Source organism: Strigops habroptila, chromosome 1 (assembly GCF_004027225.2).
Source record: "Strigops habroptila isolate Jane chromosome 1, bStrHab1.2.pri, whole genome shotgun sequence".
NCBI classification, from domain to species: domain Eukaryota; kingdom Metazoa; phylum Chordata; class Aves; order Psittaciformes; family Psittacidae; genus Strigops; species Strigops habroptila.
This window is the reverse complement of record NC_044277.2, coordinates 94,349,437-94,637,794: the sequence shown is the minus strand read 5'-3', so window position 1 is coordinate 94,637,794 and position 288,358 is coordinate 94,349,437. Positions and strand designations below refer to the sequence as shown.

At 40.1% G+C, this 288,358-nt stretch overlaps 7 protein-coding genes and 1 long non-coding RNA gene across 24 annotated transcripts; 4 read left to right on the top strand and 4 right to left on the bottom strand.

The window, feature by feature from the left end:
- Positions 1-45,406: 45,406 nt before the first annotated feature.
- On the top strand, positions 45,407-49,749 carry LOC115615700 (U6 snRNA-associated Sm-like protein LSm5). Of its 3 annotated transcripts, none has more exons than XM_030504185.1 (5): positions 45,407-45,678; positions 46,590-46,685; positions 46,919-46,946; positions 47,602-47,674; positions 49,423-49,749. In XM_030504185.1, exons 1-5 carry the CDS (start codon positions 45,633-45,635, stop codon positions 49,453-49,455), a joined length of 276 nt encoding a protein of 91 aa, XP_030360045.1. In that variant the 5' UTR covers positions 45,407-45,632; the 3' UTR covers positions 49,456-49,749. The 3 variants fall into 3 exon arrangements, with proteins under 3 accessions (XP_030360045.1, XP_030360061.1, XP_030360052.1); XM_030504201.1 differs by having other exon boundaries at positions 45,624-45,816; XM_030504192.1 differs by lacking the exon at positions 45,407-45,678 and adding an exon at positions 45,918-46,144.
- A 16,595-nt stretch (positions 49,750-66,344) lies between these two features.
- KIAA0319 (KIAA0319 ortholog) lies at positions 66,345-118,819 on the top strand. Of its 6 annotated transcripts, XM_030479801.1 has the most exons (23): positions 66,557-66,731; positions 78,619-78,740; positions 78,908-79,069; positions 84,509-84,550; positions 85,058-85,281; positions 88,875-89,058; positions 91,250-91,354; positions 92,015-92,112; positions 92,486-92,573; positions 93,168-93,260; positions 93,860-93,992; positions 95,846-96,074; positions 97,905-98,028; positions 99,429-99,561; positions 100,424-100,572; positions 103,079-103,230; positions 104,520-104,658; positions 105,828-105,987; positions 106,802-106,944; positions 108,279-108,401; positions 109,819-109,909; positions 112,146-112,237; positions 113,087-118,819. In XM_030479801.1, exons 3-23 carry the CDS (start codon positions 79,021-79,023, stop codon positions 113,263-113,265), a joined length of 2,730 nt encoding a protein of 909 aa, XP_030335661.1. In that variant the 5' UTR covers positions 66,557-66,731; positions 78,619-78,740; positions 78,908-79,020; the 3' UTR covers positions 113,266-118,819. The 6 variants fall into 6 exon arrangements, with proteins under 6 accessions (XP_030335635.1, XP_030335645.1, XP_030335625.1 ...); XM_030479775.1 differs by lacking the exon at positions 66,557-66,731 and adding an exon at positions 66,345-66,415 and having other exon boundaries at positions 84,509-85,281; XM_030479785.1 differs by having other exon boundaries at positions 66,554-66,731; positions 84,509-85,281; positions 112,149-112,237.
- Positions 118,820-120,467: 1,648 nt separating this feature from the next.
- On the bottom strand, positions 120,468-129,618 carry ALDH5A1 (aldehyde dehydrogenase 5 family member A1). Its single transcript, XM_030479823.1, has 10 exons — positions 129,252-129,618; positions 128,933-129,016; positions 127,726-127,896; positions 127,333-127,449; positions 126,767-126,910; positions 125,738-125,881; positions 124,678-124,836; positions 123,957-124,126; positions 123,137-123,195; positions 120,468-122,985 (listed from the first exon to the last, which is right to left on the bottom strand). The coding sequence occupies exons 1-10, from the start codon at positions 129,546-129,548 to the stop codon at positions 122,780-122,782; spliced, it is 1,551 nt and encodes a 516-aa protein (XP_030335683.1). The 5' UTR covers positions 129,549-129,618; the 3' UTR covers positions 120,468-122,779.
- A 521-nt stretch (positions 129,619-130,139) lies between these two features.
- Positions 130,140-155,632, top strand: GPLD1 (glycosylphosphatidylinositol specific phospholipase D1). Of its 4 annotated transcripts, none has more exons than XM_030479715.1 (25): positions 130,140-130,681; positions 133,660-133,715; positions 134,621-134,699; positions 137,528-137,625; positions 138,491-138,601; positions 138,879-138,927; positions 139,420-139,474; positions 140,408-140,515; positions 141,236-141,263; positions 141,351-141,490; positions 142,766-142,831; positions 143,404-143,527; positions 144,049-144,179; positions 145,335-145,521; positions 146,499-146,609; positions 147,610-147,684; positions 148,043-148,199; positions 150,130-150,271; positions 150,835-150,934; positions 151,028-151,121; positions 151,800-151,976; positions 152,286-152,446; positions 152,712-152,738; positions 152,845-152,895; positions 153,788-155,632. In XM_030479715.1, the coding sequence occupies exons 1-25, from the start codon at positions 130,585-130,587 to the stop codon at positions 153,863-153,865; spliced, it is 2,502 nt and encodes an 833-aa protein (XP_030335575.1). In that variant the 5' UTR covers positions 130,140-130,584; the 3' UTR covers positions 153,866-155,632. The 4 variants fall into 4 exon arrangements, with proteins under 4 accessions (XP_030335575.1, XP_030335596.1, XP_030335565.1 ...); XM_030479705.1 differs by lacking the exon at positions 130,140-130,681 and adding an exon at positions 132,174-132,393; XM_030479725.1 differs by lacking the exons at positions 130,140-130,681; positions 133,660-133,715; positions 134,621-134,699 and having other exon boundaries at positions 137,543-137,625; positions 138,442-138,601.
- Positions 154,593-168,449, bottom strand: MRS2 (magnesium transporter MRS2). Of its 2 annotated transcripts, none has more exons than XM_030479746.1 (11): positions 168,196-168,449; positions 167,763-167,836; positions 165,932-165,968; positions 165,226-165,338; positions 164,606-164,779; positions 163,810-163,940; positions 163,010-163,126; positions 160,177-160,329; positions 159,029-159,146; positions 158,134-158,247; positions 154,593-157,099 (listed from the first exon to the last, which is right to left on the bottom strand). In XM_030479746.1, exons 1-11 carry the CDS (start codon positions 168,404-168,406, stop codon positions 156,989-156,991), a joined length of 1,353 nt encoding a protein of 450 aa, XP_030335606.1. In that variant the 5' UTR covers positions 168,407-168,449; the 3' UTR covers positions 154,593-156,988. The 2 variants fall into 2 exon arrangements, with proteins under 2 accessions (XP_030335606.1, XP_030335612.1); XM_030479752.1 differs by having other exon boundaries at positions 155,495-157,099; positions 168,334-168,446.
- Positions 168,450-172,406: 3,957 nt separating this feature from the next.
- LOC115611912 lies at positions 172,407-175,601 on the bottom strand. Of its 3 annotated transcripts, none has more exons than XR_003992761.1 (3): positions 175,417-175,601; positions 173,901-174,006; positions 172,407-172,947 (listed from the first exon to the last, which is right to left on the bottom strand). It is a non-coding gene; the product is annotated as an uncharacterized LOC115611912 (long non-coding RNA). The 3 variants fall into 3 exon arrangements; XR_003992756.1 differs by lacking the exon at positions 175,417-175,601 and adding an exon at positions 174,943-175,405; XR_003992758.1 differs by lacking the exon at positions 175,417-175,601 and adding an exon at positions 174,784-174,931.
- A 118-nt stretch (positions 175,602-175,719) lies between these two features.
- On the top strand, positions 175,720-230,135 carry DCDC2 (doublecortin domain containing 2). Of its 3 annotated transcripts, XM_030495568.1 has the most exons (12): positions 175,721-175,955; positions 176,028-176,113; positions 180,763-180,814; positions 190,157-190,171; positions 194,639-194,715; positions 194,835-194,966; positions 199,546-199,692; positions 200,448-200,502; positions 202,909-203,104; positions 215,125-215,225; positions 225,803-226,024; positions 227,300-230,135. In XM_030495568.1, the coding sequence occupies exons 1-12, from the start codon at positions 175,821-175,823 to the stop codon at positions 227,387-227,389; spliced, it is 1,308 nt and encodes a 435-aa protein (XP_030351428.1). In that variant the 5' UTR covers positions 175,721-175,820; the 3' UTR covers positions 227,390-230,135. The 3 variants fall into 3 exon arrangements, with proteins under 3 accessions (XP_030351412.1, XP_030351428.1, XP_030351420.1); XM_030495552.1 differs by having other exon boundaries at positions 175,720-176,113; XM_030495560.1 differs by lacking the exon at positions 190,157-190,171 and having other exon boundaries at positions 175,721-176,113.
- A 9,865-nt stretch (positions 230,136-240,000) lies between these two features.
- On the bottom strand, positions 240,001-246,787 carry NRSN1 (neurensin 1). Of its 2 annotated transcripts, none has more exons than XM_030500988.1 (3): positions 246,408-246,787; positions 242,618-242,815; positions 240,001-241,573 (listed from the first exon to the last, which is right to left on the bottom strand). In XM_030500988.1, the coding sequence occupies exons 2-3, from the start codon at positions 242,804-242,806 to the stop codon at positions 241,175-241,177; spliced, it is 588 nt and encodes a 195-aa protein (XP_030356848.1). In that variant the 5' UTR covers positions 242,807-242,815; positions 246,408-246,787; the 3' UTR covers positions 240,001-241,174. The 2 variants fall into 2 exon arrangements, with proteins under 2 accessions (XP_030356848.1, XP_030356858.1); XM_030500998.1 differs by having other exon boundaries at positions 245,540-246,628.
- Positions 246,788-288,358: the final 41,571 nt, after the last annotated feature.

Here is a 288,358-nt window from a genome sequence, read left to right as displayed (position 1 = left end):
AGAGATTAACCCACTCTAATAACATCAGCATTTAGCTTGAGGATTAGGGCAATTGTCTAAGATGTCTCCCTCTGGATCCTGTCTTGTCTCACTGCTCAGCCCCCTCAGAAAGAAGAGGATCTGTTCTTTCAAAACAGAAAGGAACTAAACTAAAACTTTGTGCAGCCAAACTAACTGGTCCAAGACAAATGACATAACAGAAAATGATGACCATGTAAAGCTTATGGAACTTCATCCGAACCATAAAGTTAGGTTGCATGCCAATTTGCAATATTTTACCAAGATATTTGGAAAATTTCGAATCCCATAGTTGGTAACAAATCTTATTTAGGCACCTTTGTTATTTCTTTTCACTTCATTTTCAAAAGTGCTGAGTTGCAGCCTGCAAGAAGTGGAGGCAACGGAGTGAAAGATCAGCAATTTTCAAGGAAGTAGTCAGTTACAGAGAGCAGATTTAAGAGGAATACATAAATGAAGGATTTTACTTCAGTAAAATTTGCAGCAGGTATTGAAGGACCATTCACTCATCTGCATATCTTATTACAGCAGTTTGAGGCTCATACTTTGTGGGGGTTTTCTTAACTATGAATAATTTTCAGATACTATAATTTTTATTTCCAAACACAAACTTTTGTTGACAATGTCCTAGGTAGGAAAAAACAACTAAAAACTGCCTTTTCCAAATACTTTAATTCGGTTAAGATCTAGTCTAATCTAATAAAATTATTACCAGATAACATGAAGGATTCTACTGTTGTTTTAAGGATACCCTCTAAAGACTCAGTAATTAATTGGCAGCTGAAAAGAAAATAAGCAAATGTAGATGGGAAATTGATTCACTTTTAAGTCAAGGATGGCAAATTGTTGGGAGGGGGCTTTTGGGAGGAGGTAGTGGAGATGATGTTTGAGGTCTTCTTTTTTCACTTGAAGTGAAACATGCGTGGAAAGTTTTTCAAAGCAGTGTTTTGGATGAAGAATTTGCATAAACCTGCTAAGCAGGTAAAACCCTGGCATGTAGGTAAATATCTGACTGAATGTTTAAAAAGGCAGTCTTGCATATATGGACACAATATAGCATAGACCAAAGCGCATATCAAACAGCGCAGTGAGGCAAGGATTTCATAGTGCTATTCTTGCTGTGCACTGGGCAGGGACTTTTCATTTCACACATCATCATTCACAGTTTGCTGCAGTGACTCGACACAGTCAGAACATGTCAACAACACACAAAGTGAAATATTTCAGTGTGGTTTTCCTTTGGAAAATGGGATTTTGATTTCAATTACCTTATGTTACAGCGGGAAGAAGTAGGAAAAGAAAGAATCATGTTTCCTGTTTTGGCAATGACCAAACCTATCAGAAGCATATTCTAAACGCTACTGTCAGCCAAGACAGAAATAGCTATTTAAGGGTAGAAACAACATACATAATTAGAGAGATGAAAGTTGCTGGCCAGCTTTACTCCTTTTCTGATATCCACTAATAAACTGGGTTAAAAAAAAATAAATAAAAAAATTACTGTCCCATAAGGAAAAGCAACTTCTGAGCTGACAGCAATAAGCGGGTTCATTCTTGCCATTTTCACCAAGGACAAAATAAGCATTGTTTAGAGGAAGGAAAAAGACAATTGTGTGACCAAAATAAAGGTAAAAATAACCTCCACCCAGACAAAATAACAAAATACAGTTTCTGTATTCTGAGTCTGAATTCTCCCCCTCTCACGTCCTATCCATCTTAGTCAATATCTGGTATTTTTAAGAGTGAGAGTCACTGCTGAAACACATAAAAGAACAGTGCCAAATTTTTTACAGCATAAATAGCCAGCCCAAGGCAAAAGACATTACACTATGGTCATGGAAAAAACAGGTGAAAGCACCAGCTTTGAGTAAGAAAACTTCTGGCAGAGCCCTTACCTGAACTGGTGCTTCAATTTTAATATGATTTTTAGTGAACCATTCATATTAGTTATGGCTGTAGCTGACTGCAGCACCTTTGTGACTCTTCATGCCATCTTAGATCAGATTTTAGAAGACAGATGTGAAACAGTGATATCAAAAGCAACTTAATGCTGACCATGTTCATAACAACACACATTAGAAATTGCCAGATGGAAAATTATAGCAGCCTAAAAAAACCCCAAACGCAAATCCAGAGCAAATTACGGATTTTTTAAATTATTATTATTTACATTACATAAATTATAGAAATTATAAAAGCTGTAAGAGAAACCACAATGTGCCATCCTCAAGCTTGATTTAAAACTGAAGTCTCTGGAACCATATCATAAGAGTAAGAAGAGATTCAGACACCAGAACACACTGAATAACAATTTCTACAGAGTAAATTATGATGTTCAAACTGGTTAGATAATTATAAATGACAATTCAAGGAATATTATTCTTAACTACAATATGACTCTACTCGGAAATATTTCCCAAGTTACCTAGTATCTACCACCCAAACTTTTCAATCACATTATCAACAGTAATTCGTACTGTAATGGCCATTAAAAAGGGCTTTTAGCCTTTTGATGCACAATTACTGTTCGAACTGTTTTAAAATTACAATTGTTTTGTGAAAAAGTATGGTCAGTGTTCAGTTTTGAACAGTAGTCATACACTGGATTTTTTTCACATGGCAAGGAGGTCTTTAAAGACATTTCGAACATTACTAATTAATCTCCACCCTCGTGGGTAAGCAGTAAAAAAACTTACACACAGTGAGCTTATTCCACAGTCACACGACACATAGTCATAGGAAATTTAAACTCAGGCACTTCTTACTCTAATTGCTATGTTCTAGCCAATAATCTAATTTTCCATCTCTGTAGCATGAGGAATACCAATGAAACTGGTAATTATTTAGGACTAAAATGATTTTTAAATGTATATTTGCTGCACATCACACAGGATTAGTCCAAAACAGAAATCTAAAAAGTAATCTCTCTTGTACCTTGTTAAAAAATCAAGTTTCTACTCCCTTTCATTCAGTCACTGCTTATCCACTAACCTGGTATTTATTTATTTATTTATTTATCAGCATTCTTCGGTTCAGACTGGCCACTTGAAAATAAAAAGCAATTCTGTGATGGGATGATAGAGAAGGAACCTCCAGCCAATATACACTCCAGTGAAGGATTTATACCAGAGAGGTATAAGCTAATACTACTCAAGAATTAAATGACATGGTATTATTGTCTCAACCTGGACTTGTTCTTTTCCTCTTGCTAAAATAAAACATAGGGTGTAATGGGACAGAACACAGTTCATTAGTGTGTGGAATAATAATTTCTAATCCCATACAAGTACTTTAGTGATACCACCTTGTTCAGGTAAAACATACTACTAATTTGGCAGAACTGTTAAGGCTAACACTTGGTTTCTGGCATTGACGATAAAAGCCGTATTTATCTGTCTTTATCTTCAGTGTTATTGGAGATAAATGCCTACTGATTTCAAGGAAAACTTTCAAAAACTATAGACAAATAACATGTTTTCTTTGAACCTTACTTAAAAGTTATTTTTTATACATAAATCAACTACACATTAAATTCCTAGAATATAAAACCATTTGACAGTAAACATGATATTCCCCTACATGTCTCTCCAAGCCAAAATTTACTTTAATCTGCATATACTTCCACACAATTGCAAAAACATAGAGAGTTCACTTAATGTACTGTATAATTTGAGATGGTTCCCCATAGAGCCCTGCTCAGTGCAGCCCTCAAGACTTCCCATGTTTAAGACCACAAGCAAGTGAGAGCACACACTGTGGAGCTGGTGTCAAGGAAACCTCCTCCTGCTCAGCACCAAGGGTTCTCAGATCCAGACTTGCTGGTCACTGAGCAGGACTGGTGTCATGCATGTACATGTTGCTAAAGTCAAGGGATAGCTGAACAAACTCATTATTTCAATACATCCTTTTTCTCCAGCAAGCTCAGGGTTGATTTTACACTGCCCTCCCTCCAAAGGAAGGTAAAAGTGTGGGCAAAAGCATTGCTGGGTTGATTTAATAGCACTTTCATGCTCTCTTCAGAGAACTGAGAGTTAATCCAGTTTGAGAGAGAAAGGGATTTTTACACTGTTTACCAGCTTATTAATTTTAAGCATAGCATAATCGTATAAACTGGAGCTATTCAATATCTTATTTTATTTTACTGCTTACAAGAAAACATCATTGAAGATTGAATTTTTTAAGAAACTATTGCTTGCCACACTACCAGGTGCCAAAGGTTAACAGTACTGTCTGCTCCTTAAAACACCTTGGAGATGTCAGAAAAGCTGAAGCCCTTAGAGATTTCAGATGCTTCCACTTGAAAGTCTACCCAAATAGTGATTTATTAGTGGTTATTTCAACAGTGAAAAAAACCTACCTGTAACTTAATAAATGCCTGTTAGTGGAATACATGTTTTTGCAGTGATATTCTGTGCTCGTAAATCACATATACCACACGCACGTTATTATTATAATTTCTAGGGGAAATATTTTTCATTAAATTATCAACTTTTTCTCAGTAGTAAGTCCACACTGTATTCATGGCATGTCAAATAGTTTAATTTCTTTCTATTATTTTCCACTGGGTAGAACAATTCACTGTTAAACCTGTTTGTGATGTGCTTCCAGATTGAAGGAGCCCCTTCTCGACACTCGGGAGGCGGGAGGAGGTATTTTAAGAATAGTGGAGAGAATTCCCTTCTCGAATTCAAAAACGCTTTGGAGCGCAGCCCTGCTCTTCTAGGTCGATACAATGCTGCCATCACATGGTCCACACCTGGTACAGCGCTCGGGAAAGAGAAGGTTTCCAGCCCAACAAAGGGGCGCTCCAACCAGTTGTACAAACCCTCACTATGCACACACGTAATTAAGGGCTAGGTATCAGTGATGCCTATCACAAATCTAATAAGACATACTTTTTTCTTGTGTCATTCTCGGGATACATGGAACCCTGGCTTTCAGAATTTAGAAATTTACAATTATTTCTGACTCCTACAACTGCCAAGGGAAAGTTGATAATATTACAAAACACACGTCCCAGCTGCTGAAACCGGACACAGGCAGAAGAAAAAAAGAATAAACCTTTTCTTTATGCTGACAGTGCGGCAGCATTAACAAAGTCAGATGGCTACAGACATGATAACAAGCACACCCTTCAGTATCAAGCACTTGCAGGATTATACCTAGCATGAATCTTCTCAAAGATATCTTACCTAGTTTAAAAGACGACAATTTGCCTCAGCATGACCACTCCTGCCTTACTTTAGGTAGCATTTCAGATTCTTTTTATTCATCACACAAACAAGGGAGAGATCAAATAAAACTAATCAAATTATTGTAAAATAACACTAAGTACTGTAAATGTTATTAATTCTGACTTCACATGAAATTACAAGCATAAGAAACTAAGGGTATGTCCATTTGAAACAATGATCCCCAAATCCCTCTAAAACTATCCACAAGACTGCATGTAACTTATATGAGAATGAGAGAAATCATGCAACAGAGTATTTATCCTGAAGGAAAAATGAAGACTAAAGAAAATCTAGACAGTCTGCTAAGGTACAAGAAAGGAGTATTTGATCAAATGGAATCCATCCCCATCTTTACAAAAACTAATTACAAAGCACATAAAGAGCTGGTTTCTACTTTGTGCTTCATGTCTGATACTTTCCTTGCTAAAGATGCAGTTACCACAAAAGGCTTTGTGCCCTTGTAACACAAGTGAAGAGACACTGACGCAAGTGAGAAAAGTTGATGTTTGTTAATGGATGGGTAAGTTTGCTACATGCATTGATAAGGATATTTTACAGAGAGCTTTCTGTTACTTAGGGAAAACTGTCTGATGTAAGCCAGCACAGAAATGGAAAGGTTAATAAAGTATTTCTATTTTAAAATAAAATATCGTTGCTTCTATCAGCAAAATTCTTGAAACATTCTCATTCCTTGTGTGGTTTTTTGGCAGCTGCAGAAACAACTGTAGCATTATCACAATATTACAATAAACCTTCAACTCTTCCAGCAAGTTATATGTCCTCAAGTTCCAAAATTCACCAACAATTTTATCTTTCCAGGATATACAGCTCCCATTCAAAATTATACCACAGTTAAAGGGTTGGTGGAAAGAGACATTTTTCCGCTGTGACTACTATTGTGGCAAAGCATAGAAATTCCAAGATGTTTCTAAGAGTTGTTTGTTATTTTGAAGTTAAAAGGAATATAGGCCATTGGCTACTTCATTATTTTTTGTTAAGCTGCATTAGGAATATATGGAGGGGAAAAAAAAAAAAAAGGAAAATCTTTGTTAAAATCAAATGGTTTGTACAGTAACAATGTGCCTTCATTTCCTCACAGTATCAATAATGTTAACTTTCACACACATCACTCTGCCTACGAGTTAATGGAAAATGAGAATTGCCTAGCACACCTATTGGAAACTGCAGCCACGAACTCTGTAATTGACGGTCAAGTCACGATGCTAACAAAAATTTCATGCACTTTTTCTAACTTGTCACAAGAATTTTATCAGCTTCAGAAACATGTGGATGGTTCTGCTCCACACCCAGCAGTGAACAGATGAAGAAGATATTATGAGTTTATGAAGATATTATGATTTTAGTACATTCTGAGCTGCTTTTTACACTAGGTGAAAGTGCACGTGGGCGGTTTCTGAGTTTTTCACAGTGAGTAGATACTTCGCTGAGACTGTGTGAGAGCTTGCTTCAGGGCTCATGAATAAGGCAGTGCGCTGTTATTCTCAGTTCATTCCCTCTATTTTTTTTTTAAGTTGGATAACTTCTTATGTCTATTCCTACTTCAAACAGAGCCATGAAAATAACATTTTCTTATGTAAATATACTGGACACATTACAGGAATCTTGCTAAATATTGATTTTGTGAAGGCGGAAGCTCAAGACAGTTGTTTGAATTGTATTAAGTAGTGACTTACACACTGATTTCAAAAAGTGAAAGTGTAGTGGTATGCATTAAAACAATATGCTTCATTGCTCCATATTAAACAATGATTATGAGCATAACATAATACGACTGTATTTCTGAGGGCAGGTGAATATCTTTGAGAGGAAAAATGAACGCTATACTTCCCTAAAACACTGCTTAAACAAGTCTTGTCCTGTATTTCCTTTTTCTAAAACAAACATTACCTATTCCAAACATAATATCAAACCCAAAAACCATCACTTAGAGCATATTGTAGGTAAACCTCTGCAGTCTTACATATCCCCATGATCCCATTAGGTGGCCCCAGAATCCAGACACATTCACATTTGTCCCATTGCTCAGTGTTACATCTTCAGGTCATGTGGACCTATATACCAAACATCCTATACTAGGCCTATAGGGGCCAAACGATACTTTCTCTGGAGAAATCTGCTTCAGTTTTTCAGTGACTGTTCTTCTTTTATCTGATAAGGCCAGCCAGCAGGTGCATTGATAAGTGGCCTGGGCCAGGCTCCATTCCTGCCTTCCTACTGTGAGGAGAGATAATAGATCCCATTTTATTGTACTTGTCCTGCACAGCCTAGCCTTTAATTGCCCAGGAGAAGTATAGAGGATCTTGTTCTTCCTCTTCTTTCCTTTCTCCTTCCCTTTCCCTCTGTCTCACAGACGCTTTGATCTGATTCCATCTTGTCTTGAAAAAGTCATTTAAGTTGGCAAGTCCCTATAGTAATGGCTATTGTCATAAACAAAACGGTTTAGTCCACAAGACTTTTTTCCATCATCACTATGATTTTAGTACATTTTGAGCTGCATGATTTTGCCATGTGGGACAGGAAATCCATTTTTATATGCCAGTAAACAAACACTGGAAAACTGTACTTATGTGAATGAACTCTTTTTGGAAAAAGAATTATGAAAAACATCTTTCGTTTTTCTTCATTGTTATGATGAAATGAAAACTATATAGATAATTCATGAAAATTTGCAAAACTGTTTTAACTACCTGTCTTCATAAGTGTTGCAGCTTATGCAGTTTTCATGGAAGCTGTTCTCCCCAACTACCACAGCATTACTTAGGAGAGCTGTTGCTTTCTTACATGTACTCTCATCCTTATTCTGTCTGTTAGGGGTTTTTTGTAGGTTTAGCTCAAGCCATAATGTTAAAAACTGTTAAGCAATGTTTAGAAGGTGGGGTTTGGTGTGTTTAATACATGCTTCCATCAGGTAAATGCACTTTCCATGATTAAATTTAATGTCTTGTAATGACTTTTTATCTTATACGATCCAGAATATTCTCTAATAGAAATCCACATCAGTCTTTAATTGCCTTTGCTGAATGACTTTACCACTTCTATTTTCCTCAAAGAACCCTTTCAGAGAGGTCATGATACTCGAAGCAGTTGAAGATGAAGGAAATAGCAATACTCAGATTCTCCAGCTCCACTTAGCACTGTAAGCAACAGTAGCACCATTTTCACTTTGGTACCCACGACATCCAGCCTCAGAGGATTACTTTAAATAAATCTTCAAGAAAAGTCTATCAGTTCTGACTTCCACTAAACCAGATTGTAAATCCTTGTGCACTGTCTCTGCTTTAACATGATGCACTGCAATGAGCATAAAGACCACCTCTCTTTGACAGTTTTTTAAAACTGATGGAAACCAACAGTTCTGCTTTTGAATAGGAAGCTACATATAGTACTGAAGAGCTCTGTAGAAAACCACTGCTGCCTCTACAGAACTAAAGCATATTGCTTCTGCTCCTGAAAATATTCTGAATGTTAGGCATACAACAATCTGAATGACAGATTGATAATACGTAACTGAACGGAAACCTTGCCACTGGCATAATCGTGAGAGACTCAATCCAGGAGACCTTCCATACATCCAAGCATTTGCAGGAAGAAAATACAGGGTAAATGCTGTATGGCTTTCACTCAAAGTGATGTGGAACGAATACTTTTGTTCCAGATCATAATCTTTAATGTAAGAGAGTCGTGTGGGGATGACATGTGCTTCCAGTCATTCCAGGCATTCAAAGTTTTAGGCATTACTTTTCTGTTTTTGCCTTTCGGACCTTGTCCTACACTAACCAGATGCCATGACACTGGTAACATGCTCTAGCTGAGTTTATTAGATATTTAGAAAACCAGTTGTAATTGTAGCAGTTTAAAAGCCTTGGCTGTTACTATAAATTCCAATATATCTAAATCTGGTAACACTTTGTCAAAATAAATATTTTGAGAAGGCCCTGTGGTAGAGTGCATGGTTCTGATTAATTTATGCAACAATGAGGCAGCCTTTTTAATTGATAGTGATTAGCAAACTTTCTAAATCTGTACAACTTCAGCAGGCTTCAGTTTCCAGTAAATACCAGTGTCTATTTTTACATCACAGCTTCCATTTAAAAGAAAAGCAAATTCATCAGCCTGCAGCTGCTAATGCTGCAAACAACAACAAAAAAAAAGGGCTGTTATTCCACCTACAGTGCAGTAGGAGTGTTGCCCCACTTCATCTGGCCTGCTCTAACCAGAAAAACAATTTTTTTGTCAGAGCATCATCTAGAGATCAACTACTCATCTCTGACTAAAATCTGGACACAAACTTACCGAAAGATCAATGATCTAACCAGACAGGAAGTGAGGGAGAGCGTGAAGTAGGTTTTACTTATCCTTTCATTTTACTGTCTGATCATGATCACTGCCTGGTTTGTTCCTAAATTTGATTAAATACTGCTCATGTAAGTTACAGCAACTTCACCTGTTTCCTAGCACAAGTTCTGGAAATTTGAAAATTTAATATGAATAAATTGTGTCATGCCATTATTCTCTCAGCTGGAGCTCCTCTTCGCTAGGCTATGTATAAATGCACTGGCATACACAAAAAGAGCCCCACACACTGGCAGTCTGAATGGAGAAGTTGGGGAAAATTCTTATGACATCAACGTAAAAAGCAGAAAGATTACAGATTTTTTTGTTCAAGTACTTCCATATCCTGGCCATATCCTTGTCTTTTCATACCTGCTCCACATCTCCTCTTTTTCTGAGAAAATTTAGGTCACCATCAGCCAGAGGAGCAGGGCTCTCTTCAGAGCTGGCCCATGCTGCTCAGAGGCCACTCCAGGTGTTTTAAATGGAATTGATCTCCCAGTCTTCTGGGCAAATTGTCCCAGTATGTAATCACTCCTAACTCAAAGAAATTTGAGGTTAAATCCAGGTGGAACTTCTCTAGCTGCAACTTGTGTCGGCTGCTTGTCCCATCACTGTGCACCTCAAAGAAGTCTTGCTCCACCTTCTCTACAACCATTCAAAAGGTCATGTAGACATCACTAATGTCTTCCATTTGGCACCTTTTCTCCAGCCTGAAGGAATTCAGGCTTCAGCCCTCTGACCATCTCAGTGGACCCCTTCTGCCGCTTGTCAAAAGCCCTCCTGCACTGGCAGGTCCAAAAGTGTCTATAACCCAAATGCAGCTTCACAAGTGCTAAATTCTTGGGAAGCATCACTTTTCTCAACCTGCCAGCCTTGCAGGTCCACATGCTTCCTAAAATCCTTTTCTAAAAAGCTGAATTCCAGATAGTCAACTGCAGCTTGTGCTATTGCAAGTGACTATTTCTCCCCACTTCCGCCATCATGAAGCTGCTGATATCTTATTCCTCTAGCTAATAACAGACCATTTTAAAATTGTATTTGCTTCCATCCTCTGCTCCAAATTAAAAACAAACAAAACAAAAAAAGCCACAAACAAACAAACAAAAACGCAGCCTTTCCATTCTGTCATTAATCATCCAGACTTTTCTGCGAATTTGAATTGTTTGATATATTTGCTATATTTGCTACAGCAAATACAAAGATCAGAAGTGACTTCATGCATACCAGCAGCATGTCCAGATTTGTATGAACACAGCTACAGAGCATGAAACCAAACCAATAACCTCCTTAACACAGGATGAATTCTATATTTTCATATTCAGTCAGAAACTTCTTTATGTTGGATAAAATTTTGCTACAACATGGATTTCGTCCATGTCAGTGGTAGAAGATGCACAATATTCTACAGTATTTTCTACTTCTTCCCTACATATTTTTTGGCTCGATAATCAGAAAAGGGTTTCCATATCCAGATAATAATCCCTCCAAGCCACGCTGACAGATAGATACTTATGTATGTGTTCCGTGTTATAAAACTCCATATTAAATTCAGATAACTCTCCTGCTCCACTTGTGATCCCCAAATGTTCCTACAGAAATTGTAGCAATGAGTAAATAAGAGTACCTCACCACAAAACCGCTGTGCACAGTGAGCACTGAGTGGATGCAGCAAGCACTCTTTCTTGCTTGAACTGACTCCAGGTTTCACATCTTGAAGAGTTTATCTTTTGCAGTCACAGCTACTGTTACTAGGAACAGCTGACTCCTCAAGAAATTTGCAAGACTTCTAAGAAAAAAAAAGCATGCAAAAGTGTTTAAAATCTAACTCAAATTTCTGAGGCAATTCTCTCTTACAAAGCAGAAACTGAGAAGGCAGCCTTACAATTAGCAAAAGGATATCCCTGAAACACATTTTCACATGAGATGTGGAAACCTGTAAAGCTATATTCAGGGCAGCACCTGTGACAAGGTGAAGGAATGAACTATGTATATTCAGAGCTGCGTTACAGAAAGTTGTCCACAAAGACAGAAAACGGGGGTGAAAAAAATCAAATAATGGCAAGAATAAAGTCCTATCAATCAGAGAAAGTACTGCAGAGGCTTATAGAAGGAATTGGTGAGTGTCCCAGCTTAAGTCCACTCAGACTGGAAAAGGATACTTTTCCAAAATTAAAGCCAGATGCAAAAAGTACAATTAAACCTAGTTTAGGTTTGAGTAAGTTGTCAGGAGCTGCTGGTGAAAGATGATCCCCTGACAAGGGGGGCAGTGAATGATACAGAGAAAATGCTGAGGATATTCAGCTTCTCCAATGCCTAGCAAAAGTTTGCAAAAGAAAAGTTAAGTGTTAGGAAAGAGAAAACCTTTATTGCTTCTACCTTTCCCTTTGCATGCTATGTACCTTTTGGTGAATTAATAAATAATGTTTTGTTTTGAAGAAGCTGGTTTTGACTCATTTGAACCAGCCACTGTCACAAGTCCCCAGACTAAAGGGGCTTACAGGTGACCAAGGCAGCTGAGCCTGTCCCCTTAACTCTGCTTGGAAGCGGGAGGGCTGTGGGACCCAAATCGAGTCCCACAGGGGCGTGGATGTCAGGAGAGCAGTTCACAGGGATGCATTCCCAAACCAGGACGGAAGGACCCCAAAGCACTGCTCACCCCTCAGCTTCCCTGACATGCCCTTGGACCCTGATGAGCCATAGTTTTCCCTTTAGAAATAGAGAGATACCCTTGTGAAGAAGTTTCCACTCATTAGCCTCAGACAGGGCATTATCTACAGAGGTTAATGAGCAAGAGAGAACTGTGATGGCCAGCCAATATCCTGCCTCACCAGGAAAGCTGAAGTAGTCAGTGGTACCAGCATATTTTTGTTATAGAAAATATAAAATTCAAGTGGAAAAGTAATCTGAGTTCCCACTGTTGGGTGCATCACTCAGTTTCCATAAAGCCCTGTATATAAAAATGGTTGCTTAGCTAGTACTACAGAAACAACAGCCATAGGAAGCTGGTTTTGGCAAAGGATCCAGCTGTTGGGTTAAAAATAATCTCAATAAAAGATAAAGAAAAAATAGTGGGTTCCAAAGGAAGAAATCTGATAAAATTAAAGTGTAATAGACACTTCAAACTGTGTGATCTGACCTAATAAGTTATTAATAGGGAACCATTACTCCTCATACATTTTTTATGAGGAAGGCATTGCCTTTTTGTCAAGATTAGTGGATTATAAAATATTTGTGCTACACAATATAAATGACCCTACCTATTAATAAGTCTCTGGAAAGATATGCTTAAATTGAATTACATTAAGAAGAAAACTGCCAACAGAAAATTAGGCATAATTAATGGGAACACATAAATAAACCAGAGATAGAGGGAAAAGGACATTCTCTCCATTGATCATTTTGAGGATTAATTGCTGATATGTTCTAATGACATACCAACTATTACTGTTTTTATAAGGATCATTTCACAGAAGATGAAATCCATGTAACTATGAATATGTATTGCAATTTATTGCCAGAAGAAAATTACACTGATCACATACCTCTAATTAGTCAGGATAGTACTGAAGGCTTAAAGATACAGTTTAAAATGTAATACGCAATAAAGGCTCATTACACTCTCCCAGTAAAATAGATTTATAAATATTTTTTGCTGATATTCAAATACTCAGCCTTCCCTGCATGTTTACAGGACAAGCAACACTTAAAGTGAGGACATAGGCAACACCTCTGTTATTTTCCAGATCCTTTCAGGACAGCGATACCTTGGAGATGAAGGAAATTATTTTTCACATCTCATTCACATAATGGACAAAAAGTGAATAGAGTTACACAGTGAACAAGCACTCCAGTCTCCTCTATTCGCCAGCTTATATAAGGTTTCCTTGGATATCACAGAACTGCCTCCAGCTTGTGCAGCCACGTTCTGGTTTTCACAGACTCACAGAAACTTTCGAAGACTTTCATTATTAATCAGGAATGTAAATATGAAGCTTTATCAATCAATCTTTTAAACAAGATCTTAGAGATTGTAGATAGAAAAAAAATATTTTGCTCTCACAGGAGAGTCCTCTAAATAAAATAATTAATTTAGAAAAAAAGGAAGTTAAATAAGGCTCTTTTTTCTAGGCGGAAGAAAAGAAAGAGGACCCATTCATTAGAAATAATCCACCTGAAACAAAACACCTTACACTAATCCCCTAAAAACCTTATCTACTCTTTGACACTGTTGTAACAAACACTTCCAAAGCACTGTGCCAACATTGCTCATGTGTTCAGTGGATTTTAATTAGAGCTCTGAAAGCTTGGAAAACTGGCCGAGCGAGCAAGCTTGCTCTTTTCAGATGGCAGTACAACTGTCCTTTTACCCACCTCCTAATCATAGCATATGTTTAATTAAAATCTATGCAAATAATGGAGACAGAAGAGAAAAATCTCCTTCCCACAAATTAGTGACGAAAACATGATTAAGAAGGTGCATAGCAAGCAACACGTGTTGTTCTTTAGCTGTACTCTGAACTGAATATCTATGGGTAGGTCTTGGGGAACCATTCTTTGTGAATGGTGTGAATGGCTTCATGTATGAGCCTCTTTAAATGCTTTAGAGACAAGAGAGATATGTATGGATTAATAGGAAAAGGAAAACTACAGCAGAGAAGGGCACAGAGAGAGACACAGAGTTCTGAATTGTTCTGCTGTTGGAGTAGTAATCACCTCACATACTTGTCAGATAATACTTTTCTAATTCACCATGAGAGAACACCTATCCATCTGCCACCTTTACTAAAGCAAACCAGTCCACCTCACCAACCAGGTTAGCAGATGGCTTCTGTTCCTCCTGTGCCATCAGTCTCCCAACCTAGCAAACACTCTCACTTTGCTCTTCTTTTGGATCCACCTGAGGTGTGAGAACCACACCCACAACAATTAAGGGAGGAGAGAAAGGGTCCAGCTATAAGCAAATGCCGCAAGAGCTAAGGGAGGAAAACTTTGGGCCAGTTGTGTTGTGATCACTCCAGTCAGGAAATTCAAGCTCATTATGGAGAGGCAGAAGATCAAAAAGATTAACTGGAGCACAGTACAGAATACACACCAGTGAGTAAAAAGAATATAAAAGAAGAATGATGATTGAAAGCAAAGGAATAAGGGAGTGAGGAGGAAAGCTAGTGCTAAGAAGGAAAAATGAAACACAAAAGGGAGAAGGATGGCAGTCGTCAGAGTAACTATCAATCAGTCACATCCTATAGGTTACTCTAATTCCCAGCTATTGAAGCAAATTTGAAGATGAAAAATATCTGTTGAAAAAAATAATAGGACTTCTTCACACAGTATTTCATCAGGACTCGAACCGGCACAGGAAAGGTAACAACACGGAGCCTAAAATTGTTGTTAAAAGTTAACAACGTTGAGCCTAAAACTGTTGCATTGCTTTTGGAAGCTAAACTATGGAAAAGTTGATGTTTCAGGGGTACCAACCACATTCATTTTTGATATAATGATTCATATGATTATAAAAATAAGCATTATAGAGAAAAGAATAAATTCAAAACAAATGTAGAGGCCTAGACACTATGTGAAATAATTCTAGATGATTTTTAGTATTAGTATTACTAGATGGTTCCTCCTACTAAATCAGATTACAAACACTATATACGTAAGAGCTGGGGTCAGGAGGGGTACTACTGAGCATTTCCAAATGCTCGAAAAGTTCAACAAATGCTGAACACCAGTGCTAAACATTAAGTAACTTTGTGATAAACTATTGTACAAACAAAGAGAAAATTCAAGAGCAATCATAATTTCTACTATATGTGCTGGAAAAAAAAATGATGAAGTCTCTTATTGAGGCACGGAGTGAAATGGTTAGGATAGAGGGTCAGCCATTGTTACTGTTTTTAAAAACTGATTGCAAGGTACATCTGGACTTCTGTATTTGCGGTTCTTTGGTCTTTCAGCTATATTTAGCAGATTGAAAAGACAGCAAAACAGAATTTGAGAGATGATGTTGATGCACAATAGCAATTATTAGAAAGCATAGCTCTTCTGTAGTCTGGAGTCTCCTCTCGTGACCTTGGGGGGTAGCACACTGTAATGCAGATTTTCTGCAGAATCTGAAGATTTCTCTATTCTACTGTCATTATTTAAAAAAAGGGGAGAGATTTAAATCTTGAGAGGACAGCTGCCACCTGCAGTTTGAATGCCTACAAGAGAATAAGTAAAAACCTGCATAGGAAGCAAATGTTTCATCACGTTGTTGGTTATATTAGCAGGCAAAAGACTCTTTTGAAGTACCTGGAGAGTTCAAAGCCATATTTTCAAAAGCTCTGTTTGGTGAGCTGGAGAAGCTTTACATGTTATCACTGGATAAGCAGAAGTCAAAAACTATTTGCTGATCAGTTACTGAAAATTAGCTGCAGTTTTTGCAATTTTCTTCAGGGTTCTCATGGAAGCAGGACAGCTTCAGGGAGGTGGTAGGTACCACACACACCTCTGGAGGCAGCTATCAAAGAAGACTCATAAAACCCATTCACATTCCTAACAGAGATTATTCTTAAGCAACCAGTCCTAACTGCACTTTCAGCCACAGCACTGAACTCATAATGATCTATAAATGTAGTTCAGTGTGTCCAAAACGTATTGTTTCTTTTCCGCTTGTGACAAGCTAGCAAACTAGCATCCCCTGTAAGACATCTGAAACCCATTCAAAAAAAAAAAAACCCTTATAGATACTACTCTACTGCCTTACCCTCTTAGCTTTCAATACTCATATACATAAAAGGAATATCTTTCCATAATACTTTGTCCAAGTTATTTCTATGTCTTTTCTTATCCTAATTGCCAGGATAACAAAAAAAAAAAGCTATGAGATGCTTCAACAACTGACTGCTTAGATTTACTGGTCCTAGAATACCCACTTTAAGAAACTGTGTTGTTGAATTCATTTGCACATGAATGTTGCTATGATTCATAGAAGAAGCTACTAACTGCGGAAAAAAGTGCAGAATTGGTGATCAGTAAGGACTCTGCCTCCATTTAATTTTACTTAGTACGAAAGTTGTGATATTCAAAATAAGCAAAATTTGGAGTCTGGTTTTGTACATTCCACAGTCAAGAGTAGTTTGTCCCTGACAGGTTATCTCCTTTAGTCAGGCCCATATCCATTGGGACCCTAGATCTGGGTGTGGTAGAAGAGTTTCCAAAAGTTTGAGTAGTTCCAAGTTGGAATCTTGAATTATCCCTGCCTTTATAACGGAATGACTGTTGACTATTTTTCAGATACATTTTTGTTTAAAACTGTATGTTTCAAACACAAATAAGTTGTGTTTTAATAATTCCTATGAGAAATTGCAATGGCAGAGAAAGCAGTTTTTATAAGAAGCACAAGATACCCAGTCTGGTAATACCAAGACTGGTTTGGTTTTCTAACTTGTGAAAGGCACACTTCCTTACAATTCTCACTCTGAATGGCTAAGTTTTAGGATGCAGCTAAATAATGTTCTCTTCTATCCCTACTCATTTGGAAATAATTACCAATGTAATAATTACCGGTGTTAAGAGATTGGGTTGTTTATCATAGAGACTTTTTAAACCCCCTTCATTATCCTCTCGTGTTGTTCCACAACTCCCAATTCCTGAACTGCATTAGTACTCACCGATCGTAAATTGTAGTGTCTGTCACCAGCAGCTATATTGAAGAAGAGGAGATTCAATAAGATGAAGAAAGATAAAAGGGAACTACAGATAGAAAACTTAATGTTGTTGAAAATGATCAGCAAATTATTATCTGATTTATATCTGGTGGCACCAACCACGTGCCTAGCAGTAAAGTGGAATATCATTAAACTAGTCATTTCCAATACCACTAACGACCGATGTTACCGACAATTTCACACACACGGAATGCCCACTGGATATTAATCCGAGCTAATTCCCAAGCCACAAGTCCTCTACACAGGTTAAGCCTGAGCTACAGACTCTATATATCTTGGGTTTGCTATGCTGACTCCTTTTCACAAGTGTCAATTTGGATACTTACAAAAGTATATCACTTAGGTAACAGGGTTTGGGATTTTTTTTTAAACTTCAAAAGTATCTGCCAATCATTCTACAATTTTTGTACATCTCGCTCCCACCAAGGCCTCTTGTTCTCATAAAGCCACCGGCTTCCAGCCTCCAAAACCTCAAACTCAGCAGTGCCCAGAGGAAACAAAGTCCCAGAGCTGCAAGTGTTGTCATCCAGAAGAAACGGCATAAGGAAGCAGGATCATTCTAGAATATGTTGTCCTCCTAAACCACATGATGCATTCAGAGAATTAAATTTTCAACAAGTCATTTACTGATAGCCACTCTGCAAGTGCTCCTGCACCAGCTTAAGTTTCTTGTGGTTCCACAGGCATTTATAGGACAGGGCTTTGTTATGGAAAGATGCTGTATGGAAGCATTTCTGTTTGTCTTTCCCTCCCAGTGTTTGTTCTTGCCAAACAAGGTCAAAGTTAACAAAATGCAAAGAAAAAAAAAAAAAATCAGTTTAATACCTGTGCCCTTTAGCTTTCACAACAATTATGAAATAGTGACTGCCCTCATCGAGGCGAGTAAGTGATTAGCTGAAGTGCATTCACTATTGATGGGCAGCAAGTGTAAATGAAACTGCAGCAACTCAGTGCTGCAGGATTTTAGAGCACATTTGTCACTGACCAGGTTTTTTGACATTGTTATCACTTCTCTGAAGTGAACACTCTTCGGTGGAACATTTCTTGCAATGGAATATATTTACCACGCAAGTATAACAAGGTGGTGTAAATTCCACCAGGATTCCACCAGGAAGTAATATCATTATCATTTTCCTTTCCGGAGATATCAAGTTTTCCTCTTCCCCCTTTTTTTTTTTTTTCTTTTTTTTTTTCTTTTTTCTTTTTTTTTCTCTTCTTCTTGTGGTGGGCAGGGGGAGTTGTAAATAGTCACTAAAAGAACAGAGATCCCAGCTAACTGCAGATTTTAGATCACTGCAATTTTTACTCATACTATGGATTCAGATATAGCTAAAATAACTTCTCATCTTTTCTCAGCTTTATTCTAGCACAAACAAGGTATTTTCATCTGGACCCTTTTTTCAGCTGTACCTGTTTATTTAATATCATATAATATATATTTGTATCTACACTTTTTTCTTTCTTATCCTTCAGGCTTTCTGTCTCAAAGTGGGTTAATTACTACTTTGTGAAACTTGGTACTCAGTCTCAGAGTTCTAGTAATATGAACCAAGGTAATGATCTTTTGTTTTGAGAACTAATCATTCTAAATTTTCTTTCCGTTCCTGAGACCTTAGGCAAAAGCAATGCAGAACAAGCAGTATAAGCTCTATGACAGGAAGCCATTTAGCTAGATCTTGGGGAGTTTTTATTTATCTTATTAAATATATTGAAGATCATCTTCTCACTTTGAATTTTTTTTTTTTTTTTTTTTTTTAACTCCTTCCATGTGTCTTTCAAACTTTGTTCTGCAGCTATAGCTTAACACAGGAGCTGGGAGTCTGGTATAGCAAAGCTTTGATGTTCTATTCAAGACTATTCAGGGAGTTTTAGTAGCTTCTTTTGCAGAAGCCTGCTCCAGACATCAGTGTCAACATTTTTTTTTTTCTTTTTATTTTCTCATCTCTTTTATTGGTTTGGTAACCTCAATAACCTGAGGGATCAGACAAGTCATCAGGAGTTAGGAGAAATTTATGGAAACTACCAAGCAGAGTGGGATTGACATGTTGTAAAAGGAAATATTAGGGGAAGGACAAAAAAGAAAACATAAGAAGATTTCATTTGGAATACAGGATGTAATTAAAAGCAAGCAGATTAAATCACCTCACACCACCAGATGAGTGTAAGAATTTGCTAAGTATCAGTAACTGAAGTTACATAGCACTGGGACCTATGGAAGAATCTTGTAAGGTTCAAGAAATGAAACATACCAGTATGGTTTGGCAGAGTGATACAAAGAATTCCTCTGTTGAATCATCCTGAAGTGGGACAGAAACATGCACTGCTCATCTCCATGATCCCTAAGTAGAATGGAGGTAGAATTCTGCTCTGTGGAGAAGGGTAACTGAAAACATGGTCTTTATTTCTTTCATACTAAAAGTGTTTCATGCAGCACAAACTGGCATAGCACCATTCAAACAAAGGTGTCATTCGCTTCACTATTCTCACCCTGTTTCATCCTGCAACTGAACTGATTTTGTGATGAATATTAGTCACATTACTTAAGATGTCATTACAATGTGCTCAGATGACAATATCAGAAACAGAAGCGTGACTCTGCCCTGGAAAGAGACTGTGTGTAGCCTTTAAGTTACAGAATACTACTATCTGGAAGAAGTACACTAATGACATGCACAGATTTGGTGTCACTGAGTTCCTTGATCCCTTTCCTATTACCTCCAATGGTCCTTCTTTATGGCTGAAAACTATGCCAACTGACAATTACATTCTGAATTGCTGCCTTCTAAAGTGAAAACTGAACAGGCTTTATGCCATCTATAAAACACTATGCAATCCACTTTGTGAAATGTCCCTTGCTTACACAAGGTCAGGTGCATAAGGTACAATTTGATCACACTGGTCCTGCTGTGCAAGATATCCACCAACAAATGGAGAGGAGACAGTATTGCAATTTTACCAATTATTAAGCATTAATAGAGAGTCCACTTGATTGGAGTGAGACTCCTTCATTATACATAACCATTACAGTTTATAGAGGGTTTTTTTGAGTTCCATCCTTCAACTTGATTTCTCTGACGATATAATAAAAATGAGTACTCTTGACTGCTCCATGGACTGTCACCTTGTTCCCCAATCATCTCCCTGGCCTGACCTTGACCTATAGACACACTTTAGCATTTAGTGATAATGTGGTTTGTGGTAGCAGTAACCGCAAAACAGGATCTTCCCAGTGGCTTCAAGCCAGAGTGTTACTCAGGAGCTAATGGTTGGAATGGAATGATAACAGATATGGGTGAAAAAATCTGAGATTTTGCATTTCTGTTAGTTTGAAATAAGAAGAAAAATCTACACTAGAAGGATCTTTGATCTTGCAAAGAGTCTTTGATTCTGCAAAGTATTCCTTTGAGAAATTACGGTAGTAAAGTGTAGTCCATGGATCTGACATTCATTAATGTCTCAGTTGTGTAAATATGAAAAACATTCTACCTAGAAAAAAATTGATCATATGTTCTTATTTTTCTTTTTCCCAACACCATTTTATGACAAGTGCAGAGTCAAACTTTGCTTTAGGAACAATAATCCACTGCAATAAATCGTCATTACAGTAAAAATCAAGAACAAATTCGACCTACAACACACTATATTCTAGCAATCAAACAAACCAAATATGTACTCAGTTATCATCAAAATATACCCTTCACTCTACATACCTTGCATAGTTTCCCAGGTAGGAAATGTCATAAGGTTCTGTTACACTTCATTATTTTAACCATGTTTAACCATTGTTTGTTGATATGGTAGTGCAGCCTGAACACTTTTGGTAAGCTTTTGGTGCATGAATGTTGTAATCTTATTTACAGAGAGAAATTTATGATCTGTTTATTATTCTTTAATAAATATATTTTCATTACTACATAGTCAGCATACAGATGATTCCAGTCCTAGGCCTCAGTCAATCAAATTAAGTCTATCACTGTTTTAATACACTGAAATCATTAGTGATAAAATATTAGGCTAATGCTTATCGTGATTGTCTCCATTCTCACGGTCCTGCAAATTCTATTGTTCTTAAACTGCTCTTGTCCTTTGTAAGAAAAAACAAAATGCTCAATCCAGCATGTGAAGGCATTTTCCTTTCACAGAAGATCTGCCCAGTCTGAAGCTGCCCCCTTTATGACTGCTACACTAGCTCAAAACAGGATTAATTCCCTTTAGTGATATATAACTACACTAATTTTTAACTGTAAAATATTTTGAATTTATTTTCTAAGTATTGACATAATGATAAAAAGTTAAATTACCTCCAGGACATGAGAAAAGACTTTGATTAAATATTTTTGAAGGATTTTCATATGCTATAAAAGTTGTTCTTAGGCATTTTCTTTACCCATTATGCAAATATGTCAACTCATTAATAATTCAAAATAGGCAATACATTAATAATTAGGATCCCCCATTACAAATCTGACCTTTAATTGAATTCTATAGAAAGAGACTGTGAAAAATGAGCCTCTTGATTTATGCTAAGAATAAAGGTTAAAAAGCGTTTTCCTAGTATATCTAATTTTTATCATTATTGCCTAAGCAGAAACATTGAGACAAGAATTTTTTTCCCAGTTCAAACTGTTTTTTGGAAAGGCTACTTCTAGGAAAAAATATTAAAAGATGTTCATTTATGCATAGTTTAGTACAACATGTCACTGAACAAATGATATAGCAATCATAGGTACTTCAGAGGTTTGAAAAAAGTCAACCCTTTTCCTTCATTTCTCTTTGCCAAATGACCTATGGGCTTCATGATTACATAATTCTTCAAACTTAATTAATTCTTCTTCATAATTCTTCTTGTTAACGTCGTCATAATATTTAAAGGTAAAAACATTAACTGACATATAAAAAAATGATTACTTCCAGTTATAGAAAAACTGACAATTAAACTGCTACAGATTGTGGCAATGCTGCAAGGATACTGCTGCTGTGATTATTTGGCCTTCTGTTCTTAGTCCTTCCCAGAAAACTTGTGTTTGCAATGCAATTACAACTTTGCAGACGGATTTATTTCTTGTAAATCTTGAGCAAAACCATAATTATGATTAGAATACCCTTAAAGAAATGGAAGAGGAATGAGGAAAATGCCAGTGAATGCAACAGAGAATGAGTAAGGGTGGGGGAGGGTGTCCCCCAAAAGGACTGGAAGAACATTTTATCTATTCAAAAGCTTGGGAAAAAATCTGTTACAAGTCTTCTTGCAAAGTACATCAAACCTAAATGCACATAGAGGGCTGTTGCATGAAAGCCATAGTATCATAATAAAAGTTTGGACTTTTTATTTCATTTCATAAAGCTCTAAAGTCTAAAAAAACATTTGAATGTCCCAGCAGAAAAGGTTACATGTTGGCTGGTAAATCAAGAATACTACTTGGTGCTGTAGTGCACAGCAGAATCAATTATTGCTATACAAGTTACCACATTAGTACAATGCCCTTTAAAAAGTGCTAACTTTGAGAAACTATAAATGTATCAAATGAATAGACATCATCCACTTGAACAATTAAAGCAGCTTTTTCACAGACATACGCTTTGAATATAATTAAAAGATCACAGACCCTCTCCTCCTAAAAGAGGTAAGAATATCATGGCTAACTGCAAATTCCTGTCCACACCCATTCTTGTAATATTAATTTTTCCAAGTCATCAATATGGATACACAACAAATTACCCCAGCCACCACCACACTGAACAGCAGCTTTGCAGGCACTTTGTCAGTCCCCTGTACAAAGCGTGAAGGAGTTGCATATGTCTGCATTTTCATAGTACAAATTCAAAACCAACCAGTCACCAGGTTCGCCCAAAAGTACTTACATGCTACAGTAACATTAATATCACTATAATTAATCAGCTTCCAGAAAACATATAAAAAGTAAGCAGCTTTGTGTCCAAAAGGGCTGGCAGTTCTGAGTTCACCTGCAGCAAAACAGGTGCTGCGAGGTCTAATGCTCTGCTTAGCAGCCTGAAGGGCTGCTAAATTCATTCTCACAGTAAAATATACAGACTTAAACTGTCCATTGCCTAAAAGGGACTACAGCCAGGAGAGTTTCAATTATGGTGAAACTGAACTACAACTAATGTTATGAAAGGGACCAGCAGCTCTCTCATTAAAGGGCACAGCATGAACCTTCCTACAGAGGATTTAAAAATGTCACACTCCCAACTGTACCAGAAGAGCTGGAAAGGGAGTTGGATGCACAACAGTCAGGCTGCTCAGAGGTCTTAGCACACATTGAAACTTAGTCTGGTCTGAGTTCAATAGTCTTTGTATGTTTGGGGAATGAGGAGGACTCTTTGCTCCTTAACACCAAGTGCAATCATACCACCTTCTTAACAAACACAGGGTTCAAGTTAAAGTTTATAGGTGGTTCTTGTCCATAACTCAGCCTGGAGTGTTCCCACTTTCCACTGAAAGACCAGCTGAGATGCCTAAGAGCCACTGCTCACATCACGCTCATCCCTCCAGCAGCCAAGTTGTGCTCATTTCTCTCAGGTAATTAGTAAAGAGCACTTCAGCACAAATTACAAAGTTTTCTTAGTACTAGCTTTCATTCTTCACCAACATTAAATATATATATATACAAGTTCAAATAAATTGCAAAAAGACTCCATTCCAGTCTAGGAACTGAACTCTGTGTGTCCAAAAGTATGTTGCCAATTACTAGCAATATTGCTAAAGTTTTACGTCTGCTACCATGGGTATATACACTCACCTGCACATAATATTTTAGAGGGTAAACTCCTGAAATTGTAGCGTGACTTGGAACATACCTCTGCATTCCAAGATATCAGACCAAGAATTTTTTCTACTGTAACAAAACTTATTCTTACTTTTTCACATCTCTACCATCACTTCAGTTACAGCAAAACTACAATGAAGACTGCTCCCCACAAGTGCAACAAGTTCTTCATGATGTCAGGGGAAAGACAGCATTTGAGTAATTGATTTCTTTCATAGATTGGAAGAGTGTTTTCAATATATTTTGATTTTTCTCCAGCAATTCCCCCTTTCTATTTGATTGTACCTGTACTAGATACAACTGGCAGACACCATTTAAAAGGAAAAGGGGAGGGAGGAAGGGGGGTAATTGTCATTATTCTGCTCTGTAGCCATCTGTTCCACCTATGGAAGAAAAAAAACTTTTATTTCATTATCAAAAAGGTTGCAGAAGTGCAATTGATTTTGTTAAGAAGCAAAGACTCATTATCGTTCCAAAGGCTGGAATTGTGCTCATTCCCCTGGACTCCCTAGATAACAAAGAAATAAAATTTAACCCAGCAATTCCTCCACCAGAAAATTTACTTGTAACTAAAGGAGATCATCCTTTAGAAAGACTTCAAACTGCATTAAAATTCCTTACCCAATGAAGAATTTTCTATGCCTCCTGGAAACTTTCCCTGTTACTTAATTATTGCCATTGTTTAAAATAACCATTTTGTTCCCAGATTCAGAAATATCTGCACATATATTTCTTCATAGAGCTAGATATAATTATCTCATAAAGTAGTTGTTCGTATTTTTCAAATGATAAATAAGTATATCATCAAAATTACAAGCGCAATATGGACAAACGAAGTGATGAAAATCTCCTCAAACTAAGTGTACTGGTTCGTGATACTGGAATACAAAACATGATTTTTAGTAGGATCAGCTACCCAACTCTTCACACATCATTGCCTACATTATAGAAAAGTGATTTTTTTGCAAATGTTTGCACCAAAAAGGATAGGAAATATTTATATATTTTGTATTAAAGTGTAAAACTGTCCCCCGAAATATTTGGTCAAGTAAGAAAATAGGTCTTTGTCCCACAAACAGAAGACACTTAAAATTGTTTGTGCCTGTAATAAGTGATGTCAATGCTATTAGTCTTTTGAGCAGAACAATTTTTGCTACATACATTAACAGTCCTGGCCTTCCTCCACTGTTTAAAAATATCATATTTGAAATCTTAGGACTGCAAGCAAGCACAGGACTGTGCCTGTGGTCTGCAGAGAAGGGAAGGATGGAAGCAGGGAGGGAAGGAGAGGTGGATGGACAGATGGGAGGTATTAAATTCTCCGGTTACTAGTAACTCTCGTGGCAGGGAGCTGAAGTGTGTGGAGCAGACCCTGCACATGGATGGCAGATGCATGTGAGCGGGCATCTCCTTATCTGAGATGGTGAGGTGTTCCCAGCTGGTGCTGTGTGCTGCTGCAGCCGCAGGCCTGCGGCACTCGAGCACTCTGTGGTCATAACGCTTCAAGTCTCACCAGCAGTGTTGGAATTGTAACCATGGCCAGCTGGGAGCTTCTAGATCCTTTTGTTAGATGGGTGATGTTACAGCATATGTACTGAAAGAGGGGATGGGTGAGCGAATCAAGGGGTATAAAGGGTCAATGTTAATGAATTGAAATGAGAAACATGATCAGCAAATAAAAGTGGTATTTGAAATTTTTAAAAAGTACTATGCTCAATGCAGTGTTCATTTAAAGGCTTTTACAGTCAGAATACTCTGCTCCTTTGCCAAGAATGTTTACCTTGACTTTGCAAATATGCTGTCATAGCTCAACAAGATAAAACTAGTGAAATAATTCATACAATATTACCAATTTTTGTGACATGTTTTTCAGTGATACTGTGTTGCATATTTTCAGTAAATTGACTGTTCAGAGCTATTGCATTGCAGGCCTGACTTTTTGTAAAATTACTTCATGATTCTGTCAAACAGAAACAAGTAGAAACCCAGAAAATGCACTGGCCAATTTAGAATTAGTGCCTGAGATAACAAAAAAAAAAAAAAAAAAAAACAAAAAAAAACCCCCCAAAAAAAACCAAAACCAAAAAAAAAAAAAAAAAAAAAGAAAAGAAAAAAAAAGAGCAAAAATTAAAAAGAAAACTAACTAAAGCAATTTTTCAGTACTTCAGTACTAAAGCAATTTTCAGGAAACTTTGGTTATTGTGACTCAAATAAATTATAGAAATAGCATTATATTAAACCAGCAAGTGTGAGTGACCACAAAACCAGATATTAATGACATTTCTTCTAGACACAGAGCAGTCTGCTTTGAGAACCAAACCCAGAAAACTAGCACGGATGCAGCCGGAAAGGGTCTTTCAGAAAACAGTTTAAAATGCTCCTGTCTTTCTGCATCCACGATGCTGCGGTTCCAGGCAGAGGAAAATGCAGCTCTGATAATCCCTAGCAGCAGCCATGGCATGACCAGGGTCAGATCCAGAGCCACTATTCCCTGTACAAAAAGATTGCAGCAGATGCCTCGAATTTCTCTATTACCTGTAGAACAGGAGCCAGTTGTCATTGAAGGAACAATGTGACTCACTGTCAACAATTCTTTTCCTACGCCTTCTGAGATAAATGCCATCGACACTAAAGTAATAGTGCAGAATGAAGCCAAGAGACATATTTCTTCTCCAACATAGTGTTAAAGGCAGAAAACTGAATTTCGATGTTTTTACAACTACTTCAAATATTCTTCCACAAAAATAGTTTGAGCCTACAGTTAATGAAAACCGAAAACAAAATCCTCGATTCTTCACAAAAATCCCCAAATAGGATACTCTTCTCATCACTTTGAGGTTAATTTTTCCCATCAGTTTTTATGTTCATTTTGAAACATCTGAAATGTAGTTGACAGCCTTTGGTGCCAGAAACTATAGAGTGGGCAGAAGGAAACCTTCTCCGGTTAAGGAGCATTAAGAGCATTATGGATACCTCTAAGAACCTTGCAAGTATGGGAAAAAGCAGAGACACTAGGGACTACACTAGGACCATGGCTGCTGTGTGATTATTCATAAAGGCTGAAAAGACAGCAATGGATGAAGACTACAACAGAGACAGAAGAAAATACTCGAACCTGATAGGGAACCTGATAAACATAACACAATTCTGCACGAAGTTACACTCATGCCTCACTGCGTTCAGCACTCAATTCCAGCACTGCTGGGGTTTTTCATTGTTATAAATTTTATTCTCCTCTCTGATTATAATGAATACAATGATAATTATTAAGAATTATTATTAATAATTGGTAATAATAATTATAATGGAAATAATAATTGATAATGGAATATAATTATGATTATTAATATGAATATAATAATGCTGCAAAACAAAGACTGATGTTGAGTGCTGACAAAACATCAGCACATGGATACCTAAACCTGTCAGTGAAGGACATGGTAAGGATCGAACAGACTGAAATAATAATATAGTAAAACTAAAGAATGGGATTCAAAACCAAAGCCTGTGATACTACTCAGATTTATCACACCATGCTATTGAACAAATAACTTGTAAGACCTTCTTACAGGTCATCTGTAGTCCATAGGAGGTTCATCAAAATGGTTGGGGAGCATTTTATATATGCTGCAGTATCTATATTTCACTGCATGCATTTCACAGGATATTGGTAAGTAACAGTTCAAGAACTAGTACTATATTTGGAATAAGACTCATTCTGACAGTTTACTTAAGGTCAGACTTTGTACACCATTTCTTAATAGCCCCAAAAGTGGAGTGTTCTACCACCAAAATACTAATTTCTTTTACTAAAACCTTTGTGATTCTTCGAATTAATTTCACCTCTCTTCCCCAAATTTACAAAGGCTTCTTCCCATTCTTTCCCATTCCTTCCAGGGACATCTTCCTGGGTTCTAATGAGCATCTCTATTCCCTTCTATTCTTGGGTCACTAGAGTGATCCTTGAATAAAAGCTGCCTTCAGACTGTGCAATTCTGTAACAGTTTTACAATTTCTCAACACCAGTGGCTACTTCTTCCTGAAGTTCCTGAGTCACAATTGATTTTTTATCTTGTTTCATGCATTTATAGGCTCTAAGCTGTTCAATCTCTTCAGAATCTGTCTCAACCTAAAATAAAGCTCAATATTGTCTATGTACCTGTTCCAGACAGCTATGAGCTATGAAGTTGTATGTTAGGACAATTAATGAAACCATAGATAATGGTCTGAAAATCACATCCCAGGAAACCCCTGTAAAATCCTGCATTTTTATTGGAATCTCAATGAAATTCAGCAGCTCACTGAAATCTTAAAAAAAAGAGCCGCAACTAGATAATTATACGGCTTTTCGCTAACTTAAATAAAAACTCTGGACCATGCCTATAGAAAAAGATTTAAACCCTTCGACTCTAAGTAACACTAGATCAGGCACAAGCTGGAAAAAAATGTCATATAGCTCACAGAGAGGGATGTTACCTTTTCATCCCTTCCCATGAGATGGACTCAATAGGGGGCTCTCATTACACCACCACTTTAAGCAGAAGCTACCAGCTTTCTCCAGCTACTGTTAATCCAAGCTGACCACCAAAGCCTTTTCACACATGACCATCCCTATGGGCTGATAATGTACCAGTGAATCCTCATGAAGCAGGAACACTACGATAAAGCTCAGCTATGAACTCATGCCCAGTATTTCAGACTGCAGTTTGCATGTATGTCATTTGCTGAAAGAGCTCTGAGACACATGAGAGAGAAAAATAAAGTGACAAAGATCAGTAAGCACTCTGGAAATGTTTCTTCAGTTCAGAACTTTGCTTGCTTTGCCACGTGTCCCATTTATTTTAATGCCTTTAACCATGCTGTAAAATGCCATTGCTCACGTCACATTAGTTCTCAGAGAAAATCTAACAACCCTGTTTGCCCAGTGCCCCAGAGCAACATCTCTGTTGCTCAGCACCAGCATTCCAGCATTCCAGAATGCTCAGCACCAGCATTCCAGAAACAGCGACAGCCTTTTAAAATATCTCACTTCCTCCAGGTCCATGGGTACTCTTCAATTTCTGAAGCTATGCTCTTCCACAGCCAACATGCCCCACATTTTTTAGTAGTGCAGCCATTTGCAAGATGCATGTATAATTTTAACGGCTTGTGACAAAGGAGTCAGGAACTGCCGTGGGTCCTGGCAAAACCAACATGGATATTTATCCTCTCTTCCTCCCCACTGCCTTCCACAACACATGCCACCCTTCCAGTTACCAGAGGTGCCTCCAGCCACCACCATGGGCACAAAGTGGACTGGCTGGATCACTCTAGGGAAACTGTCCCAGCCACTGTGCTGGCAGCAGGCCCTGCAGATTTCTCCCATTCACTGACTATGGATACCGATGCACTTCTGGTGGAGGGGAAAGCTGTATTCATGTATCACACTCTGGGAAATCCTCATAAACCAAAAGCCATGTTTATATAGCACCAAACACCAGGTAAGGCTGCTTGTATTTCCTCAGCAACAAAAATGGGACAGTAACCACACAATACACAAGCAAGGAATTCCCTTGAGAGTTTATGCATCTGTGCACAGAGAGCACCATACAATCCATGCGTAGAGGTAACAAAATATCTGGAATTTATTACTAAACAATCAGACTTAGATATTTAGGCACTCCAGCTTTTTATAAGTCACCAGCAAGGAGCTAGCCCTGCTTCTGCAACACTTGTGGTGACAGATAATTCCTCTGCAGTCCTTAAAGGACCTATATGTTCGCAATAAAACATAATTCATAACTACAGTGCTCTGACCTACCTCGAGGCTGTTTTTCAGGACCAGGTCATTTGTGACTACATGAGTTTGCACTGGCGATCTGTTAGTGCTGTACATGATTCTAGGTCTTTTTTAAGACAATATTATCAGCATGTTAACCAGAAATTTTGTGGGAGGAGGACATCTAGTGATGTGATATATATTTACATGCTTAGCTGTTTCCATGCACAGCTGAGCTAGCGAATTACAGAGGACTTGAAGAGTTTTAAAAGCGTGCAGGTGTGCAGCTGACTTCGCTAGCAAATAGGAGATCTGGGAATCTGTTAGGGCAGGATCCAAAACAACAGCAGTTATTTAACCACGTAATTCTTAAACTGACCTTTTCAAAATTAACTGTTGCAAAGATTTAGTGATAACTGCCACATTTCTCAACTACAACGATGCCAACTCCAAAGCCAGATTTATACTGTCTCTAAACACCACCTACACAATTCATATAGAATGACCATTAAAATCATGATACATTTAGTGGCAAAAGTTTCCCATTGAACTACACAGATGCTCAGAATAGCAGCAGCTCTGAAATACAGTGATAGTTCTGTTTTTGAATTCTTTTTTTAAATAGAGGGGTTTTTTAATTCTCCTGAAAGCAAGAATTATTACGTCTAAAACTGATAAAAAACAGAGTAATTGTTCTGCATTGTAATTCACCTGAACTAAGGTTTTTCCAGTGAAACACTGGAAATTCAAAACTAAAGACAGACAAATACAATAGCAATTATAATAATCATTGTAAGTACATGCTTTTGAACTGAATATTACTTGGAGAAAAAAATGGCATATACCACCAATGTAAAACAAATATCAGCATTAAAGTCATGTGAAAACATTAACATCTGCATTTATACCATTTCCAGCATGGTAACAAAATATCCCCTTCATATTTTTCAGAATAAAACCAAGTAATTCTGGTAAAATAATAAAATAAATAAGGAAAAGAGCCAGTTAACCATTTACACACAAAAAAAATTATTAAAATATTGATTAAATAAGTCTACAAAGACATACATTTGCTTTTATATTTCTTTGTTGTTTTGTAATTTAGGGACTAAAGCTAGCTGCACCAGTAAATCTACAGGAGCATCTTGAACATGTTGGGTTATCTACTGTACTATAAGTATGAATAGCATGTCCCATAAAATCGACTTCCATGCCTGATATAGAAGGATTATCTTCAAAAGATATTGCCAAAAAAGCACTTGCATTGTGGAGGAAACAAGAGTTGCTCATTGAGATTGCTCCCTTCAATATGATGTATAACAAAAGAAACACCCACAGCGAGATAGCTTCTGATTTGTATGTGTATGCAAGGGAGAATACCTCCATAATTACTATTACTAGCATTACAGAAAGAAATGATGACAAAAATATAATCACCGTATTCAGGAAACAGCTCCTGGAAGAGCCACAACATAGCAGAAATACCAGAACATCTGCACAGCTGTGCTGCACTGCATGTTGCTACTAGCAAACATCTCTCTAGCCTGGGCCACCAGCCACCTCACTGTTGGCCACTATGCTGTTTTGTAAGGCAGATACAGTCTCAGGATCTCACTCAAATTCACTCGGGAAGCTTGTGACTGAATAGGAAATAATGAGATAACCGCTGAGTCTGGCCAACCCCTTTTTGGTAAGCTGGACTTCTCCTGCACACCTTCAGTTTGGTGGGAAAAAAACTGCTACTAGCTTACAGTTCTTTGCTAATGTGTTTGCACTAAGCTGATAACTCTTTAAATTGCAGTTATGTTTGGGTGCTACAGGCAAATACCAATATAAGCAAATCTCAAAGTCACGGGGTACATCCAGAAGGATTAAAACATGTTAAAATCATATTAAGTAATCGCATCCCTGACTCTGGACTGAAACACAACAATTCCTACCAGAACAAAACCCAAACTCAAAATGGACTATTTCTGAGAATAGTTTATATTGGAAAGTCTTATAGAGTAACATTATAAACCTAGATGTTCATAGATAATATCAGAAGTAATAAAAAGGCATAGCAAGACAAGAAATTACCTGCTATTTACTTTGATAGTTAGCTGATTGCTATAGCCACAGACTTACTTGGAAGACAGTTCGCAGTATTTCAATGCCAACTGAACGGTTGTGATAAGCAGGACATTTGGGTGCTCTGTTTCAGTCTTCTTCATAAGAATCATAAGCTGGTGGAATATTCCTCATGTGTTTTCCAAAACCTCTTAGAAAATCTTGTAGTAACCACAGTACTGAAACTACTCTGCTTCTGTGCAAATAATTCTATATTGCCCGATGCAGCTGTGAAAAGCTTTATTATCCATCGAACTACTAAAAAACCCCAAACCATTATTCATTTCAATCCTTTGCCTTGCTTCCTCTATTTCAATTATTCACACACTTTATACACCTTTGAGGCTCTGAACATGCTGACCCAGAACTAGGAACAGAAGATTTGTGGGAAGGCAAGTCCTTATGGGGCTGAGCTGGTTAGACTGCACAGGCTAGGACACAGCAGAGCACAAAACTGATGTCAGTGATGACAATATGGTAGTATTAATGAGTGAATTTGTGAATCACTTTGTGTTGCATACATTTACCACGATGAAAAAACAAGGTAGGTTTTCAATGAGAAGATGAAATGTGAAAACTTCAAGGTTTTGTGCAACATAGTCTATTTCAGCAATATTGCCTATTTCAGCTAATAGCTGAAATTTAACTGAAACAGAAATATTTGTTGTACCTTATTCCAAGTCATACACCGCAAGAATTAGGAAATATATCTTCAGTAGAAATAAAGTCAGATAAAAAGGAAAGCCTTCTTTTACCCCATTGCAGAACCCAAAGCAAGTGTTTTTCTCAATTTATACTACTGGTATTTATTAGCTTGGAGACTGTCTGAAGACATGCTTAAGGAAACCAATTGAATTCTGTAGTATTGCCTATTGTTGCATTTCCTCAACAATTAATACAGGTATAGAAAGCATATGACTGTTCTATATATAGAGAAAATTATCCTAAATTTAGTCTAAAAGGCTAAAATTCTTTCTTTTTAGCTGATGGAGTCCATTGAAGTTGGCAGCAGCAACAATACTGAGCAACTTTTTAAGGAAAAGTAATGCTGGGTGCCTTTCAGTCTTATTACCATAAATTATTCTTAAACTCCACTGATTATTGAAATAAAAATTCCATTTCCCTTACACATTGACAATTTCTTTCAGGGAGAGGGGAGATTTCTTTGTCGTACAGAAAAATTTCATTCCAAAGTTTTTTAAACAAAATTGGCATTGACATTGCTGTGATTATTACAGTCAAGCTTCTGATTTTTAATATTTTCAACCTGACAGATTTATTTCTTCTCAAATAAATAAAAAAATTCCTTCTTAGAATAAAAATATATAGCTTCCTTATATTTCCTGATTCTGAAAATTACCAGGTGCCAAGCTGTGAACATAAGGAAATTGAAGACCCTTGAGGGTGACCTTAAGAACCACAAAGGTGGGGAATTGTGATATAGTGGTTTAGGCAATTTCATTGCAGCTGCTCGGTGCTAGAAAAATGAGAAATGGGTTTTCTATTACTAAATATAATGAATTCCCTTTCTGTCCTGTCACAAATTGTCAAACTTCATTAATGAGAATAAAGATGTGGTGCATACATATATAAAGGGTAATATGAATACACATATTTAAAATGGAGAATTGCTGCATATTGCTACAGGAGAATTCTTTCTCTGCATCAGATACTGCATGATTCTTTCTAAATCAGTTATTTCAAAATTAGCCAGCATAGCACTGCACTGCAACTTCTACATCTTCAAAGCAATTTGCTATTATTTGCAAAAAATGGCTGCATGCTTTTCAGGTGCATAGATGCAGCTCAGTGGCTGTATTTCAGAATAATATTTAAAACACGTTTAACTTTAAAGCCGTGGGTATCCAATGGAACAAGGCAACTGCTTTTAGTTAGGTTTAAATATCTTGCTGAGTCAGCGTATAAAATACATCATCATTTAATAATAAATTGATTTGTACTTTTGTCTTTGCAATTACATTAAATTCAGTGTGGCTTAGTTTGATTTTGAGGACAGCAATGGCTGTCTTTTATTCTTTTATGCGATATATGAATAAATGTACTGTCAATAAGAAATGCTCAGATATCACTTGATAATCACTGTAAAATACTCATAAATGTAGTTTAAGTTATGACAAAAACAAAAGTGAAGGAATCCACGTAATGCAAATCTCAATTTACCCCCGGTCTTATGCCTAGACTTTTGCTAGTTAGACTATTCTAAGGATGAAGATGACTGAAATCATCCAGTCGCTACATCTGCATATTCCATAGAGCTCTATTAACCCAGCAGATACCCTGAGGTACAATATGAACTTACACATATCTTATAGGCAGGATGAGACTCGCTGCGACCCACAATCCTTTCTGGCACAGACCAAACTTACATTTTTCAGAACAAATTATAGCTAAACTTTCCAGAACGTATTTAGACATTTAGTAATAGCAAAACTTCTGCAACTACAGAAATGAAGTCATACAGTTTTATGGCAAGTAAAACACGATGGATTTTTCCTGTACAAAACTGTACAAAAAATGGGATGGAAGAAGTCGTTGAGCAACCTCAATACATCTAATGCCATAGTAGAAAAAGTGCTTCATAGTAATTCAAAATATCCTACTGATAGGAAAACTGAAATTGCAAGCTCTGACCAGAGGCAGCGGAAAAGTCTGACCATCTGGCGAAGAGTTTTTCTTTATTCTTCACTGGGGTAGACAAACATAGCTCATTTGGAGTATGTGCTCAGAAACCCTGCAGCCCCTGGTCTTCTATCACTCAATTCTGGTCACGTCCTCTCCTCCAACAGACCCTGCTCACAAAGTACTAGCTCTTGAGATTCACTGGAAGTATCTGAAAGTGAGGACTTTATTCTTTCTGAGCTGTTCTGCAATCACAGACTCCACAGGAGGTTGTGTCCCTGTATCTAACCTCTTTACTCACTACCCAAATCCTGTACGACATTAATTAGATTGATGCTGTATTAGAAAGGATTTTCTTTCTTGTCTTCTCTGCTGTTGCCTCAGAAGTGTCAAAGCTACATCAAACCTGATCACTGGATGTGCTCCATGGCCTCCCTCAGGGCTCCTGAGGTCCACTGGTCCTCAGCCTACACATCCAACCTTCCTTCCAATGGAAACCAAGGCAGAACAGACACGGCAGGGGGTTGTTCAAATGCACCCAGCTGTTAGTTGTGTGCAAAGTCAGCGCAGCAGCCTTCCAATTTAAACATAGCCAAAGGGCTTTTGCAGATTACTTATCCCTCAGAAATTTTGCTCTAGTACTTTTCCCTCTGTTATACGCTTAGAGCATTGCTCTGTTCCATTTCTGCAAGCCATGCTCATTTCTGCTTACTTAGCAATCCTGAATTTGAGAGACAGTCTAGAAAATCCACTAAATTTCTAAGTTCTTGAAATTAAAGAAGAAATTAAAAAAGAAATAGAATATTGGTATGCAGTAATAAATAGGAAATCTAAATTTCAGTTCTGCAGAGAAAGACTATTCCATCTTCCTGAAGTATGCAGTATGTTGTTGTTTGTACCCACACTCCACCTTATAATGCTCTTTTAAGCAAAGCAGGCTTAATTATCTAAATGAATGTGAATTCAGTTAGAGTGTGTATAATGTCACATATTTGTCACACATGGCTAGCCATATCACACAAAAAAATGCAGTTACACAGGTCTGAGCACCACCACTTCCCCATAAATACGGTTCAAGTCACCAGTAACACTACTAAAATTAACAGAATTAAAAAGTAATGAAATTAGGATCTATTAAGGGTAAAGGATTTGTTCTTAGGGTGAATGTCCTTAGGAAACCAAAACTATCTCACTATTAATTTTTAGCAGTGGCTGCTGTTTGATCCTTCTGTTTTTCACATATTCATGAAATTGGAATATCCTTTTAACTGAAGATACCAGCTGAGATCCTCACATTGTGCAATATCACAAAAAGCAATCAGTCATATTTAAACATTACTACCTATCAATATTACATTACATTATGATTATAAAGCAGTGGTACAGCAATTGTCTTGCATGCAACTGCGTGCATAGAAACAGAACCACCAGCAGCGCTTACCACTTTGTCAGCGGCAAAGTTACTGTCAGCCGTTTCCCAGTGTTATCCTTGGAGACCACTAGTGAGGAAGAACAGCAAGGCTTCAATTTCTTGTGAGACCACAAAGCTGGATAGACTTGTTTTGAGTAACCTGCTAATCCATCAGCACTCTAAACGGATCGCTCCTTTTTAGCATAAAGAGTTCAAAACACTAGTGAAGGAGAAGCACCAGGTGATGAGTTGGCAGTTTGTACTGAGCAGGACAGAGGTCCACTGGTGGTACGCCAGTGAGTACAAGGTGGGTCTCCCTAGCAGCTAGGCTCAGATGCTTGGTCTGCCTGGTAGCTGGCACCCAGACCCCAGTCCCCCCACTGCTGGCACCTGGACACAGGAGTCCCTGAGGCAACAGCCCCGCTCCAGTTGCTGGCACAGACCATTTTGCCAGCATACACATGTGCGCTTGTGCAGAAACCCAGAGATGGCCAAGCATACACACACATAAAGGACTTGTCCACTTATAGGACGCACTGACCCTATAGTCTCTCCAGCAGCTGGTTGAGAACTTCTACTGCTGAGCTACTGTGATCTATTCAGGGAATTTTAATGAATTGGCTTTCCAGTTCATGTATCCTTTTCTAGTTATACCAAACTGAATGAAAGAAAGAAAGACAAGAAACATTTCTCTTCGTATACCGATATATATATATATTCAATATACGAATGTCTTCGTATTCTTAGAAAGTAGAGAGATTTCTACGAATGGGCATATATTTATGCATAGTTGTGTTATGTACTATACTCCCACAAACAGCTCAAAGATATCTCTAAATGATCTTATAGACTCTACATATTCCACTTGGAAACAGAAGCGCAGTGCGAAATAACATTACTATCAAGAGAAGAGAACATGTTGGGACAGCCTGAAGCAATAAACTCCCCTCCTCGCTGTAACTAACAATGGCACCAACATAGTAATAACTGTTAAAAGCATTAACATGAGAATGTAAAGAACAGTTTTACATAAGATTCAAAGGTAACAAGTCAATAAATAATTTACATGCTACTTATTTAAATTGTATTTCATGTTTCCTAGGGACACAACATAACTTTGGTAATATTGACAGATGGCAGATTGTCTCCATAGAGTTCTGGAAACAATGTTCTGCAAAATACTGTTCACTACAGCAAAACTAGTGCTTAAGCTAAAAACTGATGGACACTTTTCCTTTTTGGCAAGGTTCTCATGTTAAACTATCCCAGTCCAAAATACCTAAAAATTGAGCAAGTAGTGTAAATGCAGAATTGTAATAGTAACTAAATTTTGTATTGGATAGTGTGCCAAAAGAATGAGCACACAAGACCGATTTTGTTTTCTGTGGATTTTCGTAGTAATAAAAATTTAAGTTATTTTCATCAAAGTATGACATAACCCTGGGATATCATGAATAACAGTTCTATACTATAGAAATTGCATCGCATTAAATGACCTCGCTCAGAACTGCCAGGTTGTAGTTCATTTTAGCTGGTATGATAAGGAAAAGCACAGGGACTTTTAACAGAATGGGATCTTCCTAACAGTTAAATGTCTTGTCCTAGATTTTTATTATTATTGTTATTACAGAGTGGTGTATTTCACTAACCACGTATCACAAACTCACCCATCAGATTGCCTTCAGACTCTAACAGCTTTCCTCCACTATCCCACATGAGCATGGGGAACTTCTTCAAGACCTAGGGTTATTTTAGCTGACCCAACAGGTAGATATTCTTAGCTGCACCAAGAGTATAAACTCATCTTTTACAAGTGAGAAGCAAGTGGGCAGAAGTAAAGTAGTTTCTTATAGGAACAGTCAGCCTCAGGAGCGACAAGATTGATGGCCAGTATTAACAATAAAGATAAACCCAAGGCAGGCTGCCAAGCATTATACAACTTGCATGACATGCATTTGTAGCCCTGTCCCAAAGGCCACCCCAGGTCTCATATGTCTTGCTGTGCTGTGGCTAGACAGCTGCAGTTTTTCTCTTACCACACACACCCAGTGGGTAAAGTTTTTGACCAGGTAATATTTTGTACTTGTTTGCTTGCACTTTCCCATAAAAGAAGCCCAGGAGGCAATAAAAATTTCTGGCTGGGAGACATCCAACTTGAAGTGGAGAGAGAATGGTGAGAAACTGGCCAAACTAATGAAAACATCCCAGGTTTAGCTATGCCACAGGCTAATATTTAAGAGAGCCAGCAGAAGCATTGTATTTCATCAATGCCAGGTATATTCATAAACAGCCTATTCTAGTAGGTGACTTCACAAGACCTTAAGGTTGGGTAGGGATTGTAGATTGTTTTTAAAAATGAGTGTTACACCACCCAGGAAGACTCCTAACTGTATTTATTTTCTGTGGTCCTGAAACATAACCTGTCCCTGAGAACTCTGGTGCTAGGCAACTTCTCTATACTTTGCTCCTGTTAATGAATTATGCTCACCTGAGGAGACAGCAAACAATTCTTTGTTGTCGGTCATGACAAAACCACTCATAGCTTTCATGCTTAGTATCAAATTCATATGTAATACTTTTCACAATTGATTTACAGGATAAACAAGCACATGGAACACAGTAAGTTTAAAATGAATGAATAAATGAATCAACCTGTCTCACTGGAGCTTTCACAAAGCAGAAAAAGCCTGAAATATGCAATAAAGTTACTACGAAATGCATTACACACATACATCTACTGAATTATATGTCTGTATTAGCACAGTACTTCAGTAAGCCATAATCATGAACCATGACAAGCCACTTCAATCAGCATGATATAAACGACAAAATTTACACTATTACAGTGCAATTACTCTGAGAAATGTCTCAGAAGTAGAATGCAAGGAGTGCTTACAAGCATCTTCCCCACAGCTTAAATTATAGGAGTATAATTTTGCTGCACTTGGAAAATACTGTTAACCTAGGTTTTGGAAGTCAAATATAAAAATGGCGAGGAGCTGGATTATGATATACAAGAAACTGTGGACAACTAAGACAGCCCTCAAGAATTTCTGATTATTCCGTATCTAAAAAGCTGACCCTCTTGCTCTTGCAAGTAGAAGTATTTCATTGTGTAGTGTTGACACGTCTTTATTTCACGTCCCAGAAGATGGCAGCAGTCCCACAGCATTTCATGGATTTAGAGATGCTGTTTGCTCAAGCCTGGTTGTGCTTTTTTACAGTTAACTTTCTCTATTTAACCACTAAAGAAGTAAATATTCCTTATCATCACTTTGCTGCTAACATACAGTTTGTACCTGACAATTTACCACCTATTCACAGTTTTTTTGATTTACTGTAATGAAAGTAAAATGAAACTAAACCCACTTGTATTAAAACACTACTAATGGCCTTCTACAAGGACATGCAATACTATTTATTTACTATTTGCTGACACTGAGGAGATAGATATTAAAAAATACTAAAAGCTCATCTTAAGCATTATATTGTTTCTCCAACTCTTCCATAGAAGTTTAACAGAAGCCTGAGAGAACTATACATAACTAATAAAAAATCATTTTCTCAGATTTGCAGTGAAAGAGCATGCATTTTGTTTAAGCAAAGTTCATTTGTTACTTTTGTTTAAGGAGGAATAGTTTAGATTAATATAATATGATATAATTGAAGAAATTACACTTTTCATAGCATGAAAGAAGGAATAAAATGTCCATACCATGTATGACCTGTAACTATGACAATCTTAGCACTGCCTATATTTCACCAGTGCTAAATAACACACACTGAATGCCATAGAAGTGCAATTTCATGACAATCTGGTGTCCTGAAATGCCTTGCTGACAGGACAGACTGGCAAACAGAAACTGATGAAGGCCAGGACTGTATACGGATTTAGTGTTAGAGACTAGAACTGCAGCTGCTAACTTTATATTCTTTCATCCATTTTAGGAACACATCCAGGATCTCTTCTGAAAATCTGTTTCTTGGTTTCATAAGGAGCCTTCAGCACATCTTGGGATGTTCCGGGCACAAACTCAAGATTGAGAAAGACTCCTAGCACACTCTGAAAATTACCTGTAAGAAGTGACTTAAAAAAAAAAAAAAAAAAAAACAAAAAAAAACCAACAGTGAAGAAAACGGTGGAAACGGACAACTTAAATACCTGAAAACTCAGTTCGTATTAACTACCAACTATGAAGAAGTCATATAGCAATTGTTGCTATTAGTGTGTAAAAAATTGATTCTCACAATGTTTTCTTCATATAGACCAAATATTTTAGATATATATAGTTTTCAAGGATCTTTCAATAGAAATATTTAGTTTTCAAGGATCTTTTGTTTTGGCAATGTGTTTGGCACAGTTGAAATACAAAATGAAAGTAAAATAAAATGTCAAAAGGCCCAATACCATCAGAATCTTGTTCCAGAAATACATAACAATTCTTCAGCTCAGGCTTCCATCTGCACTCTGGTCATTCAATAGATGTATAAATACACAAAATCTGTAAACTTCATCTTTCCAATATCACTTTAAAATCCAGATTACAGAATAGCCACATTCTTTCTTTGTGAATCCAAACAAATGAATATGTAAGGAAACACAAGCAAAGAAAGTTTGTGTTCCATTATACTTAAAATTGCTCTGAGGTAAATCATTACCCTGCTATGAAACTTTTTACTTTTTAAACATATTTAGTATTAACAATTCTTCCCTCCCCCCCCATCACTGCTGAGTTACTAAGGCAAGGACAAGTGACAAGAAGAAAAAGTGATCATCTCCTATTAGTTGTTATTAATAGAAGTTATTTATGTTTGAAGAAGATACATGTCAGTTATCTTCAGTCTTTCTCATTCATAAAGTATAAATATTTTCACATTTTATAATCAGTTAGAAAAATTTCTGTACCACTTTGTGAAATCACTTAGCACTAGATAAATTTTCATATATTGTTTTCAACACAGAGAAATATTTGGCAGTTATACAATAACTATCTTACTTATCACTTGGAAATGTTGACATCCTGATACATCAGTTTTACTCCAATAATTGATATGATTAAATAGCATAGTCAAGGGGCTTAATATGAAATGTCACTGTGAGCTACACTAATCATGTATTCTTGAACCGAGAGTCACACAGAAGGATTTTTTCTGTCCTGATTAGTCTGAAATTAATTTTATACTGAAGGTACCTTGCAAGTGTTTTATCTACAAGAGAGTAGTGTAATGCTTCTACTTGGAATCAGAGGGATATGATAGGGATGCAGATGAATTTTAACAGCTAAAATGTTAATTTTAACACACTGAAGACATTATGCTATTACCGAGCAGAGATGTCATGAAAGTAATAGGCAAAACAACTTTAAAATTGTGAAAGCGCATAGAGACTGTTCTTTTACCATGTTTCCTTTGGCAGCAAAGTCAACTTACAAAGTTCCTGCTTCTCAGTCCTCTCAGCCCTGTCTCTCCTTTCTCCTACAGAAGCCCTCTCCTTAGCAGATGGGCTGGTACTACCTTTATGGAGCACTTTGTCATTGCAATTATCTCCATTAAAATAATGCATCCTCAAAAGCTAAAGTGTTATTTTAAGCTGTTCTTTTCATCAGTTTTTTGTACAAAACCAAACAAACAAAAAAAGACTGCTGCAAATAATGGACAGCATACAAGAGACAGCATACAAGTAGGTACCACAGGAAATGATGCGCCTCTAAAAATGGCTTTGCTGAAAACCAAAGCATGCCATGTAGCTCTATCTAATAGGTCATACTACCTTATCAGTGAAAAACAGATACAGTGTTCACAGTCTGTTTTCTCAGGCAATAGCTCCAATGAAGCCAACATAGTTGAACTGGTGTGAAAACGGAGCCATTTAAAAATCATGCAAGATGAGCTTCTAAATGATACCATAATCAGTGTGCTTTAGCTTTATTTTCTCAGACCGTATGCTCAGCTGTAGCCTTTTACAAGGACAAAATCAGGTCCCCTGAGAAATGTATAAGCAGCTTCTGGCCCTGCGTGTCTACGGTTCCACAGGACAGGTCTATGTCCTCCAACAATGCCAGCTGTAAGAGCCACACAGCTGCAGTGATTCTGAAAGCAGAGATTTCTAGACACTGAAGACAACTCTTGAAACCTTGCTAGCATCCCATAAAGGACTGGGATGGAGGACACCGCCATAGCGCTCTACTCTACTCACATTCCAGAGTGAATGCATGATCTTGACTTTGCTTTCAAGTGAAAGCCAGGTTAGCACTGTATGCATCTATTGCATGCCTTTATTCTCACAAGTAAATAAAACAGAGTCATAAAGTTCTACATTTCATATTGTGGATATGGTTTTGAGGAACCTTCTGAAAAGAGACAGTTTCACAGGAGCAGCTGTGGGGTTTAGTTACCACAGTCCTGGCCCCCTCAGCACTCCTTTTCTCTGCTGTGCTTTCACACTGCCCCCTTCTTGCTGGCTCCAGCAGCCAGCAGCCTGCAGTGAGCCATGCCAGATCATTAACCCAGCAGAACACAATTCATTACTCTTTGTAGCTAGATTTACAGTGCTTAGAGATGGAAAAGAAATTGAAATGAGCTTCAGAGCTTCATGTGCAATACCTGCAGTTCCATCTCTTCATACCAGGAATCTAATTTTAAACCAACCATTACAGATCTGCAGAGAACAACCCACCGTCTTACTTGATTTTAGATGTTGATAGGCTGCATTGCATAGCACATGCAGAAATAGAGAACTATTGTGAATACATGATCTCTTCATAACCAAAACTCCTCAAACAGTTAATTTTTTCAACTTAACTGCAAACTTCATGGCTTTCTTTCCAAACACTGATAAAATCATTAAGCAGCAGAGGCCAAAGAACTGATCTCTGCAGGGTGTCATGAGAAATACAATCACTCAATAATGATTTCTTATTATAATTACTATTGGGACTTGTCAGTTAATCAGTCCTAAATTCATTAGTGCCATGTTGATTTTGTATCACTCTGGATAATCGATCAAGATGCCATGCAACACTAAGTCAAACGCCTTACAGCAACAAGTCTGCTACATCAAAAATATTACCTTTATCAACCAATCCTGCAATCTCATCAAGAAGTAACTCCACAAGCAGACATTCTATCACATTGTCCAATATCAATCTTACAGCTGATGGATCTCCCAACATTGCTGGTTCTTCTCATCTCCAGCAGCCTCATCCAGCCTCCGGTCCTCCACCCTCAATCCACCCCAAGTAATTCTACCTGCTCCTGAAGGACTCCCTCTTGGGTGTCTTCGGGCCACCCTGGGCCAGCTCTGTCCCAACAGCAGATGCCCCCTTTTATCCTGTCCCGGAGCATTGTGATTGCTGTGTTGCCGGGTGACATGGGGTGACGGGGCCCCCCATGTGCAGCCCCGTCTGCTGCCCCTCCACCCAGCCTCCTTCCGAGGAAGGGCTTTGGGGTGCTGGCCCTGGGGCAGTGCCTGTGCCCAGGAGACCCAGGGGACTGTCCCTGCCCTTGGTGGCCATGCACTGGGCACAGCTGCTGGGCATCCCTGAAGCATTTTTGGCCACTTGTCTCCCAAGGCCAAACCTAGTGCTGTTACTCTTCTTTCAGACCATGGCAGAAACCAACCCTGCAACCAGAGACCGCCCCTGTTAGTCATCCCCACTCTGTGCCAGAGCAATGGCCACGAGGTCATGCAGTGAGGAGGATCAAGGACATGATCTGGCTGGGCACAAACCGTTTTCTGGGGATGCAAGGGGGAGATTTCAGCAGCCACAGCCTGAAGAAAAACTGAAGTGTAACCAGGGCAATAGGCTGGGATAGATAGTGCCAAGAGACAACCATGGAAATAACACAGGCTTTGGAAAACAAGGGGGCGGAGATTACACTGGTGTGGTGGAAAGGCTGGTCATTTTCAGACATAGTGTGGGATAATAAGGGAAGATTGTAACAAGGCAAGCAGGATTCTAAACATGCTAAACTGACTTGCACCTTTACTACTTGGGCTGTAGACAAATACATGTATAATACTGTTGTTTAGACTTGTGCGCTTGACAAGTAAAACATCTATCTTCAGATAATACAGGTTTGTGATACACTGAGGTGCCCTACTGGACATGCTTGAGATTCCTGTCCTGCTACAAAGAAAATCAAAGCACAGTGGTAAAAGTATGCTTGCACGAACCCCGGATAAACAGGCACAAAATAGCACGGTCAGTGACCCTCTAGCATGGATCAAGCTCAGCTGTGCCTGCACCCCTGCTTGTGTGCCTCTGCCCGGGTGCTGCTTTCAGGATTCCCTGGTTGGCGAGGCAGCGAAAATAAATTTCTTCTTTGCATTCCATCCATGGTTCTGTGGCTGCTCCTGTGCTGGCTCACACAGCCATTATCACTACCCCAACTGGCACTTCATACGCAGTGAGCCAGGCTCGACACTGCATCTCTGCTCCGGTCACAGTGAAGCATGCCTGCATGGAGACCAGAGGGGCAGCAGCATCCACTGATTTCAAACGTTGTGTTCCACTTCAGGACACAACGTTCGGTGTTACCTGGGAACTAACCACGTTTAAGAACCAAGCTCGCAGCCACGCACGGCCAGCAGCTGTTTATCCTTTGAAAGGTACAGGCGTTTCTGAAGGCAGCACCACCTTCCTCAGCAGAGGCCAGTTGGTTCAGGCTCAACTCTTCTGGAGTCTGTCCCATCACAAAAAGTGCAATGACTCTAGAAGTTGAAACATCAGTTTTATTTAATGCTGTAGCATTAAGCATGTTTGAACAGCCCATGGGTTTTTTGCTCAAAGCCAACTGCAAATATGCAAAAGGGCCTCCAAAAACTCTTCCTGCTACAGCTCTCTTGTGCAAACATCTCTGATTGTGCTGTATTAGGAAAAATTCTTCCCTGTGAGGGTGCTGAGGCGCTGGCACAGGTTGCCCAGAGAAGCTGTGGCTGCCCCATCCCTAGCAGTATTCAAGGCCAGGCTGGATGGGGCTTGGAGCAACCTGCTCTAGTGGAAGGTGTCCCTGCCCATGGCAGGGGGTTGGAACTGGATGAGCTTTAAGGTCCCTTCCAACCCAAACCATTCTAGGATTCTATGAATTAATGAGCAAATGTGGGGGGGGGAACAAAACAAAACAAAACAACAACAAAAAAGCCACCACAAAAAAAGAAGCCAAAAACAAAAAACGAAACAAAACAAAAACAAAAAAACAGCCTATACAATAGCTATGAAATACAGCACATAAAACCCTTCCACCTCACACGAAAAGACGACTGATTTGAAGCGCCGGTTAACACCCCGGGGCCGGGGGGCTGTTCGTGTACCGGTTGTATCAGCTGTACCAGCGACAGTTCGAGGAGCCGGCGCACAGCTGGAGAAGAGGAAAAAAAGGGTTTTCTTTTAAATCTCTATCAGGACTACCGCGCACTCAACACGCGCGGCTCACGACACAGTCAACTGTCGCGACTCTCCCGGCATTTATAGGAACACGGAGGTGGGAACATGGAGATGAACGGCCGGAGGGCGCGATCGATGGTGCTGCCATCTTCTCGTCGAGGCTGCTGGGTCGGCCCTTCACCGCCGCGGGAGACGGCAGCGCCTGGTCAAGTCCGGATCTAACATGGCGGCCAACGCCACCACTAACCCTTCGCAGCTCTTGCCGCTCGGTAACCGGCGCCGCCGGCGCCACGCTTCCGCGCTCTCGCGGTGCCCCGGCGGAGCGGGGAGGGGGTCCATCTGCTGACCGGCGGCCGGGGAGGAAGGGAGGGAGAGGCTGTTTGCGGGCTCCTCCGCCCTCGCGGGAGGTTTGAATGGGGCGGGCGCGCTGGAGGCGCCTCGCGTCAGGCGGGTGTTTCCTTGCCCAGCCCTGGGCGGGGGGGAGTCGGTGGGTGTGGGGAGGGGTTTGGGGATACTTGGGGGTCTTCTGGGTCGTGGCTGGGGGCGAGCGCTGGTGCTCGGCCGTCCCCCCCGTAACGAACCGCACGCTGGCGGCAGCAGGGTGCTCTGGTTAGGGAGAGCGTGGTCTTGCAGCGTTCGCTTGCTGCCTCAGAAACGAGTTTATCTGCTAGCAGCGGTAGAGCGTGCAAGGAGACTCTTTAAATATATATCTTTAGTGTCTTTTTAGGACAAGAGGTAACGGCCTCAAGCTGCGCCAGGGGAGGTTTAGACTGGATGGTGGGAAAAATCTCCTCACGGAAAGGGTGATCAGGCATTGGAACTGGCTGCCCAGGGAAGTGGTGGAATCACCATCCCTGGAAATGTTCAAAAACCGTGTAGATGAGGCCCTCAGTGACGTGGTTTAGTGGTGGTTTTGGCAGTCCTGGGGTAACGGTTGGACTTGATGATATTAAAAGCCTTTTCCAATCTAGGGAATTCTATGATTTCATTATTTCCCTAATTTTTTTGTTTATGTGTTTTGGTTTGAGGTTTTTTGTTGTTTTGTTGTGGTTTTTTTCACCAGTGTATGTGGCAATTACTTATTTGCCATCATGGTGTCGGGGGGGGTGTCCTAAAAAATGTGCATTCCATAAAATAATCTCTTGTGCATGTTAAATCTTTTGTTTGTTTTTATTGACAGAGCTTGTGGACAAGTGCATAGGTTCACGCATCCATATCGTGATGAAGAGTGATAAAGAAATTGTTGGAACGCTTCTAGGGTTTGATGACTTTGTCAGTATCCTTTAGTGCAAGTGCTTAAGGCTGTCCGCTTTATGCTTCGGCTCAATTCATCTATTGCTTTTGAGAGGTTTGAGTCCACTGGATAGAACCTTCTTGTCTAGGTTAATTGTGTTATTCTGATATTCTTAATTTACGGATAAAATCACAGTTCAGTATAAAGTGAAAATAAATTTAAATACTTTGATTTTAAAATTCTGGGCCTTATTTTCCTTGAAACTGGATTTTCAGATATGGTGTTAGAAGATGTTACAGAATTGTAAGTACTATTTCTGCCCCTAGTTTCTATTTAGTGTTTAGTTTCCTGAGGAAAATATTGTGCAAGATCTGTAAGCAGAATGTTCTTATATGTTTGGAAACTTGCCAGCTGAACAGTTTATACCTTGCACTAAAACTGTAAAGGGTGATCTATTCCAGACAGCTATGTCATAGAGTAGCTGTTGCACGATTTATACTTGTAGTCAGGTTCCTAATTTGTAGCCTTAATTTTGCATGGGTTGTGTGTTGAACTTACCAGTACTTTGTTTGCTTGCTTTCACATTTCCTTATGGTCTGTCAAAGATTTGAAAAGCTGGCAGATTTATGGATGAGTATTTATTACTTTTTCAAGCCATGTTGTTATTTGAAACCTATTTGGAGTATTGGTGGTATTCAAGAAATTGCTGAGATTTAGAAGGTAGACGTGGTATCTTTATGTACTCAGCAGAAAAGTACCGTGGATCTTTTTATTTGCCAGGTAGCTGTCTGTATCCAGGTGGTCAATTTATCAAGATAGTGCTGCAGTGTACCTAATTTGTTTGTTAGTTCCAACAAATGCCATCTTAATGGGGAGATTTATATCAGTTCTGTAATCAGAACTGTAATCGTTGTCCCTGATTATGTGTTCTTACTCACTTTTTCTAATGCTGCTTCAGTGAGATTACACCTGAAGGCAGAAGAATCACGAAGCTAGACCAGATTTTGCTAAATGGAAATAATATAACAATGGTAAGTCATTGCTAAAAGACTGCATGCATTTGTTTTCTGTATCTGTAAATCAATAAGCAGTTGAGTTCCACCACTCCAAGCTGAGCTTTCCAGATAGTTCCAAGACATAAGCTATTTTCAAGTAGCTTCCAGGGCATATGTGTTTATGAACAATGCTGGAAAAGTGATCTTAGTGCCTTTCTTGGTACAGTAAACATGAAGAGAGCATGGCCCTGGTTTTATATTGGTGAAGAAGTTTCTGGTCTTCAGGTGTGCAAGGGAATTGTTGACATTTTTGTCCACTGTAGGCTGGTTCGTACAGCAGCTTTCAACTCATGAGTGTTTGCATGAGTATGTAGGGTGAGATACGTCTACATTTCATCCATTATCTCATGTATAAATATGTTTGCAGAAGTTTGGATGCTTACAAGCTCATCAAGTCATTTGGCATGTGATGCCCACAGAGCTGTACCTTTTACATGCTCTGAAAAAAACACATCTGGAGGTCTGTTGGATTATACCAAACTGAAAGCACTGTGATTTTTAGTGTATTATGTGCTTAGGTACGTATAGCAATACTGAAACAGTAATTGAGTATTGTAATTCTGCAATTGCTGAATTCTGCAATTTCCTAAGTACCACAAAAGCAGACCCACAGTAGTTTTTTGCTTGTCTGCGTAGATGCCTACAAAATCTGGACTTCCTACATAAAGGCATTGCTAATTTTGTCGGAAGAGAAGAGGAAGAAGTCTGGTTTGAGTTTGTCAGCTCTGTAAATGAAGAAGAATCTCCATTTTGCTGTCTTAACCTTCCTTGCATCTCCCCACTGTGTGTCTGAGCAAGTGCCATCTTGACTTAATTTCAAAGCCTTTTTTTGATTTGGTTATTGTTCTGCGTGCTTGAAAGGACTGTGCATGTTCTGACGTCTTGTATGGGTGAAATTATCACCATCCAGTTAAGCTGGTGGTGCACTGTCCTTGAAGCAGAAGCTGGTGACTTAGAGTGCAGATTTTCAGCAAGACATAGATGAGTTTCTATATTAGATCTTGTATCTCTTCCAGAGACATATCTTCCCCCACCAGGAAGACTTTAGACTTTTTCTTACTTCACTCCCCAAAGCAGTGAAGGTCTTTGTGTTTAGAAATGCTCAGCTAATTATTAAGAATATATAAAAAAGGAAAAGGAATGGTTAAAATTGTTAAAAAGGAATATATAAAAAGTAAAAGGAATAGTTACCCTCTTTCTCTTTTTCCGTTATTCGTGTTTTTCCTTTCCTGTTGTTCAGTTCTTTCTTTACAGGAAAATGCTACTCCCTGCTGTCTGTAAAAGGGTTCAGGCTCTTTCTTAGTTTTTGGGCTCTGCTTAGCAACAGAAGTTGGAAAGAGGAAAACAAATTACCAGTATAGCAACAGTCTGGGGAAGAATCAAATTGGAGAAAGTCTTCATGAAAAGCAGCATATTCTTTGTCTTTTAAAAACAAGCTGTAGTGTTTCTAGATGGAATCATCTCCTTGAATTGAATAACAAAGACAAAATCCAAAATTTCTATTCTCTAGGATCTCCTTCCTATTTTGGAGACTTTTTGGCATGTGCTTCTCTGTCAGCAACTGACTACTTCTGTTGGGAGAGGAAGATAATATTGCATCTAAAAATTACTTTTGTGGTCTACTATAAAGCCTTCATCTGACAAAATGTTGTAAAGCAAGAACATGTGAGTTTGTAGAGCTCAAACCTATGGTACTAACATAAAATTGTCTTATTCTTTTATAGCTGGTTCCTGGAGGAGAAGGACCTGAAGTATAAATTGATACGGTTGTCATCTGTGAAGACATGTTATATGTTTGTGTGTGTATATATATATATAATATATATATTCTAAATAGAGCCTTTGGGATATGAGTGTCAGTGGGTTTTGGCATGGGCTGTTTGTTGGGTTTTTTAGTTACACACTCTTGCAGTTGACATTTGATAAAAGGCAAGGATTTCACCTTCAGGAAAGGTACATTGCTAACGGTAATGCTGACCTTGTGAGTTGAATCATGACTTTTTTGTAAAAACATACCAATCTGTTCTGAATAAAATGCTTTCTTTTTGTTAGTTATTGTGTTAAGTGCACAAGTTGGATAGTTTTATAACTGATTGATGCAATGGAAAAATAATAATTATTTTTCAGTTGGTGTCAGTCTTCAGTTTTTCTACATCTGTTGCATTTGGTTTTGATCCGTGTCTCTTTAGGCAGATCCTAAGCTGAATCATTTGTTTAAACACGGCGTCAGGCTGTGTCACCAGAAACCATGTGTTATGCTCAACAGCCTTTGGTTCTGCTGGCCTTGAGCTTCAGCTCTCTTGCACTTCTGCTTGGTAGATTGGCAAGCGAGGACAGACAGACCAGACCTAGGTCATGTTTGGGAGCTTGAGAGGGGCCAGAGTGAAAACTTGTCATTCTTGTCTGTGTTGACCCCGCTTTCACCACTAAGTGGTGCTGCATATACTTTATTAAGTTGGGAGCTGCCTATGCCAGCTTGCATAGTTTAGCGTAGTTATTTTAAAGTAAATGTTCTTTTAGCTGCATCTGTTCTTCTGTGATATAAAAACTTGACAAAGATTTGGAGCAACTACGACTTTAGGAGAATTTCTGTAAAGGAATTGCTGGGGCGGGGGGGGGGTGTTTGTCATGATGGTCAAAAATATAACATTCTAAGCCATGTCCACTGCAGCTTATGCTTCCACAATACACTACTCAACTGATTCCTAGCTGTAACTGTCTGAAGAAGAATCACAGGTGCCTGCTGTTACCATAGGGACAAGCAGGGTGCATTATGAACTTATAGGGGCAAGAAATGCTTTGCCTTCCCATCACCAGCTAAGCATGAATTGTATTTGAAGATACCATTTTAGGCATGCTTTTTTTTTTCAGCTGCCTTTATGTCTGGGCTCATCCCTCTTTGAAGCAAGCAACCTTCTCTCCAGTTTCCTGTCTCCTCAAACTTCACTTCTGGTTGGCTTTCTACCATCCACCTTTGACACAATTTTCCTCTTTCTCTTTTCCTGCCTCATTATGAGCAGCTGCCATAAAAGCAAAATAAAGCCCCACTAACAAGATACTTTCAGAACTGAAAAGCTACCCTTATGGCTGCTATTTGCTATATTATACTAATTTGGCTTGGTAAAGTGTTTTTTTAAAGGCACATAGGTGGCAGTTGGCCAGGCCTCAGTGACCTTCTTTGCTCATGGAGTGTCTTTGAAAATTGTCATAAATGTATTGCTATGGCAATGAATACTCCTCTTTCAGAAGTGGTATATTATTAATAGCCGATAACAATACAAACAACTAGCTGCTTCTCAGCCTCCTCAGAGTGCTCTCCAAAATGTCACTCATGCCTTGCCTAAAACGTTATTGCAGCACTTAACGGCATAGTGATGTTTTTTGACGCCTAGTATAATAACGGTCAAATGGAATTGCTGTGAAGTAATTTGAGTAAATCATAGACCCTTCTCTGATGTTTTGATTTAATTTTGCTGGTTATATCTATTGCATGAAAAAAATCAGCATTATATGTTACCAAAAGCAAGTGTGCAAAAGTCTTTGCAGACATATTTCATCTCTTACTGTTCATACATTATCCCAATAAGTATGGGTAATACACCCATGGCAGCATAACAGTTTTATGTGGAAACAGTACTGAAATTGTGCTATGCTTATGCTACCAAGGTTCACCATAAGGGCAACACAAGTCCTGTGCCTGATTTCAAAGAGTTCTGCACACTGCTGCAGTCCACCAACTCTGCTGCTGCAATTTTGTCTTCCCAAAGCAGGGCCAGTAATACTACCTGTATAGCTGCTGCTGTTCTCCACAGTGACGGATGGGTTGAAGGTGAGCCACAACATCTCATTCTCTGAAAGCAGGACTCCTCTTCAGGTGCTGAGGGGAAAAGAGGGGTGCAGTCAGGTTTGCGTGGGGATAGATGGGGTTATTCCCACACCTCCCATAGGCAGGGATAAGGAATTCCCATGATCAGAGGAGCACAAGAGGCAGTGAGGTTTTTCAGGTGAAATTTTAGCCTTATCTGGCCTTTTAACTGATCTTTCTGGACAGAAGAATGAAGGACTACCACCCTCAATTACTGCCATCAGCTCAGGGAGATAAGACACAGATGAAGGCAAGAAATGCAGTGGAATAAGTGGTGAAAGCTAAGAGCAAATTTTACAATGATATCAAGGAGGAATGAAATGGGGGGAAAGGAAGAAAAATGGAAAAGGGGAGGAAAAATATCCTTACAAATACCAAATTTATTTTATTTAGATTAGCATACCCTTTACAACATACTTTAGCCTCCAAGGCATTTGTGAGGTAAGGCTGGTTCTATGTGAGAGCAGACTTGGCTACATCCTGCTGAAAATCTGACCTGCTCCCTTTGCATGGCTATGTCACCAGTACAAATAGCAGTCAATTCCAAAGGAAAAGCTAAAAACCCTCCCTCTCAATATTGTTTTCATCACTTAGTAAGCTCCTAGTGATTTGACATGTTTTAGGTAAAACATGATCTGTCTCTATTTAACCCCCATTTATGAATTAAAATTACCATGTTGTTGCTACTACAGTGATAAAAAAATTAGTCACAGTCTGCTGAAGCTGATATGATTATCACTTAGATAATTCTGCAAGAAACAATTTCCTGTTGTACTTCACTGAAAGAGTTCAATAATTTTCTCTTTCTTAACGAACATTACTCATAATTCCAGACCGGTGAGCATGTCCAAAGTGGGCTCAATCGTATTGTTAGGAAGGAAAAATTTAGGTGCAAAATTAGCATATGCACAATGTTTGGCTCAGAACCTGCCATGATAAAATCCTCTGCAATGTAAGCCAATGCATTAAGCTTGGCTTACACTCCCTGCAAGGCACAAATGACAACATGAGATGCTTGCTAAACAGTAATAGAGAATCATAGAATCATAGAATGGTTTGGGTTTGAAAGGACCTTAAGATAATCTAGTTCCAACCCCCCTGCCATGGGGATATACATCCTTCGAAAAGAAGAACCCTGCTCCAATATCAGAAGTTTGTAATAGGTTGAATATCAAGCAAAAAATTACACTAATTCCTCAATGTTCAAATAAGGATCCTTAAAATATAGTATATTAATCTCTACAAAGGGACCCAAAGACACAGCTTGTGTTGAAAGAAATGGCTGAGACAGACTCTAATTTGCATAAATACATCTCATGGTACTAGTACAGGCAACATCAGGAACCCTTCTGATTTATCAAATAAAAACAAATGTCATAATAAGTAAATTTGAGACTTCCTGTAGGTAATGGAAAATACAAGAACTGGCGAATTTCTTGAGGTGCATGGATTTTACAGCTGCACTGCCAGAACTGCAAAACTACCTGAGACCAAAACTGAGGTAAGACACTTTAATTTTGCCAACATCTCTCAAAACAGTTTATAGACTTAAATAAACCATCAGAAAAAACCCACCACCAGTTCCTATGTTTTAGGTGAAACTTTCATCCTATTTAATATGCTACTTGATTTTTATGTAATACAGAGTACCACACATGGAAAGAAGCTCTTTGGAGGGGATCTTCAGAGGTCTGAGGTGTGCAAATCTGGCAGGTTGGTATTTAAGCTGGGAAATCAACAATGCTAGGGAAAAACAATTAGTTCTGATGTAAAAAAATAACCTCATAGAATCATAGATGGCTTGGGTTGGAAGGGACCTTAAAGAACATCTGCTATGGGCAGGAGCATCTTCTGCTAGACGAGGTTGCTCAAAGCCCTGTTCAACCTGGCCTTGAACACTGCCAGGGATGGGGCAGCCACAGCTTCTCTAGGCAACCTGTGCCAGTTCTTCTCACAGGGAAGATCTTCTTCCTTATATCTAATATAAATCTGCCCTCTGTCAGTTCAAAGCCCTTCCCTGTTTTGCTGTCACTACATGTCCTTGAAAAAAGCCCACTCCAGCTTTCTCGTAGCCCCTTTCGGTTCTGGAAGCGGTTCTAAGGTCTCCCCAGAGCCTTCCCTTCTCCAGGCTGAGCAAGCCCAGCTCTCTCAGCCTGTCTCCAGGACAGAGGTGCTCTAGCCCTTGGAGCACCTTCATGGCCTCTTCTGGACTTGCTCCAACTCAGCAAATAAAAATCACAAAAACAGACAAAATTGATGTATGGGGTTCCTGGGTGAGGGGGACTGCAGGGTGACCTCTGTGAGGAGAGGCTGGGGTTGCCCCATGGAAGACATAGCTGGTTCCAGTGGTTCCAATGGACCCACCACAGGGCACAGCTGAGGGAGCTGGCGGCACCTCTGAAGGTGTTTTCCCCAAGTATTTAATATCTGCCTTTGTTTCTCAATACCCAAAACAGTAATTATATATTTATATTAATTGGCTATAAGTTAAATTCCCCCATTTGAATCTGTTTTGCCCACAACAAATTTATCTAGATTAAAGATCAGTTAGTTGAATTAAGTGGGGTTTGGTTTAAATTTTATTTTTTACTCTAATGAGAATTTTTCCTTACATTTGAGCTGCCTGGAATTGTCAGGATTGCCATTAATATCTTGTATTTGTATAGAGCTTTTCATACTGAAATATCCCAAAATATTTTATAAATTACAGCTACTTTTTACAGCTACAATTACAGCTACTACAGGTCATGCAGCTTCCTGTCAATTATAGCATATTCAGTAACAAAGGGTATAGAATAATTTTGGCAATGGAAATGACAGGCACATTTAATTAAATGTACATTTTTCAGCTGCCTTTGGAAAAAAATCAAAACAGCTGATTGCCTTCCAGGAACAAGTATTCATCGCTAGAAAATTACCCCTGATGCCTTCTCAAACATTTTGTGGAGCCAGTCCATCCAGAAGCAGTGGCGGGAGCTTTCTTCAGCCACAAAACATAAGCCAGATGTATTTTTTTCTTAACTTCAATCAGGAGAAAAAGAACTAAATTTCCTTAGATTTGCCACTTCTGGGAGAAGCATAGTTCAGGGATGTTTTGGGGGATGATGTCTATCTGAAACATCTCTGATAAAAATATCGATATTTCCATCTTTGGGCTATATTCAGAAGTGTACAATATACTTCTTAATCATACACTGTCATGCAAGGTAGAGTTCATCATCATGCCTGGTGAAAACAAATATTTAAACCTGGTTTTCTTTCACTGAAACTGCATACTACAGACAGCATCAGCTGTTCTGAACACAGCTTTATTTCCTTCAGCATTTTGGGGGTGATCATTACTCTCACATATTTGTTAGAAGAGGAAAGTATATTTTTTAACAAATTTTTAATATGTCAGAATGAAGTTTCAACAGCTTGTGACTAGGGAGTTAAACACTGTGATACAGATTGTGAAACATTGTGATACTTTTCAGTTTGGTTTTAGAGAATCGAGTTTATTGTATACCATATGTCGAATAAAACAATATATTCTGTTTCTTCTTCTAAGATCTGGATAAGTAAGAACCTAAAGAGGATTTCAGGCAGAACATCGTTTTCCTTTTGGCACTCTTTGTCTATTTAAAAGTAGCAAAAAATGCAAAGCCATTGCATGACTAATTAATACTGAAGTTATCCCGGACAAGATTTTCAGAAGCAGATTTTTCATTATCTTCGTGCTCTGAATGCAAATGTAAATGCCCTTATGTGGAGTATGCATTTATGTACACTGGCTATACATTCAGTGGGTTCATAGAAACAGAAGCTTTTCAGAGTATTCCCTGATTTTGCTGCTTAAAACTGCACAACCTAATGATTAAAACCACAAGTAGTATTAAGCAATTCCACACCTAAGATTACTATTTTCTGGTCCTTTCACCCTGTGTTCATTATACACAAAATATTTGCTATTTTTGCTTCAGCATTTCTCTTGCCCTGATAAAGTTTCCTGTCCTCCACAAATCAGTTAAAAGTGTGGCTGACAAAGAATGCTAGGGCTGACAAAGAATCTGTGGCTAAAAGAGGAGGTTGCTGGGGAAAGAGGGAAAAAAATGTGCCTATTGTCTGCTTTAACTGCTCAAATGCAGTGAGATGTCTGGTTCTGAATCAGCTTTATGTTTTGACTGGCTCTGAGCTGTTTCTCCCCTACCATAGTTTTTAGGACATTTCTAAAAATTTTATTATTGGACTTATTTACTATAAGCTGTGAAGCTGCAGGAAAGGAATGCTTCCTACTCATGTTTTGCTCCCCAACACTGGGACCGGATGAATACATGTTATTGATTTAAGTTATGTTATTTTCCTCACATACTGTATCTGAATCTCTGTATTTATCTTTGGGTCCTTAAGTAATGTTGGAGTAAATCACACGAAAATTAGAGAAGTCATTTCAAATGAGGTATCTAATTTTCAATCTTTATTTAGTTAATAACTAGTGATTTGATCCTGATTTCCAAATAAATTACTAAATTGCAAATAGTGCTCTAATCGTTTGGACAAGTTTATGTATTTTATGCGCTGTGCAAAGTATTTGTTTCAATTATCTGTTGATAGCCAATTAAGGGAGGAAGGGGGGATCTTTCTTTGTCAAATACATTACACAGTATTTTCTTTAATGATGGAACAGAAAGGCAGAATTAATGAATTATTTTCAATGAAGGAATAATCAACAACATTCTTCCAACCCCATTAACATCAATGTTAAATCCCTTGGGTTTAGCATTGCAGATACTTTTATCAGTGCTTCAGAGCAATCTGCTTGACAATTACAGTTGTGACCATAGAAACACAGCAAACTGCAAGTATTTTACTTGTATACACCTTTCTAAGCGACTGGCTGGCTTTACCTGCTCACTGTGCCAAAGTCAGATTACTCAGGAGGACCTGATGCTACTTCAGCTACTTCTAGTTTTTCCTGTTACACAATGCTAGCATTTTTACAATCTCATTACATGCATGGACAGATTCAGACTGAGCATGAAGTCCTTTACATAGGTATCTCATGCAGACACATGAATGGCCAACACTTACGTGAAGTATTCATTTACTACAGGTTTCCTAGTCATTCACAGCCTCTTATTTCCCTGTCTTGAATTGGTCAGTGTCCTTGATCCAGAATGAGTCTACTGCACACTGGACAGAAATAAATCAAACTTGTTCTCAAATGAGGTATTTGATATGGACCAATCTCCTGAAGTTCAGAAATGCCACTGGAAAGACAGTGAAAAAGTCCATGAAAGTATAGAAAATGAAAGTACAGAGAATGAATTCACCAGAAAAAGTGGCTGCTAAACACTCTCTCACTGAATTCTTTTTCCAAACCTTACAGCTAGCAGCATTTGGGGGCAGGCTTAATTGGAGCAGCTGAAGGCAAGGGTAGTTAGGTTTATCTTCAAAATTTCATTCAAAAGAAGGGAAAACCAGAGAGTCATAGGAATGCTTGACCCATTTTCAAATATTCTTAAAGAGTAATTTAGCTCTGAAAGAGCTCAGGAAAGAGCAGCTCGAATGTTCAAAGTCTGCCAAAATCAAAGTCTTAGAGTGGAGAGTGATTGCCAGCTTTAATAATAAGTGTTTCTACCTACCTGTAATGATAGAATAGCTACAGAAGAGAAAAAAGTTCAGTAAATCTGTACCCACTGCTTCAAGATTATTTGAAACTAAAAGTAAAATCTAGCAGTTGGTTTAGATTTTTGCTTTTCTGGAAGACAATATTTAGCTTTTCTAGCATTTTTACATACTTTAAATTCTCTTTAATGCCATGCAGTACTAAATTAGAAAATCTTGAACCATCTCTAAAGGAATGCCAGTGTTGGATGTTTCATATAATTACCATTGGTGCATTTTATTATCATCTACCTAAATTAAAGAAGACTCCAAGGAAGGACAGGTGAAGTAGCTTGTATTTTCCACAAGTTACAAGGTCACATACAAACTACTACTTCAGAGCAGCCATTTACAGTCAAGCTTTTCTAAGAGTAGTTTGGTTATGTGCTATGCTATTACAACAGCCTCAGTAAATATCTCCTAATTGGCTTAGCATCTCAGGTTTCAATCTTTTGTGTTGTGGTAATTCTATTACATATCCATTCCAGCATTATCTATCTCCTCTGTTCCTTTCACTACTGAAATATTTTGTTTCTCTAGCCAGTCAATCCCTTTTTTTCAGGAGCCATCCTTTTCTATGGCTGAGCTTATGGAGTTTTCAAATGTCATTGTAAGTTCTTAGTAAGAAACAGTAGCCTGAAAAACCTCACCCGCATCATGACAATAATTAAAGTATTGGTTTGCTGTGTTAGAGAAAATAACCATATTTAATCTCTTCCACTTTTTAGACATGCCTTACAATTTGCTAGTGACCTTTACTGCTGCTTTCCAAAATACCTCCCATTTCCTTAAAATTCTTTTTAGCAGTTAATTTGACTGTAGATATCTCTTGATAGACTTCTTGTTGTAAAAGTCCCTGTCTGTAATTACCTTTCTATTTTTTGACCTAAAGTGGCTTTGTCTGTACCTGAAATCAGTGCTGGTGAGTTTTCCTGCAATAAGCTTAAATGACATCATGTATAATTGTAATTCATTCCAATACATTCTCCTTTCCTTGCAATTACTTCCCAGGATTATCTCACTGAATATGCGTCATCTGCATTCTTTCCTTTTCCCTGATTTAAAAATAAATAAACAAACTTGTCAGATACCCTGAGCTGCTTCCCAACATCCCAGGGTGAGCCTGGGGCAGTAACCTAGCATGGACATACCTCCTATTGCTCTTACGCTTCCCATTTGGATGCAGTAGTGGGCCACCATGAGGCAAAGGCAGTTTTATGTATATTAACCTTCAGCTGCAAGTTTAATTATCTCACTACAGTAACCTTAATCCCCTCTGCTTTGTCCCTGCCATGTTCTCCCACCAGGCTCAGCAGTAAGGACTCCAGACCCATACAAAAGATGCAGCATGAGAATTTAAGGTAAAGAAAGAAAAGATCAAGCCTCCCGCATCGAGTCTTAGATCTCCTCTCCTCCATACCAGCTTCTTCTCAAAGGACGCTGTGCTGTTACTAGATAAAAGTACCCTGTAAAAAAGAAGTTACATGTCTCTTTTGCAACGGGATTCACTGACTTACTTCCCACAGCATTTTCCCGAGTACAGCTGAAGCCGGTTGCAGTTTTCTACTGCAACTGTAGAGAGCAGTCGAGACCAGACGGATCAGAGGATTTTCAGATTCTTTCTTTCAAATTGTCTTCCTCCATTTTCCAAGCAAGAGCCTTGATCTGAGCATCTTACTCAAAACAACAACAGAAACCATTTTTTATTATGAAAGTGCTTTACATGATTTGTCTACTCTTCGTCCTTCAGAAACTTGTTTCTTGGATGACATGGGAGAATAAATAGTTATTTCAAAGACAAATCTAGGCCAGATCAGAATTCAGTAGTTCCCTGAATGACACCTAAACCAGATACTGACTAAAGAATATTGTCGCAGTGCAAGGATACTTTATTCCTTCAGAGATATACTGCTGGAGAACATTTGCTGCGGTATTTGTATGATGCTAATATATGTGGGGAGGTACAGGAACCTGCACACATAAGGTGCAGTGAACTGGCAATGTAAGCTGTTGCGCAGGAATGCACAAATGCTCCATCCTATTAGTGGATACAGAACAACAGAACTCGGTTACTTGATCTGTGAGATCAGAAAGGAAAAGGCTGCAGAGAAGAGACATCTCATTTTTCTTTATCATATATTTTATATGAAGCTTGTTGCTTCGTGTTTCATAAGGCGGCATAACTCATTCCAAATGATTAATTTCAAGCTCGTGTCTCCATGTATTAAATATCGAGTCATATGTCATGTAGGTAGGTTAGATTATCCAGTTACCAAAACATTGTTTTGGTCTCCATGGTTACTCAGGTGATTCTGGCATTTTTCTTCCACACCATTTGTTGCCAAGGATACAAGTTGTTATAAAATACAGCAGCTCCAAGTCAAGATTGCAGGGGTATAGTCCTTCTGCATGTGGCGGTTATATGTAATAAATCTTTCTTGACACAATATTTGAATCCTGAAGGCATTCTCAGTGGAGTTCTTTGAGTTAACCAAGTTAGTAAGTTTGTTAGAAAAGGAGATGTTTACCAAGGCTATCAAACGTAGAAAGTATACAGCATAACTACACTGTCTGAAATAAAGCACTTGAGTACCTTCTGGCAAATACAGGAATATGCTGATCCTAACTCTATTATTCTCAAATAGAATTCCAACCCAGACCAAAGGAAACTCATTCAGAGCAGAATGCTTTCTACTTTCAAGGCCAATATTACCTTACCAACAGGGATAATCTCCTGCAGTGTACAATAGGTACTTGTTAAAAAGAACCACAAGCAATTACAAATGTCTGCTGCGCTACATAAACCAACAAAATGAGACAAAACTGCCTATAAATATAAAAAGGGACATAATAGGAAATGCACTTAGCTAGGTTTCCATTTTTCTGCCCAAAAAATTGCAAACACAACTTTATGCAGGCATTCATATGTCTAAGTATCTAAACTGCAGGGATAATACACAGCTGAAACCATTGAATTGTATTCAGGAACTGAACTCTTAGTGATCTACATCAGATTGCATGTAAACGTAAGTGCTATTTGTAATTCTGCAATTCCTATATATTAAAAAAAACCCCAAAAGCTGTATTTTCATTAGAACACAGTTCTCTAAGACCTAAGCTTTTCAGTTCTTTCAAACTGAAGAAATAAAAATTACCTATACTTTTCAGACATAAAAACAAATGTGCTGAAAATTAATCACTTCTAGTTGCGCAAAACCTCAAAATTTGCTATAGTATGCTACAGCACATTATATTGTCCTATTAGCTATAATATTTACTCTTAAAAAGACAAAGCAAAACACAATTAAAACACCCTTCTGAATATTGTTGCTGTCCAAAATGACAGATCACATTTCTCAGCCATAACGTGACTCTGAATAAATATACCTTTCCTCTTATGAAAGTTTTCTTCTTTTCTTTTTTTTTTTAATTAGATATTCATTTTCTGCTGTAAGTTCTAGAAATCCTGAGTATCGAGTATCTAAAAGAAAATCTTGAATTGCTTTTGTTCTGTCTTGTGGATTTTGGAACTGTTCTTGTTAATGGACTTCTCTTTATTTCCTCATAGCTGCTATATTTAAATCTGATCACTTTTATTCAAGCCATACAGGAAATTTTTAGTCATTTCTTCCAAATATTAATAAAATATTATTGACAGTAACTTTTTCAATGCACCAAATGTATGCAATAATTAGAAAGAAACACATAATAATTAGAACAGTAATTAGAAAAATATGCAATATTTTATATTAATATTATTATTCAATAATTAGAAAAACTAGAAATGGCTTTCATTTCTGAAATATACGCTGTCTTCTAAAGTCAGATGAAGTTAATTGACAGTCTTACCATCTGCTTAGGAACATAATATGAAATTAATATCCAGAGACCCAGAGTTTGCCTTTTAAAATATTATATTGCAATTTTAAATGGCTGTGAGGAGAGTCTGATTAGTTGCAGAACAATATGCAGCTTGGGGTTTTTAAATAATTATAATAATTATAATTATAGTAATTACATAATTTAAATAATTAGGTATTTCCTTTTCTTCCATCAAATTGCCTAGTTTCCTTTTTTAAAATAGATTTTATTGACTTACCTCAAAGTCTGCATTTTCAGTTTGTTAGCTGATTGAGAATGCTGGTAGCCAGCTGATTAAACAACTCCATGAAGAGATTTGCAAATCCGTAATCATCATGCTTTATTTAGAACCAAATTCAATTCTATTAATTGTAGTTGGGGAATGACTTCTTATGCTATTAGTGTTATAAACCTAAAGTATTAAAATTACATTTGGAATTCATGGGGAAGTTGCAAGCTTTATGTGAAAGCTAGTCCCCAAAACACCCTGAACCAAGCAGAAACATTCTAGTGACACTGTCAGAAGTGTTGATACAAAGTATAGTGCTAAATCTTTGCTATTTTCAGGCTTGTCCTGCACATAAAATCTGGATGTTTAGCTCCAACATTAGGATGCTTTTAAGTCCCTGGGCTTGAAGTGACCCATTATTCAAGAGCTGGCTAAAACTACCTTTCTGGAAGAGTTGCCCTCTGAGCCATGAAACATGCTTCTGTGCATGGGAAAATAGCTGCCTACACAGTACTATACATCTAGTAACAGAGAAAATATACTGCAGAATTTCAGCAACACTAAAGAAAACTGTACAAAGCTAGAATATGCTGCATGACGCACAGTGTGGGTGTTCAGGAAATCAGTATGTTTTCCCCTAGCCATCTACTTTTGGCAATGATATGGGGCAGAGTACTGCATTGGATGAATCTTAGGTTTGACTGCACTTGTGTAAGAAATATTTGACATGTAATTCTAACAAGCAGCTCTCCAACATAAAAAAAGAGTAAAAATGAGTGTTACATGAAAGATACTGCTCAAGATAAAATTACACTGTGAGATATAAAACCACTTGAAGCTCAGCCTGGCTAATCGCAAATACCTTGGATTTTCAGTTCTAGGCCCTCCATCACTCCTTACAAAAAGTACAGTGATGGACCATGATGACACCATTCATCTTTTCAAAAGCCTCTATCTGCTTTAACATACCTATTCCCATTGGCGATTTGGAAGGATGATGTTTTAGGACCATTTCTGGTTGAGTACCTTCACCGGCATGGACTGGAGGTCATGAAGCCAGTTGTGAAACCAGAAAGGCAGGAGAGACAGCCATTTTACTCTAGTTAAATGTGTGTGTAAACTATGTCAATGTGTTTAAATCCTCTGTTTCCATAGCTGACCTGTTTTTAAGGAATGATTGATACTATGGGAATCAGCTACTGCAGGCAACAGTGACAAACATGAGGGAAATACTGCTGTAGTGTGATCGGAAGAGAAAGAGCTCCTGTCGGCACCACACACTGCTCCCACCACCTTAGGGTGCTGGCCTGGCCTTGCTGAGCAACACACTGTGCCCTCCGGGCCACAGAGACACATGGTGCTCATGCAGAAGGTTGTCCATGCTCTATGATCATGGGGCTGCATGCCTCCTGTTGCAGTAGGTCATGACATGTATATACAAATGTGAGATCGCCATGAACAATTGGCCTGAGGAGAGAGTTAGTCAGTGTGAAGTAACCCTTCCTCTTAGATCAGGAATCCTGCTTACCTCCTGGCCTTGACAGGCTGCCCAGGTGTAAAGAAAAAAACATATCTAACACAGCTCTAAATTACAGTTTTGATTAAGGAAAAGGGTAAAAGTATACATCTGCTTTAATAAAAGATAACATACTTCAACGAAATAAAGAAGGAAAGGATTATACCATGTCACTAACCTTTTGCACTGGTGGGACAGAGAAACTAATAAAAACCTACTCAGACACCATTTGTCGAGGCAGAACCTGGACTGGCAGTAGAAATAACATGTGAACACAACTGTCAATGCTGGACAAATGTGGCCAAGAAGGAGAACTCACCGTGGCTTTCAAAAAATGTCACAATTATTGAGGAATCAGAAAAAAAATCTGTCTCAGATGCCTTGAAGGTAAATACTACCCTCTTTTTCAGTGTGGGCAGACACTTTCTTGAACTGAAACAGATCAATTTTTTTTTGCCTATTTAAGATGAAAGGTAGAGAAAGAGTATTTTCAGAAAAGCACAATGCAATCTAACAAAGATTAAGTATTCTAATCAAAATAGTGCATCTCCCAGACCTCTTTCTTTTGCAATAGATGTCACATGGAAAACTGTGAGCAAACCATGTGAGAGGGAGAAGGAGAGCAGGGTGACTCCCAGCACTGACTGGGAGAGGGGCTTCACCAGCCCCCTGGGATGGGAGGAACCTCCCTGAATGCCACAGTAACATTATGCCTCAGGCTTGCCTGTCACAGCACCAAGCTGCTCAGAAGGGCTGTTTGGCAGTGTTGGGGTGTGTCTCTCAGAGGCAGACTCCCAAATGCCCCTGGATGTCTGACAGTGAGTTAGTTCTCCTGGGTGATGACAGCTTCACAAGGCTTTTGTCTGATCAAATGAATGGACTTACTATGGGAAGGCAGGTGGAGGTAACCAGATCAACATTTACCTAGAAGGCTACATTTTGAAGTTTTAATGGTTTTGGGATAGCATTACAGTATGCTGAGCCTAGTATTTCATGAGGGCTAAGCCTATTAGTTCATCAATGATATGAAAGGCAAGAACTGGCTCTGCAAGAAAATATCATCTTAGCCTCAGCAGTCTGCAGCAAACCTGCTTTCTCAGTCTGTTCCACCATTTCATAGCATTTCTGGAGTTTGCATACTGTGAACAGACACCAGGTGCTGCTGCTGCGTCTCTCGAACGGGAGCTGTCTGCTTTGATGCCTTTGTGTTTGTGTAGGACTAGCTGTGTATTGTTCATTCAATGCAGAAGGCAATTTGTGTGCAAGAAAGTCAAGGGTACCAGATCAGTCACTCCTGTGCAGAGAGGGACAGTTACTACTCTCATCCTTTTCCTCCTGCTTTCAGTAAGATGATGGGAGGTACCTCCTGACAGGACACACAGAGGGCTTATCTCAGTGAACCTGTGCTAAGGAGACTTTTGCATACCTGCACAGATCATTCAAAAAGCGCTACTATTGAGTATACAAGTGAATAATCTTTCCTGTAGAAAATATTGAAAAAAAAATAGTGCCACCATATCTGGTGTTTTTACAGTCAGCAAAATTAGAACTACACAACCATGCCAAGCATTGGAGGACAATCCTTTTCCCTCACTGGGTCAGTAAACCAACCCCCAGTGCAGGCAGGAAGGCTGCAAGGCATGAGAAATGGGGCTGCCTCACAAAGGAAGGATAGCCAGGCTTCCTCTCTCCACACACACTTCCTCCTCAAAGTCAAGTAGCCTTGGTCAATATTGGAAAAACATAGCAGTCTTCTCACTGATCCTTTAATGTTACTAGAATAATTCTTAGATTTCACATGCTCCTTTTTACTTAAGTAAGCAAGCAGACTTTAGTCTCCATAAACTGGCCAAAACAGCCAACACATGGAAGTCACAGAAACTGAAGACTCAAAATTGGCATAACAACATGGCAGTAAAAAAAATTGTAAAAAATTTCAGCAGACAATTCCTTTAGGCTCCTTCATATATATTCACAAGCAATCCACTATTACCATTCAAAGATTTAATTCCTTGCTTTACAAAGCAAGCACATGAGTTATGGGCTCCCCATACCAAGGAAGATTTAAGTAGCTTAAGGAAATGTCATACAGACTGTTGTCAAAAAAAGTTGGTAAGGTGGGAGTCAGAAGATGAGGTAAAAAGATGAGGTAAAAGCAGTTGATACTGCTCAAGCACTATAAAGAGCAAGAGATGATACTTTTACATCTTCAGGGCACCTTTTTTTTTCATCATCCTGGAGTACCTGCAAAATACCACTTACCCCCAAGCGATGGCAGTTCATTAAAGACTAAGGAAAATTTGGCAATGCACTAGTGCCACTAGCAGGTGGAACAGAGGATCCGGGACCTTGACAGGCTGGTGCAATTCAGCATGAAACCCGTACAATTAAAGTTTGAAATTCACAGCTTTTTGCATTTTATTTCACTTGAAATGGCTTGCTTAAAATGTTAAGATGAACAAACTTAAACCACTTAAAACTATGACACATGGACTTTCATATTGAGTAGAAAAATGCCTCTTCCCAAACCCAAAAAGGCCAATTGTTTTGGAGTGCATTTGTAAAAAACAAAGAAACCATTTCTGCATGCTCTGACTCCAAACATGTCAGAGTCCCTCAGCAGAAAATGTGAATGAGGCAAGAACTAGGATAGAGCAAAATCAAAGACACAGAAATGCTGAATATTTCATTGAAAAGCTGTTCTGAATAAGCTGTGTGTACTCTTTCAGCTGCTTCAGACAGAGATACTCGTTATTAGGATGTGGGGCTTTGACAGCTGAGCAGCATCAGGTCCCTGGCCCAATGTTTTTCAGAAAGCTGGAAAGGTAAGAATCAGAAGGAAGGTAGAAAAAGGACATGTAGACTGGGAGGCTTATGGCAGCCAGGTGCTAGCCCCAGAACACTGCACGTGGACACAGAGCACCATGTAGCCATGTAGGTGGCAAAGATCTGGAGAGACCTTCACACAACAGGATGATACAACAGTGGTGGGATCCCACCTTCAAGGCCCCTTGGCAGACCAACAGGGATACTGCAGTTGCCTTTCAAACACCAGCACAAAAAGTCGTGTGGCACAGTGGGCTCAGCTACCTTCTCACAAAAGCTTGTTGGTTCAACATCTTAAGACCTTTGATTAAGATCTGAGACCTGAGAGCCTCTTGCTGCTTTATCTCCAGCAGCAGCCCAGAGATCGAGACTCTGGAAACGTAAAACCCCTAACGGGGTAATCCTGTGTAAGGTAACGTAGTTCCACTGCAGCTGGACCCCGCTGCGAAGGGTGACGGTGGCAGGCTAGGTGGACGGGACGGGACGGGACGGACCGGACCGGACCGGGACCACCTACCCCCTGTGGGGTTAACAGCGGCCCCGCACGCCGGGGGCGCCATTTCGAGCTCCCAGCCCTGCCAGGGGGCGGCGCCATTTGCTGCCCCCCGCGCCCGGCCTCCATCCCGCGCCCCCTCCTCAAGATGGAGGCGCGGCACCTCCTCGCCTCGTTGCTGGCAGGAAGCCCCCACGCTCCCTCCGGGGACGGAGTCGGACTAACCCCGCGTCCCCCCTCCCCACCCCTTCCTTCCCCGGGGTCGCTGCCGCTGCCCACAGGTGTGGCTCTTTTCCGCAGCCGCAGGGTCGGTGGCCTCAGCGCTGGGGCGGCTCCGGGCGATGCGTGTTGGGGAGGGGTGGGGGGTGTCTCTGGGCAGTGATCTTGCGCGGAACGCGGCGGCCGCCCCTGGGAGGTGTGCGGAGGGACGGCGCCTGCTCCTGAGTCAGCAGCGGCAAGGAGGCGGGCGGCACCGCGCCGCCCGGCCCCGCCGAGCGCCCACGGCCCCCCAGTACCGCGCCGGCCCTCGGTGCCGAGCACTCGCGGAGGAAGGGGGCCGTGGGGGCCCCGGCGGCTCCTGCTCGCCGCCGCCGGCAGGTAGGCTCACTGCTGCGGCCTGGGCGCGGCCGCAGGTGCCGGCGCGGACGGGGAAGGGGTGGAAAAGGGAGTCGGCGCTGGCCAGCTCCCCGGCTGGGAGCCGGGGGACCAGTTGCCCGGGCTGAGCGCCTCGCAGTTGCCGGGCTGGGGTCTGCGGGGAAGCGCAGCCCGGTGCCGCCCCGCGGGCGGGCGCTCTGCCGGTGTGAGGGGCTCCGGCAGAAGGAGTACTGTGAGCGTCGTGCTGAAATGGTAGCGGGACAGCGGTAGCGATGGTGGCTGCGGTCTAAAGGGAGTTCTCCCTCCTTTCCTTCCCCGTCTGTGTGTGGCAAAATGTGTGTCCTGTGCGTGTGCAACCTGTTAGGCCGGACGGTGGTGGGAAACAACACTGGGCTGCGTTGGGGGAATGTGTGTATGTTTTGGTATTTAATTTGCAGGTGAATTTGTTTATATACATATATGAAAATAAATACCTATGTATGAAGGATCAAACAGTTTTGATGGAATGTTTCCTAGCAGTGCATGTGTATTCAGCTGTATCTGATCTGAGCTCAGAAATTGCCGCTTTACATTGTCCTACTTGTGTGTGTATATATATATTTCGATATTTATATATGCAAAGAATGTAAGGATATTACTCTTGCCAAGTTTCTCTCCAGTCTTCTGTCAAAGTGTGTGTTTGTTACAGCATAAACATGTACTTATCTGTGACTGGTGAGCATGGTGCTAATGTGAAATGCTTTGTCAGATTGTGTTCTGAGCAGTAGAACAGAGCTTAAACAGAAGAAAATACTGTGTGTGATTTTTATATTGATGCAGTATTGGGTATAATCTACATTAGGATTGCTACAGAAAACTAGAAGACAGTTCCATCATTCCCCTGACCCCCTTCAGGAGGATGTAGCAGATAACCTGTGAAGAGTCAGATAGTTGAGGGAACAAAATGAAGCACAAACTGATTTGCCCTCTGTTCCTTCCTATCTGTTTGTGCTGTAAGAGCTCTCTCATGTTCTCATAGTGACTGCATGACAAGATAGGGGAGTTAATATAGGATATACTGGCTTTTAAACTCTTTGAGGCTGGTTCTGTATCTGCCTTTGCCTTTACTATATCTTGTAGTAGGAGACTGATCCTCAGTCATGCAACTTTACAGGCTGGATCGATGGACTGTGGCCAGTGGTATGAGGTTCAACAAGGCAAAGTGCTGGGTCCTGCGCTTGGGTCACAACAACCCCGTGCAATGCTATAGGCTTGTGGAAGAGTGGCTGGAAAGCTGCTCGGTGAAAATGGACCTGGGGGTCCTGGTTGATGGCCCCTTAACATGAGCCAGCTTGTGCCCCGGCAGCCAAGAAGGCCAACGGCATCCTGGCCTGTATCAGCAATAGTGTGGCCAGCAGGGCCAGGGCAGTGATCGTCCCCATGTACTTGGCACTGGTGAGGCTGCACCTTAAATCGTGTGTTCAGTTCTGGGCCACTCACTACAAGAAAGACATTGAGGTGCTGGAGCGGGTCCGGAAATGAGCAACAAAGCTGGTGAAGGGTCTGGAGAATAAGTCATATGAAGAGCAGCTGAGGGAACTGGGGTTGTTCAGTCTGGAGAAGAGAAGGCTCAGGGGTACCTTATCACTCTCTACAACTACCTGAAAGGAGGTTGTAGTGAGGTGGGGTTCGGTCTCTTCTCCCAGGTAACAAGCAATAGGACAAGAGGTAATGGCCTCAAGCTGCTCCAGGGAAGGTCTAGATTGAATATTGGAAAACATTTCTTCACAGAGAAGGTGATCAGGTATCGGAACAGGCCGCCTAGGGAAGTGGTAGATTCACCATCCCTGAAAGTGTTCAAAAACCATGTAGATGAGGCCCTCAGTGATATGGTTTAATGATGATAATGGTTTTGGCAGTCCTGCGGTAATGGTTGGACTTGATGATCTTAGAGGTCTTTTCCAACCTAGTTGATTCTATGATTCTATAACTCTAGATGTTTGTTTTGTTTAATTATTTATTCCTTGTGTTTGGTATTTTCTAATTGCAGTTGATATTTCCTAGTTGGGCTATGTCTTAAGCCAAATCTGAATTGTTTAAAACCTGGCATAATATAAAGTTAATAGGTGATACTGTCTATACTCATTTTGGTAGCTTAGATGATGGGGTTGAGCTGCTCAGCATTTAACACATCTAACTGTGTGTCTGAGTGGTGCAGGTAAGGTGAGAGTGTATGTGTACAAGATTGTCCCATAAGCATAAGACAATGGAAAATGCAGTATAGCCTGGTTTGTACATTATTGAAGCTAACTGGAGTTATGATCATGGTCTGTGGACAAGGTTGTGCTCTGGGGATGCTTGTCCAGTTTAGTCTTCCCTATTTTCCTTCAGGGAGTACTCTGATGGAGAGCTGGAGGTGCACTTCTGTAGCACTTCTACAGACTTCAGGTTCCACAACAAACACATGCCAGTAGGGATCTGTTACATCTTCACTAGTTGCCTATCAGTGAGCTGCAATTCTGTCAATTCTAATGAGCTGCATGGAGAAGTTTTGGTGACGTGGAGATGCTGTAGTTTAGTTCAGCTTTACATACAGCTGACCTCTCACTGTGTTGGTTTGTGATGCTGAGCAGGCTGCAAACTCTAGTGGTACCAGGGGAGAGGGGGAGTTTCCATTGACACGTTTCTGAACCTGCTAGTGAAATCTCCATCGGGAATGCTTTAAAAACAGTTGATTCCCTCTCCTCCTCATGTGCACAGACATGGGATCTGTTTCAGGTGGAGCCCTTCAGACCCTTTCCAGCTGTACCTTCTGTGATGCTGAATAAAGTAGCCTTGCTGTAGGCTTCTTCACATATTGGTTGTATAGACTTTTCTTATAAATCTTTCTTTTAAGAAAGCACATGCTTTCTTAAAAATGCTTTATGTTTGCTGGTTTTGATAGTGGTAATAAATGTATATCCTTAGTAGGAAATATGCAATTAAAGGTGGAGTTGTGATACTGTATATCCAGCAGCTCCAATTTGAGTGCTGTAGAGGAAGCACAGAACCACTATAATGGATATTGTACCCATGGGGAGAAATCCTTCCTACTGTCAGGCAGTTAGCTTTCAATTTCTGTCATAAAGTGTCTTTCTGTACAAATTTATAATCTAATTTAACTGCAGATATAGTTGCTTTTCCATTTAAGTACCTAATATCTTTCCGTATGGTGCCAGGGTATGATTGCTGAGTATTTTTCAGGATGATGCGACTTTGTACAGGGTAGATAGGAATTCAGTCCATCCAATTGGAGGTAATATGAATGCTGTTAGCCTAATGCCAGGTTTCAGTTAGTTAACCTTTATGAAGGGGCAGTTTAGTGGTTGTTTCCTGTCCTAATGCATTTTCCTTGATAAATCTGCCCTCTGTTCCTCTGTACGGTTTATAAACTCCTCTACATGTTACAAAGAGTTCCACTGGTTAAGTATAGATGGATTTTAAAGAAATAAAATGTGCTCAGTGATCTGAGGTGGGGCTCCAGAGATTTGCATCTCAGGGGGAGGTTGTGTGCAATAAGCGCTTAGCTGTTTATAACAGGCAAGAGTTAATGAGGGTTCTGTGAATTTGTATCTTGAGGTCAAACAAAGATTTTTTCCATTGTCTTTGCATGTGCCTCTACGTTTTTTTCCATGTAGTCCCCTCTTTCCACAGGCTGCACTGGTGGTGCGATGTGGGCTATGTTTTCAGCTATGGAAATTGGATGACTTCTTTTTTTGGGGGTGGGCCTGTAGAAGTTGAAATTGCAGTTTTGCCTTCTCTGGCTTGGCTGTTTTTACAGAAGTGATAGGAATTTAATTTACCTGCTGGTAATCTGTTCTTCTGTGGTCGATGGCTTAACGTATGCTGTAAGCAAAAAAAGAGTTATATTTACGCAGTGGTCAAGTAAGCTTTTTCTCTGCAGGGGACCAGACTAACAGCGCTAACAATGGATATAAACCTTGGCACAGTCATGTGGGTGAATTACGAATTTCTGTGCTCCTATATGAACTCACAAGATCTGAAGTCTAGAAATGGATGTACAGCATCCAGCTGCATTGAGTCTTTTCTCGAAGGTGATAAAATAGAAAGACATAAATGGAGAGTGTGTTTATGTACTTCGCTTGCAAGATTTTGGCTTATCTGGCTCTCTACTGTTGTACCCACACCATCCTATGCAAGTTTTTTTCCTGCAGTAAGTGTGATTGTATCTCAGGCAGTGGCTGGGTGTTCCGTAATCTCAAAAATGGTCAGTTAGCTTTGTTGACTTACATTGCTTGAGCCAGTCTCTGCTAATCAGTGTGGACAACCCTTGAAGGCTACCATAAATTAGATGCACTTAAGTAACTTCTAAGTCTGGTTTTATAACATTATAGTCTTTTAATTAAAAAGACGCCAAAACCAAAAAAACTCACAAACCCACAAAAAACCTACAAAAACAAACAAAAAAAAACCCCCCAAAAAAACCCCCAAAAACACCCCCACCCCCCCCAAAATCCTAGCACATGCATTTGACTTCAAGTGTCAAACTGTTGTTTCCTGTACTGTACAGGGTATTGTTAATTAATGAAGGTATATCAATCACCTGAAGACCATAAACCAGAAAGCCTGATTTTCATTTTAAGTAGGTTCTAGGCAACTTTTGCAGGAAAACTTAGATTTTAATGTAGTAGTTCTGTTGTCTCCCTCCACAATGTTTGCATCATTGCTATTACTGCAGTAATGTCAAAGTGAAATCTAGTAGTTGATTGAATTGCAACAATTCAAACTGCAGCAGACAATAATTCACATAAAAATCTTTGCTACATATTCTGTACCTGGTATTGCTTTGGCTGAAGTTGTAAACTTTTGTTGTTTCAAGACTACTTCATGTTTTATGTGGCAGTAGCTTCTACATTTTGGAGGTAGCAAGTGTTTGCATTTTCCTTTGAACAACTCTGTGTTCAGCGCTTCTGAGATCAGTGTCCAGGTTTCTTCCACAGTACGTTTACAAACTTGGGTCCTCTGGATGTGCAAGTATTAGCTTGGATGCTTAGGTAGAGATCAAGCTGCAGGAAGAGTTGATTTTATTTATTTATTTATTTATTTTTAAAGTATTAGATCTTAAATAGCAGTATTAACAATTGCAAGGGTGTAAGTATCAGAAATGAGATCTCCTAAATCCTGATGCTGACTTAAATGAGATCATGACTTTGCTCCATGAAGTTGTTCTTAAACCCAAAAAACCAAACAAAAAAAAAACCACCAAAAACTACCACCCTCAAAAAAACCCCAAAACAAAACAAACACCAAAACCAAACCAACCCAAAACCCAAACTAAAAAACCGCACAAACCAAAACCAAACAACCAACACACTGCCCCCCAGCCAAACAAATCAGTATTTAAAGTCTTGACAATCTGCGAAAGACTGAATCTTGTGAGTTCAAATTGTAAGACTTACTCTGCAGAAATGAAAGATTTTTTTTTTTTTCTACTGAAGGTTGAGGCTTTTTCAAGAATTACTGTAGTTCAGGAAGTGGCTCTTAAGGAAAAATTGCCAAAATCCTAAGAACTGCAGTACAACAATGATGATTTGAATCAATTAATAGGTCCTTTTTATTTTTGAGGGCTTACAGTCTAAGTTGAGGCGGGAAAAATACTTAGTTTCAGTGCTATAGCAAAGTTTTTGTTGTATTTCCAGTATAGTTAGTTACGACCTTGAGCAAGTGCAAAATAAATAAATTTTTGCATTCTGTGCAGTTACATGATCCAGCTTGAAGTATGTGAGTACGTTTCTTCTAACTCTCCTAGTAATTGACTTGAGAATCTCCAGAAGCATCAGCCCTCATCTGCAAATTGTACCTCTCTGCAAAAGGATGTCTTGGTATCTAGTTGGAGCCGGTTATGTGGTGCAGCTTGCAGTATTTCTTGCTTTCTGTCATAATGGCTCTTGAACTAGGAAGTGGATTGAGACCACACAGCTTTGTCACACAGGCTTCCAGTCAGCTCTTGCAACAACTTTAAGCTTTGCAAAGCTGAAAAAGATTTGTACCACTTTTCTGCACGTGTCTCCTTCTTCCAGGCAGCCTGCTAAATCGCCTTTCCTTCCCCACCCGCCCCCATCCAAAGCTCAAAACTGATGTTATGTACACCCATTGGATAGTTTTCTTCTGTCTGTTTTCCTGTTGTAAAAATAGTTAGATACCAGAGGGAGTTAGGTAGAGAAATTCTGAAATACCCTTCATGGGAGGCTTAGGACAAGTTAAATAAAAATCTGAAGGAGCATGCTTTGTCTTGCCTGTGGGCTGTAGAGGGAACAAGATACCATCTTGTTCCTTCAAGCTCTTCCTTTCCAGGTCTCACTGCATTTTCACTGCAGAGTATATATTTGATGACAGCAGAGAGAACTGACAAGTGAGACCATGTTCTTGTGAAAATGGAAAACCTATGTAAAACAGATTATGTTGTTTTAGAGGAGTTGTCCAATAGTTTGCCTCTCTTCTGAGGAGAGATGTTTCTATATCCCTGTTAGTGGGGAGTGCAGGGCTCTCGGATGTCTTAACAATCTCACCCTGTGCTACTAACTCTTACTGAGGTTAGTTTTTGATTTGAGGGTGCCCCTCCCTGCTGGTCTGGCTGATATATATCTCTCTATTGCAAACTAAGTAGTAACAATCCTGAATTATTCTGACCTTTTTCCACTTCCTATTGTATGCCATAATATGATGTAAATCCTGACACTAATAATAGTGTTTTAATTTCCACCATTAAAGTTCTACCATTCACTGGTGTATTTAAAATATTTTCTTCCATGTAAATAATTATTGACACCCTATATACCTGCTAACTGTTTCACCTTTGGGATTTCCACTGTTGTTTGTTCTCTCCACGGCGGTTGTAATAAGGGTTATGTAAATCTTGTAGAATAAAGTTACTCTTTCCATGAAGCGCTGCTGGTTTTGGTTTGGTTTTTTTTTGTCCAGTTGGTGTCACTTAACAGTTAACAGAGCTGTGGGAACTAGTAGAGCACCTAGTCCATCCAGTATAACACAGCAGGGTATTTTCAGCTATTGAGTTTGTTGTTTTATCACCATGAACTTGCTATTCGTGCCCTGAACTTGGCTGAGGAAATTGACATGGAGTTGGGATATAATGCCAATCTAATGTCACCCTTGAACAAGACCTGTGGGAGCCCCGCTGAATGAAGCAGAGAGATGTTTGCAGTTACAGCTATATCCTGTAGCTACAACAACTTTCCATCAGTAGTCATGGTTTTGTTTTCAAGTATAGGTACTTATTGTTAGAAGATTGTGTGAGAGGAAGGTGACTTTGCACAGATCATAAGCACTGATGACTCCGTGATATTTTCCGTATCTGCTCAAGGGCTTGAAAATTATCACCATTTATTTAGATCCCTAACCTGTGGCTGTTTTGATGATGTGTGCGTTCATACAGTACCTGTTAATGTTAGAGCTCCTAGTGCCTGCACGTGTTCTGAGTTTTTCTTTGTGGTGTTAGAGACAAATGCTACTGTCATGAAGTTCTGGTTTTCTTTCTTCTGCAGTATTAGTACAATGTTAATGCTCAGCTGTTAACTAGCTGGCTCAGGTATTAATGCAGGTACAAGAGCTAATGAAAAAAACTGATTTGAATTCTTTGTGAGAGGTGGATTTCTGGAAGGATTGTCTTATGTTTAGTAGAAACATTGATGTGTGTGTGTATATACATATATAGACACTTTCATTAAGAGTAGGACCGCCAAATTGCTAACGTATTCATTTACTCAGCTGTCCTGCTCTTTATAAGAGATGCTGTCAGTTCAAAAATGGGTATTTTGCTTTAGCTGTGGCTTGAGTTTCAGATACTGTTTCAGTATTTCTTTTGGCATGTTACCTAGCTGTTCTAATGACCAGAAGGGTAAGGAGGTGAGAAGCCCCTGCTTGTCTTCTCCACCAATGCTAGCTGTGGCTGTTGAGGACCCTTGCTGTGCTGGAGGTTTCTGCTGTCTGGCATTGCTCTCTCTGGCTGCTTTCATGACACCTGTGTTGTTCCTGAATCTGATTTTGTTAGTGCGAAGGGATTCTGCTACACTTTTTGTAGAGCGCTGGTATATTGACGTATGCTGTATTTGCTGGTGTAGGATTTGAAGGTATTCCCGGATACAGGTAGTTCAGTCTGTACATGTTTTTACTGTTATAGCCCTGGCCTAATTAGGTGTAGGAGGTGGCAGTATAATTCTACTTGGATGACCTGTTTCTTTCTCCAAGGGAGGAAATTACTTGAGTCTGCATTAAAGTTCAGGTGAACCAAAATGCAGGGTGAGATTGGAGGTGAAGGGAAGGGGGGCAATACAGGCAATTCCTTTTCCTTGGAAAGCTGTTGTACTTCATATGTTATCTAACAAAAGATGTTGTGGTCCTGATGAGCAACTGTGTACGTTTAAAAGATCATAAAGTCAAAATGCTTGTATTGAAGGATCAGTATAGAATTCCCCCTTTTCCTGTTGGCTAAGGCGTTGCCAGAAGCTGCCAGCTGGAACAGAAAAACATGGCTTTCAGAGTAATATATATGTATATGTATAATACATATATTTTTACCACATCTGCCTATAAATGTCTCAAGGCTGCCATTTTTCATCTAGCTAAGTGTGTGAGTCAGACTTGAACTGTTAAGACCCAAGAAATTCCAAAGTCATTACCAGCAGTGCTGTCTGCTTTTGTAACAAAGATAATGGGCTTTGTGATACCAGTGAAGCATAGGAATTCAGCTAGAAAATCTTGTGGCCTTCGTTATTTTTAACTGCTGGAATATCATGGCTGACCACCTTAAATTTTAATGTCTCTTGTGTTTGTGTGATGAAACTTACACTTGGGACCAGTACAGTATCATGGGGAAGGTAAGAGGAACATTGCGTGCGTACACTATAGCGGTGTTTACTGTCATAACTGTTTAAGAAAGCGTGCAGGTTTTGGTAGTTATGTTCTCATCTGTGGATCAGAAGCTATGCACTGAATCGTGACCATATGTGCTTTGTGTCTAAGCTTGATCCTAATATCAGGAAATGCAACCTAGTTTTGCAGTGAGTGCAAGCTTCTCTATTATGTGGAAATTAAGCATCAATAGATGGGTAGCTGCAAGGAAGCATGGGATGATACAGTGCTGCTTTTGTGCATTCACTGTACCCTCACATTGTGTGTCTCATAAGGATTCACTGAAGATTGTGCATGCAGTCCCAAGTCTGGCATTTTGTAGCTTTGGTAATTAATTTTCTTTATAAATAAATAAAAAAACAACAATAAAAAAACCCTAACCAAACAAGTACTGCCACAAAAAAACACAACCAGAAAAATAACCCACAACTGTTCGCTACAAGTACTTGTGTTTCTGAACTCAAGACAGGTAATGCAGCAAAAATCTGGATCATTTACATGGTATCTTAATGTTTTTCATATTGTTACAAGTAGTCATGTGGACTCATCAGTCAACTCTTATGCAGGGGGTAGAAGCTTCTCCTTTTAGTATCAGTGAAATAGTGAGGTTTGCCTTGCACATGAAAAAGGCCTATAAAATAAACAAAATTACTTTTCTGCCTCTGATCTGTGTTAGTTCTGTCCTTGTGATGTTCTGATGCTGAGCCTGATGCATTTTTCCTTAGGCTAAAGAACTGAAAGTCTGTCTTAGGCATCTGGTCCATTTGACTGCTTCTGGGAATGAGTGAAGGTTACAGCAAATGCACAATAACTCACAAACCTTGAGTTTCAATAAGCTCTTCTGCAAATCACATTTGTTGGTAGCTAACAACTTTTCCAAATCTAGACGGATTTCCATAGAAACAGCAAAAAGGCTGCGTGTGAAATTATGTCTTGTCATAATAATATCTTCCCTCCCTCTCAGGCTGTTGAGGTACTTGGGGTATATGTGTTAATAAGTTGGAAATACATATTAGGTTGTCTGTCCTATCTGTGTCCCTCTGTTCCCATTCTCAAAAGCAACAGAAATATTCCAGAATGTTGAAGTTTATAAAAAGTGTATGCTCTGTATGGCACTCTGGTTTAATTTGAATGTTCTTAAATAAAACACTAAAAAATAATCACTTTGGGTAATGTGTTAGAATGAATGTGCAGATGATCAGCATGGTGTATGCTGGTGGGTTCAGCTGGGAAGGCTTCAGAAGTCATTTGGAGATCACTGCCTATATAGCTGAGAGCCAGGATAGATTCATTAAGGGACGGTCATGCTTGACCAACCTCTTAGTTGGTTCATAATAGAAACAATTCTGCATTCGAAGTGGTACATTTGGAACTATTTGGCTTAAAAAAATAAACTTTGGGGCTTTTTGTCTGTTATAAACCCCACAATTTTATAGTTGATGGAAGGACAGAAGAGCAATGGGGGAATGCAAGACAGTAAAAAAAGGTCCTGTTGCTGAAGAGTTTGTATCATAGGAGTAGTACTTGTAAGCATCCAGACAACCTGTTGCTCTTTCTAAGGTGATGCCTTACTAAATTTAAGTGCTGTACTAAATTTAAGCTGTACTAAATTTAAGTCCTTTTAGCTACAGAGCAGCACGGCTATTCTGTAGCTATTCAGTGTATTCTGTCAGGAACTGCTTCCTGGGAGAACATCTAACTGCAGATATCAAAATAGTGTCATACTAGAAGCAGTGTAATGTTGTGTGGTGTGTTTTGTGGGTTTTTTTGGTGACAGTTATTTCTTCTGATCAGAGATAAGAAAGCTCTCTTAGGAAGGGGAGTTTTAGTGATGTTGGATAGAACAAAGGTCGCAAAAGTCAAGTAATATTTTAAATCGGGTACCAGGATTTTGGGAAGTTAGTAATAGTCTTTCCTGGTTTTGCAGCTTGCTCAAACCCTCTTTTTTTTTTTGTACTTAGGATTTGTTTTGAAGTATAATCTATTATTTTCTCTTTTCCTTGCTTTAGTGATGTTCTGTGATCATTTTGCTTATGTCTTGAGCAGAGTTAGTGTTTGTACCACAGACTTGAGGAGAAATTGTCAGAGTCCAGTACTCTCTGACCACGTTCCTTTAGATGTGCGGAGGGTGTAATGTTTAATATCAGGGTGTAATGATTAATATCAGGAGATGTGACATGGGATTTCTGGTTTAGCAGAGCAATACAAAATATACTGAAATCACAATGCAAATATACATTACACCTGGCAAAATATAGCAGTGGCTGTATACAGATCAGTTGCAATGCTAATGTGATTCCTGTTGCTGGTCTCTATAATGAGCTCACCATTGTAACACTGGGCATCCTCTGTCACTGGGAAGGAAAGCATGAGTTGAAGCCTATTCAAGCCCCTTTGCTCTCTTCAAAATTCTTCTGTTAGTTGTTCAGTTTTTATACTCTGTATTGGGCTGAGCCACATATTCACTTCCCCCTGCTGGTGTGGCTGGCTCAGGGAGGCATTCACACTCTTGAATGAACTCAGTGGGAGAAACATTTACACTATCAGTTGATCCACTCAGCTGTTAATAGCTGTTTAATAGGTCACATAATGAGCATCAAGGGGAGTTAACTGGGATGCTCTGCCTTGAGGAGGGCTGTTCTCCAAAAAAACCTCACTGCGTTTTCATTTACAGAAGTGTCTTTTGGTCAAGCATCTACTTAGGATCCTTTATGTGGGAGGGGGTGTGAGTTTGGCTAATCTAACTTTTTCCTCGCATGAGTAATGCATCTTCAAACTATTTGTTGTTAGTAGGCCTATTTGTTGCTTAGGCTTCCTTATTTGGAGAATTCAGTGTCCTGGTAAGGAATGTTTACCTAGGAATTCTGGAGAAGTGTCTGCTCAAGAGCTACCTCAGGAGCTGATTTAACACTGCATGAATTTTAGCATGGACATACTGACTATGATTCCTCAGTTAAGAGTACCTCCTATTTTCTGTTTGAAGTCAGAGCAAAACCAGGTTCTGGATAACTGAAGACAGAATATCTGAAGGTTTTGAGGTGCAGGAACCCAACCATGCAAATCTTTGAGGGACATTTCTGCATCTCCAGAGAATGAGATTTCCAGGTAGGTAATTTGTTCTGTATCTTCAGCTTGACTGATAAACTGTGTCATCTATCAAGAAGTCAGGAAGTAATGATAAAGCCTGCATTTAACCTGTCTGTTGGCTTTTACTCTGGCATTCTAATTAATGCTCACATCTGACCTATTTTTTCCTGTGCTGTTTGTTGCAGTGCTTCATGGCCACAGCAGGGTACTAAACAATATTAGAGGAAACCGACATTAAGACATATAATTTCTGCACAGCTGGTTGGAAAAGCAGTTGTCACTGCCTTCCTGGTGCAGCATGGCATTTGGACTTGGTGTTCTCTGCCTGTTACTGTGGGCAATAACAGGTAGGATTTTACTTCTTGTGTGTCTGAGTCACAAAGAAGAAGTGAAGCGAGTGCTCTTGGAGTGTATATGCAGGTGTGAATGAAATATTAATAAGGCAAGAGCTGGGACATCTTGTGACTCCTCAGCGCTAGCAGCTTCATAACTGGCAGTTGATGGCAATGGAGGAAGGAAGTTGGGAGCTGTTTGGAGCTGATTTCAATAGGGCTGTTTCAGGGCAGATGCATGGGGCAAGAAGGAGTAGTGGGAGAGTTCAGAGTTTTCCTTCTTTCTCTTTCAACACAATAACTTAAGAATGATGTATTGCTTATGTTCTAAGCTACCGCTTTTCTTCTGAAATATCATAGGATAGTTGATTTATGAGAAGTATAAATGCATTTGTTTACGTCTCTCACTTCACCATCTGCTTTGCAGATATGTATTTCTTTTCAAAGCCCCCAGGAAAGTCCTGTAAGTTTCTTATTCAGCCACAAAGATAGGTAAATTACTTTCTTTCATAATCAGATAGATTAAGAAATAGTAACTCTTAGTACTGCTTTTGTGTCATAGGGAGATCTATTCTGGTGCAAGCAGTTTTGACATGGCAGCTACAGAACAATATATTCAAGGATGATGTGTATTTTTTTAAAAGAGTGTTTGAAATCTGGTTGTGGAGATACTGGCAGTATTGATATTAGCAAGAATTGAAAAAATACTGCTCAGTTACCTGGCTTTCTTCTCCTGTAGTATAAACAGGATTGGCTGTTTCATGAGGAAGAGCCTTGCTAATGTGCTAAGGGTTGCATGGACTACTGAATTTGGAAATACTGGATGAGGAGGAGTACGTATTCACTACAGCTGAGGGGTGATGGCTATTACTACAGCTGTGCTCATGGCTGGTTTGAAGTGATCCTCAAGATCATCCTGGGCATCTCATAATGCCAAGCTTTTTGAGGAGAACATGGAGCTGAGGTTTTTGTTGCTGTAGTAGACAATAAGTATGCCTTTCGTAAATAAATGAAATGCTCTCCTGTGAGATTCTGAGTACCTGCTGTACCTGCTGTAGGGTCCATGTCAGTATCTTTAGGGAAAAACCTAGCTACTTCAATAGAAGACAATAATGTGCAGTAAATACTGAATTTTGGCTGTAGAGAATGCTACAGTTTTATGTTTTTGATAATGCTGTTAATTGCTAGCAGGCTAGAATATCCTCTATGTTCATATAGAAAGTGGTTTTGTTCTTTAGCTGCAATTTTGCTATGCTTTCTTGATTTACCTGAGAACAAAACAATTATGCTCAGGCTGCTGGCTGTATTCCAAACCTCTCCCTGTATCTCAGATACCAGAACACAGTGTTTAGGGGTAATACATTCTGGTATCACACATTATTTTAGTATAAATTTTAGTGTTTATTTCCATCTTAATAATGTGCAGTATTTTCCATCCACGTGGAGCTCTAAATTGGAAGGTACTTGCTGATTTTTCAGGATGTTTGCTGAAATACATCAGTGGATGTTCTCCTTTGTTAAGTCAAAAGGACTGCTTTTTAGTGCAAGATTTAAGGTGAATTGACTTGGGCTCACGAAGCTGTTAGATGTTCATTCTGCAGTTTTTCTCTGCACATGAGTTTGTGATTCTAAAAGCTACTTTTCTTTTAAAAAAAAAAAATTTTCTTACCACTTCTTTTAACATAAGATAATGAGGAGGCTGACAAATAAGAAAGGCTTGACATTGCATTGATCAGAAAATAGAGAAACAGGCGCATTAGGGAATATATTCAGAAGGATATTGAAGAATTTGCTGTGATTTGTCAAAAGAAATTGAGCAGGGCTACTCTCTCCTGTTTAGATTATATTTGTTTGAGTCTTTTGTGTGTGGTGGCTTTTGGCTAATAATGTTTGACTGCTTTTCATGAATATGGTGGGTTGACATTGGCTGGCTGCTAGATGCCCAGCAAGTTGCTCTATCACTGCCCCTTCTCAACAAGACAGGAGATAAAAATATGATTAAAAGCTCACAGGTTTTGATCAGGACAGGGAGATCACATACCAGTTACAGCCAAGAGCTAACCAGACTAGACATAGGGAAGGTTATTTAATTTACTGCCACTTAATTAGAGTAGGATAATGAAAAATAAGAACAGATCTAGAAATACCTTCCCCCTACCTCCCCCTTCTTCCCAGGCTCGGCTTCATTCCCAGCTCTTTTAACTCCTTCCCCTGAGCAGCTCAGGAGGATGGGGAATGAGGGTTGCAATCAATTCATAATGCTTCATCTCTGCCCCTCCTTCCTCACAATCTTCCTTTGCTTCTGTATGGGCTTCTCTCCACAGAGCTGCAGTTCCTGCCAAGAGGCTGCTCCAGCAGGGGCTCTCCACAGGGTCGCAGCTTGCTTCAGGGCTTATTCACCTGCTCTGGTGTGGAGTCTTCCACAGGCTGCGGGTGCATATCTGCTCCACCATGGACCTCCATGGGCTGCAGGGGGACAACCTACTTCACCAGGGGCTGCAGGGGAATCTCTGCTCCAACATCTGCATCATCTCCTCCCCCTTCTTCACTGACCTTGTATATGCAGACCTCTTCCACTTCTCTCTCCTGCCTGTTGCTGTTGTACAGTGTTTTTTACAGCTTCTTAAATATGTCATCATAAAGGTGCTACCAGTGTCACTGATAGGCTTAGCCTTGGCCAGCAGTGAGTTCCTCTTGGAACTGGCTCTGTCTGACATGGGGGCAGATTCTGGTATCTTTCCACAGAAGCACCCCTGCAGTTCATTTCCTCCCACCCCCTGACTACCAAAACCTTGTCACATAAACCCAATACAATGGAAAAAAAGGGAAAAAAAAGCTAGAACAGTAGACAGGTCACCCAGTGGATCACATACATACCACTGACTAAAGTTTATGCCTCTTGGGAGGCTTGAGCTGGATATGGCAGTAGATAGTGTGTACTATGTATACCATGTACCATGCCTCTGCCACTCAGCATCTCATGCAGTTTGGATGAGACTTCCCAAACCTGCAGATGCAGCTCCTCATTTCTCCACGTAGGCAGTCCTTATAACACCAGTTTCATTTCACTGGCTTATATCCATTCATTGATGAAATCAGCTTAAACTGAAATAGATTTAAATTATTATGACCATTAATAAAAAGCAATAGTTTTAAGGCTAATGCATCCAAAAAGTTATTAGCCCTCCTGCCACCATGAGAGATAGAAGACACTGCTTTCCACCACAGGAAGAAGAGTTTACTTTTGTAACTGGGAATCCAACACCTTGGAATCAATTCAGTTTATCTTTCATCTTGAGCAGGCATATTTTAATCTGGCATTTGAGGCAGACCTTCCAAATGCTGCTATCGAAGTGCATTTCTGCCAATACAATAGCATTCTCATGGCTGGCTCTCAGTTTTCTCTTACTGTGTGTTTATATTGTGGTGCTTTGTTCTGCGATTAGCTACTCCAACAAAAATGCAAAGATGGCTTGGCAGATCATTGCAGTCACAGGTGTTGAGCAGCCTAGTCTCCCGTTTTGAACTCCATGCAGCCCAGCCATAGAGTACATGGCCTCTCAGAGTCTGCTAGACATCACCGGTATCCTTTTCTTTAGTCTGGAGGAGAGGGTTTCCAGATGCATAACAAGCCATCAATTTTCAAAGTATTTCACTGCTGCTGGTCTTGGACTTTGAAGAATAAGATGAACACCCTTTTCTTACCATGTGTCTAAGGCATGAAACGCAAGCCAGGACAAAGGACACTTTAAGATGTAGGGATGTCTTTGAAATCATAGTAGGACCACTAGCCTGGGTTTGCAGTGCATTCTTTGTTACTTACACTGCCATGGCTACATGTTCTAGTAACGTGTTCTGGTTCACACAGGTCTTTCCAGAGAGGCAAGGTGGTGTAGTGTCTGATAACCATCTCTGAGATTATAGTGAGTTATGCAGTATGACAGGTTAGCTCATATTGCCCACATCTCTGTTGGAAGTGGTTGGGTGTTTCCCTGTGAAGGGATGTGATGGCTGCACCCATGCATCTATCCTTGTAAACTTTTTGTTTGGGGTTTTGTTTTTTTTTCTTTTTGAAGTTAATCTAATTTGCAAGCTGTACATTGATCCCAGGCACTGTGATGCCTGACAGGTATTTCAGTAGCTGTATTCAGACCACGTGTTGTGGAAAAGTGTACTGCAGTTCAGCCCAGAAGATGTGATGGGGACTGTAGTGCAGTGGTTGGACACAGTGCATGCACAAGAGAATCTCTGCATCAACAAGGCCTGATAGATAGGTTAGGTCGTGATCAGACCTAACTTCTATTGCCAGCCTATTCCTATTCTTTGATTTTATTTTTCCTGCCCATCAGTTCAACAGATTTGAGCTGGAATCCATCAGTCAAGCTGCCTTTTCTCCTGCCCTATACTGTTGTGAATAATGAAGCTTCTACTGCCAGAACTTACCTGTTAATGATGTGCAGAGCCCGCAGAGTCAACTTTGTCTTCCATTACTGTGTTAGCTCCACAGTGGTGACAGCTTGTTTTCATTGGTTGAGTTAGCAAGTCTAGTTTTAAAACATGTTAAGAAGAATGTCCTGGTTTTACTCAACTGATTTTTGAAGCATGATCAGATTTTTTTCAAGTTGCATTTTGGAGAGAGGAATTCTGAAGAGCAGTTATAACCAGGAAAAAAAAAAAACACCACCTAGAAAAGTTGTTAAAAACTGACTGAGATACACAGTATGTTGATTCATGCTCAATTTGAACGCTTCACACTCAGTCTGTGATGTGCTTAAAAATAATTCTGATGGCATACTAAAAGTACTTCACTGCAAAGGAAGGAAAGATGCTCAATACTGGAGTGAGCTCTTGTGATTTCACATGAGCTAGTGGGTAAAGTGGCAGAAGTTGGAGAACTTATCCAGTTTTTATATTAAGTTCAGCAATTATGTTGGTATGAGTGACTCTTGATGAAGTTCAAGTGAGATGGCAAATATTTCTCCTATGTAGATTTTTGCTGCCTTCTCTCTTAAATGAAACAATGACATGCTAGAGCATTTTATTTGAGTTTTGTTTTAAAACATGTTTTGCTCACTGTGCTATGGTAATGGTAATGGAGGTACTCCATGATTTATTTTTTTGTGGGTGTTCCTTGCTCTGTTCCTGGTTTTAAGTATTGGCAGTTCACTTTCATTTCTTATATATTTGTTGGAAGAGAGTAAAAACTACTTTGCAAAACATATGAAGATCCTACACTGAAAAATCCTCCAAAGTACAAATGCTACTGCAAAGGGACATGTTGGGGGGAAAAAAAGTAGTGGAGTAGTAGTGATCTTAGTGAAAAGAAATGAGCTTATTTAAGTAGGGTACCACCTGTCTTTATCTTGTTTCATGTGACAAGCCATTTTTGGTCACAGTAAACTATATTATGGCTTGGTTGTAGTCCTGTGCCTTACGTTGGTGGTGTTGTTTCAGGTTCCAGTTGTGAGCAGTGCAGAGAAGGAGCCACGTACTCAGGTGCAGTAATATCTCCCAACTTAGAAACCACTAAAATAATGCGAGTTCCTCATGCCATATCTGTGTCAGACTGCATTGCAGCGTGTTGTGACCTCTCTGGTTGTGACTTGTCCTGGATGTTTGAGCGACGCTGTTACATTGTGAACTGCCAACACAAAGAGAACTGTGAGCCCAAAAAAATAGAAACTGTAAAATCCTATCTTACTTTTGTGTTGAGGCCTTCTCAGAGGCCAGCCTCTCTCCTGGGATTTGGGCAGGTGATCCCAAGCATGGTTCACTCTGTGGGACTCCAGAATGAGCCATCTGAGGAAGTGAGTAGCCTGAAGGAGCTGTCTCTGCTTGGCAAAGATCCCAGCCTTGAGGAGATACCTGAATACATTGATGACTATAAGGAGTTGGAACAGGACCCCTTTCAGATGAGCATCAAACATGAGCAGAAGGAGAGCATGGATTATGCTGACTGGGGCCCGATGGTGGCAGGTGAAAACGGCTTCAACTATTCCACAGGTGATGATGGAGATAACCAGGAAGACATTGTTGAGAAGAAAGGAGAGTCTGGGAAGAGAGAAAGCCTTCTGAATAAGAACAGCTCTGAATTCCACTCTGTCACTGAACACTCCATAGAGAGGTTGTCATCTCTCCCAGAGATTACACCATTCCCTAGGAAGACATTTGAAAATGAAGCAGCTGTTCAGCTTATTCAACAACCTGATGATGCTTTGCAAAAAGAGGTAGGTTTGCCCCTCAGGAAGCAGGCAGAGTATGGTGAGGCCAGTTTGCAATAGTTTTGTTTTTCAAATCAAATTAGGTTATTGCTTTGTAATGTAACAAGTCTCAAATGACTTACAGTCCTCTTACAGTGTAGAAAAGGCTGAAGGGGAGAGGATTGTCTTAATAGGCAGATGAATTGCTAAAGGACTCTTTTCTGTCAGATGATAAGGAGCAGAGCTGCTTTTGGGACACTGGGGTTTCCTTGGAAGTGTACAGAGCAGTGCGCTTGGACCTGCTATAATGGTGCTATGGTATTCTTCCCTTCTGACTCTTGGTGACTTGTCAGCAGTAGTTAGCTGAGCAATACTAGTGGACCCTCTACTATCCAAAAGCCAAGACTAGTAAATAGAAGTTCCTCCATCAATAAAATCAAGCCTATTTTATGGGTTTCATGTTACTAATGCATAGCGATGTTACAGAGCTGAATGGAGCTGAATATCTTCTATAATGTTTTTAAAACATATTAGAGAGTCAAGGTACACAAGGAGGGACAGTGGTGGCTTTGGACCATGATGTACAGCAGGATAAAGTGGAGAAGTTGTTTTTGTTCTCAGAATCCTTTTCTTGAGTCTTTCTGTGAAAAAAATAAGTTAAATACTTAAAACCAAATTTAGATATTTAAGTAAAATGCGCGTTTTCTCTATTTATGGCCAGGAGTTTGATCAGTTGAGATTAAAGGGGCTCTGGTTTCCTAAGAACCAGGTGGGATCAGTTAGAAAGTTGAAACAGGCTGTAAGGTCAACATTTGGTGAGTTTGGCACACATACGCCTGCTAGAGGGAGGAGGAAGTTAAGCAATATTAGCTGAATTGCTCTAAATTCCACCAGATTTTATAACCAGCAACTACCTATCTCTTGCTATAAAAATGATAATTTATTGCCATTACCATAGGGAAGAAAAATACTTGTCAGAGATTTCACGCAACTTTCTTATTTACAGCTGAGGTTCTTGGAGGGGATGAATGAAACGTTCCTCAGGGAACTAAATGACCTTTCTTTTTTTTTTTTTTTTTTTAATCTCCCCCCCCACCCCCTTCTTTCCATTGCTTTGTGGGGGTGTTCTTGTTTTCTGTGGGAATTCTCAAGAGATTTACACTCAAATCAAACACTGGGAACTGAAGGACATGGGCCCTCAAGGGTGGTGTGTTTATTTTGTAACAAGCAATTGTGGCTGTATAGGTGGGTAAAAGCAAACAAAAACCCCACAAAGCCCATATCAACAGAACTGCCTACCCTATTCACTCCAAGAAAGAGTCCTTTCTTTTCTTTCCTTTTCCTTTTGGTGCCCAAGCTAGAATTTTGGGTTAATTTTGCTCTCTACATCTGCTCCAACATATCTCTCAACAATACTTTCTGCCTGAGAGCTCAATTCCTGTTATTGCCCCTGTCCCATTGCTGCCTGCTAGGGTTCTTAATTTAAGCTATCTTTTTGGCTGTGACACTGCTTTGCATGTGGCAGTGCCACAGGGCAGCTTTTTTGACTGCAGAGGCTTGCCTAGGCTTGCCGACTGAAGAGATGTTTGATGTCATTGCAGAAGACAGTATCCCAGGAAAGGTATGTTTGAGATGACTTTGTCCCCATCTGTCCTACAAAGTCAGGATGGCTGCTTCTCAGCTATAGATTGGAGAAGGGCCATGAGAGGAGGAAAGCCAGAGGGAAATCAGAAAAGTAGATATCCCTCAAATTTGGCAGGCAAAGAAACGCTTTGGTTTGCCAAAGTGTGGTAAGGCAGATCTTTTTGGAAGATGTGTGATAGAGTGAGTATGTGAAGGAGAGCTACCTTTTGTCAAGGTATGAGGCAGGACAGGCTTGAGGCTCTTACCGTATGTGATAATGTCAAGTGCGAGATTCCAGCTGAGGGTATAGGTTTGGCATGCCGAAGGCACTACCTTAGGGGAGCTGCAGTCCCCGATCCTGTTGTCAGTGTCCCAGCTGCTCAGAGACATCATCTTACTCTCTGCGTATTGGGCAGAGCTGGAGATACGGCCGCAAAGGTGCTTGCATTGTCCGTTTTACAGACCCATCTGAAGGTGCAGCTCTTGTTGTGGTCCTTTGCATCCTTACAAGGCAGGCAGCCACAGTCCCCAACACTGCTGTCCCTGTCCCAGCTGCACAGGCATCTTTTCTCTCTGTCCTTAACTGAAGGCAGAGACGAAGTTGCAGATGACTTCCATGTGCTGTTTCCTTGCAGGCTGGGAAGCACCAGCTCTGACATCACTTTGGCACTCCCAGCTGCACAGGGAGCTTTTCTTCCTGTCCCCATCCAAGGCAGAGCTACTCTGATTTCCTAGGGAGGCAACAGACTGCAGAGTGAAAGTGGAGCAACTGAAGAGAAGCTGAGAGCTGGGACTGTTCAACCTTGATCAGAGAGGGTTCAGGGGTGTCTTACCAATGTGTATAAAGAACTATGACAGGAGTGAAGATGATGGAGATGAGCTCTCTTCAGTGCCGTCCAGTGACAGAACAAGAGGCAATTCTATTTATTTTTCCTTGTGAGGATGGTGAAACACTGGAACAGGTTTTCCAGAGGTTGTGGATTCTCTGTCCTTGGAGATATTCAAAACCTGACTGGACATGGTCCTGAGCAGCCTGAGGTAGCTGACCCTGCTTTGAGGAGCAGAGTTGGACTAGGCTATCGTTAGAGGTCCCTTCCCACCTCAGGCGTTCTGTGATACAAGTGTGCATTTTAACAACCTTCATAATCCTATTCTTCAGTTAACAGGTTATGTACAAATAATAGCAGTATGTTATGTCTTCATGTGCCACACATAGTAGCCATAATTAGCAAAATGCTTTTCTCTAGATGTTAGGTCAGAAATATGTCTTGAGAAGGTAAGGAGAAACTGTTGGCCCTTTGAAACTCTGTCATTGAAAGGTGTTGGGGCTTAAAGGAGAGGGGCAAGGTGATGGCTAAGGCTAACACAATGCTGAATTATTCCTGCAAAACTTGCTGCATTCTTTGCTGAAGTTCTGATTTACTACAAGTTGGTTGAGAGAGAACACTACTACAGCTAGGTGACTGAAGTAGGGAGATTTAGGGTGTTTTATTAGTAGTGAGGAAACAAGAAGGCATGAGGAAGTTCTGGTCTGAGCAGATACAGTAAGAGGCAAGGATTCTGTTATGTTTGAGTGTACAGCATGAAGACAATAATACCACACAGGCTTTCTGTCATTGGGTTTTAAAGGTTTATTACTATATTTAGAGCTGTCCTACTGTTCTTTGTTGCCTTGAGAACTGATAGCCTTAGTTGAGTTGCAGGTTACCTCATTTTGATAACCATAGCCTACACTGTTCTGCATCTGAAATTCAGAAAGTTATGAGCATTTCTTATAAAGACTGTTGGGGTGGAGAAGGGGGGAACAAAACAAATACAAAAAACCCCAATCAAACAGTCCTCCTGTAATAGATATTCTGTATATGAATAAAACCTCCTAGTAACATGTATCAGTAAGCTCACCCTACACGCTATTTAAAAAACAGCATACCTCTAAATCTACAAATGTGAAAATTGGCTCACTTATGACAATTCTTTCCCTATAATTCATTTTTCAGGCTGCTACACCTTCCTCTTCTTCAGACAAACTGGATTTCTCCCCAGGTGTGTCAGAGAAAACCCAGACTCCCACAGTGGCCCCAGAGAATGGCACTGAAAGTGGGATCGTGCTACTTCTCACTAATACTGTGCCATCTGAGCCCATGCAGCAATTCACACCACCTGTTACTGATGCTAAAGCAGGTAATGTTTTAACGTAGCTGGAGATCTGAGAGGTACCTGCAGGTTGGACAGTGGGTGGGGATGGCTTTACGACTGTCAGGCTTCCAACCTGTTGTTAGTTATGAGCTCGCTCTTTATCCAAACGTAACATCATACCACTTCAGGCCTGTAGACCTACAGTAACATCGCAAACTCCAGACCCCTTACCCACTTACTTCTGAGGCAAAACTCTGACCAAGTCCATTGTTGGTGGGAAATTATAATTCAAGCAAATACAGCAAAGTAAAAGCAGAGATTAAAAGACTTTTAAATGGGTTAATTTTTATACTTGGTGAGAAATATTTGAGGCTTTCTGGAGTTTTAGAATAGTCTCTTCTAGCCATACTGTTATTTTTGTGTGACTCTTGAGAATATTGCTCCCTCAAACTCTTGGGTAGGGTTCCCACTATATGTAGTTGTCAGATATCATGCAGGAACATAGATGGGACCTGAGGAAGCTCAGCCCTTAATAGGGGAGAAGCCTAGCCTGTAGAAGGGGAGAGTGTGGCCCCCTCATCCTGGGGAAAAAAAGTTTTGCTCTAATTTCAAAGCTGTGAGGAAGCTTATCAGACTTCCATCTGCAGAGCAAAGGCTTTTAGTTTGAAAAAGACATGTATAACCACTATTTTCTCAGTAGTTGTATTAAATTCTGTGTGTGTGTGTTAGAGTATCTCCTTTCTCCTGCTAAGTTTCCTGCCTCCCTGTGCATCCTGACAAATGGTTAGAAGGGCCACAAGTAGCAGAGGAGTGGTGTTTGGCCCTCTGGTATACTGGGGGTTATGAAGAGTTAAGCCCATTGCTTCCTGGTAGAGCAAGCGTGGTTTGGGACATTCTTGGCACCCTCTGCCAAACTGCAACCTGCCAGCCAGGATAGCAGTAGGAGGTAACAGGAAGAGATGAGCTGCAAGAGATCCCTCTCCAAGGCAATGGATCATCATTACCATTGAGTGTTGACTAGGCAGCTCCTCATCCTCCTTCACAGGAGGAGGTTGAAGAGGACTCAAAAAGGGGCTTGGAAGAAGAAGCTGAAGGGAAGTTTGTGATGAATCTCAACGTAAGTACTGCTTTGTGCAAGGAATACCTCAAGTTTGTGTGTTCTCAGCCCTACTGTCTTAGAAGTCTGGAAGACAGTCCCTCCTTCTCTTTTTTGGTCATCACCCTCATCTAGCCATTTTATTCTCATCTCATGTGGAGCTCCAAGTACAAACATCCACTCCACTGGTGTCTAGGGCTACTCCCATGAGCAGTCGTGGAGCCTTGGGTGCATTAAAGTAGCGGTGACAGAAAGTGTGCTGGCAGTGTGGCCTCTTCTATCCATTTTTATAGTGGCCACCTGTCGGCTGCCACTGCTGAGTAGCCTCTTGCTCATCTATTCAGAATTTGTAAGCTGGACATTTAGACACTAGTGAATGTTGCCTTTGCAGAACCTCCGTTCTGTGGGTTCCCAGTATTAACAGGAAGACATTTAAAACTTTGAAATACAGGTCCGTGGGAACCTTTCCTGGAGTTGTGCTTTGGTATATTTCTGTTGGGGACTGGATTTGTGGACTTTGCATTTTTGGAAGAGGAAAGTTTTCACAGATGGGAATTGCGAGGGTGTTCCTGGATGGCAAATAGCTGAACTGCACAATTCAGCCTATGTAATTAAGACCTTTGCCCTGCTATGCAAGGGGAATTTTTAAAAAGGACACTGAGCTGGACATTGAGGTGTGCCACACAAACACAAAGTGATGCTTCTTGGTGAATCACTACAGTTCTCGTTTGGACTATGATACTTTATTTAATGAGTTTTGTTCTGGTGCAAATGGCTTTTCTTGTCCTCTGTAATTGTATATCTTTTAATTCCTGCACTTCCATCCAAGAAAAATGTGTAATTCTTTATGCGGAGCAATGTTACCTGTGGTATACAGGAGTAATCAGAATGCTTTTCCCTAAACAGAAGTAGGGGAAATGGCACTTCATATTTGAAGAAAAATTTTGGTAAAAGGTGAAGGAGCCATAGTCATGATTATAATAGATTATATATTGAAGAATTCTTATATTTTTACTTATCCTTACCTGTTCATTGTAGAGTGTTTGTCAAATCTTATTTAATCCGTTACAAGTAATATTTGAAGATACTGAATTTAAATCTATCCATCTGTTAAAACATAATGTACTCATTCTGTCTTAGATACAGTAAAAGAACTTATTGTGTCTGCTGGAGATAACATACAAGTGATGCTACCCAAAAATGAGGTTGAACTGAATGCCTTTGTTGTCCCACCACCACCTACAGGTGAGTTGAATGGCCTTAGCGTACAAGGAGATGCATGCACTACCAACCTGTAGATGCACACAAGTCCTGATTTATGTGAATGTCTCAGGATAAAACCATCCTTCTCATCTCCTACTGGTACTTTTTTTTGGTGGCTCTAACTGCAGGGGGGGATTTCCTCCTTTGGATTTTGGAGGTTTATCTATTTTTTTTTTAGTGGCTTTTATTTTCAGAACCTGAACCAGATTAGCCAGATGGTTCAATAGAAAGTCTGTAGTTTTTACCAAAAGATAAAGTGACTCAGGTTATAGTATCTTGCTGTAAATGGGGGAAGTAGCTTCTGAATGCAGCATTTACCTTAAAACTACCAGCTTCTGAACTGCAGCAGCAAGGAATACATATTTCACAGGCATGTAAAACACATTCACTTCACGTGAAGCTGGGTTTTGTAAAGTCATTTGTTTGTGAAGTCCATTATATACTTGGATGGTAAAGCAGTTACAAATCACTGTGGAAGTGTAACATGTGTTCATACTGCTTCATTTTGCAGGCTTAAACAGTAGCAGTCATGATTTCCTACTGTAGCGTTTTATCTGATGGATAGTGAACTTGATTTCTTTGTTTCCTGGACTTATTTAGAAGGCAAAGCTAATTACTGTTATGCTGTGTTACTGCTCTTAGAAACAGCCTACACCTATGAGTGGAGCTTAATCAGTCACCCTGCTGACTATGGTGGTGAAATGGAGCGCAGGCACAGCCAGACCTTGAAGCTTTCTCATGTAAGTGAGCTGTAAGCTCAGGCTCAGTGTGTTTCTGCAGTCCTTTCAAATCTAACATGTGGGAAAGGGCGCCTTGATTCAAGGAGTCTCTCCACTTGCATGTGTCACCAAATCTTTGCCAGATTAGAAGTGTCTTTTTTTTCTTTAGAGTGCTCTAATAATTTTCTAACGTAGAATAAAAATTCCTAAGTTTTGGCTTTGTATTTCTCACTTCTGGACAGTGACTAGTAGCCTTTGGTGTATGTATCTATAAAAGGAGCTTTAGGTTTCGGATATCCAGATTTTTCTCTGTTTACAACATGACTAGCAGATTTGTGCATACTGCTTTTGTGTAATTTGACATGTAACCCAATTTGTTCTGCGTTTGTCTCAGTTATCAGTGGGACTTTATGCCTTCAAAGTGACGGTTTCTGGTGAAAGTGCCTTTGGCGAAGGTTTTGTAAATGTCTCAGTCAAACCAGGTAAATCAGTTGCCTAAAATAATGAAATTAATTTCTTCAACACAAGTAGTTGTACAACATGCTTATCTAACAGTCTGTCATTTACTGTCTGCCAAGGGCATCTGGTAGTCCAATCATGCAGAGATGTTGCCTATTTTGGTGTCTATAAAGCACTTTAAGGAAGTAGAGTTGCTGGCTCATTGTGTTTAGATGCTTTCTGGTCTTGTACCCTTCTCAGGCAAGGCCTGAGATAGCATCATGCCACCTTTTATGGTCTCCTTCTCCAGTACAGCTGGGAACAGCAATTAGGTGCTGAACCAGCTCTAGCTGCAAGTTACAGTGCACAGGTCTAATCTAAATTATACCAGTTAGAAGTGGCTGCAGCAGAAGACTGCTGCATCAGTGCGCTGTACTTCAGCCATCTTTTCTCTCCCTTGCCCAAAGAGGACAGGCAGGTGCTGCTGCAAAGCTGTCAATCCTACATTTAAATCACTGGGGACTATTGATCTGTAGAGTCAACACATTAATTTGACCTAGGCTTTCACTACTTTTTTTTTTTCTTTCTTTCTTTCTTTCTTTTTTTTCTTTTTCCTTCACCTCTCATCTTTCTCACAGCAGTCAGAGTTAACCAGCCGCCTGTTGCCATTGCTTCACCCAAAGTACAAGAAGTTTCTTTGCCTACAACATCTACCTTCATTGATGGCAGTCGTATGTACTGGACCCTCCTGTGCTTATATTCTCTATTTTTTTATGTACAGTTATAATGTTATTGTAGTCAATTACAAGTGAAATTCCTTCTTTTCACTCAGAAGTTCCCTGAATTTGTTTTGGGGATTTGAGTCCAGTTATAAATTATTTTAATAAAAAAAAGTGATAAAATGCAGCCTTCCACCTGGGGATTGAGATGCAGTGTGTCAGAGGCTGCTGCGTTCAAACAGCAGCTACTCTTACAGCTTCTTCCTGCCCTGCCCAGAAAGCCTCTGTGCCAGCACGGCTGGGGCAGAGATAGAGAGCTGTCATGTAGGGTATGATGAAGCGTCATAATTCTGTTCATAATTACTGAGAGCAGACTGTGCAGACTCTGCGACTGACTTTTATTTGTGTGTGTGAAGAATTTTTTGTTTTTTAGATAAACCATACCAAATGTAGCTTGGAATATGTGGTTTAACAGCTATTGTACATGAAGCTTCTTCAAATATGCTTGAAAAGATAATTGTAGAAAAACAGGGATCAGTGCATGAAAGACATTAATATTCATTCCAGCAATTTCTACAAGAAACTGATATGTTTTTCTTTAATGAATATAGAAAGTGTTGATGATATGAAGATAGTGAGTTACCACTGGGAGGAAATTAAAGGTCCTTTGCGAGAGCAGAAGGCATCTGCTGACACACCTGTCTTGCACTTGTCTAACCTTGTTCCTGGGAACTACACTTTCAGGTATCTGCACAGATGCTTTCCTTTGGGGTTTTAACTATTTCTGTGATGTGAGCTAGATGTTTGTTTCTCTTGTGCTCACATGCACACCCTCAAACAAACAAGCAAAAAAAACTAAACAATTTTTTTTTCTGCATGCTGTTAACCTTCATTTTGCACAGTGGAGAGACATAGGGAGCAATTTTGTTAAAAAGTGCTTGCAGTGATTTTGTAATACTGGTGTATTGATACATTACAGCACAAAGTTATGCAAAACACCCTCACCCCCCTGGGCCCTTCCATAGAAGTTGGCAAGTGCGCTGAGATGAAACTGCAGTCAGGCTGTGAAAGTCATCCCCTGAAGGGTAGTGGCAGACAGAACAATATTGGGAGACTGATCCTTGCAAGGCATTGTTGTGCTAATTTTAATAAGAGTCATTCTGTTCTTCATAAAAGCCTTTGCTGTGCTACTGTTTCCCTCTATTCATTGCTGAAGCTGGATTTTGTCCAGACAATGGAAGCAACATTTTTGGTTCTGGGTGCTTTAATTAAAATCAGAGTTCATTTTCTGAGCTTTTTAACTTAAAGCCTAATCTGCACAGAGGCAGACTTCCTGCTGATCCAGCCTGGGTTATTTGGCTGCCGGTGGGCAACAGCCTCCTAGTCAATATATTGTGTGTCAGTGTAGCATCAGCAGAATGTTGAAGTCAGCATACATGTATGTTAAATGTGGTGCTTTGCATAAGCTTCAAGAAAAATTGCATAACTTCAACTTTTATTCTGTGTTCTTTACTGGAATTGTTCCATATTGTACACTGGCAGAAAGGAGCATAGCATTTTTTTCTGTATTAAAAAGGGCAGAGCTTGCTTACAAGCAATGCTCTCAGGTGTGTTCCAAACCCTAGGGAATTAAGAAATCACTTGCTGTATCTGTGCACCTCTAGGGAAGGCTGAGGTACTTGGACAATAGAGCAGTGCATTCAAGCTTACAGGAAATGAGCTGGTCAAGAAAATCCAGTGTTCCTGATACACATGGATGCGTACCCCCTGCAAAAGTATTTATTCCCTAATGATAGAAATAATGAGGACTAGTTTTGTTCCCACTTGGGAAAGGCTTCAAGAGTGGTTCCATTCCATGTGGACAGCTGTATGCGATTTTCAGAAGAGGTGAATTAGAGACATAGTCAGTTACCATACTGTTGAGGCAGACTTTTCATCACTTTCGTGATGAAAGATCGTGTCGTGATGCAGACATGTCTGCAGCAGGCTCATGTTAAGATGATTTGTCATTGTGTTTCTGAGAGGCAATAGTGGATTTTTTAAACCCTGTACTTTTTTAGTTTTGTGACTTGACATCGTCAGAAATATGAGCTACACTAAAATTAGTGTGTCACAAAGCAATAAGAATTTAAGAACTGCTGGTATGCTATAAGCAGAGCTTCTGAACATCCAGAGTACTCTTGGCTGTAGGTGCTAACTGGGACTGTTACACGGTGGCTGATGAGTCAAATCCTTTGTGTTTTCCAAATAAATTTTTTAAAGAATTTGCCTCAAACAGATGCAAGTTTGATGAAGTTGCCATTGACTGCAGGGAAAGGATTTCATTTGGGATCCAGAATAGCTAGGCTTTTTATTATTATTTTTCCTTAAAGGTTGAAAGCTGTGGTTTGTTTTTTTTTTTTTTTTAAAGAGTTTTCTGAATTTCTTTCCTACTTAGTGGAGGGATATGTGCTTCTGAAGCGGAAGTTCGTATAATATAATTGGTGGGTCTGTCTTAGGTGATGTTTGAAAAAGTGCCAGGAAAAGTTAACCTTTGAACTTAGGACTTGACAGAAGTCCATCTGAACAGATATCTGATATTGTTTTTCCTGTTGTAGGCTCACGGTGATTGATTCAGATGGAGCAGCCAACTCTACCATTGCATCTCTGAGTGTCAACAAACCAGTGGATTACCCACCTATTGCCAATGCGGGACCTAATCAGGCAGTCACCTTGCCCCAGAACTTCATCACGCTGAATGGAAACCAGAGCAGCGATGACCATGAAATTGTCAGCTATGAGTGGTCGCTCAGTCCCAAAAGCAAAGGAAAGGTTGTAGCAATGCAGGTATGTCTGTTTCTCCTTGCGTAGGATTGGAAAACTCTTTCATTTTTGCCTCTCACACGAGCAAGTACATACCTAAGTAACTACTCAGAAGCACTAAAATATCTCGGATGCTGTTACTTTTTTTTGTTGCTCCTCTCTGATGTATTCAGCTATCATTCAGCTATCATAGATACTACTTTTAATTCCTTCTCTCTTTTCATACCTTGTGGCCATTTCTGATTCCTGCTGTTGTTTGTTCCCTGGTGGTTTGGAAAGACTTCCAAGTTCACAGTGTCTGTCCTTGGACCCCAGAGCTCCAAGAGCTCCACAGGTTTCCATCTTCTGAGATACTGGAAATGCTGAAAACTGGTTTTGCAAGAATGTAGGGGATGGTCAGGATTTTATTGTAGCACTTTCTCCTGGAGAAAGTAGGACTCAGAAGCTTAATTCTGTGAGTGAAAGGTGGCAAGACTTTTGGCAGTGTTATGCAGCCATTCTCTTTAGTGTTCTTTTTATGCTCACTAAAACTTGGGTTTCCTGCAAAGGCCAACTGAATTTATTCTCTTATTTTCATGGCTGCGTTGTTTTTTTTAATCTGAGGATATTTAATAAAAAATTTCAATGAACTTGCACTCAGTTGGAGATTCTTGTAACTCTGTAGGCAGTTAAGGTACTTAATGTAATGAAGCCAGTTGAAACTCAGCCATTTTTTGAGGCCTGATTTCTCTGATATCGCAAATGCTTTAGACCTTCAGAACTTGAAAGAGATCAGTTTGTAGCTCTGTTTAGGAATGGAATAATATTGATGCAAGCCTATACTGTAGAGGTAATTAGAAAACTATGGAAGGCCTTATAGCATAATGGCTTATTTTTGTTCATTTACCGTAACAAAGACTTTCCAAAAGCATCCATGCGACCCGAACTTGTAGCTTTCGAGAGCTGTTCAGTCTTAAAGCAGCCTTACTGTGGAAGAAGGGAATGACCAAGATACCTAATAGTGGATTCATTGGGTGTGTAATGTGGAAGTGCAAGAGCATTTTACAGTTTCTTTTCAAAAGTCTAGTAATCTTTTTCATTTCCCTGAAGCTGAAGATGCTGGTCTCAGGTGTGTTACATGGTATCCATGGTTAGAGCTCAATTTAACAAGTATCTTTGCTGGTTAGTTAATCATTAGTTCTTATATTTGTAAAAAACCCAATCACCTACTTGTGTTGTGATTTGTTATTCCTCATATGAGACATGTCACAAATGCTCACTTTATTAGCAAAAGGACCTGTAACTGGGCCCAGTTATTTTATGAGCTTATAATAGATACCAACTAATACGGCTGGAAGAGTATACTCAGGACAGTGTTGCCTTGTTTAATATGTTTTTTCCAAAAGCCTATCTGACTGGGATCAAGCCAAGCTTGGTTTTGCATTTAACAGTTTTTATAAATATATTAAAGAATGTCATGATGTTTGGTTTTAAAATATCTCTAAGGAAATGGAATAAGATGTAGTAATTTCCGTCATTGAAATTTCCTAATTGAAAAAGTTAACATCCCACGTGTCTCACAATTATTGTGGTTCAGAAACAATGCAGCAATTATACTAGAAGAGATTAAAGTTTATTGTCTATAAATATTTCTCCGGGTTGATAGGGACAGTTGCAATAGTGAATGCGTACATCTGTGCATCAAACTTTCAGTTTCCTCTTTGTCTACAAGATGCTTAAACTGCTTGCTCGAACACTGTATTGATGAATTAAAACAAATTGTATTTTTTCTTCATATTTGCTCTGTAAGACCTTTCATAATCCATGAGAATTTCTGTTTATCTCGGATTCTCTGTCTTTATAAATGTCGTGTAGGGAGTGCGGACGCCGTACCTCCAGTTATCTGCAATGCAGGAAGGAGATTATACGTTTCAGCTGACTGTCACAGACTCTGCGAGGCAGCGGTCCACAGCTGAGGTCACACTGATCGTACAGCCTGGTAAGTCAGCTGCAGGCATGTCTGGGTCCCTCAGGGGTGGTCAGCCTGATGTCTTAGCACTGTCCTCGAATACATCATCTCCCCGCATTGCACTGCTGAGATGACAGCCTGAATGTCCTGTATCCATGCCTCAAGGACTCTTCCACCTCCATTTTCTGTCAAAGCAAACATTTAAAACAAGTGTAGAGTCATAGAAAGTCCAGGTGATGATGCTGAGTGCTTATGCTGGCCTGATTATGTAATGCAGCCGGCACAGGGATGTGATTGAGTGTCTATCTAAAAGCTGAAATGGGGCTCTTGTAATAGACTACAAAGTCTGTTTTGCAAAGTTGCTCAGAGTATCAGTCGGTGCTTCGCTCAGTTTCCTTATGGTTTTGCAGTTCTCCTTCGAGAATCCTTGGGTAGTTTGAATTCTCACTAGAATTGCATTGTACTTTCTAGGGAAAAGCATCAAGCAAGGAATTTTCATGTGCTGCATGTTTCGCACATTTGTTTAGATTTGGGAGCTGAGTGATGAATGGGCCCAAATGGTCAGGGACTCATGAGATATTGTATGCACACACACCCCCTTCTTTTTTTTTTTGTTTTGTTTTTAATGTGTTTGCCTATTGCATCCAAAGTGGCCTGTTCTGCCCATCTGAAGGTCTCGCATTCCAGCATGGGGCAACATTTTATCTTCCTGTTCTTGCTTACATCTTTTTGTAGATGACCCCTTCTGGGAAAACTTCACAGTGGGCATTTACTGTGGAAATCAAGAATGTGAATTGGAAGTACGGCTTATGGTGGTGTCTTTTAGACCCATTGTAGTGTGGAACTAGAAGGATGCTATTGCTGAAGTCAGGTCTAAGGGTAAATAAATATTCAGGAAAATAGTAGCATTATTCGTTTTACCTTGCCACAAAAGCATAGGTTGAAACAGAATAATAGGTTATATGTGTCTGCACTAAATCTGCAAAGGCTCTAAACTGGCATTAACTTAGTGGCATTGTGCTGACCTTGAGCAGCAGAAACCTGCGCCAGTATCTTCTTCAAGGGCAGAGGCCCATATTTGTGTGGGTGATTTTGAAGCAGTAGTGGAACCAGGAAAATACCCCACTACTCTTGTTACAAAACATTTCATATGATGCATTGAGCACACTGCAGAATTTTGGGAGCATGTACTTTCAGATATGACTGTAAGAAAAGGGAAGTATTTGCTGTGGGATTTGGCCTGTTGCAGAGCTGCTCTCACCCACCTAGTATTTTCTGCTGGCTTGTGCACATTGTGCTTGTGATTTGTACCTTTGAGCCAATATATCAAATTTGTAATATAATATTCTCTGTAAAATCTTTGTTATGATTGGCAGTCCTTGCCAGTAACTACCTAGAAAATATCATACACTAAGTATTACTTTTTACAGAAAATAATAGTCCTCCAGTAGCAGTGGCTGGCCCTGACAAGGAATTGACCTTCCCAGTAGAAAGCACTACACTGGATGGAAGCAAAAGCCAAGATGACCAAGGCATTGTCTTCTATCACTGGGAAAATATCAGGTATCTAGAGATTTTATGACTCTCCAGTAGAATAAAGAACGAAGTGAAAGTGATTGGGTGCCAGAACCTCTTATGCCATTGTGGTGGGCGATAGACTGTTGGAGAACTGCTTTGAGAATGTTGCTGCTCAGGTGGTAGTAGGATGATACGAATTTTAAGTTCATCTTAGGCAGAGATTGCATAAGCTTTCCATGTTTTGCAATGTGTCATTTTGAGGCTTACTGTTATAAAGTTAAGCGAAAATGACAGGAACTTCCATGTCTCCTGTTAAAAAGCAACTAACAGGTTTGGGTATCCAGCAATATACAAAGTTTTCCCATCAGTGCTTAGAACTAGGATTTCTCAGTGGCTTATTTGTTGAATAATAAATTGACAATCTGTTAAACCTGAGTTTAACAGTTTTTGATAGTAGGTGACACTCTTGAATGATGATTGAAAATGTTTTACAAAAGTTTAACTGTATGCTTATGTGCAAAACTAGTTGATCCTTAATAAAACGACAAGGTATTAGCTCATGCATGGTACAGGAGGAGGTTTGTTCAGCAGCCTGTGCATGTTGTGAGTGGCTGTTCAAGCAACAGGGTTTGTATGCTCCCATGAAATAGTACAGTGGTGAGGTTGAACTTCTGGGGTGCATTTTCTACTTCTAATAAATGGGTATGGAATGCTCAGGTGCTTTGATTGTCTTGAAAAAAAATGGATTTATTAATTCTCTGAACTAAACTCATGTCCCATAGTTCTTTAACCACCAGTGCTTACAAGGGGCAGTAAAACTACAATATACATAAAAGCAAATGGCATGATCGATACTGCTGCAAGAATAATTATTTAATTATTTTTTGGGGGGGTTGCTTTGTTTCAGTGGACCAAGCTCTGTACAGATGGAAAATGGTGACAAAGCAATAGCAACTGTGACTGGTCTTCAGGTTGGTACCTATCGCTTCAGGCTGACCGTGAAGGACCAACAGGGCTTAAGCAGTGCATCTGTGCTATCTATTACTGTGAAGGAAGGTAAGCCTAGTTGCTGCTTCTTAGAATACGGTAGGCAACTTGCCAGTTCATTTAATCACTGACAGAATATATTTGGTTGTAATGTTTCGAGGGTATTCAGGAAGAGTTAACTGCTGTTTTATGGTAAAGTGTAGTGAGTGACTGGTAGTGTTAACTTCACTTACTGAAAGCTTTTTTAAAGTTCAATATATGCAGAATTAGTTGTAATAAGAATGCTCCAAAATACTATTTTTGCCCATGGTGTGTCTATTTCACTGAGAATAAAATGAAAACGTTTTAAAGTTAAGCTTTGAGCAGAGAAGCAATTTTACTGTGGGTTTTAAGTAATATCCAAGAAGTGAGGTCTCAGAGTATACCAATTTCCTCTTAAAAACTTAACAGTAAAAAACCTGTATTTATTTGGGATTTTTGATATAGGTAAGCTGTTGCTATGGTGGGTTTGGTTTTGGTTGGTTTTTTTTTTTTTCACCCCAACAAGCATGCTGTAGAAGTGGCTTTAGGGTAATAATACCTATTGCATGAGATCACAGAATCACCTAGGTTGGAAAAAACCTTTTAAGGTCATCACGTCCATCCATCAACCTAGCACCGCCAAATCTACCACTAAACCACTCCCTAAATGCCACATCTGCACATCTTTTGAATACCTCCAGGAGTGGTTGATGACCCTCTCGGTGAATAAATTTTTTTTTTTTTTTCATATCCAATCTGAACCTCCACTAGCAGAACTTGAGGCCATTTCCTCTCATCCTGTCACTTGGCATTTGGGAGAGGAGACTGACACCCCCCTCGCTACAGCCTCCTATGAGATAGTTGTAGAGAGTGATAAGTTCTCCCTTGAGCCTCCTTTTCTCCCAGCTAAACAATCCCAGTTCCCTCAGCCACTTCTTATAAGACTTGTGCTCTAGACTCTTTGCCAGCTTCATTGCTCTGACAGAGGTACTGTAGGGTGCTCCTCACAGATTTCATAGCTTTGACTTATGTTGCATTCTCAAGTTTGGAGGTGATGATAATCCAACCATCTTTTGCCTCATGTTGTTCCTTAGGGAGTGATTTTAGCAATCTCCATAGGTCTATACCTCCCTCCAAAAAAGGTGGCATAATACATTTCAAATCTTGTTTGTTCCAGTGCTTGGCTTTCTGTTGCATACTTTGTTGGGTTTTTTTTGAGGGGAGTGATATACTCTGGCTCTGCAAGTATGGTACCTATAACATGTATGAAATGATAATAAAACTGTTAGAATCTTAGATGCTGACTTCTTGAAAATGGAGTAGAGTGGGAGAATCACCTTCTTTGACCTGCTGGTCATGATCCTTTTGATGCAGCCCAGGACATGGTTTGCTTTCTGGGCTGCAAGTGCACACTGCTGGGTGATGTTGACCATCTTGTCAACCAACACCCCAAGTCTTTTTCTTCAGGGGTGCTCTCAGTACTGTTTCCACCCAGTCTGTATTGGTGCTTGGGATTGCTCCAACCCAGGTGCATCTTGGGGAAGATGGACTCAGTTTTACCCATGTGCATCATTGGTTAAACTGTTTTAGAGTTTCAGTTCAGTGTTCAGACAGAAATACATGACAACAGCTCTGCCCAAATGTGTCTCATGGTTTCATTCACACTGTGAAGTGCAGTCACAGTATGTACTGACAACAGTCACAGGTTCAATATTAAAAATATTCAGTGGTCTAGTAGCCAAGTTTAATCAACTGGTTTATTTGGAAGAGGCAAGATCATCACTTGTACCACAGAGAACTCTGTGCTTTTCTAAGGAACACTCACAGCCAATGCCCTGGAGATCTGTCCAGAATTGAGTTATTTATGTCCAATTTAATATTCAGACTGGCAAGGTATTTTACTCAGCCTCACAGCTTCCTGGAGCTCTGTCTTATCAGTTGTGTTTTAAACAAAAGTCAGTGATGTCTGGTTTCTGGAAAGAGAATATGTTCATGTTTCTTTATTGTTTTTTGGCTGTACTCCCAATGCATGCCTTAATTTCAGTGCTAGCGGTAAGCAAAAAGCATTTGGGAACTGGGTTTACTCTGAGTTTCCTGATTAACATTTGCCTGTGAAGATACAAGACCTTACACAAGCTTCTATTAGGTAATAAGCGATTCTCAAAATGAGAAGAGCCCAGCAGGGTGATCTCATACTGGGCTGTGTTTCTAAATAGGCAGAAAATCTTTATGCTTGACTGAGATCTGATGCGTAAGATATTGTGAGACTGTAAATAGAGTACCCCACAATGCTTTCTGAAAAAGATCTTTTTGGATGGTACCTCTTACTGGTATTTTCCTCATGGTGCAGCTCTGCTTTTGTCAGGTTGTAATAATCCTGGAGCCAAATTCTATATACCCATTCATCCTTTCCCTGTACCTTTTAAACAAGGTTCTGTTGTTATTGCCTGTAATCCTTGGGTAAAGAATTGCAGTGTGGGTGTATTGGCAATGGCATGTCACATTTCGCATGTTTTGAAAGCAAATCCTTCTCCTCCACTATTTCTATGGCTAGAAAACAACAGTCCACCCCGGGCGCATGCTGGTGGGAAACATGTTCTAGTGCTTCCAAATAACTCTATTACCTTGGATGGCTCAAGGTCTGCTGATGACCAGGGGATCGTGTCGTATTTGTGGATTCGGGATGGTCAAAGCCCAGCAGCTGGGGTAAGTTTCTTGAAGGTTGTAACAAGTTGAATTCGGTTCTTGTTATGCATGTAGCATCAGTGCAGCAGGGCAGGGCAGGCAGGTATGATTCATAAAATGCTCTGAGGCATGGTGTCTGTTTCTGGTTTGTCTCCCCTGCTCTCTCTTATGCTTTGGTTCAAGGGGCTTGTGATATTTTCGGTACAGCAACAGAATATGGTGACTAAGAGGACTTCCAGCAGTGTGGAACTAGTTGGGAAAGACTCGAAACAGAAGAATAAAGTTGTGTCTCTTTAGGAGTAATTGGTGATAGTACCAAGCTAATGTGTCTGAGAGAAAATCTTCTGAAATCCAGATATTCCAAAGGCAGAAGGATCTGAGAGAACAAAAAGTACTGATAAAGACTAAGGAATTGTGTCTGGAACCACATGAGGCGAAACTTGCAGTTTAAGAGAAAAGTGGTGTTTGGGGCTAGATCTGCAAATACCTTGCCTGGCAGACCACAGTGGACAGCTTGGGTCATTAGGCCAATGGAGTCTGTTAGTCTGCTCTTTGAGGTGGGCAGACAGCAAAAGTACCTCATGATAAACTGAAGTTTGTGTCAGCTACTATAACTGCGATAACTTTTCCTGCTTGTCTGCGCAAAGCGTTGTGTACAGCTCTTTGCAGTCAGGAAAATAGTGGCAAATCGGTAAGAACCAGGAAAGGAGAAAGAGAAAAATGATAACAAAGATTCCAGAAGCAATTCACATGAGGGTATGAGAAAATTTGAACAGGTTTAGCTTAAATATAGCTGGCGAAGATGATGTTTGGAAATATATGGACTCCAAGGAAAGAAAGTAATTTGGGAATGAAGAGAGCAGAACTGAGGATAGTAGAGTAAAATTGAGAAATAATAATGTACCTCTCTCAGATTTTCAAGTGGATGAGTACTTGAGAATGTTTCTGCCTGGTTTGGGTTGGGGTTTTTTTGTTTGGGTTGGTTTTGGTTTTGTGGTTTGTTTGGTTTTTTGGGGGTTTTTTTTGTTTGGTTTTTTTTGTTGATGTGTTGGGTTTTGGTTTCCTGTTTGGTTTTTTTGTTTTGTGTTTTTTGAGGTTTTTTTGTTGGTTTTAAAATATTGATACTGTGCAGACACCCTCAGTAAGTGTCGCTTCCAAATTTGTATTACTTTGCTATCAACTGTGGATAGGTCACATTTATCCCAAAAGCAAAGCAAGAATTCATACCGTCATACCAGATACCCTACTTGATAGTCACACCTGCAACTTTCTCTGAGGCTATAACCATTCCAGTACTAATTTTTTTCCAGGATGTGATCCATGGCTCAGACCACGAGGCAGTACTGCAGCTAACTAACCTGGTGGAAGGAACCTATACTTTTCACTTGAAAGTGACAGATGCTAAAGGAGACTCAGATGTTGATTCAGCAACTGTTGAAGTGCGGCCTGGTATGACAATTAAAAGGTCATCGATACGTTGTGAATACCTCATCTTTGCTCTCCTTTTCACTTATTTCAATGTTGACAAGATTCTCTCAAGTTAAAACACAAAGCAAACGGGTCTCTCCCTACCTTCTTCTGTTCTCTCAGTAGGGTTGAGTGTGTTAGACATGTCAGGATTCTTAACTACCTTACTGGAAGCATAAATAAGTAAAAATCATGCTTCCTAGTTAATACTTTCTTTATGTTTCTGTTTCTTTTTCCTGGTTGTTAATCAGTTCAGGCAATAGAAGGAGATGGGAGCTGGACATTAAGTTTAGGTACAAATGCTGCAGTTGTGTGTTTGATGGTTGAAAGTGTTTTTATGCTTGTTTTCCTCCTTCTTTTCATCTCAAAGGACAAAAACCTCAAAGAATTTCAGGGGTTTTTAAATTGTCTTTTCATAGTTTTGATATTGGTCGTGTGTCGACTTATTTTCAAATGCAGCATAAATGCCTGTGTGCTGGAAGGATAAGTTGAGGTTTCAGGAAATGAGCCTGAAATCTTGGGTCAATTGGAGATTTCTTGTCTGGTTCCTGGAAAATGATTTTATTTCTGTTCCATGCTTTATTGTTGAATGTAGTCACAATAATTGGCTCAGGATTCTCATTGGATATTTGTGAAGCTTGTTTTGTTTGCAAGGTACTCTAGAAGTCCAAATATTATTTAACAGAACCCTCAGTTTGTGAAGGTAAACATATTTGGTATTTCTGAAGTTGACCATCCTCATTTAGACTTGCTCACGGAGTATTGCATGCTACCATATGAGTCCATCTTTGCCTCCCTTTTTTGTGGGTGGTAGCCAACAGTAGTTAACTAGCAGGGAACTTAAAAATTAGACTCGCCTAGTGCTTACTTCTGACCTTAAGATGACAGCATTTAGGGGAACAGAAGTTGCTATTCTGCACAGAAATGTGTTAATGCTGAATGGAAGCACATGCTGAAGTGCTTGCTTTCAACTGATAAGCTGGGTTGCTGTCTTAGACCCACCAGGCTTTTTTGAGTACTTTTCTAAGAACACAAAAGGGTTGGGTTATAAGGGATATGGGTCTTATGCAGGAAAATACAGTATTGTCTTCAGTTAGTATTGAAATATTTGCCAGGCTCTGAAAGAATAGCATGTTCTTTTTTTCTGCCAGATCCCAAAAGAAATGGCCTGGTGGAGCTCATTCTGCAAGTTGGAGTGGGACAGCTGAGTGAACAGCAGAAGGACACTCTGGTGAGACAACTGGCTGTCTTGCTGAATGTTTTGGATTCAGATATCAAAGTTCAGAAGATACAAGCCTACTCAGATATAAGGTACAAAGATAACCTGCTGTGTGAGGAAGATTTGTGATTTTCATTGAATCATTCACAGCTCATAATTACTTGTAAAATAATCTTTTCTAAGATGACCAAAAAAAAAAAGCTATACTCATAACTCTAAAAGGTGAATTTCTTCTGCTGTGGTAGAAAATTGATGAAGCTAGCTCTCTGGAGGCTCAGAACTGAAGTGTTTTGGGTTTAAAAAGATTAGAAGTTCTTTGTATAGTTTATTTATTCCTTTAAATAAAGCACATGCATATATTTCAAGATCTTTGTTCCATACACTGCTATTATTTTTCCCAAATGCTGGATGGAGACAGACAGACTTTCTTACAGTGAAGCAAATATTGCTTGTATTCAAAGTAAGGTTCCATCTGTATGTGATCAAACCTGGTTTATTCCCCTCTTCTACGATCTTGCTGGCTACCTCGCTCTGAAGTTTAGTTTCCTAAAGTTACTCAAACTGCTTCAGAGTGCTTTGGAACAGGTTCTAGATGAGAGTGGGGAAAGCAAATGTATACATACTTCTCTTCAAGCAAGAGTCAGGAAGACCAAGGAGGGAATTGTATTTGCTGTTGTTCTCACCTTTTGTCTGTGAAACTGAGAAGCCAGAGAACTGCTTGTCTCCTGGCTCAGAATGAAGTCCATGGCATTTGAATGGAGCTGATTGATCCATGGACAGAGTTCCCTAATCTTTATCAGGGGTGACATTTGTTTTCCAGAAACAAACAAAACCAAAGGCTGTAAACTAATGCCTGACAAAAGTGATCTTTGACAGCAGTCGTGATCTTAGCTGTTCTTTCTGCAGCACTGCAGTTGTGTTCTACGTGCAGAACGGGCATCCTTCCAAGGTGATCAAGGCATCAGATGTCTCACGAACTCTGCATGTGCAGCTGTTGAAAGAGAAGGCTGACTTCCTGCTTTTTAAAGTCCTGAGGGTTGACACGGCTGGTATGTTGAGGATTGTACTTGCTCATTTCAGAACTTTGCAGGCATCTGGCTAGCACAGGACGCGGAAGCAGTGCGTGAAGGCCTTCTGTCTGCCACCTGGTGTCTGGGTTTGTATGTTGCTTTCCGAAAGATGATGTTAAAATGCTTGTTCATTTGTGGTAGACTATTGCCAGTTACTTGTGTTCTTTTAAAAGACATCATCTGTAACAGCAGGCAAAAGCACGTCTTAATCTGGTCTGCATCAGGAAGGCCTGGGGAATGAGGATAAAGATACCTGACTTATACCATCTTTTGTTGGAAGATGGGAAAAACTTAATATATCCATATTATAGAATGTTTCATGTTTCTGGTTCCTTGCAGGCTTTCAGTGTTCAGTAATAGGTTTGTAATGTAACTTGTCTGTTATCAATCAAAACGGTCAGGTGATCACTGTTATAACCTACTGTTCTAATATTTGCAATGTAGACAGGCCTCTGGGGTTTCTTAAAATGAACTTTTTGTTTTTCCCCAAAGATGCTTGAACTTCTAAGCTTATTTTAAACTTCACTAGTAATGTGAACCCTTTATGATACTCAGATATGATTTCTCCATGGTTTAAAATCAGAACATAATGATCCAGTCGCGGACAAAGTGAGCTAGCTCTGGCAGTAGAATACTCATTGATTTTGTAGTAAATACTGTCTTTATTTACCTGTTGAAAAGGACTGTTTTTCTATTGTAAATGTACTTGGATTACTGAAATGTGTAGAGTCACTTGAAAACATGTATTAACATTTTTCTTGACGTAGCAAATCTGCTACTCTAAGTTTTAAGAGGAATGACTTTTCATTTTAGCCTGATATGATGCATTAATCTATCAATAGCTACTACTTATAAGCCTATGAGGCATGTAAACGTTCTGGCCTCAGATGCTGTAATTGGCTTTGAAATACTAGGTACACTCTGGTTCATTGGTATGATGCTTCTCTTCTAATACCTGAGAATGCTGTTATTCCTCAGTTCTCAGGTACTTCAGAAGTTCTTACAAATATGTCATAAAGTAAGGAGCAGGTCTCAATTCCACAACTTCAACTCATTTTTATTCCTGGTTAGAATAATCTGTTCGTGACTTGCATACAATTTCAATATTGTATGCATAAGATGTATATTCTTCACAGCCTGCAGTCTGCTGAACTGTAAATCTGCTTAGCACGTAACATCAAAGGAAAGGGAGATTTAAAAAACAACAGAATGTTATGAACTAGATGTTCTACCACCAATGTAGCCTCACAGTAAGAGGATGCATGACAAATTGTCCATTACACAACTGACCTGATGTTTGGTTTTGTTCTTAGCCTGTCTTTTAAAATGCTCTGGACATGGACACTGTGACCCCATAACAAAGCGCTGCATTTGCTACCAGCTGTGGATGGAAAATCTGATTCATCGTTATCTAAGTGATGGAGAGAGTAATTGTGGTGAGTTTGGCTGTTAAAGAATGTATTTCAAGAGTAACTTATCTTGTGAGACTATTGATTATTTGCTGTCAGAAGGGGGAGTACTTTGGAAGACTAACACAGTCTCTGTTTTCCAGCCAAGCAATATCTCTCTATATAAAGATATTTGAAAAATGTCATGAAATTATAATGTCTTGACAGTAGTAGCCCATAGTTAAAATATTCTAAAAGCTTAAATTATTAAAAGTACCATTATTTGAGGAAAAAAAACATGAGAACTTTGTCATAGGAGAGATATTTTGCAACAATTTGGAGCCAGTTGGAAGGGTTGTTGAATAGTGTGGACATTGCAGAGCGTTTTGAGTAGTATTCATCTGGTTGTTGCAAAGCTGTAAAAGAGGCAACAACTTAAATTGTTTTAGTGGGTGGTTGATGCTTCTGTGCCAGAAGTATGATCTGACCTAAGGAAAGAAAACACCAGTGTTCTGGGCTAACCAGTGTAGTCACCTTTAATACCTCAGCTTTTTAGAATGATTAATTTCACTGTTTCTTTCAGTTTGCCTGTTGCACTTGGGAAATTAAATTTAGTTTCACCAGCTTAATCTGTATTCTGTGTCTGTATTCTGTGGCACACCTAACATATCAGCTAAGCCTCTCTATTTCAAATATTTAATAGTTCTAATTTAACTAAATTGGTCTTCTACTTAAGTTGAAATAAAGTACTCTTAGTACTGTGCAGGCTTGGAGACATTTGCTGAGCAATACACAAGTCTTCAAGTAAATCTATAAACATTTATGAGGAGCTTGCTACAAGCCATAAAGTAACCATGGGCCATGTGTCTGTCGATGAGTGAAGACTAATTGACCAGCCAAAAGGGGACAGTCAGTTTTAAGCCTGAGGCTGGGACCTCCTGCAGCCCTGCCCTAATGCTGTGTTCTTCTGTAGTATAACAACAACACTGAAATAGTGAGTATATGTATGATGGAGTACACATTCTTGCACATCTCTCTGTATCCTTCTCATGTTTTCGTGGATTTACAAATGTAACCATACAGGTAGAAGGATCTATCTCTAATCAGCTGCTCTTTTAAAGCACTACTAGAAATGCCAGCCCTAGAATACACCTATGTTTATTTCAATTAGAAAATGACAACTGAGGTGCTAACCATTCCCTCTTGACTTTCAATTCCCACACAGACATTCAGGTATCTTGAAATGGTAAAAGGTATTGAAGTGGAAGAAGATTTTCAAACAGGCAGTTTTGGTCTAGAAGCTTAAGAATTTTTAGAGATTCTTCTGAGAATATGAAGGTGCTAAGTTCTCCTAAATTCCTGTTGCCACTCCTCATTCCTCAGGATTGGCTATTTTAATAGGCTTGTATTAGAAATTATCCCATTCATATTATTTTACAAAGTACTGTTGTATTTCTTTTTTCAGAGTGGAGTATACTCTATGTCACTGTATCTGTTTTTATTTTGATTGTGGTCATGGTAGGGCTTGCCTGGTTCTGCATCTGCTGCTGCAAAAGGTATGTGATTTGTGTTTCTTTTTGATGGGGTATATGCAAAAACTGCACACAACTGCCGCATTTTAATCCAGTCCTTAGCACTAAACTCTTTTCAGGCATGTGAGGAGCTTCCAGTACCTGTTTCTTTATAGATGCACTTTTATTGAAAAAAGGAGTGTCCATTTGTGCCTCTGTGCTCTTCTACATTTTGAAAGCCAAAAAGCCGATATTGGAGTATCCTTCATATTAAGAGATAATTTATGTTAAAATGTTGAGAGTATACTGCAGATCTTCATGGTCTCCCACTGATTCTTCCAGGTACTCCATGCTAAAAAGAAAAAAAAAGAGGCACACCCTGAAGGTCACTGTCGTAGGAGTATTCTAGGCCATCGGAAGGGAGCTGCTCCCAACCTGGTGTTTCCCTTAGACAGGAAGAGTGGACATGGGGGTACATCTGGCTGACAGGCAGGGAGTACTCCAGAGATGTCAGTCACTCTTTTCTTAAACAATTTTGCCTGCTACTGTATGTCATCTTCCTCTCTGTCCTCCTCCCTAGTCTTTTATACTGAGCTGATAAATTCTCTTTCAAGTGACAAGCCCCTGCAAGTTCTGTCACTAGAGGAAGTGTTCTTGCTGCTGCTTAAAAAGCCCAGTAAACAGATAGCTTGTTCAGGTGTTAGCAAAAATGAAAGGCTGTCAAAATATTTCTGGATTTTCACTTTTTTCTAGGGTTTTGCAGTATGTAAAGGATGCTCTTTGAAATGCATAAGTGTTGATACTGGTTTCCTTTTTATGGTTGAAGGAACAATGTTCTTAGTAGAAAGGTTTAAACAGAAGTGTCTTCCATTCTATCCCCACAGTGTAGGGTGGAGCCTCACAGGCTTGTGTGATTTGATGAGAAAGGATTTGTTTATGGAAAAGTTGTGGGTACCCCATCCCTGGAAGTGTTCGAGGCCGGGTTGGACGGGGCTTGGAACAACCTTGTCTAGTGGAAGGTGTCCCTGTCTGTGGCAGAGGGGTTGGAACTGGATGACCTTTAAGGTTCATTCCAATCCAAACCATTCTATGATTCTATGATTTCACCTGCTTCTGTCCTTTGTCCTCATGTGGCTTGTGCCAGAGGGTGAGGGCTGGTTGGTACAGGTAAGTGTAAAAAAAGAGGAAGGAAATGCTGCACAGGACAGAATGGCAAGAGATGCCCTTTGCCTTGTGGAAGCTACAGGAAAGAGAGATACCCTAATCCAAGATTTGGCTGGAGTTTTGGACATTTAAAGCCATTGCCGAGTTGCCAAATGAGCTCCCTTTTTCTAGACCATGTAGAGGGGAGGCTGAGTGGCTGGCTGTGTCTGTAATGTCAGCTGAGCAGTAGGTGGCTTCTCCACGGTGAACTGTGCAATCTGGGTGGCAGTGCTTCTTGCCTTGACAAAGGGCATGTTCCACTCACCCACCTCCCTCCAAAGCTATGAGAAAGAATACCAGAAAAATACCAGAAGTGTGAGCATCTTTGAGGGAGGTGCCCTTGGTTTCATGCATGAGTTTCTTTATTCCTATCCTGAAATCCATTGTTCCCTCTTGATCCAGTACAACAAACAGTTCCTTGTCTGTTCCTTTATCTCCAGGACTTTTTCTTCTGTATTAAAGAGCAGATGAGTTAACTCCTGCAAATAGCTGATGCTTAACATAGACATCATTATCTTTGCAGCACTGTGGAAATAGATGTTGAGAGAGGATTTAAATGAAGAAAGAACAAGTGGGGATTTGCCTACAAACCAGTATGGCTTTGTCCCTGGATATATATATATGAGAGAGCCATCTACCATTTTTGTCTGGTTGTCTTTGTAAGCATAACCAGACAAGCACCAATTAAATTTTCTCAGTTAAAAAGAAAAGTAGGGGTGGGAACACCTAACCAATTCTTACAGAAATTTTATTTGGAAACAAATCAATGTATGTCTACCTTGTGTCTAGTTACTGTATTGACATTGAACAAACTGAACTCTGTGGCCTAGGAAAGCAAGTCAATCTTTCTTGCTTTCTAAATCTCTCTATATCAGAGAGAAAAACAATCCAGACCAGAGAGTATAATTTTACAGCTGCTTTATACAGGTATAAACTGGGACAACTCTTTAAATGGAGGTGAGAAAGTACAGTGAGGTTCTGTATATTGGGGTATGTAGTTATGTTTGTTGAAAGGGAGAAGCAGCAGATTTATGTGTGTACATGAGAACCAAATGTCTTTCTGGTACATTTCTTTTAGCAGAAAGAGGACAAAGATAAGAAAGAAAACAAAATATACCATCCTAGATAACATAGATGAGCAGGAGAGAATGGAACTACGACCCAAATATGGTAAGTGCTATCTGTTTCAGCTGCGAACTCATCCACCAAGCTTACAGGTAGTGTATTTGAATTGACACCTGCAGTCAGGAGGAGCCCAGAAACTGGCCTACAAATCTGGGAATGGCAGAGGCAAGCATGGAGAATGAAATGATTGAGGGAGTATACACTTCATGTCTTTCATGAGGCTTTGGACTCAGCCACTGCTCTGGGCTTCTTTGTTAATATTGATTTAGAGCATCTAATTGTCCTACAGACTTTCTCCATGTAACCCCCTCCCCCCCTGAACACACTTTAATTTGGAGTTGTTTCTATTGCTGTGCAGCAGTTCCTTCCTGGCCCAGAAGTGCCCTGTTGAATATCAGCAGACTTCAGCTGCTATCCTCTTTTCACATATATATTTTATTTACCAGAGTTTCATTTTTCAGCAGGGGAAATAAAATCATCCTGAGAAACTGCTGTCCTAGAAAGACAGACAGTATTTCTGTAGAAACCATGACCTTTCATTGCTGCTTGTGTTAATCAGATAGTTCAGTGGACAGGCTAACTTCCAGATTCAAGCTATGAAAAGTACATAGGCTATGTACCAAGATACCTAATTGGTTCAAATTTAATGCATATACTCACATTTCAGAGCCATAGACTGATGGGCCTGCAGTGAAGTCAAAAGAGTATCTGTCTGACAGCATATGATAACTCCTAGGCCAGTTTTTATGTTGGTGGTGGCAGTGGTGCACACTATTATGCTGGATTGCAGAGAATGTTTTCACTTGTATTTCATATCACAGCAGAAGAGAGGATGGTTAGTTATGTAAAAAGTTAAACCTTTCTAATGAGCTTGTTTTACTTTTTTATTGTCAGGTATAAAGCACAGAAGTACAGAACACAACTCCAGTCTGATGGTCTCTGAATCAGAGTTTGACAGTGACCAGGACACTATCTTCAGCAGAGAAAAGATTGAAAGAGAGAATCCTAAAACCCTCATGAATGGATCCATCAGAAATGGGGTTTCCTTCAACTACAGCTCCAAAGACAGATAACTGAATGACGGTAAAAGCACAGAACACACTGGTCCAACACATCTGAAACATGTTGGCCCACCTGTTTTTCCAGAACCAAAAGCTTCCTAAAATACCAACTAATTGCAAGGGAAAATTGAAGGGGATTGAAAGGGAAAATTTCTGGCACAGTTATGGGAAGGAAGGAGGAAGGACTAGATGGTCAGCTAACTCCTCTTGTCACCATTATAGGAACAAAGAAGAGCACATCTTACTTCTTGCATGTTCCATGCAAAATGTTTGTTTGAACTTCAGAAGGCCCTTTTACCTATATCACTGCTACAAACTAGCCAGGGCTGCTGTGGAACTAACAATGGTAACTGAGATGCATAAAGATTCATGTACCGTGCTCCTGTCTTTTTCTCTCAGAGAAGCAGTGTGATTATGATGCTGACCTAAACCAGCAAAAGCCAATATAGGTAAATTCCCTTACAACTATAGAGAGCAATATGTGATCACAGGCTCCATCTTCATTTTCAGTTTAGGTTGAGAACACAAAGACAGAGCATTTTTAGTGCGTTGTATTTATATCTGACTGTGCTTGTGACTTCCTTTTCTAGGGTAGTGCTCATCAAATGGAAATGTTTTCAAAGAAAGTTTACACTTACTAGTACATTTAATCAGCTGTAATGTGATACATCTGTGTCCTGTAGGATGCAATGTTCTCTGTATTTACACAGAAAATATGGTACCTGCAGAGAAGTGCAGCTGTCCAGGTTGCTTCTGTAATGATGAAGGTGCTTTGGCTCTCTGGTGTCTGTCACATCCAGCTAGGAAACAGTAACAGAAAGGCAGGGAGGACTCTGTGTGAAGTACCCTCAGAAGCATTTTGAGCATTCCAAACAACCTTTTGCTTAGAAAATACTTCTAAGGAGTTCTGGACCTTCTAAGGCTGAACCATCAGCTGAGATGAGTTCCATCTGTCAACCTCAGTGCTCAATTAAAGAATGTGCCAGCCGTTTGTGTGCCGAAGTGCTTGTGGTGAAACACCCTATGTGGAGCAGAAGGTTCAACGCCTGCGTTCATTGCCATGGGAATTGGTACTGGGAAAGGTTTTAGTTTGAACATTAGATTGTTTTACTTTTTCCTCTGTGGCTATGCAGCAACTAGATGTGTTGGCCTAAAGATATCCCTTTAGGTGCTTGGGAAGAGTAGGTATGTTGGAGTTCCGATGTTCACAATCTGGATAATTTCTTTACAGCGTGCTTGTTAGGCTTTAAAGCCATGCTCCCAATACTGTTCTTGAAATCTCAAACTGAATACCTGGCTTTTGTACCTAAGCCTCACTTGTAGGGGCATGTGTCAGTGGAACTGTGTGGCCACGATGTCAGCCTTTCCTAGGGCTCCTTTACTGACATGCTGGAGTCTTGGGCTGAGCTGGAGGAATGGTGTATTCTGATGGAGAAAACATTCCTCTGGGAGCAATTTGGACACGCGGTCTTTTTTTGTTTTAACTCTTTTTAATTAAATCTGGTGGTGGAGAATCCATTAACAGAGAAGGGTGGAACAGTATAGAGATCATGGGGAGCAGATGAGAAGGGTCAGGTAGGGGGCATAGCTCACCTCCATCATAAGGAATAATTTGGTAAAGAATTTTGGGTCTTTCTCCATCCTTTCGTAGAAGCCTGACACAACAGATTAGTTGGGTTGAACGCTGTGGCTTCTGTGCTTCATTTGTTAATAGAGTTGGGCAAAAGTCAGAGGAACTGTCTAGGTTGGAAGGAATTGGTAGTCAAAAGTTGCAGCAATATGGCATGCTCATAACTGGTTTCATACTTTTGATTCTCAAATGCAGCCAGCAGAAGTCCCTAAGGCTATTAATGCTGCACTGAAGAGTATCTATCCTGTGCCCAGCCCTGCATTTCCCTGGGGAGCTGAGTGTGGCTGAAGGAGTCATAGTGATGGGAGAGGCTGTGAAAAGCTAAAAAGGGCTAATGCAGGAGTTTTCCATGTTTTTTCTCATACCCACCAGCAAGACACAGTATAAATGGCGTGATTCGCTTTCTTCAGAAGCCAAGTTTTAACTCTACGTGTATGGGGGCTGTAGGCTATTTATTCAAAAAAATCCTACTTTCTCTCACCTTCCCCCTTCTCGAGTGTGTGAATGTATATATATTTTTAAATAACTTGGTCAATAAAAGCAAGGTCAGCTTTTGATGTCTTTCAGTTTCTGCTCCAGATGTGTTAACATAATAATACAGTGTTTACTTTTAAGCATTCCTGAAGAAAATTAAGGCCCACTCAAAACGCTAATTTTGTTTTCTTTTTCAAATGGAATATTGGGCGTAATCCATTCTGCACAAATTCCCAAAATGTTCTAGAAGGAATTACACTCCTGGAAACATCCATTTTAAACAAAAGACAAGTTGTATAAGGAACTACAGCTTGTATTGGCCATGCTGCTATTAATGCTTCTGCTAAATACTGTATCCAGTGTGCCTTTATCTATAAACTTACCTTTTAGGACATGTCAGTGTAGTCAGCAGCATCCTTCAGTTTTGTGAAGTCAGTCACTTGTGTTTTGGGTTTATTTTATGTTTCTAAAGTTGGTGCTGAAGCCTCGTAGGTTGTTCTTTCAAGGAATTAAAATTCAGGCGTATTTAAAAACAAACTAAAGACATTCTCTAGTAAAACAATGACAGGAATCATAAACCTGCTTTCCTCAATGCTGCAGAATTCCCTGAGCTATTCCTCCTCACACACATACTGTGGGTTCAGATCTTTGGATCGGTGATAAGCTCATGTGCCATGAGAAAGTACACATGATTTGGCTAAGTATTTCTCACTTTAACAATACAGAAAGATAAGACCAATTTCGTATTGCCTAAGGCCTTAGTAAGTGGAAGTTGCTTACTAAATTCTGTTCTCTAGATGATGCTTTGTTGCTGTAGATGCTGTAGATGACATCTTTGTTGCTAACGGTGTTTTAGTTATGTTTTGAAAGTTGAATATAGTTTAAAGTTTTGAGCTGCTTCTAATTCTACTAGTTTGATCTTTTCACCTCCTTGGAAGGAGAGGTCATTCCTCTTATATAAGATCAGGCTTGTTCTTACTATGAAACTTGCACGGAAGTTGAAAATAATAGTTTGGGTTTGTGAATTTGTGATATTACATTTGTGTCACTGGACCAAGCATGATTTTGTCAGGAATTTAGGAGAGATTATAGCAAGCCTTGTATCTTGATTCAGTATAATTTTTATTTCTAGAACTGTTGCTTTCTTGCAGCATGTCAGGTCACAGCTGGAATGAAAGGGTTGGAAAACTAGCTGTCAAGGTGCAAACATGGTGGTAGAGTTCTGACGCCAGTTCTGGTTTGGGCTATGATGGGTTTGAAAGAGGTTCTCAGTCCTTACGTTTACTTCCACATACTGGTTTTCTTCATATACAGAAAGAGTGCTGGCAGATTCTTTGTGAAATTGGGATGGGGATATTCCCAACAGTCTCATCTGCACTGAAAAGCAGTGGAGACCAGCTATAGCTTGTTGTGTGTGGTGGACATAGCTGTGCTAGGTTAACAGTTGGACTCGATTAAAGGTCTTTTCCAACCCAAACTGTTCTACGATTCTGTGAAAATAAAGAATACATTCAGTTTGGCACTGGTAAGTTACTGCCTTTCTTTGAAGGCAGTGTGCTGATACATAAAGTGCCTCATAGCCTTGGAGTAAGCACTGGATTTTCATTTGCATCTTGTGTGTCAATTTATTCATGCTGATCCATGCACAAGCAGAGATTGTCCCTCTCTGCAAAAGGACTGTCTTTGCATTTTAAGTAAGGAATATATTTTGCCAAAAAAATTCCTTACCATTACTGCCTGAGGCATTAAACAGGTTCAGTACTCAGCACAGCGTGTACGCAGCATGGAACTACCATGCTGCAAACGGGTCATAGGTCTGTGTTTTTAATTTTCTTAACCAAAATGCTACTGCAGTACAAAACAAAATTTACCTTGGTGAATCTGCCAAGATACATATCCAGATTCTCTGTCCTGCGGTTCAAACTTTCATGTTAGCTGAGTAGATTGCTGAGAAATTCAGCAAAATGTGAACAGTCTAATTACAGATTGCTTATTTGGGGAGAGAAGCAAAAGATTATTCTCGTTTCATGTAAGAACACATTTGCAGCTGTGTCCTTTAGGTAAACAGTCTTAGCAGTCTCCTTCTGTCAGATGCATCAGATACAGGTACTGTTTGAGCACTTGTGCTGTCAGCTGTTTTCTCATGATGCCAGTTTTCTTTCTTGGTCTCCTGTGGGCAAACAGAAGTGCATACACATGCAAGGAACTTAAAAGAGTGTGTGCAGCTCCCGGAGGGAGAGTGAGCACATGCATGTGTTTTCTATGCTGAATTTAAATTTTCCTTTGACAGATCTAATGTTCTTGAAATAACTTGTGTTCTTAGTTCTATTCCTGTTCTAAGCCTAAGTGAAACTTATTTTGCCCCTCAATATACTAATAATGGGCAGTAGTCAGCTGGAGCTTTCAGGTGGTGGTAATAAAGTGACAGCTGCTTTAGTCTTCTGAGCTGTTTATGTGAGGTTTGAGAAAGGTAAACATTCTTCTAGAAGAAGGGAAATGGGATAGAGAGGTGAATTAATTTCTTAAGATTATCTGCTGCTTGTCATTGATCACTAACTACAATACTAATCCCATACTTCTGCAGCAAAGGAGAACCCATTTCACATAACTTTTAGGTCCTGAACTCCCCAAGGCAAGGGAGTGAACCCTAGAAATACACTTCAAAAAAGGAAGAAAAGGCAAATAACTTTTCTTTCTTTTGCAAAGGCTATGAATGAAGTGCAGATGAGCTGCACATCAGTAGTTTGTCCCTGTATGGAAGTGCTTCTCCTTGTTAGGTGGATGGGTGAGCTATTACAGAATTTATGTTAGGAGTCTGTTTCTAAAAAATGCTATTTATTGCAAATAATAATGTATTGTAACTGGAACCATTTCTCAGCTAAAATTACTACATTTATGTAACTACTAATAAAGTTTTGTCTTTCGTTCTAGGAACTTGTCAGGTACTCTTTTAGACATGGTATTCTGTATTGGACTCAACACTCACGTCAGGCTAATAGAGATAAGTTGTATACCATAGCTTATGTCTGTACTCTAACATAAAAGCATTGCTTTTATGTTCCTTCCTACTGACAAAAGCAAACCAGTGTCTTCTTTTTCAGAGAGGTAACATAAATCAGTACATCGAGAGCAGAGAAAAATTACTGTAGTTTACAGTATGAGTTTTCATGTGGTGCTTGTCCTTGCTTGGTTTAATTGGCTGTGTGTAAATATTCACCAGCTGTCATGCCAGATGTGGTTATTTTGCAAGTTTCGTGGCTTATTCTATAGCAAATACAACATTTGAGTATTTGTAAGTCTAATCACTGCAGTAATCAGAGATACTAGTGTGCAATATAACCCAAAATACTGCTGTTAGCTAGGGGTAGGTTATGCTGCCTGTTTCAGAACTGGCAAAGAAAAATCCATGCATCAGTGTGTGTGAAGTTTGTGCTAAATCATAATAAAAGGTACTATGAGTTACAAGTGTCTTTCTGTAAGGAAAAAACATACCCATAAAAGCAACACTGAGTGTGTTTGGATACATGGTGTCACAGTCTACATGGTACCTCTTACTTTCATCCTTGACTCTTACAAGAAAATACTGGCTGCTGAATATGCTGATGAGATCATCTTTATTGAAGAATGGCATCTGCCTGTTTGTTCCTGCATTGTACATTTTGGTCACAGCAACAGCCTTCCCCTCCCCTTTAAGTAGGCTCATGCAAGCTTCTGGACTTGTGCAACAGCAGGTAATTAGCGATTCCTAAACAACTTAATGCCAGTTGTGTGAAGTAGTTTCAGCATTCACTGATAAAGTAGATAAACCACCCACTTCTCATGTCTTGGAAGGTCTGAGGCAGAGAGTTTTGACATTGAAAACACTTCAAGCAAGCACTTAGAACTTCTGAAGACCATACTTAAAATGTTCTCCTTTAAAATAGCTCAATCCTTCCACAAGCAGTAGGGCTAGAACAAAGGGCATGACCGGTTACACTTATGACTGCCCATCACAGTGAGACAGTAACTTCAATGCCAGGTCAAAGGATGGAACTTATTTTACTTACAGGATTAACCAACTCCCAACATGTCTGATTGATTTAGAACAGTAAAAACAGTAAAAAAAGTGAATACCATTTAAACTGCTGTTTATGTTGTGACATAACCATAAAAGCATAAGAGATGTCTAGAACCACCTGTGTCTCAGAAATGGATAGGCTGCAAGAACAGTAGCCTGTTAGAACATTTCCTTGATCTTGGTGACAAGAGGTAACAGTGCAATCTGCCAGTTACTGCAAACAAAATTAAGTACTAGATATTGACATACTTCTCAGTAAGACTTACTGTCTATCTTCACTGGTATTGGATCAGTGTTACTAGCATCAAAAGCCTCTCTCACTAGCACCCAAGTTAACTTTGCCAGCTTAGCATACAAATGGACAAGCATTACCCAGAGTGACATGCCAAAAAAAACCTTGTGCACTAGCTGGAGCTAATTTTTGCCTATTTAAGTTAAAAATGTTAATATCTAGTAGAACAGGTAAATGTAGTTTCTTAAGGAGTTTTATTACAGAGAGGACAGGCAGTGGGAGTCACACAACAGCTGTTTAAAAGGTAACTTAAGAAAAAAAAAAAGGAAATTGACTAACCTCACTATAAGTGAGGTTAGAAACCAGGAGAGAGTTTCTGAGGCTTCAAAACTGTATTAACTAAATGGAAATAAAACAGCTCCCAAAAATCTATTTTAAATATTAATAAATGAAATAAAGAATTATGCAAATAATCATATCCTGAAGGCAGGGAAAGGCAGTCTGATCCACAAAGCCTTTATCTTGTGGTAAAATGTTTGATCAAGCATAGGAGACTTGCATACAAAATGACTGGTGGCATATTAGTATGTCAAAATAGTGGCATCTATTCGATTTAGATTCAAGGGACTGTAATAAGAGTAACCAAAATCTTATACCTCAACCCAAACCATTCTATGATTCTGTGAACATGTGAATCCAAAGAAATGTCTATTTTTCCAGTGCTAAAGATGGCAGAACAAAAAATATCTGCAAATCTGAAAAACTGAACTTCATGTGGCTGTTTGTCAGTTCAACATTGAATAAGGTAATAAACCACACAATCCAGTGCTTTCACTTATTTATTAACAGAAAGTATTTTTCCGTCACAGTTTCAATATCCAGAAATTGCTAAACTATCACAAGTGTAATCAATGTAACTCAAGTGTGAGAATTCAAGTATATCTTTTGTTGAAGAATCACAGCTTTTGCTTTGAAGACAAGTTTAAGATTATTCTGTGCTTAACTGATGTAGACCTTGCTGACAAATGGATACTATGCTGGAATTCAACCACAATCCAATCTAGACAAAGGTATTTTTCAAGTTTATTACATACCTTATCTTTAATTCTGGTTTGTGCTTGTTTTCAAGCATAGTAAAAGGTATTATTTGCTAGGAAAAAAGTAAACATTTACTCATTAACAGTGCTATTCTCCAAAAAGACATCAAGTTTATAAATGTACCAATGCATCAGATGGGTAACCTTGCAGTGAATAGAGCAGTGGGTTAAAGAATGTATCCTCCAACTGCACTGTCCCAAGAAGTAGACCCACATTCAAGACTGCACTGTCATGGAGCAGTAAATGAAATGATTTTATTTTTACCTTATCTGCAGTTCACAGGCAGACGTATTTTAAGTCTGTGCAATTCACTAACTTACATGTGTTTTTTTGGTGCATTGGAAATTACTAGAAGGGCAGTTAAGTGTCCTTTAACCACTCCTTAGTTGGCACGACGCACAAACACTATTGACACATAACGTGCTCCAGACCTACCCCGTCTCAAGTGTTATACAAATATAACTATAATAATACTTAGAAATAATCAGTAGCAGTCAATGCTACCTTATGTGCGCTTTAAAAAAACCTGTGAAACTCAGTCCTGGTCTGCCTTCCGCCTCCCCAAGTCTTGTGTTACCTGGTACCTCTTTGCCTGATTGGATAAAATATCCCATTTCATAAAGTACATTCATTAATGTATAAAGAAGAGCTCTCTTGCCTTCTTTCATTTATTTTTAATAATTAATGGGTAAAGTCCCATCAAATAAATTTAACCAACACAGGAAACAAAATCTATTCCCTGTAGCTTCTGCAGTGCTGATTTGCCAAATTAACATTGCTCATTTTTTAAAGTGCTTCTTTTGACCGCCTTTAAAGTTTAAACAGCATTGTTTATTTCATATTAAGGAAGCTTTACATCATCTTTTGAAGATGACAAAATGGTAAGGTGATGTGTAGAAGTCTCACCTCTAACCACTTCTATTTAAATCTTTATTAGGCCACAGGTTAGCCAAGTTTAAAGGTTTTTAAGCCTTCCTCCCTAGTGCACATTCACCTGTATAACCACACATCCAATTCAAGGCACAAAGTCCATAGGAACGGAACCATTTATGTGCTCATGTTCTTTGGAGGTGGTGAGTAATGTTCCTTTAGACACTGATCAACATTTACATCAGTGACACTACTTCTACCCAAGGAGAGTCACATTCTTTTCATTGAAGGGAGGTTACTTGTATCATCATGTCACCACTTGTGCTTCCTTCACACAGCCCTTATAGTGTCACTGTTACGTAAGTTATTCCTGCAAGTAAGCATCCCATCTTCCTCCTGCTATGCACAAAGCCAGCAACTCCTTTTCCTTCCTGGACTGTCCTGTTCCCAGGGCTGTTGGGGTTCACAAATGTCAAACAAAAGTTGTATTTGATCCCAGGTGTGTGCAAACTGTTAGGCACAAATTACAGCTCTTTGCTCAGAAGCCCAAAGCTGAACAGGTGGCAGCTTTGCAACTAGCATTAACATGCACTGAAAAAGCTGTCTGTTCACCTGCGTGGATGCCTAGCTGTAGCTGAAAGCAATTCCTCACCTTGCATAAGCATCTGATTCTCTCACAATTAAAAAAAACCCAAACAAAAGGCACACCTGTCTCTAAAAGAAGGTCACATAACCACATCAGAAAAGACAAGTATGTACACAAAATTCTGAAGGGAGACTGTCCTCCCCAAAGGCTCCAACATCATCACTGAAACATTAGAGGCAGTAGAAAATCATGGTCTAGTTTCCCCTTGCCATAGGTTTTGAGTTATTTTCATGATGCACAAGTCTCTCGAGTCCTCCCAGTTACATAGGGGTAATCAAAGAATAATAAATGTGCATTCTTCCCTACATTGTAATCACATTGCTGAAAAACAATGTATAAGTAAAGAACATGTAAAACATATGGCAGCACAGAATACTGTAAATACCTCTACACATACAGAACAGGGTTGCTTAGTTTTAAAGAAGGTAGAAGTTGCATTCATACATGTATCTTGCTTCAAGAATATTAAAACTACAGCACTCTTTTCCAAATTGTTGGGATTGTGCTTTTTGAAGATTTTTATAAGCCTCCAAAGCAGACGTACTTTATTTCTAAGTATTCATCAATGCCGTATTTTGAGCCTTCTCGCCCTAAGCCAGACTGTTTCACCCCACCAAAAGGACACTCTGCTGATGAGATTATGCCTTCATTAACACCAACCATTCCAACTTCCAGCTGTTCAGCAACCCTCCAGATCTGAGCTGGATCTTGGGAATAGAAATATCCTGCCACACAGAGAGACAGGAATGAAAATTAAAAACAGAAAGTAAGTTAGAGAAGACTCTGAAAAAGGGACTTCTTGACATTAAAAAGCATCATCCAGTAACACTAAAGCTCATAAAACTACATAAACACATTTATCTGACAGAGGCATACCTGCTAAACCCACATCAGCTGCGTTTGCTATAGCAACAGCTTCTGCTTCAGTATCAAATCTGTTGATATAAAGAGGAAAAAAAACCACAAATGAGGCCTGCAGTTCATCTACCATATTGCTGACTAACAAGAAGCAGCCTTATCAAATACAAGGTCAAGGTACAGGATTTTTCCAAAAGTGTATTTTAAACATCTAATTTAATTTTCACTTTGAAGCAGTGTAGGAATTTCTGCCACTTCTCTTCATTTAAACTGCAGATAAGTAGTTAGGGTTGCCTTTATCCTCGCTAGATACTGGTAGCTAAGACATTAATGTTACAGAGGGCAGCCCACCAATTTCCCCAAACACACAAGCACTCTTTTAACCATCAGAGAGAACCATCTGTTCTTCCATGACATTGCTCTGGATGGAAGCAGGAAAGGTTTTAAGGAGAAAAGAGAGCTCCAAGTGATCCTTCACCAGAAAAACTTAGGCCTAGCAAATCACATGACAAACTGCAAAGTCCTGCCTCCTACTTCATACTACATATCATGAAGTTGATGAAGGTTTTGCTGCTATGTACCTTTGTTTAACTGCTGATACAATTTAAAGGAAAGTAATTTTCAAAAACTTGCAGAGATGCTAAAATCCGGTCAAGAGAGAGAAACAAACGAACTACACGTCCAAAGTAAGTTTTCATATGTGTACCCCAGTCTTACTACAAGACTTGTGTGATTGTACAAAAATACCTTTTGGCAAACTGTCATTCAAATCTTATTTATTCAAAGTAATATTTCATATTTTAATTGCTATTTTTAACTGGAAAATTAATAATCTTACTTGATAACTGGTGCTAAAGGGCCAAATGTCTCCTCTTGGGTGCAAAGCATTTTTGTTGTAACGTTAGTAAGTAACGTTGGCTCAAAGAAATTCTTCCCCAAGCTGTGCCGTTTCCCTCCAGTCACAATAGATGCTCCTTGAGAAACTGCATCATTAATGTGTCTCTCTACCTGAGGTATGCAAAACAGAAATCTCAAAGTCAGCATCTGGGAATGAACAACAGTGTATTTTCCACTGAAGAAATAATACTCTCTAGTATTAAAGATTTTGAGGAGAAGTTTATACTTTGCAGAAGATCCTTTGCAATATTATTCAAAATTTCCTCTGAGTTTTTATTTCTCTCAATCTGACATAATTTCAGAGAGATAAATTACGAGCATGGCCCTAGTCTTATGCACATTAAAGATTCAGCTTCTCACACTCACTCTCACAGTGTATTCAATTTCAGTAAAGGTTCTTGAGAACAGCTAGGAAATAACCAGGAGGAATTAGCTTCTCCTAAAGGAGGAATCTCTTTTTCCCTTAATGGAAATAAGAGAGTGATAGATTAAGTGGCCACATCTGTTTTGTCTATATGTATACACTCTGTTGGAGGACAGAATACACTTCCAGCTACACTGCAAATACATTCTAACAAAACAAGCATGAAAAAAGTGAAATATAGATCTCAAGTTACTTCATAGAAAAGAAATTAAGATGTCAAAAATGAAATAATTTATACCTTCTCCACTGCTTTTTCATTAATTAGTGGCCCTTGGGTAGTATTTTCATCAAATCCACTTCCAACACGTAGTTCTCTCTCTATAGCTTTAGCAAAATTTTCCACAAATTTGTCATGGATTCCCTTTTGCACCAGGAAACGGTTTGTGCAAACACAGGTCTGAAAACAAACATGAAAAGAAAAAGTAAACAGTAGTTTATATTGTATTTAATCTATCAGTTAATTCACTCTGGCCTTCATGCCACATTTTCAGGTTACTACAGTGGTCCGTCCTCTGCCTCTTCTGCATCATCCTAAGCTGTTACCCAGCTTTGCCACTTCTTTCATCATCCCTCCCACTTCTGAAATACAACTTCAACAAGCTGTCAGCATGTGTGTGAAAATTTAAATCACTTAAGATTTAGTGAGTTCTGTTGACTGATACGTGGATCAAACAAGGTCCAGAATCTGCAAGAAGTACCCTCTAATTAGCAGTGCTGGACTGAGCAGCAGAACCTCAAAGCACACTTGGTGGGGTGGGGTCTTTTTTTCTAACTCCTTCCCTAATCGAGTTTACTTTCTTCATGGAATTTGTTTCTAAGTGCTTCCAGTGGCCTATTAGTTTGTGCTACCTCTTGACTGCATCCTATTTTGATTGCTACAGTCTCTCAAAAGTAACAACTACTTGATCCTTCTATGCAGCAGCAGAGGTGTCTTCCACGTTAGATCTTATCTGGTCTGTGTTTGATCACAATTAATTAATTGTGGTCTAATTAATTTACTGCCAACAACAAAATGCTGACAAAATGCCTTGCCACTTTTCACACTCTTGCAAGAGGTTCTAGTGATCTTCCTTCTCAGTGATAGAACTGACTGCCACATATGTTGTTAAAGTACATAGGATTTTACAGTGTGGTTACTCAGGCTTGCTGATAACTGGCTTGAGCGCTCAAAGCCACGTGTGACTCTTCACAACGAAGTGTTCTGTGCTTTCCTTTTACATAAAATAGCTTACTTACAGCTTAAACTATACGTACAGCTCTTCACTTCCCAGAAACAAGGACAAAAAGATTAGTCTTACCTGCCCTGAGTTTCTATACTTGGAAGCAAGGGCTCCTGCAACAGCACAGTCCACATTGGCGCTGTCAAACACTATAAAAGGAGCATGTCCTCCAAGCTCCATGGAAACTCGCTTCACAGTGCCAGCTGCGTGTTTCAGCAGTATCTGTAGGCAACAGAGGAGACGCAGAAATCTGTACCTCTACCAGATGTGAACTGTGGAACCCAAGATGAAAAGCAGTGAAAAACTAACTCTGGCAGGGAATTAAGCTGCACCTTCTCTATAATGCTAGACCATCTGTTTTCTCCTATGACAAAAACAAGGACTAATTTCTTTCATTACAATATTTAGAGATTAAATTCTGGCCAGGAAATACTGAAGAGAAGGATTTTCATCAACTTCAGTTCAAGTCAGGCTTTTATACACTAGCATTGTCACTCTTTTTATTCTTTTCGTTTTTCAGTAACAAAAATTTTTACTAGTCTCACAAAATTTTTTCAAGATCTGACAGAACTTGGTATTAAGATTTACCTCAATACCAGACTTTTTTTTCATTCTGCATACAGCCGTCCCATACAATCCCACCATCTTCTAGCCACACTACACAGTTTTAAAGCTTATTATATCATTAGAGATGATGGTTATTGCTCATTGACTGAGGTTGACAGCAGAGATTCAAGGGCTTCACTTCTCTAATACTTCTCTCAACTGCAGAAGCCGTTCCTGAATAGTACCTTTGAAACTCAATTTCAGTGTTCTTATTAGTATGTTGTCACCCTATGATATGAAACAAGAGCATCTTGTACAGAACTGTTCACACTGTAATTTAATAAAGGGCAGTTATCCAGACCTTGCACACAGGCATCCTTCTGTGAAGTACTGATACTGAAGTAAACAGGCAGTATCTCGAGAAGTACACAATTATTTGAACAATCTGTATACAGCAGCCAGAAAAGAAGGCAGCTCTGTATAAATGTACACACTTTCCCCCCGACCTTTCCAGCATAACCACAGTAATACTCTTCGAGGAGATTCTGTGCACTTATGTACCTTTCCTGTTGCTGTAGAGCCAGTAAAAGATATTTTGGCTACCAATGGATCAGTGCACAGGACTTCTCCTACAGCTGATGTCTGTTGTCTGGAACAAGGAACTACGTTATACACTCCTGCTGGAATTCCAGCTTGGTTTGCAAGCTGCAACAAAAGAAATACAGAATTTGCATTATCAGTGCATTTTGCATGAGAAATAGTCACTAATGTTTACCATCTCAAAGAAACCAGTCTGTAAGTCAATGAAAGCTGGAAGTCCACAGCACAACAAATAACAGATGCCACAGCGTCAAGAGAGCAGCTTCGCTCTGGTTTAAGCTGACTATCAGAGTAACCAAAGATATAAAGATGTTTTGCTTTGCTAAATGGCCAGGTCCTCTTTGAGGCTCTAGACAATATTAGAGCAACTTTCAAAGATTCTTACTACACTAAACCTCTGGACCAAGTTAGCCAGCTTGCCCTTTCTTCATGTATGAAGCTGGCCAGAGGTATCTTCAAAGCCCATCTTGACTCCCCATTTACAGCTTCAGTCCGCTGCTGAGCTAAAGCTTAGTCTAAAAGCTCACCTCCCCAAGAGCTAATGCTGATAACGGTGTGTCCTCTGCAGGTTTCACTACCACTGTACAGCCAGCTGCCAGAGCTGCTCCAACCTTCCGGGTAATCATAGCGCTGGGGAAATTCCACTAGGATGAGAGAAGAAAGTACAATCAAACTTGTGAAAATTTTGCCTCCTGTTTTTGCAGAAATAGCTAACCTTTTCTGTAATTAACCAGATGTGCTTTGTCCCAAGTGAACATTACAAAGAAGCACTGCCAATCCAGGAAGATGCGAGTACAAGGCAGAAATGAAACCTGACAGGGGTGTTTGCCAGGGCTGGAGGAGCCATCAGTCAGGCCACAGCCCCATTCTGTGGGCTGAGCTTAATACCTTCATGATTTCAAAAATCCAGCTATGCTTACTGGGGTTATGATGGCTGACACTCCTACAGGCTGCTTCAGCACCAGCATTCTTCTGTCTTTTGCAGATGCTGGAATGATATCACCATAAACCCGGCGAGCTTCCTCCGCAAACCACTCCAGAAATGAGGCAGAATACAGGATTTCACCCTGTGCTTCTTTCAGAGGCTTCCCCTTTGATGAAATCAGATTAAAGATACACTGTAAGCGGCAGACTGAAGTAATACAAACAAATTCAAGTCAACTGACTCTGAAATCAGAGTTTCTGTTCTTTTTCAGAGTACTTTATAATCCCGTCACGTACACTGCAATCTCCAAAAAGGATTATATGATTGCAGCAGCAGTAGTTGTGTGGCTTCAATACACTGTCATTGTAGAGTCAACATTTTGTATGTTGTGCCTGGATTCCTACCTGCCCAAGACAAGAAGGTGGAACAGCAAATGTAGCATGTCTTTATTTACATACTCTGCAGTTAGCTGCTACTAGCATTCTGAGGAAGATGAAGATCGTGGCACAACAATTACAGGTTTATGCCAAGGACATTTGTTTTGGGGAGTATTACTTTGGACTACCTCCAGGTCTGATCCTGTGGACTGACTATTAGCAGCTGGGACACCACAGAGAAGCTGCTCGAGCATCTTCCAGCGTGGTTTTATCCAAAAGTATACCAGTCTGCGAGCCCCAGACCACTTTGCTCTGTGATGCAAACCAAAGCACACTGCGTGACTTCAACTTGCAGACTCGCTTTAATAATACTGCAATTTTTTCTGAGTCAAGAAAACTGAAAAACACAAACATTTCTGCCACGAACATCATGGTCTAGGTTGATGTATGCTTGTCTATAACATGGAGCAAAACATGGGTCTGATTCCTGCTGGATTGTTAGGTGCTACTGTCATTGAAATAAGAGACTTTATGTGTGTCAGAAATGTTTGAAACGTTATCCATTGATATAACAGAGTGATGTTAGATCACTCTGCACAATGTGTCTGCTAGGCTCAACTTTATAAAGTAATAAGGTGGCTAACCGACGAAATGCATACAGGGTGTTTTGACGTCTGCCCGTTTTATTTTACTTCAGTGTTAGCCTCAATTTACTTTATTTCAGTGTCGCCATCCCTGTGTTACGTTCCCAGGAAGGCTGAACGCGAGCACGGCGCAGCGCCCACGGTGGCTCAGAGGAGCAGCCGGCCCTGCCGCCGTACTCACGTTCTCGGCCGTGATGATCCTCGCCAGCTCGTCCTTGTTCTCCACCATCAGCTCGTACCATCTGCGGAGGCGCACGCTCCTCTCCTGGGGAGACAGAAGGCTGCCGAGGCTGCTGTCCGCACAGACGAGCTTCTCCGAGAGGGAAGCGAAGCCTCGGGCAACCCCCGGGGCAGACCCGCAGCCCGCCGGGGAACGGGTGGCCCCGCCGCCCCGGACCTCCCCGCCGCGGCCGCCTCCCGTCCCGGGCAGCGCTGGGAGCCGCTCTGCGCCCGGAGCCCCCTCGCTGCCCCGGCAGGCGCCATGTTCCGCGGCCGCTCACCTTGGCGGGGAGGCGGCCCCAGGCGGCGCCGGCATCGTGCGCGGCCCGCACGGCCTCCCGCGCCTCGGCCACACCGCAGTCGGCCACCCGGCCCAGCTCCTCGCCGCTGGCCGGGTCCTGCACGGGGAAAACAGCGGGCGTCTCCACCCAGCGGCCGCCCACCAGGCCGCCCCAGCGCACCAGGGAGGCGGGCAGCGCCCAGCTGCTGCGCCACCGAGCCGCCGCCGGACCCGGGGGCAGGAACAGCAGGAGGCGGCGGGCGGCCGCAGCAGCCCGCCGCTGCAGAATGCTCGCCATGACCGCGCACCGGCAACAGGCGGCGGGGCCCGGGCCCAGCCCGCCCGCACCGCCCCCGAGGAGGAGCTGCGGAGGGGCCGGGCCAGCGGCGGCTTCTGGGCGGGGAACGGCGGCGGGCGGGCATAGGGGTAGAGTGTGGGGCTTGGTCTGCTGGTGAGGTGGTAGGGGCATAACAGTAGGGAGCTTCCGCTCCCCGGAGCCTGCTTTCCGCCAGCCCCATCAAGACCCTCGTCCAGAGGGAGGGGGAAATAGTGCTTGATGGCTTAACCGCAGCAGGCGGTGGTCGCAGTGGGCCAGTGGTCCTGGTCTCCATCCAGCGGGTCCCATGGTGGCGTCAATCAGCGTGTGGCTGGGGACTGGTGTGGCTGTGCCACATGTGCCAGCCTCGCGCACAGGCTCGGCATGGCAGCAGGGCCAGGTCTGCATGGGGGGTGGCTGTGAGCTGTGGTGCACCCAGGCTTTGCAGTCACACAGCAGTTCATGGCAATGCGTGTGGCAGGAGTGATGCCATCATTTCCCCCGTTATCAGTTGGGGTTTCTGTCTGGATCATAGGACCCAAGCATATATGTGCAATGTGCTGTCAGCTCACCAAATTTAGGACTTTGTGTTGCCTACAACTTGGGAGCTAGTGTGTTTCTACTAATGCTCCGTTGGCGATTGGCTTTAAGTTTTTGTGAAATCTGACGTCGTCGTTGCAAGGCAAGTGCACCATGAACTGGACAAACTGGGAGGATGCTCTGCCGTGCTTGGTGTGTTAACTGAAACCTCGCTTCTGCTGTGCAGTGATGGCAGTTACGCTGTCCAAATCCCAAAGGTGGGAGAACATCTATAGATCATTTATTTTTTTATATATAAATTACTTAATCTGAGGTAAAGAAAAGCACCGGTCTAAAATAGCCCTTCAAATACAGCAGTCGTTTACTTGCTGTGTCAGCAATATATCTAAAAGAAAAGGCATGCTCCGTAACCCACATTTCAAAGGTCACAGTGCTACTGCTACAGGCTTCTGAAAAAATTGCAGCTTGAGCCAGCATCATGGGTGGTTTGAAGATTTGGTCTGTTTTGTTGGTTATACTATGCCATTTCTGTCAGAGATGTCTCCCAAGTGGAATTTCAACACATGTTGAAATAGGTAAGATGTTCAGAATGGGTTTCCATGTATTTTTTTTGTTTCTTGGCAGGAGAAGTAAATCCTGATTTGGCTGGAAAGCAAAGGGAGGAAATAATGTTAATGAGCATTCTATAACTTTTTTTAAAAAATGTGAATTACGCGTAGAATAGATGAGTAGTTTTGTTTTGGAGTTTGAAACTTTGCTGTTTTTATAAGCAAAATGCTTGAATCGATTTGGTTGCGTACTTTTCCGTCTTGTAAAACACAGGCATTATGTAACTGGAATGTTTGTGCCTGTGAGTCTTCGGCAGACAGGGTTTGGTTTGGATAAAGAAGAGGAACAGTTTGCTCAGTTCATGGGATTGTTATATTTAAACTAGAGAACAACACAGACCATTTGTGGCAGCTCTGTTTTCAAATCACCGTGTACTAATTTTGCCATGCCTGCATAAAAGAGATCAAATGCTGTAATGTGTTTGTAGCTATGGTTAGCATAGTGAAAACCGTTCTGTATCTCTTCCTGGTAGGTTGCTGTCTGTAGCCTGAACAGCCTAGATTTGTAGAGAATGAGAGAAATATTCCTGTTTTGAATTTCTTGTTTGCATGTGTTATTTTTAATACCTGGTTTCTGCTGTAGTTCTTGCAAGAGCACTCATGAGTAGCGTGAGGTTATTCTGAAGTGTTTACTCATAATAAATTGACTGTTTTAATTGTTTGCTTTTCAGTTTCTGATTCTAAATCCATTGCTCAACAAACAGATAGTAAGACATATGACAGGTGGTAAAACGTATGCTGTTGTCTCTGTTCAGGTAATCTTCTCAGACTTTACATACTAAATACGTGCAACTTTGAACAAATTAAAGGCTGGGATTATTCATGGCATTCATTTGAGACTATGTTCCCTTACTGGGCATTGTACCCTTGGTCAGCATCCTGTAACCATTTGCTTTTCCAGACAATGTCAAGAAACTCATAGTAATTGGTAGGAGAAATCACAGTGCCTGAGGTTAGGCAAGCACATACATCTTTGCAATGTTGGGGCTCTAATTACTGAGTATGAGCTTCTGAAAACTTGGAATAACAGATTTGGAAGAACAGAGTGTGTCTGCAAGAAATCTACAAAGAAACAAGAGCTTATGGCTTTGTTCCAAAGCAGTAAATTTTTTTCTACTCAAGCATATTGCAGAAAACCTGTGTTTATATGATTTAAAGATCTTGGTTGTCTGAGGAGTAGTGTGTACACTGAACTATTGGTCATAGTTTACAACAGATTTTGTTCATTTGTCAGAAAATGACATTAAACTGGGATCAGCTCTGATACTGCTAAAGTCAGTGCTTTAATTAATGTGCAAATAAAAGTCCACGATGGTAAGATACCGAAAGTTACTGCCAAATCCAAACACTGAGTATTCCAAGAAAGAAAAAACACAACAAACTACGGAAAGGAACTCCTGCGACTCAAAACCAGCACAGAAATCTGTCGGGGGCAGGCTTCTGAAAGTATTTTTAAAAACGGTGAAAAGCTCTGCCTAATCAACATGTGGATCATGTTCAGTGTGCTCAGCAGAGCTGTGCCGTATCCTACTTGGCCATGGCCTTGTGGCTGGAGGGAGGTCTGAGTGAGGAGGCTCTTCCCCTCCAGGGGCTCCTGTCAGACCCACAGAGCTCCATGGAACTGTGGAGATCCATCGTGAGATTCATTGTAAATATGAACTTTGAGGACCTGGGCCCACGTGAGTAATAAGACAGGCTGGGGGGGAGCATGGGGGAACATGAGAGAAAAAGCAAACTGCCAAACTGAGACTCTCCCACACTGGAAATAGAGATGTGTGTTGAAATGGCTGAGCATCAAAATGATGACTTTTTTATTATTATTTTTAAGTTATTCTTGTTTTGGTGCAAGATTGGTCCTTTAAGGTATCTTAACATATTTGAATAAGGATGGTTTAGGTTATCGTGTAAAATTCAAAGTGAAAGAACATTCAAACCCACACAGTTTTGTATAGATCTTATTCCAGAATTAGAGTGGGTTTGGGGATTTTTTTTGTGATGTGATTTATTTAGTAAGGATCAAATTAAATTCAGCATATTCTGAATTATCTTGAGCAGTCTTAGTTTGTAAATAGCTTCAAGTGAGAAGTAAAACTTTGTGTGGGAAGGCAAGATGATAACCCATGTGTGCAGTTTCAACCAAATAATTTTAGTGGCAATGTTGGGTGTTTTCAGAAGAGTGTTAATAGGTTATCCCTGGGATCTAACATTTTTAGAAGGAGACTTCATTAAAGAAAAATTATGTCAGTTTGTTTCATTCTTTCATTATGCTTGTTTAATAAATATTTTGGCAGTAAGAATGTCTGGATATTCAGTGAATAAATAGTAGCATTTACCTTGCTGACTTTAGGTTTTTGTTGGTTTTCATACATGTTAAAAATTAATCAAACTGTTAAACATCTGCATTGATTCTTGAGGTACCTTCTTCTATGTTAAGGGCAACAGTGAAACTTAAGTACAATTCAGGTGAGTCTTTTACAGCTAGGACTTTGCGATCCATACTCTATACGTGTGATCATGTCAGTTCACTGCGGTAGCTCAGTTCTGGACATGGGGAATTCCTTTTCCCTGTGACATGATCTAGGGTGAGGTGCCCCTGCCCGTAGCAGAGGGGTTGGAACTAGGTGATCTTAAGGTCCTTTCCAACCCAAACCGTTCTGTGATTCTATGATTTCAGCTTTGTTGGTCAGCTTGGGAGCTGGGGATTAGACTGATGAGACCTCAGTGCCTAGGTGTGCCACAGAAACAGCATTTCCTTATTAGCTCACTAGATGAGAAAAGACACCCTCTTACAAGTACAGAATTTTTTGAGAAATCATGTTTCATGCACCTCTGCGACTTGGTTTAGGTATAACAATGCAGTTATTCTGGTTTCGATAATGCTTCTAAAAAAACACAGGCCTGGCCACAGTACCTGTAAATCAATACTTCAATATGTTGTTTTTCAGCACATAGAGCTCTGGAATTTTTCATTAAGCACGAAAGGAATGTTAATTATAGACAGGTAGGAAGCATATTATTGCTTAATTGTGTATACCTTTCTTGTGAATGTTTTTCAGTCTGTCTTCTTGCCTTTCTTTATCATTTTTTCTCAGTAATATGTGTGTAAGTGTTGTGCCTAGACTGTATTTTTATCTTTTTTTGTTGAAAATTTTATGACTCCTAAATATTATTACAAATATGTAGCAGTTATCATAGTGCTTTCTTGCATGTTTTTGTGTCTTCTGAAGTCAAACCCTCCATGAGTAGTTGTATTAGAAGAATCAGGGGTCTTTGGAAAGGAGATCTAATAAACATAAGGACAGGAAAATGACAGCAAGGTTTGAATGTTGTCCACCACATATCATTCCTGATTTCTGATTGGTGCAAATAGCTTTTTCTTTCATGGACTGTACCCAGCAGAGCACTTTTTTATTATATTTTTAACATATTTAACATTTTTAATATATTTTAGGACAATGTAAAGAAGACCATTTTAGATAACTCAATCTTTTATCAAAGTAGGAGATCACTCAAGGGGAGTATTCACACTGTCCACTGTAGACAGTGTGATTCAGATCACTATGCTGTGATTCAGAAGATGGAAGTTAGCGGCCCACAGGCTTTGTGTCTAGTACAAGAGGAAGGGGCACCTTCAGAAGGTGACTTCACCAGCACCTAAGTTATACTGTACAAATACTTTCCTAAATGGCCTTTCAAATTAGTGTATACTGATTAGTGTAGTTTCTCTTACAAGGATTTGGGGGGGAGCGTAGGGAGGAATCTTGTGGGATGGTGACAACACTGAAATAACATTTACCAAGGTAATAGTTGTATCTTGCAGTATTTTATCTTAAATATTGGCAGTAAACTCTGTTTTTGTTCTCTGCAATAGCATTCTGATTCCTTTTTCCCCCATGCTTTTCCCAGTTATTACTAAACCACCAAGATGCATTTCAGGCTGGGAGCATTTATCCTGATGCCTTTTATCCTTCAATCTGCAAAAGTGGTAAGAAAAGTCCCATATTGTAACAACTGTATTTTTAAGTGGAAATCCTATAGCATTTAGTAGGGTTAAAAATAGTTATGTTGTAAGAAATGAAGTATGGCAAAAAATACCTTCCTGCAAAAACATCCACCATTCATGTTGGTATTTTGAGCCTTTTTGTAGAACTTCATGATAAAATAATGCATTTGAAAATGTTTTAGAAAGTAACTTTTGAGTAAACGTAACTAATGGGTAGGGCAATTTGGTGGAAGGATGCTGTTTGACTGAATTAAGTCAGATTACTGAGTACTGTCTTGGGGAGAAACTGAGAGGATAAAATCATCTTTTTTCTAAGTAAGTCTTACGAAAAGCCTAGAGCTGATTTCTCTATTGGGAAGTATTTGTTTCTATCAAATCAGTCACGAAGATGATAGGAGGATATAAAAAAAAACAAACAACAAATGAAATAGTGTAAGTCTTGCTGGTCGGGGAATGTAAGTAACATCCCAGTTTAAAGCCTTCCTTTTCCAGACTGTCTTCTACTGTCTTCTACCTTTTACTGGTTCCTGTTTGAAATTAATGTCAGTCTTAGTTTTGCTGCTTCCAGATCTAAAGAGTGCACTACAAATTTAGTGCTCTGTAGCAATGGCTGTAAAAAGTATGTCTTGACTTGCAGGTAGTCCCCTCATTTTTCAGCTCTGGTAGGTCAGCTCTTGATCATAATCAGCTTCTCCAGCAACATTGAAGCTATAAAACAGCCAGCTAGGGCTTGCTTCAGGATATTTGCTACTGAACTGGTAAATCTGGATAATGAGCAATTACCAAATGGGACAAAGACAGCCTGTCCTCCAGCAACAAGCTATTAGGATATTTAGGCAGATACCAGAGACAAGGCAGTGATAAATAGTTTGTATGAGGATACTGAAAGTCTAAAGTACAGGAGGTGGTTTATTTTAGTGGGCTGTGCAAATGCAGATCTATTAAATTCAACGTGTTCTTAGGATCTTTTGTTTGCCTCATCTTTTACATGTTTTACAGCTGAGTGCCAGTGTCTCCGCTTATCTCGGTATTGGTTTTTCCTGCCTCAAACTGCAGAATCCCTTGTCTTTCCAAATACACTTTCCCCATCTTTTCTCATTGCCTGCTTTACTTGGAGTCTTAAATCTCCCAGTGGCAGCTAGACTTCTCATTGTTTCTCAGCCCTAGGTTGTTGATGCTAATTGTTGTTTATGCCGACTACAGGCTACTTGGTTTATGTCCTGATAGGCAGATTGCCCATGCAGGTAGTTGAACAGGGATCCTCTCTGCTGTTGTGTCGTGGTGCTCAGTTCACATCCAGATTGCCTCTCTGCTCTGGCATTTAATGCTGGTTTTGTCTCCCGTCACTCATCAAGTCACTGTTCCTGATCTTCTACCTGGCTCTGCTAACATCTTGTCACAAAGTTCAGACTCTCTTGCCTTGTTTTCAGGATAGATGCTCTCCTAGTATTTTTTCAATTCCTGCCTTAACTCGGTTATTTTTGTCTACCTCATCTTTCCCTTCTAACAGTTGACTTCTGCCTTATACCAGGCCAGAGATCAGAGCAGCCTCCAGCCCATATTCCTTCACTGAAGCTGCGATCCGTCTTGCCTTGTTTTACATTTGCACCACTTGTCAGCAGTCTCCTTAGTCAATGTGGAAGAAATAGGTACCTGTGCAGATCTGAACTGCCTCTAGATCAAGAAAGAACAAAGCCATCCAGACTGTCTTTCCAGGCAGGAGATAAGCTTACGTGTAAAAGTCTGCTCTGTCAACATTGAATTTTTGTCTAGCAAATCCCATCCTTATGTTACCTAGTTCAGCTGCACTGTAAAATGTCAAGAAACCAGGAGGTAACTGAATCAACCACAATATCTGCTCTGTCAGTTTCAGCTTTTAATATACCTTAATCTTCTGCAGTTTCATTGTTCTGTGTGAACAAACATATACTTGTCCTCAAAGTGTATTGATGATCCAAACAATTAACCTCCTGCCTACCATCTTCCCCCTTAGAGAGTTTAATACTGTGCTGCTTGGTCTAGTCACATCAGCACCACTTTGCCATTTATGTAGGTACTTTGTATGCACTTTGTAAGTAATTAGCTTTTATGTAGGTACACAGAAATTTTTAGGCAATGTCACTGTCAGATCCTACATGATCTCTTCTGCAGAAATCCAAGTGAGAGTAATAATTGATGCTTCAAAGCAAAATCTGATTTTTCCTGCTTTCCTTTGCCCTTTTTCTGCTTCTACGTTGACTGTATCTTGTCAAGTTTGCCTTTCTGTTGAAAATGATGATGACATAGCCCTCCTCTGCACTGTGGAACCTGATTCCTGTCCCAAAGCAAGATATTTGAGTTGTCTGCATTGACCATCAGCTTTTCTGCCAAGCAATTTGATGCATTCATTTAGTCAGCAGCTTCTCTGTTAGCTCTCCTTATCCTCTTCACTTGGAAGGCAGTTTTTCATTGTCCTGTACCTACTCACAGGCACAGAGAAAGGGAGCAGGCAAAAAACTGTCAGATGCTTCAAACCCATAGAAGGTAAATCTAGTATCTCTTTTGACAGTATAAATCACATAAAAATGCATCTCATTTGGCTTTTCTCATATAAGTGGATTACAAAATATATCATCTCTACATATGGAACTGAAGAAAAGTTTTTCGTTTGGTTTGGGGTTTGGTTTCTTTTTCCCCCATGGAGAAAACTTTTTTTTTTTTCCCCTCTTCTTTTTCCTCTGCTCTCCTCCTCTTCTTCTCTCTTCCTCCTCTTCTCCTCTTCTTCCCCCCTAAAGAGTAAATTAAATACTGATATAATTTTATTGCAATAGGAATATTCCATGATGTGTCTGAAGACACTCACTGGACACCATTTCTCAATGCAAGTATTCACTTCATCAGAAGGAATTATGCTCAGCCTTGGGAAGTGGTAAGAAAATTTCATTAACTTTTAACATTGCATTCTACTGCTTTCTTCACCTTCACTTGTTACAATTTTATCCTTTGGAAAGTGTAGGAAAAATACATGTTTTTAAATTAAAGTCTCTGCTGATATAGGAAAATTTGAAATCCTGTTTTCATCTTTACCAGATAAAAATGTTATGGTTTCCATATGAAGTCTGTCAGTTACCTCCAGTGTGGTCTGGTGCTTGTGATACATTACATAGGTCCAAATTTTGTCCAAATGTGATTGGTACTTTTGCATTATTGTCAGATCTGGTGGAGTGGTTGCCACTTTAAAACCTGGTGTCTTTTAGAATTCTCACTTGTGAAATCTTGAACTTAGTCCTGATTTGCTCTTGTTTATGGTATATGAGCTACATATGAGGAGAATAGATGAGCTGTAAGGTCCCTTCCAACCCAAACCATTTTGTGATTTAATCAGATACTTTTACAGTGAACAGGTCTTGCACAGGAATGTCTTTCTCTCCCCTGTGTGCCTGCACAACACTCATGATGGCAGAGGGGGTTCACTCCTTGGAAGTGGAACTGTTTGTCCCCAGTCCAGAAAAACAGTTTAGTATACATCTAACTTGAAGTACACAAATTTTCCTGACATCAACCATGTGATTCTATGGCCTTGGACTGTCTAAAATGCTTAAAGCTTCTCAAGTCACGAAAAGTTACTCCAGCATCAAGGAATGAGTGGTCAACACTTTGTCATGCTAAGTTCTTGGATTGTAAAAGTTTCTCACCTATGTCCTTGTATAATGCACTTACATAAAATGCACACCTCTTCTTAAAGACAGGACTAAAATTGCCGACATTAATACAAGTGGATTGTTGTTGTGTAGGCTACAGAGAAGCTGGTGGCTTTCCTGTTCGGAATTGCCTCACATATGGTGGCAGATGTTAGCTGGCATAGCCTGGGCATCGACCAAGGATTTCTAAAGGCCATGGGAGAAGTAAGCCTGTGTCATTTTATTTATTGATATAACTAGATTTATCGGAATTGATAGCTTAGCTTTGGACTCTGGTGGGGAGGGAAGAGAAAAGGTTGGAGCCCTGTTTCAGGAAGATTTTCAAAGAGATGTAATGTCACAAACTCCGTAAAAACAGAGTTGATCAAGTTTGGGACCTGTGAACCTCCGGGCTGCTAGAACAGTTTGTTTCAGCTTGTATGTTTGTATGGAAGGATGAGGAAAAGAAACAGGCAGTTCTCTTGTTTTTCTCTTTCTCCAGATTGATTTTCATGGTTCATATTCAGAAGCTCACAATGTTGGCGATTTTGGTAATGTTTTTGTTTGCTGATCATATATTCTTCTACTAGTCCTCTTCAAAAACACGGTGTGTGATTCTGGCTCTTACCTTGCATGATGCAGGAGCCAAGAATGAGTCAAATGGATGCTGTATTCTCACTCTCCCCAATAACCTGCAAAGCCCTCCTGTACCTGTCCTCATGTTTTCTGTTTCATCAGGAGTGTGATAGAGCATACGGGCACTTGTATTAAAGTCAAAACACAGGCTAAAGGATGCTAATGTTTAAATGGAGTCACTACTGTGATTTCAAATTTTACATTATTCTCATCCTCTGGCAGTATAATATATACAGCATGCTTTCAGGTAAACCATTTATGTATTCTAAATATATAGCTGAAGGATCTATCATATGAGCATAGATAGCATAGCCATTTGTAGCTTCATTGCCTCTGTTATCCATGGTAGATACTTCACACGTTTGGTTTGTTGGTCTTTGTGGGTTTTTTCATTCTTCTATCCACAGGAGGAGATGTGCTGAGTCAGTTTGAGCTGGACTTCAGTTACCTGGCATTGAGTTGGTAAGATAGTGAGGTTACCTTCTTTAATAATTATTTCTGCTTACTCTGCACACTCACTGCATTTTAACAAAATGCCATCCTTTATCTTTCTTTCAAAAGAAACCCTTGTGGCTATTGGAATTTTTCTGAGTTTGGTTATTTCTTCTATGCATATTTACTGTTCCCTGACAAGAAAAACTGCAAGCACAGAAATAAAAAGAGGTGTAGCTGTAGGAGCACAGCAACAAAGACTAAATTATTTATCTCTGAAGGAAATCATAAGTAATTATATGTAAAATAATAAGTGAAAAAGGTTTGCTGGAATGTCCTAACAATTAGATAAATAAATCTCACTTAGATTTCCATTTAAAGTTTTGGAAGTTGAGGATGCTTATGGTTGTAGATGCTGTGGAATTCAGACAGGTTTTAAAAGTGTAAAAAGAAGCAGCAGGTTTAGATGTACACTTTCTTTTCTCATAGTTTTTAACTGAAATAAATAACTCACATGCCTTTTCTTTCTGTTGATAAAATAGGTCATTTGAGTCATTTTGCTTAAGTAGGATGTAGTTCATCTAGGTGCAAAAGGAACAGCTGTGGGAAATGTTTGGCTAGGAGTAGGTTTGGTACAGTGGAGAGTTGGAGGATATCCTCCAAGATTATGCGATCACCAAGGCAGGGAACCAGAGTGGGAAGTGTGGAAACTCTACAAGCAGTAGCTGTAGGGACACGGTTCTACAGGTTTCTGACTTTGAACTAAACAAGAGGAGAGTGTTGTGCGGAGAATAACAGCACCCACAGTCCTGCTCTTTCTGGCATTTGTGAGTGTTCATGACCTTCTATAGTCTTTTGAAATTTAGAATATTTTAATTCAGGCTATTGTTATTATGCAAACTGTAATCTTTGATCAGGTGATGTGCAAAATCTCCTGTTATAATACCTTCATCTTGGTTTTAGGTATGTACCTGTCAAAGACCTAGCAGCTATTTATAAGGAATTTTATGGAAGAGAGATTATAACTGAAAGCACAATTACTGACTGTACTTACCTGCTGTTTCTTGAACTGTAAGTTGAATAGCTTTGTCTGGGTTTTCATAAGTGAAACATACATAGGAAAATTATGCTAATCCTATTTGAAATGCCTTATGCATTGAGGCCAGCAATATAAACTCCCTTCTAGACCCTCAAATCACGAAACACCTGAATTTTTTTAATAGCTAGAATACAATTTTGGACTGCGTAGTGACTATTAAATTCATTATTATACCACAGATTCAGCATCTTAGTTATTTAATGCATTTATACATTTGACATACTTATGCCTATTTATTTGAGAACAGTTGTGTCTTCAAGTACCATTGCCTTGTGCCATGTTGCAATGTAATATGCATGTACTGAAGGAGGAATGTACATACCTAAATAAATGGCTTACCTACACTGGATGTGGATCCTTTCAAGTCCAAGAATAATTCAAAAGCGCCTTTTGATTTCTGGCAGTGTCTACTTTTGAATATCCTAAACAGCCTAGCTCTATCCTTTATTTCAGTTAATTACCAAGAGTCATTTACAAACACTCTTGATTTGAATCCTTCCAAATCAAGGGGAGCAATAAAGTTAATATCATTACTTCTTACATTACAGCTTCTAAAAATATGTTAACAATCAATAAGGAAATGTAATGACTTGCATAGTATTTACCATACAGAAGCCTTAAAAAGAACTGTTGAAAATATTGAATATTAAATGAAGCAAATAATTTTCTGAAGATTATATTTTTTCTTTTAGGCATGGAGAAAGGCTTGTTGTTGGAAAGGTTGGTTTTCCATTTTCTTTATGAAAATGAAGACATACTACGAAGACCATGTAATCCATCTTACTATGTGTGTTGCTTGCCTCTTAGCTTTTTCCAACATATGCTAGTAAATCTCCATTTCTGGTGGAGAAGTTCCATGAGTATTTCCTTGGAGGAGTAGATGACATGGCGTTCTGGACAAACAATATTTTTGAGCTGACGAGTCATATGCTAGAGAATGGAACCAGGTATAGCATATTTCTTGCAATGTGAAATGCAGTAGCCAGGTTCTGACACCCATTTAATTGTTCTTCTGAAGGCAGGCTCTTTCCTAGAAGAGGTGCTGAGCTTTAAATCCTCCCTTGTACTAAGGGATTTCTATGGCTGTCTTTTACCCGTGTGCACAGGATTACACAGGCCTTGAGTTTGCATTTGTTACACACTCCTTTCTCCAGGGAAGGCTCTGGCATGCCCAGCTGATACTCGACAGGGGAAAAATTGGAGCATTCTTTAAGACATACTCAAGGGCCTACTTAAAAGTTGCATAGCCATGCCCTGAGGTTCTGCCTGGCCTGGCAGTCTGAGCTGTGGCTGTGGCTGCACCTTCTGGCTGCTGTCATCAGCCAGCAAAGATGACCCTTCCTAGAGGAGGTCAGTTACTGCCTTCAGGCACTTAAGGCTGATAAGATTAGAAAGAGTAAGAGTACATGTTCTAGTGTTGGAAGCTCAGACTTGTGCTCAGAATGTCGTATTTTTATAGAAGTTCTAACCTTGTACTGCTGTGTTATAAGTGTAACCTTACTGTAAATAACGTTATAAGACCAACAGTGGCAATTAATCCATCCATTTATATGGAAAATACCACTGCAGCTATTTTGGGAAATGATGCTTGGAATATAATTTGGCATAATCTGTTGTGTTCTGGAATGGCACTTTCATTAAAAGTGCTTTGAATTATTATAATTAGCATAACATGTTACAATAAGTTTCCTTTAAAGTTCTATAAAAATGTGAGATTCATAGAGAACCTTATCAAGGTCATTAAAATCAATATCAAAGGGTTTTCTAAAGATTATATATGCTGGGGAGGGACTCTTCATTAGGGACTGTAGTGGTAGGACAAGGGGTAACGGGTTCAAACTTTAACAGGGGAAGTTTAGGTTAGATATAAGGAAGAAGTTCTTTACAGTGAGGGTAGTGAGGCACTGGAATGGGTTGCCCAAGGAAGTTGTGAATGCTCCATCCCTGGCAGTGTTCAAGGCCAGGTTGGACAGAGCCTTGGGCGACATGGTTTGGTGTGAGGTGTCCCTGCCCATGGCAGGGGGGTTGGAACTAGGTGATCTTAAGGTCGTTTCTAACCCTAACTATTCTATGATTATAATGATCTGATTTTGAATAAGCAGGGTTTCTTGAGAAACCTAATGACTTCTAACAGAAGAATCGGTAAGGATAAAAGTTGTGTTTTTAGTTTTTCACTTCCATTGTGAGAAAAGCTTTAAAATGCATTCTGCATATTTCCTTAGTGGCTGTTTCCTGCCTGAGAACCCTCTGTTTATAAATTGCACAAGTGAGCACAAGGACAACTACATGTAAGTATAGCTCTGAAGGTTCAAAGATTTACTGATGAAAGGAGAGTCTTCTGCTAATGTGGACAGCGTACTATTGAAAATTAGAGATCTTGTATCTTTTTGTGTGTGAATTTGGGATTCTCTTAACATGAATAAGTAAGCTTCGTATAGGGAAACTGTGCAGAATCTAGGAAAAACTTTCATGTTCCAGCCCAAGGACAAGAATACTTACCTAGCACTTGAAATACTAGGTCTTCACACTTTATTTTGTTGTCACTCTTTGTTCTGCTAATCATGAACCTACTGATTCATATTTACCCTTACCAGAGCTAAATTCTCTCCTGATTTATGTACAGAAATAATGGAACTCACCTGTTTGGAGCTGAGGATACAAGTGTATGAATTCCTCTAACAGACATTTCAAAAGAAACTAGCTTAACTGCTATGTCTTCAGAATTCCATTTACACATGAGAGGAAAGGACACCTGATTGCATGCAATATGCTTGCTTCTCCTAGCTTTCTCATAAAATACTCAAGTCATTAATTCAGTTATATTAATTGTTATATTACTGTACTGCCTTCTTTATTTTAGCAGAAACAAACAATCAAAACATGAACACCAGAAGAATAGAACTTCCTTGCTTACAGAAACACACGAAAAGAATATAAATTATACAGAGAGAGGAGTTCACTTCAACATACAACCTTGGGTAAAAGTAAGTGAGAAGTGACAGACATGAGAGCTGTTTATAGAATTGTTTTAATTTCTGTCTGAAGTGCTGCATGATGGAGCAGGGTTTCTGGATGTTAACAGTAGTCTCTGACTTCACTTCATGGAGATTCTGATGCCATATATTTATATGTACATCGTAAACATTCAATTTTTACGCTTTGCTCATTTTGTAGTAAAATTAGAACACGTCTTTCGGTGCCAAAAATGACGAAATATATCCTTAGTAGTTACACCTTAGTATTTACATCTTAAAGGATCGTATGGTCACTTTTTGGGATTGAGAAGTCCCAGGAAAGAACAGCAGTGAATAATTAGCAGTGATCCATTTAGAGCATACGTATTTTTTTCTGTTTCTAAAATGCTTATGACTTGAATCAGATTCCACTTAGATCGATGTGGTGATTTCTACTGTTGGTGACTTGGTTTTTGAGGTGCTCCATAATGTTCTAGAGTTTCAGCCTGTGCTTTAACCATTCTTGTGTCTTTCTATTATTTTTATTTCAGAATTCCCTCCGCTTGCTAAACCGTGCTTTTAGAACCAATGTCTGGAGAGCTACACATCAGAAATCTTCTAACCACATCTACAAGCCAGCAGCTTCGTATTTTCTGACTTCACCCTATGCTAGACTTGGATGGTTGGTAATTTTTTTCCTCCCACCTCCCTCTTAATTTCTGAAAATTTTGAGTACCCTCCAAAATATTAATGTTTATCTTTTGGATACTCTTTAAAGGTGACTGTCCAAATCAATTAGTATACAAATCTGGCTGAATGGCTTGCATCATCTGGCCAGAACAAGTTAACCAATAAAACCTTTCTTTCAGATGTTATCATAAGCTTCTTTGTGTTGGTATTGAATAAAAAGGTATTGAATAAAAACATATCAAGGGCAAAATTTCCATTCAGACGCGAATTCCCATCAGACAACCTTTTTCTTTGGAAGGATTGTCTTTTCAGGTTTTTTACGTTCCCTCCTTAGTGAAGGAGCTCAATGCTCTGTGTGTGATCAAGCTCGGAATGGAAGGAACCAAAATTGGAACCAAGCCTGGCTGTACTTCTGAACAGTATAGGAACATTGCTACCTCTTTTTGGTTGTGGGTTGATGTTTGTGCAAAATTAATTGTCTGTTCCAAATTGATCACTGATGGTGCCTAGGACTAGTAGTGAGTTCAAAGGTAGATTCAGGACACAGAAAAAGGGATATTCTGTCACCTTGCCAGAGAGGTTCTAGCTTGATTTGCAGCAGGGAAGAGTAGTAAAATAAATTTGCATTACTACTCATCTTGCTTTATTTCTTCTGACTCAAAAGTTGAAGATTTAATTCTTGAGTTTACTTCACACCAGCCAAATTAACAGTAGTTAGTTCTTTTCTCTCCACATTCCCTCTCTAAACTCCAACGTTACTGAAACCTGTGATCCCTTTGCTTATCTACTCTTAATTCCATCAACTAAATCAGAGGTTCAGTTAAAAAGATATTAATTTAATCTTTTCTATTCTATGCCATATGCAAGCAGCCCTTTTTCATGCTCCTTGCTCTGATCCTTCTCAGGTGCCTTGTGTCAGTAAGTAAAAAGCAGTTCCTACAGATCTCAGAGGCATTAATGGAAGATGAATCTTCAAGGCTCTGGTTTATTTAATTCAAGAAAATAAAAATGAAATATAAAATACAAAAATAGATGGGTAAAGACAGGTCCTGGTTTACTCAAAAGAACTAAAAGTATTTATTTTCTGCTGATGTTGTGGTAGTCTGGAAGCTAGTGCTATGCATTTATTGACTCCCTTGCTGTACAGGGCAATGATCTCAGCTGACCTGAACCAGGATGGATATGAAGATCTGGTGGTTGGAGCACCAGGGTACAGCTCATTGGGCCGTTTTCAGATAGGGCGGGTGTATGTGGTCTATGGCAACCAGTCAGGTTTGCCGCCAGAGGACGTGGATCTAGATGAGAAAGCTGACCAAATACTACAGGGTCATCAGGTGAAGGGTCAAGTCATATTTTTCACTTAAATATTTTTGCCTGAAAATGTGGTAAATTTTGACTGAGCAACAGTATCATTGATACATATGAGGGTTATTCCTGAAATACCCCTCCTGGTAAAAGCATGTTGTATGCTTTTCAAGAAAAATACCTGTTACCTAAGTCACAGGAACAGTTAAAGCAAGGGTGATCTGTAGGATCACTTTTATTACTGTGCCAGGTAAGTGGGTATTCAAACATAATTTGCCCTTGAATAAAACTGAGGTAATGTCTCTCTAAGTCACAGAATAGGTCATTCAGGTCCCTGCATTTAAGAAAATACTGTGATTTTTCCCTTCCTTTTTAATCTAAAATTATTAATTCAGCATAAATTTCCATTCATTTGAGCATTTTGTCATTAATGGATAACTTCTCACAAAACCATTGTTTGTCTTAGAGTAACTGGCTTGTAACCGAGAAGCAGGATCAAATTATCTTTTTTAGTAATAACGATCATCCGCTGTAGCAAATATTTTCATTCAGAAAGAAGAGAATAGAGAGAGATGAGATGCATTTCCTTTTAATCTGTTTCTTTACATATAAACTGTGGAGTAACAGCTGCTGTCTTCTTACAGAGTGTTTTAGTGGTTCACAGCTATAATGCTGTTAACAGCAAAGATCATAAGCTTAACATCAATGGTGTGCTAGGCTCAGAAGAGGAAATAGCAAAGCAGCACCATATTGTGTTCAGTTACCTTATATTTTAACACCTCCACATCCTCAAACAGAACAGTTGACTCCAAGTTAGTATGTTAGTATGACAGTTACTACTTGGAAGAACAGTGACACTAAGAAAATATTAAGAATTTGGGTAGATGATTGCCGTCTCTGTTTTGTGTTCTTCTCTGTGCTGTGATTGCAAATGTGCATTAGGTTTTGATGATTTTTGCCTTAAAAATGTCTGTTATTTTCATGAGACAAATCCCTCTTCTTTCAGCCTTCAGGAAGATTTGGTTCTGCCTTGGCAGTCCTGGACTTCAATGAGGATGGAGTGTCAGATCTGGCAATTGGAGCACCTTCTGTGGGATCTCAGTTTCTTACTTACAAAGTAAGCTACACACAAGGGTGGTTTGGATTTTTTTTCCCTCCAGACAGAAAAATTTGATTGATACACATTTTTTTGAACAGTGAATTGAGAGAGAGAATTTCTGCTCTTGCTCAAGAGGACATTGTAACTTAAACACAAAGTTTTGTAACCTTTATGGGTACTTTGACTGGACCAATGACAGCTATCTGTACCTGTCTTTCAGTGGCTTTTTGCACATAAGAAATCCAAATGAGATTGCAACTTTGCGGCACTGATGTGCTGGAAATGTAAGGAGCCATTCATGAAATACAAGTGTACCCTTTCTATTTTGGAACAGAGAGTCTAGAACAGACCTCATGAATTAGTGAGCCTTGTCAGCTGCTGTCACAGGTGAACAGATGATATCTAAAATGTGATATGAACATAGACACAATAGCTAAAATAATCAAGTTACAGAGGCTTAATGACCTGGAGCTTACCAGATAAGCCCATGTAATGGTCCCTGACTATTTTCAGCCCACAAAACTGAGAGGCAAAATGTTGTGGTTTAAGCCACATCCATTAAGCTTGAAACTTTTCAGAATTTCAGAAACTAACTTGGCTGCCTAAGTAGGAACATAAACGCTTTTATTTAGACCCATTAACTTGGAAAATTGCATGCATCTGTTGTACCCAGCACTGTGTGCCATTGCAGTAATTAATATATAACAAAACTTAAGCCACATGAGTGTGTGTATGACGAATATAAATACACAATATACCATCCTTGCTCCTTACCCACAGTATGATGAAAATGTACTTCACTAGTCTATTGCCTGGTTATAGCAGTACCCATTATAGCATGGGTATTCTCAGGTTTGGAGTGGAAAAGATAGTATAATGAGAAGGCTCCGATAGGAAAATGCAGTTGTGTAAATAGCCCTTGCAGAACTGTTTCACTCCTTGTGCTTTGGCTTGGATTTCATACTTGGTGCTGACATGCAGATGCACTCATGCTGTATTTGCTTTTCCTGCTGATTAGGGTGCTGTGTATGTCTATTTTGGCACTGAGGGAAGAGGCTTGGCATCTCAACCAAACATTACCATAACTTGTCAGGTATGTTGATCAGGCTAACACAGGGCTACACAAGCAGGTGAGATATAGGGGAAAGGGGCTTATGGGCTTAAAAAAGGGAATTCAGACTGATGGGGATGGTGCAAGCAGATACTTGCCCAGGTTGGTTGTATGTGGGAAAGACATTTGTACTGCCGTGCAGGGGAGGCAGCAGCGTGAACAGAAAAATGCGTAGCCCTCCAAAAATAACCCCAAAGAGAATAAAATTGAAGTCGGGGAGTGGGAGGGTAATTTGATCAGACACAGACAAAAATAGGTGTTTGGAAGTAAATTGCTCTATTTTGCTATGGAATTGGTGGTTTCAGTTCTATTTCAGGCTTAAACTAACTGTTTATTGCAGTATTCCTACTGTAACCTTGGTTGGTCCCTCCTGGCAGCTGATGTTGATGGGGATGGAAACGCTGATCTGGTTGTGGGCTCTCCATATGCACCTGGTGGTGGGCAGCAGAGAGGATTTGTGGTTGCGTTTTACTCTTATTTCAACAGGAGTGAGCAAGGTAATATTTATTGAGTAAATTAACCCTCCCATATTTATATGACTCTTCATTTGTTCCTAATTAATCATAGGATAATTCAGGTTCAAAGGGATCTCATGAGGTGTCTAGTCCAGTCTCTTATTCAAAAAGGGGACAGCTGTGAAGTGAGACCAGATTGCTCAGAGGTTTATCCAGTTAGGTCTTAAAAACCTCCTGTGGCTGAGGTTGCACAGCCACTCTGGATAGCTGTTCTGCTTCTTGGCTGTCCTCATAGGGAAAAAAAAAGTCTTGTTACAGCCGGTGTGAACCCCTCTTATTTCAGCTTATGCTCATTGTCTATTGTCCTCCCACCATGCACAATGAAGTCAGGGGCACAGAAGGCACTGAGTACCCCAGTACACTGTGAAGAACCTGGCTCTATCTCCTTGTATCCTCCTCATAGGTACTGGCAGGCTGCTGTTAGGTGCTCTCAAAACCGTCTTTTCTCCAAGCTGAGTAAATCCTGGTCCCTCAGTCTCTGCTCACAGCTCAAGTGCTCCAGCCCTCAACCATCTCGGGCGCCCTCCAGTTTATCAACATCTTTTCTGGGTTTTGGGGGGTCCAAAACTGGACGTTATGTATTATAGGGAGGAGTAGAGGGGGAACAATCACTTCTCTCAATCTCTTTGCCATGGTCTTGCTTATATAGCCTGGGATGTTGTTTGACTTTTGACTGCCTCTGCTGTCAGAGCTTCATGCTCAGCTTTCTGCCCACCAGGATCCCCAGGGCCTTTTCCGCATGGCTGCTTCCCAGCCTTTATTCACTGCAAGGATGTTACCTTTCCCAGGGGCAGGGCTTTGCATTTGTCCTTGCTGAATTTTGTGAGGTTCCTGTCAGCCTGTTCCTCCAGACTGTCTGGGTCCCTCTGAATGGTAGCACTGCCCTCAAGTGACAGCTCCCCACCAACTCTCCTGGCATCCACCAACTTCATGAATGGGCATGTCGCTGGCTTCTCCAGATAATTTGTAGAAGTGTGTAACTGGGTGGGTCTGAAGGCACCCACTCCGCTTGTCACAGGCATTCAAAGTACAACTCACTAACTGCTGCCCTGTGAGGGTGATAATCTCAACCAGGCTTTTCCCACTTAGCCAGACTGTAATGTCCCAGCTTGGATACAAGATCGTTGTGGGAGACAGTGTTGAAAGCCTTGCTAAAGCAGTGGATTCAACTGTGTATTGGTGATAGCAGGGCAGACTCACTGGTCTTCCTTGGAAATTTGCAAATGTGCCTCAGAAGAGGAATTTTTATCATTCTGTATGCTCCTTCACTTGGCTAAAGAGGAATGCTACAAGTGAATACAGCTAATGAGTACAGGTGTTGAGGATTGTTGTGAATGAGGGAGGAAAGGGTGCATATGGAGGTAAATAGAGTTGATAGGGGTTGGGCAGGATACACACGTATTTAGAGTTGTCAGAATCATTTAACTGAGATTTACAATAATGCTTAATTTTTGTAGCTTATCCTACTTCATGTATAAACCACAAGGAAAATGGGTTTTGAAACACTGCTGAGATTTTTGCAAAACCAAAACACTGATTGAATTATTTGAATTAAAGCCAGAATTATTTGAAGCTCCCCCACTCACTACTCTGGAAGAAATACAGGTTTTGATAAACAGTTTCAGTCTTAGCCTACCCCTAAGAGGTTAGAGCAGGCTCAACTGATAGCTTCTGTGTACTTTGGGTAGTCTATTGCGAGAAGTTAGAAGGAGGCTACACTGATTAAAGGCTTTCACCAGCCGGTACAGTTGCCGACTGAGCAAGCAAAGTTAGCAATAATTGTTGCCACATCAGGCACAGTGCAACTTTGCTTATAGAAACTTGTCATAGGATGAATCAGTGGAGTGTTGCTAACAGATTTTTATATACCAGGGTACACCAAGTTGTAATTCATATTTTTCTGGTCTGTCAGGACTTCTGTCAGTACAGGATGCCAACTGGATGGTGAAGGGGGAAGAAAACTATGCTTGGTTTGGATTTTCACTTGACAGCTGCCAGCTGGAGAACATAACATTGCTGCTGATTGGTAGCCCTACATGGAAGAGTTGTGCTAGGTGTGTTGTGTATGACACCTCATTCTCTCGTCCACTCTGCCCTACTTCTACAGTGTTTAAGATTTGTAATAGATCAGACTTCCAGCTTTTCAGGAAGTTTCCTCTTTGTTCTGCTTAAATGTTTTTATTAAATTCATATTTTTATGCCTTCACCCTCATGAAGAGAAAGGTGTCTTTAGAGCCCCTGTAGGTATTTGTTATTTAGAAATGTTTAAGAATTTCTAGGGTTTTCTTGGGGAGGGGGAGAGAGGACACAAAAATGCTGACAGATAAGCATGCCTAAAATAATCCTATAGATAGCACTTACTTTGAGATAGCATTTTTAAAAGCACACCAAACACAGAATGTATTGGGTGATAAAAGAAATGTATAGACCAAGTCTGTGCTCTAAATGTTGTGTAACTAGTTAGAACAAGGATGGGAATTACTAAAACAGATTTCTAGCATTTGGCAGCCACTATTATGCCAAACTAAAAGGGGAACATATTCTAGGAGGAGCAATCCTAGCTGAATGTACAAAAATATGTTGTCATATACAAATGTATTTTGCATTGTAATTCAAGCTGCAATCCCTTCTCATCGGATGTCAGACAGAGTGTTGGGAAGGTGTATGGGTATAACCCACCAAGCACAAAGCTCTGGTTTGCAGTAACTGGAGACAAGGTAGGGCTCCTTCTGTACTGTGGGACATTATGAATAATTTGAAGTAAAGTGTTATTTTGAAGGAATGACATAGGTGTGTTAAAAATCTGACAGGCGATGGGCAGAATGGGTTTGTCCCTGGCCAGTGGTGTGATGTCTATGGCTGGGATCACAAGGACAGTTTTGGTGGTGGGTGCACCTACTGCAGGTATGTCCTGAAAATTGGAAACCATTTCTGTTTGGGATGTTTCTTTCTGTATGACCAGAAAACAGATAAAAAGTTAAAAGTTAACTCCATAAAAGTTTAGTCCATAAAAGTTTAAATTGCTCCATAATTTAAAAACAACAAAAACCGACTGTAATCACTTACGAGTGCCTTGCGTGTAGAGTCTTCTGTACTATGCATCAACTTCAGTGTTGGTTTTTTCCTTCCTTAAAATTAGCTCTTAAAATTATCTTAGCAGCATTTCCACCTTGCATTCTTTATATATCAGTGATTTGCTAGTAGACTGCCTATTTTTTGGAATTAAAACAACACACTATTAGGAAAGTCAAAATGTAAAACTATCTTTAACTTGAGCGCATTTTTTCCCCTGGTACTATTGTTAAGAGATTGTTTCTATGCTAGTTAGTATTAATGCCATATAATGTTTGGTCTCATTTTACAGATTATATAAGTGTTATGTATGTGTGCCATATGGCATACATGTGCCATATATATGTTATGTAATGCCAGTATTACCTGTAATTATAGAATATAGATTATATACATGTAATGTAGATTACATGTTATGTAATGCCAGTATTATCTGCTGTCAGTGTATTGCAAGTATTAAACCTGAGTTCCTATGTCTGATGCTCAACTTCTGTTACTTCTTTTTCCCAGATAGCCTGTCTAGGATTTCCTTTATATCGTCAGTGCTGCTCCAAGCTGGGCTGGTTTTGGTATATGATCTGACAAACAGCACCAAGCCTTCTTTGCTCAGCGCATTCAGTGGGGACAGAAGATTTTCTCGCTTTGGAGGAGATATACACTTAAGTGACCTGGATAATGATGGACTAGGTAAAGCCTGATAAATCTATATCAGAGGTGAAATGTTTTACTTTTGGCAATAGTAAGACTGGTCACCTGCATATTCATACAAATGCTGAACACAGTCTGCTTCCTCGATTGACTCGTACCAGTATTTCATTGTGCCTTGTGGGGAGGCATCTCTAAAATCCCAAGCAACTCAGTCAGAAAGTGGAACATTTTAACTGTCATCATTAATAGGAATTGTGGTATCTGGAGATACGTAAATGCCAACTCTTCTGTTTTGGTTTAGCATTATTGCGCTTCTGATGTGTTATGTCATCCTTGTAATGTTTGCAGATGAAATGATCGTGACATCCCCACTGCGAACTAACGCTATCACCACGATACTGTTTGGTGGGGCAGCAGGCCGTGTTTACATTTACAACGGAAAGCAGGCATCCTCAGGGAATGTGACACGCCACTGCAAATCACTGGTATCTCCCTGTCCTGAGGACTGGGTAAGAAAACATGAAAGTGGAATCAAGGCAGAAAGTCATAATGACAGCTGAGTCATTACATCCAGTACAAGTATCTAGTGCATTCTGACTTGGTTCCAGAAAACAGAACATGTATTTATGTTTCTCAACCTATGACTCGGCTCCTCCTGTTTGTTCTCGAATTACTTTGCTGTTTAGGAGCCAAGGTTATCGCACTGGTCTTCTACTCTCCTAGCCTGGTTCTTCTCCACTGACTTTTTATTTTCTCTTTTTTTTCCTTCTTCAGGCACAGTATGTCCTGATTTCTCCTGAGGTAAGTGGCCAGAACATCATAAACTACTGAGAGAAACAAAAAAGTCACATTAAAAAAACCCAAACAACCAAACAACAGCACCGTAACAAGCAATGTTATTTTACAGGAACTGTCAAGATTTGGGAGTTCTGTTATCACTGTGAAATCTGAAAGAAAGGTGAGAAAAACTACTGTTGTCGCTTGCTTCGTATCATCTTTCTACCTCAACTTGCATATACTAGCCAACACCTCACATATGTATCTTACCCATTTGCAGAAGTCTTAAGGGCTGTAGAATTAAGTTTTGAGTGACTCCCTGCACTCATAATTAAAACCATTTTACAGATGGATGAACTATGGAGTTGCCAGAATTCTGGCACCTGACACCTGAACTGAAAGAGATCACTTTAAAATGGCCTGAAATCTGAATTACTTAAGAGTTCGCTGACAGTTTGCATGGGAAATCAAGCGTAGGTGCCAATTGGCTTTACTCCTTATTCTCTGGGTAGGGAGAACCTCTCAGTGTGAGAACTGAGGTTTTCCGTGATTACTGAGAAAGCGTCAGGACCAGGCTGAGGAGGTGTGTGACTGGCCTTCAACAACTGGTGTCTGACTTCTTGCTGTTAAAACATGCAATGGAGAAACCACCTCAGGATGTAAATGCTTCTAAACTAGGTTAGGATGCATAATCCAACACCTGAAACACAGGCATCACCAATAGCTTCTGTCTGAGCTCAAATGAGGTCATTCTCCAAGCAGTTGTGTTCTTTTGCTATGTCACCAATCCACTCCACACTCGAGCTTCATCTGTATTGATCCTAATCCTGAGAAACAGTTTATATTGGCAAGAGATGTATTTGACTGGTTGTAGCTTCTTCCAGTTACCCAAATGAAATAGTCTGTTTGCCAGATCATTTTATTAACCACTATTCTGATGAGGTGGGTTGTGCTCGCATTTCTTCTCATCACATTTCTGTATGACACTAATGATATGGACAAAATCTGGTTTCCATAAGGCAACCATATACCTGCAGTTGCATTTTGCTAACCCTTGTTCTGTATCTCTTCAGAAAGAAGTGGTGGTGGCAGCAGAGAGAAGTTCAGCGAAAGCACGACTTGGTGGAAGGCTTTTTATCTACTCGCTCTGAAAGTTCATGGTAGCCTTTAAGACCATGGCACAGCTGGTCTTTTAGTGAAGAATCTCTGTAGTATGTGCGATACTTTCCTTAACCAACACAAACCAAATGTCCCAGAGAGCCAGATAGGGTCCTAGATAGTTTAAAGGGAGGCAAGAATGGGCACTGGTTTTAAGTGAAGGGGAACATGAGCATTAATGGGGGTTTGACTTACAAACCAAACAAAGCTTTATCAGTCATGTAAAAGCACAAATTCTTTTGTGAGCAGTAGCATCACTTAACCTAGAACAAGCAAACTGGACCAAAAACCTTCTAGAGGCTAAAATAAGCAGGCAGCTAGATTTTTGGTAGTAATATTTAGCTGTATAAGGAATATTCAGTGGTCACATTCTTTACTGGTCAGATTTGAGTATTTTCTTGACAAACCCAGGAAAGAATAGCATGTAATATTCAGTTCCTTGTATACTGATACAGACAGGGATTCTAAGATGTCAAAAAGTTGTTTTCAAAATACTAAGCATGGAGGAAGGGCAGCTCTAAGCCAGACAGAAAGCTGGGTGCCAAGCAGTAGCACATCTTGAGGTCTGCATCCAGGGTGTGGAACAGCTGGCATCTCCCAGGGAGAAAACTACAAGCAAGACTGACCAAGTTTTAGGAAATGCTTTTGCTTTCACACTGGTGGCTGAGACTGCTCTACCACCCTTCGTGTTTTTATGTAAAATACCATGACCAGGGTAACTTAGAATTGTTAACAGCTTTATTGGTAACAGTACTGTCTTCAAGTAATTAACACTAATTTTGTATGATGCAGGTTTTACAGAGTGTGCATCAATTATCTATTAAACGACTTGAGCAGCAAGATGTTATGTTATTATTACCAGCACTGGTCTGCTGATGCATACATTTTCTCTCTCTTGCCTCCTTCACAAACGTAAAGCAATGGAAAGTCAGTGAATAGCACAGAATTCTAAAGGCTATGCTCCAAGACGACACACTTCAACTTACCCTCTTAGGAATTGTCTCTCTCAGAGAGGTTGGTTAAGGGGAAAAAAAGAGGCAAGATGAACAGCTTGATGTAGCTTGATGTATATTGTGTTCCAACATCTATTTGGAGGCTTTCTTTGCCCAAATAGCAGAACACTTTATAAAAAATTTAAATGCGAACTTTATGAAAGTAGTAACTGGATGGAAGTGAGAGCAGAGTACCCACAAATCTCTGCACAAGCAGTGTATTTTAGGGGGGAAATACATAGACTTTTAAAATGAAAATTGGCAAAACCAGTATGTTCTGTAGAAATTCCATTCTGAACATACAGCTTCCACTGGTTTTGGTTTTTTCTATGTGTGATCTCAGAGTAACTTTATTGCATGTGAATGCATTTTGATTTCTTGAATTGTCAGAAAACCATTACACATTTGTGTATGTCTGCAGAGAGAAAGGCAGTCTTGTAAAAGATATGTCCTTCTCTCACTGCTTTTATTGTGCTTTAAGTCAGTTAGGTACAGGAAAAGGAGTCAATACAGTTCACAGAAGCCTCTCTGCGCAGAAGCCTGTAAAGCTTAGATGAAAGCTTCTCAAACAGCTGCACCAACACATTTCAGTACTGGCCTAACATAACTACAGCTTGGTTGAAAACATCAGCATCCATATCCCTTCACACACTCAGCTTTCCTGGGGTTTATCAACCAAGGTATGTGAGCCATTGTTTCTTCCACTGGATTGCTCAGTTAGAGGCTTCTTATATCCCTACCTGCTTAGCAAAAAGGCTGAAAAAAAAACCCCAGCTAAAAATCTCAAAACCATTACAAACCCCCTTAGTTTTCTCACCTTCTTGTGCCTTTTTATATTTGTAGTTGAAGTCGCATACAGACCAAGAACAACTGTTTGAAAATAATTGCATACAACTGATTTTAACCAAACTAGGATCACAGGCCTGTACAATTTTAATTTATGTACCTTTTTATTCCCATTTTGACTTGTTAGTCCTGAGTGAAAATGTTCACAGCTACAGTTACTGTTTTTTCAACTCCTGCCAGTACAGTGATTTATCTGGTGGCACTTAAGGAGCTGCTCACTGTAAGTTATAGAGAGGTTAAAAAACTCAGACAGTTTGTGACCTGTTTTAGAAGGATTTCATGCTCCCTCTGCAGACTGAGAGAAACCAGCAGAGAATTACACCCTCAGAGTTCAGAGGTAAGTGCTAAGAAAAAACACAAGTAGTGGGCATAAGACTTTTACTCCTTACTTCAGTCCACCACCAGACACCAGGCTTCTTACTGTGGTGCAGGCTAGTCCATGCTTTGCCTTATCTTCTTGGAGAGAAAAGAGAAAACAGAACCCAGCTTACGAGAAACCAACAACTGGTCTGGTGCTTTTTACCAGCATGAGAAGCTGTTACACTGCAGCTGTATCAATGCACGCAGACACAGTATCAGAGAACAAGCACCAGGGTGTGTTACCAACAGGTCGCTTTTCCTGTTAGTAAAACTGCGTACCTTTCAGAGCTGAATTAATTGTTAAGGAATACCCAAGGTAAGTAGCTACATTTCAAAGCTTGCTATTGCTCACTTGAAATAAGGGAAAACATTGTTTCTGGTTACTGCCAATTTACAGAGGATGCTTCAGGAGAGATGCAGGTATGCTTTCTGCTTTGGAAAATCTGTTCTCTGCAATTAAACAGGGCCTTAAAAAAAAACATTAAAAGGCCATTTTTGGAGTGTTTTTTTCTTTGACATTGGAAGTCAGATTCGTAAATCTGCAGCTCAGAACCAGAATTATTAATGAATGCTGGCTGCTGTCATCCCTTAAGCTGAAAATACTGTTCTCTTTAAGAAAGGCCATTACACGAAGAAGTATTTGACAGAAATGCCCCCAAAATAAATAAATGTATGTGATACAGAAAACTAATGGAACATACATGGGGTGTGAGGTGAGACTACTGTGAAAGCATATCTCTCTTTTCCCTGTTTTTCTCCTTTTGTGTATAAGCATTAAAATCTGACCATACTTTTTGGCATAAAATAATATATTAAATTAGCAAGTTTAGAAATTCTTGCAGTTTTCAGTAAGGAAGAACAAATGGAAGTGTCCAGAGTCCACCCTGTAACAACAAAAGTCTCTTCATTCCTGCTGTTCTATTGGTTTGTTAATGTGCTTCTGTTCAGCCCAAATGTTTCTGGTTTAAGGTTGTTCTTTATGTCCACTCTTCCAGCTGCTGGTTGGGATTTTTTCAAAACTGCAGGAACCTAGGCAAGATAGTACAAAACAGCCTGTGATTACATGAGAAGCTGCTCTATATGCAGCAGAAGGAAATAAATCTTCACAGAGACCCGAACCCTGATTCTTCTTAATTTTTAGAACACTCTCTCTGGCTTCCCCCTCCCTAATCCCTTTCAGTGTATTTCTCCAATCCAGAGTTAGTATGTGCTGGAGTTGGTTCTGAGCAACACTTGAGCATAATCCTGTTGGTTGTAGCCATAGTCAGCAATCCACAACACACTCCTTCTATCTGCCTTAGTGACAAGGGAGGGGAGGGAGGGAAGAGGAGTATATCTGTGACTCCCTTTCTTTTGTCACTTGTAGCAATTTAACACTTGAATCCACTGGTACTTCCCTGTTACAAGTATTAGTGCAGAATAGAGGTGGACAATACAGTCCCAAAAGCCTTGGGAGGAAATGCTAGCCAACAAGGAAAATAACCCATGCAAAATCTTGCTAATCTGAGATGGTCTCCTTGGAAATCTTCATACAGCTTGGTACAATGGGGCTCTAAAAATGCCATCAGCATCAATGGCAAAGACACCTGGTGTGCATGTGATGAGCTATTACAAACTTTGGATTGGGAGTCAGGACACCACAACCATGGCATCATTCTCTGGGGAGTTGTTACAGCTAGTCCTCATTGTCCTTTTACCTGCTTTCTTTTTACGAGACAGGTGCTACAGATCCAGAGTTAGCTGAGCAGGCAAATTAGGGCTGTTTCTACCATTAGCCTCAGCTTCCCTTGGGCTGCCAGGTTAAAGTAAATACAGCGTGTCTCAAGGAACAGCCTACAGCTTTGCTTCTGCCAACAGTGAGCAGTATCTTACTGCTCAGGTGTATCTTTGCCAGTGCTGGGGCTTCCCACCTCATTCAACCCAGCTAGAGAGAACCTCCTCCTTTGCCTAGGAGCAGACACTGAGCTGAATTCCCCCTGCTCTGCGGCCCAGCCCTCTAAAATGGCTTATTTCCTGCTTTAGAAATGGACTGTACGTGCAGAAACCCAGCCAGCCATACGTACTTGAGGAGGTAGTGGAGGTTCTAGGTGCCGCCCAAGGAAGGAAAGCAAGCGTCGCCATATCAGACCGCTTCCCAGAAACATAATCCCTGTCACCAGCCAAAACATCCTGGGGTCCTACCAACAGAACATTCCCATTAGTCATAACACTCTCTCTTCAGAAAAGGGATTATCCAGAGATAATCTCACACTCTCCACCAGAGTTCTCCTCCTTCATGGGAGGAAGTGGTAAACTCTACCAATAGCCAAGCCCTACCTTGGGAAAAGGGCTGTTTCATAGCAAAGCATTTTACTTAAGAATCACCCTCATACATTCTGCTACCGTCTCATGCAGTTTTTCCTTCCTTCATCAGGAAGTTTGAAAATTTAACCCTTCTATTTAATGGATTTGAAAAGAAAGAGTCTTTGCTTTGTTTAGTTTTGCTTGTTTGTTTTAAAGATAGCATGTGCAATTGTAAACTTGTACCCCTCCCAGGTGTAAACGTGTAATTGACAGCAGAGTATTTCCTCTGGTGTGCTGGAAAGGCCCTGGCTGCTTGACAGACACCCTTGTATCTGGAAAACAAAGCTCGTCTTTTCAGAAAAATAGATGATCATTACAGAAACCTTAATACTGCTTTATAGCCAGTCCTTATACAACCACAAATTTGTCTTCCTGTTTCTTTTCCACAGACATGACACAGAAAAAAGGCTGCTAAACTGTGCAGTTAGTCATACAATAATTTGCCTAAAAGAAATGTGACAGCATGAACACATGAATCACTGGAATAAATTATATTCACACACTAATATAAAACCTTTACCTGTAGAAAGAATTAAGTTATACTGAACATAAAATACACGCTAAAAGTAGGGTCCATGTACTATGTCACTGATAAAAGCAATAGTTGTTCCTTACCTCTTCAAGAGATGACTCCAAGTTCATACCAAATGCAACTCCTATGAGTCCAAAGAGAGAGAGAGAAAAAGTCCCCATAGTCAGCTGCAAATTCAGTCTCATCATCACATTACGGTGGCTAAAGAAGGGAGAAACATCTGTAAGGGGAACCCAAAGAACTGATTTGCTGCCCAAATTCTCACATTCCATACAGTATGCACTAAAACCAAACAGTGAGAGGAAATCATGCTGCAATTAGACAACCCAGTGAGAAAGCTTATGAAACTACAGTATAAAGAGTCAGCTTCGCTCACTTCTTAAAGGTGTATATACACAGAGTAACAGTAAATTTTCACAGAAATTCATGTTTTCTCACCATTAACTGGCTGGAATTTATATGTACATATTCACAAGAAATAAAAATTTACTGGTGCCTTGCAAATGGATACACCTACAAAGAAGTAGAGTCAGTAAATGCTGCAGACTATAAACTTGAGCCTGTTTTGGAGAATTCAATGTTCAAGTCTTCCCCAAATGGATTTCTGTGGTTTCCTGATGCAGCAGCCACCAATTGCTTTATACAGGTAGCTCCCCAGTAAGGAGGAGAAAGAGTACTAAATGCTAACCTCAAAGACAGAATGGCAGGTGCTTACAAATTCAAGCTATAATTATTTTTCAGTAAGAAAGCTGCCTAGTAGTGAAAACTGCAGCACACAGAGTGAGAGAAAATACTCCAAAGTTATTGTATCATCCCACAGAGTGATAATGCAACTTGTGTTACCCAGCCAGACTTAAGTAATTTAGGTTTTCTGAATTAAAAGTAAACTTTCCTGAGTAGAATTTTATTTTGCCCCTAAATTTGCAGGGATTTCCTTTAGTGTATAGCTCCTCAGAAGGACCTAGGACAAGCTTGGTTTCTTCTGGTAAGGAAAACTGACGCATACCTAGCTAGGGAGCTTTTTATACATACTAATTAGGGTGTCTTGTTGCTTTGCTTTATCCAGTTCACTTGCAAGAAAAGTGCAATGCAGATTCTTGTGCTGTGACTGCAAGTGCATTCAAACCCCCATGAAGACCCCCCCAGCTGTCCCTGTAGGCAGATTTGGGAAAGACTAGGCAGCGTTAAATTCTGCCCGGCTGTTGGCAGTCCAGAAGATAGGGTAGCTAACCTGTCTAGGTTGATAAAGATTATGCTTTCTGAGTCATCAATCAACAGCCTGAGTTCACGAGCTTCATTTGCAAGATCTTCTGCTTGTCTGTAATAGCTCTCCAGCAGCAGCTCCATTTCCTCTGCATGGTCAATCCCAGATATACTCTCCTCACTGTAAGCAACATGTATATACAATACAGTGTATTACTGATGTGTTAAGACAAGGCACGTAAGAGTTGTAGGGAACAGACAACAAGAGTGCTGTTAGACACTAGATCTCAAAATCCAATATTTTCAGTGAGGAACTTCCATCAATACCAAGAGCTTCAAATAAAAGGCATATTTTTATATCTATCAGCTGATCAGCATAGGCAGTTGATTTTTTTACGTAAAGCAGTTAGCATTTGATGAGCTCAAGACATGCACAACACCACAAATCTTTCTTGTTCAGATATTAAAAAGTTATGAAGTCATGTTGATTTTATATTCTTTATAAAGTTTATATTACCGTGTTTATATGTTTATTATATATTTTGCTATAAAGTGCTGACAGTTTTGAAAGGATATGCTTAATTTCCTGGTGCCCTCAAGTGGTGGAAGCTGGTAACAGTGTAGTCAAAAACTCCAAGAATAAAAGAAACCACCACAAGTCAACACACAAACAATTACAGCGAGAGAGATGTTTTAGAGGTACATTATAATAGTTTAGTTGTAAGGTGTTTCAGTTATACACAGTGATTACTGCATGTTCTGGAGCATGAAACAGATGAAGAATGAGCATCAAACAGAAGATGCTGCTTTCCTAAATGAAGTCTGTCTGAGAGACTTTAATCTTATTTCATGGTCCAACTGCTGGTGCAGCAGCCTCCTCTGGAACAGCTATGTATGTTTCTGGTGGTGTACTGGATTGCTGTGTAGATGAAAGCTGGGGCACCTGAGATCCACAAGAGCTCGGAAACTAGAAGCAAACCCAGGAAGACTCTTCATATTTTTGTCCTTTGTAGTATAACCTCACTTCTGCAGAGAGACTGAAGTTTTTAAAGAATCTCCTCGCATTTCTGACTGTTAAAGGAACCTCTCTGAAATGGTTTTCCAAGAAAATAAGTGACATATCTTAAGAATCAACACGCATAAGCTCCCTGAGGAGCTCTAACAGAGCCCCTAGTTTCTGTCTTACAGGGCAGAAACTCTGAGTTAGCTAGGCTGATTTTAGAGCCCTTCGGACCTTGAGGTTTTTACTGCATGCAGATGAGAGGAGTTGCAGACTTAAAAGCCTTAGAGCACTATCTGCTGTATTACAGATTCAGCTCAAGGTCTTACTTGATGACTATCTTTACATTGGCCTCTCTGTGGATATACAAAGGGCAACAACAGGCATACGGACTTGAAAATAACTGCCACCTGATTTGCTTTCATTAACTAGTCTCTATCTGTCTCATGAGTCTTCAACAGTCTGCCATGCCTTCGCACAAAGATACACTGCCTACATCATCTTCTCCTTCTGGGTTCAGCTCACCGTTCTGGCTACAAATGATCTCTGATGGCACCCATATGCCTCACTGGGTTTCTCCACACCTTCTCAGACTTCTTGAGTTCAGCAACCACCACTTACCACCTGCATCAATCGTGGAGCCAGAAGAGCTGTCCACACACTGCCTGCCTGCAAATGTGCTGCCATGGCTAGAGTTTCCTGGTGTGCATTGTACACAGATCACCTCACTGCACCCTGTAGCACGGCACAACCTCCCACCACTACCTCTCCTACCCTTGTGCAATGGTGTCTGAAACAAAGGATGACTTCAGGCTTCTCCTGACATGAGTGTTTAAGGTTACCTTGTATCTTTCCTAGATGTTCCCTATACATTGTCTACCATGAGGCAAGAAAAGATTTCCCAGCAGCTTGTATTAAGTCCAGAGGAAGGCTGTGAGCAAAACCAGGACAAAGACCAGCTGCTGGCTCAGGAGCAGCCCTCAATTCAGAGCCCTCCTGATACTGCTCCAGCAGATACACTAGTAATGCCAACCGTGTCCCACTTCTGGAATACTGAGTTTCTGCTGCACATTTAGACTAAGCTCTGAAGGACAAGAAACTACCTCCCATGCTACTGTGTAAACAGTATTAATATCCACATGCAGTGTGGTTAGGCAAAAGTAGCATTCAGCAACTTCGCAAAGGATGCTGAAAAGCAGTTTCTGTTATCTGCTTAAACATAAAGCACGTCTGTACGCCCAAGATTTAAATACAGTTCAGCCCAAAACATACTGGGATCTGGTACACATTCTCTTTTTGCTTTTTAGTTTTTGTTAAAGCAACCAGTACTGCTGCTGCTGTCTTTCACCAGAATTTGAGAGAGTGCAATAGGACTATTTCTGAATGTACATCTTTCCTGAAATACTGCTCTTCAGATGCACAACAAGATTGCTCCAGGGCCTCTTTCCTTCAAGTTCTGCTGGTAAGCGAAAAGCTAGAAGACAGGTGTTCAGAACACTTCTAACAAATGAAGCATGGTGTCTGACCTATTTAAGACAAGCTTTAAAATGAGCAAAATTCTCCCAGAAAGTGTTAACATTTGCCTTTTCTCCTTCTGCCATCCTGCTCCCATCCCATTCCATACTGGATGAGCTGACCTGTTATACCAAGAACTATTTGAAACTGCATAATATAACTAGCGCTAACAGAGTCCCTCTCCAAAATGGCAAATACAACAATTTCTGAAGCAGCAAGCATTAGGGCTTTAAAAAAATAAGTCTTTTTCTTTCTGCTTTTGGCAGGGAACACACAGTTTAGTGTTCAAGTTCTTCTAAAACAAATCACACTGTTAAAAAAGTACATGGTTTCCAAATATACATACAATACTTGTGGATCAGTCCATTTAGATAGACAGAGCTCTTCTATTAATTCTTCTTCATCTAAGATCTCCAGAATTGTTTCTTTGAAAACTTTAAGATCTGTTTCCAGTTCTGACAAGCTGAAGAAAGAACAGGCAAAAAAAGTCAAGTAATCCCCACTGGCACCAGTGCACAAAGGTAATCTCTAACTGAGTTTGCCAGCCAGCACCCTCGCCTGACAGAGTGGCCAGGGAAGACTTCTTTGCAGGCTTCTAAGAACTCCTTCAAAAAATTCCCTACAGGCCATACACGTAGCAGTGGCAGTGATCTGTCTGGGGACCAGTGAGCTACAGACACACACTGAAAGGGATTCAGATGTGTTTTCTGGATATATTCCTAAGCTAGAGGAAACAAATAGTCTATGAGCATGTAGCGAGTATGTATCAGAGAGACTAATACAGGAAGGTACCAGTATATGAGAACAAGTAACCTTAAAGCATAGATCCAAAGGCTAGTCTTGTTTTACATTACATGAAACACTTTCATGATGTTATTTTATTCTCTTAGGTATTATTCTGTTCTGTCAGATGCTATTTAAGAAGCTCAACTGTATTTCTGACAACTTGGAATAGACTTCCCTTTTTCTATTTTGGCCCATACCACTCATCTTTCATATACCAATTTTTACATTTAGAAGTAAGATGCACAACCCAGCATTACAGTTAGCTAGGAAATTAATATTAGATGCCATTTTTCTAACATTTCATTGCACATAATTTTCTATGGTCATCTTCTCAGCTCTTCACAGCTTACTCTTATTTACCTCTTGCCATTTTGCAGGAGAATGTGTAGTTTACTCCTATCCACAGACAAAAGCTTGGGGTCCACTAGAGCTTCCAGTGTCTCAAGGATCTGAGGCTGCAAAGTGTTAAGTCTCCCCTGCAGTCTGCTGATCTAGGTAACAACATGATCCTTCATAAGAATTAAAGCAATCCCTTTAGAATGACTTGGGCTACTGACTCCTGTCTCTGAACACAGAATTCACAGTAACAGGCAGTTAACACAATCTGCTTTCCAATGCCCGGGAAATACTTGCTACCGGGATACCACTTATAAGATAAGGCCAGTGCAAAACACAGTATTTTAGAAAAGGGATTTGCACTTAACTGAAACCCAGTGACAACCACAGCAATAAGGCTGATAAAGCAAAACCACTATTTGTCTAGAAATGTCATATTAGCATTAGCAAGCACGGATTTTTAAGGATAGCTAGAAATTGTTATCTGACTCCTGCCCAAGAGGCCAAAAACCTCAGCGTGACTTCTATTTCAGCTACAGCATGTCTCTAGAAAGGTACTGACTTGTTTTCAACTGTCCAAATGATGGTAAAGCCATCACATCCAACTAGCACTTTCTCGGGAAGGGAATGGAAACACACGTACACACAAAACCATAAAAACTAAAGTAACAAAAGCCAAACCAAAACGAGCTCCTACTTTAAGTGCAGAATACATATAGAAATGAGTACGTATAAATAGTTACACAAGAATAAAATGATACTGTCCTTTCTATGAAGCAACAACTTCCAAAACTGTTTAAATAAAAATGAGACAGCTCACCCGGTACTGCAGGATTGCTTCTATGGCTCGGAATTCAAAGGGCAGGGAATATGTAACTAGCTGACCTTCCCCAGCCAGCTGAGATGCTAGTTCCTTGAAGAGCCAGTGTTCCAGATTTAAATTACGATAATCTAGTATCAGAAGAAACTCTGGTGTTATGACAGCCTTCAAGAACTGAAAAAGACAGCACATGCGGAAGTCTGAAAAACCACCTCTTTCAAGATATCTTGTAACTCTGTAGTGCATTTGATAATTTAGGCTCTGATAAAGCCATTCTTCAAATGTCTTTCCAGGCAGGAAAATAACAGAATCTCATGTTAACTGCAAACTAGTACATTCCCTATGGTTCAGACACAGCACTGTGCCAGTGGTGGTATGATTGAGCAGAAGCTCCTTGTAAGCCTTTACTTCTATGACAATGTTAGTAATGTTTCTTCTGTCATTAACATGTACTGTCGGTAAACCTGTACCTCTGATTGCTAGGCAGAGCTCCAAAGACACATTTACTGTGCTGGACTGCACCTCATAGAAAGCTGGTACTAAAAGAACTTTGCAAGAAAATGCAAGTGCAAGTTTAAGACATGGTTGAAGTTTACATTCAACTACAGGGAAACCATTACCTCCATTCTCATGATGATCCTATTGTTCCTAGTTGCTATGCTCATTAGGTGTTGGAATCTTAGATCTCGAGCTTGAAGACCCAATTCCTGGTACAATTCTGTTTTCTTCTTTTCTAGCATAAAAATATTTTTAAATGAAGACATTTAGGGGACAAGCATATATGTTCTGAAATGACATTTTGCTCTGTTACTAAGTCCCACAGAAGGAAAAAAAAAAGAGCTGTTATCTTAAAAACAGTTTTCCTCCCATTGATTCCTCAATATACAAAGTTTATAAGACTGTATCTTAAGTGGGAAGAGAAAAAACTCAGATATAAGTGAAAAAGTTAGCCATGAAAATTAATTTCACGTCAGAAACCAGGTAACTCATTTGACAAAGCTCAAAGGAAGGAAATGCAAGGTGAGGAAAGCTGCGTGCTTGTCAAAAAGGGAAAAGACAAAGTAAAAATGACCTTCCTGTGAAAGATGGTATATGTTATTTTCAAAGTATAACTTAAAAATATGTAAAAATTGTAACAATAAAGATGCTATGAAGACCAATAGAAGGCAGCAAAACAAAGAACACGTTGCAACATCCCACACAGAGAAGTATCTCAAATATAATTTCCTATCCCATGCAAATTGCCAATTGGGCTTTTCTGTATTGGACAACGAAAAAAGACAAACAAAAACCAACCAACCAACCAAAACTGCAATGAGGACTCACCAAAATAGGTAGTATTTCCCTCTTTGTCAAGCTTCATCTACAGGAGTGGAAAAGAAAAATTTTTTTCACAGAACTACTATATGTCAAGAAATCAATTCCTAAAATTGTCTGCACTTGCCTAAAGTCAAGTGGAATACACATTATGAAGAAAAAGCAACCTTTTATTCACTCTCTTCACAGTTCATCCCAATTGAGAAAAATTTGCACCAGACTGCCACACACCAAATACCAGTGTCATCTGCGTGATCATGTTCCCATGTAAACCTTGAGAAGAAGGTAATTTACAGAGGATCAGACTTAGAATAGACTATTTCAGTCAGAAGGGACCTACAACAATTACAGGATCCAACTGCCTGACCATTTCAGGGCTGACAAAAATTTAAAGCATGTTAAGGGCATTGTCTAAATGCCCCTTCAACACTAACAGGCTTGGGGCATCGACAACCTCTCCAGAAAGCCTGTTCCAGTGCTTCAACACCCTCTTGGTAAAGAAATGCTCTCTCATGTCCAGTCTAAACATACCCTGGCACGGCTTTGAACCACTCATACGTGTCCTATCACTGGATACCAGGGAGAAGAGATCAGTGGGGCATCTTACATTTTGGATCACAAATTTTGCTATTTCCTTTGGAGCAATCAAAAAACGTTACAAATAAAATTTTAAAAGTGAAGAGTACCACAAACTGAGTGATTAGACCTTGTGCCCATGTCAAGTACTACACTAATATGTTATTCAGCTAGTAACCTTCACCTAAATCCTTCTTGTCTTAGCACTTGTCATTTAGATTTTTCATGTAATGTTTGTATCTCATAGTAAAATTACTTCACTGGGAAAACTGCAATGTCTGGTTTAAGGAGAAAGTTCGCTGTTTTGCTCGTAAAACACGTAGCTTAATTCTGTATTACTGGCTTTAAAAATAACTTTCTGTGAATTAAACATACCTAAGTGCACATTCCAGTAGAGCTGCAACAGGGGATACATGGCCACAAGGATCTACCCGCATGCACCTTCCTGCAGAATGACTGCTTTTCATCCCCAAAAGAAGGCCTTCCCTTCCCTCACATGCACTAATAATGTCAATCAAGCAGTGTGCAAACGGCTTTCAGATTAACTTTTTTAAAAGAATATAGAGCTTGTTTTTCCCAAAATCATCCGTCTGCTTAGAACTGCAGCTACCAAAAACCAGGAATAATATTTCTAAAAGGCATTAACAAGCCTTGACAAGCTTAACAAGAAAGCTTCTGACTGCAGCACTTCCAAGAATTGACCTGCCTTCACAATTAAAGCAAGAGAACTTGCAGCAGACACTGGATCTTAGACAAACATCTCGACAAAAGCTGTACAGAATCACAGAATGGTTAGGGTTGGAAAAGACCTTAAATTCATCTAGTTCCAAGCCCCTGCCATGGGCAGGGACGCCTCACACTAGACTATGTTGCCTAAGGCTCTGCCCAACCTGGCCTTGAACACTGCCAGGGGTGGAGCATTCACAACTTCCTTGGGCAACCCATTCCAGTACCTCACCACCCTCACGGTAAAAACTTCTTCCTTATATCTAACCTGAACTTCGCCTGTTTAAGTTTGAACCCATTCCCCCTTGTCCTATCACTACAGTCCCTGATGAAGAGTCCCTCTCCAGCCTACTTGTAGGGCCCCTTCAGATACTAGACGGCTGCTATCAGGTCAATTCAGAATACCTTAAACCAACAATTTAGAACTAGGGATGTCTTCTGTGAGATGAAATCTATCTGCTCTTCTGATGCTTTAAGAAAGAGTACCATCATCTTGCACAAGCTGCCCTTGCTGGTGGAAACTCCTGCACATACTTACCACTGCAAAAACAGGAGCCACGCTAGCTAAGGTGGCTTGGGAGGGCTCTGTTGGGACATGCTGATAAAGTTTACCTGAAGAAAGACAAGACATTTCTATTTACGTTTTCCAGCACACTACACTTCACCTTTAATGATGCAGTGCTCTGCTACAAGCCATCTGCATAACCACTGGCACAGAAACTAAGCAGCACCGACCGTGAGAAGGCCCCCACGAACCTGACACCCGCCCAGCAAGAAGCCGATACGGCACCGAGAGTCCAGCTACTGCCGGTTTGGTTTCCCGGTCCCCGGCGGGGGTGTCACCCTTCCCGCCTCCCCGCCCGCGGGCCCACACAATGAGGCCTACCGGGGTGCACGGAGGGGGCACCGCCGCCACGAGGGACCAAGGCCCGGCGTGGCCTGCCCCAACCCGTCCCAGCCCCGCCGCTTACCGGCCCAGCGCAGCCCCCGGGCGCACAGCGGCACAGCCGCGGCCGCGGCCGCGGGCCGGCCGGGGCCTGGCAGCAGCCCGAGGCCGGCCCCCAGGCGGGACCCGCCGCCCGCCGCGCCCGCCCAGCCGCAAGCCGTACAGCAGCAGCGGCAACTCCGCGCGGCCCCGCGAGGGCGGCGCAGGGCGCGGGGGAGCAACCCGGTGCGCAGCATAGGCGCGTAGCGCCCGCACAGCGCGGAACAGCACGGTACGGTGCGGCCCGGCCCGACTCCCAGCGCGCAGCCGCGGCGAGGGAGGAGCCCAGGCTGAAGGGTTACCCCTGCGCAGCTGGGGAGGAGCGCGGCCCGTGGCTGCCGCTGTTCAGCTGTAGCTGTCAGCCGGGCGGAGCCAGTAACGGAGCGGTGCCCGCACCCGCACCCTGCGGCACCCAGCGTGCCCCCGCCAGCCGCTGTCACCGCGGCGTGTGGCCTGCTCCGACTTCCGGGCGCGTTCGTAACGCGCGTAAACTATGCGGTGGTGGGAACTTTCACTGTGAGGGTGGTGAGGCACTGGCACAGGGTGCCCTGAGAAGCTGTGTCTGCCCCATCCCTGGCAGTGTTTAAAGCCAGATGGAAGGTGTCCCTGCCTGTGGCAGGGGCTTGGAACTGGACGAGCTTTAAGGTCTTCAGCATATATTAGTAGACTGAGGCCATCGGTGGTTTTCAGTTTCCGGGTAAGCATGCCTGAATGCAAACGTTGTCCCACTTTATAATTGACAAAAACTGTAATCTACTTACATATTTTAGCTCGAGTTTTGTTTAATCACAGCAGGTGGCAGTATGTACAAGACCGTTTTAATACTCTTGGATGTCAAGAGATACTTAAAATGTGGAAATACCAGGCAGCACAGAACACACAACAGGAGAGCGGAAATACACTGTTGCTGGCAACTAACAGCAGCTTATGTTGACTCTGCATGTTTGGAATGCAAAAGCTGGGGAAGCATCTGAAGAGTATCTGCCAGAAATTTACATTTAATGGACTTGCAATAAGCTTCACACAGCTGACATTTCACACTCTTCAGTAAAAAAGGAAAAAGATGCCGGGTTGATCTATTTGTTTTCCTTTGTCCATCTGTTATTCTGGCTGCTTACACAACAGGCATGTTGGAAATAAGATGACATAACTTCACACCCAATATGTATTGATTCGAACTTTGATATGTACGATGTAACAGGCCAGTATGCCAGTGAGCATTGGTATTGTATCTCATTAGAGCTGCATCATCAGTCATCATCGTAATTGCCTGGAAGGGCAGATGATAACCAAGTATCACCTCTGTCTTCAGAGGTGAAAGCAACAGACTGGTGTGAACTGGCAGCTAGGGCTAAGTTCTGAAGCACAGACAGAATGTCTAATTTTATTCTGCTGCTGAGAAAAGATATCTGGAGATCTTGAACTGCCATCTATTTATCGCAGCTCTAAATACCAACGATCTGCTTGTTGCTTCTGCTGTACACATGTGCCAGGTACCTGGTCTGTCCTGCAGTGCCAACCGTTGGGAGCAGTTTGCTGTATTTAATAAAAAATTAATCAATCAAGCTCATCTGCTGTTTGTTGAAGAAGCTCATTACCACAAACAGGCATGATGGCTGTTCTCTGTTCTGCTGAGAGGAGAAGCTAGCTCACGCACAGGCTTGCTTAGCCCTGAAACTGCTATCCAAAACACAAGCTATTTGTGAGCTGGAATGACATGAGCAATTAGTTCCACTGCCGGCTGAATGCCAATGCAGACGCGAGGGACTGGTCCAATTGCAGCTGGGGTATGTGGAAGAGCAGAAACACCAAAGAAAACCACAGAAAGAGAAGGAAATCATAGGTGTTATCAGAGGAGTCTTTATAAATCTCTGCTGAAGAGCTCAGAGAACTTTTTGGGAGAATTGTGGTAGAAAGGCATATAGATATCTGTCTACAGAGAAATTACCTCTCTAGTGTATGATTTATACATTTAATTAATCCTGTTTATATACAAAGATGTGCCTGAACCTATTACCTGTTTCTTCTCCTAAAATACATGTTCACAGGAGCCCCATTTTATTCATGTTGAGAAAACAAACAAAAAAACCCCAAAACCCCACAAACAACAAAACACAAACCAAAGCAGATTAACCAGAAAAATGTAAGCTTGCTTCTGGACAGTAGATGAGTGTCTAGTGGATCATGAGTGCAGCTGAGTAAGAATAGAGGGAGAGAAAACAAAAGGCCCCACGGAAAACTTTAAAAATATAACATTCATATTTAGAATAACTTCTATTGCATGAATGAATCAGGAATACTCCATTGATAGTGTCAGGTGCCTGGATCAAAGGTGGCTCCAATTACACACTGAGAAATCTTTGCCTAGAGAGGATGACTTCACTTTCTATACAAAGACCACGAGAGATATTTTTTAACTTTTTACCTCAGGCTAACCCCCTGGAATGTGCTCCTCCATGGAGAACCATTTCCTCATGTGCCTCTAAGGGTTTGCAAAAGCCTTTTTCTTAGGTAACTCTTTATCATCTCAGCTGTCTCAAAACAGTTAGAATTCTAAGGCCTGTGTCATCAAAAGCTGTAGCTTCAACTGCAATTAATGCTTTTTTTAAGGCAAAATAATTGATCCTGGTATTCTAAGGAGTTTTTGATCTGGCAATTGTACAAGAATATAAAATTGCTATGACATGGGTTTTAAAATTTAAAACTGCACCAGTGCATCAGTATTTTATTTCTTCCAGTTAGTGCATGTGTCTGAAAGTTAAACCACCCAGTATTTATATATATTAAACCATCAGTTCAGACAGTCTGATCACCCCAGAATTACAACTGTGAATAAAGTGGCTGCTATTGCTTAGTCTGATTTTTAGATAAGCTGCACAAAGGTGTAGTTATTAAGTGTGATTATCAGCGCTGTGTGCAATAGAATAAGCTGAATTTTGTTCTCTGTATTTAGAAACTTTATCATTTTGCATTCTGTCAGTCTTTTCTTCAGCACTAGGACATGTTCCTGTCTTCATGACTTCATGTTTTGCTGTCACTGAGCCTTGTTGCCAGGGACCTGCAACAAGCTGCAAAATCGCTCCTGGTCCTGAGATGCCAGAGACCTCACAGCATTTTCCTGCAGAAAAAGTGACCCTATTTGATGCTATGTCACTACACCATGGCTCTGTTCTCACCGCATCTCCCAGCATGTGCTCATTAAGTGACCTCAGGTCCATCATGTGATTCTGACACTTGACCTGACTGACATGGTCTCATGCATCAACTCCAAGTAAGATGAGAGGTCTGACACTGCTCCATCACAAAGAGATTATGTGTCTCTGCATTTATATTAATTGCGTCAGTGGGTTCAGCAGCTTGTCTCGTTACTGTTGAGAATGTGACAGGAGATTGCTTAGGAACTGAAACAATAGTAGTGATAAGTGGTCCGGCCCTACAAAGGCTAGAAAGAGCAGATTCACATGGGTGAAGGCTGCTATCATGGGTTGAAGTGCTTGAGTTTTTCTTAGCTTTCGGGCAATGGTTGTACATAGGCAAGATGGAAAACATGCTTACCTTAGAAACACTCTGAGTTTGCTTTGTTTTGTTCCTATTACTGAAGAAAATAAAATGTTTCATCCTGAAAAGACTTGTGTGAGATAATGGGCCCGCTGTGGACTCGACAGTCATGGTCGCTTTTCAGGGGCTGAATTTCCATGTGTTACCTTAAGAATAGGAAAACGCTGAGATTTCACTGCAGCACAAGTAAAGGGGCAGAGGCCAGAAATGCAAGCAGCTAAATTTGAAAGATGAAGTCTCTATGAGGCACAGCTATCCGCTATGGAAAGGTTAAACTATGGGCAAAATTCTGCACTGTAATTCTGCAAAGGATTTGTAATGTGCTCCCAGTTTTGGAAAAAGATTTTGCCCACCAGTTCTAGGCTCTGGTATTGTTCAGGGGCTGTTTTATTGCAATCCACAAAAGTGATTGTAACTAGTGTGGCCATAGGTAAAGGCCAACAGTATTCTGGAGTAGCGCAAGCGCCAAAATGAACACACAAAAATAAAATACTCAGTGGCTTATTCCTATGCCAAAGATGATGTGTGATTGCAAATTAGACCTAAGATCACCTTAAGTAGTAGAATCTGACACAAAATAGCAGACAAATAGTTGACGTATCATTACTTGACTGCAGAACGGTATGAAGGTCATCAGCATTTTTGGTTTTTAAACATAAGCATATTTTTAATGTATTTTTTCATTTCAGGTTGCAACAGATCAATGTTAAACAGTATTAATTTGAGGATGGTAAATGGTTGGTTCTCCCCTTTATTAGATAGAAGAAAACCAGCAGCAAGTAGAGAAATTTAACTGTTAACCAGTAACAGCAGCATATTTGACTTCCCTCACCCTGAAATTGCTTTCTGTAATGGTTAACCGCCCTGTTGTAACTCACAGTAGGGGGGTAATTTTCCCATCAAAGGAGGCGAGATAAAAGGGAAGAAAAATTCTTTCCATCACGTGTTAAAATCCATTAGGAAGAACAATTGTTACTGTACACTAAGCAATTCCAGGTAGGAAGGTCTAGACCAGTTTTAGTCTTGCGACAATCAGTGGGGAAACGGGGCTGTTAAAGGAATTCAGTTTGAATTTAAGGCATTTTCTGTTTATTTTCTCTCAGGTTTTATCGCTTCTTGTACCCAAGCTGCAGCAAAAATCCAGTGGAATCAAAGTCTCTGTATTTTATTATGCAGCTTCCTGGAAAGAGCAAAGCAGATAGCATTAAAAAGTATAGCAAAAAGGCATGTCCCAAGCATTCCGAAAGAGTTGTCAAGTAACGAAAACTTATCTGTAGTCAGAATTTGTTTGGACACACCAGAGACTCATCTGTACACCAAATAAGCCTGTAAGACCCATGCCTAATTGATTTTTACAAATTTTAATAATCTGAGATTAAAAAAAGTCTACTATTCTGATAATGCAGTATCCAAAATTAGTTCCCAAACACTGGACAGTCTGGAGATGTTTGGCTGACAATTAGCAAGAAAATGCAGCTTCAAGTGGATCATTTGTTTACAAAGTTTTTTTAATAGTTTAAGATTAAAATGGTATCAGGATGATTTCATGATTCAATACATTTATCTGTGAAATCTAAGGGAGTCTTTTGATGATGGCAGTGATTGGATCTGGTTCTTAATAGGTTTAAAAATGTATTTTTTATACATGCTACATCACACCTACTATGTAGAATTATAGAAGTTGACTTAAGAAAGAGTGCAACATTAATCTCATTTCACTTTACATCATGTTCTTTGAATCACAGGTGTGTTACTTTACGTTGTGTTGTCCACATTTATGTTTTGTTAAACCACGGCATTTGTCTACTGTTTCTCTGTTTCATTTTGTGGATGTATTTTTGTTAAAAATAAATTGTGCCTGAGGATGTTCTTCTGATTTATCAGGCTACTGTTCATGTTGTATTTCAAATTGAGCTTGCTTTAGTAGGACAAATCATCTCTGAGTCTCATTAACTGAAATTATCCAGACAGAATTGGAGGTTTGCGCCAGCTCAGCAGGAGTGATATTAGTTCTTGTGACTGATCCTAGATGCTTAAAAGAACAAATTATAACAGACTTACTCAACCAAAGAATAACAGGAGACTGAAAAGCCTTTAAATACTTTAAAAATGCAAATGACAAAATAAACTTACTCAGACACCAGGGGAGTGCAGCTTACTTCTGTGTTACTAGCAAATTTTGCCCATTCAGATGGTAGAATCGGGGAAAGGCGCTCTGTCCACAACATTTACATATAATCTCAAAAAGACATTCAGAGGGCATCATGTTAGTTGGCAAATTAAAAAAAAAAAAAAACTCACCCAAAATAATTGTCCATAAATATACGTAATTAATTTGTATGGTCCAAGAGCCTAATTTCAACCCCACTGGTATTTTTTTTCCCCTGCAAAATCATGGCCCAGCTTTATTTCTGAGTTGCAGGAAATGTAAACAGCAAATGGCAACAGGTGACCTGCAGCAAAGATCCAGTTTTCAGGTGGGATTTTTAATAACTGATAAGAAGTAAAGTAAGAACAGAATAAATAACAGCAGGTATGACTTTACAGTGGTTCGCTTGCTTCGTGCATGGACCTTCCTGCACACACAAGTGGTAATCGTTAGATGTTAATCATGAACCAAAGGCAATTATCAGGCACCAAATAACTAAATCTCCAGTGGAGAAAGCATGTGTCAGAATCAGCAAGGGAATACGGAGAAGCAGCCAGGGCAAAGAGCCTGAAGCAGTCGTGTTGTAGAAACTGCCTTTTTGCTGGCGGCTGAGGCTTGCCCTTGCCGGGGCGGCTGGCTAGCATTTTCGTGACCTTGACCTGAAAGGTCTAGTAAAAGTCTGTTTTGTTACTGAGAAGGAAAAAACTGACCCCTTTAGTAAGAAAGCCCAAGAAGAGCTGGCTAGACATGAATGAAATAACGTGGTCTTCACCCACACTTCTCCTCCGCGGCCGCAGCCTGCCACCGCCGAACTCCCGGCCCGTCACTGGCAGGGACAGGCTCGCGGGTGGTTAATCCTGTACTCACCGACACCCGTGTGAAGCGCGGCCCCTCCGCGGCGGCGCGGGGGACCGCAACCGCGGTTAACGGCGCTTGCCGGCCGCTCGCCTGTGTAGAGCCGCCATCTCCCGGCAGCTCCGCCTCGCCCAGCCGGACCCGGCCAAAGCATTCTCTACGCCCCCTTACCCGTGCTCGCTGAGCCGCCTCGTTTCCCCTCCGCCGCCGCTCCCCGCTGAGAGCAGCTCAGTGGCCGGTCCCTTTCCCTGGGGCGGGGAGCCCCGGCGCGCTGGAGGGCCAGGCGCCGGTCGGTAGGCAGCACCTGACCCGCTGGGGAGGAGGAGGCAGAGCGGGGACTACCCTCCCTCGCTCAGGTGCGGGGCCCTTGGTCCGTTTACGCTCTGCCCCCATTGCCCCCGCATCCTTCTCCCTGCCTCTAGGCACGACCCCTCCTCGTCAACCTTCCCCCAGCCACCGCTCGGTGAATAACTGAGCTGTGCTTTGTGCCGGCCCCGGCGTGGCTCTAGGTCCGTGAGGCTCTTGGCAGGCTGTCGCCTGGCTGGGCAAGGAGAAGGACGAGCAAACGCGGGATAAAGTTCCCCAAGGAAACCAGGTGGCAGAGGCAAGCCGCTTCCCGTGATGGCAAGGCTGGAGGATAAATACCCTGGGAGGGCGTAGGCCCCCTGCAGTCCGTTTTCCAGCTGCGTTGGATCTACTTCCATGCAATGCTGGCTTTTTTTTGCCTGGGTTAGCGTAATCCACGTTAACCTGCCCAGGTGCCAGGGAGCAGCAGGAGCTGATTGCCAAGGACGAGCCGCTCTCAAGAGGCTGAGCTGAGCTGAGCTGAGCTGTGCGGCAGGCCCTGGGGAGGCTGTGGTCCCTCCCCGCGGTGCGGGACTCCCTGCCCTGCCTCCTCGGAGGTGGACCCTGGTGCCCAGCCCCGGCCTGGGTGTGTGCGCTTCACCCCTGGAACGGAGCTGTCAGGGCGGAGGTGAGAGGGTTGCTCGGGCAGGACCCTTCTCTTGAGTAAACAGGAGCAGGCATCAGGAGGTCTGAAACCACTGAGCATGACTAGTACTGGCACGAAGGGGTCGTGGCTCTCACAGCCGACGGTGAAGAGCGTGCTGGTGTATCGCAATGGGGACCCTTTCTTCCCGGGGCGCCGCATTGTCATCAGTGAGAAGAAAGTGTCCAACTTTGAGGTATTCCTCAAAGAGGTGACAGCCGGGGTGAAGGCACCCTTCGGAGCTGTGCGTAACATCTATACACCCCAGGGTGGGCATCGTGTCCGGCAGCTGGAGGAGCTTCAAAGTGGAGAGCAGTATGTGGCTGGTGGCAGGGAAGCCTTCAAGAAACTCAAGTGAGTGGCTAAAAAGTAATATAAGATTTGTATGGAACTTGAATATCACGATTTGGGGTTTGGCACTGTGGCGATACTTTAGAGGACCCCCCACCCACCCCTTTTAGTAGGCATTGCAGAAAAAGGACTTACTTGGCTGCCACCCAAGGCAAAAAGAAAGGTGCTTGTAACAGATAAAACTGCAAAAGAGCTGCAAGGCGAGCCACAGAAAGGCTGCTGTAACCATCAGTCACATAGTGCCATTTCCTTGACATGATGGTAAAAAAGGAGAAACAGCCCTTTAACCCAAAGGACATGCAGCAATGGCATGATGTTGTGATATGTGTGCTTTAACTGAGGGCTGAGTGTCAGTATTTGTGCACAGTGGTAAGAGGGAGAAAGCTGCAGAAAGATGGAGTGTTGACAGTCCTGCTGTGAAGCTGATGAGCCTGGGAATTTAATTCCCAGCACTTCCTTTCTTGCTTGTTTTATAAACTCTAAAATATTCTACCTAGTTATCCACCTCTCCATCATTTCTGTTCATTTTGGGTAGGTATGTAGGCTTTTAATGACCAGAATATCTGAGTCCCTCCTGTTATTTAAAAGATGACTGATTGCTGTCTCTTCCCTGCCTTGATATGAATAATTTAGCTGACAGTCTCTCTGTTTTCTAGTGAGTGACTGGGAGAATATCACGGAGGAGATACAGCCTTTTAGGTGTGTTTCTTGAGTGGTTCTGCATGTGATCAGTAATGGTTCTTAATTCTGGCAGTGAATTTCTTTGTGGGCATTTTTCTTACAGTTGAATTAAAAAAAAAACAACCAAAAACCTCAAAATTACCAATCCCTTTCTGAAGGTGGTTAGGAATTTATATGCTAAACTAGCAGCTTTATGGGACCTTGCTCATCTTGGTTTTGTAGAGTTGAGGACACTACGCTTTTCAGGAGAGCTCATCATGTTTCGGGAGAAAACTGTGTAATGAACAGGATTTCTATCAGCACTCTTACCATTTTTGTCACTGGCTGCTTCTGAACATTTATTGAAGCTTCTTGCACTTCAGTGGCAAAGCTAGAGAGAAAGATGTGACAGGCTAAATGTAAGTCCCTTTCCCTCTGTGCTTTCTTCCATGTCAAATGCAATGCTCATCTCTCAAAAAAGATCTACCATATCTTTTTGGTATTAAATCCTGTGATTCTGTGGATAGCTTAAACTTAGCTCTCAGCACACCATGTTTCACGTCCGTACATGTGTTTTATGTGCAACAGACAGGCTAAAAGTAAGTAAGTGTTTGGCATTAGCATGCGCTGTGTAGAAAATTGGGCACTCTGGATTTATTCTGCGTGAGAAAAAGCATTTATTTTTGTCTTTTTATGTTTTATGGTCAGAGTTTTGTGGTGAGAGCTTTTCAGACTTTTATGGCTCCAACATCAAACAATATAGCTAAGTATTTAAGGTCAACAAAGAGAATACCTTAAGAAAAGCTAGCCTAAAGGACTTGTTAAGAGAAAGCTGGTTTGTATATCCCTTGATAGTACGCCATAGTCTTGTGCTGTAGGGAGGATAAACGGGATGACTTGAGATCTTTCCCATCCTTGTGTTCAGAGTTGGAGTTCTTCACTATTAGTATTTATATAGTGCTGTAAATGTTGGCCATGCTTTTACGAGCATTATTTATGACAGGATGAAAGGCTTAATGTTGATTTTGTTCTTAACTGGGTTGTAGACAGAATGATAATTAGGGAGACATCTTAGCCAGAAAAGTCAGAGGAAAGGATGGGTTAATTGAAAGGGACAGTTTTCTGAAAGGAATTAAAGGAATTAAGGAGCATATGTGTCTGTATGTGTCACAGGCAAAGATAAAAGCTGTTGCAGCTGCGGGAGACCAAAGCATCTGCCCTAAAGGGTTTGCATCAGGTCTGATAGCAACAAGAAGTTTGTACATTCCCCTCTCCCTCCCCCCCCCCCCATGTTGCTTGTTGAACACATTCATTGCTGGGATAGACTGAACTTTCGAATGGGGGCTCGTGGCACTGATGTGAGGGAACGTAATGGAAAGGAGAGAGTATCCAAGGAGAAGCAGAAGCTGAAAGCGTCATTGCTGCACTTCAAGCAGTGCATTTGTTTCTTCTCAGGTGTCTTATACTAAGAACTGAATCTTTTTCTTCCCTGTCTGCAGTGATTTCTAGACTAAACTGTGCTCACCTTTAACACTGTCATTCCAAGCACTGAATCTTAACATCTTTAGATGTAATATGTATGTTTAGATGCAATATACCTTTGAAGGTATGTAGTCAATATAAACTGCTGATATGTTTAATATTTAAATAAAGTAATTGGCATTTAAACATTCTGCTGTTAGAAAAATATGTAGAAATTTTCTTTAAGGTAAGAATTACTAGCCACTGATGGGAATTTTCATATCTTTCAACTTGACTTGTCATTTACAGGCATGCTAAATGAATACATGGGGTTTTGGTGTATATGTGGTGAAGTGTGTTGGTATATTGTAGGTGTTGCAGTGGTGAGGGAGAATGCACATTCAGGGCTGCACCCCTGTGGACTTCTTCCCTGACTCTCAGCTTCCTGAAGGAAAGCTATGCTGGAGGTGGTTTCCCTTTTTAGCTTTTTTTCTCAGCATGCTACTCTGCCCTCATCCTTCCTTTGCCCATTTACTTGTGTCTGTGCTCATTAATTAATGGTAGATTGTCCTCTCCTCTCTCTGGCAGTGTTTCTTGAAACAACACTGACTTGGATAGTTATTGAGTGGAAGTATTTCTGCTTTCTCAGCAAGTGGAAATACTTTGGGTAAGTTTTTGATCTGGAATTTTTTTGAGTGCCGTTATCCCAAGAAAAAACTTTGGCACTATCTAGACCATTTCTGATTTGTGAATCTCTGAAATGTGACACCTGAATACCCAGACCTCTGCATAGCAAATTTAAGCCTTTGACTATGTATTTGCTTTTCTTTGTCACTTTTCTTAGTTCTCCTTGAAATAATTCACTGGTACCCAGAGAACAGAACCACAGTCAGCAGCTTATTTTTCTTTAGTCTTGTAGGCTTTAAAACTTCTTTTTTTGTTGTTTCGTTTTTTGTTGTTGTTGTCGTTCCTTTGGAGAAACTTGCAACAGTTGTTTTTGTTTATTTTTTTAAGCATGAGGTTTGCACACTTTGTTTTTAAATATTGTCCTATGTTGCTACATTTACCTTTTCCAAAGCATGGGCATGCACTTTCAAGCCTTGCCTAGAAGCCTTGCTGTGTCTTACTGTCCCTGCATGCTGAAGCCTTGAAATCCCTGTGTCCATTTTGTGGTACCTTGGTAAATGATTGCCGTTCCTTCAAAGAATTCCTTCTTTCTTGCTTCTACATCTTTGTTCAGGTCCCATGAATTCTCGACTTTGGCCAGGCAGGAAAGTTTCCTCTAGGAAACAAATCTTATCCCAGCCAGTAACTACAGACCATGACATTACTGGAGGGCTGCAAATGCATTGCAAAAGGTTTTTTGGTGATCCTGCACTGGTGCTTGCACCTGACGTTCCCAGATAGGATCTTCTATTGTTAAAAGCCTGGCAAAGCACATGGGATTTCGCACTGAAAGTAGGAATAGGGAGAACCTCTGACAAATGCCCATCACCTAATGTTGAGTTAGATGCTCTCAGCATAGAATAGATGCCCCAGTCATTTTTTTTTCCCCTCATGTTCAGCTCTTGGCAGAAGGTGCTGAAAGGTGCTGCTGTATTAAGTTATAAGTGCCCATGAAGGTATCTCTTCCTACAGCACTGAGAACTAAAAATATCTTGTAGTGCTGGAAGGTACTGAGAGCTGCATTCAGGAGAAGAACCACTTTCATGGCGCTCCAAGTGTTGACAAGGAAAAGGAGTTAGTATAGTCTGGGTACCTGGACAGTTGCCTATTTTCCAGTCTATGGGTTACTCGTGCTTAAAAGCTTATTTAATTCCCTTTCTTTGGAAAGGCAACATACAGCTAATCCATCACTGTGTGTTTTAACTAACAGGTCTGTGTTAATGCAGTGTTTTTGTGGAAATACATATTCTGATGGAGAGCAGTATTTTTCAAATAGATATACTTTAGTTTCTTGTCTAGTAGAGGCTTGTATTTTGTTTATTCACAAGATAACTGTGCAGATGATATTAGTTCATCACCATCACAAGAAACCGGGATATACAGTATTTGGATGTATCCATGTCCTGTTGAAACACAACTATAGATCCTTTTAAATTTTATCAGATGCCATGGGTTAAACTTGGGTATGGAGGAAAGCTTTAAATCTATCAGAGACTTATGGTGAGAAACTGAGAGGCAAGATGATGAGTTTGAAAACTCTGGTAAGTTGATATTATACTGAGATTTGTTGATTCACATCACAATAGTATGTGAGCTTCTTTACGACAAGGGGGTTATTGGTGGTCTGTACCTGGTGACTAGAAAGTAGATGGTTGGTTCTCCCTGTGTTTTGTATTGGCCCAGAGAGCTAGCCTGCAGGTTTATATTAACACTCCTTCATTAAAATCTGAGATTAGTTACCTTTTATTTTATTTTGAGGCATGATAAATTTTGAAAACTTCATGCATTAAAAAAAAAGGCAGAAATATTTGCATTGTGTAAGTTAGTTGCTTCTGTAAGTAATCAAAACTGTTTTCCTTCCACAGCTATTTGAACATTGGAGAAACAAAGAAAAAACTTCCTGAAGTCAATAATGAGGTAGGATGTCTGAAATAATTAAGTAAACCTGAAGTTAATGTTAGTGACATGCCTGCATGTCTGATTTTTATATATAAATTTACTATGTTTGATGATAATACAATTATCTACCATTCTGAACATATTATTTCAGTGATTATTACTATGATTGCTCTGAGCATGATGCACTGATTTTCTTCTGCTCAGCTTTCTGAATTGCCACATCCAGTTAAAAACTTTCAGTAAAGAAAATCTCTTGTTGTCTTCATTGGATCTGATCATAAACCTAAGAGAGCTTTTTTTTTTTTTTTTTTTCTCTCATGCAAAAAAGATTATGGGAACAGGAATTTTTTGAGTTTTGGGCCAGCAAATTTTTTTTCAAAACTTGGTGTTTTCTCTGAAGAAGGGAGATTTTTGTTTAAAAAAATGACAGTTAGTTGAAATACTTTTCCCAGTCACTGCCAGTGTTAATTGTAAACTTCTAACTAGTTCTAGTCCATATTTCTCCAAGCTCACCTATACTGTCTTCAACAGCGCTATGCTGTAGTCTGAGGAGATAACTGCAGGCTTCAAAACTCACTGTATTGAAAAAAACTATGGGGTTTTGTGAGATGTGTGACTCTGCATTATTTTTACTGTTTTATTGTGTATGGGAGCCATGATTCCCAACAAAAATTTGAATTGCAGCTTCTGCCTGGCAGGAAGCATCAGCTCACTTGTTTTTCAGTTTCTTTCACCTTGTGCTGACATGCCACGTTTCTAGCAATTTAATGGTTTGTGTAGCAGGTGTTTTCAGAGAGTAGGACACCTTGTACTAGAAGACCCTCGAAACTGAGGTCTTAGTACCCTAATGACATTTACTGTGATAAACAGATACATCTTATTCAGAGGCTATGAAATATGACATCTGCCTTTTATAATTGATCATAACTTTGTTACTCATATTTTTTCCCAGTGTATTTATGCAATTGACCAGAATGTTTTAGAGATAGTTTTGTTGTTTCTGTGTAGCCATTCATGTGTCTCTGTTGCTTAGGTCTTTTTTACACAGAAAAAAGAACACTTTTTTAAAAATAGGAAAAGCTAATTAAACACTGATGAGTCAGTAGGATTATACTCTGTTGCTGATGTGTATATAAAATTGAGCAACTCGCCTTCACATAGGCACTACCTAAGCTTTCCCATGACATTTATTCATAAATTCTATTTTTGACCTCCAGCATTTTCTTCTTCTTCCAGTCCTCAGTCTTCTTTGACCAAGTTTTGTGAATCTTGATGAAACTAGTTAATTGCAGGGTGCACAGGCAGAGAATCAAGTGATTATCTCAATTATGATCTAAGTAAGAGATTATAATTGGGGGAGGAAGGAATGGTAAAATGTTTGTATGTAGTAGTATTGCACTTACATGAACTTCCAACACATGAAACATAGTTCTGAACCAAAAAAACCAACTTTGGATGCATGTCTAGCCTTCACTATTTTTTCTGAATACTTGAATGTGTGGCTAGCACCATATTTTATGTTAAAACACTATCTGGGTGAAAAAGAAAATTATTTTTATATATCCAGAACAAGAAAAATAACTTGAGGAAATTGCTTCTAATTACCTCTGAAAATGCAGTGGTTTGCATTCGCTATTATGTGTGAATGCCTTTAATAGTGTGCCGTGTGACTAATTTCATGTGCCCTTGCTGCGAAGATAGTTGTCTTCATGGAAGGCTCTTAGCTAACTCTCCTGATACTGCCAGTTATCAGGACAACAATAGGCTTGCTTCTTGAAGGCTAGTTTTAAGGCTGATTGTTTTGCTGCATAGCCTTAGAAGATTCTTGATATAATACAAATTCTGTGCAGTTGGAGTAGTAGTTGTAGAAGTTGTGGGGTTTTTACTTACAATTGCATGTTTGGTAAGAGAGGCTTCTATTATTTCTTCTGGAATCATTGTTCATTGTATATTATCTTAATATTTTCAGCCATGTCTCTGGGCTTTGAAGTTAACTAGTATAAACCATCTATTATCTCAGCTTTCATTCTTCCTGTTTGACTTACGTTTGCAATCTCCAGTCTCTGTGGAGAGCTTAACTCCCCATGTTGAGTTTAACTTCATGCGATTGATTTATTTGGGCAAAGGAGTCATAAAAATGAGATGAAACCTAGTAATAGTCTGCCAATTTTTATTTGGGCTTATGAGTAACATAATTGTTTTCATGCCCTAATCATTTAATCCTAAGAATGAACTTTCAGGGGGCTGGTAACAGAAGTTTTCATGTCTAAATATATTCATGTTAAAACAATGTAAGGAAGTAAGTTCTGTTTTGTTTTGTTTTGTTTTTCAGGCATTCACTTAGAAATAGAAAAAACTAGATGTGTTTTAGGACCAGGAGGGGCAGCACTATTGTCTTTGATTCTGTCAGATTTTCATCAGCAAACAAACAAAAAAGTCATGTTTTTCCATGAAGCCTTGTAGCAGTCATTGATGCTAGCCCACAAAGGTATTTTGCTTTTGGAAGGCATTATTTTAGATTGAATTTCAGCAATAAAATCCTCCCTGTTTGTTTTCATTGGGAGCCACATCTCTGTCTCTTCTCACTGCTACGCTGTTATGCGCATTGGACACTTCCTTGCCTCCTTGTACTTTTTTTGCCTTAGGAATAGCAGCAGCACAGCAGTTTAGGAAAAGACCCTTAGTTCTCTTGTGGCTTTAACATCAGATTGATATGCCACTCAACTGAGCTTCACAGTGCCACGAATTCACTTCACTAGGAGTGTTCATGACAGTCAGAAGGGTGAGCTGCAGGTTATGAAGAGGGAGAAAGAAAAGATGAAATCAGAGCTAAAGGCAGTGAGCAGCTGCAGCAGTGAAGAGTGAGAGTGCTCATATGAGCAAATTTGTATCGGGCGCAAGCATTTTACTGACATGGCAATACTTTTTCCCTTTTGTTTTGCAGTTTATCCCAGCAGGTAGGTGATGATGTGTCTCTTGCACTGTGGTAGTTGTTCTGTATGGAAGGCTGGAGCAAGTTTCCTAGGAAAAGTCTGATTTTTCAATTCCTATTTGGTTGCCTTTGCAACAAGGTAATTCCCTAGAATTGTCAGATCCCATCTTAGTTTAGACTTTTTGGGGAGAGAGCAGGGGTAGAGAATAAGTTCAGATTTCAGTCTTCTTTTCAACCAGGCACAGCAGTAAGGGTAAAATAAGACACTTGTCCTAGAAGCAGGGAAAAATTGTGTGTCAGTCTCAGAAGATGGCCTTGCTCTTGGCTATTTTAAATCCTCTGGCACAGCCCTCACACTATAATAATATGTCTCAAAACTTTTTACAGTTATGTTACTGGTAGAGAAAGTAGTAAGAAGATTTCATCCTGACCCAAGCTAAAGCTTCGATACAAACTATTGCTCAGGTATTTTTCCATCCATCACTACTTTTGGCAACTGAGCTTGTTTTGCAAGAGAGATCCCTTTTGTACTGAAGGTGATCTGCATGTACAAATACATTTTTAAATGATGTGCTTGAGGAATTTAACAATTAATCTCTTGAGGAAGTATGGACCAACAGACCTACCATTTGTTTATTATTATAAGATTAATTGTTTGTAAAAGGTACTGAACATTATCTTCCCATTATAATGCGTAAAGCATGGACATTTATATTTCTCTAGGCACTATACCTGATCTAGATGGCCTCTCCCTGTGCACTCCAGAAGATGTAATTTTACTTGTCATTGGGGCTGAGTAAGCTGCTGAAGAATTAGCTGAGCTTCTATATGTGCAAATCATGTAGGCAAATCTTTCTTTGAGATTTTTTGTTTCACGACACTGTGTTCAGCTGAAACCTCCTTTCTTCTTTGACTTCTTGTGACCAAGGTTTTTGAACGCATTGAAGTAAATAGGCTTTGCAATGTGTTATTATAAAGGCAAAGAACAGCAATCACCTAAGAAAAGCAGATGCATTTTGATAGTCAAGAGCCAGTCTCTTGCAAACGAAATAAAATAGAAACTTTATAGTGTCTGTAGGAAACAGCATCTATTATCAAAAGGTTATAGTAGGCCTGCATTAAGCTGCTTTACTGACCATAAAGATAGATTTGCCCTTGGTTGAGAGCAGACAGATTTTCTTAGGTAGTAAAAACATTAAGTTTTTTGTCTGCACTTCACTTTTTCTCCTGGGCTTCTAGGACAGGGTGATTGCATGGCAAACTGACACAAGTATTTTTTGTGCTGCTCAAGATTCATTGTCATTTGTGTTCCATTTGGATTTTTTTACCAACTTTAAATTTATAAAGTTATTTAAGAAAACTCTACTTATGTCTTACTCAGTGTAAGGCACATTAAGATTTAGGTCTATACTAAATCTTAATGTATAAAATACACTTAAATATATAAGATACACTTCAATCTTAATATATAGAGAGAAGGATGGTGTAGACTCTTTTCCTTAAGTTCAGCACTGTTGCCTATGTTTAAGCAATGAAAACATCATGGTCCACAATTTTGTAACATTTGCTGACCTACGGTGCGTTTCTAACGTTACCTATCAATTGAGAATGGCCATAGGGCAGTAAGTATGAAAACAGACGTTGCAAGAGCTGGTTGGTTGTAGGCCACGTATGGCTGGTTGAGGAAGGGTCACTGCACTCAATTTTTTGGGTGGTGGGTTCATTCCAGGGTGCTGTCGTTTAGCATTACAAGTATGGCTCTTGGACTGTCAGATTCAGTGATGTATGCCAGGGACCCTGGTGCAAGGGATGCAGTAGGGGACTCTCTCTGCCCACCACTCACCTGTTCTTGTCCTACTTTTCCAGTTCCAGATTCTTCCCATGTTCAGCCTGAGTACTCTTGCGCTATTGTTGCCTCACATGGTAGTAGTTTTGTCCTGGTCACATTTTTTCCAGTGATTCATCACTTTTTTTCACCTTTTGCATAAATGTATTTTACAGTTTCATAACTCTATTTCAGCTTCAGCTCACACCATGACAAGGGGGTGTGAGGTGGAAAATACAATGTTTGAGACTTACCATCACAATTAAAAAAACCCCGAAAAACCAACATTTGAGATGTTGCTGTAAAAGTATTTTAAGGAACTGCAATTTCTCTGTTTGCTGCTGTTCCTCCATATTTTAAAATTAAACTCATTTAGTATCGTTTATGGCAATTTTTTCTTCTGCATCCTTTAAGTTCATCTTTGTTGCTAAAAGTGGAGTCACTCCTCACCTGTCAGCAGTGATATGATTGGATTAATTTGTGAAAATTGAATTTTGGAATTTTATAATGTTGTCTTGATTTCGCAGATTATTTTGGTATATTTATGGTGGATATACCTTGTCCCTAGCATACTTGCATATTTTTTCCAAGTATATTCTCATGAAAAATCCCAGTATTTATAATTATATTGTTTATTTCAAATCTAGCATTTATCATATCTGACAAATAATGTGCATGTCTAATCATAAGAAGAAACTTTTAATTTTTCAGCAAGTGGAATCTTGATTCACTTTTAACTTTGAATTAGAAATGGCTCATTGGTACTTCCTCTGTGTAGGAGATAGATAGTTTCATGAGGGTAAGAGAGTGTCTGAATAGATATTAGAAATGATCACAGCATGTGCAAATTACAGCCACTTGATGTCAAAATAATCTATCTTCACAGGATATTTTTATCTCATTCTTTCCTAAGACTTAGAAACAAACATGATCTGTGCTACTCAGAATTACTGTCTACAAAATACTTGTATGACTGGAAATGAATTGCATATAAAGGTCTACTCAATATTCCTGTGCCAATATGCAAAACTAAACCCTCTTGCTACTCCATATGTGACCAGTTTGATTTCTTCTACTGCTGGTGTCACAGGCACAGTAAGGAATTTCTCATTTTCTGATGCTGAATTAATTAGGAATTCTGCTGTAAGCATAGTTTCGGGAATAAGACTGTCAAAAGGTAAAGATTAAAAAAATGTGATATATGTCTGTAATCTCTTGAGCAACATATTTAATACTTAAATTTTATATGTCATTGTTTGGTATTTAGTATCCTAGTAACATAATTAGCACAACAAGGCATACAAAACAGATACTCATCCTGAGTGTTCATAATCTAATACCAGGAGGAATCAGAGAAGAACTGACCAGACATCCAGTTAAAACGTAAGCTGTGTCCATTTTTTCCTAACAGGGCCTATGAATTAACAAGATTTCTCTTTATATCATTCTGTATACCTGAATTGTGCAATTTTGAATATTCTAATTAACAGCTTGCTTACAGATGGATTTAATGGATTTTGGAGCAACAGAAAGACTTGTAGAGGCTTTGGTTCATGTCACTGGAGAATTTCATGGTCTGTATTGAGTTTTATGTGAAACTTGAAAGTTGGTCTCTTCCTTGATTAACATGTCTGCCTTGTTCTGTAGGGTAACTGCTCTTTCTGGTCTGTGAGGAGGCTGGAAGGGAAGAGTTGCCAGTACTGAAGCTTTTAATGAGGCATGTTAGTCTCATTAAAAACTTGTTGCTGCATACTACATTGACTTACTGGAAACACTAACAACTTCTACCTTTGATTAAAAATGATGAAAAAAAGAAAAGATTTTTTGAGGTTGATTTTTGTTCTGCAGCTGTCACTGTTCACAGGTTCGAGCCCTTCTGAGCAGCCATGAAGGCCAGAGGCTTCTTTTTGATTTAAATGAGTCTAAGGAATTGGGAAAAATAGACAGAATTGTCAGTATTATGTCGGTGACAGAAGTGAGTACCAGGATCTATTTTGCTTGAATGAAATCTGCATTATGGATGCCATCGTTGTGTGTGTTGTAAGCAGTGTAGGATATAAATAATATCATGCAAATTGGAGAAGGAATAGGAGCTATTCTTGGGATCCAGAAGCAACACAGGTGTGATCTGTCTTGGAGCACTGCACAGGCTAAGTGCCTGTGCAGTTAAGGCCATCCATTGTCTGATTTATCCCAGCTGAAGATCTGGCCCCTAGTCCAATGACCCAAAACAATGACATATCCTGGGAGAAACATTTTTATTTTTGGGACTTAGCTAGATATGGTGAGACTTATCCCCAGATGCACAAGGGATATGAACTCAATTTCACTTACCATGACTGAAAAGGAGGGTGATTTACTTTGGAGGGGAACAGAGTGGCTTTAAACACTTTGGGAATTCTGTAGGAGTTTTGAGGTCTAAAAGGCTCCCTGAATCAGTACATGACCATTTGTTCTGACATAGTTGTTCTGGCATAGTTTGTTTCATAGAATCACAGAAGGGTTTGGGTTGGAAGGGACTTTAAAGATCATGTAGTTCCAACCCCCTTGCCACAGGCCGGAGCACCTTCCACTACACCAGGTTGCTCTAAGCCCCATCCAACCTGGCCTTGAACACTGCCAGGAATGGGACAGCCACAGCTTCTCTGGGCAACCTGTTCCAGTGCCTCACCACCCCCAGAGTGAATAATTTTTTCTACTATCTAATCTAAATCTAAATTTCTGGTTCATCTGTGCTATGTGTGGGCTGAGCAGTTGATGTACTGCCGTGGTGTTGTGACCTATTTACGTAAGCCTGGAAATACACTAGGTTAATAGCAGTTTCAATGGTGCTTTGTATCCATACTAGTAGAAAGGCTAGCAGTCTCTTGCTCAAGGCTGTTCTATACTATCCAGCATACCATCTAGCAACGCAAAGTAGCCAGGGGAATGTAGATTATCCAGCTTAATTACTGTGTAGGATAACTAATGGTTTTGTACTGATCAAACACCTCAGTGGCTCTGCGTCTTCTGTCCAAGTGTACAAAAATGCCCATTAAAAAAAAAGTTGTGTTTCTATGAAATAGATGTTTCCTGTGCTGTAATAGTTTTAGAAAATTTATCATTCCAATTTGCTTTTGACCACTGAACCTTGAACATTCCTTTCTTTCACATCACAGTGTGGTGATAGTGTGTATAAATGGGGTTTTGGTTCTTTTGACCCCAGTTCTACCCTAAGGGAATGCAAATATTTGTTCTCAAATTTTCTGAGCACGTTGATTAACAAACAGACCATTGTAACAAACTGGCAAGGCCATGGCTCATTGCATGAGCTGATAAATTTGGAATGTGACATTGTGTTGAAATATTTAAAACTTAAAAAGGTTAGTTATAAACTGACATGAGTGAGATGTTCATAGCACCCAAGACTATATTAATACAGCAAGAAGAAAGGGCAGCCCTTAGACCTGTATAAATCAAGCCAGCATATAGTGTCTGTTTCAGAGAGGTTATGGTTTTTTGACTGTTGTTTTGCTGCCGTCCAGTATGGCTTCATAAATATGTGTAAACCTATAAATCTTGCAGTTGCTCAGTTACTCCCTTTGAAGGGTGCCACTGCTGGTAAGAAAAGGAAAGAATTCAGATGGTCGTACCAATTCTTACCTCTGGATAACTAGCCTGTGTCCTTATGGCAGCCTGTGAATGTGCTGCCAGACCTCTGTATTTAGCATGTCTCTATTTAATATATGCTGGGGGGGCGGGGGTGGAGCTAAGAATAGTACATTTCTGTTTAAAGCTATTCACAAGTGCATAAATTCACCTTTTTAGAAACTAAATATGCAAGGTTTTTAGAGGACAATAAAAATACTTTTTAATGAACTGTATACTGTTCTGATAGACAAGGATTGATACTCTGAAGTGCCATATGCCTCTTCTAAGTCCCAAGTAGCCAACAGAAGGTTGGGTAGTTTGCTGGATCTGTCCCACTTTCCAGTCTATGTTTGAATAATAAGTGTGAAAAGTATAATGTAGCAGTCATAGAAGCAAAAACTTTATGCATTGGGATCAACTAAGAGGTTTATACCAACCAAAACAAATACACATAATTTTGCTACATCTCCATTTTAGGGATTATGTTTTTTGCCTTTTACTAGTTAACACATTTCTGAACAAAGAAATGAAAAATATTCTTTTTTATCTGTATTTCAAACCAATGTGTGGGTTCCTCAGTCTTTGCTGAGCAACCCACACATTCTTAATGATGATTTCCCTGTAATGCCATATATGTAACATTCTCTTCCCACTTTGACTTAGAGCACTGCATGAGCAAGCCCATCGATAGTGTTCTAAAAATGAGTAACACATTTTTTGTTGATCTTCAGTCCTTCATGTGGTCAGATGAACATAAACATAATAGAAATTTTTGTATGAAAATTATATTAAATTGGTGTATATATGTATGCATGCACACACTTTATATACACGTATAGACATGTGGATATGCACACACTAATTCAAAATGGTTTTCTTACAAAAACTGTTTTTCATATGTGTACGTATGATAGATAAACCTGAGGTAATGTTTTGGCTGCTGATCATTTTGTCTTGGTTTTTTTGCCCACAGTCAACAGTGGAAGATGTAAGTACCCTGAAGTATATTGTGCAATATGTTGTATGTGCTTGCTAAGTGTTTTGTCTGTGTTTGTTAAACTTTATGAATATTGAGCAAATTTTTTTAGTATAAGTGAAAAATACATAGAATGTTGTTATAAAGCAGCTGTGAGGTTGTGGATTTTTTTTTACCGTGTTTCAGGTAGATGCTGATCTGCATTTTGGATTTGTATTTTCAAAGGGATGTTAGAAGGTACTCAGCTTCAGCTAACATTCAGCAACACAAATTCAATCACAGTGAATTCAACTGAAGAGAAAAGCGGGGGCTCTAAGAGACTCTTTGTAAACTGTATTCTGATATTTGGGTGTTTACAGAGATCTCAAACACTGCAGATTGATCCTCACTCCCAGAATCTAGCCTATGTTGAGTTTAGCTGCTTTGTTTTTTCCCAGACTCTGCAAGGTGCTTTGCAAAGTTATTTGACAGGTAGTAACTCCTCTCTGAATCAAGGATCATCCACACTGCAGTTGGTGTAAGAGACACTGTGGGAAATAACAAATTCATTGTACAACAGAAAGGTAAAAATTATGGTAGTTTTGGGTGTCTGTGATCCCATGGAGTATTTCCAGCTGTGTTTAGCTCTTTGTTGCCTTGCAAATTCTTATTTGATTGCTTGCCCCCCGCTTACAGTTCCCTCTGAGTTTCAACTGGTATAATGCTTTCTCCTTCCTTCCCTAAATATTTTGTGTTGCTGCTGTATGTTGTTGTGTAATAACTCAGATGAGTATCTCAATACAAATCATGAAATGTTGGCAATGTTTGTTAGCAGGGTATGGAAGCTGCCCTTGAATGGGTCTTTTTGAACAAACTGAAAATATACGAAATTCAAAGATAAAATCATCATGGGGCCAGACCATTGATTAATCTACAATTGCTGATGTAAATAGGAAGGTGCTGATTTACATCAGCTGAGAATGTGGCTGGTGAAATTAAAAGAAAATAAAGGGTTTAGGGGGGTAGTGATGCTGGTCCCTTAATGTAAGCACAAACTTTTCACCCAAGACCACATCATTGTTAATATGTAACTGCAGTGCCAACGGGGTCAGGCTGTTCCAGACACTGCAACACCGTGATACCTCCTATAAAGGAAATAGGGGCAGAACCATGAATTCTTCAATTAAATCCTTGATCAGGTCTTCTGCTGGGGTGGTTTGGCATAACTCCATATACTTCAAAAGAACTAGATTGATTTACAGTGGCTGGGCACTTGGTCTTTTATTAATGTATATTTCTGCACATTGAAATTATGTGGCTTGCTTTTCATAATCATAAATAATTTAACATTGGTCTGACAGAAATTGTTCTAAACTCTAAGAGTTAGTAACTTGAAGACTGTGCCAAAAAACCCCAAACCAAATCAAAAGCAACAAAACCCCCCAAAAACAACAGGACAGTCACGTTAATTAGAAGAATGATGTATAGGGTGGAGGGTTTTGTTTGTTGGTGTTTTTTAAATCACAATGCTGTGTAGATCTAGCTAAACTGGTTTTTAAACAGGTGGCTTCAGAGCAGGCAAAGTTGCTTGTGCTGAGTTTTGCACTGCTGTGCTTGGAGAGCTTGATATACTATTCTGTAGCCGGAACGTACTTTGGGTATCTGTAAGAGTTATCTCTCGTGCATTGTGGAATACTATATTATACTATGAGGCAGTTGCTTGTATGTCTGCATACTTGCCAGCTTCAAAATTAGAGATGTTTTACACAGCTCATTTGCAGTGCCCTGTGCAGGCACTTCCCTCTGTTTGTTGTTTTATTGTGTTTTGTTTTGTTTTTCAATTTTATTATAATTTATGTATTTATTTCCTCCTTTCCTCTCTCTCATTTGCAGCATCAGTGTTGTCCCTGTGTTCTGGATGAATATCAAGAGTTTATATTTCTTTTTGCCCCCTGAAAGCAGATCAGGTGTAAAATGTAGCTTCTGAAGCCAAGCAGTCCCAAAGACACTAGTTACCCCTCATTTTCCAGGCAAACAATGATAGCCTAAACATCAGCCTGAGAGCATGTGGACCCCAAGAGCAGTACATTTGCCCTTGCTATTCATGTTGGGTGTGACAAAAAGCTCTTCAATGCTCAGTGCCACTGTGGTCCAGCATCTGCTTAATTTAGTCCAGGCTACTCTGTTCCAAGCTGCCAGAAACTGAGGTCTGGTCTATGCACTGTGGTAAATATTTGTGGGTGTTTTAATAGAGACTATGACACTATTAAACACTATGAAGTTAGTGTTTCTATGCACTGATTTTTATGGTGTTACATTAGCAAATGTAATATTGCACTAATATATTCTTTTCATCTTTTAAGAGAGGTACATTCGATGTAAACATGCTTAGCAAAACAGCACAAGATTGTGTTTTATTTTGGTTTAGGCCATGTTTAGGTAGAAAAGACAAATATTTTCTGCCCACGCTGGTCCCATCTTACGGTCCCCTGCAGTTTACTTGTTTACTTGTTAGACCACAGGAGGCTGCTAGAAATATTAATGCTCTGAGAGAGTAACCCAAAAGAGAGACTTGTCAGAAAGCTGATGCCGCAGTATCTATTATTGGCAGAAATACAATCCTTTGAATAATAAATGAGCACTTAACATGTCAGACTGCTTCTTTTCTCAGGGGCTGGGTGATTGGGCTGCATGCAATAACATGATAGCCTTCTGAGGAGCCTACCTCAGAACTAATGGTTTCATCAGCTTGCAAGAACAACTGCATAATTGGGCACACCTGGGACTGTACCAAAGTGCTTCTTCATGCTTAGTGAATGCTTCCTAACTAGTTCCAGTAAAGTGTGGATCACTGGAACCCGAATGTTGCAGACTGGATCAGAGAACTTAATTTGGTGGGCTGTTTGGAGCATGTAAGAGCTTGAGCATAGGTATCAACAGCATAAGTATGGATGAGGAATCAAACTTCAGAAAAAAGCAATGTAAGGCTTTACTAGTTATGTATCGAATACCTTACAGGGGATTAGCCTGGCAATCTAGCAGCTATGCAGAAAGGTGTACGGCCAGCCAAATTTAAGTCATTCCTGGTTTGGATGCAAGCTGTGTTTGGAGTCTAAATGTTAGGACCTGATACTATGGAAGTAAACCAGTGTTGCCTTACGCTTCAGTAGCATACTCTCTAGAAAGTTACCTTATTTTTCCTGTCTTCTGAAGCCCTCTATTAGATTGCTTACATCGGGCAAATAACCTTGATGGATGACAGCACCAATAGAAATGTCTTCAGATATTCCAGTTTAAGATACATTTTCTTTTTCTTCCTAGACACTCAGTAAATTTTCATCTTAAATTTTGGTGTTTTAAATGACAAGTTATGCTCTGAAAAATGTGCTTTAAATGTTTCTGCAGGAGTGACTGAGCTCCTAAATTATTTGGCAGTCTCAAAAACATTTCTTTGCTTCCCCTAATGAGATGTATGATAACAACCTCTTACTATCCTCTTGCTCTCTTTCCAGGCCTGTAGTAGAAGGTTCCACCTGATTCAGAGCACACTGGAATTAACAGCAAGTCTATGAATTGCAATTATGTTAGACATTAAGACATAGCTTACGTACAGTCTAGTACAAAATTTCTCATTGTATGAGGCCAAGACAAACATGTACCTATGAAATAATTCTTAAGAAGTAAATACACTGCCTAGTAAATTGCTTGCATAAAGGGAAGGTCTCCATTCATTCCAGGAGCCTGCTTCCTAGTCTGGTCCACAAACGCTGTTGGCACAATGCGGCAGTAACATCTTGCTTCTCTCCTCTTGTAGAAGACCCACCTTATTGATCTCAGTACAGCATCTCCTCAAAGTAGTACAGGGAATAATGATGGAAGTAGCCTATGTTTCATTCTGAGAGCTAAAAATCTGCAGTTCACCTCACTTGTGAGTCATCACCCTAAAATAAGCATAGTATTCAGCAACCTTTATAAATGACTGATAGATTTGGATGAAAAGACCTGAACAAGAGGAAAAGTACTTATTACATAAGTACTCTTACTACATAATTATTATTATTACATACTAGCAGAGAGCTCTATAGATGACATTTATTGTTAAAAAGAGAAGCTGGTTTAATTGCTTGGGCCATGGTTATGAGCAGTAAAGACTAAGAAAGCAAGAACAGTGTTTGGCAGTGTTGCTTTGGGTCTCTAGGAACAACAACTGAGAAGTCACCAAAGATGTCCATACAGTCATGACCTCTCAGTGGAAACCATACATTGTGCCATGTTGCACTGTGGTATACTATGCTGTGGTTGCTATCCAAGATGTATATAAACCTGCACCAGTAATTACATATGCTTTGTAGAAGGTGAAGCTGGAAGGGAATAAAATGCATGGTTTAAAAACAGGAATGTCTTTCTGCAGATACACTGCCCCCCTTGCTAGTGGTGTTTGAGGCAAACTCTTTCCTAATGTGAAGATTGAGTAATTTCTAATTCTGTTCTTCCTTGCAGGTCAAGCCTGTTACTCACAGTAGAATCACTGCGTCAGCACGGTTTCGAAAAACACTCCAGGAGCCCTACACTATTTTGTAAGTAGAATTTTCAGTTAGTGAACTGCCATTTCAGGGCTGGGGGTGGTGGGGTCTGAACTTCAGATTAGTTTTGTTTAAAGTGCTCCTCTAAATTATTTTACTTTGCTTTGTTTCAGCCTGATTGCTAATGGAGACCTCATTAGCCCTGTAGTACGCCTCCTCATTCCCAGGAAAACACTGAATCATTGGGATCATATTCTTGAAATGATTACAGGAAAAGTTACTCTCAGAAATGGGGCTGTTCACAGGTATCAGGAAGCTGAATATTTGTAAGATACATTTGATATATGTAGATACGTTTTTTACAACTCCATAGGTAGATATAATGGATCACTTCTTCTTCATGGGAAATTCTGCTATAAGAAAATTAAAATACATGTAGAAGTCAAAATGGAATATATTGACTCCAAGCGACCTTCAGGTTTCATTTCAACTGCTATTTAAAACCACAAATAGCTCAATTTGTTTCAACTGTTATTTCTTGATTAAATATTTAGTTAGCAGGCATTTAATAATACAATAATAATGCAATATATTTAGTATTAATGAGTAAGTTACATGTCAGAATAAAATAAATGAGCATGGTAAAGTTGGTGAAGAAGTTTGTAATGTGCGATAATCAATGCTATCCATGTTTCCTTTTAACATTGATATTTAAATTCATTAGGGCAAAAAATTTCAAGAAAAATATTACAGATTGTTTGGTTTTTGAAGACCTGCGATATGACTCGGATGTGCTTTGTGCTCAGCCAGCTTAGCCTTCTAATAAGAGCCAAGGCCAAAGTTGTAGTTGGGGGTTTGCCAGTTCTGGTATCTCAGCTGGGCTGAGTTGTTGTGGTCTCCCAGGAATAGGAGGTGAGCTCTTGGATAGGTAAGTTTCAGTCCCTTGAGGCTTTTGCAGTGTAAAATAAGCTCTTTAAAGTAGTGTAAGGTAGTTGTTGCAGGTTTTAGAAGAAAATGATATATGCAGTTTCCATGAGAAACGTTGTGTAAATGGGCTGCCAAGGTGTGTACAGGCAAATTACTAACATTCCAGTGCTACTCCATGCAGACCACATTACAGAAATCTGTTCCTCAGATGGGAAAGGGCCTATTGTGGAAAATCATTCTTCACAGTTTACACAATGTCTGAGACTAAGCTCACAAAATCTTTCTCAAATCAGTGAAGATAAGGTAGTTTTTTTAATTCTTCTGATTGCTTTCCCAGAGCTGATACTGATGAAGGTAATGTTATCTGTTGACTGTTAGCTTTTGTCTATTTTTTCCCCTCAGCCCTGCATTTCTTTGCTTCTATTATCTGTCTACTTAGCACTTTTATTTGCAGCAAACTAAACTTACAATTTAGTTTGTTGCAGCTTTCTGGATCTAATTCTCAGCTAGTATAGCTCAGAAGTGAGCAAGGTGACAGCGGTTTACAACATACCAATTCTTTCTGCTCTTAGGTTGTTTAGCAATTTAAAAGCCTTTCACATTTTATTCTCGTTACTTGATGTCACTCCTTGGTGAAACAGTATGATGTACATGAAAGCAGAAATCATTTCATACATAACTTAGGATTGCTTTTGAGAGGTTCCCTTCAGTGCTCAGATTTAGTCCTTTAAAATGAGATAATGTATATGACATTTTGAATTATTTAATGTTTTCCTTTTTCTGGTTTTCTATTAACTCAGTTTTCATTTTATTTTTCCTTAAAATTCTGGGCATACATATTAAATACGTTAGTAAAGTAATCGTTGTTCTTTAATAAGTTACACATTAATTGCTGGGGTTTACTGAAACTATGTTAGCATTAGGGGAGTTCCTCTAAGACCACTGATGCTGAGAAGATGTAATTTATCATTAAAGAAGAGTAAGTGGAAGTACAAGAACCTGCATTATGTATATGGCAGTTTTTCTTTTCCATCTTATTAAAAGGCATATAAAGCTGCCAAGTCTTACAGTTTCACATGTAGCTTTTTAAAAAAAAACAGAAAATATTTTTCATCTGCATTGGAATAGGGTTGTAAGTACGAAATGACAACATAGTTTTTCTGCTTGTCAGATTGTGCATGGGGATGGAGTAGAGTAACCTGATGGCCAGGTACCTGGTGCATTGGCAACTGGAAATTTGGGGATATTGGTCCCACAAGTTGTGTCTTTGCTGTCTCCTTTGTCAGCCTGTATGCTTGCTTTGTTTTGGCTGCCACTTTTTGGCTTGGATTCAGGAGGGAAAATGGAAGTCCACTGACATCCCACAGGACAAGTCCTAAGTCATCCCCCAGTGACCAGAAGAAGTGACCACAAGAACATCTTTGTTGTGTAATAGTAGCCAGAGAGAACCCAGCTGGTCTGTGAATGGTTGTGGTCAGGTGGGTGGGTAAAAGACTACAGAACTAAGTGTCACAAAAGTTTTGTGGTGCTTGTTAAGTCAACAGTTATTTATGTGTTTGAAGTGCCATTTTTTAAAAATGTATTTTTAATTTCACTTTCATCTTCAGTGGCTGATTATGTTTGATTCACTTATCATGATTTTTATTCTCAGGGTGAAAAATACAACTAGAAATTGCCAGATAATCCTAACATTTTCAGGAGTTATATTAAACAAACAACTTTGGTGCATTAAGTATAATGATAAAATGCAAGCAAAGTGCAAGATCGAGAACAAAAACCCACAGTCGTGTTTGTATGTACTCCTATATACCTACAGCACCATACAAATATATAAAACAGTTCTTAAACTGTGGCACATTGATTTGCTGTTTTATCCTCTTAGTTCCACAAAGCAAAATGTAATCTAGCAAAACAGTTAGATTAATCCAGAAATAAGTTTATTGCTGATTTTTAGACTGATTGTTTTCATTTTTGTGTGTAACTGGCATTGTAAACATAAATTGCTTTTTGAATTGCTGGCATGCCTGTGAAATATTTGCACTAAAAAGTAGATGTAAGTAATACAAAGAGGGTGCTTCAGAGTTGGCATATTTCTTCACAAGGAAGCAGCAACGTGATCAAGATTTTAAAAAGCTGCCGTTTCACTTTTTAGAACTTTCAGTCTTCGGACTTTGAAATCCAAGGTACTTTTATGTGGCAGGAAGCACCTAGAAAAGCAAGGTACTTTCATGAGGGGAACTTAAGAAAGACATGGACACACTGGAGCAAGCACAATAAAGGGTCACAAAGATCATAGAATCAGAAAATCATTTAGATTGGAAAAGACCTTTAAGATCATCAAGTTCAACCTTTAACCTGCCACTGCCAAGTCCAGCACTAAACCATGTCCCTAAGCACAAAATTTATGCATCTTTTAAATACCTTCAGGAATGGTGACTCAACTACTTCCCTGGGCAGCCTGTTCCAGTGCTTGACAACCCTTTTGGCAAAGAAATGTTTCCTAATATCCAATCTAACCTGCCCTGGCACAACTTGAGGCCATTTCCTCTTGTCCTATAGCTTATAACTTGAGAGAAGAGACTGACTCCCACCTCACTACCTCTACAACTACTCTTTTAGGTAGTTGTAGAAAGCGGTAAGGTCTCCCCTCAGCCTCCTTTTCTCCAGGCTAAACAACCCCAGTTCCCTCATCTGCTCTTCATAAGACTATTCACCAGCTTCCTGGCTCCAGCACCTCAATGTCTCTCTTGCACTGAGGGGCCCAAAACTGAACACAGTATTCAACGTGTGGCCTCACCAAGTGCCAAGAATGAGGATGAGCACTGCCCTGATCCTGCTGGTCATGCTATTTCTGATACAGGCCAGGATGCCGCTAGCTGCCTTGGCTGCCTGAGCACAAGCTGGCTCATGTTCAGCAGCCATCAATCAGCACCTCCAGGTCCTTTTCCACTGAGCAGCTTTCCAGCCCGTCTTCCCCAGGCCTTCAGCATTGCATGAGGTTGTTGTGACCCAAATGCAGGACCCGGCACTTTGCCTTGAACCTCATACAATTGGCCTCGGCCCATTGATCAAGCCTCTCCAAATACCTCTGTGGAGCCTTCCCACCCTCAAGCAGATCAACACTCCCAGTGTTGGTGCCATCTGCAAACTTCCTGAGTGTGTACTCTATCCCCTTGTCCACATCATTGATAAAGACATTAGACAGAACTGCCCCCAGTACTGAGTTCTGGGGAACTCCACTTGTGATTGGTCACCAACTGGATTTAACCCCATTCACCACAACTCTTTGGTTCTGGCCATTCAACCAATTTTTTACTAAACAAACAGTATGCCTGTGCAAGCCGTGAGCAGCCAGTTTCTCCAGGAGAATGCTGTGGGAAACAGTGTCCATAGCCTTTCCCCTATCCTCTAAGTGGGTCACCTTGTCATAGAAGGAGATAAGGTTAGTCAAGCAGGACCTGCTTTTAATAAAACCATGCTGACTGGGTCTGATCACCTAGTCGTCCTGTACATGCTGTGCTAGGTGGACAGGTCCTGGGTTTGCAGTTAAGCAGCCATGAATGACCAGAGCACAGATACGAGGTGGAACTTGGTATGGGAGGGGTCAGGAACTCATGGAATAGGTCCCTTCCAAAGAGCCAGGAGAAAGACATTAAAGACCTTTTAAGTACAAAGTAATTTATTTCATTTTAGACATTGAGAGTATTTCATCTTTTAGAGCACTTCGTATTTCATTAGTTTTACATAAACTGTGATTTAGGTCATTATTTTCCTGTGTCTTTCCTTGTCTTTTTTATATTGTGACTGATCATTGTATGGCATCTACTATGCTTTATTTGGTTTCATATCTGGAAATTCAACATGATTTAGTGCATTTAGATTAATGTAGCTTACAACTCTTTTAATGCACCTAACGATGTTAAGGTTTATTATATTAAGCATTTTCATATTTTTCAGACTTTACACTGTACATGGAAAACTTGTTCAGAATGGGTCAGACTTGGAGAATGGGCAAATTTATGTTGCAGCAGGTAGAGAAAAATTTAAGAAGTTGCCGTATGGTGATCTGCTGTTTAGCAAATCCATAATGAGAAGGCCACAGGGGTAAGTTCTATAGGTGTGTGGTTTAATTCTCACATGCCTCTGTGTGTCAATATGTTTACAAAGTACCACCAGTAAAGTACAAAATCATCATTCCAGGAATGAGGAATGGACAGAGGGATAGATGGATGGGTTAGTAGGGATGCAAAACTTTATTGACAACTTCTGAGAAAGTTGAGAAGACGAAAACAAAAGAGAAAATGGAAATTCAGAAGACTATTTCACCTCATAAACATGCCATTGATCATGTATCACAAAATTAATGTCAGAGAAAGGATTATTTTGACTTGGCTTAATTTGTTGTTGGGTTTTTTTTTTTTGTCCCATATTCTGCATATAGACTGGTGTATAATTTTTTTAATTTTTTTTTTTTTTTTTTTTTTTTTTTTTTTTAGTGAGCTACTGTAGACAATGTAAATATCTTGAAAGTGTTTCAGGAAACAGCATTTCCAACAAACAAATTTAAGGACGATGAAAAGCTACGTTAATCAATCGATGCAAACTGATTATTTTTTTTACTTGCTGGAACTTTTCATTATAATAGTTGTCAAGATCTTTCACATAGTAATTCACTGAATGCTGCTCTGCAAATTTTCAGTACATGAAGTATGCATTGTGGGGAAATGTAATGTATTTGTTAGTAAAAACACACAATGAATAAAAGAATTAACTCTGTTGCCATAGCCGACTTGGAGTTATCTGGCTGATGCATAATAGTGACAGCATACGCAATTCTAAGATATGGCTTATTTCTGCAGTTCCAAAGCCTCTGCACTACCTCCAATTGTGGGATCTCGAAAGTCTAAAGGCAGTGTAAGTATCAAGTGCCATAATAAAATTTGTTTCTAATTTCACTTAATTCCAGCAGATTGAAAGTCCCTGTCCTTTGGGTTTTAGTTAAATCTGAAGTGAAAAAATCCACAGGCACCTAGTGGTATGCTTATGAAAGCTTGATGTATCTGTAGCTATTTGCAGTGTCAGTTAGACAGGAGAAATCTGAGAAAATATTATTGCAATAATGGCTGCTTTATTTTTTATAAAACCTTCCATAGCAAAGATCAGCTGCTGCCTTGAGGTCTTTCCCATAAACCTTGTCAGCTGTCTTTGTGTGTTTGTTTATTTATTCATTCAAATTAAATACCTAGAGGAAAAACACAGAACCTTTTACAGAACATCTTGCAGAAAATGGTGTTTCTGCATGCTGAGTTTTATTAACGCTCTAAACCAGTTTCCTATCTATCTGATGTGTTTTGTCCTAGCTAACCATTAAATACAGAGCTTGAGCCTCCCCCATTTTGTAACCTGTGTAGCTGTTTATATATGTACAAAATGAGTCCACTCTGGATTTAAAACAGTGCCAAATCAGAATATAAGTATCTGCACAGATTCTGTACAAGTGCAGTTTACTATACAAGTACAAGATAGTGGAGAGTCAGATTCACAGTCTGTCATTATAATTGTAGTAGTTGATCATGTCCATTCACCATTTATAAAACAAAAAAAGTTGAGCCACTGAACAAAGTAAGCAATAAAATATACTGTTCCATTATGTTGAAATTCAGTCAAAGATAAAACCTCAGTAAAAAACTTAGTTTCAAGTGCTGTTTGGTTTTAAGATGCGAGCTTTGCTGTTCTAGCATTTGTAAGCTTTAACTTCTTTCCTCTTCTATTATTACTTTACAACGTGGACAAAAAATTACCTGATATTCACCTTTATTCCATTGGGATCGTAATACACGCTGATAACAATTGTCAAAACATAAGAAGGCAGGAATACCTACTGCTGCTCTTGAATATGTAATGCAATACTTGAACTGGTATAAATCATGCAATTGTTTACTTCAGTTTGATAGCTACACTTTTTTACTATTATTTCTTGGAAGTAAAAGTCTCCAGTTTGAGTTAGAAGGGACTGAAATATTGCCATGCCATTATTTCTCTTTATAGAGAAAGGGTAAGTGGTAGATTTGATGGTACTGGTAGATAAATGGTAGATTAGATGGTAAAAGCTAAGCAGTATTTAAGTAAGATATTTTAAAAGGAACTGATTTCTACTGATTATATGAAAACTAGCAGAATCACATAAAAATGTGATTTTGTAATCACATTTTTATTGTAATTTTATATAGCATTACCTTTTAACTTAAGCAGTGAGGTGAAACAAATTGTCTATGACCGTCACAGAATGAAAGGCCTTTCTGGTGGGAAAGTTCTAAAATGGCATGAATTGTTCATGCAGCTATACTAAGCAAAATAGTGAAGTAGAGTATATTTGTCATCTGTGATTCAGCTAAGTCTGTGATAAGGTGAACAGTTCCAGATACTGATAAGGTTTTCTGCCCTATCTGTTTGAGTGTTTTGTTGTTATATAGAGTGTTTTGACAGTACTGGATTAGAAAGAAACTGCAGGTACTGTTAGACCAGCAAAAGTATGAGGCAATGGTGAGGGTGTTAGGTTGGTAAAGTCTTTGTAAAGACTGGAATGATATAAACAGTACCTATACAGTTCAGGTTGTTGTGATGTTGATTGTGAACAGATTTACACTGGAGAAAAATGTGTACAAATAGTAAAATCTCTGGCTAGTACATGCAGGATCATACACACATCAAAGCTGTAAAAATACGGACCAGGTTTCCGGTTCTGTTTCTAGATACACCACAGAGCAAGCAGAGGAACTGGCTGATGTCTTTGGAGGTGATGCAGAGGTGATGTGTGGGCAGACCTCTTTCTTGGTGTCCACTTGGCAGTCACTGTTACTGCCATATGAAGACTGTCATCCTCTTCCAGCTGCTTTTGACACTTAGATTAAGGCCTATGTCTCATTTACACAGGCAATGAATCCTTCACAAGTTGTATTTGTTACATTTTGTGACTTTCCGCACATATGTGTAGCTGAGATATAGCTGTATATCACATGCATGCATGTAGAGATACCCCTAGCCATTCTTTTCATCAAATGAAGCATTATTTCCTTATAACAAATGTGTTATTTTCTCTGGGCATTGTTGAGGAACATTTAATCTGTTGGATCATATAGTAAGTTGATGAGATAGTTACAGTTTTCTGGATAGTTTAATCATCACTTAGTGATTTTAAATTAATATGCTTCTTTAATAGTTGACACCAATCCCTACTATTAAAAAGTTGAAATTAAATTGAAACTGAAAAAATAAATGTTGTCATTTTCATCAATGATAATTATGTACACTTCTTTTCAGGGAAGTGATCGGCAATCTAAATCTACCACTGCATCCAGTGACCCAGGAGAAAACAGTTCTTCACCTCAGCTTCCCAAAGGGAAAGACAAAAAAAGCCATAATCCAGAAGATTCTGTGTCCAGACGACACTTTTCTAACAACTCTACAAAAGTAAAACAGACAGTAACAGCTTCCAAAGGAGTCCTTCAAGATGATGGTCAGTACTGAGATAAACACTACCGTACATAGTGGCTTTTGCTCTTCAGTTAAAATTCAATGAAATAGTGGAATAATATACTTGTATAGTTCTTGAATTGCCTGTTTGCTCTGGCTAACTGAATTTACAAAAGTTCTTTCTGCATAGGTACATAGGAAATGTACCTATGCATAACCGCTACCTTCCCGGCTTTGCACACCACAGGAGCCTGTATATAATATTTAGTATACCTTGGAAGTTAAACTAATATGATCCTATCTTTATGTTTTTGATAAAAGCATAATAGAAAACATATTTTGACCATTTTCCCACAGTTCTGCCCTACAAAAAATATGAAGAAAAGGAGCTGGTCTGCTCAAAGGGAAAAATGTCGTGTATTTCACCATTAACATTAAGAACTAAAATGCACCTATAAGATTGTTAGTAGTGTTAACACCACTCAATTCCTTTAAAATTGAGTGCTTCAATGTACTTAGTATACATTTCCCTAGGATGCAATGATGCCTTTCAGAGATACAGGAAATGTTGAGATTTATAGCTCCAATTGTTTAAGTTTACCCTTATTTTTGAGAATATCTGGAGACAGCATACCTAAAATATTTTTTAAAATTACTAGTGTGATAGTAGTTTTTACAGCTGGAACTATTCTTGAGCAATATACTAATTGTAGGTTGTGTGTAACTTGGATAATATAACTTTCATAGGTTTTATGCATGCAGACAGATTCATTTTATTTGTTTTCTATTGAATCTTACGAGTGTAAAAGAGGCGTTAACATACTGTGCCGTGTTTGGTAACCAAAGCCTGTCGCTGTATGTTCCTTTTTATTGTTCTTTCCCATGTAAAGGAACAGCAGGCTTCTCTCTGGAGAAGCAAAGCAGTAGGAAATAAACATCTCCATGTGGGATGTGAAGGATTCTTAAATTGCTCCTCTGCTTGTTTTGCCCTTATTTGTCTGCCTGTGAGAGACTGCAGCACTTGCAGGCAAAATCTGGGGAAAGAGGACAACTCTTGACAAATCAGAGCAAAGGTCTTTTCACGTGGGCCAGATCCTATGGGAGAGCTCCACTACCTAGTCAGCACTTAGGTAGCTTGTGGTGAAGCAGTTCAAAGAAAATGTACTATATTCACCCCGAAGAGACATCTACACAGTTTGTCTTCCAACTGTTTATTCTGGTCACACATGAAGATGTAGCGACCTGAAGCATAGGCCAGGCAAGCTGTAGGAGTTGTGACCTGTTAGTGTGGAGTGCTACAACTTCAGTATCCTTCTGCCCAGCCAGCCCTCTGTGTCAGAGACTGCCCCTGGCAGAAAGCCAGTTGGACCGTAAAAACAGGGGGTTGCAGAGGTCAGCATTACACCTTATTTCTGTCCTTTATTATTTTAAGACACTGAACTGCTGTGTGATTTGTGATGATGTTAAATATGACAAAGCCATATTATTTTGTGACTTGATAGCCTGTTTTGCTATCAAGTTTTCTTTGTTCCTCATTAGCTGAATATTTTTCACCTGTGGGACTATCTGTTCAGTTAAATATAGCACAGGAGCTTGATTAAGTACTTCCACCAAATTATTTATCTGCAGGTGGGAAGTGGAAGTTGTTAGCTGGCTGATGTACATTTTGAAATAGAGGTAGGTGGTAGTCTCCTTCAAAAGCTTTCCCTAGAGAGCCTCATCAGTCAGATCAGCTTTATGAGCCCACTGACTACAACTCTGTCAGTGGGGGATGTGAGAAACAAGCAGATACGTTGAAGTAAGCAAAGCCCGAAACACTCTGCCCTCATCAGCATTGGCATTGTTTTTTGGCGCTTCACAGGAGAGTCACCTGGCTCAGTTTTGACCTGTGCAGCCCTTTCTCTACTTGAAAAAAAAAGTTCACAGTGGGGAAGTCTCATTACCATGCTTCCTTGCTAATGAAAGAAACAAACTAGTTTGCCTCATTCAAGCAGACCACGTTGTGGCTGGCTTCTCTGCCTGCGTCTTTTGACATACTAAGGTGACCTTTATCACACCAGTGAAGCAGGAAGGAAATGTTTGAGATCTGCAAACACTGAAAATATTTTCATACTCAGATGACCTAACATATCTGTATCCTACAGCTTGTTGTTCATGGCTCAGTAGGATGCTTGGCTTTAACCTGCCTGCCCATGTCTTGCTATTCAGTACACCTGAATATATTTACCACCTTCCTGAAATAAGAATCGTAGAATTATGTCATTTTCAGTTTTGTTTTACAGTGAGGAGTCTTATTCAGAATTTTTGATGGAGAGCTAGAAGCCAACTCCACTTACACAGTAATGATGATTGCTTCCAAGTATTGTTTGAGTCGGTGTAGCTCCACTGTCTACTCTAAAGGCTCACTGCAATTCCTCAGTTGGCTTTGCAGGTATATTCAAAAAAACTCCTTCAAATTCAAGAGCTTTGGATTGGGTAAGGGAAACACTTAACACCATCTTATGTCATAGAATCATAGAATCATAGAATAGTAAGGGTTGGAAAGGACCTTAAGATCACCTAGTTCCAACCCCCCTGCCATGGGCAGGGACACCTCGCACTAAACCATGTCGCCCAAGGCTCTGTCCAACCTGGCCTTGAACACCGCGAGGGATGGAGCATCCACAACCTCCCTGGGCAACCCATTCCAGTGCTTCACCACCCTCACTGTAAAGAACTTCTTCCTTATATCTAATCTAAACTTCCCCTGTTTAAGTTTGAAGCCATTACCCCTTGTCCTACCACTACAGTCCCTAAGGAAGAGTCCCTCCCCAGCATCCTTATAGGCCACCTTCAGATACTGGAAGACTGCTATGAGGTCTCACGTAGCTTCTCTTCTCCAGGCTGAACAGCCCCAACTCTCTCAGCCTGTCTTCATACGGGAGGTGCTCCAGCCCTCTTATCATCCTCGTGGCCCTCCTCTGGACTTGCTCCAACAGCTCCATGTCCTTTTTATGTTGAGGACACCAGAACTGTACGCAGTACTCCAAGTGAGGTCTCACGAGAGCAGAGTAGAGGGGCAGGATCACCTCCTTCGACCTGCTGGTCACGCTTCTTTTGGTGCAGCCCAGGATACGGTTGGCTTTCTGGGCTGCAAGCGCACACTGCCGGCTCATGTTAAGCTTTTCATCAACCAACACCCCCAAGTTCTTCTCTGCAGGGCTGCTCTGAATCTCTTCTCCGCCCAACCTGTAGCAGTGCCTGGGATTGCCCCGAACCAGGTGTAAGACCTTACACTTGGCTTGGTTAAACTTCATAAGGTTGGCATCAGCCCACCTCACAAGCGTGTCAAGGTCCCTCTGGATGGCATCCCTTCCCTCCAGCGTATCAACCAAACCACACAGCTTGGTGTCGTTGGCAAACTTGCTGAGGGCGCACTCAATCCCACTGTCCATGTCACCGACAAAGATGTTGAACAGGACTGGTCCCAACACCGATCCCTGAGGGACACCACTCGTTACAGGTTTCCAACTGGACATCGAACCATTTACCACAACTCTTTGTGTGCGGCCATCCAGCCAGTTCTTTATCCACTGAGTGGTCCATCTATCTTTTTTATACATTCTTATTTATTTTTTTCCTGAGGGACAGGGAAAAAGACTCTAGGCATTTTAGTTGGCTGCATTTGGCTGTCACTGACGTGGGATTAATTTATTTTAATTGGACACCAATAAACTACACAGTGAGTTTACACATGCACATTTTTGAGTGTACGGAAATAGCTGTAAAGAAAATATTCATAGTAGAAAATGTATCCCATATTCTTTGCTGTCCTTTTCCCTGCCAATTTAGCAGTTACATCAAATCTCTCTTCTAAGTGCCAGACTGAAAGTGATATTTTTCCTGGGACTTAACATCTGAAGAATTATGCTCATACTGTATTTAAAGCTTAACCTAATCTTCCAATAGTGTTTAGTTGGGCTAACCATGTATTTACTTTGAATTTTTTCTTTTAACACACTAAGAATTTCACGAGCATGCCGTTCATATTACAACTGATCCATGTTATAATCCCCTCAAGATGATTAAAGAGTTTCTTAGTGTTGAACACTGTGCAAGACTTAAATTCACCACTGCTAGAGCAAATCCAGTAGACTGTGAGCTGGTGGTTTGGTTTTTGTAACTTATAAGGCATAAATAATCATAACATTATAAGGCATAAATAATCATAACATTATAAGGCATAAATAATCATAACATTATAAGGCATAATGTTATGATTGGACTCTCATTGCACTGGTAGAACCTAATTAATATTGAATATATTATATGTAACAGTAATTGCAACTGGAAATGTGAGGTTTAGCTAGTTTATTTTCCTAACATTAGGAAATGTGAGGTAGAGCTTAGACTAGTGCAACTGGTTCGGCATAATTTGGGCTTATGAAAGTGACACTAAAGGCACATTTAATTATCAGCATCTTGGTTTAAAGCTTTGAAAAATACAAAACCCAAACCTAATTATTTTTTCATTTGCACCACATTCTGTAAAGGGTACACTGTAGGAAGTTGAACAGGAAAGCAAATTCAGACATGTAGTAGAAAATTCTTGTAAGGAAGCACCCTCACTTTAAAGCCTATTCCATTCAAGTACAGTAGTTGAATTGTGGTCTCACAGCTTGCAAAATCACCCCCTACTCCCTTCTAAACTATAAAACAAGTTCTAAAGATAATAGAATGTGATGTTTGAGTTCTCACTAAGATTTGGAAAAGTACTATACTGGAGATGAGCTGATCCACTACAAGGTTTTTTAGGTCTAGTTTTGAGTATTAAAAGGTCTTAGAAGTTAGCAATCATTTCAGTTTCCTGGGTTTGCTATTGGCTAAAAAAAGGAAGGAAAAGGACAACCCTTAATTAATGGAAAAGCTGCAAAGACCGTCAGGTATGGGAGCCACTCCTGCTATCATGCTCTGAATTGCTTTCAATAAAATTACAAACTTGCTAAAGAGTATAAACCTGGACAGCTGAATATCGGCTGTGCATTGTAACCTAAAACTGTTGTCCGTGCTTTCCTGCTGACAATTTTTAGGATTAAAAAAACTCTCTCTATTTAAAACGCAGACACATAGATCATATCACTGCTGTGTTGTCAAAGCAGGCAAAAACTGTGAGAAGACAGATCATCTTGTTTCTTATTTGCTGAGATTTTTCAGGACCTGTAAGCTTATTCCTCGCATAATAGGAGATAAAATCACAATCTGTAGCAAGAAATGAGAACCCTTGTTGCTGTTAGTGTGTATTGTGACAGTGCTCAATTGTGGTAGCCAGAATATTCTAACGCCAGCGGGGAACTAAGGTGGTGGTAAACCTTGCAGCCTCTTTCTTCGAGCACTTGGTGAGTTTCTTTGGGTTTGCTTTAGTAGAATGAAGACATTGCAAAGCATAAAATGGGCAATAGTACTTGGCAGAAGGAAAGCCGTGTTGCTTAACTTGTTGCAGAATGGAGTGTAGGTGTACTGGTGCTCAGTTTGGAATGACTGGACCAGGACAGACATTTCAGGGCTTTTGCATTTGCTCTGTGACAGTTTAGCCCTTAGGACCCAGCTGTACCTATGAGAAGGCTGAGTTTTGGAACAGGCATGGAATTAAAAAAGGTGTGGCTGAATGGAAGCTGCTTTATTAATTTCAAAATGCAAATGATCTTAATGATCCATAATTGAAATAAATGAATAAATTAAATGCTTAGAAACATGGAGAATAAAGGAGGTGAATGACCAAAGTAGGGAGAAGGAAGAAAAAACCTTGTATTATGACACGCAGTCCTTTATTTTTGTAGCTGTTTATGTTTAAAGATGACTGAGCTATTGCAGCTGACGAAGGCAACTTTTCCTCTGCTCTAGTGTTATGACATTTCCTACCGGTAAAGGAGAGAAGGTGAAGCTCTAGAAGCACCTTTTGCAGTTTCTGTTGAGGTAGTCACATGTCGCCAATCTATTATTGTGTGAAATCTTACTAGAAATTCAGTATTTTCTGAACAGAGGAACTAATTGCTTAGAAGCTTGAGGCTGCAATAGTATCAGGCAAAGAAAAATACATCTTTTTTAATATTCCCAACTGTTTCGTATGTATATTGCTACCAGTTTCTTTGTAATTCCATTACTTTTTGATGACTGAAGTCACAGGCGTGCAAACACAGGCAAGCCTATCACCAAGGTAGTGGCTTTTTATTGGAAATGGTCTTGTACAACAGTGATACTTTAAAATTAAAAAAAACCCAACAAAAAACCCCAGAAAATTATGTTGGATACAGGCATAAGCGTACATGTCCTCCCTGTTCCTCTTAGCAATCTAGTCAATTTAATGAGCCACAAATTTTTTACATTTTGTTTTTAATTTGACTTAACATTTTTATGAGGCAGTCTCTGTGGTAAGTCACATTAATTTTTTTTTTATAGTCACATTAACTTCCTTGCTTTCATACAGAGCTTGCAGTTAGTAAATGCCTCTGATTTCCATAAAATATTCAGGGCTATTATTACAATGATTTTTTTATCCCTCCTAGTAAACTTCAATCAGTTTAAAATTTGGAATGCATTAATAACTGCATAATGTTGTAATTTCTGCTGCAATAAATGTTTTACAGATAATGCTGGTTAGGAAAGGAGCTTATATAAGAGCCATTAATTGCTATGCTTAATTATTTAAAATATATAGATTTCTTAGGAGCTAGTTCAATGTGTAACTCAATTACTATTTAATAAAGTCATATAATTTATTAGTATTCCAGCTGAAATACTGAATGGCATCAGACAGAAAATGATCTTTGCACTTTAGACAAGGTTTGCTTGGTTATACATGCACCAATTCATTGCTTTTTCTGTACATATTGAGTGAGTGCACAATATACTGACCATCCGTGTATTGAGACAACCGATAATGTGTCAGGTGAAATGTTGTTAGTCAAAATGTTTTGGGTGTTTATAAATTTGCTGTTGCTGGTAATTAATCTATTCTGCACCTATCAGGAGATTAGCCAGAAATATAAAATATCTAGAAAATTCCTCTGCATGGTCAGTGGACTCCCTTTCAGACAAATGAGTACTCAGGGGCTGTAAATCCATCATAGCTGGCATGGGTGAGGGGATAGGACAGAGCTGGTAACTCTGAAGATCCTTGGCTATGAAGGACCATTATGCAAGAAGCACGATTTACAGCAGTCTTAACGTTGTCTTAAATTGTATTGATTTTATTTGTCCATTTGCAACAAAGTCACAGAGGTGGAAAAGTACTGTAGGAACACAGTGCCACCTTTTCTTACCTTTGGTGAAACCAGCTGAGGACCCAGTTGCTTACTTTATGAAATAGACCTTGACGGAGTATAAAATCAGAAACCCTGCACCCTATTTATCAGACATCATCCTTCCTAATACAAACTTGTCCATGCTGCCTTTCTTCTACCCACAGCCTCTGGACTGGATCTTCAAAGAGCTAAGCCTTCTAAGAATATCCTCCCTTATGTAATGTCACTACCTTTTTCAGATGGAACTGGCCTCTTGATCTCTCTTACTATTTGTGTCACTCCATTGCTGCTAGCTGTAGAGGTTGGTCATAAAGTAGGTGCTAGTGTTTCAAAAGCTGTTATCATTTCACTTTGCTTAGGGCAGGCTGAGTTGGTTCCCTGCTTTTTTGAGACACTAGCTATTTCTCTTCAGTAGAGCTGTTATCGGGCTCCATGTGTTCCTTTTTCTTGTAACCCTCACCATGCTTTGGGGAATTCAAAGCTTGAAGCAGTCTGTGTCCTCTTGAGATTCATTAGTCTTTTCTCTGTGGGATTACAGAGCTAGGGAAGAGGTGAGATAGAGCATGACTCTTGAATAAGCTCCATAAGAAAGCACTCCATAAGAAAGCATAAGAAAGAATTCTTTCCCCAGACTGTAGAACCACTAGCTAGAGTCTTAATAAATATTGTTTGTTGTAGGAAATAAATAAGAAATCAAGAAAAATACTTGTCTGATGACAATGTGCATTTTTTCATTGTTGCTTTTTGCTGCACTTCTGTCGCAAATGAGTATGTGTGGGAGCATCCAAACATAGAAATTCAATTGCAAATAGGTACTAGTAAAATGATATTCCTCTAATAAGGCTTTCATGAAGGAAGATTCCTTTAAGAAGCTTAAATTTACTTGGGTACCTGCTGGCTTGTTCTTTTCTCCCCTCATTCTTTAGCTTCTAGTCTTCCACTGCATATAACTTATTTTTCTGCCTTCCTGCCAGTGTGCTAGACACCATTTCTTCCCTTAGTTTCCATTTGTGTTCCTCATTTTTCTATTTACTCCTGCAGAGTTTCTCATTCCACACATTCCTTCTAACATTACTCTGCATCATCTGCCTCTGTGTTCATATCCTCCGGTCTCTGCATATCCTCTCTCTCCACTTGGCTGCTCCTCTTGAATGCCTTTTCCTTCTTGTGATCTGCTCTTTGCCCTTTTGCAGGTTCTTCTTTCCCCTTCTTGCCTGAATGACTGAACAAGACCCTGCTTTAAAATAATCAGAAATAATGAGAGATCTTTGTTTTGGTTACTTCACTTCTTTCTGTATAGGGTATAAAAAATAGTGAGTTTTAGCTCAAGACAGTCTGTTTTCAAACTGGGACTGGCAAAACCTGAAAAATTCCAGTCTCTTCTGGTTGTCTGGGCACTATGGAAAAATATCCTCACAGATAAAGAGACTCTCAATAATATTGTGCTTGGCTTGTTGGCAGGAGTTCTTACTGTGGCATGGAGAACTAAGAACCTAACTAAAATAAATCCTCTGATTTATACTTGTCTACAAAGCTGTAGGGAGACATTTTGGAGCTGAAAGTGCCCTTGAATCCTTTACTGCCATTGTGTTCTACTCAGCTTGGAGCAAACGTGTAGACTATGCCACACCTTGACTATAAGATTGGACCTACCTTCCTTTCTTGCCCCATTTTAGAGCTCTTCTGACACAACGTTGCCGTAACCCTGATTGTGGCAAATTCCCAGTTTGAGGCACAGCAAGTCAGAACTAGCTGTTGTATGAGGAGTATGTGTAATCTAAAATATTTTATGAACCATTTGGGGTAGGCATAAACATTCAATCTAATGGAAGTGCTGGGAATTCTCTTTTCAGTAAGGTACGCTATTTATTTCTAACTTCAGCAGAGATTGCAATACAAGCCCACAACAATATGGAAGGATTTTTTTTTTTTTTTTTCATGTAATGTATAGTGTTTTCTAAAATGCCTTCTTGTTTTTCTTCCCTTAGAGACCTGTAGAAACTGACTAATGATTCAGAGACAGAGATATGAAATATTACATCAATAGGATATTTTTTGTCCTTTTTCTTTTTTCTCCCCTAAATCAAAAAATACTTCTGGAATGTTACCTGTAAAATATGAGGCAAAATTACCCAACCTTGCTTGGGAGGTGCTGAGTAATTCACAGCACTGGTGATAGTGATTAATGTGGTCTGCAAATTCCTGCTGACAAGGTCTTGACACAGAATCACATAAACGAGTAATATGTTGGCCTTTCAGCTGCCCTCCTCCAGATATTTGTAAATTCACACACAAAAAGTAGAAATACTTCTGGCTTGAGTAATAACACTAGTAATGTTTACATTTTAAGCTATTTTTTTAATGGTCCATTTCATCAAAATTTTTTTTTTCATAAAGTATGTGACATTTTTTTGTATTTCTTTTTATTTTTGGTACCAGAAGATGAGAGTATGTATCCTACTGCAAGACCAATTTCATTCTTTGTTATTTTCTTTGGATTTATTTATTTGTTCAAGTGTTAAAACTTTTCAATTTTTCAGTTAATGTCATTTTTTTCTTCACTTGTTTTGGCACATTTCAGACCAAAGTCTTTTTCTTCCTGACTATTAATGGCACATGTGTTTTGGACATTTGTCATCCATACTCTCATGTCTATGCAGAGGTAATCGTTCATTTCCCTTTTGTTGTCAATTTTCTTATTTCCTTAAAGAATTTTTACTTTTCCCTTTCTGACAACAAATCTTTTCTGCCATCCTTTCAGAAACCAACCAATGATCTTCAATAATTTGAAATATGCTGTTTTTTAACTACTTCTTTTCTTCAAAGAATATAGTTCTGAAAATAGGATAATTTCCCAGTGTTAAAACACTGTCCTTGAAGTTTTTTTGATGACTTCTGTGGTCACTATTTTTTCGCATTGCAGGCTGCCATCTAGTTTTGGCATCTTCCACTCTGTGGAAGAGCAGGAATGCTACTTTACTTCAGAGTGTTTTCCATGCAAGACAATGAACAGTGGTATTCAGAGATGGTGGAAGGTTGTGCAGAACTCTTTTCAACTAATGTCTTCTCATTCATGACTACCTTTCTGCAAAGAAACGTGGTAGAAAGTGCTTAGAGGAAACCCCATGGGGATTTCAGTTTTTGCTTATTGAAATTCCCCTGTTACTAGCTTTCTGGATACACGGTTTTGAATGGGGATGTTGGTTGCATGACACAGGTAGGAACTTATTGTCTTCTTCCCTCTCCCTCACTCCCTCCTGGTTTAATGCTTGAGGTTTTTGAAAATACTGCACATCTGTCCCCTTGTGCTGCGTTATGTGATGTTCCATAGACAGAGACTTTCTTCCTCTTAAACTATGAGAATAGCTTACATTTCTGGTGCTTTGATCGGTGGCCTGTCAGTAGATACCTAAAGCCATCTGGATGAGCTAGCACCTTCCTTCCAGTTAGCCATTTGCAACGGTATGGTATGCCTCAGAATTTTGTTCCCAGCGTAAATGCTTTCCTTGGCTCTTGTAGTGATGAGAAAGTAACTGGGAAACTAACTTCCAGAGTAGTCAATGCTGCCTTTTAATGCTTGTAGACTCTAGATTCTCTGAGTCTTGGGGTTTTGTCCATTATTTTACCTCCTTCTCAACAGTTCAGTGCTACACGAGGGCTGTTTATTTAATAGTGTCCAGCAATGTTGATCAATTTGCATTGTCAGTTGATGTTATTGAGTTCACATCCTTTTATGAAAAATTAAGAGGCAGTCTGAAACAGCACAAGTATTTCTTCCTCCTCCTTATTGTAGTTACTTATTATGTTGGATATGAACACATCAACATAGGACCATCTGCCTTTCCTAGATAGATGGAGAGGGAGAGGGGGTTATAATTTGGAGTAACCCGTGCTTTTAATTTCTGGACTGTTTTCAGTTTGGAATGAAGGAAAAGAGGAATGTGTCTCACTTGAAATTGTTTGCTTTCTGTATGTACTTATCTTCACTCTTCTAGTTCGCTGATACTGAAACTTACTAGATCTGATATTAGAAACTTTGATGACCCCTAGTTATTACTTACAATTGGGGGGAAAAATTGCCCAAACTAAATGGTATAAAATCTTTGCAAAATTGAATATCATTGTAACCATTAACCTTGTTAGTTAGCAGTGTGCGCTTTTTTAATGTGGATATGGATTTTCAGCTATAATTCTACTTGCATGTGCCCAAGGGTGGGGAGCAGCGTTAATCTCAACTGTTTCTGTTAATCTTTTGCTGCTGTCCTGGTTCATGATGTTTGTTGTTGATTCAGGGCCTGAGATTTTTGCTAGATGTGTGTGATAGTGCTAATTACTGGAGAGTACTATCATTGACTGTAGAAATAGAAGTAACATGGTGTTTTTATAATGTATTAAGTTCAGATTGACTCCTGACCTTTGCCAGAAGTGAAGGAACTTCAGATCTAGGATTTTTTTTTTAGTCTCTGTTTCCTTTACTTTTTCCCTTTTTCCCTTTTCTCCTTTTCTCTTTTTTTTCCACTTTTCCCTTTTTTCCCCTCTTCCTCTTTTCCCTTTTCCTTCCTATTCTCCAAATGATGTAGTATGTAAGTATTTGTTATTAAAAAGGAAAACAAATTGACAATAATGGGAGATTGAAAACTTCATTAAAAGAACTGTATAGGGAATGGTGGGTCAGCTCAGAAACCTGTTCTCAGAAACAAATTTGAATGCAGTTCGGTAGTTGTGCCACACAGTGTCACAATGGGACTTCACTTCGTTCCATTCTGTATCTTTCCCATTATAGGTGAAGATATTTACAAAGCCAGTGGAGATAGGTCTGAAATGTGGGGAGCAGCTGAAGTGCAGGAAGATGAAGATACTCGTGTAGAAGTTCCACTGGACCAGGTTTGATCAAGCTCTTTAAATAAATGGATGTATTTATTTAGGGTTGCAGGTTGTGTTCTTTCCCCACTTTCTTTCAAATGTACAGCATAATTTTGTAGCCATGATTGTAACAGCTCAAAGATACAGCTTCTTTTATGGGAGGTTTAGAAAATCTTCCTTTCTCTTGTTAATGTGTCAAATATCAGTTACCTTTTCATCAGCTTCAGAACTGCTCTGAGAGCCCTTATAGTGCCTTAGAAAATCAGGACTCCTTACTGTCACAACCTACCAAATGCATCCACCTGGATCTCAGTCCATTCATACTGGTGGAGAAGGGTAAAGGCACTATGGAACAGAATCAGTGTCAGAATTCCTTAATTCCTGAACTACAAAGACGTGTGGATTTATCTGATTTTTACTAAAGCTGTCAGCACTTTCTTTTGTTGGTACAACATGGTACTTGGTGGCCAAAATTTTATTCGTAAGACTTATGTGCAATAAATAGGTCTTGATAACTAAATGTAAGATTATATCCTCTCTCTTTGATTTGTTTTTAAAAGAAACTCCTGTCAACTGAAATAATACAGGAAATAGGTATGTTGAAGTTTATTTGAATGAAGTGGAGAGTAGAACTGCTTAAATTATTTGCTGAAGAATTACCTTTTTTCTTTTTTTTTTTTCTGCTAATGAATTACTGACAAGACAGTCCTCTTTCATCTCACATGTTTGTAGGAATTTGCTAACTTGTTCAACTTTGTGTCCAGTCCACAAGATGTTGCCTTGTGCTTTTGGTGTCTGTTGATAATAGCTTGGGGCCAGCCACCTAGGCCACAAAATAATGTTTCTGATACATGCTGCAGTGTAAGGAATCACATTTTACCCAACAGATTTCTCAGGCTAAAAATGATTCCAGCAACATAAGAGATTCTTGGGCATTTTCCTGACTTCTGGTTGTCAGCTCAGTGGTAAGGAACTGTTCTCCGTGTGAGATTGTAAACAAATGGGAGGGAGTTAAAAATAGTTGTTTGTGAATACACTTTAATTACTCAGGGCAGCATGATGGAACACAAACAATCCAGAAGATTCCTCGAGTGTGTCGGAGCCGATTTTTTGCTGTAAGTAGTGGGATACATGTTTAGGAGAGGCATTCTGCTGGATTTGCTACTCACGAATAAAGAGGAACTTGTTGGGGATGTAATAGTGGCAGCCTTAGTTGCGGTGGCTGTGAGATGACAGAGTTTAAGACCCTGAAGAAAGTGGGGATGGCAAATAACAAATTAAAAATCCTAGAAATCAGGAGAGTGGACCTTGCCTAGTTTGGCAAACTGGCAGGCAGGATCCTGTGTGAGGCTGCCCTGAAGTGCAGAGATCTGGTTGATCTTCAAGGGCATTTTCCTCAAAGCACAAGAATTATACTCATCTGCAAGAAAACAGGCAGGCATAGCAGGAAGATGGTTTGAACAGAGGACTCTGGACCTCGTACTAAAAGAGGTGAAAGAGGTGATGGACTGCTGAGGAGCAGTATAGAGACGTTGCCTGGGCATGCAGGGATGGAATTGGGAAAGCCAAAGCTTGTTGAGAAATGGAAACTGGTGCATATGATTGGGAATAACCAACATGGATTTACTATGGGCAAATCCTACTTAACCAACCTCTGCATTAGTGATGAATAACTGGCTCTGTGGATGAAGGGAGAGTAGCATTGTCATTTATCTTGTTTTCAGCGTAGAATTATGTATTTGTAGGAGAAATTGAAAGAAGTGTGGTAGATATGGGGAAGAAGATATCCTTAAGGAAGGTAGGGACTGGATTTGTGGGCTACAAAGTGGACGAAAAACTGACTGGTTCGGTGGGACTTAAAAAGTCAGTTGGTTGAAACTGCAATTCGTATGAAATCCAAGAACCCTGGAGATGGCTGCGTTATTTCTCCATGGAGATCCTACAGCAGAGGCAACAGCTCTGAGTATTCTGGTGCATGTTTCACCAGTTTGCCTCTGCCAGAGGACGGTGACCATCACTAGGGAAGGGAGAACAGTTTACTTTCAACTACCACTTCTGTACTTGGCAGTGGTAGCTGCGGTTGTTACAGTTACCAGTGAACATGGATGTGCTGGCAAGCTTGCAATGCTAGGAACTTGCTTGATACCTCTAAGCTCATGTACAGAAGCTCATGCGCTGTCCTTAGATGGAAATATTTTTTGGTTGCTATCAACTGATTTTGCTACCTGGACAAGCGGCTCGAAGCAGGTGGGGGGGGGGGGGGGGGGCAGATTTTAAAAAGCAGCCATACACACTACTGATAATCTGATTTTATATTTTCAGAAAAGCCAAACAGAGCACCAAAATTCATTTAACTTCAAGACACGATGTATTTGTCATTTTAAAACTTCATGTATAGTTTCCTAGGTAATCTGGCAAGAAGCCAGGTCCTTCTGAATAGCACTGAGTACTTTTTATTCCCAGATAGCTGAGATTACTTAGACCTTGGAAGCATTTAGCATTTTACATGTTCAGGTTCTTATTAATGACCATTTTAAATTGTTTTAAATTCTGTGATGTAAAGCTTTATAGCTTTTTCTTATCTGAACTGCAATTTCTGTTATTGCTAGAAATATGGAAAAGGACAGCCAGTCAGGGCTTGACTATCTTGCATAATGCACAAATATTTACATGCCAGCTTTCACTAGAATGCTGACACTTCTGATATGCTATCATTTCCATCAGACACATAAATGAGGTGGTGAAGATAGAGCTTAGTCTTTTTTCTTTTTATGCACCTTCTCTGTAGTTGCCATTTGAAGTACACTGTTGAACAAATGCCAGATTAGCCATTAACTAAACTTAGTGTAATACTGGCTAGACAGCTGCTTATGTCCTATTCTGTAAAATGCTGTCTGCCAGCTGAGAACACATTAAAAGAACAGGATTTGCTTTACTTCAGGCTAGCTGACAGTTGTAATTGAACATCAAGGAGGAAAAATCAGTGTTTTGCCTTAAACCAAACCAGACCCTTCTGTTCTATATTCTGTATCAGGATTTCAGCTTCCAAATGCAAAATGGATAGTTTCTTCTTTTGACATGCAGACTTACTCCAGGTTGGTTGTTTACATCTCTGTGTCAACACTCGTGGGAATGGATGGCAGACTATGAAATCAGTTGTGCAAATAATAGGGAACAAGGTGGTTTAATTGCAGTTCTTAGTAGGGGTGCAGCAAAACAGACAAGTTTCTTATTTGAGATGGTAATTAAATGTGTTACTTTGAGTTTGCTGATAATAATATCAATATATTCAAAGTAACTCTGAGATAGAAAATCTTCTAAGTTTCAAAGCTTTCAGAACCAACTACTATAATTTTATACAAGTTGTAAAATACAAAACTAGCAGTTGGTCATAATAGTACTGACATAACACTGCAAGTTTGCATTGGTTTATCCATTTCCATAAGCAGGGTTGTTCTCCCATGCTAAGCCCTTGTCGGGGGTGGGGGTAAGCATGAAAGTTATGATATACAAAGCTGTCTAGTGTATGACCCCTACAAGGAATTCAGGCATATTGTTGTTCTAGCCTACTTTGCCAGGGGGTATATGATACTGGCTATTAAGATGTAAGTGATGTAGAATGAATCTGGGATTTGGTTGTGGTTTCGGTTTGTGGTTTTTTCCCCCCTTCGGATTCATCATCTCCACCTCCCTCTCTCTGTGTTTATTTGTGAGAATCACTGGATGCTAAATTCATCTAATGGGCACTGATTTGGGGTTTTGTAGATGTTCGCACACTTGGTTCTTTCACTAGCCATTTGTTTTCCATTATTACAGACATGTCCACTGATTAATGCAGACCTGATGCCACTCATTATTCCCCATTTCCTGGGCTGTTATGTGATGTGAGATTGTGTAGCTCCCCTAGGTGCTCTCTGCAGTTGGAGTGTATCATCAGTAGCAGAAAATTTGCACCTTTCATTTTCAGTTTTCATTATGGAGTACACAGTTTGCTTTAGAGACCCAAGATTCACCTCAGTGAACGGAACAAAATGTTTATCTTCCCTGTTGCTGAAGGCAAAATGTTAAAGTTTACAGTGATTCAACATTAAAATGGGCTGACTGCTTGAGACATTCCTTGATTAAAAAGGCTAGGACCTTTCATGAGAAAACATTTTGCATTGCATCAGTAAGTATTTCAAAATGACATTTGAAAAGAATACATGCAGAACTTCATATGCTGAAATTTTGCTACGAATCTAAGGAGGCTGTAATCTAAGCCTTCTGGATTTTGAGTGCTTACAAGCCAGCAGATAAGATTTTCACAGTATATTCTTCTTTCAGCTCCACTGATTTACACTAATTTTTTTTATTGTTTCTCTGTGTGAGATAGGGAAACTTGGTCAGGTTGGTTCATTGCAGCTCAGAATGAGAAGAGAAATCTTCCCTTGTTTTCTGCATTGGATGACTGATTTCTGAAGCTATAGCAGTAAGGTCTGATCTTTTCTTTAAAGGCCTGCATGGCCAACTGGTGGAGGGCCTTCACTTCTTCATAATGAAGCCTGCAAACACAGTTCTGTTGTGAAACTAGTGTTGGTACGACTCTGGAAAAAGTTTCCTTTCTCTGTGTGCACCTGCCTTGAAAAACTCTAGCAATCATAGAGCAGACAATTTCTCAAATTGCTTAAGATTTAGGGCGTTTTTCATTCCCTGTAGAAAAGTCTGTTTCTGGGAAAAAAAACCCCAACAAAACAAACCCAAACACATTTCTGTATTTCTGCAACCTCAGTAGGACTTCTTTTTAAATGCTTATCAATCTTCTCATTGTCTACAGGGATGCTCAGCAGAACATGCTGTATTGCGAAGCTTCAGCAAATTTTAATGTACACATGGAAAATGTTATGGAAAAACTAGACATGGTTGTCAGTGCATAGCTGGTGAAAAATATTGTTGACTTAGTTACATCTTAGAGAAGTAGAGATCTGATCAGATGTTTTCTTCTCTACCATGTCCATCCTGTGATAAAGGAATTATGCATGCTTCCAGTTACCACAGATGAAACTGAGGAATAGAGTTTGAAAAGCTGTATTTTCTACACTTCCGGTTACATAGTTTCCGTTCATTCTAGTTAGATTTCTGGGTGCTATGATCTTATGAAAAAATTAGACTCTGTGGACTCAGGTGCTGCGTTTGTTGTTAATAAAAATTAAAAAAATGCATCCAACTGATAAAAAGGTTGGAGTTTAAATATTGTGGGGATAAAGACTTTTTGCCCTGAGGAACAACCAGTGCATTTACTATGTGGGAAGTGTAAGACTGATGAACACTTAACTATTCATTTACTTGATTTTAAGAGCCTGGGTTTTGTAAATGATGTGGAAGAGAAGAGGGCTGCTGTCACTTAGCAACCCTGTCTGGTTCAGGAACAAAATGTTTTGCTGTTGGAATCTGTGCAGTGCTGCTACAAAGCATTCCTGACTGTGTAGGAGCAGGGGCAGCTCTGTTCTGGAGAGGTTTGATGCAATCAAAGTTAAGTGTTCCTGATGCTGCATTTGTGAGGTGTATTCATGCTGGTATTTGTGACCATTAAGATTTTTGTTGTCTACCTCATTGTTTGTCTGTTGTGACCATTAGCAAAGTAAACATTTCCAAATGGCTTCAATAAAGCAAAATTATGTTTTACTTTAATGGTAGAAAATAATTTCCACCTTAAATGATTTGTGATGCTGCACTTTTTTTCAGTATTCTAGTATCAGTCATGTACAAACCTGAGAGGTTACATTAGCATCTCTAGAGGAAAAGAAGCCAAATGGTTCAGTGTCAGCAAAAGCTTCAGTGTCTTAAGATTTCCTGACTTTTACTGCTTTTGAATGATGATGGCATTTGGTAATGTTGTTCTTAATGAATGATAGCATCATGAGTGTAATTAGAATACATCTTTCTTTTTTAAACACTCTTGTTTTTGCTGAGATTAAAAATACCAACAAGCAATCATACTTCTTGAATGCAAAATGAAATTCACTCTGTTCCTCATCAACCTGCTAGTAAGTCAAGAGGTTTCCAGAGGACAGTCTGGGTCCATATTTCCAGCATGAAGTCGAGAATGACTTCAGTGGTTGTACATGCCTGTGGTTGAATATGCCTTTCTATATACATATATTGTGTCAGCAAGTCTTTTTATTGCTTGTCTCTGATAAGCAAAGAATTGCGTTAACAATTGTGAAGGTATGGTTTGAAAACTAGTTGTTTTAATTAGCGTACTTTCAACTGCAAAATTGCAGCAATACAAGAAAGGTTACTTCCTATTTTCTTGCAACCATACAAAAGATAAAATTACAAACCTTACTATGAGCAGTTGTCGTATTCTGACTATAGAAGGAATGGGTAATCCATTACACTCCCTTGAAAAGTCCCTTGTCCTTGAAGTTGCTTACTTCTCTGTGAAAATTACCTCAAAGAATAAGAATGTAATCAGCTCATGCTTCTGCAGTTCGGTATTTATTGCTGTCACGTTGAAGTCGTGCTGTTGGCTTTTTGTGATATGGACACAGGCCTAAAGTAACACAGGAATGCGTATTCTGCAGTTCATTACAGTATACATGTTTAGTTACCCTGGGCTACAACTGGCTGGATGCTTACAACATGAATTTTTAAAGTGCCTCTTGTTCCCTGTTATGATCCTGGAATCTCTCATGACAACATGTTGGTACTAATATTTGATGCTCATATTCATTTCATTGTGTTACAAAGTGGTGATAGACCTCAGTCACTCAGGCCTGGAGATACAGCTGGTTCTGTGGATCTGAGATGCCAGGAGCTTTTACAGGAATCCCAAATGTAATGTATGACTTCCTGTGAGCCAACACATTGGCTGAAAGCTGAACTCGACTTCCTGAGTGCAAAGAGGAGTGGCAGAGTCCCACATCTGTCTTGGCTATACAGCCAATATGTTCCATATAGGAAGTTCTTATTCAGAATATTCTGTTTATTTAAAAGATGAGTGATGAAAAGCTAAAAACTAAGATGTGAAATGTCACTGCTTTTCCTTGTGTACATTGCTGACTTCTAGAAATGAGTCTGATGATTTCTGCATGAACACATAGGTCTGAATCAGGATACCTGTTTTGCTTTCAGTATGCCCATCCTGATTTATTGACTGAGAGAACACAGTTTGCAGTAACTTTGTTGTATATGTAACAGGCACTTTTTACAGTTGTAAAGGGATGTAAAGTTGTAGAGGGATGGCTGAAGTGTATTGAATTCAATGAAAAGGTTCCCATTGACTCTAGGGGACTTTGATTTGTACCCTGATCCAGCAAGCACTTTAATGTAGGCTTTAGCTCACTATTGCAGGTTCACTGAAATCACTGGAACTGTTCTAGAAGTTAAAGTTAAGAATGTACAACATTTAGAGGCTTTAGACCATATGCTCTGGTTTTTTACCTTTTTCTGTTTTCCTTCCTGCATGTATATATGCACATAAACATTCTTTCTCCCTACATATCAAAAATCTAACTTTTGCTTCACTTTCTCAGTGAAGAAGGTGTACTTAAAATAGTGAATGGTAATTTATGCATAGCTAATAGATCAATAGAAAAGTGTCACACCTTTTGTGTTAAAAGAGTATGATGTGGTGGTGTCCTTTTACAAGGGCATGTAGTGACAGGACAAGGAGAAATGGCTTTAAGCTGAAAGAGGAGAGATTTATATTATATAATCAGAAGAAATTTTTCACTCGGAGGGTGGTGAGGCGCTGGCACAGGTTGCCCAGAGAAGCTGTGGCTGCCCCATCCCTGGCAGTGTTCAAGGCCAGGTTGGACGGGGCTTGGAGCAATCTGCTCTAGTGGAAGGTGTCCGTGCCTGTGGCAGGGGGTTGGAACTGGATGAGCTTCAAGGTCCCTTCCAACCCAAACCAGTCTGTGATTTTACGATTCTGTATTATTTTGGCCTTCATTTCCATCCCTACAGTCCTGTCTTATGTCTGCTGTGCATTCTGAAATGCATTGTCTGTGATCCTTTTCACATTTCAAAGCCTAGCTATGACTCTGGACGCAGTGAGAACCATATTGCATTTTAGATTACCTTGCAGAAGGTTTTCTTCTCTGGGTCAATGGTGATTTTAACTTGTTTGAAATGTCCATTCTAATGTAGTGCAGCTTGAAAGGAGATTAAATGAAGAACACATTTTGCTTTCCAGTTATTAGCTGTAAATATGTCTTTTTATTTTTGTCTGTAGTAGTAATAAGCATTGTAGTAATATGCTCAGCTGTCTTGAAATTTTCAATTACTAAAGAAACATTATACTTGCACTGATGGGATTTGTTTTACTGATCTTGTTTTGTACTATTATTTTTCAGGCAATTTAGCTTGAGTGGTCAAGTTAAATTAGTTGAAATTTGAATGTTATTTCATGCCAGTTCCCTGTGAGTTTCCAGTGAGTTTCTGGGTACAGAAACTGGGTACAGTGAGTTCAGTAATGATGTGTTTATCTTCCATATTAGTTTTAAGTCTTAAAAAATTTGCATCCACACCTATTTTAGGCAGATGAGGTCTAATGAGTCTAGCACCTTAGGAGGTTACTGCCCCTCAAATGTCCATTGTTCTTCTATGCTAAAGACTGCTTCCACAGCAATGTAACCAGTAAAAGCATATCCATTAGGATACATATGTTTACACCATCGTGTAAAGTCTACACACCTTCTTCTGCAGTCCAAAATGAGCTACTGTACTAAAGCAGTTCAGGCAAGGGCAGATATTCTCCTGTGATTGTAGCCACTATCAGGCAGTGACAGAAAGCTGGAAATAATAATATCTTGGATAACTGCAACAGTTAACAGAGAAAGCCTGGGTTTAGTTTTCTTCTTTTCTTACCCTCTCTCCATTTAGTGTTTGTAATGTCACAGCAAGCAGTGTCATTAAGCAAAACCAAAACCGCTTATTTTAGCTAGTGGTGTCTGGTGCATGTAATTTGTCCCGCCCTCCCCTGTTTCTGGTCAGAATCCAGAGCTGCTAATTGCCTTAGCAGACTGAAAAGAAAACTAGTAGGTCACATAAGTAAGACTAGCAGGTAACTTCTGAGAACTTACGGATCTACAGATTCTTTGCTATCTTCATGCGCTGGAGGTTACCAAAGTTGGCTCAAGTTTGCTTTAGATGGTGCCGCCTTTGAAGGCGTCTCTTAAGACTTGTCTTGTTTAATTTTTATTTTAGTGGTAATAAGCCCAGCTTGATGTTACCAGATGAAAGCGAGTCAGGAAGGCTTGAATAAAGTACACACAGAGACTACTGTACTTCAAAAATTACTTATGGAGCTGTTATTTATCTGGTCGGGTAACCACGTAATATTTCTAGTAATCTGTCCTTCTATGCATTGTTACAACACAATAACTAGTCCTTTCTGAAGCTATGTCAATGTGGTATCATGCACTGGCATAATGAAGTTGTCTTATGTTGCTACTTATATATCAAAGCAAAAGCAAGGTGTTTCACCAAGAGGCTTCAGCCAATTGTTGGTATTGCTGAAATGGCTTTTACTAGTATGTTGAAGGTGATGAGGGAATTCTTTTGAAATGTTAGTGAGGGAGAGATTTTTAGAAGACATAACTTACAGGTCTATAGAAGAGAGCTGCCTTCATAAGGGAGCTGCTAATGACAATAAAATTCCTAACACTTATGATTAAAAGAGAATCTATTGTTCTCAGCTTATTTGCTTTAGATTAAGTCTGATGAGGCTGTGTGGGAGGCAAACACCCTGTCACTCCTGTGGGATTTTTTTTTCCTCTTTATTTTCATTCAAATCTTAACACAAGTACATAAGTCATCTTGGCAGTGGCGGCATTGGTTCACTGAATAGTCAGGTGAATCTTCAAAGCTGAAACTGGAAGTAAAATGACAAAAACTAGATACTATGTGCATCAGTCTTCCAGGTGGTCATGAAATGATGCTGCTAGCAGCTTTATCTATAGTGAGTTTCTGCTTACTCTTCTTCAATATGGGACAAGATCCTGTTCCTCCTCTTGGCTGGTCAGTTGCTAAATGTCAAACAAATCCTAACCATGCCACCCTACATAGGGGTCTTTGGGAAGGGGAGTTATGTTGTGGAAGTGACCAGTAGGTCTACATCATCTCTCTTGCTACTTTTATGTGGATGCAAAGAAGACAGGCTGCACAACAGGACCAATTGGCATGGCATGGCCTGGTCCATAGGTAAAATGGTTCTTGGGGAACAGTGGCGTCAAATATTTTATTGTGGCAGGATTTTATAAACAAGTACATGCTAAATGGTAGAATGTTGGAGAACCTGGAATAGCTGGAACAAAATAGCTGTTGCTGTATTAGTTAAATCTAGCTCATTCCAGTTGTTTTGTGTATGGTCAAATGGATTAACCCAGTGTAATACATTTAAATCTCACTAATACTACTTTTATGTAGAATAAGAGTGCATTATGGGGTGTTAGTACAGGAACATCCTTTTCTGTCCATGTAGACAAACCTCAAATTAGCATTCTTACTCCCCAGTAATGATGTAATTGTGATTTTGATGTCTGTCACATTTCAGAATTGCGTCGAGCATTCTGATTAAAAATGCCTCATAATGCTGTTGCTTTTCCTTTCATCAGAGGCCAGCAGAAACTGTAGATGAAGAAGAAAATGCAGAAGAGGAAAATGACTGTGGAGAGGAGGTATATAAAGGAGAAGAAGAATATCCAGAAGTGAATGGAAAGGAAAGTGGGAAAACTGCTAAAGAAAGAAGTGAAATGGAAGAAAACAAGAAGAAATTAAATGAGAATTACAAAGATGAAGCAGAAGAAACAGAAGAGGATTCTGACAGTCAGAACCAGGTGAATGTTTATACTTTCAGTTTGTTTTCTTAAGTTGCTGATCTTCATTCATCTCAGCCTTAGGCTTCTCAGCTAGTCTCTAAATAGCTCACTCCTGGTAAGTTGCTGAGACCATTTACAAGAACTTCAATTTGAGGAAAAGCTGTTTTCTATCTGTATAGATCAGTTACATCAGTAATTACATTATATGCTCTCCAACTGAGAAAGCAGATGTTTCTCACTATTTGATGAATCTGCATCTCTTGCTTTCCTGAGAATGCTGAATTAAAAAAAAAAAAAAAAAAAAAAAAAAAAGAGTAATGAAAAATTCTTGCAGTTTCCAGAAAAAGCATGATCACTGTATATTTCCACACTACATTGTCCTTTAGGACAGAGCAGAAGGGTGTGTTCATGAAACCACCGTGCCTTATTATTTTGATGAGCTGACATTCACAGAAGTTTCATTTCATAAAGGCTCTTGCCATTACTTTGTGGAATTTTCATCTCCTTTTCTTTGGAAAAGACAGTGGAGATGAACAAGATCCTCAAAGCAAGGGGCTTTAGTTGGTTCAAAAGCAAATATCCTATTAATTTAGGAGATATGGTAACATGCTGTTGGCTTAGATGGAGGCATGCAGCCCAGAAAAATAAAGTGAACTGCCCTGACTGTCACGTGAACTGACCAGCAAATGGAATGTGGGAATGAAGTATTTTGTTTGATGGGGAGGATCCAGATCCAGAAAAGTGGGATTCTTGAGCATCAGAAGCAAAACAACTTGCTGCATATTTCCTGCCTATAGGCTGCTGAAACCAGACTCTTCCTCTCCTTGTGACACTGGGAATGGTTTCTTGCACCTTGCAACTGGGCTTTCTTCTGTTTCTGTATGACATACAAGAACATTTTTCAATTAAGAGAGCTGAGTAGTGTGACGTTTTCTTGGGCCCTGACTTTAATCAATGCTCAATATATTGATTTTTTTTGTTTGTTTTTAGAAAAGCTGAAGTTATTTATGTGGGTGGAGAAAGTGAGTGAGCATTTACTTTAAATGAATATGTGGGTAACTGATGTTTGATGACAGAATTGGGGGGAAACCTCTAATTTGAGTAATTTCTCCTTTGGAAGGTATACAAGTGTAAGGTAAATAAAAATGTTAATGTGATCGCTCTTAGAAATTTTTTTTTTTTTTGACATTAATACCTTGTGGAAACTTTAGTATTAGGTGCTAGCACTGTATTGAAATGAAGTGAAATCTTTGTTACCTCATGAAGTTGACAGTACCTTTCCTTTTTCTCTAGACTGATTCCCATCTTGAAAAAACATCCACAACTCCAAGGGTGACAATCACCAGCCCACAGGAAAGTGAAAAAAAAAGACCAGAGCAATGACTATGCTACAGTTGCATAGACAGAAAAAATGTAACGAGCAAAAATGAAAGATTATAATACTTTAAATATAAAGCATGTTATTTTTTGTAATTGATAACTTGTAATGGGAAGATAGTACCCACATACCGACTCTTGAAATGGTAATGCCATATGGACTGATTTAGAAAACAAACATTAATAGCTACTGGAAGAACATACATAGAATTATTTTTACAGGGTGAGATTTTCCAGTTTGAAGGGGGAAATACAAGAGTACTGTATAGTAGTGTTAGAAATAAATTAACTATTCTGTGGTATAAGATGGCTAGCAGTAATAGAATAACCATAAAAATGACACTGTTGCAGAAAAAGGAAAAAACCACCATCCTAATTCAATATAAAAACTTTTTTGCACATTTGTTCAGAAAAGAGGAAGATTTTTTACTTTTAATGAGGACATATGTAGTTTCTCCTTTAAAATTCCACATATGTATATGTTTTCCAGGCATAACAGTAAGATATGATTAGAATACGTTCCTCACTTAATGGACGTAAGGCCATAAAAATTGGTGTACTATAATGAGGTGTCAGTCCTAATGTTACTAAATAGTGGATTTTTAATACATTAATTAGAATTGTTAGTTTTTACATTCTAAAATAAATAGCTCTTATTTAGCACTATGAATATATGTAGACAGCCCACAATACTGCCGCTTGTTCCCATTTATAGCATGAATGTTGATTGTCCTGCACCAATTTACTAAACAGCGACTTGCTATCATAGTGGGGAAAAAAAAGTAGAGGAAGAGTACTTAGCAGATTAGTTTAAAGTTGAGTTTGGATGGATTTGTAATCCAGTACTGTGTGAAACTTAATTTGTTAATGGGGAAAAAAAAACCCAAGTAGAAGAATAGGCCTAAATTCAGACTGAAATTACCATGAGACCATTCCTGTCAGTGGAGCCATTTAGATATGAAACACATTAGGATGAGCCCTCCAGTTTTCTGTAAAAATCGGCAATAATTGCTGCATTTATAAATCCTTTATGTAGCCTTAATGGTTGGAAGTGTGTCATCATCTTTTGGAATAAACTGGCTCCTTATAGGCTGTGGCTTAATTTGCATTAGTAAATAAGGCATTGATCCACAGTATTAGTTCTCTTAATGACACCAATTCTGTTACTCTTATTGTTTCTCTGTTAGCAATGGGAATAATTTGTATTTCATAGAAATACAGCCCTGAGCATAATTTCATTAATTATACAAAAGAAATAGTGAGTTTCCGTATCATTAATGCTGATAAATTATTACTATGAGAAACTAAATGTCATTTTTGTTGATTTCATGCCATTAAGACAAAAATTACATTTATGAACAAATTGAACTTGAAGCACTTTGAGGAATGTGAAGAACCACTCATCATAACTGAAATTCATACAAGCATCTTCACTTTTTCTACTAACTATTAAATATATTTTTCCAATGGAATAGAAATACATAGAGGTCCTTCAGCATGTTTCTGAGTATTGGCAATATAAGTATAAAAAATGCAATGTTAAAAACTGTAGGAACAGGGTTAGAAAAGTTTGCCCTATGGCATCTCTGAACTGTCTGTGGTTCATGTTTCCTTTGTTGAACTGTCTGAGAAAGATCTGAGGGAATATTGCATTCGCGATCAGTTCAAAATAAGCTCCAAGCTTAGCCAAACTCTTGAGCAAGTGTGTATGCTTCTGTTGTTTGATACAGCAATTAAGCCCATGCTCAAATATCTTTGATTTCACTGGGATTTAAGAAGACATTTAAAGTTAAGCAGAAGTAAAAACCAACCAACCTTCCCGCCCCCTCAAAAAAAACCCAAAACCAGAATGAATAACATAACTGTACGTTCTAGTGAGGAAAAACAACAGAAATCCCCTAGGTACCTTTGTAGTTAATCCTGCACTGGAATAATAACATGCAGTAGCATTTAAAACCCTCAAACAATACGTAACCAGTCAGAGAAGGCAGCTCTGACTCCTCAGGGAGCTTAGGAGAATTTACCTGCTGAACCTTCTGTGCAAAGCTGACCTAGGAAAATGGCTAATGCTGCATCTTTGCTCACTTTAAGCTGAATAGCTCATATGCTTATGAGTAAGCATGGTCTTAAATGTGTTGCTGAATCAAGACAAAAGACAGTAATCTTGTACTGACATTACTCTGAATGAGCTTTTCACTAGCAGTTAATGGTGTAGCAAATACAGGATGCTACTTGTTGTCATTGCAGATTAAGACTTCAGCAGCCTCTGAGATGTTCTTCATCTTCAAAAATTTGAAGTTAATTCAACACCCAAAAATATCTGAGGGAGATACTTAATTTGGAGAACATTTGCCTCAAAATGTTGTACCTAGAAAAAATATTTTAAAGAAACTGATGGATTTGTATGATGATTCTTTTCTCCTTTTGGTTTCTATTTATTCTGTCTGTCAACTGTCTGTTTCTGTCATTTTTTCCCTTTTCCCCAAGTGTTCAGTGTTTTCCATGCTTAAAAGACTTACAGATATCAATAAGAGTAATTTAAAAGCTGAAACTAAATTCTAGGGAAGTATAATTGGATCGTTTTCTTTCATGGCAACATGAAATCCCTATGAGTGTTATTCAGCTTTTAAAATGTTTTCCCGTCTGTTTTCTTGTAAGAAAGAAAGGATGTATTTCTTTGGAACAGCAAATCAGACTTCTTGGACATAGAGATATAACCATTTTATCATTCATCTTTACAACACTGACAACATGAATCTTGTGTCAGGTTCTTTTATATAGAAAAAATAGTTTATTCATAACAAATAATGCTGATGTTAAAAAAGAAATTAAGCAAGAAGTCTTAGGCAGATTCAGGGAGGAAGAAACTGTGAGAATGAAGACCTTAGGCCCACTGTAGGAGAGGATCAGGTTCGAGGTCATCTTAAGAACCTGAATGTGCACAAGACCATGGGACCTGATGAAATCCATCCATGGGTCCTGAAGGAGCTGGCAGATGAAGTTGCTAAGCCACTGTCCATCATATTTGAAAAATCCTGGCAGTCAGGTGAAATTCCTGAGACTGGAAAAAGGGAAATATAACCCCCATTTTCAAGAAGGGGAAAATAGAAGACCCAGGGAAGTACAGACCAGTCAGTCTCACCTCTGTGCCTGGCAGGGTCATGGAGCAGATTCTCCTGGAAAGCATGTTAAGGCACATGAAAAACAATGAGGTGGTTGGTGACAGCCAACATGGCTTCACTAAGGGGAAATCCTGTATGACCAATCTGGAGGCCTTCTATGATGGTGCTACAGAAGTGATGGATAGGGGCAAAGCAGTTGACGTCATCTACCTGGACTTGTGCAAAGTGTTTGACAGTGTCCCACACGACATCCTTGTCTCTAAACTGGAGAGATATCAATTTGATGGATGGACCACTCAGTGGATAAAGAACTGGCTGGATGGCCGCACACAAAGAGTTGTGGCCAACAGCTCAATGTCCAACTGGAGACCAGTAACGAGTGGTGTCCCTCAGGGATCAGTGGTGGGACTGATCTTGTTCAACATCTTTGTCGGCGACGTGGACAGTGGGCTTGAGTGCACCATCAGCATGTTTGCTGACGACACTGTTATGTGGTTTGGTTGATACATTGGAGGGAAGGGATGCCTTCCAGGGGGGTCTGGACATGCTTGCGAGGTGGGCCAATGCCAACCTCATGAAGTTTAACCAAGCCAAGTGCAAGGCCCTGCACCTGGGTTGGGGCAATCCCAGGCACTGCTACAGGTTGGGCGGAGAAGAGATTCAGAGCAGCCCTGCAAAGAAGGACTTGGGGGTGTTGGTTGGTGAGAAACTGAACATGAGCTGGCTTCAGTGTGCGCTCGCAGCCCAGAAACCAACTGTGTCCTGGGCTGCATCAAAAGAAGCGTGACCAGCAGGTCGAAGGAGGTGATCCTGCCCCTCTACTCTGCTCTCGTGAGACCCCACTTGGAGTACTGTGTACAGTTCTGGTATCCTCAACATAAAAAGGACATGGAGCTGTTGGAGCGAGTCCAGAGGAGGGCCACGAGGATGATCAGGGGGCTGGAGCACCTCCCGTATGAAGACAGGCTGAGGAAATTGGGGCTGTTCAGCCTGGAGAAGAGAAGCTGCATGGAGACCTCACAGCAGCTTTCCAGTATCTGAAGGGGGTCTACAAGGATGCTGGAGAGGGACTCTTCATCAGGGACTGTAGTGATAGAACAAAGGGGTAATGGGTTTAAACTTAAACAGGGGAAGTTTAGATTGGATATAAGGAAGAAGTTCTTTACTGTGAGAGTGGTGAGGCACTGGAGTGGGTTGTCCAAAGAAATTGTGAATGCTCCATCCCTGGAAGTGTTCAAGGCGAGGCTGGACGGAGTCTTGGGTGACATGGCTTAATGTGTAGTGTCCCTGCCCATGGCAGGGGGGTTGGAACTAGATGATCTTAAGGTCCTTTCCAACCCAAACCATTCTATGATTCTAAAATACAGGTGGTCTTGCTAATAGTTTTTCATTTTGCTGTGTGTGATGCCTTAACTCAGTTTTACATGAGAAATACATTATTTTGTTAAGCTTATATAATGTTATTTTATTAAGCTTATATGCAAGAGTTCTGAGGGTTTTTTTAAGACTTGTTTTCTTGTTTTGGTTTTATTTTTAAAAATAATTTGCTATTAAAGACAACTTTTACACAGATATTCTTGTGCTTTGTCTAATATCAAGGCCTGTTTGATGCTAAGTCTATCTTTGGGTGACTGACTTTGTAAACCTAGTGATTTTGCAGCTGATAGGATTCTTTCATAACTAGAACTTTAAAAAGAAAAAATCAGATTTGGTAGTTTTCATGTTGCAGCTGAGAAAGGATATATGCTGACAATTTAGCTGTTACATAGCTATAAATCTAAGTTACAAATCTGGGTTTTAATGTCATAGTTCAGGTTAGGACTGGATTACTGTTATGTATATACTGTTTAGCTGGTACTCAGCAAGTAATGTGAGTTTTATCTGTTCACTGGCAATACTTGAGAAAACTACCAGAATTTCTAGATGTCTCCCTGCTGAAATTCCTAATTTCAGTAAAGCACTAAAGCATATGCTTAAATCCCCTAGGACTGCAGTTTTCATTGAATTTTATCTAATGCTTTGGTGCTTTAACATATCAGAGTCAAAATAGTTTCCAGAAAGAAATAGGTGAAAATAAAGAAAATATAATCCCCGCTCAGTCTCATCTGGAGTAAAGCAAAATAAATGTGCGTGTAGAAGAAAAAGAGTACATGTAAGTATTCTGATTACTTGAAAATATGGGGAAAGAATTGTTGCTTGGGTATTTTGATTATCCAAAAGGTACATTAAAATAACCATTAGATAATAAATACAAGTATAAAATGAAGTCTCTTGAGGAAGGGTGTATTTATTAAATAGTAGCAATCAGAATGATTTAATGGGATGCAGGTCAAGGATGTGGGGTTTTGGGTGGCCAATAGCCTTCAATTTAAGTTTTAATCAAAATAAGTGCTTTATATATGGCAATAGGCAATGAAGCTGTCCACTGTTTTTAGATTATCATGCAAGTTAATGCATATTTGTATGCATTAACTTACAGGCATGTGTGTGAACACTGTAACTGAATGCATTTGCTGTGTGTTCACACATACTGCACACATAAATAATGTGCATATGCTATAATCTAAACTTGTTATATTGTTAGTGATGGGAGAAAATATTACTGATTGTAGCTGAAATTTGCTATAATTATACAAGAAAATATAGCTATATCTAGTCATAACTAACCTCATAAAAAGGGTGACATGTCTTTTTAAGTTATTGTATACTTTGGTGCTTTGCTGAGCCAAGCTCAGAATGCTTGGAGCCCTGAAGTAAAACAGAAATAGTAGCCTAGAACTGACTTGGAGCTATGTTGGTCATAAGTGTACAGGATTTGGAAAATTCAAGAAAGAAAGTGCAAGTTTTTACTACAGCATGTGATACCAAAACTCTCGAAGGTCTTTAGTACAAGCTACAGTTCTGGGAACATCTGATTTAAACAAAGAGGTATTTGGAAACAGCAGGCAGACTTCCAATAACCTATGTGGTTGCTAGGAATGCCTTTAAATGTTCATATTTTACTTGCAGTCACCTTTAACTGTGATGATACTTAGCTCTAATATTTGCTATTTTATAAATGAATCTCTCATTCAGTTGTACTTTTCCCTTGTCCCGAGTGGAACCAAAATTTATTCAAAATACAGGTGTTATTCGTAAAAGCTTCTACTTTCTAATCCTAGAAAGGTTTCAAAATCTCGTTTGGTATAATCTAGAAGGAATCTAATTCTCTATAAAATTATTCACAGTTCTGTATGTCAAGAACATGTAGATTCCTGATTATGGTTAATGGATTTTCAAAGGCAGAGGATTTATGCATACGGTTTATGCTGTGAAGTCTGTGATTAGCGTCCATGCCTTTTTTTGTAAAAACCAGGCCTCTCTTCTGTAAGTATTGTTTTCCTGGATGCTCACTCTCATGTTGTGGACCCTAGCCTTTGTGCTGGCACTGATACATGTGTGCAGGAGGTAAAATCAAATCCAAACTCCCTCTGCAAAATCACTTTTGAAAGCATTTACTTTTTCTATATTGTTCCATACTTCAGTTTTGTCCAAAATGTTTTTCCTATTTAATTAGCAAGTTCTTAGGGGGTGGGTACCATCCTTTTGCCTTTGTGCTTACAGGGGTGAGTGGCTTCTCCTGCTTTTGAGGAAGGAAAGTATCTTCAGACCTCAGTGATATGTGGATTTTTCTGTTTGTCTTAGTTGGGAAGGACTTCTGATTTGACTAGAGATTTAAGTTCCTCTGCCTCAGAGATACTTTACTGTCATGTTCTTATTACTGCACACCATCTCTGTATCCTGTTTCTCTGCTGTGTTTGCTTCTTCCGGTTTAGTTGTGAGAAAAGCTATTGCCAAAAATAATGCCTATATGCCATGTTATTTCTCCCTTAGAAATTGTTGGTGCAAGGCTGATGTCCTCTGAGAAACCTGAGCTTTACACCTTCCCCTGCCTTTCCCATATTGCTCCCACTGCCCCCTCAGAGTTAGCACCAAACAGGAGTTTACTTAGTAAACCAAGAGTTAGAATTTGCATCCACTGTTTAAAAGTAGTCTCCCACGGTAGAGAAAGAGAAGTGGATGAAGGCTATTTCTCCTATTCATGCAACACAAGGCCAAGTTCAAGAAGACCAAAGGGTTCATCGTTGAAAGCATCCCAACCACAGGATTGCAAGTATCATATCCCAGGACAAGGAAGATAGGGTAGCTAAATCTCTTAGGTGCTTCTGGCTGGGGACCTTTCCCTCAAGCACATCGGATGCTTGCAGATGGTCCTATGTGTGAAGGGAGGCAGCCATCTGCTGCAGTAGCACCGCACCTGCTCATGGGAATCAGAGCCTTTCCCTGGCAGATCCTTCTCAAATGTTAGTTTCTGTGGGCAAACTGAAGTAGGGGGGGTTTTGGGGATGGATGGGTAGTTCATCTCAAAGGCCTTAATATTGGTGCCAGGCTTTTTTCACTTACTAACATCTATGCACAGGCAGATGTACCTCTGCAGCTCCACAGCAGGGAGAGTCACGGCACTCCTGAGGGCCCCGAATTTGGCTTCTGGGGGTGGGCAGGTGCCTGGCTGATGCCTGAGGTGTTTGCCACTGCTTTCTGACAAATGCCTGCTTCTCTGGAAGCCTGTTCCTTCCACCAGCAGATGAAAAGGACTGCCCATAACACTTCCCTATCAGGGCTCCCGTGCCAAAAGCAGTGGTGTAGGTGTCAAGCGCTCAGCAGCATGCGATTCCCTGGGTATTCACTCCCTCCACCCATGGCTCATTCCCCTGGCACATGGTGCTCCCAGCAGCTTTGCCCCCTTTTCCTGCTCACCTCTGCTTATAATCAATGAGCCTGTGCCATATTAATTCCCTTACATGTGGAATGCAGATTGTACTCTTTGATGCCTTGAATGCAGGTATGACATGCAGGAGATGCAGCCAGCAGTCTCCTTGCAGAGCAGATCTGGAGATACTTTGGTGTATGCTTTGGGGTTCTTCCAAACTCACATATGTGTAATTCACAGCTGAGTGTTTTGAAGGTGAGGACTCTTTGTCCTGATCTGCACTGCTCTTGGAGAGTGGTTTGGGAACTGCCTTCTGTATGCCTGCCTGCTGGGTTGCTTGCAGACAACCTGTATGAATAGGCTTGGCAGCATACCAGACAACTAGGGGCCAGAGCCTTCTTAACGCAGATGTCATAAATGCATCTGCTGAGAGGAAACCAGCTGGCTATCAGCTGTGGAGTTACTTTTGAGCTGAGGCCTTTGGTTTATGTCATTGGTTCAGGCAGGTGAACTTCTGTGTGATCTTTAGGCGAGGCGTGTTCTTACACTGGAAACAATGCACTTGTCCGATGATAAGGTCCTCATGCTTCTCCATCTGTGGTGGACAGAACATTGATGTTAAAAGTTAATTTGTTTTGGTTTAGTGTTTGTGTGGGGTTTTTTTGGTGGTTTTTTTTTTTTTTTTTTAATGTCTACTTCCACGAAGGTTTCAGCCACTGTATTTGTGTTGTTCTAGTCACAGGTTTTAGACCTGCAGCAAGGTTTTCTGTGCTTTCACTCACTGTCTCTTCTGATACTCATTGGCAATGACCAATATTGATGCTTGAAATACAGCTCTCTCCTGCATATTCCTTCCTGCTCGCCTCTCTCCCCCTTCATCTCTCTCCTGTCTGGGCTGCAGAGCTGCCTCACCTGTGTCACTGTTTCAGGCAGGCTCATTTTGCACCCTCTCCAAGACATGCATGGGACAGGGATCCCTCTCACCTCACCCCCGCTGCTCTCCTCAAAACAGACAGGGAGGCTGAGGAAGGAAATGTCAGGGCTTAAAGTTCCTTATGGCATCAGGGAGAGAAAGGGCAGCAGATACTGAAGTCATTAGGTGGGCAGACACAGGGAAATGATGACATTCCATGTGTTCTCCCACTGAAGAAAAGATCCTCCTAGCCTCAGGCTGTGGGCTGTCTCTAGCTAGGCAACAGCCTGAAGCTGTAAAGCTTGAGGCTGAAATTGCTGGAGCAGCATATCTAGTACATTGTTAAACAGACTGGCTTATTAGCAGTGTTTAGAAATGATCTCCCATCTTTATTTGCAAAAGCCCGTGAGCGGTAAATTATGTAAAAAGTGGGCCTTCAAAAAACAGCTGCAAATGATTAGACAAAACAATAAGTTACTTGATGCTGTCTCTTCTGTCTGCATGGATGTTAGAAGTATTTGCCTGACCTACTGTTAATATGCAGAGATTATTTTCATACCAATCCCTCTGTAAATTATTTGACAGCAAAACTGAGCTTTGCCCTGCTTAATGTGTATCAAGTGAACTAATGCAGGAAACGCTCACTGTGTGGTCTGCCACGCATCCAGATAAGAGCTGAATAAAAATCAGGGTGTGGATGGATTGTTTGCCCACAGATCAGAAGGCTCCAGAAGGAGCACTCACAATCTTGAAGTATTGGAAATAGGAGGAGACTATGTGGGTCTCCCCATTTGCAATGATATTCCTCAGGGACACATTGTGCTGTGGGGATGACCTGGCAAAACTCAAACATCATTTCTGTAAGTGGTGTGTAGGCATTAACCCCAAATGACCAGTGCAGGGTAATGCTCTGTGGAGATCCCCATTCTCAGCTGTGGAAGTGGTGGGATGAGGAGGGAGTGAGGCTGTGCCTCCAAAACCTGCTTGGGGAGCATCATACTATCTCGCTAACCCTAACATGCAGTGAGCTGAGAGGGCAGCCTGCTGTGTAATGGCAGGCTGACCAGTCAGTGCTGAATGAGCCAAAGTGCTAATTCCTTTATTTTACCAAAATTATTATGCTATTAGCCCTTTGATAGAAAGCTGCTGGCAAAGTGCATCCAAATAAGGTACTTGCAGCCTTTTGCTGCCTCCCTTGGATCTCATGCTCTTGAGGGCTGAACAGCCTCCCTGGTGTGCAGGTTCTGCTGCTGCTCTCCCCTTGCCAAACCTCTGTCTTCTGGCCGCTGGTCAGGATGTTGCAGCCTCCCCACACTGCTGCTGCTTTTGTGAAGAGATGTTTGCTTGCACTCGTGCATGATTAGAACTCTCATATGTGGAAATGGCAGGCTGAAGCTGCAGCAGAAACTGGGAATTAAATCTGCTTATAGGCAGCTTGGGAGGAGGGGATGTTTCTGCATCTGTGCCTTTGCCTTTGATTCACTGCACACTGGAAACAAATGGAAAATAAAAGCATCAAGGCAGCCTGGAGGGGGAAGGACAGAACAGATGCTAAAGAGAAGCCTTATCTGTGCCGTGTGGTAGGGGAAGCAAACCTGGACAGAACAGATGCTAAAGAGAAGCCTTATCTGCACTGTGTGGTGGGGGAAGCAGACCGAGCCTAGCCTAGCCATCTTTCAACCAAAATGAAGTTGGTGATTACCACTTTGACTAAAAATGTGATTTCTTTTACCACAGTTGCAGAGAAAATGTTGTTTGGCTAAGAGGGGTTGCATTGTAATTTTAAGCCAAATGAGGCTAGAAGGGGGGAAAGAAGGTGAATGTGAAGAAAACAAAAGAAGGCTCTTGAGCAGCGAGGGTAGAGGGTTGGAAAAAGAAGAGCTTGGCTCCTTAAGCTGTATTTTATTTGCACTAGGGTGTCCCTTAAGATGGTCTTCGGAAAGGTGATGGCAGTCAGTGCTGGGAGGCGAAGTCCCAGGCAGTCCCGGCGTGGAGCGTGCACTTGGTGGGATGGGGAAGGGGAAAAAGATGCATGATAGGGAAATGGTATGTGCAGGGACAGATTGCCCTCAGCTTCACTGGAAAGTACCTGGGGACCTTGGCTGCCTCTCACTGCTCCCCAGCTGGAGGCCGTACCACAGGCATTTTCCATTAGAACAGCAAAAAGCACATCTGCGTTGCTCTTCTGCTGATGCTTCAGTTCCTGCACCAAAGGATGAAGGTGTTAAAACATTACAAGGAAATGGATCTTGAGAATGTTTCTAACATGTCTTAATCTTTCCAGCTTCTTAATAGCAACGGAGTAATTTTCTGCTTAGTATTTCTACAAAAGCCCTGTGAGGCACTGATTCTCTGCTGTGAAGGACTGCAGCCTCTGGAGGTGTCTATTGTAGAAAAGCTCTAAGCAGCTGAAACAAGGTTTAGTGAGATGAAACGTGTGGCAACATTAGCCATGACAGCGTTACCGGCTTTGCTGCTGCTGCTAAATTCCAAATGCATTTCCTATCCCAGCAAGCTTCAGTAAGATCCTCGAGGGTTTTTTTTTCCCCTAACACCTGGGTAATGCCATGCCATGACTCATCCTCTCTCATACTGCCAAAGCATGTTCCGTTGTGCAGGAGCGATGCACAATGTGACTGAGTGCCTGGTGCTTGGATCAGCTCTATTAGGCTAGCCATCCCCTGGACAAAAATACAGCAATGCTTGCATGTGTGTATCTATGCGTGGGGTGTGTTTAAGGAAGACTGTATACCCATATAGCTACTTTGGGTAAACAAACCCAACCTCTGCTTTCTTTTCCAGCAGGATGTTCATTCGAACTTCCAGTGGTGTCAACAAAAGGTAGGTGGAGAGAAGGGACTCGGTAATACCTACAGGAGCTCTCGTCTCCTTCAGTGAACTTCACCGTAGAACTGAAAATGTCACATTTCCCCCATGCACAGTTTTTAATTGAAAGCTCTCCATTGGAAAGGTCAGGGCAGCTTGACTCTGCTGCCCACACACCAATAGCCAGGCAGCGGTGAAAGCTCATCACGGTAAATGAAAATCCTCTCAGCCTGAAAAGCAAGTGCTGAGGACCCTCTCTGCTTGCAATAACTAACGAATGGCAGCGGCAACAACCTGTCCATGTGTCCCAGCCCTGCCACATGCCTTGTGAGGAACCGCTGCCCACAACCCCTCTTCTTGCTGGCTTGCTTTGTAAATATTACACAGCTCCTTAACTTACCAGTCTTCTCATCTTTTCCCCTTTTGCGCTGCTTCATCTGCTTCTCCTGAGATTACAACATTATTTTTAAGCATCGGGTGCAATGTGCTTTTGCACTTCTAACATATGGGTGCCAGTGAGTTGTCGGATGCCCTAAAACCTACGTTGTTTCATTGTCTGTAATTGCGCACATGTGATGAGCTCTTGATTGCCCATCTTTCCACTGTTAATGCCTGTACACTGCCATTGAGTTGCTAAGATAGATAGGCACTTTCTTCAGAGAAGAAAATTTTACTTCCACTGCTGTCAGCCATGATAATCACTGCAGGTTCAGCTGAAACTCCCAAACACATATGTTCTGGTTTATTTAAGTTGTGAAAGTATGAACCAAGTCACAGACCACAAAATGTTAGATCAGGAAGGGAAAGAGCACAGCTGTTACCACATACCTGTCGTTAGTGCACTGGAATCTTTTTGATTCAGCACCAACATGATTTCCTCACCTACGAAAGCTGAAAACAGACTGCATTAAGAGACTCAGAGTTTCAACTACTGATTTCTCCTTTCAAACTAAATTATTAAATTTATAGAGAAACCTCTTTGGTAAGAAAGAGACTTTTCACAAAATCCATGGCTGGCTCACGCCTAGAATTTTATTCAATCCATTCAAAAAATAGACAGAACTATAAGGTGGCACATATTGTCAGAGAGTACAAATGTCACATCTTTCTTTATACAGTTTAATTTAAATCCATAGATTAAGACAGTGAAATAATTGCCCTGGGTGGGAAAATAATTGAGGGTCTTCCATGAAAGGACAAGTCTTCAAGTTAGCATTTACACAAATGTATCTGGTTAAGCATAACTTTCTCTATCCTCTATAAAAATATAAACAGCATTTCAAAATGTCTTTAGATAAGTATGTTAAGGTCATCTAACATGGCATCAATGTGCTGACAGAATATGAGGCCTGGGCATGTCAAACCACATTTAGTAATCCATACCCAGCCAAAAGAAAACGTACTGTATGAGCTTCAAACATAACACAACATAATGAAACAATATCAAACCAAAGATACACAAGTACGATGTTCCTCCTCCCATAGGAATTCCTTCTATTTTGTTTTTGTTAATATGGCAATGAACAAGATGGAAGTGGCAGTTATGCACAGGTTAATTGTAACTCAGGCTCAAGTATAACTTGCCCTTCCCAGAAAGTAACATCACCGGGAAGTGACATGCACCAGGATCAAATTAAGGGCACTCACTGTCATGTATGTTTTTCCTGTGCAGTATTACTTTGATGCAGACTGTAGCATGTGACAGGAGGACAAAGTGCAAATTACAAGGGCAGAATCTTGGCTTTCCAGACAGCAGAACCAGGAGTTAAAGGTAAGACTAAACAGCATTTTACTGGCCAAGAAGAAAATTAAACAAAAAGCCAACTCATCTAAACTTGAAACAGTGGGATGTAGGGTGTTCCTGGTACAGCTGTCATAAATGCACCCTATGTTTTCGAGGGATGCAATCTGATAAGCTAAACACCTAATCGTTGTTGCAAGGACTTACTGGTTCAACACAGATTAAAATGTTTGAATACACTGAATATATCGGTCACAGGTCTAATCACAAAATTTCCCTTTTCCCAATCCTAAATTTGTATTGGAGTAGCTTCCCTCTCAGCTGTGTGTTTGTATAGCAGAGCACTGGATGTTGTAACTGACTAGCACGTATGCCAGCAACGGCTGATATTTTCCAGTTAAAGTGATCTACAGGTGAGAAACAAAACCTAAGGAAAGGGTCAGGTTTCAGATAGAGGTTGGACATTTTGAACTTTGGACAAAGTGACAGGTATCTTTGATTCTCCCGGTGCTGGCGCTTTTGTGACTGGGTTCGCATGGGCTTTTATATCAGCTATTCTCTCTTTGAATCTTTGCTGGAGGTACTTTTCTTCTTTGGAGTAACTTTTAGCAAAAGCAGACATCAGCAGACACGCTGCCACAGTGGACCCTCCAACGCAAAACAGGATTGCTCCTGCCAGCTTGCATATATCAAGGGACCCATTAAACTGAATGGCACGGGTATCCACCACAACAAAATCATCTTTCCCAAGAGCTTCGATTTTCGGTGGCACAAGAAAACCCACTACAAGAACTGTTAAACCTATGAGCATAAAAGCCGTCCCAGAGATGAGTCCGACCTGGAAAACAAAGAAACAAGCAAAATTAATTAATATGCTTTTCCAGTTTTTCACTGGTAAGTGGTCCTAGGGGGCATCTAGCTTCCACAGTGCCTTGCAGGTACAGTTTTGTCTTCTAGAAGGATGATATTTTTCTTTCAGGTCATATGTGGCCCTATGAGAACTTGAATATACAGAGAAACTGTCTTTTTACAACTTTTATTTATTTAATTCAGCATTGACATTTCTGGAAACAATGGAATATGCATCTATATGCATCCAAATAGTATTTCTTGTCCAAAGGCCTTATCACAGAGAGGACCACAGTTTAACCCTAGTGCTGTGTGACTCATTATTTCTTTAGCTTTAGGTGGTGGTTAGCACCAACAGTTCAGTCCCTGTCGATAGTCATATAATCATAGTGTCATACCCACCACTTGTTTTTACTCCATAGAATTCCTTTGCAGGGATTAGAAGGAAGTTGCCATTGCTGAGCACAGATCACAGAATATTTCTAGCACATCTCAAGTGCAAGTGCAAAATTTAGTTCACACAGAATGGCCCTACCATCAGCACAGGGAGGCTGCATTAGGTGTCCTCACAGGCCCCTTTCAACCTCTGGTGTTCTCTGGTTCTGTCAAGTTCCCTGACCTTAACAGAGACCTTGCAGTTTTCTTGATCCTTAAGTCACACAGTCCTAGAGTTACTGCTGTTACCTACCAGTCCTACTCCCAATAGTCTGTCAGGACTATTGTGGGTGCAGAGCAAAGGTAAACTACACTTTCAAGCTACGGGTGGGGTTTCCCAGGCAAGACTTTGATGTTTCAGTGACATGGCTCCTTGTGACAGAGAAATTAAAAGATCCAAAGACCCTAGAACTCCCTTGGAAATTGATGCATCTTGGTAAGAGCACCCTGCTTTCAGACAGATTGTAACTCAATCATCTCTGGGAAAACTGAGCAACAGAAGGCCTTAGTTACTTTCCCATGTAACTAAACTCATGAGTTACATGGGAAAGTACTGAAATGGGAGATTCTCTTGCCAGTAAACAGCAACGGGCAGCACCTTCCAGAATGTAGAGCTCCACCTGCTAGGCGATCTCTGGATCTGAAAATCATCCTCATACTCCCAAATTGAAGCTGTGCAGTCCTCATAGAACTGATGCAGGTAGGACCGAACTCCATAGCGTTGGTACCCTCCCTCGGTGCCGCCCTGCGCATGCTTGGACCCGCAGATGTCAGCATAGGAGCTCATCCTTCCTACCTGCAATGAGAGGTTTCATGCAAAGCAGATTGTTAGTGATGTGGCAGGACAGCAAAACTACAAACTGTCCAGCTGACATGAAGAAAAGCAGCCCAGGAGAGACATTTCCTTCATGTTTTTCCAAACCAAAAAATGAGCCTGGTAAAGTTGCATGCAGTGATTCAGCTCAAGAGAACCCAGGGTGCCCACTCCCCATCTTTCACATCAGTGTGCTACTGCATTTCTGTGGAGACCAAAAAAAGCAGAATCTATCAGGTAATAAAAGCCAGCATCCCTTAAGGGCTTCTATCAGTTCACTAGAGTTTGCAACCTTAAGAACTAGGAACTGGGTAAGGTTTTTTAATATTTTTTTTTACCAAGCTTCTGAAATGCAGGACTAAACACTGATAGAACATTCATAGCTACAAGAAACAGAGGTAAAACAAGTCCCAGATAGACTGAAACTGTATATATCCTGTACTTAAATATGGATAATTAAAAATGAAAAGGATGGAATGCCGTAACAGCACCAATCTGCTCACTGAAGAGAGTGAAATTAAAATACTAAACCTGTGGCAAACCGTTGCTCCCTTGGAGAAGTCAATGCCCAAGCTCCTGCTGACTTTAATAAAACCAGGATTTTGCCTGCTATGACAACTGCCAACAATGTTCCCTACTCTTTCCACTTCATGGAAGTTCTCATAACACACAAAATTTGTATTTAACTATGCAGGTCCCAGGCCTGAACTTGCTTGCACAGGTGTGATGCTACTGAATTCATTAAAGTAATACTAGCCCCTAAAAAACTTGAGCAACAGGTCCATGTTATTTAAGTTGACTGATTTGTCTTTAAAGAAGTTCAAAAAGTCTTAGTCCAAAGGGAACTGTTAATCAGTACTTGCACCTGAATGTCACAGCTCAAATTATATCAGCTTCAAGCAGTTCATCTGATTGCCACAGCAATTTTACTTAAAGGGAAGGACGGAGGATTTGACATGCTCACAGCAGCTAGGGCCTCCAAATTTTACAGCCCTACAGGCCTTTGCCCTTCAGGAATGGGTGATCTTGATGGGCACGTTTTGAGGTACAAAAGAAAAAAAAGAAGTGGTATGGATATAAGTATATAACCTAAACTCTTGTGTGGAAACACTGAAAATAATTCTACTTTTGAAGCCTGTTTGAGCAGAAAGGAAGTTGTTTTCCCCTGACTCCATAAGGTCAACAAAGCAGATGACCAGACCTAACATGACCAGATAATGCGGCCTGCCAAAGCTTGCTTGTATTACTCCAGCTGCCACCAGAAGACAATTTTAGAGCTTCTTTAGTTTCTCCAGAAATCAGGTGAGGCACATTGCAACTGTAGTTATTGCAATGAATTTAAAAAACCTCTATGTTATGCAACAGAAAGCTGTATAAACATGATCTTGCATTCGCTGCACTGTCTGTAGGTTTAGTCAAGAGAAAGGAAGGTGTTTTGTTACTAATAGCTTGACGAAGAATCGTCTGTAGGAACCACACAGCCTAGCATCACCTATATTACATCTAGATTCTTTTTCTTTAGCAATCTGAAATGCTAATAGGTGGGTTTGGTCAGGTATATGAGCAAAATGATAATTAAGAGCTGGGAAATGGAATAAAAACCAAAATAATGATCTTTTGCTTGAAAGAATTTTGATAGCATCAAATAGTATGACCTTCTAAAATGGAAGCGAAAAAGAAAAAAAGGACTGCCAGCATCATTAACTCTTCTCAAGCACTGCATAGTATTAGTCCTACTGAACATTTTCCTTATGTTCAGACTGTTCCACTTGTAAGTGATCTCCTATCTTTTGCAAAATATCTTGTCTATTAAAGAGAAGGGGAAAAGGCTTCCCAGCCCTATATGACTCACTGAAGCAGCTTGGTAATTTGGCCTAAGATAGTCTCTCTTCTCAGCTGCAATGCAAACATAATGTTGTTGTTCTTGCTACTTACAGATGGGGCAGAGGAACTGACAGAGTCAGACTATGGTGGGAGTAAACAGTTCTCCATAAATAAGGAAACATGTGTCACAGTCATCAATTTACACCAGATGAATAAATACTGCAGTATTTGATCTCTTGAGTGTTGATGTATATTTGCATGTCTCACTTTTATGGCTATGAAACTAAATGCTGAAATGTTGGAAAACTTGCTAAAAAGAGTGTCACGGTTACCCAATCTGTGTAACGCACAAGATCAGAACACGTATCCAGGATGCAGGAAGTGGTTTAATCATTAAAAGTTCTTCAGTGCCTAAACCCGAGGTGCCTAGGAACACGTGGGATGTATCATCACAGCTTCAAAGCACACCACTGCATAGTAGCAATCCATCCCCTAGCAACTTTTGTTTCCATGGCAAAAGCTTGTCCTGTTTACTTTGAGCTTTACTATTCTCCACTGATCTGGGGAGATGTGACTGGGTTGGTGAACAGCCAGACTAAAAGATGAGCAAGCTCCAAGAAACATCACTCAATACATTTCCCAACTACTCTGCTTTCTTATTGCAGGGTTGGACACATCAAAAAAACCCCAAAACAGATGTAAGGAATTGACATGTGAAAGGCAGGACAAAGCAAACGAGGATGTGCCATTGCTCTGCGACATCACACAGCACCAGATCTAAGCCACAGTGCCTGATAGGTTTGCATAGGTGAAGTCACCCTCTCCAGATTTACACACTTGGACCCTTCTGCTCAGAGGGCCGCGTTTCCAGGCTTTACCTACCGAAAGCAAGTCCCTTGTGAAGAGTGAACACTGGAATAAATAACCTCCTTTTGACCGCAGCCTCCGAGATGGCCCTTTCGATGCCTCAGACCCGTGTCACACAGCCTCCAGCACTTTCCCAGGCCAGCCGCTGGCCCAGGCCGTGCTCTGCCTAACCCAGTCCACCACAGCCGAGGCGAGCCCTCCCGCGGCCGTGGCTCCGGCCCCACCGGGGCTGTGGGAGCAGGACGCGCTGCTGCCGCCGCTCCCCGAGGGCGCATGGGGTGCCCGGCTGCCTTCTGGGGCGACTCCTGGGCCGCTGCCGTGCACGGGGTAGCCAGCGAGGCCTCCCCGTGCCGGGGACAAGGCCCCAAGGGGGGCCCACCCCGGGGCCTCCCTTTGGCAGGGGACGGCGGCCCCGCCCGCTGCCCAGCCGCCAGCGGCCGCGCAGACTGGAGCGCAGGATGCTGCGCCGGCCGGGCGGGACGCGCTGTCCATCCATCGTTTCCCAGGCGAGGCGGAAGAACTCCGCAGCGCCCGCGCCCCGCCAGAGATCCCGGCGGCCCCCACCCTTCGGCCCGGCGCCGCTACCGGGGTCCCGAGGGCAGAGCGCCCGGCCCGGCCGCGGCGCCCCCTAGCTCGGCGCGCAGCCCCCTCGGGCGGCAGCAGCCTCCCTCGGGGGTGCCCCCTCACCCGGGCTGAGGGGCGAAACCGGCGGGTCCCGCCGTAACCCCCCACCTATCCCCTCCGCCGGGCGGCCGATGCCCCCACCGCCGCTTTCCCCGCGGGGAGCTGCGCGCCGTACGCCTCCCGTGAGGACCCCCCTTCCCGCCGCCAAACTGCGCAACCGAAGTTTGCGGAGAGCCCCGGTGCGGCGGCCCGGGGTTACCTGTCCCTCCCGCCGCTCCCCTCGGCCGGCTGAGCAACCGCAGCGGCGCTAGCTGCGGCTCTCCCGCGCCGGTCCCATCTCTGCTCTGCGCCGCGCCGGCCCCAGACACCACGTATTATGTACGGCCCGGAGCGCCGCTCGCTCCCGCTCTGTGCCTGCGCACTGAGCCGCCGCCACCGGGAGCGGAGGGGCGAAAGGAGAGCGCGGCCCGCCGCCCCCGCCCGCGGCGGCTTGTGACGGTCGGCGGGGGGAGAACGCCGGGCCCAGGGGGCCGGCTGCGGTGAGGACGGTCCCTCCGGCCGCGGCGCCGGCGGGGCCGTCCCCCGGGCCGGGCGGGCGCAGGGGGTGGCTGCCCCGGGAGCCCACCAAGGTCACCGGGGTGTCCTCCCTGGGTGGCGGGAGCAGGAGGGGCCTGATCGCCACCCGCATCAACCATCCGCTGTTAATCAGCACTGAAAAATGCAGACTCAATGTCTTGACAATTGGAGCGGATGCACATTGCGAAAATACGAGCCGCAGGGAATAAGGCACTGAGATCAGGGGGTTAGGGAAATAAATCGGTCGGCAGGAGACCCAGTTGGGCTTTTAAGAGAAACAGAGTGAGGCTGAGGGCCAAGTGTTAGTGTCTCAGGTCTGCCCCGGTAACAACAGGTTGGCTGTTCAGTGGGGAAAGATTTTAAGTAAGCAAGTTTGAGGAGTTCAGGAAGCTGGTGAGGGAAGAGTTAGAAAGCATGACAAGGCACGGAGAGCTGGAGATGCTAAAATGTATTCCACAAAGAGGCAATATGTAATTCCTCTTTAAAAAATAATGAGAATGTAAAGGGCAAGAATGATAAAGAGTCATTTCAATGCGCTGTACTGAAGTACGCACAAAAATAGAGGATCGTTGCATGCAGAAGAATGGAAGTGCATTAAAACAAAATGGGGTAGTATTAGCCAAAGGAAAAACAAGGTCTTTCTAATGCTTAAATCATTACAGCACATGAAGAAGATGATGAGATTAATGGTGGTTTCATTAATAATAATGCCCAAGCTCCTTTAAAAAAAAAAAAAAAAACCCTGCAATTGGGTTTTTCCCAACAGTTGGGCAATCAACAGTAAGTTTGGGCAGTTGCAAGCTAGGAATCATAAAAACAGCTATTAAAATAGAGCAAGTATGGGATTCCATTTGGAGTAAGAAATGCTGGTTTCAGTGAATTTCATCCTGTCCTTCCAAAGCTGTTATTCTTTTCTTGTTTCAAGTCATGAGTAATGCCAACAGTGGTTGCCCTGACCTGAGCAGAGATACTTCCACAACAGTATTTGATCAGTAGCATTGGTGTACCTCAGTCCAAGGCGACTAACAAGTTAATAAACTGACAATTATTTGTGAACAACCAGGAAAATACAGTGAAGTGATAAATAAGTGGAAAGTGGGATGGAGTATTGGTCTTAAAAGAGATTTCCTGATTGATTGTCCTGTAAGACTAACACCAGGTTTACATGTCGTTTCACAGTTAGGACCAAATGCTGCATTATCCCAGATTGGGAAGATGTCTTCTATAGAAAAAGCAATCTACCTGAGCTGTCTTCCCTCTATTCAAAAAGCTAGCTTCTTTTTGATTCCGTATCTACTGACAAAGGGAATAAATGAAAGGATCACAAAATGCCTGAGCTGGCCCAGTACAATTTTGTTTCCTGACAGAGAAGTGATATGCTTAGTGAACCAAGATAAATTAGTAGCAATGGGAACGTTTGCAGTAACACTAAAAATGATCTGTGCACTCCAAATTAACAACCCTGAAGGATAACCATTGATAATCTCACAAGCTGCTTTTAGTGCACTTTAAGTCATTAGGAAAACTGTAAACTCAGTCTGAGGTGAGGGCTGTTCTTAAAGTATAGATGAGCTTGGTTATGAGAGGTCTCAAACAGAAGAGTGTAAATGTCCTTTATAGCCTTGAAATGGGTAATGTCAATGCAAAGATCATTTAGACTATTTATCCTGAAAGCTTCAGCTGGGAGTGGCATGAAGAGCAAGTGCAATATTCTACCCCAAGTTAGTTGTTAACTTGTTTGGATCTTTTTTTCCCTTGTGGAAAGGAAATCCAAGCCTGGTGCTTTCCTTGTCTTCTACCTGCTATGCTAGATAGAGGTTTGTGATGGACAGTAGTGAGCATGCTGAGGAAAAAATCCTGTATTGTCAAGATCCTTTGTAGGTGGTGGTGGTGGTTGCCATGCAGTTTACAGGCTTCTCTCTTACTGAGAGGTGATCAGCCGGTTTGGTGAGCACAGCTTAGTTAGCTTCTGGGAGCCTGTGCTGAATAGGAGAAATTACAGCTTCTGGGAACCATGCTTCTCTTGTAACAAAATGCAGTGATTGGTATGAGACTCATGTTCACCGAGTTGCAGATGTCTGTCCCTATTTGCTTAATGGCGATGGCAAGCTTCCAGAGGCTCTGCTTCTATTTCACGTGTTGCAGAAAGCCATGGCTTCAATAGTTCTGCCGTAGTGACATTATTGGTACATTGCCTGTCCTTCCCTTCCTGATGCCCTGCTCACCTTCACCTGGAGAGCAAGGCTCATAACATACCCACTTCCTGGGAAACCTTCAGTTGACACAAAACCTCAAGGAGCAGCTCGGGCAGATAAAGGTGATCTCACCCGTATTCCGCACTTTTAAGGGTAGCAGAAGAGAGGTGTGAGAGCTCCTTCCACTGCAGAAGTGGCTGGAGGGGGCCATGAGGAGCAGGAGCTAATTGTTGTCACTGCCTCTGGCTTCAAGTCTCCTAGGAATTGTTAGTTCTCTTTTTCGTTCTTGTTGATGCTGGGCAGAGGGATACCAGGAGGAATTAGAAGTATTCCAGTGATCCACCTTCACTCAGAGGCTGCCTCCATTCATCATGTTTGTGTTTCCACAGTTCACTAAGAGACTTGCTTGCTCTTAGGCCTGGTTGTTTCCAAATAAGCTTTGCAGATGCAGTATGTGTGCAGGGTTTAGAGGCAAAAAGCCTTAATTTAGATCCAAATGAAATGGCAACATGTCAAAAACACCATTTTCTAGAAGTGCCAGGCATTGGACAGCAAATGTGTGCAGCAGTGAGTATTTGCAGCAGCTACTACTACCGCTAGACGGCTGTGTTGTTTTAAAATACACTGCCTATGAAGATCAGTGCCTAGGAGCTTGGGTTAATTTATGAGATTTGGTTTCTCAGGGGAAGTGTAATTCAAAGTCAAGGGCAGGTGGGGGTGAATCAGCCTAAGAAGTTCAGTTTTCTTTAGAGGAGATGTAGTGTAAGGTATGTTCAAGCGCTGAGCACCCCTGTCAAGAGCAGCCTTTCAAGAGTGCTAGGCTCCCAGTGGGACAGTCAGTTTCTGGGCATGCTGAGCTGTGCCTGCCATGTGTGTGAGTTACTGTGCTGGGGTGGGTTAGGCCAGCTCAGATGAGTTTCTCTTTTTGCTGTATTTCTGTCTCCTGTGCCTATGAGGAAAATGTGTGAAGCACAGCATCTTCTGGTAACCCTTGCATGCCTGTGCTTACTGTTCAATAGGTGAAGTTACTAAAGATTCTCCACATGCCATGTGCGAAGTTTTTCTGCCTTTTTTAGCGCCCACGTGGAATGGAAATGGGAGTATCTGAAAACTTGACCTCTACTGTGAATGCTGAGGGTCGTGAGGGTGACATTAAGAACTGCTCTCAAAATGCCCTGGAGTCTTAAAGATTTATCTGGCTGATCATATCCCAGAAGTCATTATACTGCTTCCTATCAGCTTTTGAAAACTGGAAGGATTTTATAAAACACCCATTTTAAGTTTATAACGCAATTACTCTGTGATTGGTCTCATATACCTTTATGTATAATCTGAATGTTAACCACACAATAGAGTGAAGGTAGTACACAAATACAGTGTAATCAATGTTAATGGAGTTTTAAAAGGCATATTTTGATTATAAGGCCAGAGATGGGAAGGACAACACCGTGATTTTGTTATTGTACATGTACACTGGAAGTGTCTGTGAGTGGCTGCAGTCAGGCAGCAACTGCATTATCTGGTGGGTGCTGTACAAACCTCTGTGCAAAGGCGTCTTCTGGTTCAAGGAGTTATTTGTTTTTGTTGTCTAAAACAGTGTAATCACACAGTATTTGTAATGTATTTGTAATGTAATTATCCACTATGTTAAGCGCCAATTGCCAGGCTGTCATTGATTGTCTCTTAATCTATATTTCTTGTTCAGAAAACATTGCTGGATTTTAGCAACGTCAGTCTCTTTCCAAACAATTACTTCCCTGGGAGCAGTGAGAAGGATTAGATGAACGCTGTCTCAGCTTTTGCAACCAACTATATACTTTAAGAGAACCCGTATCCAATTGCAATCCAAAGACAGTGCCTGTGTTGCTATGAGGCTCTCCAAAACTTCTAACCTCTATTTAAATGGAAACCCCCCAAACTGAGGAGAGCGTGCACTGATTGTTCACATGATTTATAGATGTTATGACAAGATAAATGTGTCAAAGGTGTTTGACTAGAGACACCAGGGAAATGTTATCTTCTTTTTAGCCAGGCCAGTAAAAATTTGGTTCTGCCATTAACTGTGATGCACTGTTAGAAGGCATGGGAAGGGTGGGATGACAGGCAGGTACCCTCAAGAGAACAGAACACAATCTTTTATCTCTGAACTGAAAAATAATTGAAGTTCTGTGATGACATTGTCCACTTTAATTAATTGGTGATGTTCAAAAGTAAATAGGCAACAATCATAGGCAGACTAGTTCCATTTTTTTGGACACCTGAGAGTAGGAAGAGTAAACATATGCTCTTTGATGTATAAATCAGCAAGGTTCCAGTGTAACTATCATTCTTTTGACATTATCCTTGGACCTGCATGCGGGACATTTAAAGCACTGCTGCATTTGTGAAGAGGTCACAAGGACAAATTGGTTGATATAAATCTTCTGCTTGTGCCTATAAGGATTTAAAACACTTTTAATTTCTATAACCATATTTCAGTGGGGGTGTTGAGCTCTGCACTTGGTAGAGCTAATTCAGCAGAGGACCTTTCTAAAAGTGTTTTTTGCATTGCCACCAAAAAAATTTAATTGGTTTTTGTTGCTCCCCAAGGATGAATTACCTGCACTTATCTTGACTAATATTGTTTTGCTTACAAAGAGAGCATGATAATCACTCATTTATGTCAACAGAGTAGAATGACAATTGTGTGCAGACTGCATGAGGAAACAGCACACATGTTGCCTTACAAAATCTGTTTCACTGTCTTCTTCCTGCTGTTTGCTTTGCTTGGTGTTACATGCTATTATATGCTAGCTATGTAAGGGATGAAAGAGGAATAATTCCTTGTAAGTCAAGGATCAGTTAAGAGTGCTGGGCGGTCCTGTGTCCCTCTAGCCACCTGTGTGGCCATTTGCAGGTGCAAAGGAAAGATTATAAAAACAGGGCAATCACATCAGTTTCTCAAAGCTCTTAGCTTCTGACAGCATGCAGCCTAGGGATTTATGGACTAGAGGAATTCATAGCTACTTTGTGTTTAATAACCGTTAATGAACTTTCCCCTATGAATTTAGAAGTTCCACTGCTTTTTGGATCCACTTGTTTTTGGCAGCTGCTGCAATGGGTTGAGGTCTCAATTCACAGTGAAAGGGAATTGCATGCCAGATATTTCTGCAGAATGAATTTCTAACTGGGAAGCAGGTAACTTTTTCTTTCTACGCTCTTGTTTAATAGGATGCTCTGGACAGCTGCTTGTTCCAGATGTTTTGTGCATAAAAGATTGACGACTAAGGCCCAAGTCTTCAAATCTGCTTTGAGATCTACTTATTCAGGTAATGTTATCTCACTGAAGAGAGCTAAGCCCTTTGAAACTAACGAGATGCAGTTGTCTAAATAATTTATTTGACTTCCTTTTTTTTTTTTCTGAGGAAATTAATATGTGTATTTTTTTCACCACTTCACACTCTACAGTACATTAATGTCCTGATCATGTTTTGCTTGGTAATAATGTGATCATGATGTTACTGCCATGGTTTGGTGGGTACTGATATAGCTTGGAACTTTCACAGGGTCACCAGCTATGCCTCTTTAGTTAGCTAGTTTTAGGGGTTTTGAATGCAATCCGAATGCTCTACAACTAGAATTGGAAAAAATAACATCTTTTATTCATGACTGATATACCTGGCACTCAAAGAAAATTTTCCAATTCTCTTTGCTTATGTTATCAATTTCAAGGCTGAAAGATAAGATTATACTTTTCTATTCAGCATCTCTCATAACAAGGGCAATAATTCCGTTCTCCAATTTTCAGAATTATTTTTACTTATTACATAAATGAACTGATATTTTGATGGATTGTTAATTCACTGAAAAAATGAAAGGTTTCTGGACAGTTGGGAAAAGGAAATTTGGTTTTGGTTGGTTCAGTGGAGAAAAAAAAAGTGGAGAAAGGAAAGATTTTAAAAAAATATTTTGATAAAGCACTCTTCAAAATGAAATATTTCAAGTGACATTTGAAATATCAAAATATTTCTGTTTTGAAACTTAATCCTTTGACTCTTCCATTTAAAATAGTGGTTTGGTTTGGTTTATTTAATAAATGAACCAAGACAGAGAGAGAAAAAGTGAGACAAAGAAATGGAATAGTCCCAAAATGAAACAAAGCCTCTCATTTTATGTCAGTCCACAATAAATATTTGTGGTTTGCAACCAAACCAACCAGCGCTTTGTTTCTCCAGCTATAGTAGGGGTAATGACTTTCTTGGTTACTTATTCCAGTGGTTAAATGGTCTTGCTGTTGTAAAGGTGCCTCTTGGTCATAGTCTGTTTAATGACATTGAATATACTATGGCTTTTATAGGGGAGGTTTTGTAGTTGATTTATAGTATTTTCATTGCTGTAATCAACACTGCGGCTGTTGTAGTGGAGGCAATTTCTGGTAGTTAATGACTGTAATCTAAGAGAAAATAAGGTATAAAGGAGTTCAAAACTAATGCAGTGCTAATGCAGGCTAGAAATGAGGAACATTATTCTAAGTGTAAGGCTAACTAATTGTTTCAACAGTTTGACTAGGAGTTTGCTAGATTCTTCTCTGTTGTATTTATTAATAAAGATTAATAAATCTTTTTGGAAGATGCATCTGTTCACAAAAAATAGCAGGCTTCATTCAGAAGTTGTCTGAAATCTTATAGCCTGATTTATACAGAAGATGAAAAGATACCTTTGTGCTTTTTGGTATTATCTCAAAAAAGAGTAAAAGCTTCTATTACCTATTGGGCGATAGTGTAGCTCCATTGAAGCCAATGGCAAAATTCCTCATAATGTCAATAAAGTTCATGTTTCACCACTGACTCAGCATTAAGTGCTTTTCCTCAGTTTAGGTGGCTGTGTGGAATAAAACCTGAGGCTCTCTTTGTCTGAACCTTAATTGTATGGGTGGGGTGAGAAAAACAAAAAGTGTTTTGCCAAGATGTCTGGCTTCCTGCCTGACTGTTGTAGCAATGGCATCCAACTGCAATTTCAATGCAGTTATGTGGAAGAACAGCTTCGTTGCTCTCCTTGGTCTCAGATTCTTTCAAGCCTTAGGCCAGGGACATTTTGAAATGCCTCTAGTACCTACTGTAATGAGGCAGCTTGCCATAAAGCATTTAGAATTACTACACAGAGATAAAGTGGTGTGATGAGGTCTTCCAGACTTTCTTGGGCGGAGAGGTTAGGTAGTTTCTTCAGACCTTTTGTGTTACCCAGAGTAGGGTTTTTGTGGTGGTGGTTTTTTGTTTCTTTTTTTTTTTTTTTTAATTAAGCTTATGCTAGATAACGAATTAGCGTTTCAAAATAAGACTATTTTCTTTCTTCATGATAAATCACAAAAGAGGAATTGCCTCAAAAGAAGACTCAATTAAAACCTGCTACCATGATGGCTCAAGGACCTTCCCAATGCATAATTAACACTCTTGTGCCCAGTTAATAGGTATTTAATCTATTACCCCATTTAAACCCAGCTTCAGGAATGCATTATAATGAGGTTCACTCACATGTGTTGCCTGGGCCATAAGGGGAAGAGAACCTCAACTTCTTTTCTGGTGAAGGCAATATGAAGGGCTGTAGACCTGCAAGGTGGTGAATGTGAGGCAGCTGGTACCAGGTCTTTCTGTTCTTTGGTGTGTGTGTAATGGCTACTAATTAATTTCTCAAACTTTGCCTTAAACTGCATATTGCAAAATAAAAGTGAAGTTACTTTCAAGAGCAAGCTTTGCCCTTGAGAGTGCTAGATGGAAGGAAGCTGATCTACTAGTTGTGTGAGTTGGCCATGATTTCATGTGTTTCTGCACTGAGTTTGTGCACTTGAAAATGGTACCCCTCAAGAGATAATGTTTGCATTGTAAATTGACTGTTATGTACATATGCTAGACTGAATAAATATTTCTTCAGAGATGCTGGAGGAGAGAACTGGGTCTTGCCAGCATCTTTAATGTTTGCTGCTGCCTCCATCTGCTGCTGCTATGCTTTTATCTCTTGAGATCCTGTTTGTTTTGATTCTTGTTCACCTTGTGTGTTAAGTATATTTATGCTCTGCTCTTATTGATGAGGAAAAAGTTGATATAGGCCAGCAAGGAACTTGCTTTTTATGTGTATCTGTTCGCTTTAGTAATGTGTGAGCATTCTATTGTACTTTTTGCATGTTTCTCTGATCCTGATCTTGGAAACTGTGAGGTAAATCAGGAAAAAAAACCAAACCCAAACCTGTGTTGAAATCCATTCATGCCAAGACAAATTGGATTTTGTTAGCAGTTATTGGTTAATTTGACCAGATATTTTATAGACTTCTTCTGTCTTCTGTCTCTAGAACATGTTATCTGTTGGTTTGTATCTTTTACTTAACAAGCCTTAAATACATTTTGTGAGAGATGCTGGGTGCTGGGCTCTGTAACTGTGTCGGGGGAAACAGTCTATTGTTCTTAGCCTTTGACTGATGACTGTTTTGATGGCTTCATTTATTAAGGATACTTTTTTGAGGTAGTGGCTTCTCATACCCAATGTTCTTTAAGGTGAGAACATCCCAAAACCTGGGTGACACTGGGGTAATTAATGTACTTTTCAAGAAGGAAGACGTCTCGCCAACAATGCGGTCATACTTCACAGTAGACGATTAGCTCAATAAATAGCTACAGACAATGTATTCAGTGTCTTAGGAATGCAAACTGGAAAAAGGTGCAGCTATGAGGTTGTATTTCTTAGCCTTTTGGGTATTTTAGCACACATCCTTCAAAAATCCATTCCATCCTTCTGCAGCATGATTGTTTGGCATATAAATACTCTCAGTGTCTGGTATCTTTTGAATGAGATAAGACTGGAAATGAACAGATAAGCAGTAATAGAAATAGGGCTAAGTGGTTTGATACCCATGGATTTGGAGGCCTGAATCAACCTATAATTTGCTAAATTATCTGGTTGTTTGCCTTTGTATACTATAGCGATTTGTCATTAGATATTAGCAACTATACAGCTTTATGAAAAACAATGGCCAAAATTGAAGGCTCAAATCCTTTAGAAAATTCATGGAAATGTCTCAAGATTTTTATGTTCTTGGACCAGGCAAGGAGTGAGGGAGTAGAATATGGCTGAAAGCTTCCTCAGGGTTATATGAGGTGGTAGTTATTGTAGATGGCATGACTTATGTTCAGCATTGTGTAGGGTTATTAAATTCTATTCCTAAAATTTAGTTCTTTTCTGCATAATACTGAATGTTACAGGAAACTTTGTTAAGCCACCCTTCTGTTCAAATTTGCTGCTGTATTCCAGTGAAACACAGCAGTTTACAAAGTATTTGGGGTGTACTTAGAAACAAGGTTCACTTTACACTATGGCTCTACACAATTTATCTGATATTTATGTTCAAAAGCAGTTCTACAGTACATGTTTTTAGGGACTGGTGGTTGCATTTTTGTATTTATAAGAGTATTCCCTTTGTTGGTATGTAAACACCTTGCAAAAGAGGAAACCACCTACACTGTATAACTCTTTACACAAAAATCGCTCTTGAATATTATGAAGGTAATTTAATCTTTGTGTTTTTAATGAGAAATATGTACGAATACAAAACAAGTTACAAAGATAATGATGTCTCCAAAACTGTGTAAGATATGATTTCTGGGAAAATGAAAGACAAAGAAAATTTGATCTCAGAATCTTCGTAGCTAACTCTTAGAAACTTACTTTTTCCATGGACGTTTCATCAGGGAGGACTCCAAAAGTACTAATTTGCATCATATTCCTCTGTGGAGTAAATTTATACAGCTCTGCTTGAAGTTGATAGAACTGTGATGAATTTTGTCTGCTGGGACCTGTGGCCACAAAGCCAGAAATTCTCAGAAATTTGAATTGTATTGCAATATTACTCTTTATCTTGCGGAGATGCTTATGTTTCAAGGTAAGTGGATTTTCTGAGTATTGCTTCAGAAAAAGGTGGCAATCCAGGGACTGGCTATTGGACTGCTATGGAATTGTAATGTCTCACAACACGGAAATACAGCCAACAGTTAGAACAGACCTGTAGTTTAACGATTTTCAGCACATGGTGTTGATGCTGAGCAGTGTATATAAAGTATCTTTTCTGGAGTGTCTTTCGAAGAAGCCTTTGCCAGGGAAAGATCAAAATGATTCAGAGAAGATGCTTTTAGTATAAGAGACCTACTTAAAATCGGGTAGAGTGTGACAATACAGATAGCTACCTATTTGGTCACTGATTGTTCTTGTTCCGACTGGGTACCCCAAGGCATCTCAGCCTTGATCAGAAAATCTTCCAACTACCTGTTGTGGAGATAATATCCTATCATCTCATCTCATAATCATATAATATCACATCCTCATCTCATATCAAGCAAAATAGTGTTTTCTTTTGCTCACTGTCTGAATACTTCAGGAACCTTTTATGGAAGGGCTGGCAATGGGCAATGCTGTTTGGCTGATGGGGCTTATCACAAGCAATGTATTAATGTGATCTACGTGAAAGGAGGAGGCCTGATCAAATTTTCTTCTTGCTGTGTTCTCTGGCGTAAGGTGCTATATTTGGGAACTGCCTTTCCTATCTGCTGACTCATCTGTGTCTAAAATAAAAATAATGTTAGGCTTTTTTTAGACCAAGGAAACTTGTAATTTTTATAGTACTTGGCATCTCTTAGAAACAGAAGCAATTCATAGTGTCATAGAATGGTTTGGGTTGGAAGGGACCTTGAAGACCATCTAGTTCCAACCCCCTTGCCACAGGCAGAGTCTAGACCATATCCTTCTTATACTGGGGTCCCCAGAGCTGGATGCAGTATTCCAGGTGGGGTTTCAGAAGAGCAGAATAGAGGGGCAGAATCCCCTCCCTGGACCTACTGGCCACATTTCTTTTGATGCAGCCCTTCATACAGTTGATTTCTGGGCTGCAGGTGTACACTGCCGGTTCATGTTGAGCTTTTCATCAACTAACATCCCCAAGTCCTTCTCCTGAGGGCTGCTCTCGATCTAGTCTCCCCACCCTGTATTTGTGCTTGGGATTGCACTGACCCGTATGCAGGACCTTGCACTTGGCCTTGCTGAACTTCATGAGGTTCACATTGGCCCACCTCTCCAGCCCATCCAGGTCCCTCGGGACGGCATCCCTTCTCTCCAGAGTGTTGACTGCACCACTCAGCTTGGTGTCATTAGCAAACTTGCTGAGGGTGCACTCGATCCCACTGTCCGCATCGCCAACAAAGATGTTAAACATTGCTGGTTCCAATTCCCAGTACTCCTGTAAAGTACAGGTTTATCAGTAAATAAAGCAGACCTTTATTGTGGTCTTGAGGGCAACTTGGCTTGGTATAGCTTCTGTCTGTGAGGCTACATGAATATCTGTCGCTTCTTTTCCTCACCATCCATACTGCATATGAGAAGCATGCTCTGTGACCATGTCCTTGTGTTGTCTGAGTGACATGAGCCATAATGGGGTTAGGTGGCATGGTAACAAGAGGTATCATGAGACAGTGCTCATACCTGCACCCTGGCTGGTTCTCTAGTATAGACATGGCTCATGCTCCAGAGTAATTTGTTCAGTGACATCCCCCTTCTGCTACTCCTGTGTTCACATCCAGACCTTCTGTCTAGATCTGAAGGAACTTGGCTTTCAGCTTTGTGCCTGGAAGAGCTTATCAGTCACCTGTGGCTAGAGAAAATAGCCCTTATGGTCACGGTGTATTGGAAGAAGCCATGAAGGTCTCCAACTCCATTTTGGCTATATGTAGCCAGAAGATGATTTGTCAGTTGAGGCCTTTGCATGTTTGACTTTACCAGTTGTACAGAGGGGGTCACCTTTCCTGCCTTAAGATACTTGCCAAGGACTTGCAAAGGGTTCCTGGTCTGAGTCAGTAGAATTGAGCACGACTTGGTACATAAATTAATAAAATAATTAACTCCTTAACTGACTCACTTTTCAGAAGCCTACACGTTCATATTTTCTTCTGTCTCACCTGTGCTTGTTAAATTAATTTCTGATTGAGAAAGAAATTGCTTAATTGCACCAAGATTCTGCCTGAATCCTGGAAGTATTGAGGTTGTAAATTATCTGGTCCAGGCTGCTGTGAATTTATAATTGCATTTTAGGAGCTGACTGGATTACCACAGAGATGTCTTCCGTTAGGCATTAACACCTTCCTCAGGTGGTAAGGTCGCAATGCAGCATTTCTTATTGCTTTCCTCTGTCATTGTCTCTGTTCTTAGATTCTGTGTGTTTGAATTTTCAGTGATGTGGGCAAGTACATTTACAGATGTATCCATTTTTAAATCTTGTAATGACATGCAATAAATGATGTTTTCTTTTGAAAACATGTACACTGTGTTGTGTTAACTTGTCTTCCCTAGGCACATGAGGGAAGAATATATAGACACTGTGGATTAGTGCCCCTCCATGTTTTGTGGTGTTCAGACATCACTACAGATTTCACATGGAAGATCTCATTTCCAGTGGTTGAGCAGGTATCTACTGGAGAATCTGGGGGCTAAGTATTATAGTGTTTTTACATCAGGAGGAATGTGTAGCCATAGTCATAGAAATCATAGAATAGTAAGGGTAAGGGTTGGAAAGGACCTTAAGATCATCTAGTTCCAGCCCCCCTGCCATGGGCAGGGGCACCTCGCACTAAAGATGGAGACACCTAGGACCTAGTCACCTAGGACCTAGTTTCAGAGCCATGAAGCAGGTGCCAATAAGCCTCGTTAAGAACATGGTGGCTTCTTAGAACCATGGAAACTGAGCCAGATAAGCAGGGTTAGGTCTGGCTTGAGCACATCTATAAATTGCAATCACATCTTGGGATTACAATGGGGCATCTATCATTGAATAACTGTCTTAAGCAGCAGTTTTTTGTAACAATGTTTTTTAAAAGGCTAAATCAAGTTCCTTCAGACCGGCACATGTTAATTCTGGGGTGGTCAAAAAGTTAGCAGGTCTGGTACCATTAGCAGCTACCTCATAAGGACTATTAGAGGATGGGTGTCATCTTGGAGAAGAGGGAAAGAGTAAGTGTGAGGCCTAATTTTTAAAATGGTTGAAGAAAACTGAAGGGGAAATAGAAGTAGAGGATCTGGAAAAGAGCCAACAGATGCTAGAAATGTAACTAATCATCAATATGATGCTCTTTCATGGGGGAGATACCATTCCAAAGCTTTTAAACAGGACAGTTGTGTACAGTGTAATGTTTCTCTAGGCAATGTTGAGGCATTGCTGAGCTCTTGTTTAGTCTTGAAATGTCCAGTAAGAGTGTGTTGGAGATTCAGAGGTAGTAAAACTAAAGCTTTCAGAAATATGCTTTTGTGGTTTAAACCCAGCCAGTAACTCAGCACCATGCAGCTGCTCATTCACCTCCATCTTCCTTTCCCCCCTAGGTGGCATGGGGAGGAGAATCAAAAGAATGTAAACCCCCCAGATTGAGATACGAACATTTTATAACTAAAGTACAATATTCTAATAATAATAAAGGCAATAACAAGGAGAAAGAGTATAAAACTAAAAGGGGAAAGACAAGAAACCAACAAACACAAGTGATGCACAATACAATTGCTCACCACCCACCGACCAATACCCAGCTTGTATCCGAGCAGCAATCTGGGCCTTCTGGGTAACTCCCCTCAGTTTATATACTGAGCATGACGTGCTGTGGTATGGAATACCCCTTTGGCTAGTTTGGGCCGGGTGTCCTGTCTCTGCTTCCTCCCAGCTTCCAGTGCCCCTCCTTGCTGGCAGAGCATGAGACTGAAAAAGTTCTCGATCAGGGTAAGTGCTACTGAGCAACAACTAAAACATTGGTGTGTTATCAGCATTGTTCTCAGACTAAAGCCAGAACACAGTACTGCGCCAGCTACTAGGAAGAAAATTAACTCTATCCCAGCCAAAACCAGGACAGCCCTTCAAAGAAAGTATGCAGGAATTGTGCTCTATTTAAAAAAGTAACTGAAGTTGGGGCATAGTATTTCAAGACTGCTACAAAAATGGTGATAATCCACTGCCTTAATCCTTTAAGATTGCAAAGACCAAGACATACGGAATAGCAAGAGTTTGTCTTGAACAATATGGACTATCTTTTTAACTGTGAATTTAGCTATACAGTTAAATATAATGTTCTTAAAATTGCTATATAAAAAAAAAAGAAATCCTTAAGATAGACCACATCTGTCAGGTTGTGTTCTATAAACAGTTGTGTCCTCCTTCCTATTTTTTTTTTTTTTTTTTTTTTTGGACTAGCTCACCAGGAGCCAATGGGAGAAAGACATGCTTGAAAATCCCCAGAATTACATGCTGAGGTGCTGATCTGTGAAAGCCCCATACAGGATAATGGGATTTAAATAATTAAAATACCCCTGAGAAATATGGGTATGAGGCCTGGATTAGAGCATAAATCCTTCCTATGTTTTCTGAAAATGGAATTCATAAAGTGCTGAATATCTCAGTGGGCTGCTCTAGCCCCTTTAGATTCACCTCTGCCTTCTCAAGCACTTCTGCAGCATAAACTATGCTATCTTCATCCCTGGCAGTTTGCAGCATGGTTCATCTGTGCTGTTTAGAAGTGTGCACATCCTCCGTCAAAGTAAGTCATTTGTGCTGGTAGCCTCCGTGTTCTTGGTGATTAATCAGTCTTATGTGTACCTGAGTCAGCCTCAACTGACTGTTTCTCTCAAAGATACTTTTAAGGGAAAAGGACAGAAACATGAAAGGTGTAAACTGGGAATTTTGTATTCAGAAAGTCAAAGGGGCACTTGCTTGTACGGTATTCACTGGCAAGAAAATTAAGCAAGCAAGCAAGCAAAATCAATTACCCATGTGATAGCTGCTGCTTGGGTTCAAGGGTAAGTCGACAGCTTTCTAAAATTAAAACAAATGAAATGCATACAGCCTAAATCTGATGAAAGGACAGGTTTCAGGCTACACACATATATCAAGGACTTGTAATTTACTTGGTTTACTTAACCTAAAGAATATAAAGAAGCAATCTTCCATAAATCACGGAATCTCATTCCAATGATGCTATTTTTCACAGAAACCCAGTGCTTCTCTTATATATCATTTTGAGATATTTAAATCTAGAATAATTTTCAATTCCATTGCAAGTTTTGAAAAATATTATCATAAGGCCTTCTCCCTCAAGCCCTACAATGGTATTCTTGCTTTCCCTTTATTGCTACTTTCTGTTCTTGGGGATGATAGCATACAGAATTAATTTCTGTCTTGATGTTCTGGCTTTGTGACTTAGTGAAAATCTCTCTCATCTGCCTGGCTAGGTTTTGTTCTTCAAGATCCTAAGAGACTAGTTTCTTAAGAAAGCATGAAAGTGAGATTTTAATTATATCCTTTAAATTGTACCTGGGTATTAACGCCCCTTTAACTCCTAAAGAAATATCATATTCTTGGAGTCTTTAGACTACATCAGGCAAATTGCTGCAGTAACATCAAGCTGTCTGAAAAGGTTCATCTCTATTACCCAGACAGTAATTAGTGAAGTGCTAGAAACTACAGACATACCACTTTTTGCAGACCACTTGATATTACTGATTCTACGACTATGTCTAGGGTGGTGGTGCTGAACTAATGGACATTTAGAGGAAAACAGTGTGGCTTGTTAAGTTTGTGAGTTGAGTAGGGTGGTATGGTTAGGACCCCTGTGCTCAGGCTCTGCTTGCGTTCCTCTCACAGTTGAAGCAACAATGTGTGAAGTAGATATTGTGTTTAGTCCTCCTTAGTGAAGGCTGTTAGGAACGACTTGGAGGAAAAATAACCAAGAAAAAACAACTGGATTACCGACCAAGCGCAATAGTCCTGTGAGTATAAAGACTGACTGACTGTCACAGGGCTAATAATACAAGTGAAACTACTGTTCTGCTATTGCAGTCCTCTCCTTCAGTTCACTTTCATGCTAAACTCTGCATGTACTTTGGTCTGGAAAGGAGCAGACCACCTCTCTGAGGTGAAGTGTTAGAGCTTTTAATGCACAAATTAGAAGTTACATGTACTGCAAAAAACACAGTGGGAGAGTGAGGTTCTCTTTTTGAAGTGAGACAAGTAGATTTGCTAAATGGTGGCACCTCACTTTTGTGATGGAAAGTGATCTGATTGCTGCTGCAGCCTGAGTGGGGACTTGCTGCTTCTCACAGCACTTCTTTAGGTACTATGATCCCCACTTTTGCATGTTCATTCAGTTCTGCCTATGGACCTTTTTCTTGCCGCATGAACCTGAGGGAGCGGTCAGGAGGCTGATGTGGCAGCAGTTTGGAAGCTTGCAGCACTACCCTGGCTTAGACAAGCTAAGGTTAGAAGCCTCTTAACTGGGTATGTGAGAGAAGGAATGGGCAGTTTTGGGAGTTCAGAGTGGGACTTAGAGAGAAGTTAATATTAATTGGGGATTTTGGATGTGAAAGACTGAATCTCTCTCTAAAAGAAGTACTGCAGTTTGTCATATGAATATAATTACATAGATGCAGGTAGGTCCATACAAGCCTATGTGAGGATGCTCTGACAGGAAAGTGTTGGCTTAGGTGTGTATACACATGTGTGGCTGTTGAACTGCTATATGAATTTAAATTCATACCTTGGATTAAACAGAACACATTAGATTTTGCGCATTATGGGGAGCTTAAAATGAAGCTTTGTAATTATCAATGGTAATCATTCATTGGTATCAATTATAGTAATCATCTTCTTGTTCTGGTAAGCAGTCGTATACAGAAATGCTAAAATAGAGCTATTAGCAAGCCTCCATGTTAGAAACTTTTGTGCAAGGCTTGGTGCATCCACAGGCTTATATCCTGTAAATTGAGGAGGATTTTGAAAGGAGAATCATTTTTATAGGTGGCCAAGCATTTCAAGTAGTAGTGAAAAACATTCAGATGAAAATATGTAACCTAAAGGCAAGGGCTGTTAAACAGCTGCTGAGGATCTGAACTTGATTGTTAAACAAGGTATGTGGACCTCTGTGCCCTGGAGCATAAGCTATCTTAAACTGATTGAAGGAGAGAAAAAACTTCAGTAGCTGAGCATCAAGTGGCAGCCTGGTATGGACTTTATTGAACGTTTCTTTGAAGTGCTTATAGATTGGGACTTGATTCCCATGCAGATCTAGATGGGCCACTTCTCTGCTGCATGCTGGACATTTCTCTGTCCTTGTGTGGAACTTCTGTCAGCATGCATATGTGTATTTTATTGCATTCAACATCTTCCAGTCTGTATATAGTTTGATTGCTTTCCAAATAATCCTAGGCCTGCTGCTCATTCTCATTCACCATTGTAAACTTAATCATTTGATGGTCTTAGTAAACAGACACTGTGGGAGGCAATTGGTGACTATTTTAAAGGAAATCACTGCAGGATTCCAGGCTATCATCATTAATTCTTTGCGATATGATTGTGCCACTCTCCCCCTCTCACACCCATCACAATCTTGTAACAAAAGTTGCTTAAAGAAAAATCAAACCAATGCCCCATACCCAAAAGTCATATCCCCAATTGCTGAGAATTTTGAATATTCAATGTGTGTTTTTAAATTTTTCCAATGTAAAACAGTTTCAGTGTTTCTTTCAGCATGAGGAAGACCATGTATTGTACATCTTTATCACCATAGCATCTTTGACAGCATGGTGACTCAAGTATTATTTGATGGCTAATGTGAAGGTATCTATTTAGTTGAATTTATAGTCCTAGAATCTTTGAACATGCCATTAAGGTGCATCCATACACTTCCAAGTGTAAAAAGGCTGGACAGGCTTTTCACCATGTTCACAAATTGCTCCAGCTACCACGGTGTGTCAAGAATGTGCAAGAGAGTATAATAAATGCAGTTACGCTTTTTGCTTCTGTGGCACATCTTATTATATTTGTGATAAATGTTGGCAGGTTTCCATGGTTAGGGAGCTGTTCATGGCCAGTGTCTAGCCTGCTGCTATCTCTAAGGATGTTACCATGGGCACTGATGGAAGGAAATTCATATCGAACGGAAAACAATCATGGAGAAAAGGCAGGAGGCAGAAAATGAGGGACAGCGATAATTGTGTTAGGCATCAGGACAGTCTTGTAACTGTGGAGAGCTATGAAGCTGTAATGGTGTTGCATGGTACAGAAATATTTGGTGTATATATGCTGCGATTATGAAGGGTGGGGAGAAATAATAGTCCCAGCCCAAGAGCAAATCTGTCTGTCATCCTAATCATCTGGGAGCTTTGACTCTTAAGCTCACAGTGCTATAATTAAAAAAACCCAAAACTCCATAGACAATAAAGCATGAGTGTATGTCCATAATTCACTCCTTTAGGAGCAGGCTGTCTGTATGAAAATATAAATAAATATAAAATATTTAATAATTAAATATGAATAATATAACATTACATTTGTGTGCAGCATGGAGCATGTGATCTTTCAAGTACTATAGCACCCAGGCAGCTTCACTGATGTGAGCAGCTGTCTTGTCCTCATCTCAGCCAGCACATTTGGAGAAGAATAAAAGCGCCCCAAAATGTCCCCATTCTCCCTGCCCCCAGCAAAAAAAAAACCCCAGTCCCTGAAAAACATCAAGATTCTTGCATATTCCTTTGATCCTGGTGCTTCTGTGCAGTGTTGATTTCCCATTAGAATTTAAATTCTACATAGTTCTGCTAGTATTTGGGATATAAGATGTAGAAACCTTATGGCCATTGACCTTGGCAATTCCCATAGGCACAAGCGATCCTCATGTGATTTGGTGTATTGAGAGGATCAAGGCCAGAGTCTAAGATTTCTGATGTGCTCATTTTTGAGGGCAGAAGTTCATGTTACTAAGTTTCAGTTCCAAACTGCCCCTGTCTTTCATAACCAGCATCTCTTCTGCCTTCAGCTTTTCCACTGCTGTCATCTTTATTTCCTGACTTGAAAGCAGACTGCCCTTTTATGATGTCCTTCTGAACACTTCTGATTTGAGTTGCTGTGAAGAATACGAGCTATCCAACGGATACATACAATTTGTTTTATTACTTTCATGTTTCTGTGCTTCCCTTTCTAGGGAAGGGGAAGTACTAGAAGTTTAAGGTTTTAATGTGAAATCTTGGAACAACATTTGGCCTCTTCAGTGTAGCATCTTTTTGTTTATTTTTTTTCTCTTTTGACAAGAAGTATTTGTGACGTACTGCCCTTATTAAAATTTCCAATAACAGGAGCTAGTCAATATGGACCAGTGCAATGCTCTCCTGATGAAATAAAGTCAGTACTTCCTTTGACGGCTTTTTCTCTAATTTAGTTTGAGGAAAGGGAGGAAAGAAGATTGCTCTTCTAGTTGGAAACTTTGTAGTGGCATCTTAATAGGCTAAAGGAGATCAAAATATCATTCATGTTTACTTTTCTTGTCTGGGTTTTTGCAAGAAACAAGATTTAGTTCTTCTTTCTGTTAAACATGTAAGTATAGTTCTGTCTGTGCATTGGGCAAAAATAAGGCATTTTTTGCTACATTTCAGTCTAAGGGAAATTGGGGGAAGTAAACAATTTTGTCTTGAGAGGTATCAAGTACCACTGTAGCAAGCTTCATACTTGCTGGTGTAAGATGGGGCGGTTGCTTTCAAGATTATTTTCAGGAGTACTAAAGACTTCTCATGTGAAGTGTTTCTCTTTGGTTTCCTGCTTTTACTTGCTTTATTGCTACTTGTTTTTCCTATTATGTTTGCTCATCATCCCACATATAAAAATGACTCCTGAAATCAAGTTGCAGTCCTCAATGGTCATAAAAATGTGTGGAAAGAGGAAAGAACCCAGGCATGTCTGAGTCCATGTGCAAGGAGTGAGAAAGTGAATTTTTGTGATTCCTTTTCAGACCAAAACACTCTTATATCAGCCACTCAGTAAGAGCTGGGACACTAAATCTTCCTCTTCACGCTGGGAAACCAGCAGATGGAGGATGGAGGCCCAGTGCTCATGTGGGCAAATGCACTGGGAGTTCATGACCCCTCATTCCCTGTGACACTTGTTCAAATTAGCCTTTGCTACAGTAGAAACAATGCTATGGAAGAGGTGTGTGATGGGGCAAGAAAATAAAAGAGAAACTGAAGGGAGGGAGATAAGACATTGTAGCTGAGAGCAAATGAATATGATATGGGAAGAACTGGAGTTTGCATTGGACAGGGGCAAGGGTGAATGTCCCACAGAGCAATTATCCAGAGTCTGTACAGACTTCCTGATTCCTGATTTCCCTATCCAGGCAAAATTGCAGAGGTTTAAAAACTCCACTTCCAAAGCTTAACCCAAAGCATAGTTTCTTCAAAAGTCCTTTTTGATCTTCGTTTATTTATGTATTTAAATGAGGCTTAAACTTTAACATGAGGTATGACTCACTGATCCGAGAAGTAGTTTTCAGACCTATCTTGCTAGAGACATTAACTATCTTATGATTTTTTTTGGTTTTTTTTTTTCTTTTATTTTGTTTTGGGTTTTTTTTGGGTTGTTTTTTTTTTTTTTTTTTTTCTTGGTTTGTTGTTGTGAAGGACAAATGTGTGGAATGTTACTGAATCTTTGCATTGTATGTGGTTAATGAAATGACTCTTGGTATTGTAACCATTGTAGTGCTTAATTAGAAACCTATATTCTGAATTTTTTTTTTTTTTTCTTTTTTGTCTGTTTGGATTTATAATGACCACAGTTGTAACTAGCAATGAATCACACATGTGATCTCCCTCCGGGTCTGAGATGTCATCACTTTCAACATCAGCTTGAACTGTATCTATAAAAGATGATGTCTGTGCCTCTAGGAGAGATGGTAAATGCTTAGCGAATGTGTGTGTGGGCTCTCTCGGTAGTGGAAATACAAGCAAATATGTTTTCTTCTTTTGTTTTGTCATCTTTTAACTGATTATGTAATAGTAGAGCCATATGTTATCTGTTGACTGCCTCTTTTGAATTAATCAGAGCATGACAGTGTTTCCTGAGTAATGAGGCAAACACTCTTATTTAGGTTCATATGTGGAAAGGCTTCTATCAATATACAGATTTTTACACAGCAGCAACAGCAGTTGTTGCAGTGTGATCAATAGAAGAAACTTGCATTAAGATCAACAGTTATGCAGGGTGATAAACAGACCTAAGTGAACATTAGAGGTTTTGTAAACACAGACCCACAAATGGTCATCAATGTTGGTGGTACATTTCTGTTACTGCAATAAGACTGTATTTTCTTTTTTTTTAATGAGAGATCTTAATGTGTGTGTCTCTACTACTTCATGTCCAGGATCTTCTAAATAAAGATGCTCCTCGGAGCAATTCTGATGTGCAGACACACTTAAGACCTACTGGATTCAGAAGATGGATTAAAGGATTTGCAAAATTACTTCCTTTACTACCTGCCTCTCCAGCAGCAGTCTTGAACTTCTTGGGAAGGGGAGGATGCTTTCTTCTCACATGATAGTTCAAGGTCAGATCCAGCAGCACTAGAGCTGGCAGCACAGGGCTGTTCTTAATTGTGATAGGCTAATGCTATTTGGTTTGCAAAGGCCACACTGCAGCAACTGCTTCATGTTCTGCTTAAGGGAGGCAGTGACATGTGCTGCACTTTCACTGGGGAATGAAAATATGTATTTTGAGTGTAGTTTCCCTCCTCCCCCCACTCTTTTTCTTTCAAGTTGGCAAAATTTTCATTATAAAATGTCTCTGAGAAATACATAGTGCCTGTACGTTTGTATCTGGGAGGCAATGCGCTAGTTCTTTCTGGTTTGTGTGCCAAGAGAGGTGCTAAGTTTCCAGTTCCAAAGCATACTGTTGCATGAGCATCAGTCTGTACCCATGTTAATAAACCTTACTATTAGGATGTGTTTTCTCAACTTCCTATCCTTTCTGGCTCAAAGTGCAGCTAGAGCTCTGAAGACAGGCAACTTGAAGAACAAAACATGAATACTAACAGATTTATTTTCTGGGACAGGTTTTCAATATATCATTATTTATTCTAGTTAATTTACATTATTATCTGCTCCTGGTTGCATGTGTTTGTCCTCTTCCTGACAGAGTTTGTACACAAGGGAAACAGCAGAGTTTTCCCCTTGTAGCAAAGGGTCTGGAGTGCTCAGGGAAGGGCTGGAGACAGGTGAAAAAGAAGAATGCAGAAGTGACTGTAGAGCTAACAAACATTTGCAAAACAAGACACTTTGCCTGTGAGCCCAGTTTGTGGCAGTACGGCCCTGGACTGAAAATGACCACAGTGAAGGCAAACCCCTCAGTGAACAGGTATGGTGTCTGCAGAGTACTGTGAAATACTGTCACCTCTGCAAGACATCTGCTGTTGTGGCACTGTTGTGCTTGGTGTGCTGTTGTGGTTGTGCTGCTCTGACCCTAGGGAATTTTTGTGAGTGACATTGTGTATTGGTGTTGGGAAGTGGATCTCTATACTAAGTTGGAATACATAGTGTGCGTGTATATACATGCTGTCACCTTGATTTCATCATGATGGTGTTACCTTCTGTGTCTCTCTTGCTGCATGTTTGTGTATTGTTGCTCTAAATACATGATGTTTCTGTCCTGTTCCGTTTTTTCTGCCTCATTGGTTAATCCCTCACCCTGGATGGTTGTTGCTGGCATGTGTGTAGGGGGGTGGCAGGAAGCAGTTGTCTGCCTCAGTGCATAGGTCAGATTAAGTAGGTGACAAAGTGCGTTATAGCCAGACAGCAGGACTTCACAAATACACATTTGTATGTGATGAGGAGCCTCTCTAAGGTTGTCTTATACCCAAGGAGCGAGACTCATGCATAAGTTGTCTAAATGTTAGTCAATTGCTTGAGCTTTGGTAGTGGAAGAACATTAGCTCTTTGCTTCTGTGTGATAAAAGAAATCCAGACACAAAACAAAGTGAAGTTCACAGCGTCAGATATAACAGTAGAGCACAAGGCTTGTGGCTTGCCAGGAGATGCTGTTACTTGCAGCAGATTGTATAAATATACAAGAGAGTGCCCAAAGCATTCCTGGGTATAGGGCAAAGGTTGTCAGCCTGACTTCCTATTCACTGCCCTTGGAGGCAAAGATGTGAACCTCATACTGATCTTCCCTAACAGTAGTTCATTGGATGGATTTTTTTCTTTCAGAATATGTTTGTGTCCCCCCCCAAAAAAAACCCCAAAACCCCCAAGAAAACCCCCACCTCAAAAACCTAAAGGAAGGAAACAAGCAGAAAACCCAAAACAAACCAGCAAAGAAAAGGTGTTGGTAGGTAACATCATTGCTCATTCCTTCCAAAGGAAGTGCATAACAAGCAGTGCTGTGGGAGAGGAACATGCTGCCATTTCTGTGCTAACTACTATACCAGGGAGCTTCTCATTTTGTACCCGACAAATTTCAGGACATATTGTTGTGCCCTAGAGTAATAACCACATCTTACACTTCTTTGCCTTATCACACTTCCTTAGCCAAAGCAGTGTTTCAGCTGGCTGTGTTTTTACGGCGTGTCAGGCAGTATCCCTGCTTGCCCCATCCAATTTGGGATGATAGCTTTTGACATCCGTCTTTCAAAAAAGGCAGGGCTCTCTTCATATAGTCTGTTATTTTTTCCCCCTCCTCTTGGATTGTGTTCTTCACTGTTTATCACTATTTCAGATGTCTCCTTTCCAACTTCTACTTAGCTGTTCTTTTCAGCTACCCTCTTGACATGTTAAAAAGGAGTAAACCCATCTATATTACAGAAAGTTAAAATTAATATCGTAGGCAGATGTGCCTGAATGAGCTTTCTCATGCAGCCTACCTCACCTGTCACCACCAACCACTGTTGTATAACGCTGCTTCTTAGGACAGCCCCTACCTGTGTTCCCTGAAAACTCTGGTTAGAAAAAGAATAATCCATGGAGGAGAAACATGCAAAGTGCTCCTGTGGGATAGTCACCTGGGGCTGCGTTTCTAGAGGTGCTGACAGAGTTTCTTTATGGAGAGTGAAAAATGTGTCATGGGCTATTGGCTGGCTAAAAACCTCTTCACCTCACAGCAGTGAAAACGCCTGGGCTTTGAGGTGCCATTTGGCGCAGATGTGTCAGATAAAAATATGCTGAAGTGAGGGTGCCTGTATCCCCTTCTGCTGGAAGAAATGGAAAGCAGCTTCCATAGAGGTCTTATCCTTCTCGGCACCCCTTGGGAGATTAGGATTGTCAAATTGAACAGAAGACTTATAAACTGGTGGAGAATACAGTTAATTGGGAAGATTTATAGGCTTGTTAGCAGGAATGTTTCTTAATTTGAAATGTCAGCGTATTCCCCGAAGGGAGACATTACTTCTTGTTGAAGCCCTAATTGGAGTGGGCTAAATTTCAGTGTTGGAAGTACTAGTAATAATAATAACAGTAAGATAATAATCCTTGAGTCCAACCAGGAAGAGAGCTATTTGAATTTCACCAGCTGTAGAAGTGTCAGGAACATTGTTTTTAGCTTTCTTTCCTGAGGCCACAGAGGAGAGTAAAAGGTGAACAGCAGCACTGCACAATAGTGGGAAGGTGTTTTCTTCAAATATTTTGCCTACAGCTGACTTGGAAATGTCATAACTTTTACTTCCCCTCCCCCCCCGCACCCCTTCCCATTTAAACTGTGAAATGGTCTCATACTGAAATAGCTTCAAATATGTACCTTGACAGGCTTAAGTTCTAATGCTCACAGGTTGGGTAAAATTTAGATATCTTTCTGAAAATGGAATTGTGTGCTTGCATGGAGAAAAATCAATAAGATTATTCAATTATTTTTTAATGCCTTGAAATATAACCAGGGGTCAATGTCTGCAACCAGGTCATGCCAATGTAAGTATTCTATATGTGATTTTAATGTCCTGTATCTGTTTGGATGGCATAATGGACTTTTGTCCCATATTTCTTCCGATAAGCTTGCTGAATCCTAAGTTTTCTAACTGTTACTTTAGGCCCTTGTTCCTGTCTATCTGCTGTATTAGGAAAGAGTAACATTCTTCATGCATGAACAGACATATGATTCTGGAGTAGAGAGTCATCTAAAGTCCTTCTGATGCTTTGGACTGGGATAATGTGTAGGAAGTACTTAACTGGCCGTCAGTAATGGTGTATAGAATAACCCTCCTGATAGAAAGCAATATTAAGCTGCTCTGTCCTGCTTGAGTGATGGGACTGTTGGTGGTGCAGAGCTTCCTGGTGAGCATGTTCAGGCTCTGTAAGCTATGACAACCGCTGGAAAAAGCTCTACATGGTTCTCAATATCAGGAAAATGGGAATCTGGCAAAATATCCCTCCTATTGGAGGCCTTTGTGAACCTCATGACGTTCAACAAGGCCAAGTGCAGGGTCCTGCACCTGGGTTGGGACACTCCCTGGTATCAATACAGGCTGGGAATGAATGAATTGAGAGTACTGCTGAGAAGGGGGTACTCGTGGGTGAAAAGCTGGACAAATGTCGACAATGTGTCCTTGCAGCCCACCCAGAAAGCCAGCTGTGTGTGGCTGTGCAAAAGGAGTGTGGCCAGCAGGTCAAGGGAGGTGATTCTGTCCCTCTGTTCTGGTGAGACCCCATCTGGAGTCCTCAGCACAGGAAAGACACAGACCTGTTGGAACAGGTCCAGAGCAGGGCCATGAAGATGATCAGGAGAATGGAATACCTCTCCTGAATTGGGGTTGTTCAGCTTAGAGAAGAGAAGGCTTCAGGGCAACCTTATTGTGCGTTTTCAATACTTAAAGGAGAGAAAGATGAGGACAGACTTTTTAATAGGTCCTATGGGACAATAGTTTTAAAGTAAAAGAGGGTATATTCAGATTAGATATAAGGAAGCAGGGCAGTGAAACATTGGAACAGGTTGCTCAGAGTGGTGGTAGATACCCCATCCCTAGAAACATTCTTGATCAGGTTGCATGGGGCTTTGAGCAACCTCATCTAGTAGAAAATGTCCCTGCTTATTACAGGGGGGTTGGACTACATGACCTTTAAAAGTCCCTTCCACCCCAAATCATTCTGTGATTCTGCTGAGATTCTGTTGGGTAAAGGCTCCTCTCTGAGAGGGTGGTCAGTCACTGGAACAGGTTCCCCAGGGAAGTGGTCATGGCACCACGCCTGACAGAGTTCAAGGAACGTCTGGATGATGGTTTAATTTAGGTAGTCTTGCAAGGAGCAGGGAGTTGGACTCAATGATACTTATGGGTCACTTCCAACTTGAGAGATTCTATGATTCTGTGTGCTCATGCTCAGGTGGAGTGTGTCCTTCCTTGTCTCTTTTGACTTTTATTTATTTATTTATTTATTTATTTATTTATTTTGGAGTGGGGAAGAAGTTGGTGTGATTTGTTTTGCCTTTTTTTTGTTTGGTAGCTGTTTTGGTTTGGGTGCACCTTAGGAAATCTGTCACTCAATTACCTCTGTGATTGGAGCAGCCATAGATATTGTTTCTTTTTCCTTCTCCTGGGAACAAATTCTTGATAATTGGCTAGGATTTCCTACTATCTTACCAGCCCCCATATCTGGCACAGAAGGACACTACTTTCTGCAATTATTTGTCTGCAACACTCTGATTAAGCAAGAAGACACAACTTTAGAGACCTCTCTGTGCATGAGAATGTCAGTTGTCAAGTATCATAAGCCTGAAGGTTCACTTTCTGGACCTTCCTGTAACTGGAAGTGCCAGGCAGGGTTAAATGTCCTCCAGTCCTGCCAGCCGTTGCTGCCTGCCTAGGATGAGTGGCCCATGGGATCTGCGGCAGGCAGGGATCACAAGGGATGCAAGGGAGGATCTTGGATGGGAGCAAAGCAGGGGGTGGTGGTGTGAGATTTCCATGGCAACAAGGTGTCTGACTATGGGTCATCTGTGGCTCCAGTGCAGAAATAACTCCTCAAGCCTTCTGTAAATAAATATGTGCCTGGATCTTGATCCTTCACTAGTACAAGTTCAGACTTGTGTGGTTGCTTTTGATATATGACTCATGCTGTGAACATATAGCTTGTGGGAAAAGAAAAAATAATTTACAGTTCCCTGGTACTTTCTTATGTTTTTAGGAAATCTGTCTCTACTTAAATGAAATTATTAATTATTTTTTTTAATACAAACATAGTTTCCTGAAAATGTAATAATTTCTAACATACAAGTTTGTTTTATGAGGTCTGCCTTATCTGTTATGAAAATCTTCCATAACTTACAGTTCATGAGAGCAAGGGTGGAAGCATCTTAAATCAAATGTCTGTGACTTAAAAATTCTAACTTCTGGAGAGCATTACCAAAGTCAAATCCTATTTTACATCATATGTGATGTTTTTTAAAAAGCTTAGACTCCACTGCTAACTAGGTTCTGCATTTTGAAAAAAAGCTGGAAAAATGATTACAAAGTGATGCCGACAGTCAAATTAGTTGGAGTGCATGAAGTCATAAGTATCTGACAAAAAATAGTCAGAGGGAAGAAAGGGAAAAAGTCTTATCTAGTTCTCTTTTCAGTGCTAGGTCTCAGGTAGCTTTTAACTAACTTGTGACACCATGCTTCTCATGTCAAACAGTATTATTTTCTAAGCTTTTCAGTGTTGTAAATAGTATCAATTAGCATCATCTCTTTAGTTTCCTCGGCAACTGAGTCTATCAATTCAATGACAGTTTCAATAGCATGGAAAAGCACCAGCTTCCAGAGTTATGGGCAGAAGTATATAAAGCAGGTAGGCTGGTATCTATTGTCTGCAGACCAGCTGTATTTTTCTCTTACCCTTTCTATTTCATGAGTTCCAAGGTGTGTGATTAAACACAAATCTCTTCAAACTGTGCTATACTTGTGCATCAGTGATGTTTGATGCTGACTATAAAGGATCATCAGATCCACTCAGCCCATCTGTGGGGAGATTGATATTTGAGCTTTATAGCCTGGAAACCTTCTTCATCTTCATACGTTGGATTGGGTGTGTATTTGTTGGAAAATTGATTAGAAACTTGCAACATCAAGGTTGTGCCTTCACTTGTTCCAGTGGGCAGAGGAAAGGGGCCTGGCTGCTGCTGCTGCTTCTTCTTTCCAATACAAAGGGATGATGTGCAGTTTGGGTTTTCTGTCACTCACAGCCTTCCTGAAGAAGAAATTCAGAAAGCCAATAGCAGTGGCCAATGGCTAATGTCCATAAGTTGTCCTGCAGTCTCCACTTGTGAAGGAAGATGATCTGGGAGAGAGATGTCAAACCTTTCAAATGTCTATTATACATACACACATATTTTATTTATTTATTTTTCTTAACTTTCTAGAGAGGCTTCTTTAGAGTTCTGCTGAAGCTTCAGTCCAACTCTGTAAATATGCTTCTGCCTGTAGAAAGGCTTACTTCTCTTAATTTGCACTGCATTTGTCAGTACCAAAGTTATAGTGAAGAGGGCAGTTGTGATAGGGTGCGGAGTTATTGGAAAGGCTTTTTACTCTTTTCAGGAAAAGGCTATTTTTCTTCATATAGTTTTTCTCCATTTCTACAAAGTCTGACAGCTCAATGTACTCTGAAGAAATACAGCATATAAGATGAAAACATGACTCTGTCATACTCATGAAGCATAGACAGAACTGTTGTTTTGATGTTTATGTTCATTTAGATCCTTAAAAAAAAAAAAAAAGGGACAGAGGGGCTTATATCAGGCCTCTTGAAATGGGTGCAGAAGGTCCTGTGGGACCTGACCCAGGCTAACCAGAGAACATGAAAATTCCTTAAACAAGACATGTATTGCATGCTTCACTTAGTCTGATGACCACTGCTGTTAAATTCCAAGTTTCTCTCTTAGTTCTACCAATCTCTAAACCCATGAGCATTGCAAGCATGAGTAAAATTTCTTGCAGGTTTCTGAGTTCAGAGTTTAGAAAAATCAGGTTGACGAATCAGGCTTGCTCATGGTCATGAGTGCTGGTAATAGTACTCACTCCCTGAAGTAACAGGATGCTGTAGAATGAATCACAGGGTTTTTTTGGACTCTCGTTTCCCCCAGATGCTTCATGATTCAGTTCCTACAGTTGCCATGAAGATGTGACAGAAGCTCAGACTGATGGCCAGGGAGAACACTAATACTCCAAAATAACGGAGTCCATGAACTTTTTAAATGTAAGAGTGTTCATAATTTTGCTAATCTAAGTGTTGGAAGATGTTCAACAGTCTTCCAGCACCATCACCTTAGTTCTAGTGGGACTCCAATATGGCACTTGCCTGTCAGGATTTGTGTAAGCACATAATCTCATTTGATCTGAGGTGGAGGAGGAAAAAAGTGTGGTCTTTCAGGCCTTCTAGTGTTGTTTCTCTATACGTCATGTGAGTGCTGACATTTTTCAACTGTTTTGGTTGAAGGGTAGAAGTATTCAGTGTGTGTACAGGTTTTTCTTTTCCCTCTCTGAGTGTAACAGACCAACTAACTTGCATCTAGATCGCCTGTCATGATCAAGTCTTCCCTTATGACTGTGAAAGTATTTTTTCCCCTCCTCCTCCACTTTTATTCCCCACCTTAATTTTTTTTTTGGCAGAGCTCAGCACAACAGATCTAAGTGCAGCCTCTTTGGTCTTCTCGTTCCTTTCTACTGATCATCACTGAGATGAACAGCAGTTAAAGGGAATTGCATGTTATGGATTCAATGTTTGTATGCTCAATGAATATATTGTTAAATGCAATTGCAAGCAGACTATAGAGAGCATGAATGCTTGACTGGTAAATACAGGTGTCCCTCTACTAATTATCATGCCCAGAATTAGATTTTTGCATGTGCAGAATCTTAGGAGGCATTTGCAGATATGGTACTTAAACGTTCTCAACATCTGTACTGTTCACAAGGGTGGTGTGGGAGAAAATACGATTTTGACACCAAATTAACTGAGCTGTGAACAGAGTGATTTTAGATATTTGGGAGCATTTGGGAATTTATTCACAGACAAACTTCCACATACTTGAAGGGGCCAAAATGATGCTTGGCTGAGAGAATTTGTGAAAGTTCTCTCAAAATTCAGAGCAACTGCCAAAACCTAATAATTATTTTGAGATGACATGTGCTTAGAATGAACCATAGTAGCCACCACTGATGCTTCAGGTTTCTGCACTGTCCCTCTTCCATGTTGACAGGGAAGTGCAGTTTATAGGCAGTTGATGCAACAAGGTGATATTGACAAAAGCAATCTTAATGTACGTTTTCACTTGACACACAGATACCACAGTGATGGTACAATTCAGTGGCTGCTCCTAACAAATAGGTGTGTATGAGTTAAAATGGGTCTTGACCTTCAGTGCAATCCATATGCTCAATTAACACTTTTTAATTGCTATGCAAGTAGAGGGTGAAAGTCTGAGCAGCATAACAGCAAGTGACTCATTCTCTGTTGACCAAGTGACATGGGATTGTGTGCATTAACAAGTTATGTTAAAATAAAGGCTGCAGAAAGAACTTCGAACCAAATTAATTGAGCTAATATTTTTCATGCTGTTAAAGATGTGGTTGATGAATCAACCATCACAATACTCATTATTTCTTATAATTAGGACAAATCACACACTATGGGTGTTCTGCTAGGTTTAGATACTAGTGATGTGGAAAAGAATTCAAAGGATCCAAGCAATAATGAAGTTTTAAAGGACCTTTGTGGCATGAGAAAGAGGAGATTTTCAGAAATGGCTGTGGAAACAGCTGGGAAGAGTTCAAATGTGATGGTCCCAAGTCAAAAACACTTTTGTGAAACAGGAGGAGAAAAGTTTTGTGAGAATTGTTTGAACTCTCTTCCATTTTCATCATTAATGCTTAAAAAATATCTTCACTGTAGTAGCTTTGTATAATCTTTAATTTCCTTACATTATAAACATTATATAAAAAATTATATACCACATAAAGTCAGGACATATGCGTTGAACTGGTGATACAAAGTGATTTATTTTCCCCTTTCAGGTGGTTTCCTTGTAAGGAAATAAACTGGAATAATGTTACACCACACAAATATCAGTGGGAATATATTAGGAGTGCAAGGACCAGAAGAACTGGAAGAACACTAACTAATATCACATGTGAAATCTTTACCCAGCAAATTAGTCTTCAAGCGTAGTTATATTTGCTGTGTGAAATGATTGTATTTGAGCAATAGCTACAGCATCAAGAGATGCAATTGGGCTTTCAGAAACAGAGGAATGTTGATATAAGTTTTCATGTCTTGTTCCACTCCATTAAACTTTGTAAGCTATTTTTTTTTCTTTTTCTTAGAAACTATGTTATAATTCAGGCATTGTGCAGCATTACTTGTGTCAACCACCTCAGTATAGATTTGGTGTTAAAACAACATCACCCTAAGTGCTTTGAGCAATCATCCTTATCATGAGAGGCTTTGCTAACTACCCTGTGAAATGGGCTTGTTGGAAGTAAACAGCCTAGAATAGGGAATGAATTAGTTGCCTGCCATCAGCCCTCCTTTGACAGCATATTTGGATTGAATTCTAGTCTGGCAGAGTGTGGTAGAAATATACAGCTTCCTTGCCTAAAACTGTTCACAGCCACTCTTTTCATCAAAGAGCTCTGCTGGGAAAGAGATGCCATTAGTAGAGCAATGATCCTGCAAACAGCTCTCTTGTGAGGCATCTCCCATGTTGATCTCTAAAACATGTTTATTAAAATAAAAACAAAAGTGTGGTGGATATAAAAATAGCAAGAAAGAAAAACTTTTTTAGGAAGTCATTATCTGGCAAAAATGTGAATTACTGCATTCCTGCTGTTAAGAGTCTTAATCATGCTCTGCTGGTGGATGAATGAGCTATGCCCAGGTACCAGCAGACAGATCTTGCTCTCCTGTGCTCTCCGAGAGTAGCTGTCTTGCAGTCTGATAGTCATTTGCTGGGATGTTTCTGCACTGTCTTTCATGGCTTCTTTTCTGTTCATCCTGTGCCTGGGTGAAGATTGCCTATACCACCCTGAGTGCTTGGGGAAGGAGCATCTTGCTGGCTCTGCTGTGTCCCTCCTCACTGCAGTATAGTATCTGGATTTTTTACAAGCACAGAGAACAGAACAAGGGCAGTCCCTTGTTTTAACTTGTATTGCTGTCAGGCTGTCAAAGGCGATTTCAACATATTCTGTCAATTAATCTCATCGAAACTACTGGTGAAGGTTCAACTGTGTCCTCGGACCTCTGTTAGTTAATTCATTTCTGATTTGAAGATAGGTTAATAGAAGTGGCAGTGGCAAATTCCTTCCCATCACCGCAACAGAAAGGGTAAAATTCAATGATGGCTTATATAGTGCAACCTAGATAGTCTTTTGCTAAAGAAAAACCACGCTATTTGAAATTAATATTTTGACCTTTAAATCTGTGTGTCATAGTCATAAGGTGATTTCATCGCTATCCATTCACAACCTGCTTGGCACAGAGTTGATTATTCAGCACCTATTTGACAGGCAGGAACTGAGCAAGGAGACTTTCCTTATGTAATGTTGGTAAAAAAGATTAAATTGCTGGAACATTCAGGCTGCTAATCCAATACCTAGTCATTGTAAGATTCATCACTTTTGGTTTCTGAGACCCTGGTTTCCTATGGATAGTGGTAAATTTAGCATTCAACTTAATTCTTTTTTCATTCATCTTCAGCCCCCAGTGAAATATCGTTGCTCTCCTATAGGTTCATTTGACAGCATGAAACAGCAAAGAGATACATTTTCAGAGTAAGTATTTTAATTTTGGATTGCTAATAACTGTAGTGCATTCATGACACAGTGATGTGAAAGTGCCTGTGGTCTCGGCAAGCCACAGAAACCATCAGTGTTTTATGTGTTTACCAGAGTGCTAACCTGTAACTGCCACAGGAATTTCCTGCTCTCTCTTTAGAACAGGATTTCAAAAAACACTGGTAATTGTATTTAAAAACAAGCTTGGAAATGATTAAAGGGACATTTCTTTTTTTTTGGGGGGTGGGGGAGGGCATGGGCAGGGGAGGCTGCCTCTGTGTGGGCCCTAGACCAACAAGGAGTGCTGCAAGTCTGTTGTTGGTACCTTATGGCCAGCCTGAGAATGCAGTGCTCTTGCTCAGACTATGTCAGGGTTCATTCATGCTTGTGAACATCAGGAACATGGTTTGCAGAATAACTTGAATGAAATGAGGCATTTTCCAACAGAGGTTCCTAACAGTCCTTTCTGAAATAAATAGAATGTTTGATGTCTCTCAGAGCTGCAATTGGTTAGAGAGTCCATTTTAGATAATGTAATGGTGGCTTTTAGCTTTGGTTTCTACTACAACATAGTATCTGTGTTGAAGTATTTAGTCAAGAAATACTTTACAAGTATCACAAACACTGTTTAATGTCCCTGCCCTCCCAAAGAAGCTTGCATTTGTTGGCTGTAAAGACTGGCAATTGAAATGGCTGATGCACATAAATGTGTGTTTGGTTAGCAGGAGAAACTTCCTTATTGACCATTCTTCGGTAGCCTTTTCTCCACAGAAGCCAAGATAAGTCTACTTGGAAACATTTAGTGAGGGTAATACACATTTATGCAAGCAAGAATTGTTAGGCATTCCTCAGAAATTGCCTTTTATAGAGTTTAATTCTCTAACCTCAAGCCAATACAAAAGCATTTCTCAAGAGCATTAAACCTTGTAATGTTGGAAGCAATTGCCTAAATGCACCCTTTCAATAACGACATCTGTTGCCATTTGGTTATATATGCCTGTACATCTGCAGCAACTGAGAGGCAAAGGTGTCTCCTGAGGGCTCTCTGACAATGCCCTGTCACAGGCATGTACAAACATGATGCACTGGCAGTGCAATTCCTCTTGGCATTAAACCCAAGACCAGAGTATAAAGAATGAATACTTCTGACAGGACAAAATCAGATTTTTTTTTTTTGGTAACAGATGTGGAAGATAATGTGAGCTCTTCTGTTAGCTTCTAGTATTGATGTTAGCTAACTTTATACGATTTCTGTAAAACCTAGTAAACTTGGTCCAAAAAGGTCTGATTCCAGTGTGCCACAAGTTTGAGTTACAGTTGACTTCCACATAGTTCCTGTATGTAGCATATCTGTTCATGCTTTTTATATCAAGCTTATAGCTAGGAAAACAAAACAAGAAAAAGTATAATGTGAAAGATGGTATAGAGGCTAGCAGTCCCTTGATGCAGGGAGGGGCCAAACCATATCATGTTGGCATCATGTTGGACAAAATGATGTATTTCAATGAGAATCTCTCTCTCCAGGTGGAAGCTGAGGTTACTAGGACAGATATTTTTTGTGAAGTACTTGAGTGTCTACTGATGAAAGAAATAGGTTAACACATAAACTGCTGTAAAACTTTGGAATGGAATTATGCCTCAAAATGTTTCATATGCCTTACTTTTCTGAGGATGTAAGTTCTGCTGAGGCAGATGTATCTTTAAAGGAATAGATATAATAGATCATTAATTACCAAATTAAATTTCACTGTTCCAAACTTATTTTTTCCATTATCTGAAGCACCTAGTAAACACGCAAAATGTATTCTTAAACAAATTAGTTCCTGGAAATTTTCATGTTGCATCAAAGGACTTGTGCTTTATTTCAGGAAGGAACAACAAATTGCATCTCCCCAGGCTAAAAGGAAGAAAAAATCTTTAATTGCTTTTCTAATGATGTAAAAAATGTCCTTAAATCTTCTCAATGAGCATTTTTACTCTGTTACAGAATAAAAAGAAAAAGAATCTTGATGCCACTTTTTGGGGAGGATTTTTGTATTGTGGGTTTTTTTTTTTGTTTGTTTGTTTGTTTTTGTGGGGGTTTTTTTTGTTTGGGCTTTTTTGTTTTTTTGGGTTTTTTTTAAGCATAGGCGGATTGAAGTAGAATAATTGTATCCCAGTACACAGAAGTTGGGACTTCAAGTACTATGTAGTCACAAACTAGTGACATGAAAGGGGAGCCATCCTGTTTTCATCAGAAGTCTTGGCTGACCTAAGCACTTATTTAGAGGTAGTAGAAATGAAACCTGCTTTCAACATCCACTGTGTGAATTGTATCTGTATCATGTGCAGTTGAATAATGTTTTGTCAAGTATAGCTGCAAAGGAATGTAGTGAAGAGTAGTTGGGAGTAAAGAATCTTGTCTGCTAGAGCTGTTAGGCTGGGGGGAAAAAGCTCAGTGGAACATTTTTATTATAAGCCTTTCATCAGGGCTTTTATAAAGCCATAGCAAACAAGCTAAGTGTGACACAAGATCACAGCCAATTCAGATTGTTTATGTAGGAGCTCCAAGTAAATGCAAACCTGAAAAGCTTAAAAAATTAACAAAGCCACCTGAAAGTGTTGCTTCTATGAAGCATTGAAACACATATTAGACTTAAATTAATTGTGTTGCAAATGAAGACATTCAAATAGATTTTCTAATTGCTCATATAGGATGTACAGTATGAAGCATTCAGTTATCCAGAGGAAGACTAGAACTTGGGGGGAGTGACACTGCCTGTGGGAAAGGCAGCAAAATGGAAATCTGCTGTGGATATATATTTCAGAGCTGATTAAAGGGTAATTCATGTTAAGGTAGATGGATAACTTGGTTTAGTTTCATATGTTAAAGCTGCACAAATGCTGACTTTGACTTTATTGCAACATTTGGTTTTTGGGTAGCGTTGCTGATCCCTTTGTCTAGGTAATAATTATGCTGAGAATAAGTCTTAATCTGCTTGTTAGGAATGATTTGATCTACAAGTTATATTTGGAATTCGGATCACCTTAATGAGATTTGTTTAGCTTAGTTCGGTCTTACTGCATGCCACTGGGCTCTATTTCAATACAGTATTTTAATATATAGTGGTTATAACCCCTTACTTCTGACAAATCAGGTCCAGAATATTGCCTCAGGTGACCACATTCTGAACAGAACTTTAATCACCCAATGCCTGATAAAACTTTACAGTATATTGGAAAGTTTTTCTTTGAGTTTTCATGTTATTACTTAGCCTGTGAAGTGTTCAATTCTCTTTGCTGCTAAGCACTGGTAATAGTACAAGATTTTAAGCTAAGAAATAAGTCCAATTATTTTTGAGAGCATTCTGGGTCCATTATAAATAGAAGATATAAGATTTTTAGATTCATTACAGCATAATATCTTTTCCCATCAGAAGCACTGGAAAACAGGTTCTGGCAGTGCACATTTTGCGCTGAGAAACTGTCAGGACATAGGAAAAGATTGTTTGGAAGATGGTACCTAATTTTAAAAAATGTAATATTTTTTCCTCTAGGCACTGGTAATAGTATCTTCATGATTCATATTTTTTTCTTAACCATTTCAGTTCCCCTTTCTCTTCTCCACTTTGGTGTTTCTGTAGCTGCTGCTTTAGACAGCGTTCTTGGTTGTAAGCAAGTAGTTGTTTTAGAAGTATTTTTACTATTCAGGTTTCCAAAAGTGATTAATTTTTTTGTCAAGGCCGCAGCTCTTTTCCTTTTTTTGGGGGGTGGGGAGTGGAGGAATTTCATTAAGCACTCTGTTCAGATGAGTGAGGGAAAGAGTGAATCTTACAATGTTGTTCAATAAAATGAGATCTGGATGTTCTACCTCATTTTGAGTCATTAATTAGCAGTAATTTGACGGGGACTAGTTGCCATAAACAAACTTCAGGGTTTTTTTGTTTGTCTTCTTGGGTGGTATCTCCTTAAGCATATTAGCCAGCACTGACTTCTAATATATATACCAAATCGTTTGGTCCCAGCCTAATCTACAAGCATCATTACATTAAGGAAAGCATAATCAGTTTTGATCACTAGCTCTATAGGATAACTGATAAGACATTCCCATGCTCATTCTGTAAATGCAAGCATAAAGATAGTGGTTTAGATAATTGTGTTGTGTGGTGACCTTGAATGGCTAGAGGATACCACTGAAGAGGAGAGGTATACGTTGGCTTAAACCAGGGCTCTACCTTTTCAGTTCAGGATGTCATGCTTTAGTTAGTTGTTTTGGATTTTGGATGTCTTGTTACAGTTCTTTAGGTGCAACTGGTTAATCCTTTCCACTCAAATGTTAAATGTTCATGGGGGGAGGGGTTGGTTGATTATATTTTTGGGGGAGTGTGTTTTTTGGGGGGTGTGGCTTTTTGAGGGGGGGTGGGTTTTGTTCCTTTTGTGGTTTTCTTTTTTTTTGTTTGTTTGTTTTTTTTTAATTGCATTTGTTTGCTTTTGTTTGACTTTTTTTAAGACAGTTTTTTCCTTGTGAGGGGATTTTCCAGTGTTTTTACATTTCCCAGCTAGGAGGCTGAAAACCTCATGGGCTGGGGTGCTATTCTTTTTATAATTCTTTTTAAGTTTCTGTCATGGAAACTGCTAATACTTCAAACATGAAATTTCCCTGAAGAAATTCAAATGTAGTATTTTGTTTCCAGACTTTAAGTTGTCTAGCTCTAATTTTTGATGTTGAAGTAGGAAATGGGGAAAATGGGAAAACAGAGTTTAAGAACCAACCATGAAGTTGCAAGATCATCTTTAGTACTTTATTTTTATTCTATTTGGAATAATCCATTGAGTTGTCAGCATCAGACTGTCTGTGAGCAGTCATGAAAGTAAAATCAGTACTGGTGTTAGGGCACCTCTGTGCTTCGGAGTAGTGGCTAGCACAGCTGGGTGCTGGGCAGCTAGTGGCCTGCTTTTGCAACCTGAGCTAGAAATTCTGCTCCTTGCTATGCTGTGTCATTCAACTTGCTCTCAGGATACCCCTGAAGATGGGGTTTTCTGGTGTGACAAAGCCAGCCCAGCATCTAACTGCAATGAAAAATGGTGGTTTCTCTGGTTTGTTTACTGACTGCAATAAGCCTATTAAACCAGTGAAAATTTAGGTTTTTATGTGTAAGGAGTATTTGCCATTTAGCTTCCAGCCTGTAGAAAGGAGATCATGAGAACCCATGGCCAGGGATGGAGGACGGGAGAGCAGGGCCCCTTCTGGTGGCACTTGCTACTAGACTGGCTTAGGTACAAGTAAAACTGCTTTTGAAAGGCTTAGCTCAGATTGCTTAAGCAAGATGAGAAAGTTGCATTTAATAGCTTGACTTTTTATTCTTAACTTAGTGTTTCTTCCATCCTCTATCTCCTAGTAGCTCCTATGCATTGTGTTCCAAGAACATCACAAACTGAAGAACTGGCCTTGGATATGATATGATAAACTGCAGGCTATGGGATAACTAGATAACTGCAACCCTGGCCAGGACAAGTTACAATACACGTGTGGATAATATTTCTCTGCAAATTATCAGCCTCATAACCTTGACTGATCTAAGAGATTGTCTGAATTTGTCAGATCTACTGTCACTTAAGACCCCCTACACTAGAAAAGGTTTGCTGGTAGACTTCTGTTCTTAGCTTCTCTTAGGGTTCAACCAGTAAAAATCTTTCTGTATGTAAAACTCCTATTGTTATGCAAACAAAAGCATCTATTTGGGCCATTTGGCAGACTGTTTGCTGATAATCCTTTCTACCTCTATGTACTTTACTTATTACTTTAAACTCTTTGTACTTAGACAAGGTCTGAAATGCCAGCTGGCTTACTTTCCTTCTAGTAACTGCTGTGGTGTATCCTTGAAGTTCTGTGTCAGGGGTTCTGCCAGTTCTTCCTCCCCTCTCCCAAAGATGCAAGTGAGATGTTAGTTCTTAAGGTTACTTACAGTATGGGGAGTAGAGCCCTCCCCCCTCCAATATAAGTAGCAGAACTATGGTATTTGTGCTCACAGAGAAGGGAACTCTTAGCTACAATGGCATGATCTGTAACTGTAGCTGCAGAAGGAAAGCAAAAAACAACCCAAACAACAGCAAAAAACCTCTAACCTTCAGGTTTTCCTTAAATTGTTTGTTTTTTCACTGCCTCAGCCTAAGTGGAATAAAGGCTCTGGTTGCAGGAAGAACTGGGGATTTCTAGGTATTTTATTCCAGCTGAGCTCATGATGCTGTTTTAATAGTCTATCGGAGATGACTCAGCCAGCTCAGACTGTGTAAAATCATCAATTATTTATTTCTAAGTTTTGTGCATTGCTGGTCTGTGGAGATCATTAAGCCTGGATGAAAAATTACTGTGGAAAGGTCGTGCTTTTCCTCTCTTGCAACATCATTAAACATATTCAAGTAAAGGTTGTAAACAAGAATGTTTCCCCTAGAGCAATTGCAAACTGAGCACTTAAGGTACTATTCCTTATTCAGTATTCTGTGCTCACTCTTCCTCTCTAATACTTACCTAGCCAAATAGCAAAACAGCAAAGCTTGCTGTCACAGTTGAAAAGACCTAAATTCATCCAGATTTGATTTGGGTATTATGGTGGCTTGGTTTCCTTAATAATTCTTCCCTGCTTTTCGTTGCACAAAATCATGTTACTCAGCTATGACTCACTAGATTCCTGTTCACGTGTCATTTTGCAATTAGAAATGAAATCAGATCAAAGGGTGCATTCTTTCTTCTATCCTCTGGTCTAGGTGCTATTATGATTTGCAGTTTTTAAGGGGTGATGTGGGATTTTTATCTTTTTTCTATTTTGGTAGTGATTTTGCAGATATAGCAGTGATGTATTTGAGGAGAGGTTTGTAAAAGTGCTACCCTTTTATTTAGCCAACTGATGCAGGTAGAAAAAACAGTACTCTGTTTTCTGAGTGCAATGAGTCTACATGCAAGCTAAGAAACTGGTATTAGTAGCTGCCAAGAAAATCCATGCAAGGCTAGCTCCCTTGAAGTAGGATTCATATATGCAAGAAATGTGTGTAATATCCTTCCCTGTGTTCTTTATCTGCAGCTCTTTTTGTATATACTTTTGCTTTTAACAGAGCATCGCTTGTGTAAAATAGGTGGAATTTTAATCTGACTATGACAAAATGGGGAGCATTCTGCTCACATAGCAATGCCCAGTCTGTGTCAGATATTAGTGTTACAGCTAGGTCTTCACAAACGTCTCGCATCTCTGTCAAATATTTTAGTTTGCTGTCTGTCAATAAGACTTCTATCATAGCAGACAAAAATACAACAATACCTGAAAATTATTCTCTGGCTCTCAGGATGGCACACAGTCTGAGGCTAAGCTTCAATAGTATTATCCTGGGGAACAGAAGGCAAATAAATAATAATAAAAAAACCCTAAATTGGGGATGTGGCTTATTTTCTACTGCATCTAAGGTGACTAGTAGGTAACTCAGCCATCAGGCAGTATTTTCTTAGTTTTGACACTGTATTTAAGACCAAATTCAGTTCCCATTATGTAGCATTAAAATGATACTTTGCATATGCTGCCTGTGGGTGTTTGTAGAAAAGAAACTGTCTAGAGGATCTTATAGTACCCTGAGAATTAAAGATGTCTAAATAGTGGTGCGTGAGTGATAGATTTGAAATATGAAGGTATCCGATTAAGATATTGCCTTTGAGCAATTTCATGTGTACTCCACAATCTGCTCCTGAGGGTAGAAGGCTCCATGCTCTCCCAACTTCACAGCTTCAGTCAGGTTTTGCCAGGATGCTCCTTGGTATTGTGCTAGGTCAGTGAATGCTGTAAGGGATTTCAACTTCACCTCTGAGTTTTGACACTAGGAGCTTGACTTTCCAAACTTGATGTTGGATTAGTGCTGGGAAGCTTTTTCACATAAAGTAAACTTATGGTTCCTGCCCTGCCTTGACTTATGCTAGTGAATCTGAAAGCAATTCATATTTGGGAGAAGCCAAAAAACAGTAATCAAACCTGATGTTTCCAAAATTAATGGAGTGACTTGGGGAAGTTAGAACAAATATTGTCAAAGAGCAAGAGGAACTATTTACTTTCTATGTGTGTGCTTTTTTCCCCCAAGTCTACACAAAGACAAAAGCTCATCAAAATGTGCATAATCAAGTGCTACCAATGAATCACCAAATGCCATGAAATGTCGTAGCAAAAAAAATGTTCCTGGGACGCTTGCTAAAAACATTTTGCCTGCTGATTTCCACTGCCAGGCATGTCTCAAGATAGAAACATGAAGGAAAATGGACTCCCACTCTGTGGGGCATTTGCTTTCTCTCTCTTCAAATCTCCCAAAGCATGGCTGTCTGCCATGAAAAAGGTCATGCTGTCAGAGAGGCTGGTTCTTTCACTTTGCATCACTGACCATCCAGGAAGGTGGAGAAAGATCCCAGAACTGGTCCACTTGAACTGATTTCTTGGTAGGGAGAAGTTCACCATTAATGCTTTTGCACTGATGTAAGCTTGATGTTTCATGCCCATGGTACAGATGGCTGAAAAGCTAGACAAGGATCACTTGTTAGCAAACAGTATATTGAAACATTACTGCAGTGACTTACAAAGAGCTACCTGTCTTTGCTTGTCATAATGCTCCCAATGTCATATTTAAAACCAGGCAGTGTTCTTTCTGCAAAAATTAGCATGTGTGTGATTTCAAGGACTCTCCATTTGAGTCACATTTGCTTGATTATAACTCAGCCTTATCCTATTGCACCACTGATGATTTATTTTTGTTTTACAAGAAACACAAACTCTCAACCCTTTCTCTTTCTCTTCAGGTGATTTACTCTAATGCTGTTGACTGTTCCCACTCCAGAGTCTTTCCAGTCT

Bases quoted from the DNA above. Each gene is read 5' to 3' on its own strand.
- LOC115615700 (XM_030504185.1), top strand. From the start codon at position 45,633: ATGGCGGCCAACGCCACCACTAACCCTTCGCAGCTCTTGCCGCTCG. The intron at 45,679-46,589 runs GTAACCGGCGCC...TTTTATTGACAG, and splicing joins TTCGCAGCTCTTGCCGCTCG to AGCTTGTGGACAAGTGCATA. The intron at 46,686-46,918 runs GTATCCTTTAGT...CTGGATTTTCAG, and splicing joins AGGGTTTGATGACTTTGTCA to ATATGGTGTTAGAAGATGTT.
- KIAA0319 (XM_030479775.1), top strand. From the start codon at position 79,021: ATGGCATTTGGACTTGGTGTTCTCTGCCTGTTACTGTGGGCAATAACA. The intron at 93,261-93,859 runs GTATGTACTGGA...TAATGAATATAG, and splicing joins TACCTTCATTGATGGCAGTC to AAAGTGTTGATGATATGAAG. The intron at 104,659-105,827 runs GTATGACAATTA...TTTTTCTGCCAG, and splicing joins AACTGTTGAAGTGCGGCCTG to ATCCCAAAAGAAATGGCCTG.
- ALDH5A1 (XM_030479823.1), bottom strand. From the start codon at position 129,548: ATGGCGAGCATTCTGCAGCGGCGGGCTGCTGCGGCCGCCCGCCGCCTC. The intron at 126,911-127,332 runs GTGAGCTTTTAG...CTTTTGTTGCAG, and splicing joins CAGCATTAGCTCTTGGGGAG to CTTGCAAACCAAGCTGGAAT. The intron at 123,196-123,956 runs GTAAGATTATTA...TTATATCAACAG, and splicing joins CCTTTAGCACCAGTTATCAA to ATTTGATACTGAAGCAGAAG.
- GPLD1 (XM_030479705.1), top strand. From the start codon at position 132,252: ATGGCCTTGTGGCTGGAGGGAGGTCTGAGTGAGGAGGCTCTTCCCCTC. The intron at 143,528-144,048 runs GTAAGTGAGAAG...TTTTTATTTCAG, and splicing joins ACATACAACCTTGGGTAAAA to AATTCCCTCCGCTTGCTAAA. The intron at 150,272-150,834 runs GTGTGTTGTGTA...TTGTAATTCAAG, and splicing joins ACATGGAAGAGTTGTGCTAG to CTGCAATCCCTTCTCATCGG.
- MRS2 (XM_030479746.1), bottom strand. From the start codon at position 168,406: ATGCTGCGCACCGGGTTGCTCCCCCGCGCCCTGCGCCGCCCTCGCGGG. The intron at 163,127-163,809 runs GTAAATAAGAGT...TTCTTTCTTCAG, and splicing joins CTCCTGCAAAATGGCAAGAG to CTTGTCAGAACTGGAAACAG. The intron at 158,248-159,028 runs GTAAGGAACAAC...TTCTGTTGGTAG, and splicing joins TGGAGTCATCTCTTGAAGAG to GACCCCAGGATGTTTTGGCT.
- DCDC2 (XM_030495552.1), top strand. From the start codon at position 175,821: ATGACTAGTACTGGCACGAAGGGGTCGTGGCTCTCACAGCCGACGGTG. The intron at 194,716-194,834 runs GTAAGTAGAATT...GCTTTGTTTCAG, and splicing joins CAGGAGCCCTACACTATTTT to CCTGATTGCTAATGGAGACC. The intron at 200,503-202,908 runs GTAAGTATCAAG...ACTTCTTTTCAG, and splicing joins CTCGAAAGTCTAAAGGCAGT to GGAAGTGATCGGCAATCTAA.
- NRSN1 (XM_030500988.1), bottom strand. From the start codon at position 242,806: ATGAGCTCCTATGCTGACATCTGCGGGTCCAAGCATGCGCAGGGCGGC. The intron at 241,574-242,617 runs GTGCTGCCCGTT...TTTGTTTTCCAG, and splicing joins GGAGCTCTACATTCTGGAAG to GTCGGACTCATCTCTGGGAC.